Here is a 248760-nt window from a genome sequence, read left to right as displayed (position 1 = left end):
ACCAGCATCACACTCAATTACTCCACGTGACTATTAATCCTCATCAGGTTTCAACAGAAACGCTGATTATCGGCCATTGATTCGACAACGTATACATTACACCTACATGCGTCGTCCGGTAGGTAGGGATTAATAATAATCAAGCGCTTTGCTATGGGAAAGGTTTCAAGGAAAACGACAGCAGCAGCAGCAGCAGCAGATCATTTTTCCCGATACATTATAAACAACAACTCGACGTGGGTGCTAGTGCCGTGTGAATCGGCAAAAGGTGCGTGCGCGTAATCATTCCGCGCTCTCGTCTACTCTTACCGCGCCCATCATCCATCCTCGCATGACCTCGATATACATGCGTGTGTAAACACACGTGATGCAAAGGATGCTCGTGACTACTTTTATTGCTCGCTTTCGTCTAGTGCAGCGAGTCTTATCTCGAAAGGGTTAGCAGTGGCTTTTTGTTTTTTCAGTTTCTTCTGTCTACCTATACTGCAGATACGAGTCGCGCATATTCTCACGCGGAGCGGGAGGAGCTCTGCATAAAACATGGCAAGATAGAGGAAGCGTCCGCAGTTTGTTTATTTATGCGAGGTGCGCGGATCGCGATTCGAATTCTATGTATTACGCTCGCCATTATCATTTCAGATTCCAGATTTGCTTCGACGAAACTGGGAAGCTCTAATACGCTTCACTTTCTCGGGGGGAGATCTCGCTTTTTACTCATTATACGCGGGGGATTATTTCAATTGAAGCCCGTGTGTTTTCAGGTTATAAAAGTGAAGCCGATTCTTACGGATTTTCAGAGATTATCCGGAATTATTTATACCTTCTCTTACGCCGAACAAATTATTTAAATTCTGATGATACGCGCGAAGTGAACGAGCGCTTCCCATACGTCGTTAGGAGAAACAAACCTTCCGGTAGGCGTGTGTAACTTGTAATTTAATGCGCTGGAAGTTCATGTATCAGTTATATGATTGATTAGAGTATATTTTTGTTATGCGCCTCTAAAATGGGAACGTTCACTTGAAAACATCATCAAACTCTTAATTAAATCTTACGCATTTGACTAACCGTTTATACATCCAGAGAAATTGTGTAGAGAGCTCTCGTCGCCGCTTCCCAAAGACACACTCGCGCCGTGTCCCAATTACAGCGAATTATGCCATTAGCTGGATCAACTTTTTGCACGAGCCCCTCCTTCAACTTCATAACATATAATACAAACACGGATATGAACTCAGCCGTACTACATGCATATAACTGCCTGAAGTCGCTCGAATTACCCGACCGAATTCGACATTGTCAAACAAACGGAACGACATATAATCGGAACGTGTGCATTGTGCTGTGAAACTTCGAGAGCCTGCAGTTCCGGGCAAGAAAAAGAGTATACTTCGAGAGAAGCGAAAACGTGCTCGAGTGTAGCGCCACGGCTCTTTGTTTTATTCGCGCACGAAGCTTTGCCTCTTTTTTTCTTTGGAAATACATTCGCCGTCGACTTCGCGCAAAATCCGCTCGACGAGATATATCGGCTTTCGTCGTGCTGGTGATGCCGTAAGCTGCGAGAGCGCGAGTATAGGAAATCGCGTTAATTTTCTCCCGGTGTTACGCTCCTGCGTATAATACACCCGCCATAGCCGGTTCGTTATGTTCTCATGGGCTCCTTACGGACGGTAATTCACAAATCGAGTTTTCGCACGCGGATCTTGCGCTTTTTTTCGTTTAGCGCGTGACGAAATTTGATGACGGTTGCTTTATAATTTGTTAAATTTGCTGTTGGTGAAGAAGAGCGCATTCATTTTACGAACTGCGCTATGCGTTATGAATACACTGTACTTTTAAAATTTCTTTTTATAAAAATATATTGTTATCATAAAGAAGCAAGTTTAACAAAAGCATTATGCAAAATTATTTATAAATTCCTAACTGCAGGCGGGCGCATTAACGCGACGCTCGTAAACCCGCAGATTCATAATTTCCAAGCTACACAATCTAACATAAGCGCGAAGTCACTTGCATAATGCTGCACCAACTATATATAACACACGGCGCGCGAAAGTTCAGACCCAAAGTGTCAAAAGATGCAAAACAGGCCATCGTCAAACGATTTTTCGCACGGAACCCGTTCACATACATAACTATAACGGCAAAATTAAGAAAATCATCCAGTGCGCGAAAAAAAAAAGAAAAAAAATTCCGATACCGGGAATCGAACCCGAGCCTCCTGGGTGAGAGCCAGGTATCCTAGCCACTAGACCATATCGGAGCGATGACGACGTAGGGGTAAAGTTTTCGAGTCACTGGTCTGAAGCACGCCCACGCGGTCCAAGAGACGCTATAAATATATGCGGGCGACGAGCGCGATGCCTTACGCAATAAATAACATTGAACTTGCAGAGAGTAGTCACGTACGTCTTGGCGTTCGCGAAGTAAACGAAAATTCCTTTTAAGCGACGAGGAAGTGGTCTTTGCATGATAAACATTTTATTGTTATTGTTATTATGCTCAGAGCTGAGGTTGCTTATAATACGTGTGAGGTTTGCTTAATGCGTTTGAGCAATGCGCTCGGAATTACAATATCGTAATATCAGCTGTATTTATGGCCGGCTACCGTCTGTCGCCAATCCGTACATGTACATTCTAATTTATAATGATCACTTCTTGTGTGTATCGTGTTTTGTGGGAGAAATGGCTAATCAATCTCTATTTGCATGCAGCTGAATGGAGATTATAGCGTAGCTTTGATAAGGTCGGCGCGATATTTCTTTCGAATGAACTTCACTTTAAAATTATTATTGATCAACAATTGCGTACATTATATTTATAATTTAAATTTTATTTGAACTGATCCGATTTAAAGAATACCTCCAATATAAACTCCGAAAAATTTCCAACATATTATTTTAAAAATCATGTTGATTATTGATTGATTGTTTTGACAGAATGCGTAATTTTGCATAAAGATATCTTCAAAAAAACTATAATATTAATGCGGCACGTAAACAATGAGATTAAGGCATATAATTTCAGATGCCGGTAAAACAGGAATCTACTTTGGTGTCATACAATGCTTAATTTTCGCGGTAAAACGGTAAGAATTATTTTAGACCCGATCTGTATTATTACGTTTGACGCAACTAATTATACCATAGCCGATTAAGGTAAGTCTTCACGTTTATACATGTCAAACAAAAGCCAAAAGAAATATTCTTTTATACATAAAAATGTTTTTTTATCATGAACCAGGGCTTATTTTGTTCCTTAAAATTCTACTGTCCGTGAATATACAATCTGATGGGTAATATAGCAGTCATAGGATAAAAGCAGACTTTAATAAAATTTAGAAAATTATTAAATATAGTTGAGATGATTCAGTCCAGTTCTTGGAACCGTGGGTATTTTGAAAGCAAGATATTAGTATTTTTGCTCACGATATGCTTAATTACATGCTCAATCATACACAGTGTCTTATGGAAAGTCGCACTAATTTATAGAATTTTCAGCACATATAATGCAATTTATAATGCAATTTTCAAACAACAAGATCATAGAGAAACAATTATTGCTTTTAAAAAGTATCATTATGTAACTCTAAGTAATAAAAAAATTAGTCGAAAATGAAAATGGTGCATCTAACCACAAAAAGTGAGTTAAACCAGCTTCTTCATGAAACTTGATATTAATAATTATAACATAACATGTTTTATTTGGATATAATATGATTATTAGGCGTAATTTTTAGTTTTTTAAACAAACTCTACTTCCTAGGTAGAATCGTCTTTCACTAGTCAATGGCCAGTTGGAAATGCCTTAACTGAGCCCTGGTGAAAATATTGACGTGATTTTGTGATGTATTAAAATTATATATTTCTTCATGTAATTTGATATATCATTTGTGACGTCGGATTGTTATGTATTGATTTCGAACGTTTTATCACGTAATTTTATGACTTTTTAGAAAAATTGAAATATTTCAGCTTCACGAAACTTTTTTACGTGATTTTAGTAGGTTATTTAATTACATAAACATTATATATATGATGGCTATATGAGTATTAGGTACTAGGCTACTATTAGGCCATATAGGTACTACCATACGGATGGTAGTGCGGAAAATGGAGGCTAATGATTGATAAATATTATTTTTTATATTTTCTTTAATTTAGAATTGAAAATGATTAATTTCTGAGCCATAAGCTCCCTCGTTAAGAATTTTCTAAGGCTCAAAATACAAAACTCGCAATCCATCCAATGCACAATCGCAAATTAGCCAAGCTTTAGAATGCATAATTGCCTATCAGCTGATGCTTGTAAATAACAGATCTTTTACATCGAAATGGTCAAAATAAGCGCAGCAGACATTATAATATATAGTATAGACGTGCACTTAACATACTTTCATGCAACACAGTCGCAGCCACACAGCGCGCACTTGAAAGCTAAATGCGTACGCAGCGTGTAATCATACATATCTGCATCAAACAATTAAACTCCAAGTCCGATATCTCAATTACAATTCCAGCCAGTCTCGTATGCATATCTCACAAAAGAATCCATCGACGGCAAAGTCCATACCAACGGGCTTCCACACCCCGTATCTCTTCCACGTATACACACATGCAACCGCGACAATTTAGAATGTAAATCCAGTGTCGCGTACACCCCACGGCTACACGTGCGAGCGACGTGCCAGCAATAGCAGCAGCATCAGGGCAGGGAAAATAGCGAAGGGACAATCGCGCAATAAAAGTGCAGCAGATAAACACAAAAGATTGGAAACGTGAGGCAACTTGCAAATGCAGCGCAGAGAGCATCGGGTGCATGGAGGTAAGAGAACGAAGTGAGAGAGAGAGGCGCTCGCAGGCGGGGGAGGGATAATTTCCGACAACGTATGGTTTCCCAAGCGCTCAGCCGACGAAGCACATTGTGCAGCATGTAGCGCGCGCGGGGATCAAAGCCCGCCAGTAGCGTACGTACTCTCTCTTCTCGTGCGGCCGAGTTTGCTATCACGAGGTTATTTCCGTGCGCCGCGCGAGACGCCACCGCCGACGCTTCCAAGGAAAGGCTTTGCGTATTATGTATGGACTTGTAATGCGAACGAGACGAGACCGCGCGTGGATGCGAGCAGAACGCATACCTTCTTGGCTCTCTGCAGACGCATAAGAGAATTTTTCCGGAGGCGACGAACGTTAAATCGCATTAACGACTTGCGACCTAGAAGCCTATTAGATTATCTATTTACTCGATCCGTTTCGTATATACAGCCCGAAGCGGTGTTGGCAAATATTTCCGGTTCGGTTACTCAAATAATTGCTCTCCCGTACCAACGTCGTCGTTATGCCCCTGTGTGTGTGTGTGTATATGTGTGTGTGTGTGTGTGTGTGTGTGTGTAGTATATAAAAGTCGCAAAGAGATAAAGTCAAATGGAAAAAAAGAAGCCCCTATGTCCTCCATCTTCCGCAGAGGCATCGATACCTATATATAAATTAGGGCTACACAAAAAAGCGCTGGCCCGTATATTTTCCGCAGTGGCTCTGCTTTGTGCCGAGTGCCAATTTTCTTCGGAATTTCGCGCTTGCTTTATGTATGGCGCAAGTCTGGCGTATTCGCGAGCTGTCACGAGCAGGAGATTCCATTATACCGCAGACGCAGCAGCGCAGATGATCCAGTGCACGACTGCATTGCGGAATCGACGACCGAAGACTCCCCCGTGCATGTGTGTCCGTGTGCCGAGAATCGAAGTGACCGGGCAAATATTAGAGGAGCGAGCTAGTATTGGGCAATCGGCGCAGTGTGTGTATCGACTTCGCCGAATTGTGGACCGAGTGACAGAGGCGCCGCGTACGTGTCATTGTTTAGCGATGACGCCTTATGGAAGGCGTTTATTCGCTCGAATTCCCGGATCGATCACGAGTTATAGGGGCTGTTTGTTTTGATTGCTATCTGTCGAACGTCAGTTATTTCTGGATGTATAATGTGTACTTTTTTTCATGACATCCGGTCCGCGAGGCGATAAAAATTTGGCGCGTCGATTCGAAGCATCAAATGCGAGGTATTTTCACGCTCTGGTTTACTCACGAGTTCGAAGGCGCACTTTACATCGCAACGGAAACCCTTTGAAAAAGACCCACCTGCAACACACAGAGAAAAATCAATGTTAATTGAGGGCACTATTTTGCAACTTAATTTACAACCACACGATAAAATAAATAATACAAGACACACGTTTCAATTAGTTACCCTAATTAATTTTCCATTGCATCGAACCAATCGCTGCAACAACTGCGCTCAATTACGCAAGAGAGCATATACGCTTCGACTTCCCGTCCCTCATCCAGTCAATTCTTTCTCCGGCGGAAAAACTGCATCAGCTGCAGCGCAGCGGGCACGGGGAGATAAGAGGAAAACTGTGTAGGAAAATGCGCGATAAATAATTCCCCCGCTCCAAGCTAAGCTAAACTCCCAGGAGCACTAAGCCGCAACTCCTCTCGTCACCCATCCTCCTGTTGTCCAAAGCATCCGCGCGTAACTTTTAACCGCTAAACCGTGCTGGATGTGCCCTGCCGCCGCCGCACATCGCGGCGGGACAACTTTCCCGATCGCAAATCATATACAAACACGCGCACACGTGTTGTATGCGCCGTAACTAAAATATTGACACCCCCACGTTTACTCGGGCGCGGCGTAAGTGGCAGCGGCCGTAAGAAGGTTTATGCGCCCGACGTCGTCTCTTCCTCCGCGCATAAGCTACTGCGGGAAGGCAAAAGGAAGGAGTTTCGCGCGCTAGAGCCGCTAGAGAAGAAGAATATAATTTGCCGCTGGAATATTCATGAGGAGGTGCCGAGCTCGAGTAAAGGCGCTCTTCTCTTTCTGCCGCGTTGTTTTTTCCTAACTCCCTTCGCGCCTATCCTTGAACCCGCCGCTGCGGCTCGCGATCCACTCTCGGCGATTTTCAAAACCTCGAGACGCGCTTAAAGCCCGATTTGCATGCTCTGCTCCTTATTCGCGCGCTGGGAGAGTGCTCGGATAATTGCTCTTTTCGATCGAATGCGAAACGTGCGAATTTGTTTTAATAATGAGGAAAGGGAGATGAGGATAGATATTGCTCGAGAGATCTTGTGGAAGAAGTTATCCTGGTTCGTTGGATGCTTCGGTTTGGAATAGTTTGAAATTTATTCGGTTACATCGCGGTCTCTGATGATCTTGAATGGAAATGTATAACGAGTTTCTTTATGACCCAGTTATCGTGGTCTCCTACTGAAAGATTTAAATGTCAAATACGAAACTAACTTTCGTAAGATCCAATACCAACGGTCGCTTGAGATATTTGAATTTATTAAAAATTTCATCAAATGTATATAAATCGCGGACATCGTGTAGGTCTTAGATAACGAACCTTCAAAATTTATGATACTAAAAATTCATTGATTTTGCGAGCGTAGTAGATTAGAATTATAATGATCTGTCCCATGATTGGTAATTTGAATAAGTCAGTATCGGATATGGCATGTTTTTTTTAAGAGGCCCACGATTAACAGAGCGGCTAAAATGTGTGTTTTGAATAAATTATACATAATTCTGAAGACGTCTTAACGGAGTATTCTGGTTCTCGAAACGGTAAACCTTTGACCGGCTGAGAATATAGTGCTGCAGGAAACTTGTTTTTCTTTCTCCAAATGACCTTACAAAGACGTAAATTTTTCGTCAAAAGATAATTTTGCTCCGAAACGATTAACTGCTGACATTTCAACTTATATGCTCTTTATGGTTTAGAAATTTCGCTAATGGTCTAGGTCTATTCATACTACTTAAATAAAAGCGCAGATTTAATTTATTTCCAATAAGGCGCTTTTCGAAAACCCCGCCATTCTTAAGCCGCTTTTGGAAAAATACGCAAACGTAGCTGCGGTCAAAACCCTTGTGCATCAGATTTTCACGTTGTGGGGTAAATAAAATCGCTGAAGCGCCGCACAGTCAGGCGCAATATATCCGACGACTATGAATTTAGGAGATGTGACGGCCTGCCAGGCGGAACGAAGGCGTAACTCCAGTGGCGGCTTGTCGACATTCCGCTGTGCCCTAAAAACCTCGACGGGGTTATTTGTACATCAAAATAGCAGCGTTGACGCGCCTGTAAGTACAAACTTGTAACCGACGATGTTAAATCAATGAAAACCGTGTTGTTGAAAGTCCTGAGTGGCTTTCCGACTTTCCTGCTTCTTTCGCATTGTGACAGACTGTGCTAAAAATATACATACTCGATCCATTTTATTTTTGACCTTATACTCAACAATTAGTGTGATTAAAAAATTATTTTTGAAAAGCCAATTTTCGTTTCTTTCGACAATGGATAGTTAGTATCCGAAAATGAAACTATCCATCACTCCCGAGACAACGCATCATAATAAACGATCTTCGCATTGCAACCGAAATTCGGCACACCTAACGAGCACACCTTTTCCAGTCCCTCTCTATACCTCCATATAATTTCCAGCTCGCGCGTATAACAAGTGCCTTCCAAAAACCAGACTCCAGAGCTTTACGCGTAAGCCGCACTTTACGAACGAATCACGAGGGGCAAATTAGTCGGAGAGAAGAACTCGAGTGCATCATTAGACCGGTCGGTCGATCGTGTGCGCAATTAAACGCAGCGCGCCGCATCATCACTACTGTGCATCAGCGAAGCCCTTTTTGCGCCGGGTCTTTCCGAAAACCAGACTCGCGGTACACGCGCTTCTATTCCGCTGCTGTGCAGAGAGCTGCGCCGACGATTCTCCTTTTTTGCGCGAGCGAGCGCGAGCCTGTCATTACGCGAAATTAGCCAAAGTGCAGCTGCACGAGCACGAGTCCGATGCGGCGCGAGCCACGCGTGCAGCTTTTGGCTGCAGGGGGAGTTGGAGATGCCGCCAGAGAAGTTTTAAAGATGTGCTGAGTTGTGTAAGTCGCATGAAAGGGATGTCCTGGCAAGCTATGTGTGTGTGTGTGTGTGTGTGTACTTGGGTACTTCGTTCACTAGGTCGTCAAACTGCTTATTAGGGTTTTGATTGAATTTTTTAAATCTCTCTCTCTTTGTTTCGAATGTTAGAACAAATGAACTAACAAATCAACGAACTAATTTTTCACTTCTGATTTTGATGCTTAGGTCTTTTTAAATCAATATTTCGATAGTTCTAAACATAAGTACCAAAGATAGCATCACTGCATTTTTATCGTTATAGCAGCATGAACAGTTCAGTCAGCAATCAGGAAGTGAAAAACACCGAGTTTCACTTCACGACCGCCGCACTCGCACAAAGGCAGCACATCCCTATATCTACGTTTTACGCGCAGATTGTGATTGAAAAGCGCCTATGCGCCACCTATCGTTGAAGTCTTAGATAAAGAGCCGGAAAATTCTAACGGTGGGGGAAAGGCCAGTCCAAAGCTGACTTTGTTTTACATGGCTATTCCAGTAGCGTCGTGGCGGATCTTATTTTCTCCGTGCATACGAATACACACACTTTACGATGAAGCAAAAAAACCTGGACCACTTGGAAGGCTCACTGGAGCGAGAAAATATTTAATTACTCTGTTTGACTTTATCTTCCACCGCAGCAAAAAAAAGCTCTCACATAATAACGAAATAAAACCCTTTCGAGCCGCTGGCCCGAAGTTGGTGCAAATATTTGTACGCACATCACACAGAGGACCGCAGATACAGCCAACTAAACGCAGCCCATCCTATACATACAGACTTTTTGGGGATGATGCACCTGCGGTTACCCGCGCACATACACACCGAGTGCTTTCTCTCTCCCTCTCTCTCTCTCTCTCTTTCTCTCTCTCTCTCTCTCTCTCTCTCTCTCTCTCTTTCTCTCTCTCTCTCTCTCTCTCTCTCTTTCTCTCTCTCTCTCTCTCTCTCTCTCTCTTACTCGTTTGCTCATCAGGAAAAACTCGTTCGACCGGTCGTCCGTAGAGAACGTGCCTCGATCCTCGTCGCGCAGAAGCGGCGGAGATTCTCACCGAAGCAAGAAGAAGAGGACGGCGGAGAAGAAAAAGGGGAGCAGCAGCAGCACCGACAAAAAGAGAGATGCCAGATTGCGCGTATAGGTGTACGTGTGAGTGGCATATGGATATGGCGAGGAGAAATACTTTGTTGCGGCGTATTGCAGGCGCTTTTTCTTCCCCTCATAAAATCGCCTTCCTTTTTTCTCATCTCGAAAATATGAACGATCGTATGCGCATGGCCGAGGGCAATTAAAGCCCAGCTTTTTGGCCAGCACGAAGGCGAGGCAGAAAATCACACTTCGATACGCCGACCGGTTTTTTGCGCTTTGTGTGTGCGCACGATATTCGTGATGGTGGTGTTGATTTATTTATACAAAAGTAAGTATCTCGTGTCAATTTACTGGTCAACGAACGCCGCGGTTCAGAGCGATAAAAAGAAGGAGACTCGCCGAGCGAGGGGGAAGGGTATAAGAATCTCAATAAACAAAGGACGTCATTATGCGACCAAGCGCTTTTCTCTCAGCGCAAACAATGGGGCTCTTTAATTGTACCGAGAAAATTATTCGTGAAAGAGATGTTTCACGCTGTGCCGTAAATTACACGTGTTCTAATTAAATATGCAAATAACACACTTCGCGAGCTGATTCTTTGAGAAAAAAGGAGTCAACGAACTGATGGGGACTTTGAAAAACTAAATTGCAGGATTCTCAAGAACTTTATTGTCCGTGAGTTGTTATTATCCAGAGGACGAGGAATATAATAAACACGCATGTGAACTGTATACCGTAAAGCTGCGAATCGTAGTTTGTACGCAAGGCTGAAAATGTTTAATTACATTATTTTTAACTTTTAATGGCAACTTTTTTTAGCGTAAGCTCTTGTTTAAAATCTCGAATCTTTGGCCTAAATGAACTCGATTAATCTTCTTACGAAGTTCACTTCTATATATTGGATCAATATTTTCCAACCATAGAGCAGATTTGAAGTCGAAACTTTCCAGCGACATTCCCGCAACCGCAAGCAATTTTCTCGCAATTGCAATAACGAGCGCTATTGCGCACAGTTAAAATTTACCCTGGTCAGCAAAAAAGGGACCGAGTGATTCTATGTTTGATCCAACAACCAAGTACAAAAAACCCGAACGAACTAGAACAAAAATTCTTGCACTTTCGCTCCCTCGCGGCGTCGTCGGGCCTGCCTCAAAGAGATTTACACTATGTACTTTGCCATTAAACGTCGACGATTCAACACCTCTGCCCTACCTCTTTCTCTCTCGCAGCTGGTAGCAAGAAAAGACGAAATTACGCGCCGTACAGCAACATCGATGACGAATGAAAACACGCGCTACTCGTCGCCTCTCTCGCGCAGTAATAAAGCTCAAGTCATCAGTCGGGAAAAGAGTCCCTCGTCTCACTGCCGCCGCCACCGGGACGTCTACGGCGTAGAAGCCACGATGATGCGACAGTCTGCGAGTGAGGTTGGCTAGTTAACGTGTAAAACTTTATGGCTGGGTGATGGATGTCGCCGCTGGTATTTTATAATGTGTGTGTGTGTGTGTGTGTGTGTGTGTGTGTGTGTGTGTGTGTGCTTTTGGTTTAGCTGGCCTGTCATTTGCCTTTTAAGGTTACTTTGTTTTCTGTTGGTGCGAGGAGGTAGCTTGGGTATTCATTGCACATTATGGCGATGGAAATAGCGAATAAGTCGCTGCTGCGCATATGCATCTATCATAAACGTAAAATTAGAAGTTGAACGACTCGGAAGTCGTTAGACGCGCCGCGCAGTGTTCTAACTTTAGGCGAAATGCATGCTCATGCAGCTTTGGATGCATTTAGATTGAGCTGTTTGTACGCGCTCCGTACCAGTTCTGCGCGAATACGTCATTTAAAATTTCATCCATCACACTTTTCTTCGACATATTTTACGCGCAAAACGAAGAGAATCGCATCGCGCACACGTTCCACATCTTTCAGATTCAGGAGAAGAACCGCGAGATCAAAGTGCGTGAGATCGAAGCTCTCGATTTCCTTATTAGTCCCTCCGCCGCCGCGACAAAGTCCCATTCAATCACTTGTGTCCCGTTCGTCAAAGCGATCAGCGCGTCTATACGTCGCGGAGGAACTGGAACACGCACACAGTAGCCTCCGCGCTTTCTGCAGTCTCTCGTCTCCTCCGGCTACGAACCAGTTACGTTATATGTGTACGCTCCCGCAAAGGGCTAAGAAGACTCTCTGCTACCGCGTTTCTCTCGCTCTCTGCCTCTCTTATGGCCTTCGCTCTGCGATGATCGTCGAAAGGAGCAAAAAGGCGCCGTTATATGCGTCTCCTCGATTTTTATTTTTGTTTTTTTTCTCTCAAACTCGCTCGCTCTCTCGCATAACACACGTCGAAAGAAAGGTTAGTATAGAAGCCGAGAGCGATAGAAATATGAAAGTGATAAATTGAGACGGATAGGAAGATATAGAAGCCGAGAGCGATAGAAATATGAAAGTGATAAATTGAGACGGTACGCTCGAAATTTCTGGCGCAACCTTTTTTCTCTCTTCTGGATTACAAAAAATGATTTATGAATATCGTGTGAGGGTGGTTATGTGCGTGTGGGATTAGAATGGAGTCGGCTGCGGTGTTTCCTTTCTTGTAACGGGGAATCGCGCGCGAAAGACTGCAGCGAAGGCGTGTTGAGGATAGTTTCCGGTTTAACGAGCGCATGACTACCGCCGCGGCGTGTCTTTAACTGACGTTACGCGAATGAGCACAACAAATTACGTGTATCGACCTCTTTCTCACATGCAGTTGAAAACGAGTATGCAGCCGTGTGTAGGCTTACTTTGAAACAGTGTGTCACTCTCTGCTGGACTCGTAAGCGTTTTCCAACGATTTTTGGTACGTGACCCTACTTGTGGGAGAAAATACTAATATAGGGACCACCGAGTAACTCATCAGGCGGACGCTGATTTACTTTTAATGATAATTGCTTTGGCCGCTGCCAAACGAGCCATTAAAATTCAATCAAATCAATGCGCAATCAAAGGCTAAAAAATTAATTCGTCGCTTCACGCGTGATGAGAACGAGTGTAGAAGAAGAAAAAAACATCGCCGCCGCCGCGCGAAGGGGAGAATCTGTCAGACTCTCTCGAGGTCGGACTCGAAGAAAGAGCAGCGCGCGAAAAAAGTCTTGAAAATTAACGGGACGCGCGGAGTCGAGAGAGAGAGAAAGAGTAAAACTATATACTTGACTGCCGTCTCTCGCGAAAATCACGACGTCGTAGCAGCGGCAGTCCACCTGTGATTACGGAAAAGGAGCGAAGGACGAGAGCCGTATGGTTTCTTTCTCTCTTTCTTTGCCGACGCGTTACTGGAAATTACGATATCACCGATTTTTAAGCGCGAAACCTCCGCGGGAATCTTAATTGTCTCGCGAGTACTGCGCCGCCAACGTATTTGTCGCGTAATGATGCGCGAAGGAATTTTCGAGAGCGAGAAATTTTTGCGTGGAATGCTTTAGCCGTAAAAATGTATGATTTATTGTGGAGTATATAGCCGAAATGCGAAAGCGAGATGTAGGCTACTGTTTCTTGGATTACGCTGTATAATTTTCAGAGACAATCCATTACACGGAGGAAGGTCGCGATGGGCTGGGATAGAATTAATTGAGCTACAATAGCATTAGATTCAAAATCACTCCGCTACAACTTGATATCGATGTTTTTGTTATACGGACGTACTCGGGACTGGCACCGGTACTTCAAGATTTTCGACAACCGATTGAAGCATCGACCCCGTCACTCCACTTTCTAGCCATCATCGACAGGTACATCAAGCTTCAAAAATCAACAAACACAAACTACTCGATAATTAAACGTTCGCGCGCTATAAATTACTCGCTTTTCGCTCTCCATATTACAGGCCTACGCGACATTGATCGATCGCGCAGTCTCTGTCAGATTCTCACAGAGCATAAACATCGACGCGCTTGAACTCTCGACGTCGACGGCGCATATAATATCCGCACAAAAAACAAGCTATCACACCGTACGAGCAAAAAATCTCGCGAGCAGCTCGAGTTTTCAACGACTCACACGCGCGTCGCGCGCAATTAGTACACACGCGAGCACCTCACGCAAAAATCGTTCGAAAGTAAATCTCTATGGAATTGAAGGACACTCCGCACATTTCATCGCCTTGGCGTTTCTTCCGAGCGCGCGTGTATAGGGGGAGGCGCGTGATTTATTCCAGTTAACGTGCGCCGGCTAAATTTAGATTTAAAAAGCACGAGGAGGAATATACGCACGCGCGCGTGCGTATATCCTTTAAACTGGACGCTCGCTCGTGTATTATCTCTGCTGCGCTGCTTGGAATGCCAGACGCGCGTGCGTATGCGAGATTCGGGGCCCGTGACTAAACGACCGAAATCCTTAATGATTTACGATTTAGGGCCTCGAAGACGAGGCTGGAAACCAGTTTGAGGACGTAAAGTACCGGAGAAATGCTCCTTGTATCGTTTTACTTCGCGCTGCGCCGGCCGGACGCGCTTCATTTATCGGCTTTGTAAGTAAATACTGAGAAATGGCACACTCGGCCAGAAAATCTTATCTCTGCTTAAGAATACTTTTTTCTCGCGCTTTCGCTCGCTGCAGCTAATTTGCATATATCTTATTCAATCGATTGTAACCGCAAGTAAATTGTTTCCCTCTCGCCATGATTCACGTAATCGAAATGTCGCGCCTGCAGTACACGAGCCAACGTCCTTCTTGCAACGAGAGAAGCACAAACTAACGTAAAAATTCACGCACGCGAAGCTCTTCCAAGCTTCCAGTATCACTCGACCTTTGCAAATCAACGACCGAGGCAACTCCTCCTCTGCTCTCGTCGCGCATTCCTCTCGTCTATTTGCAGCGCGAAATTACAAGAGTCGAAAGGAAGCGCTCACTTTTTAAGTTCCTTCGATTTTCTTCCAGCCACGAAAAAGGGCGTCTGCTACTGCTGTGCGCGCGCGCTGCTCGCGAACTTGTCTACTTCGCCGCTTGAGAATTCAACGCACGAACGAGTTTGCCTTTGGCAGAGCCAAACTCGACATGCGATTACCGGGGCCGGAGCTGCGCATCAGAAAAGGAGGAGCAGACGTGCGTGAGGGAAGACTGTCGCGAGATTTTGATTTTACCGAATTACGCCGTGATTGCTTGGGGAGAAGGTCGATTGTCGGCGGACTGTATGGGGGAGGTCCCGAAGGAAGTTTTCGAGTTACGCTCGTGTTTCGACTGGCTACAATCATGCAGATTTAGATATTTTTTCCGGGACGACGAAGGGGTGAGGTCGTTATAAGAATGGAGTAGATATGGGAATGTCTTTACTTGTTTGTGATTTGGTATTTTGTGCGGGTATGCCTATGAAGTACGAAATTAAATAGCAAGTTAATGATCCAGTCGATACTATATGTGTCGGGTAAGTAGTAAAAGTTGGTTTGGGCAATACCCCGAAAAATAGTATTTTTGGAACATGTCCGTACGGACGTATGTGGGTGTTCGTTCGTGTACACCTGTATCTTAGCTTCTACTCAGTGGATTTTAACCCACCAAATCTCACTTTCTTTGTTTTTACTAGTACATAATGGAAAAAAATTCGTTTTTACATTTTCTGAACCCGTTTTTTAATAGTGATCATAAAGCGCTTGCGGTGACGAAACGGCCAGTCCAAAACTGCTTTGTTTTGGGTTTTGGGATATTGATATCACTCTAGCGGTGGTCCATACGTATATATATGTAATTGAAATTAAGTTTGATTTAGACTAGCAGCAGGATTTTCGAAAAAGTAAAACACAATCTATCAACAAATAAAATTTATGAAATGTCTGAAAACGAAGTTTATAGCATGAATGACTAAATTAGCAAGCCAAAGACAATATACTTTTAGCATTGCTTGCACGCCACTATATCTTGACTCAGCGCGCGCATTGTTGTCGAGGAAATGAAAAAGTGCCTATGCGCCACCTATCGGCACCTGCCAAAGGCACGAAGAGTACAGGCGGTGATGGAAGAGCCAGTCCAAATCTTTTATTTAGGTAATTGATATCACTCTAGCATGTATGTACGTTAAAAGTTCAATTTAGACACATGCAACAGACACTGCGCGATAAAATGAACAGCCAATCGGCGGACGAACAGAAGGATTGCCATGGCCTTTTTAGAGTAGAACTAGAATAGGAAAAATCGTATATTCGTCAATAAACATTGTCATTGTATAAAGATTAGCGTATATTCTAAACAAAAAATACAATCGCCTAGACACAACTCCGCCATCGCGCAGACTCACGCAAAGTCGCGGTTCGCGAAAAATAAACAGCAAACACGCGAACGAAACGCTGTCATCCGATATGAATACGAATAGTCGTCAAGTCAACGAAATTTTCGTTGAATCTATCAGAGGCCACTTTGTATCCTCGCGAGTACGGCAAACTCTGTGCATAATTGGGAAACTTATCGGTCTTGTCAATGCTCGAGCTAAAATGTCTCGAGTCGAACTTGAAATGAAATGTCTACGGAACGACAGGATATTGAAAGGGAGAACTGCTATCGCGCGGCTATGAATAAAGATAGACACTTGGATTGAAGTGACTTGGTCTGAAATTGTTGAAAATTTTCTCAACTTGTGATACGATGCGTCGATTAAACATCAAATTTTGAGAATCTCGTTAGCATTGTAATCCAAAAGACTGCCAATGCCTGATGCTCACGTCAACGAACATTAGTCCTCCGTCAGCGAAACAAAAGCGCACGGATTGGAAAGTTAGAATTCAATCCTTTCAAAAATCCATCTCCATAATGCCGCAGTCACCGTACGAAAAAACAATTGACTCGATTCTCGCACAAAGAGAGAAAGAAAAAGGAACGAGGCGACGCTTTCAGATTATACGACCAGCCGAACACACGGACCATTGTCGAACGTTCGAAAGGGGCGTTTCTTGCGCTTAGAGTCGCTCTGCTACTGCGCGACTCGGCGACTCTACATAGAAGTCGCATGAAATATCTGTATTTGAAAGTTAAAATATCCGAGAACAAGGCGAAAAGTTGGCTCTCTCTCTCTCTCTCTCTCTCTCTCTCTCTCTCTCGAATTTTTTATTTATAGCGACTATAGAAAAAGAAAACTTACTAAACGGAGTTTCGCAAAGGAGAGCTGCCGATTCATCCGGATTAATTGCGTCTACGATAGCGCAATATACGATCATATTGCAGAGCGCAGCGGGATAACCCTTCAACTATAAGTATAGCCGGTATGTATGCACTTCGAGACGACTTAGCCGCGGCAGACTACGCATCAAAGTTGCGCGTATCTCTCATAATACACGGCTCAATCCCCGGAACTTTATCAATGATCCACTGCTGCAGCACTCGCTCGCGTAATCTATTTCAAAACGACCGGGGATAGAATATTATATAGTCGGCGTGTACTTCGGGCGGAAGCGTGGGTGGGCACGTATTCGCGCGCGAGCGAGCTTCCCGCAGGGAACAGGTATACGGCAATATATCCCGTGGAGACTTCAAGAGGATGAAGCTTCTTTAAATGCGTCTGGATTATGGATTGCGAGCGGGTGTCTGCTGAGATTATCTTGGGCTTTTTGCATAGTCCGGGATATGTTTTGGAAAACTGCGCTTGCGTGCTACGGATAGATGGTCTGGCGAAGGGCATACATTTTGAATAGATAGCTGTAGTGTCACTTTGTTACAGAACTTTTAGTTGCAACTATAATTTTAACGTTACAATTTACATGTTTGCAGCTCTTAGCTTCATTATGCTTTACACGAATTTCGAGGATTCAGCATCTTACTTTACGAGAATACGTGGACATCAAAACACTGTTTGTCAGGTTTATTTCAGTTCTTTCAGTTAAATTTATGACTGGCTTAGATAAGTATTCATTCTCGCTGTAGAAGTTAAGAAGTACTACATGTTTTGTAACAGCTTCGTATACAAGGTCTAATTTAATTCTAATATTAAGTTCATGCGACAATTCATGATGTCCTGGCACGAAAGAATGATGTTGTCTCTTTTGTGGTCAGTCGCCTCATGCACAGAGAGAAATAGTGTCTCTGAGGCCAAAGAGATCGAAAGAATACAGGATTCTTGTTGATATTTTTGGCGCAACTGGCTCGAGAGTTGTCGCGAAAATAAAAATAGAACCGTAGCGCATAATCTCCTGTTGGGCCGCGGTGCCCCGGCGCGAAATAACTAAATAACTGTGTTCGTCTCGAGCGCGAAGAACGAAGATCTTAATTTCAAAGAATGTTCGGATCAAGCTCTGTATTGACGATTTGGCGCGTGGGTTGCTGGGGAGCGAAATGCGTTGCTAAGACGGAACGAGAGTTTCTTTGTTTTTCGACGTTGGGTATACGAAGCCCTGGACGCGCTTGATCGGGAGTAGCGCGAGAACTTGCACACTGAGCGGATGTATTTTGATCGGATCAATAAAGTCTTTATCAAAATATAAATCACGACGAGTCTTCCTTTACACTCGCCGATGAGCCATGTTGCCGGTTACGTCTAAGAGCGAGTCAACCGTCATCTTCCTGATCATCCCATAGCGGGTGATTCGCGGCAAAATGCAAACCCTATATTTGAAAATTTTTTATTTTTGTTTAGGATAAGTTTCATGTCTATTATGCATACATTTTCTAATTAGCAACCGAGACTATTTTTTGCGTGCCTTGTTTTTGTATAGATGTAAGAATGTTAATCTACAGTCGATAAAAGAACTAGTTAAAAATATCAAATTCCAAAACGCACTCAGTTCGCAGCAGCGATAAAGCGGACGTGCAAGAGCTAATTTTGTCCGCGGCTGTTTGGCTTTGATTTTCTCCCTTTACCACTGCGCTAGAGAGAGCGAATGCGACGCCTCGTCTTATCGCCGGTTTCGAGTAAACGCCAAACGTTAAATTACGCTCACAGGCCAACGTCGTTTTCCGCTCGCTGCAGTTTATACAACGGATGCAGTCACCGCTGCCGCTGCTCAGAGAAAAAAGAACGGGCGGAGTTTGTAAGCAGTATATACTTTATATTATTGGCTCAGTTGATAAAATGAAAAACCGCGCACTTCGTTGCTTACCGTCGCAACCGGTTTTTTTCGTCGCGCAACAAAAGTTGTTAGCTGCTACTTATGCGTTACAAAGTATATTTACAATATCGTTCCTATTCCACTTAATTGCGGTGCTGAAATTCGTTCTATACCCGATAGCCTAGAAGCATCACATCGCTCCAATATTTCTCACGGCGTGTACAGAGCTGGATACGTAGGAGAGAGGCAAAAAACGAAAGTTGGAAATTTTTTCGCGTACCAGCGCGCGCGACGAAACCCAATTGTCGCGAGGAATGCGTGACTTTTGTTTCGCGCACGCAAAAAATGCGCGGCGCACGCACAGAGACTACTGCACAGCGAGCGGAGGCGGCGACGGAGGGAAAAGCGAGTTTTCGCCCGACAGCGCGGCCGTGAGAGTCTCTCACGTGTCACCGCAATTTAGAGCCGACGACGTCGCGCTCTCTGCTCTATCTGCTTCTCCGCGAAATGAATTAGAACGTACAAAACCTCTGTCACTTCTTCTTCTCCACTTCTTGGGCTTATTCCGGTGATGAGGCTCGGCTGTATTGCTCTGAGCGCTGGTCGATTCGCTTGTTATACATACAGGCATGTATTCTTTTAGCTGTTGTTGCGTATTGTGTATATGAAATCTTGTGTATAGTATATTTGCCGGCGGCGGCTTAATTCTCGAACTGTAACTGAGCGTTCCTGTTTACTGTTATTTGGAACAGGTAGCACAGTGTACGCTACGCGCGCACGTGAATCACCTCGATTGTGCGTTATCGTTTTTGCGCCGAGTCTAACCGCTTAAGCGTACTTATCGTAGATACGCGCGGCGATCGTATATAAGTAGACTGTGTGAGCTCATTTATTTGTTTGATTCGATGCCGCAAATGAAGTAGAAAGTGCTCGCGTTATACGCTATTCATTGATGAAACAATCGAATTCTTCAACAGAACAACCGGGAACAATCAGCAGTCATAGCAATTATAGGTCAACGACACGCGCATCGCTCGCCAGCTGTCAAGAGCGATCACCGTCTTTATCAACAACAACGATAATTCATAATGCCACATTGCATGAATTAAATTTCATAACGCGTTTCGTGCGCATGTGCGAAAACAATCCCGAAAATATTCCCACATGCGTACACGCAATGCGCGAGCCGGTCATTCACCGCGCAGCATATTCCACAAAAAGCTCATCGCTCATCCGCGCAAAGTCGAAACTAGGACTACGAGAGAAAGTGTCACGTTCATACACGCTATGCCCTCAACAAAGAGCAACGATGACGTGTGGATTCGCGGAACAAATCCTGTCCAGTGGCAGTAGCAGCGGTGCACGACGCTGCGGAAATTGAAAAAGCAAAGAGCCGCGCGCGACACGGACGATCGCTCCTGTCTCTGTTTTTTCATTCTTTTCGCCAAACCTCCGATCTGCACGACGATCACGTCTACTCTCCTCTTTCTGTCGATAACGTCAATGGCTTATAAACACACATCCGCGATCGAATTAATTATCGACTGCTCGCACAAAACGTGGGCGACTTCTGGGGACGACGTTTTTGCGCTCGCGCGAGCCTTGTCTCCAGCCTGAGGCTATTGTTACATTATACACGGATAATATCGGAGGTTCGGCATTGCTGGAGCATGTCGTTGTTGCGCAAGATTAGGCTTTGTGCTTTCAGAATAGTTTCCGCGAGATGCTGCGCGTCGAGGTTTTGCGCAACGCCTGTATGCGCATACGTGCGCGATTTTACGACGGGATGATTTTATTATCGGCATTTGTTTATTGTGTGCTGCTGCTGCTGCGGGTATGTGCATTGTTACGCATATATCATGTGACGAGCCTGCCGAGACAAATTTTCGAAGTCACGTAACGCTAATTGAAGTCTACTGCGTCGTGGATTGTTTGTGCGTTGGGAGGTATTTTTAGACCTCAAATCCGCTAGTGCGATTTTGATATTGCTTTAAAGTGCGATTAGAAGATTCTTTTTCAAATATGCAGAGCTCATTTTTTTGAAAAAAGAGGATATGTCGTAGGCATGTTTACTCGCTATAATAGCCGCAGGCGCCTTCCTCTATGGAAATTGCATTTACACAACTATGTGCCAAAGTCACACCTTAAACACCTATACACCTTCGTAATACCCTTTCCTTTGCTGCAAGTAATGTCAACGTGCTGCGCATTATTTGCCATGCAAATCTCTCAAATTACACACTGTCTTTCGCTTCGAGAGAGTGGCGAGAAAAATGTCGCTTTTGTTAAAACCAATATCTCGGAAAAGAAGAACGTCACATTTAAATCAGCGACCGGAAACTCGAATAATTCATTGCAAAGTTCGATACCATTACAAGCTAATACGCAGCCTCATAAATCCGCATCCAAATCGATATAGTTACGCGTACGATCCGAGAGCGAATGCGACATCGGTAGTAGTTTTCGAGCAAGAGCGTCAGCAGAGACGATTTATACGTTGGAGACCGCATCTGTATATAGCGCAGTGAGAGCAGCATCGTCCCTGAATTATGGTCGTCACTTCCGGACGCATAAGCAAGAAATTCCGATTAGCCCGGTGCACATATCAAGAGCCCTTTCGGAGCGATAACAAATCTATTTGAGGATCCGATGGGAATTGCGGCCAAGTCCAGCGTGAAGATGACGACTGTGCGAGAGAGAGAGAGAGAGAGAGAGAGAGAGAGAGAGAGAGAGAGAAGGGACAGAGCAGAGAAAGCACTGATTTAGCGAGAGCGACGTCCCTTTGAATTACGACTGCTGCAGGACCGTCATCACTGCATTTACTCGGGCATTCTAATTAGATTTTATTCGCTCAATTCGCTTCCTCGCTTCACGCTGTTTCGATGGGAAATTCTTTGGGTCATCGCCGCGCGACGCGCAGTGTGTAGAGTAGCGGTGATTTGCTCAACCCGACGATTGCGGGTCGAATTGAATTAGAGAGGGTGTTCGGCGCGCCGGGGTTTGGATCGCGCGAACGCAGGTGACTCTACTTTTTGCAAGCTGCAGCTGTCAATGATTTCGCTATAATTAAAAAAGCACCTGACCCGCTGCAAGTGCGCGAGAGTTATTTTTATTCACAAATGAAAAACGCCGGCAAGGCCAGTTGATATAACGCACCCGCCACAAAATTATGCATTTTATGAGAATACGCGTAAACGCCTGCAATTTTTTTACCGCGTAATAAATCTCGCGCCCGGCGCACATGAGGAATTTAATTACTCCGGGCGTCCTAAACGCAACTAACCCAGCTCGGCACTCGGCGAATTAATGCACGATACACATCTCGCGCTGCTCCTGCTCTTCGATGAAAAATCGTCCGATAAATTCAAATTAGAGAGCTGCGAAATTAATTACGTCGCGAGAGCAGTAGCTACCGTATACCATCGTAAACTTCATATACGCGCGCGCGCGCGCGCGAGAGAGAGAGAGAGAGAGAGAGAGAGGGAGAGAGTAGCGGGAGGAAAAGTTTTTATGGTTAGAGTTCTCTTTCGCTCATCGTGTGTCCACATAGAGAGAAAAGGAGACGACTTTTCTGGCTGTTGCTCCATTGTGCCGCACAAAGACTATGAAGGCTCGCTCTGTTCTATATATTGTGAGATGAGGGATATATACTTTTTTAACGACGCTTTTGCTTTTGTTATACTGCGGACGAGTTTTCACGCGAGAGTCGTTAGAGACGGTCTAATCACTGCGTGGCTCCTCTATTACTATATAGGCAAGAGGACGAAAGCGTGTACAATCTGTGTGTATAGTTTCGGTTGTACGAGTTTTCACGCGTTGATTATACCTGAAATCGATGATGCCGAGGTGATTAATGGTCGTGAGACATTAATTGGTTGATCTTGTATTTTTAGGAATTTACAGGTGGTTAACAATGATTAATTTTATCCGGAACGAGCAACAATCCTCATTGTTTGCGCCTTGCTTGAGCTTAATCTTAATTAAAACACGCGCGCATATCGAAAGCAAACTGCATATAAACATTGAACGCTGCGAAAATTTTAGTGGGTTCAATTCCTCAGTACTCTACACGAGACGATTAAAAATGTTTTTTTTTTCAAATCACCATTCCTTATAATTATGCAAGATAAGAAGAACATTGATTGGAAGCTTTTTTAAAAACTCTAAAATATTTACATTAACCAAAACAAAGACGAAATTCGTTGAACCCACCGCCGCGCGCGAGTAACTCCCGGAAAAAAGGCCACCCAAAATATTCGCAAACTCTCCAAATCCCAAAACACACACGGCCAGTCCGTCATCCCGCCGTAGAGCGCAAAAAAACATCCTCGTGCAAACGACACACACAAAAAAGGCCTCGTGTTTACCTCCGGCATCGCAGCGCGCGACGATCGTGTCCGGTGTGTAAGAGACTCCCCCCTCGCCCCTGCTCCTCCCACCAGACCTTCTCAACTCTCCCATCATCCGGCCGAGCGGAAGTCCAGTCGGCCAAGCCGAAAAAACTACGAGGCCAGGAAGTCGTCGACTCCCTCGAGGAGAGAAGTGTACGCGTAGGTAAGTGTTTATCTAGAGGCACAGAGTTAGATAAAGGTAAATATGTGCAAATCGCCGTAGCGTCAGGCTGACACGCGCCAATTTTTGAATGCGCGCCCCGCAGCCACGGACTTTTCTCTCGCTCGCGTGTCTCTGAGTTTGTTTCCGTGTAATTTCGTTGGCGTGCGGCGGTACGGCCTTTTTCATTAGAGACGATCGGCCGAAATTTCCCTGATGGAGGCTTCGCAACGAACGAGCGCAGGATACAGGGTTATGCAAAACCTATTTTGCCAAAACGCCATAACCTAAGCCCCACAGTTGGTTCGCTTCATACACAAACAGTGGTCCCAGGAGGAACAGACGGCTCGCTCCCGTTTCCGAGTAAAAATGATAAACAAACCTTTTTAGACGTATACACGAGCCGAGTTTCGCTGCTGCCGCTGCTGCGGGGCAAGAGCAGCTTTGTTCAAACTTCGCCGAGGAAGAAGCCAGCTGACTGAGCCGACTCTCTGATGTTTACACACTGCACCGCGCACCTACACATATTACCTATTATCTCCGCGACGAGCTTTCGACTGCTTCGACACTTTTCTTCGGCAACACCGTGAATATCCAGTGACAATCCCGCGGGCGTAGAGTACACGAGAAATGAAGAGAAACTCGTGTGCGAGCGCCGAGGATGCTACCGGCGGCGCGGGGTGCGTGAGAGTATAGCGGCAGCGCAAAGCGGCCGGAACGTGAACGCGGCTCGAGCCTCGAGCGTCCCGAGCGGTACTGAACTGAAAGGCGGCTGGCGGCATAGCGATGCAGCAGCAGTGGCAGCGGGCTTCGCGACGCCGCGCGCGCCATCGCGACTCGCGGTGTGTAGGTACCTATAGGTGTGTGTCGGTGTGCAGTGTCTCGTCACTCGTGGATCGTGGAGAATGTACCTTGAGTGTGGGTGATGCTAACTGAACGTCTGTGAATAATATACACTCGTATTATACTGCGCTGGGCATATGGGTCATTATCAGTGAGGTAAGGATGCGGTTTGGTTTTGGGAGGGTCGAGGATGATGCGACCGTCGTATACATGAGTATACCGAACTTTCTTTTCGTTGAGTGTGCTTTTGGAGAGGAAGCTGAGCAGCTGGTTGTGGAAAATTCGAAGTAGTAGCGGACGGCGTTGGTTAGACGCGTATGCATGTCCTCGAGTGGATTGTTGCACACAACTGATCTTATAGCCAAAATATTATTTTGTTAAACATTCGAACATAGCTTGAGAAGATTTGCAAATTATAGAATAGAATTAAGGACCTGCAGTCCTGTACCGTCGATATACTTGACGAAATTCTCTGGTTCAATGTCTTTAACTAAAAAAGACATGGTATAAATAATCATTCTATTCGTTAGCGTTTGAATTCCTAAACTCAAAAAGTGAAAATTGAGAAAATACACTTATAAGAGCTGGTGTATATAGCTTCGTTATATTGTCGCGAGAATCTCAATCTTTTTAAATAAAAATTTATTCTACATACATAACGAACGTGCGGATCGCTAGAGCGATATCAATTGCCAAAACAAAGCAGTTTTGGACTGACCCTTTCGTCATCGTCTGCGCGGTCTCTGTGCCTGATGTGGCAGGTGGAAACTGATGGCGCGCAGATACTTTTCCATTTTCCTCACAATAAATGTGCGCCAAGTCTAGATATAGTGTTGTGCCATCAATGCTGAAGCTGCCTTGCTGGCGTGTCTAAAGCCGTTGTTTTGCATAATCTGGTACATTTTCATAGAACCTTAAACAGAAAACATCAAACATATTGTAAATTCGCTATGCATTCGGAAATAAAATATAAATATGTGCACTTGTTCGATCAAAGACAAAATTTTTTAAATTCCTAGAACCATCTGATCAAACAATTGTCATATTAATAATCTTTGCCCAGTCATAAAGTCATAATACGATTAACATCAATTTGAACATCGTCGGCAAAGTGTTTGTAAACATTACGTAAACGCAAAGAAAAGTTTCTCTTTTCTCAATAGGCCAGTATAATAGCCTCGTCGCTCGCGGCGAAAGGTGAGACTTGAAAAAGTGCGACAAACTCAAAATAGACGAAGATGAAAGAGCACATGACCATTCTCGGAGATTTGTATTCTCCATATACACGTGCGTGGAGGCAGCCGCAGCCACGCGCGCATTATGGGCCTAATTCTTACCTGACTCGGACCATTAGACGCCTGTGATGTTGTTTCGTGCGGCCGTCGCCTTGGACCGGAGATTAAAGATGTTTTCACAGCTAACTCAACGTCTACGCTCAAAATCACATATAGGTATACATTCTTCGAACGAGGCTTTAAATTTTTTCGATGTTCTGGCTACGATACAATATATTATCTATAGTTTCCTTGCGTTACGTGTAGTTTAGGGCCTTAATTGAAAAAAATCGGATATTACCTGCTATGATTTAGAATTGATTGCACAATGAGTTCTGATGCGTAGATCGAATGAAATATCAGAACGTCGTAATTTTAAGGCGCTCAAGAACACATCACCTGCATATAGAGAGACAATTAAGCTCTGTATGCTTCTCGCAATTGAGAAGCATACATGAAAAGATATCGATGAACGGTATCGTGTCCGTCGTAGAGCCGTACATAATTTCTTTTATAATATCTCCATCCCGGAGAAATACTTGGTAATTATATAAATAAAATCAAAGGCACTTAATAGCTGTCCAGCGATCCGGCAGCTCTCGAGAGAGCAGATCGTCCACTAGAAGTGGCGTTCGTCGATCAAGTGCAGCAGGAGAGGCGATTTCCGCGCCGGGGCTCTTGGAATGCGCGCGCAGGTATATAACTGGGAACCTCCGGTGAGCCGTCAGGGGAGAGAGAGAGAGAGAGAGAGAGAGAGAGAGAGAGAGAGAGAGAGAGAGAGAGAGAGAGAGAGAGAGAGATGAAACTCCTTCCTGGCTGAAACTCTTCTCCTCGAGTCGCGTGCCTATGTAAAAGAGATGCTGCAGCCTTGTGGAGGCCGGACGGATCTCCGCTTTTCCACTATACCTGTGTATACCGACTGCAACTACGGATCTCGCGCTCTATTTACTTTTCCTTTCTTTTTGCCGCAGCTCTATCTCTTTCTCCGCTTTGTACTTGTATACGCTCCGCAATTTTCTCGAGGCGAAATTCAAAGTCACGCGGAGACTGGGAGTAATTATCGGTATTTTTTCTCCTCTGCCAAGCTGTGCACTTAGGTACTTTATGTATTTACGTATTTTACGCGCCGGAAGATAGACGAGTCTTTATTTTGGACAAATTGAATTATGAAGATGAATCGGGATCGGATTACAAGCTTGGCTGAACCGGTTTTAATTTTATGCAAAAGAAGAAACATGATGATTATATTCGATACGGTTATATGAGAGTTTTTTGAAACGTCGACGACCTCAAGTACATTTCTCTTTGATCGCGAGCTGTGACATCATGCAAATTTTCATATGCGATGTGAACAACAAAAAAATGTAGCAGCAAAACATCACGAGATTTATATTTTATACAAGCTTCGCGAGATCTATTTCGTGTCTTGGTAGTGTATATAATTTTAGCTCTGATGAGCTCGAGTTTTTATTTCAGAGATAAAGTCTATACTCTGCGCACACAACGCAAAGATGAAAACGATTATGCATGCGTATATACTTTCCACAAGCTCTTATCGAGCTCCTGATAATATTCTGCACATTAATTACTTGCGCGTAAAAAATTAATTAATACAATAATTTATTTGTATGCATGCAAAAAATTATACTATATAAAGATCTATTTTATCGGTAACCAAAAAAAATAAAATGGAAAATTTAATAACTTCGCAGCATTGCACAAAAAGTCTCGAAAAAAAAGAAATATTCGGACGAGCTGAAAATCGTCTGATCTAAAGTTACTCCGAGCCGCCAGTGTGTAGTTCCGTATGCGGAAGCAACGAAGTGCGGAGGCAGCACCTTTATAAATACCAAGCGAACACGTGGGCACAACATTAAAGCCGCGCATGCACCGAACGAAGCTATGTTAAAATATGATAACGCGGGCATGTATACCAGCTGTGGAGACCGAGAATTTAGATTACAAAACGCTTTAGTCTCGTCGCCGCTTTCTTCGGGAACGTCGCCGGCATTATCGAGGCGAACGTTTTATCGCGGCAGTCGCGAGTCTCGACCTGTTTGTCATATTTTTTAACTAACATTCGCGACATGAAGATCGCCGTTGGCTGGAGGTGTCTCGAGGGTTGAAGATCGGCATGGTGTTTTTACAGTTATAGTGAAGAGAAAGCCATGACCACGTGCATGCGTTGTGAGGTGCAGTTGTGACGATACGATACGCTATCGATGTGGAAAAAGGCGGGAAATGAGAAGCGACGGTCTGATCGGTCATAGGATAACAAGTACCGATTTCTCGCATGAGACTTGGAATGATTTCGGGCATTTGTTATTGAAGAGTTGTCGGTTGTGATTTTGTATGAATAATTTTGGTTTCTGAATTATAAAATACATTCGACGATGTCAAACGCGGGAAGTTCGAATCAGTCGGAAAATAGCGAGGGCAGTGAAGACCGTGATCAGAACGATGAGAATATTATTCAAGTGTTAGTTGCCGCAGACATCAACCTGGGCTACGAGCAAACAGTGAAGAGAGGTAATTCATTCAACCAGTAAAATTATAAAACTATATAGTATATGGCGGTATAGTAACAAAATCGTTATGCACTGTTTGCAGATCAAGAAGACGACAGTTTCAGAACGTTCGAGGAGATTCTCATTTACGCCAGAGACTACGAGGTTGACGCCATTCTTTTCGCGGGAAACCTCTTTTACGAAGCGAACCCTCCACTCAATGTGATAACCAGATGTATTAGTTTGCTGAGAAAGTATTGTTTAAGTGATAAGTAAGCGATGTTCCGGTAGAGTTTATACTCAAAATGCGATATGTTGTGTTTTACACCTCCGCGTCTTGTTGCAGACCAGCGAAGATAGACTGTTTGACGGATCCAGAATGGATCTTCAATCACTGTCCCGATAAGATAGCCAATTTCAAGGATCCGAAATTGAATATTGGAATGCCCATTTTTGCCATTCATGGACATCGCGATGCCCCGCGTAAGATATTAACAATTTTCTGAGAGACCCGGTCATAAAATAGTGAATAGCTGATTCTGAAACGCACGTTACAATTTTCGAATTACAGTTTTCGGTCCCGTCGGAGCCTTAGATTTATTAGCCGCAACCGGACTTATAAATTACTTTGGAAAATGGCCGGATAAAGATAAAATTAGCATTCCGCCTGTACTGCTCCGCAAAGGTATAACAACCTTGGCGCTTTACGGCTTGAATCACATGAACGACCACAAATTAACCAAATGCATCAAACGCGACAAGGTATGCAAATCGATAATTTTCAGTTCTTTCAGCATTGTAATGAACTTTTTATTCCTCATTTCGATAGCTCGAACTCCTGCAAGAGGAAACGATTCCCGATTTATGCAACGTTCTGGTACTGCACCAGAATCGCCAGAGACGCGGCAGAGCGGAGAACATGTACGTCTCTGAAAGTTTGATACCCGATTTCTTGAATCTCGTTGTGTGGGGACACGAGCCTGTTTGCAAAATAAAGCACGAGTCCTTTCCTAACAAAACTTTTCGCATAACGCAGCCAGGTAAATAAGTGCACGTATACTTGGTATAAAAATGCTTGGTCTTGCCACTGTCTGCCTGTATATCTATACTTGTCCTATATATGCCAAAAATATACATTTACTCTCCCGATTTTCAGGCAGTACAATAGTGACGACGTTAACGCGAGGTGAGACTGTGCCAAAACATGTAGCCATATTAAAAGTTTACAAAGACTCGTTCAAGATGAAATACTTGAAAGTAAAAACCATCAGGCCGTTCGTATACAGTCGATTGAATCTAGACCAACATAACGTTGGATTGTCAAACTTTCAATATCGGCCAGGGCCGTTTGGAAAAATAATTTCGAAAAAACGAACGGAGGCCGTTCAAGACTTTGTTGATAGTTATATCGAGAACGTCCTCTTACCACAAACTCGTGAACAAGAAACAGGTTCGACTCCGCAGATGGATTGTAACACAGAATAATAATATTGGAATAAATATTAATCATCACATTACCTTTGTTTATCAGGACATCCCAAGCAACCGACAAAGCCTTTGATCCGATTAAAAGTTCTGTGCAGTCAAGAGCAAGATCGTTTTAGCGCCGTCAGGTATAATGAGAAGAATACAATGATAATTATGATAACAACTGGTCTGCAAATATATTTTGAAATGTTAATTTTTTAAGGTTGGTAAATAAATACCAAGAAGAAGTAGCAAATGCAAAAGATATGATCTTACTGTGTGATACTTCTACAGCATTCAATTATCTTGAGTTTGATGACGATGACGACGAAAACGACGATTACGAGGAATTGTCCACGATTTATTTTGCTGACGTAATTATAATTACTATTTGTGTTTTTTAACGAAAAAACGTTCAACAATAGCTAATGAGCGTTCAAATTTTAGGAATCGCGCGAGTGGTCACGGACTGTAGAAGGTGGCATGTCCGAATACTTCAACCGTGACGAAAACAAAGGGAAACTAAAAGTATTGTCGTTGAACAATCTGAACGAAGCATTGGTCAAGTTCAAAAATGATGATACTAAAGTATTCGAGCGCGTAGTAAGGTACATATGGATGATAAATTGAAAATAAAGGGGCGAAAGTTGGCTTTTTCAAGCGAGGATGATGATCGAGAGCACGAGTGGAAGTCGAGGGCAAGCACGTTATATGCGAGTAACAATAAGCGCTTATCAATTTTTTTTTTATGATTTTTTAGGGATGACATGCAGGATGTAGTCAACAAATTGTGGAGTAAAAATGTTCCTGCTGTCAATGCTATCGAGTCGCTTGAAAATTATCGAAACGAAGATCGCTTTGAGGAAATAAAGGAGGAAAAAATGATTTTGACTGATGAAGACGATGCAGATGATGATTGCATTATGTTGACGTGAATGCTGAAACGTAATCGTATTTTGAATAAGATTATTATAATAAGATCCGTTATAAAATGTGTACATAAATCATTACATTGATGTCGAAATGGGAATTTGCAATATTGTTATATACCAACTAGGAGTTTTATAAAAAAGAAAAAAATATGTGCATGATTTAGCATTATGTTGGTTGAAAAAGTTGATAGCAAAGCGAAATTGAAATTTATGATGCTCTACTTTTATATATTTTAAAAAGCTATATATATTTATGAATAAAATCATTATTATAACAATGCATTTACTTGGAAATTTATTACTTGTGAAAAAATGTTGCAAATGATAAATATTTTAAAATTTGTATACCCTGAGTGCGCATGCGCTGAAACTTAGTTTCTGCTGGTGTAGTATCGCGATTACTCATGCCGCACGGCTATATAGATATACCTATATATATATATATATTAGCCGTACCAGTATCTTCACTACACCGGCACAGCCGAGACCAAAAATAATTCGCCAAATTGCCACTGACGTTTCAAACCGAACATGGCCGCGATCTACTTGTTCTGCTCGCAAAACAGATGAGAACTCAATTCAAACGATAAATTAGAAGCATATTTTTTATACAAAATGGCTTATTTATTTCAACCCGATTACGTGCGGTATGTCTGTAGCTGCGGGTCGTTGAAGTCCATTGCCAAGATTTATTTCTGCAGGCACTGTTTGAGTGTACGGTGTGGTTATTGTGTCTGTCATGAGGTGAGCATTTTCACGCACATATTTATTAAGCTGTTTATTTCATTAGTATTTTATTCAGAGAAATGGAATGTTGAGATAATGTAAGCATCTACTGAATAAACCTGGTACTTGCAGGTGGATTCCTATTATTGTCCAAATTGTTTGGAAAATCTACCTCCGTCAGAAGTTCGGTTGAAGAAAAACAAGTAAGTTTCTATTTTTCAAAGTAAATTGCATACTTATGATCGCAATAAGCATTTGCTTTTTATAAAAATGAAACATATTTTTAAGGTGCTCCAATTGTTTCGATTGTCCCTGCTGTTCTCAAACATTATCGATACGATCTGGACAAGTATTGGTAAAACCAGCACAACCTCCTGGTGAAGGGGTGGAAACCAAACCAGCAACAAAGAAAGTTTATTATTTAGGTTGTTCACTGTGTAGGTGGAGTTCTAGAGATGCTGGTATTCCTGATCAAACCATGGGTTAATAGAACATGTGTTTTTCATCGAGTTTCAGCTGATGAATCTCTTATAAATTAATGTTTTGGACTTTGTGCTTTTCAGCAACGGGAAGTTGGAAAGAACAAGAAAATCCCCATGCAAACAGGATAACAGCTTTAATCAATTATCACAAGATTTTAGCTTCCATTGAAAAACAACAGAAGGAGAGGAAAAAGTTCCAAACAAAGAGGACCTTTTTACAGTTTGTACGTAGTTGTCTAAACTTTTTGAAATTGTGTAAATATTCGCCTTTACAAGAATATTTTTCGTATATTGCAGGAAAAATTTGGAATTACCTCAGTGATGGCTCGTAAACTTTCTGGTCGACCTAATGTACCTCAACCCCAAGCACAAACAAGTGATCAACCACCGCCTTCAGTAGCTAGTGAAGAAGTAGAAGAACTCCCATCTGATATTTTTACAAAGACTGTGGATATAACGAAAAGTAAGGATTGCTCGAACATAGATAAAACTTGCTGTAATCATGTGAATTATTGACTTTGAATATTACTTACTCATTTTTAATTATTTTATTAGTCACAACTTTAGATCAAAGGTTGCAGCATCCGGAATTACAAGCTGAATTTATTAATGAATTGAGACCTCAGAGAAAACAATTCATTGTAAAAAGATCTCAGCGTTGCAGATCTTGTGAACACAATGTCAGTAAACCGGACTTTTGTCCAACATCAACCAAGTTCAAGATACAACTAGCAGCTTTGTAAGATAATTATAACGTATAATTACCTACAAATCAGTAATATTATAATAAAACAAAAATAACAAAGTGATTATTTCTATAAACAGCTACCATGTTCCAGAAATACGCATTGTTACATGTGAACCTCTACGCCTTGGAAAATCAAGTGAACTGCTACTAAAATTTTGTAATCCCACTCAGCATCAAACGCAAATTATGCTTTTACCTCTAGATACCCCTTTGGCACCGACAACAACAACAATACAAGGTGTAAAAGAAGAAATCAAACGTGAAAATGTTCAGATGGTACTTATATTTCAATGCAACTATTAGGCATTATTCAATTTTTATTTTTGCATTAGAAACAATGCTAAATTAATTTTTCTTAACAGGGTTGTGATTCTCCTAATTTATTACCTTCTGCTGTTCGTCAAACGGCTGTGATTGAAGAGCCAAGGCCAATAACGATCATCCCTAGTGGTGATGCAGTATTACCCACAAGTTCTTTTATATTACCCCCTAAAGATGATACTGCTGAATACGATGATCCGACTGATACTCATAATTTCCAAGATGATCCAAAGTACTTACATAATTATTAATGTCTGTACGTTCGTCATTGTACAGTTAAGATTAACTATTACATTATTTATAGGTTGATGGTATGGAGAAAAGGTAATAAGGCTGTCATTCGATTACATGTGTTGCCTTATGTGGATAAAGAAAGGAGAGCAGAAGATGAACCCATTGTCATTGGATTTGTTATGCAATATGGTTATGTGAATACAATAGCGACGTGCGAACACAAGGCTCCACAAAAACTGGACCTAAAAGTAAAATTATTCTTAACGCTTGGAAATTTAGTAGGCACATCATAACACTTTCTTATGCAATTGTCTAATAAAATCAATGATATACTCCACTACAATCATGTATTGACTAAAAATCTGCATTTTTATAATTTAAATTTTTCAAATATGTTAATTTTTTTTTGTTAATAACCATTTAATCTACACTTTTGTTATGTTAATAATCATGATTTCTAAAAAAATATATTTATTTACGACATTTCAGCGTGTTTAATGAATTTTCCATGAAAGTTATGACCTTAACATACAGGAGAGGGAAATAAATGTAAAAAATATTGAATAAAAGAAATTTTTTTAAACGTTTATTATAGTTATATAATAAACACCACATCGTACCATAAGCATAATTTAAAGCCTGCGACCACGACGACCTCCCTTCCTGCGCGTCGAGTCAGAGGGAATCGGCGTAACGTCCTCAATACGTCCAATCTTCATGTTTGAACGGGCAAGAGCACGGAGTGCCGACTGTGCACCAGGTCCTGGCGTCTTTGTCTTGTTTCCACCAGTAGCCCTAAGCTTGATGTGGAGAGCTGTGATTCCAAGGGATTTGCATTTTTCAGCGACATCCTACAGATATTGAAACATTACTAAGAAATTTATCGTATTGAAAAAAGCAATAATGATTTCATTGAAGAAATAATGTATCCTATTTGAGAATGAAAAAATGCATAGAGCACTTTTTTCTATAGACATAGCAGGAATTTACTTTTCCACACACATGAACGCACTCAAGAATATTTGTTAAACATCAGAGTGCTGCCTGAGTGTGGCATTCAAACTTGGATTTTACTTTCAACAATAAACAGTTGACCTTTTCATAATGTACATAAAACAATGTCTTCTTACCTGGGCAGCCAACATAGCGGCATACGGGGAAGCTTCATCACGATCAGCCTTGACTTTCATTCCTCCAGTGACACGGGCGATAGTTTCTCTGAAATTGTATTAATAATAGAATCGAGTTTGATAAAGATTTGTAGATTTTGATTCAAGATATCTTTAATATGCAAAATACACGGAATTAGTTAAGATTTCCACTTGTATCCAATTTCATTAGAAAAAAGTAGATAAAATACTTTTTTTAGTAACAAAATAGGATATTTACTTTTCCACACACATGAACGCGCTCAATACTATTTGTTATTCGTAGGAGTGCTGCCTGAGTGTGGACATTTCTTACTATATTTACTAATAGTTTGCCCAAATTACCTTAAAATAGTCATTTACAAACAATTTGTTATAATCGCCAAAGCTACGAACTGCTATATTAATTTGGAAATCAGAAATAACAAGTAGCACTTCGTAACTAACACGTTATAAATAATTTCTTTAATCAGTTTAATTATTTGTATAATTGTTAAACTTGGTTTAATTAAATAAATCGTGCATGATAGTGATACAGTTGGCTCAATAACAAAATCAGAAGAGAGCATGGAGTAAACCGTTAGAAACAAACTCTCTTGATTCTAACCATAAAAACACTTCTTACTAACTTTTTCTAAGGTACGTTTTGTTGCAAAAACTCACCTGCCCGAAAGATCGGTAACGTGGACGAATGTGTCGTTGAAGCTGGCGAAAATGTGAGCGACTCCGAAAACATTTTCTCCTTCACGGACCTGAGGTCCGAGGGAAACCTGCACCTCCTCTTTTTGAACCTTACCCCTCTTCGGTGCCATTGTGCTGCAAATAAAAAAGTAACAACTTGTAACGACGACTCAGAGTTAAACAAACAATCGCGAACCGTTAAACAAAGCGAGCGTTGTTGAATAAAACTCAGCTCAGCGTATTTTCACTAGAGAAACGGACTGCTGCCGAGGTTATGTCGTGACAGCAAACCCGACAACATAAGGGCCGACTCATGTCGTCAGATTTTCATCCATTAACATCTTGATGAAAAAATAACAAATTCGGCAAATTCGATATTCTACGCGTAGCCATATCTTCACTTTTCACGTCAAGCCCTTTATTTTTTTTAATTTCAGGCAATTTTATCCAAAAATCGTGGAAAATTATACTTACTGAAAGTCCTGGAACGGCTTGTTCTAAACAGGAAACTTGTAAAAGATGGAGCTTCCGCCGCGCGCTTTTTAGTTAGTACGAATCGCCACTAGCGAATATCCAAAACTTGAAATTTCACTCTGGGATGTCTGTTCTTCGTATTAAAAATTTAGTTACTACTAAAAATTATGGCTCATACCAACAATCGAAGTTATATTGTAATAATAGAATAAAAAAAAAGAGAAATTGATTTTGCGACAGTCTGACCGTAAGGTAACAAGTAGCAAATACTACCTTACCGATGGCCGCTGGCGGCTCGTGTTTGTAGTTTTCTAGGAGTGGCGTTGATGGTTGTATTTACAGCGGCTTTTCGTTCGTTTAGTGTTGAACCTAACCTTCCTGATTTAAAAGATATATTATATATATTATATGCGGTAAATTTCACGTTTGAACTTGTTTGAATGTATACATAAGTATACACACGGAGACGGTTCCGGTATTTTATATTAGTCGCAGACTCGCAGTCGCGAAAGGTAGAGAGTGTTGAAATCTTGTTTAATTTTGTTTATTAGTATAATTCACAATGTCAGATAGTGATGAAGCCAAAATGTCAGGAGATGAGGAAAAAGATATCAAAGAAGAACCACTTAATGATAGTGAGATAGATGATATTACAAATGAAGAGAATATCATGAAAGTATTGATTGCAACTGACATACATTTAGGATATGAGCAGACAACAAAAAGAGGTATTTTTTCGCATTTTTTGTTAATCTTGTAAGATAATTATATGCATGAGTTTTAATAAGAATTTATTAAACTTAACTGCGTATGTAAGTATTTTCTACTTTTTAAATTACGATTACAATTATTTGTATAGCTCAAGAGGATGACAGCTTTAGAACTTTTGAAGAAATTCTCCAGTATGCAAGAGATCATGAGGTGGATATGGTACTTCTCGGAGGAGACTTGTTTCACGAAGCAAAACCACCTCACAATGTAGTCATGAAATGTCTAGAATTATTAAGAACATATTGCTTGAATGATAAGTAAGTTTTGCCAAACGTATTTAAATCAAATTTAATGCAATCAAAAATCAAATTATTCAATCTGTTTTAGACCAGTTAAAATTCAATTTTTGACTGATCCAGAAGCTGTATTCAGTCACTGTGCCCAGAAAGTTGTGAACTTTGAAGATCCAAATTTAAACGTTGGGATACCTGTTTTTTCAATTCATGGAAATCATGATGACCCAAGTATGTTGATAAATTGTTAATAAAATAGAAAATCATTTTATGATGGTAAATATAAAATTGCAACATTAAATACTATATTTTTGCAGGCTATGGTGCGGTTGGGTCCATGGATGTTCTTTCTGCAACAGGATTGATAAACTATTTTGGAAAGTGGACAGATGTAACGCAAGTGTCTATTGCTCCACTCTTGATTCGCAAAGGAGTAACTACGATAGCTCTATACGGATTGAGTTATATGAATGACCAAAGGTTGTCTCGTTTGATGAGAAATAACAAAGTAATGAAAACGTTTTCCAATTTCATTATAATTTGAGATCTATTCTTATTTTAATTGTCATTTAACTAAATGTATTATTATTTAGTTTCATATGTTACGAACTGATAAGGCTGATGATCCTTTTAACATTTTTGTTTTGCATCAAAACAGAGCAATGCATAGTCAGAATTCATACGTTCCCGAAAATTTGTTGCCAGATTTCATAAATCTAGTTGTATGGGGGCATGAGCATGAATGCTTAATAGAACCTCAACATTCCAAGCTTAATCCTAAAGTACATATTATGCAACCAGGTATGTTGTCACACTACAGAGAGTTTGTATTATTCAATTCTAGAATATTTTTACAAGAAATATACTTATTATTATATGTGATTTTTAGGAAGCTCTGTTGCCACATCCTTAGCACAGGGAGAATCTGTAGAAAAAAAGGTTGCGATTTTGAATATCTTTAAAAGCAAATTTAAAATGAATTACTTGAAACTAAAAACAGTTAGGCCCTTTGTGTTTGAAGACTTGGTATTAAATGATTATAATGACGAAATATCATCGTACAAAAGTAGACAAGATGCAGTGGAAGAATTTGTTGATAATTACATTGAAAATACTTTAATTACCAAAGCAACTGAACAACTAACTGGTTTGAAATTTTTTTTCCATTGCGATAATAACAATAGACAAGAAATAAATAATTCATCTTAAAATGTATGTTTCAGCTCATCCAAAGCAGCCACAAGCACCATTGATAAGATTAAGAGTTTTTTATTCTGAAGATCGAGATGTATTTGATACATTACAGTACGATTATAATTTGTACTTATTATAAAAAAAATATACCTAAAATTTAATTATATCTATTTTTGTATTTTAGGCTGTCTCAGAAATATTATCATGTAACAGCCAATCCAAACGACATGATTTTATTCCGTAAATGTTCATCAAAATTGAAAAAGAAAGATATAAAAGTTCAAGAACAGGATCTTGGAGAAGTTAGCGAGATATTTCGATTTGATGAAGTAATTTTTTTAATTAAAAATTTAACAAGATCAAATGTTTCCTATGATAAAATTTACTTATTATTATTATTATTATTTCAAATTGTAGAACGAAAAAGACTGGAAGCGTACGGTACAAGGGGGGATGACAGAATATTTTAATAAACCTGATAAAGTCAACAAACTTACAGTATTATCGCTAACTGGTCTTAATGAATCATTGGCAAGATTTGTAAATGCTAACGATAGCAACGCGTTTAAAGATTTAGTGAAGTAAATACTCTTTTTATTTATTTTTATCATATTAATTTTTCAGACTATCATTAATAATCATATTTTAGGTACCAAATGGAGAAGAGCGTCAGTCGCTTGGTAAAACAGGAATTGAAGACTAAAGATGATATATTATCAGCTATTAAAGATTATCGAGATTCAAGGCTCCATCAACAACAAGAAGCAAAATCAGAAGTAATAATTTGATATCTTGTTATAATAATAAATATACAATACATTGCATGATTCTTATAGTATGATAATAATTATAGGAAGAGAGTTTCTTTGACGCAAGAAAAAATTTACCCGCTAAAGCCGATAATGCGTCACGTGATGAAGATGATCTTAAAATGGAAGATAATGATGAAGACGTTGAGGAAGAACCTGCGCCTACGAGAGGAAGAGGTCGTGGAAGAGGTAGAGGTCGAGGGAGGGGAACAACAAGCAAAGCTAAAGAAACTACAACTACTCCTGCCAAACGAGGTAGAGGTAGAGCCTCGAAAAATGTCACGGCGCTTGACGTAACAACTACAAGGGTGAGATATAGTACTATTACAAATGCTTGGGAATGATTTGGAACGCTTGCAATAATGTAGTTTAAATCTTCAATTTCCAGGGAAATCAGAGCATCAATAGTTGGATGTCAAAATCATCTAAAAAGGCAAAATCTGTCATCCTTGATTCAGATTCAGATTCGGAGTAAATAAGGTAAAAATAAGATTCAGTTTAAAAGTCGCAAATTTTTTGTTCGTTTTTATCAAAATTTTGCTCTCTGACGCAACTGCACCGTAATGTATTACTGTTTCACTGTATTTAGTGTTTTAAAGTGTCTTTCATAATTTAAACTTATATTTAATAATGTTTTACAAATATGGCAGGGCCATATAGTACTCAGTGAATTAAATTATAGTTTCTGTTAATACTACATGTAGTTTTCTGTGCTATCAAGATATCTCGTTTTAACGTACAATAATTTAAATAAATAGTTAACCGCGATTTTAAGTCTCGCCAAGTATTTCAGTATTTATCGCACTATACAGAAAGTGCAAGGGCTATTAGTCGTTGCATTTCATTGAAATAGCTAGGTTATTTCGCTTCTTTACGAGATCGTTAAATGCGTATACTTTGGCGTATTGCAGGAATGCAACGTACTCAAAACTAATTACGCTTTAAGCATTTTGTACTTTTATACGCACTAAATGTTGCAGTAAAAAATAATTCGTTATTAAATTTTGTTAAATTTGGTCATAATTGTCCATTACATTATACCGGTCAAATTATACAGTCTTAAATGAATTATATGATAACGAGTGATAACAACAAAGTGAAGTAAACTGCCAAATACTATTTTTGTAAAATGCATTTTCCTTGTTATAAATATGCTTGTTTGTAATAAAATATGGGATAATAGCATGTACAGCTACAATATACGAATATTGTTAAGATTAAAAATTGAAATTACAAACATAATGCATATAATTTATCATTTAATTGATATGCTACGAATCATATTTTGAAGCAACAATAAATAAATAAATAAGTGCCCTTCGCTCTCGCTATCTTTTTCGATGCATTGAATCTCCTTAAGCCCACAAAGTTCCACTTAAAGAGTCTGAAAATTAATGTGAAGGTGGATAATGATTTGTCCTCTAACGTGTACATACGTCGATTGGTATATTATTATAAATCATCAATATTAAATCTTGTCGATGACGAGCACAACATAAATTTATCAAAGTGTCTTGGTAAATTTGAAGCATCACACGGACATAACTGCAATGCCACGTGTGTTTACATCAATCAAGATCATTAATAATGAAGCTGCCACCATTCCAATTGTTTTCCAATAATTTTAAAGGCTTTTTCACGATGAAATTGGTGTTGAAAGAGGAAATCCAGTTATAAAAAACATTATTATAATATAGAAAAGCGGTCTCAAGTGAAAATTTTCTACATTCGACCAACGTCCGTGTACTCAGTATATATTGAAACATAACGTCGCAATAGTGGGTATCGAATAACCCTATAAAATCGCTCAACAACAGCTATGAAGATTCGTACATCTTTGTACACAACAGCGGGACAATCGATCGACCGATCGATCGTCGCGCCTTGGAAAAAGGCACCAACAGCTCCGGCGCTTAAAAACATTCGACCGTACGAGAAAGCAGAACTACATCCGCAAGCTTGACAGCGCACAAAGTATTCAACGGCCAACACGCACACATGCACACAGTCTCAACCAGTCGAGAGAACGTCGGAGAGCGCGTCGCAAGCAAATCGGAAGAAAAAGCTCCCCGCAAGTGCAAATGCCGAGGAAAAAGAGGGCCGTCGCGACGAGAAAAGCTACCCCCTTTTTCTCTCGCCGCAGCCTCTCTCCCTCTTATTCGCTCGCCAGTATATAAAGCACGAATCGATAAGACGGAATAGACGCGCTTTTCCATCGCCGTCGCCGCTGCGACGCTGTAATTCAATTGGAAAGACCTCGAGAATGCGTGCGCACACCGAAATTCTGGCTGCGGAAATAAAGGGCTGAGGCTGGTGCTCGCGCGCGCGCGTAGGAGTAGTGGAAGCGAGAGAGGAGCGAGCATAGAAATTTATAGAAATGCAATTATTCTCGCCAGCGAGTTAAATCCGGGACTCGCTTAATTGACGAATGGATTTTCGAGGTTTTCCTCCGCGAAAATCTGACGATGCATAACGAAGGTGTTTTAAATTTGGAAAATCGAGAATCACTCGACGTGAGAGAGAGAGAGAGAGAGAGAGAGAGAGAGAGAGAGAGAGAGCGAGAGAGAGTGAGAGAGAGAGAGACATCGAGTCGCGTAATGTGCTGGCAGAGAGCTAAGAGAGTTGTTTTTAGCTAATCTCTGCATCAATCACCGATTCCGAGAGCCGCGCGATGCGGTTATATCGGAGGAGAGCGAGTTTACTCGTCGCTTTTCTTTTATTTCTGAGAGAGAAGCGCGCGGAAATGGCGAGCGAAAAGCCGAAATGAGAGAACAAAGGACGTACATGCGGCTGGGCAAAAAACACCGCGGGAAATTGCGAAAATGTATATGTGCATACCTATAGACACGGAGAGAGAGAGAGAGAGAGAGAGAGAGAGAGAGCCGGAGAAAAATAGACGCCGATTAAAAGATAAAGGGCGGAATAAATAAAGACTCGCGGGGGAAAACAAGCGAGACCTATACAACTCTCGGCTATATAGGGTACATATAAGGGTATACAGCAGTAGGACGGCGCGGAAAAAGAATGAAAAACGGCGAGCGATGAGCGAGAAAAATAACGCAAAGTAACGCGCGCGCATTGAAACCGACGGCGGTGGGAGAAATTGCTAAAGTTTATATATGCGCGTGCAGTGCGTACATGTATCGCACACGCGCGCAACTGTCCGGCGTGGAAAACAGATTTCAGAAAAAAGGATCGACACCGAGCGGAATAAAAGCTGTGTGTGCTTGCGAGAGAGCAAAGGGGAGAACTCGCGAAAGGGGCACGAGATAACGGCTACGCGTAGTATATAGAGAGTAGCGCGAGCGAGAGACTGAAAAACGGCTGGAAGCCCGAGGGTCGAGATATCGACTGCTCTCTGTGTTCTTCATCTGCGAGCGCGCCTGTTCATGCGTGAGACGTACACAAAAAGCTCAGCTTTGACGCCGTAGTATACAGGTAGTATACCTTCCTCCGCGTCTCGTCGCTGTTTATCTCTCTTTCTCTCTCGAGCTCGCGTCTGTCGTCTACTTGCCAAATGTTTACCACAAGTTTATATTGTTTATACGGAAAATTTACGACGATGTCGGCCGGAAGACTTCGCTCCTGATGGCCTACATTCGTGATTGTGCGCCACATGAATACAGCGACGCGCTTAATAGAGTACACGTATAGCGGGCGAAGTAGTAGCAGGCGGTGTTGGTCAGACGAGGCACCTTTTGGCCCTGCGATGATGGTAAATCTGAAATTTTCATTTCCTCCTGAACAGTGATTCTCCGTTCCATTAGCATCGATGGAGCCAGCCAGCTCTACACACGCGCGGCACTTTTTATAATATTTATTCACACAGGTTCTCGCGCTCGGACTGGTGTGTTTTTATAGCTCGTATTATTTCCCGGCTACACTGCGCATACAGCAGCCTCTCGACGAGGACGGATCCTTATAATCCTCGAAATTTCATTTGGACAGGAGGATAGCTTGATCCCCTCGCGCTCTCTCTCGCTCTCTCTCTCTCTCTCTCTCTCTCTCTCTCTCTCTCTCTCTCTCTCTCTCTCTCTCTCTCTCTCTCTCTCTCTCTCTCTCTCTCTCTGGTCTATATAAGCTTAGGTATCGCGAAGCTCGCCTTTAATTTACCATGCGCGCGCGCGCGAGCTGCCATCGCAGACTTTTGACCTATCCCCCGCCGGCTCCCCCTCTGCTTTTGCTGCGCTTCTTCTTCCCTCCTCGTTTTCTGCGTGCCGCTTCGACGAGTCTGCAATAAAGATGAATTAATTTATATCGTCGGCTCGTAGGGCCAAAAGAGACCCGAGGGACACCAGAGGCTTGTGTCGACTTATGTACCTTGGCATTTTGCGTTGAGAACTGCTTTCGACTTGTGATTTTGCGAGGAGATGATGGTCTTGCTTTCAGACAAAAGCATACTATTCCGCAATGATGTACCCTTTTCGATTCACTTTTTTCGCTAGTATACGCTGGGAGAGGCGTGGACGCAGCGCAGAGTCGAAACAAAACTAGAATTAGAATGTTAATTATACTATGCCCCGAGCTTACGGGCACTACAGGTAAAGAGCGAGAAAAGACACGAGCCTAGCAGCTAGTAACGCGCTCACGCGGCAACATAAAAAAACAAAAGCCTATCAGCCATAGTCATCTACTGGTTTCTTTTTTCCATACAAGGTGCAGTCCGTGTTATTAATCAAGAGCGAATTAGCGTGCGGCGTATTATGTCATATTCCCTGTCTCGCGAGTTACGTTTTCCCAGGGTTTTAAGAGCGCGTGTGCACACGAGAGATGCATGCAATCGGCTGCGAGGCATATTACGGGAAAGGCTGCAAAGAGAAAGAGAAGTATCTGTAGAATTTTGAATAATTTCGCGCCGTAGATGTGACTGCTTGACACGCGCGGCTGCTGACGATTGACGAATGCTTATACTGGTACACACTGGAGCGTATCGAGGAGCACTTGTGCGGCGGATAATGCGGGTATAATAGATTTCGAGGATGATGACAGTGAATGTGTCGCCGATTATGCGGGGGCGGGGAAGCAGCGATCGTTTTCAAAAGGATCATAAGATTTGCATTGTTGCATTACGATCGAAATTACAAGAACATTCCGCAACGGGGAAGAGTGTCTCGTCTCTATAAAGAGAGAGCCCTGCAACCTCGTATAAATACTGCGACGAGCGCTAAAGATCGCACACAATCGTAGGGCTATAAAGTCTTATATTATTTTCGCGGGCTGTATAACTGCCCTACCGAAGCAAGGCTTTCAAGACTTTAGTCCCGTGTTGCATATTGGACTTTATTGACGTCGACTTAGCTGTCTAGCCACTTTATGGCTTGAAAAGTGAGACCCACTTGTTTAATGCTATTGCATACAATAAATTTGTATTTTTAATAATTAGAAAAATCCAATATTTATTCACAAAAACGTCAATTTTGCCTTCAAAAAAGCTTACTTTTCGCCTTTGCTACACAATATATTATTCTAGGACTGGGTGGCATAAATACGAATTGGTCACCTATATCCGTGGCATAAGTAGTCTATTATTGCACCGTGCTTAAAGAATCATAACCGCATGGTGCAAAAATGGACTGCTAATGCCACGGATAGGCGTGGCAGCAGATTTATACCAGTCAGTGCTATAAAATAATATACGAAACGCGTATCGTTGGTCGTTCTTCATATAGTACGGCGTTAAGTAATATAATATTTCCGCCTACGGACGGTAAAATAGCGATTGATACGTGTGTTCAACCAAGTAATAGGTGCTATAGAGGTATACATTAGAGGTATATTATTATACCTCTAATAAAAATCAATACTTTATAAAGAAAATATTTTTAAGACAAAAACCAATAAAATTTAAACGTTGTCACAATTTAAAAAATTCTTTGAGAAAGTTCAATCTTTTAACTTTAACGTCATGATAAGAATGTACTAGAGGATGATTTGTAATAGTAAAATTTTCGGCTTCATCAAAAACGGGTTAGAAATCCGTTCAGAGGTTGTTGGAGTTCTAATCATGTGATTTTAGAAAATATCCGTATGTATGTGCGTGTATGCGCGCGCGCGGTAATTTTTGGAATTTTTAGAAACTATTTTTTGCGTTCTTGTATATCATCTCATTGTTAAAAACAGCGCCGCTATAACGCATTTAAAAGAGAATAATTGTAGCTACTCTTTTTCGTTTGGCCCTCAAGGTCTACCGCATTGTTCGGCAGCAAAGGAAAAAAGGTGATTTTTTCGAAGTAAGCCATATCTACTAAATGAAATATGAGATCCTCGTAAAAAATAATATGACGATAAATAATGAGTTAAATATGTACCACGAAAATTTCAAGTGATTCGACTACTTAGTTTTTCAGTAACAAATGGAAAATCAATATAAAAAATTGCGTACAAAAATGAAAAACGGACATGTTCTAAAAACACCATTTTTTGTCTAAAAATCTCTTAAAACACATTTCCAACTGTTGTTTTTATGAAAACTTTTAGAATTACTATTACAAAAAGTCTAGGAAAAAAGCAAAAATGTTAATCTTGATGTCTGCATGAACGTTCACCCTCATTAAAAAGTTCAGGACATCCGGGCTTCTCGTAGACGATGTTTAACTGTTTGAAGATACATTTTACATCGATTTACATGCCTCTTAGACATGAAAAATTACCATTTCGTGCCTGCTTTGGAAAAATGACGTTTACACCTAGTATATACAATGTAATAGTTGTATATACTACATTTTCGTTCTTTATAAGCGTTCTGTCTCTTTTTCTCCTATAATACTTGTCCCAATTACTTCTATCCGACAACTCGTGTAATATATCCTCTTTATTTAGGCATCTTTTGGTACTATTTGTATTGAAAACAAATTGTTTTCGATATCATATAAAATATTTGGTTTGTGCTTTTGTCTGTTTTTAGATTTCACAGAAGTTGAAAATGAAAGGTAATTAACAGTTTCGCTTAAAAGTATTTAACATGTGGAACAACAAAGATGGATGCTTGCGTTTAGCAGTTTCAAACGTGCTAAATGAAAAGGAATCGCCGAACGAAGATGGAAAAACGAAGATAGAAAATGACTCCTCCAAGAACAAGTCATGTACATACAGTGATGCATTGAAAGGAAAACTTGGGAAGCACACGGACAATGGTGCTGTGCTTATCAAGGAGAAAAATGTGGCAGTTTCAAAATTGATGAAAAAAGAAGCTGGAAAAAAGAAAAGTGACTCCCCCAAGAAGAATTCACTTACATCCAGTAGTAATGCATTAAAAGGAAAAGTTGAGAAACGTGTGCCACATGCTACTTTTATTACCGAAGAGACAGTGGCATTTGGTAATGATTAATACACGATTCACAATGTACGTGGAGATGGAAATTGCTTGTTCCGAAGCTTTTCTGTCTGTTTATATGGACATGAAGATGCCCACTCTGATATAAGATCAAAAATAGTCGAATTCGATGTTCAAAATTGATCAGTAGAACAAGAATTGATAGTGGCATGTCACAATAAGATTTACAATGAGATGGCTGAGTATCAAAGCGTAATGGAACAGGATCATGAATATGGTACTAATTACAAACTTTCAATTTTTATCAAACTTTATAAAGTTACGGTTACAGTTTTTAAGTATGAAGATAAAAAATTAAAGTTTAATGGTACACAGTGAAAATAACATCAAGAACGCTACATTAATGTTTAGTGGTAAAAGAGAATCAGGGCACTGGCTTGTTTTAATCCCAGTTAAGAATAAAAATAATGAATTGCTCGCCAAAGAAGCAGGGGACAATATGCACTGTGCTGAACTCATCAATCCACCCGATACTGTTAAACATTATGAGCAGGAAGAAGTTACATCGGACGACACAAGTAACATTCTGATCAAAGAAGTAGACGCTATCGAGGAATCTGACTGCAATGAAGTTTTAAAGTCAGCTACTTCAATGTGCAGTTTACAGGCTCATTCTTCTATGAGCAGTACATCAAAGGAAATGTTTAATATTTTAACATGTGCCTCAATCCCTGACTCATCAGGTAAGACAGTACATGAAAGAAATTTCGATTTTGGAAAATGCTATAACTACAGAGATTACGAAGAAGAAACGAACAAAAGTTCAGATGTTGAGAATAGTGGCACTTCTTTTGAGCAAAATTATGTTAATGTAAAAATTTTGTCTTATGAAAATATCCAAGAAGAAAATGAAGATTACAATTATAACAAAATGGATTAAGCGATACAAATGTTTCAAATCATGTTGATATTGAACATAATTCATACGAAAATGTTGCAATAAGTCCTCAAAATGATCAAACTACGTCACTTGTATAAGAACATCAACAAATAACAAAAAAAGAAGCAGCATACAACCATTATGAGTTCGAAGCGGATGATGACACGAAGATTATAGTAAATAAAAAACATGAATCTGTCGACGCACCGAAACTGGACAAAGCAAACAAAGTGCCATCAACAAGGGATTTCAAAACAACGAAGCAATACACAATTAAATTTCATGAATCCAGCGTTGAAGATGATTCTAGCAAGGAAGTTGAAAAAAAGATAATTTTAAAATCAGATAAGGATATCTGTGATACAAAAAACGAAAGTAGCTCAAATGAGTCCGATACAGAAAGCGAGCCTAATTCGAAAACCAAAAAACTGGATAAATACAAAGTAGATATTGGTGAATATGAGTTTGATCCTGCAGAATTAAAAGATTCTTTTGGTTGCATTAAGAATTCAATAATAAGGGATTTCATTAAGAATTTTATGTCTCAAGAAATTCTTTGTACATGTTCAATGAGGTTTGTTGGCTCAATTCGCCGTAACAGGGAGGACATCACAGTTTATACTCGATGTAGAAGAGTGAATCATAAACAAAGTTTTCGTTATTACCTTTCACAGTTGGGTGACCAAGATGCTCTCGCAAAACTAACAATATCTAGCAATGATGAGCTGAAATTTGTGCATGATGACTCTGACGGACCAATAGTATTTGAAACTTTAAGAGGAGAAGAACGTGAACAAGTTCAGAAGGTATTAAAACATCAACGAGTATGTACTTTTGTTGAAGAACAAAAAAATGAATACCAATGTAGAATTATTTAAGGATGGATACACGGGAAAGCTAAGAAAATATAATACTTACAGTAAGATTAAATCCGAAGCAAATTGTGCAGATCGACTTAAGTTAGAGTCACTGGATCTTGCAGATTTGAATCAACTGTGGATAGATCAGCAAAAAAGCCGATCCGTTTCTTCGAAAAATAAGTAACCTTTTAAGTGCAATTATGTATAGAGAAGCAGAATTAAATATCGCGATTGAGGATGAACCAGTTGTTTTGCATATAGATGCTACCGGAAGCTATGTACGGAAACCGTACAATGTACCGTGTAAGAGAATATATTATTATGTTATATTATTCAAAGGAAAGACCGATATTGTTAAATTGGCTCGTTTGACAACATGCACTCACACAGTAGTATCGATTAGTGAATTTTTAAAAGAATATAAGTATTTTATTAAAGAGAAAGTGAAGAAATGACCGATTGCAAAAGTCGCTACCATTGACTGGTCATGGGTGTTTATTCATGCATTATCCATTGAGTGGAATGGAATGGATATTGGAAAATATTTAAAAATGATGTATAGATATTGTGAAGCAAAAAACTCACCTAGTAAAAATGTAATGTTGATAAAAGTATGTTATGCGCATTTCATGCACATGGTATCAACAATGATTAAAAATAAATTTCCAGAGTATAAAGAATTCAAGGCTTTATTATTAGAATGTATGGCTCTTTTGTGTCTTTCAAGATAATTGAGTGAGACGGATATGCTGTTTAAAAATATTATTAAACTATTAGCCACTCAAGTCAACAGTTGCAAGCGAAATATTAGATGCAAAAATAAAACCGAAAGCAGTACGAGAAAAATCAAAGTATCCTACAGTAAGATATTACGATGACGACGATGATGATAATGCACAACAATTAGTAATAAATTAAAGTAATAAAAAAAAAGAAAGATAAAAGCACCAGAAAAGAAAAAACAGATGAACAACCTGCCTAAAAAAACAGAAAACGATTATCAAAAAATCTAAGATTGAAAATGATGCGAAAACAGCGCCGAAAAGAGTAAAAAAAATTGATAAGTTTCCGGAAACGGAACCTATCCCAGTTTCAGAATAAAAGTGGTAACCCAAAAGGAAAGGCAAGGACATTCAAACCAAAACACCCTTGTGATAAAGAGGAATTTCTTGCGAAACGGAAAAAATTGAACAAATCACAAGCTAATGAGATGAAAATTTCGAAACAACAGTACTCAAAAATGGATACCTTACTTCCTGAAAAAAGTATTAATAAACCTGAGAGCTGATAGCTCGAAGGAAGAAGAAAAAGAAAAAGAAGATGAAAACCCAACAATTGATTTGGAAGAAAAGCTTACAGAAACAAACAATTATGAAGAATTACAATCTAATGAGAAAACAATTTTTAAACAACAATGCTTCAAAGAAGATACGTTAGCTGTTAAAAAAAAGGAGTAATAAATGGGATCAAGATTTATTGGTTAACATGAATGAAAAACGTGATAGCTCGAAAGAAGAAGAAAAAACAAAAGAAAAGCACCAAAAATGTGTCAACGAGAATGAAATGATTAAAATGCAATCAAGTATGAAACTAAAAAAATTTTGCAATAATTTAATAAACTATGAAAATTATTATTTCTTATCTAAGTCATCAACAGCTACAGTTGCTCGATACACTATGCGTGATTCGGTCACTATCAAGCCGTTCCATTTATTTGCAAAGGAATTCTCAACGTTACGACAAGGCATATGGATCAATGGAATCGTGATAAATTCGTTTGTTGCTACACATATCGATGAATGGATAGATTTTACTTATGTACCAACAGATGATAGCATCACTATAGCTGGAGATCACAGTTATGAGAGAGTAAATAGAAACAAATACATATCTAGAACCACGAAACGCATGAAAAATGATCTATTACTTCCGTATTTGTATTGTGGTCACTGGCGACTATTACATGTACAAAGAAAAATAATGATGTTGGATCCATATGGTACTGATTCTGATCAAGATAGAGCTGTCAAAGCGTTTAAAAATTTTACAGAATTTTGCGCACCAGATTCATCATTCTCTAAATTAAAAAATATACAATGGGAAACAGAAGAAGTGATAAATCGTCCGTACCAACCACATGACGATGGACATAGTTGTGGATCATATGTAATGCATTACTTGCTTTGTATTGGATCCGGAAAATCATTTGATATGAATTTTAATCCATCAACATTCAGAAACGAAATTGCATACACATTGTTATTGAAATCAGACAATATGGAGAGTATTTGCTTAAATTGTTCTGCAACGACATTAAATGAAACATATTTGAAATGTATATTATGAAAACGAAAATGTCACGAATTAATTATTAATTGATTAATTAATTGATATACCGCGCAAAAAGTTGCAATCGTTTGTTTGCAAACTTTGCAAAAGATACAGTCAACATAAGCAAATAACATGAGATAAGTATTAAAAGGTAATTATTTTGAAAATATTAATTATTTATTACGATTAAAGGTTAGTGAAAAGAGACGACGTCAACTATGATGTTGGCAGTAAATTAATAGATAGCCTAGGTGTTAATACGATTCACCTTGCGTCTAATTAGTGTACTGTCAGTATCATATGCCATCATATAAACTTTCGATTAAATGTTTTTGAAATATTTAACACTGTATTCAACGGACTTGAATTCGCCAATTTCAAAGCGTTCCGCAACCCCAAATTCAACAAGAAAATAGGTGTAGGTGTGTTTTGAATAATTTAACGATAATCCGAAGAAAAAAATTTGTTGAATTAAAAACCAGCCATGTTATGTGGAAATAACGTCAAATAACAAGCGCGACGGACTTAATTCCGCCATTATTAAAGCGTTCCACACTACCAAACTCAACAAAATAATAAGTGTGAGAAGGTTATACATAAGTTAACAATGATCTGCTAAAACACCTGTTAAATTGAAAATTACTTTGATCGAAGGGCATATAAGCCTAGTTTCTTGCAAAACGGACTTGAATCTTGAAAACGATCCACACCTTAAAACTTAAAGAAATAAAAGGTGTAGGTGTTTTGCACATATAAACAATAATCCGCAGAGAAAAATTTGTTTATTTGAAAATTGATCGAGTTACGTGAAAAAGTCTTCGAAATGACACGCGCAACGGACTCCATTCCACCATTTTGAAAGCGTTCCGCACCTTGAAACTCAATGATATAATAGGTTTATGTGTGTTAATTACATCTGAACAATAATCCGCAAAGAAAAAGTTGTTTATTTAAAAATTGGCCGAGTTATGTGAAAAGTTATTCAAAATTCGCAACCCCCATGTAGGGGTAGTTTGGAGGTTCCAAAATGGTTTATTTAGGTTGCAAACATGTTTTTTTATGCATTATGGGCCTTAGCAATCGAATTTCGAACGACTTACGAATTTACGAAATTCGTTGCGTTGCAATGGTGCAAACTTCAACTTCATGTAATCCCAATACTCTAGGGTGAGCAAGAGATCTCGGAATTTATTTTCCGGCGCGTTTTAATACGTACGAGAGATAGGAGAGAGGGCTAGAATTGTAGTCGGACTAACGAGAGACTGTACAACAAAATATAATGCGAAATGGTCGCGAATTTTAATCAAATATACTATAATTTCAGCTGGCACAAAGAATGTGCACTCGCGGATACTGCAGTCATACAATAACAAAGAAACGAATTATCTTGGCAAGTGCTCGCGAGTCGCGCGCCGGGGACAAATGAATTAGGATTTTGTGAGTTTGCAAATTTTTCTTATTGGTGAACTCTCTTCATGTAAAACAGTGAAAATTTTCACTATTTATGAAGTGAACGCATTTTTCACTGTTGAAATAGTGAAAAAATCACTATTTTGTAACCAAAATTCGGTTTAACTTTTAGAACAGTGAAAATATGACTATTCTAATCAGTGAAACGCTAACATAAATACTATTTTGTCAAGTGAAAATTTCACTTTTGAGTAAGTGAATCTGATTCACTTATTCAACAGTGAACAAATGAGAGGAGCGATCCTAAAACTAAAACTCTTAAACCCACATACCCCATTCACTCCCAGCAGCAAAATTTTAATAGGAAAAAAATGTTTGTTAATACGTTTGAACATTGGCGGAAAGCGAGGGCAAGAATATAATATCTATTAAGGGAGTTATCTCGAAACTGATCCCTGGCCAGGAGAAAGTAAGATTACGAATCGCAAATAGATGATATCGTTTTTCGTCGATATCTCGTAAGCTTTTCGAGAGAAAAGGACGAAATTTTCACCCCATTGTTTTTGAAACGATGCGCCCTTTCTACAACTCCATAAAGCTAGAGAATGACGTCTACAAGTGAGCCTTTTACAAAAATCTACGGAGCGCACTTCCTAGAGTCCGTCATCGCCGACCCCGAACACCTAAACACGAAAAAAGCTGCATACTTAAGGCATTTATTTATTCGTGAAGCAATCGTTCAAAAATATAATCTCTAATTGAAGAGCTCTCGGTGCTAATGGGGTAGATGGATTTGAGGTATTGTTTTTAGATGAAAAATTATCACCTCCGCTTGCTTTCCTTCTATGTGCTGCGCATAAAAACCAAAGCTCGAGATATACTATGCTATTATTTATGGATTGCAGTTATTTATTATTAATTTTAGTTTGTACATGTTGAAGTACTTAATATATCAGATATGAAACTTTGAACGTAAGAGTTCAGTTTAGGTAAACGGATAGCACGCACGACTACCACGCTGATGACCCAGGATCGATTCCCGCCGCCGACAAAAAATTTAACTTCATTTCTTTGTTTCTAAATAATATAATTTGCATACTAAATTAATGAAAATTTATAATAATAAGTCTAAAATAAATAAATAAACAAAGAAAGAAATTAATTTTGTTGTTCCTCAGTGTTCATTTCTAATCGATTTAAAATCCGACATTTTCACTGATTTAAGCAGTGACCATTTCACTAATTTATTCAGTGAATAGTCACTATTTGGCAGTTGCATACTTTTCACTTTATAAATTAGCGCATATGCACTATCAATCAGTGAAATTTCACTATTTTACATGGAGAGAGAAAGTTTCAAAAGAATAATTACGAACGCAGATCAAAATGAACATTGCAATACGCTTCGATTTTTTTTCGAGATACTGTATAAGAACGTATTTTATAACTCTGTCCATGCGCCGTGTACGGAATATATCTCACCGCCTCTACATAGCTGTGTGTGTAAAAATATGTCGCGCAATATCGTGCTGCTGTATCCGAGCTTCAAATTTTCAAATATTTGCTACCGATAAATTTTTCTTTGTGAAATTTCTAATAAAAAAGGCTCACAAGTATTTCGTTTCCCTATTTTACTTTAAATTCACGAAAAAGGATGGCACTGCCGCAGTATATTTCACTACCCGCTAGTATTCGAGTAATTGACAGATGCTATGATTTATGGCGCTATTTATACCAGTGATGTGTCTATATAAATGTATGTGCAGATTTAGAGTTTTGAATTGCTATTATTCCGATACACGTGAGAAAATCGACGAAAAGTGATCCTAGGCAACTCGCGCTTCGAATCCCTATAGCACGTATTGCTTTGTCCCGAACTTTCTACGACGTAGAATCTGGCAAAGTTATTTCTCAATCGTTGCAACTTACTCGCGAGTTTGAATCAAGTGGTCGTTATCCAAAATAAAACACCTGATCAAAACCAAAATTCTCTTTGCTATCCAGTTTCGAGAATCCAGCAACTATCGATGCTTTTATATTTAACATGCCGGCGATCGAAGCACTAATAAATTATGCAGAAAATTAAGCCCGGTTTGTTTATCGTTCGAGCGCTCGCGAGGAAGGTGGCAAAAATACAAGGACGGGCGTAGCACGCCCTTCTCTGTACTTCATTGAATGCGAGAAAGATTGGAAATCCCCAGACGCTATACATAGAGCAGGGCGTCGACGACAAAGTATACATACACAAGCGTCGAGGCGACTAGGTATTTCCCAAGCTAATACACGCCGTAAATTAAATTCATTGTGCAACCGTGTATCCGAAAGTTTTTCGTTTCTTTTCTCCGCGGCTGCACTGCAATCAAAGCAAGGCGAGGATAAAAAGCAAGCAGTGTAGAATTAGTGCATTTCCTTAGTTATCCAAGCGGAAATCTGTGTGTGGCTCGCCCGACCGACCAATAAACGGACACGTCGTCTCGGCAACATTAATTCCGCGCAGCAGCGGCGGCGGCGGCGGCGGCGGCGGCGGCGCGGCGCGGCGTGTCGGCGAGTGGCGAACGAACGAACGAACGAACGCATCGCTGGAGATCAACAAAGTTTTCAAACCAGAAACACGATACTGTACCGATGTTCTCCGTGGCACGTGCAGTGCCTATATGTATTGCGTCTGCAAATCTACAGCTGAAAGCAAACTTCTAGGTGTACGGGGTCTCGCGCAGGTTGAATTTATTTTTTCTCGAATAAAAATAGCCAGTTATGGAGCTGCGTTCACAAACAGGCAAATTTTGAAAATGGGAGGACATAGATACTCTGTTCATTGGGATGTATACAAAATTCAGTATCGGAGGGAGGAAAAGTGCATAATGCACTAATATGATACAGTATGCGACAAGCGTTACTCGGCGTAATTGCGCGGCCCCGACATTTTTCCCCGTCGACATCACTCTCGATATTAGTCCCTTATTTCCGCGAACGTTTACCGTATCAGCGTATAACGCTTGTCGCGAGTGCAGCGCTTCTTTTACGACGATGCATCGTCTTTTACGCGCCGCTCTTATATCATATTACCTTCCGCTCCCTTCCCTCCCGCGGCCTTTTATTTTTCTAAACCGTGATTTACGGCGAATTAAAACGGTAAAATTTATATTACAACAACGCATCAACATCTGAAAAGCTCTTGCGCACACGCAATTTTCGAAAAATGCCTCAGCTGTAACGCTCGAAGCTATTTTTCTCGTAAAAACGCCCCTCGCCGGCCGATTAACTTTTCAGAGGCTCTTTTTCTCCCGCTCGCGCCAAGGCAGCTACGTCTATACCTACGACCCACATATTACAGCTGCTGCAGCCCCAAAACACGGCCAAAGAAGACGCTGCTCGCGTCGCGTATACATTATAATAACCCGGGCAGGCAAAAACGGCGCTCGCGCACACTTACTGCACACACACACACACACACACACACTGTGCGCTCCGTACCACTGTAGTCTGTAATCCCATCAATGGCGGCGCGCGCATTCTCGGACTATATACGCGCCGCCGTCGGAGCAACTTTGTGCGGAGAGAGCTCGAGCGAGGGAGAGAGGAAGCCCTGTGGATGTTCTGCAGTAGGGAAGTTGCGGCTTTCCTCGCTGCCCCGGAACCGTCCCTCTCCGGGGTGTCTTATTTGTAGGCTGCTGCGCGGGGGTGGATGGGAATCGATGCGAGCATGCATTTTTTGCCGTACAAGTTCGAAAAACGATCCGAAGCCAAAAGCGGTACGTACTATGAAAATAGACGCGCGAATTGTTAATCAACCCGCAGAGTGCAGCGCCTAAAGTGTGCACAAGTATACGCGAATCTCGGCGAGTCGCGGATATTTAAAATAGAACCGACCTCGTGCCGGATCACGCCGAGAGTATATAGTAGATATATGTGTACAACGCGTTGTACACGTATATCTACACAATAGTTAGATGGGCGCGAGCGCAGCGGCCTTTGTCCGGGTACGCACATCTACCTGCGCGCAGCTCTCCTCGCATTGTCCTCGTGATGAAGCGCAATTTGACGGGCGACTACTGTCTCGGCGGCTCGTCGTCGTAACCCTCATTTGGAGAGTTACACACACCTCTCTGGCCCCCGCGCCGCCCTTTCAACCGCGCTGTCTCTTATTTTGAATTCGGGTCGACGTGTTTTGTTCTCGGTAATTATATTACATCGTCTATAATGATCATGACGATGATGCTTGCTGGCAATTAGGTGATTAGACGCGCTGGGCTTGTACGTGATATCGTTCTTCCGCGGTCTGGTTTTCTCCAATGTTTTTTTCTCTCGGCTGCAGTCTGGCCTGTATAGCGAGTAACTTAATCAAGCTGGAAGCTTTCGGAGTCGTCGATGACTCGTATGCTTCTCTATTTAGCATCTGTGTAATCGACAATGAAGTTATGTCTGACGAGCCGTCTTCTTATTATATCTATGAGCGTTTTTCCGATTCTTCATTAAGACCGACGAAATGCGCAGACACAGAATATTACAATATTCCACGGTAAACCAATTACACAAATCTGACTCGTTTATACGTGTACTCGAGCCACGGGGAGGTTTGAAAAAAAGGCGGTAGCGCCGGTACACTCCTCATTCCGCTAGGCAGTAACCTGATTAAATGTACGAAGTTCTAAGGCTTTAATTAAGTTTAGAAAGCATTTACAGCCGCAAGTATATGTATAAAGCTCCTTTGGACGGAATTACGCCGGCGGGGCTGAAAAAAGGCGTGTACAGCAGCCGCATCCCATTCTTTTATTAGCTAGACTAAGCGCATGAAATGTAGACCATTTTTCATGACTGAATTTTGGAGAGGGAAAATTATCCATTGCGAATGTTTTTGTGAAATTCGTTGAAAAATATTTCCGAAGAACTGCCACGGAGATCTTATTTTTATTTTTAAGACATTTTTTCTCGGATTTTCACCACATTGATAATATTTAGACGCCAACGAGTAAATGGTTTCAAAATGACGTCGTAATTATTGAGGCTTATACACACTTAAAGTGCCAGTTTCATGCTTTTTCGAAAGAATTTAAATTGACGAAGAAAACCATGAAAAATGGGCTTTGGTGGTGCCATCCGGGAACGCACAGATTTCATTTATATTTTTTCCTGCTCCTCGGGCATAGAGAAGGCCTATTACGAGCTCTTCGTTGCAAAATACACGGTTCGTGTAATTCGTGTTGAACACCTCACCCTCGCCGGAAACAGCTTATTTTCTCCCCTCGTAAGTCGTAGTCCAATCTGTCCAATGCGCTATTTGTCCAAAAATGAGAGCAATTCGCTCCGATTTCCGCAACGGAGTACGCACCGTATATTCATTCATCGTCCAGCTCGTATCAGTGCGACGGCTAGTATCGCAAGTCCGATTCATCTCGATAGCACAACCGGTTGAAAACAGCAACTTTCATTGGAATCGGCAATCCTCCCTCCCGCGCGTAAACAAATCCACAAATCCTCTACTACTAGTCTACGTGATCGCCAGCCCGGTCAACCCCGCCGTATCCGTATCTATACCAGAGCTAAGTAGTACTAGCAAGTAGTAGCAGTAGTAGCAGTATAGTACGTCGCTGCATCGGATACACTGACGCAGCGTATATGTACCTATATACTGTGGCCTGTGCACATGTAGGGGATTCCAGAGCGAAGTGCGCGCGCGCAGAGCGGCGAGAACCTGCTCTGCTCTCTCGCGGCGCGCGGAGTCGACGACTGCACGCGCACAGGCGGACAGGCCACAGACACACACTCCCACACGGACAGGAGAGAGAGAGAGAGAGAGAGAAAGTAGCAGCGGCGGCGGTGGCGACGCTGCGCGAGAGGAGTCTCAGTCACGAATTGTCTCTCGATAGCGTCGCGCGCAGCAGGAGCCGCAACAACACTCGACACCCGTACATTCCTGTTACAGCGTACACACATCCCGCTGCACGGAGAGAAAGAGAGAGGAGCAGCAGTTTACCGATCAATCCAGTGCGCCGTGGCAGCTCCTTCCACACCCACGCGGCTCTGCGTGCAGCCGCCGCGAGGTTAAACCTTGAGGGCAACAGCGCAGCGTCGTAGTCGCAGCATCAGCACTCGCAGAGCGGATCCTCGTCGACGCATTCCTCGCGCTCAGCAACTTCGCCTGCCTGCCTTGTATACCTGAGTATCAGTGCGCGAGCAGTGCCGCGGCACTCGCCGAGTGTGCCGCTGCAGTCATCCTCTCGCCGACGTCATGCGCTCGCTGAGCCTCGTCTCCTGGCTGGGGCTTCTCAGCCTGCTGCTGCTGCAGCACTCGCTGGCCCCGGTCGCCGCCAAGAGCAGCGCCGCCAAGCGCAAGTTCGACGGCGACTTCGAGTTCGCCGAAGAGGTGAGTCTTGTCTCTCTCTTTCTGATACCTTACGTACCCGCACTATACACACGCCGACGTGTATATACGTGCCTTTCACGGAAGCGGGCGGCAGCAGCAGCTCGTTTCCTTGACTTATCGCCGCCGCTCTCCCCCACCGCCTATAAGGACTCCCCAGTGGCGCGCCATTTTTTTCTCTCTCCCTCTCTCTCTCTCTCTCTGCGCCGCGGCGGCGCGCAAATTCCGCGTATATACATAACGCTTTTTCTCGCAGGAAAATTCGCGCCGGGGACGTATTACGCATTATATTTATGCACTCCAGAGGCTTTTGTCTGCGCGGCTATATTTTCAGACGCCTTAATGCACGATCGATGTGGGATGCTTTTCAAGGATTTTCGGATTGATCGTTTTTTTCGCGCGCGCGAACTGCTATTGACTGCGGAGAGCGTAAATAATTCCGCGAGCTATATTTGCGATACGGCGCTCCGATCGATACTAGTTGAAATACGTAATACTTAACTTCCGGAATGCCTATGCTAATGCTATACAAAGGACGACTTCTCGCGCGGAAAAGTCAAGCGCGCCCGCAACATAGAGCGCCAATGGAATAAAGCTTTCGTTATTTTTCGAGCGAAAGCTCTCTTTTACGCCTTTTAGGCTCGATTTCGGCGCTGTGTTTGATATTATTTTATGATACGCGTCGATGCGTGAGAGAAAAGGTCGTTTAAGTTTCCTCTCTAGGTGTATATGAAGCGATGAATTCTGAATTATGCGAGGTGTAAATTATTTTAGCTTCAGTGAACGCACAATTATAGAGTATCAGAAATCAATGATTGTCTGCACACCCACGGCAATATAGACGCAGAGGGATAATCGACAGTCGAGTGACATGCTTTATATTTAGCTTGATGCATCTATTAGCTTCAGTAGCGGTACGAGCGCTTTTTTTACGAAAGCTTTCAACAACGGAATTTTTCTGAATACAGTCTACCCTTCGTTCATATAATGCGAAGCTTAATTTATTTTCACAACATTGTCCTGCATCCGTATTTCAACATAAACTGGTTTTAATTTTTAATTCGTCCCTAAGCGCATACTACTGCTTTCTGCTGTCGCGAAACGCGAATTTAATTTAAAATTATAAACTTATTTCGGCCAGAGCCGCGCGTGTAATTTTAAAAAAGCTCACCCTCGCGCGCGATTTAATCCTGGCAAACAAAGAATAAATAACTTACAGCGCATATTGCCGGAGTAGCGAAAAACGAAATCAGCTATTTTAGCATTTATATCGCATTAGTATAAGCGGCCGCGCGTCAGGAAAATCACGTGATACGAAATTTTACGGATTCCGCGTATAATGAATCGCAAAAAACGCAACAATGCCGCGCGCATATTTCGGATGCAGGGTACATTGCGTACACGAATCCCAGGCCAAAGGCAAAATTTAGCAAACAATTTTTCGCCTATACACATGGAGCTTGCGCGCGCGTATACGTATACGTAGAGCCGGGATCCCGAAGCATCCGCGGCGTTGCATGGAAACTTGTCGAGGAAAATTCGTTCGAAATCCCGAGCTCGCGCACGCGGCCGGCTTCACGTATCAGTGATTTCAATTTTCATTTTTCACAATCTGCACCGCAGCCCCGCGTCAGTTTTACGAAATGCTGCGAGAGCGCCCGAGCAAATGAAAAAGATTCCCGAAAGTATATTACGGAGATGAAACTTGCGCGTGCGCTGCGTATACATCAATCCCGCGTATAGGTTTTTCCTCTCCGTGCAGTTTCCGTGTATATGAGATGTGTCTGTGTGTGTGTGCGTGTGCGCGCGTGTGTGTGTGTGTGTGTGGTAGAGCGGACGATGTCACCCCGGTGGCGCCGCGACATCGGTGTAGCATAAAATACGCGGCTATATTCGATTCTTGTAATACTTTGAGGGATGGTCCAGCGCTGCTGCTGCTGCTGCTGCTGCTGCTTCTTCATATTCTTTTATCTTATCGGCGCAGCTCGCGGCGCGCACACTTTCGCGAATTATTATGACTGAATTTTGAACAATTTATTGCGGATCGTATTACGAGATCGCCGTGGCAGCAGCGAGGTTTCGCGATCGTTTTTTTATGCATCCATTTTTTTATATGACATTCGTGCGCGCGCATTCTTTTTTATCTGCGTTCGTATACCGCGAGTTTATCTGCAATACGAATCCGGCGAAAATTCGGTTTTGTCAATATTTTGGCTGCATACTCGGCTCGCATATGTGAATGCGTGTATGTAAACGACGTGTAAAATTGATTGCAAAACGTATTGGTCAAATAATTACGATGAGTAAAACGCCAGTAGGTGCTTTCAATCATGGCAGACAAAAATCTTTTGAAAAATTATCTGCCAGCTGTATTAAAAGCGGTTCAAACATTTTTGTTGCTAAAATTAGACGTTGGTGTCTGGGAAAAAAATCCTTTGCTGCAATTTTTTATAAACCACTGGTACGGATAAATATGTGCGCACAAGCTACATGGAAACTTCCTGAATTCATAATACAATTATAAATTATCCATTTATGCAGATCACTGATAAATTTTGTTATTTTCAGATATTTTGCTTTCCCGCGAAAAATTCATGTAATATCTTATTGAATCACTAAACATTCGTTTTCGTATATAAAGAGCTGTTGGAGTTGACTGCTTTAGTCAAGGGTTGTTCGCGAAGAAATCGGACATTTCAAAAGATAAAACAGAATTATCGTATATAGAGAGAAAGCGAATGACATCGATGAACATACAAACACGTGCTCAGCCCTCACGAGCAAACTGGAACTCGTTTAACGTTGGAAGCCCGTGACAGGCGTCATTTTACCCCTAATCGCTGTTCAAACACGTGTCATTTTCACAGTACAAATAGGACGTTGATCCACGATTTGGGAAATCCGAAGTCCTAGCTGTGATCTGGCAATGTTTAGAGAAAAATAAGGAATTATAATTGACAGGAACGCGGTCGCATAATGCCGCCGACGGTTTCGAATTGCACTGTCATACGTATGTATCGACAGTTTTCCGTGTAAAAGATAATGGCGCTTCAAAATCCACAGAAATACTGCGTGCAAAATAAGCAAAAGCACAAAATTGAATCTATAAAATAGGCTATAACCGACGTTATTCTGGATTTATGTTTTTAAGAAGCTTATAAAAGACAATAAACTTTGCATAGCTGGGTCATATTTATTTTTATGCTCTCGTTAATAATATTGGCGCTTTCACGTTAATCCCAAGCGCTAGGCGGTGTATAAGAGCAGTTTCGTTGATAACGCTAATAGAAAGCTTCATATATTGATTCTCTCGAAATACCGTAACGCTTCGCACACTAATTATGCTTAACGTCGTGCCTTACCACGAGGCATTAACTTAAACCTTCCAATATTGCGGATAATAATTGCTTCGATTTTGTGTATATGTATAATGTTCGCAACTCTATATCACGGGAGATCTGCATATGTATATAGGTTTTTAATACTTGTATACTCTGTCCAGTTCAATAAACAATTGAAAGTATAAAAGTATTATCAATGAAATATGGAAAAATTAAGCGTGATATTTGTGTGACGTATTCGGTACATCGACATGAATTATTGAAAACTGAAGCTTTCAATGTTCGAGGATGCATTCATAACATGACGAGCAAATGCTGAAAAAATACAATCTGGAATTATATACGCTTCATTATAACATCGTAACAATGTTGAATATTTGCCATCCGAGACGGTTTATACGATAAATTGTGATCAAAATAAAGTCCGTGGACCTATTCACTTGAAACTGTTTATTGCAAAATCCAACGCTTCTAATTATAGTCATTGGCGCAATTTTGGTACTACTGATTTACTAGTGTTGGTTAAAACTTTATAATTTCTAAGAAATCATTGACATGTTGGTCACCCCATGCTTGCAAATATTTAATCCTCTTTTAAAAATTTAAAAAGCTAGCTAGTTTATCGTAACACGCATGATACTTTCTAAGGTCTGTACATGCACTTTGTTTGAATTGCTGCGGTATCAGGCCGGTGAGAATTTTCCACTGCTAAAGATAAACGGTAACAATGGATATGCAAATACTTTATATAGAATGTAAAACTTTTAGAGAATGGCGCATCAGCGCCGTCGGCTCAAAAGCGAAGCACGACATCTCAGAGAGATGACCGTGTATACCTAACTGAATACCGTCTTTCATGGCTTTCGACCGTTCGGTTTATTGTTGAGCTAGAACGCGAAGCTAGGCTATATACATATAGGTGCGTGCCGACCCTGATAACGGCCCCTTCCTTTTATGCATTTTCGAAAACTCGTTATTTTTACAGAAAACAGCCGGGTATAACGTGTCCGGTGACGACGGCCTATCCTCTCGATGACCCATAATGCCGCCGCTCGATCCCCTATATAGATATTTGTTTGCTCTTCGATCACTGGCGCGATGTCGTCTCTTTGACGCAACTCGAGACCCTGATACTTTGTTAGTTTATCCAACGTCGACGACGTTTTCATTGATCATTCACGAGCATTTGTTTGTGCGACACGTACGTATATGCATACGGTGTTAGGTCTATTTGGTAGAAAGTGAAGACTTACGGGTTTTACATTCATCGTATACATATATATATATATATATATATTTGCGCAATAATGATTAATTTTCTATTCCAATATTCGTTTCAGTAGATACGTTTGTATTAAGGAGTATTGTTATTCGAATTGTGTACGAGCAATAAATTTTGAATGCAGCCTATATTTCATAGTAATTACTAATTCCTGTTCAGAATGATTTCGCGTATTTGGATGCAAATTTTCGGTTATATTGAAATATACGTGCGATGTGTATAGATAACAACGTACTACATTGCAGGAGACTATATTTCATAATCAATATAGGTCCGTGGGGAATCTGAACAATAAAATCACAGTGTAACCCGCTTACATTGCACAGTGTTTTTTTTTATTGACAGCTTTTAAAATGTATTCATTTTATTGACAGAGGTCGGTAACGACACTTTTCAATCCACGAGTTTACCATATACATCTAAACTCTGCAATCTGTCCAATTTGATATAGATGCAATGATAAATTAAAAAAAAAATTGACAGCTATTAACGGTCTTCGAGGTGGCACCCAAAAAATTATTTTGTTTTTGTTTTGTTTAATTTATTTTGTTTTTGTTTTAATAATGCAGAGATCTGCAGAGCTTTACTTATTTGCATTATTATTCTTTTTCATAACTAATAAAAACTGAATAAATGTCGAAGGGAATTTCAAGCTTTATAAGGATCTTATAAACTCCCCCTTTCAGTCGTAAATCCACCCTTCTAAAAGGGGAAATCGAGGAAATTGAAATATTACAGTGAAATCCCATAAGAAATCCTTGATCAAATTTAATACCTCTTCTATTTACAAAAATCATTTCGTTTGCAGTAAACATTCCTAGTCAAACTGCGCGAACTCCCTCGACTCAATTTCACGACAAAATAGAAAAAAACAAACAAAATGATGATTTATTCAAAATATTTCACGCTTTGTGAATCCGGTAAATACCTAGCCGATCGTAGCAGTATATTCGCTGCAATGTTCAGATATTTCACGGATGAAGGCAACTAGGCGTGAATATTGCTCGGGCGATAAGTGCAGACGCAAACGGAATTCGTCAGTAATTAATGCGTGAGAGAGAGAGAGAGAGAGAGAGAGAGAGAGAGAGAGAAAGAGAGAGAGAGAGAGAGAGAGAGAGAGAGAGAGAGAGAGAGAGAGAGATAGCAAGTAAACTCGTAGAATAAGAGAACAGCGCGCGCGGCGTGTTTGCAAAATAAGGGATGGAAGTTTATACGCTGTATTAACATCCGTCGCAGCTAGCAGCGGCGACCAGGAAGCGCGGCTGGCAGCAGGGGTTGCCCTCGTGCCTGTATATACACACTCACAGCCACATACATATATACGTGCACGAATACACCCCCGCGCTTCTACGTATGTAAGTGTGCTTTTGGCCTCGGACTGAGTTGTTTGCTATCGATCGTTTTCGCCACGCGGTTTTGCGTCTCGTCTCTTGGCGCTTTTTTTGCTCTCTTTCACTCGGCCCCTCTCACTCCCAACTTCTTTTTCCCGTTGACGGCGCTTTCAACACACACTCGCACACGCACACAACTATCAGCAGTATTATTACACCTTTACGCGAGTTCGCCTCTGAAACTCGCGACGACTTTTATTTTTCCTCGGGGGCGGGACTAACGTTATTTCAAGGCCGGCTTTCCGTCATCGAGGTCTCGTTACACGTACACCTTTTTACACTTGCATACACTAATTAATTTCCATACTGATGCAGGAACGCGCGAGTGCTTCTTAAGGAGAGTACCGTTGTCCGTTTTTTAACTGTGTGAGGTAAATCAAAGCTATATATGAAATCTAAAAGCTTAATTATTGCTTGAGTTTCAAACATTTTGGAAGCTTTCCAGTAGCATCAATGTTATCGCGTGTTTTGTTGAATTCGCTTGTATATTTACCATCAATATTATACTCTTTTCTATAACAAGTAATGCAGAAAACACAATTTTTAGCTGTCAGCAATAATACTCAGAGTTAAACCAGTATTTGACTCGATCGACTCTGTTTGTCGACGTCTGTATTTGTATTTCTGCGAGCTCGATGTGGAAAAATAAAGCGGTATTATTGTGTTGATTTTCGTCTCGGTCCTTTTTTGTCTTTTTTTAAAATTGTTTAAGTTTGTACGCGTGCCTTTTATGCAGAAAATAATAATTAATACGCCCACACATATATCTACAACGCGTTTTATTATTGTTGCAAATTCTCTGGTAGAAAATAACCCAACCGAAATGACTTGGTTACTAATTATTGGGCAACCCCGGAAGCCAACGATTGTCCTCGATATAAGCCAACCGTTAACAAACGGTGGGAAACTTTTTTAAATTATGTTTTAACAAATTTTTTAGAAAACTTAAAAAAAAAATTGTAATTTTAGAAACTTTTGAAAATTCCTTAGTCATAAAGCATGAGTAATTACATTAATTAAACATTCTTACTAATTTTTTCGAATTAGTCATTTATAAGCCAATGAACCTGATAAATCCATGTCGAAATAAGGTACAGTTTTACCCAACCGTTTGTGAAATCGTTGGCCAACGCACTCCAATTGGCTTACTAATGGCAAAGGGTTGGCTTACGTTTCTACCAGGGTTCGATCGAGGGATATCGATTTAAATATTATATATAGTTATATCTAACATACGTAAAATATTCAATGGGCCTATTTAGAAAATGATTACAATAATGTTTATATTCATAATTTACTATATGCTTCCTAATTGGTAGACGAAATTTATAGGGTGCGTAAATAATGCCGCGAGAGAATGAAGCCGCCGGAGGTATGGCTTGAAGCTAAAATTAGATATATGCCTGTGTACTATGCTAGTAAAATATGGATTTGCTCTAGCATACACCGGTGTTTATATAGAAAATAGAACGCCGTGCAATAATCATTTTACAAAATTTTCATTACCAAAATATCAACTAATGTTTAAACATATTAAATGAATCACCTGATTTTTCAGAAAAAATTTAATTTCTACAACAAAATTTTATTGGATTTTAAAGGAAACCAAACAGCTGATAATTACACTATATCGTCATCATTATATATTCTACGAAAATAATCGGATAGAGCTTTATTGATCGAGCTCTATTTAATCATCGGAAGTTTTTGCAGATAAATTAGTTAGCGCAGGTTGATATGCATGTTATCCGCACCCCCAAAATAAATAAAACGATATTAAATATTTCTATTGCCCATATCGCCAATTTCCGAGACCGCATACTGTGCATACCAGCAATGTGTATGTATACATGCGTACAAGAGCCGTATGCGCTTAGAAACTCTGTGCGTACGCCAGTAAATTCACATGGAACCGCGAACGCTTACACCGGTCAAGCATCATCGATGATACATGCGCGCGTTCGAATTAATCGATAACGAGCAAAATCGTTAAACTGCAGCAGTATAGCAAAGCTAAATTAATCAGATCACAGGGCGCAGCCATCGTGTACAAAAGCGCGAGAACCTTTACGTTTAACAAGCTTGCCCATATATCGTTAAGTCATCCGTATAAATACCCCGATGGTTATGCGAAATCGATCATGAACAGATAGGGAGCTTGCATGAAAAATCACTCTATGAAAGGAATCTCGCTTTCGGCGTGGCGTTATCTCTCCTCTCGCGGGGGGCATCGCAACGGCAGTATAGACAAACATTCGTGTGCATTTCTGCGCGCATGCGTGTGTGCACTACAGGCCGTCGGTGTCGAGCTACATACACGCATTAAAAATAAAGTTCGCAGAGCCTACACACGTGCTGGAGCTTTATTTACAGGCCGAACGTAGCAGCATATGAAACGCGCTCGCTTAATCCGGCCGAAATAAATTTCACTAACGATTGCGATATTTAATGCGACACGTTGAGATTTAACGCCGGACGATAACGACGCCGATAAATCTGACGTTTAGCGCCACTTCGCAAGCTCTTGCTCCTCGCGCGCGCGATATTTTAAAGTGCAGCACGCGCGAGAGGGAGGGAGGCTTTTTAAAACGGCCCTAATACAATGGAATAGCGGTCACGAGCCGCGCGTTAATGATTTTTGTGCGTTGATTGCGCAGCCGAGTGTCGTGCGCGAGCGCGTGGGAAATAAAAGTCAAAATTTCGCTGCTCTATTTCTCTTCGTTTGCGAGAGAGCTTTTATAAGAGCGCCTTCGTTGCTAGCAGCTAGAGAGCTGCTGCTGCTGCTGCGGGTTGCCGCGGTGCGCGTATTTCTTTGTGCCTCGCATTTAGCTCATGATATTCTTCTCGTGTATTATGTTCTGTGTTGCGTGAAAATATTTGAATCTATCGTATAAATACATTGTCTACAGAACACAATTAACATACAAAGTAAGATAATCTAAATGTCTTGTAGGTTAGAGCGCGCGACGACGTGTGCTTTTTTCAAACTCTAGTACTAGTATAATGACGGTTTGTCGTGAGTGAAATATTACTTTAGTTAACCTATAACCTACAAGATATTTATAGGCACTTTCTTGATAACCTTGACTTAGACGCATGCGTATCATATGAGCCAATACAAATTTTGAATTGGCATATAAATAGTACAAAACGTATGAAATTTTATTGCGAATTCCAAAAATAACTTGGGTTTTGCAAAATTCGCAGGACACCGAACAAACTGTACACATAAATACAAAAGCGTATAAACTATTGTTGTGTAGAGTTTTGCAGTGTAGTAAAATAATAAAAAATAAGTGTAGGGAATATTCGTATAGAAAATATCAGTGTAGAGTTTTATCGTGTAGGAAAATCTGCTTATGTAGGGTATTTATGTGTACAGTTTGTTCGGTGTCAGTCCGCAGCAGACTAGCACGCACAGCTATGCATTCAATTATGTTATAGCTACAGCGGCCATGACAATGCTAGCTGCGCGTACTGGTGCCATCTGGTTCGAGGTTGCAAGGCAAACATCTTCATCCTACTCTAAAAAAGAGAGGAATCATCATTCTATTCGTTCTCTGATTGGTCGTCGATTGGCCAATAAGATTACAAGATAGATGGCGGGACAGTTTGTTTCTAACCTATAAAAATGTTTAATATAAAGCGGAGCGCGCATTGATCTTGCTAGTATGATCAAAAAATGTGGGAAAAAGAGTTTATTACAATCCGATTCTACACTGAGAGAAAAATAACATTGCAGCAAACATATATGTTAACTGTTAACATAGGCATGTTAAATTTGAACCAATAATACGTATGCTAATAGTTAACGTAGCTATGTTATATGTCAAATAGCTGTATGTTAATAGTTAACATATGGCTGCTCTTTACGATTTTTCATAGACTTTATGAAGTAACCAGTTAAAAATTATTAGAAAACACACTTGTATGAATTTTATTATTGCTGAGTAACTTTACAGCGATATAATGTCAAATCTGAAAAATGAATGATTACGATATGATGCTTAACACACTACTGAATTTTTCCAATAACTTTTGAACTATAGTGATAAACTAGTTGACATATACCTTTTTAGAAATGCCAGAGGCTACTGAAGCAGTTGGAATCACACTTATTATTTTATCTCTAGAACTATCAGATCTGGTATTTAGACCTAAAAAGCCGATGAAAGACAAAATTTTAAATTTTGACATTATATCATTCCAAAGGCTCTTTGCATGCTTCCTTAGGTATATTCAGTTGCTTTCGTTCTATTATTAATGATTTGTTGATTATTTATAATAAATAAACCCTCAAGAATATTTTTTGCATGAAAGAGGATGACGGATTTTGAGGTTAGGCGGTACGAGAGAAACGCCATCTGCACGCAACACTACGCACGATAGCCATAAAATTCATACGTTAACTGTTAACATACAGATATTTCCCGCAATATTTTGTATATTTTGTATGTGTACTAGAGAAATCTATAGTATACATACAAACTGTTTTTGTTTCGTATAGAATATTTGTAAGATGTACACAAATATATTAGCAATCATTGCTCCTAACGTGTGTACATGTTTACGGCAATGATATCTTTCTCTCAGTGTAGGCTACTTATTTGTCATAGCCGCATATCATTTTTTACAGGCCATTTCAAATATTCGAATTTCTGCCAGGGAGTTCATGATTTTTTAAATTTATTCTAAGCAATTTAAGTTTGTATGTCAAAATAACTCCTTTATGAGACAAAATTGAATCACTCTTCGCAAAGACTCAATATCGCCTTTGTAAAGGACCGATTATGCACTCTAGAGTCTATCCAGTGAGTGGAAATTTTTAGGAGTAAAGAATGCATTAAAATGACTGCATTCGATTCCCACTTTTAAGCTTATCCATTACAATAAAAAAAGTGGTCAAAAACACTTTGTATATTTCGGACAGTTCCTCGTAGTGGCGTATCATAATATCGCGCTTCAGTCCGAGTTTGTGTATACAGTATAACGTAACCACACAACGACGGCGGTAGAAACCGCATACTCTCTCGGTGTCTTGCGAGTCGAATAATTGAATTTTGCACATTCAGGCATCGTTTAATTGTTTGCAGTGCAATATCTACGGCTTGATTATGGAAAGCCTTGTGTTTATACGTACCTGTATGCATGATTCAAAATATTCTATTATAAGTATTGTAATTTCGATAGCTGCATTCACTTAACGATAGAAATCAATTCGTTGCGATAACTTTGACGATCGCTGAAAATATGTAGCATGTATAGTTGAATATCGAATTTCCCAAATAACTATATGAACTCTCGTCGCTGTCTGCGCGGCGCGACAAATCACCCGGTCAAAGACAAAAGAAAGCTCCGCAGACCCTCGATACGGATCTCGAATTTAAGCCGGCGAACCTCCTTCAGTCGATAATAAGAGAGCTATATAGAAAAGAAGAAGGGAAAAAAATCAGCGCTCCTCCGGAAACGTCAAATAAGTGGATTCCCCGCGTCGACGAATCGCCTCCGGCAAAGATTACGCGCGGGAACGACGACTACACGGTTCGCCAATAAAACGAGGGTAAAAAGAAAGCGGCGACAGAACAGCCTCTCGCCGCTGCCGCAGTGGCTCGCATTAATATTCGAGAGAGAGAGAGAGAGAGAGAGAGAGAGAGAGAGAGAGAGAGAGAGAGAGAGAGAGAGAGAGAGGATGGAAAATAGTCCAGCGCTACGAGGGAGTAAAGGCGGTAAATGAAATGACCAGCCCCCGTCTTGGGGATTGACCTTAGAGCAGCGCGGCGTCTGCGGCTTAAATTATCGGAATCTCCCCACCGCTAGCCCGAGGCGCACACGTTTCTTCGTCGTCCTGTGTATGGCCGATGGCCCAGTGAAAGAAGGGCTGTGCTGCCGGTCGTGTTCGCAAGAGAGAGAGAAGAAGACATGCGAAGGAGAAACTTCATTTAGTCCCGAGGCTATTTGGCCATCCCGGCCTCGGAGTAGTTTCCCATCTGCAAGCTGCTTTTACAAGACTTTATCAAAGAGTCGATGCTGCGGCTGTGCGACGCTCGGCCAATCTCGTAAGAAAATATATAAGACGCGCGCGCGCGCAAGCTCATAACGTCTTAAGATAACCGGGCGGACAATTCCATTCTTTTATGTTTTCAATTTGGTAAGTGGCGCGCTGGGTGTATGGCGCCGTGCACGTGCTTCAACCGCGGCTGCTCGAATTTTTTTTGGAGGTACACTGTCTTGTCCTTGTCGTCGTTCTCCAATTTGCCCCGTTTTAGTTTCTATATACGAGAGCTGTTGCCCGAATACGGCTCTCCAAGATGCTCTTGTCGGTCTTTGAAATCAGGGCATTATACGAATGACGGCCTTCTTCTTCCCTTCGAGCTATTGTATCCCGGGGAAATATTAATTCGTTTAATATCATGCCGAGCTCGAGGACAGATATTAAGCGCGGTGAAATTGTAGGGCTTTGTAGTGGATTTCGACGGTGCTTTTTTTTTAGAGGCAGTTTAGGAGAAATGAAGAGATAGATCGTTTCTGTTGAGATGCGGAAAAGAAAACTCAGACTCCTCTTTGTTCTCGAGATTCTTCTATATCCGTGCAATAGGATTGCCATCGAGTCTTAAATGCGCACGCCCTCGGTTAGGGTTTCTTCACTTTATTCTGCTCTGATGGAACGCGTATTAACTTGCAAAGTGCATGACGTATAGTATAGAACGACACGATGTACTCGAGAACGCAATTTCTTTGATGCAAGCACGACAGAAGGCTTATAACTTATGGCTTGAGCCATTCCAGGACGCGTATACGTTTGTGCGGGGAGTATTTCAAAATGAAAAGTCAATTTTAAGGGGAGTAGTATAACAGCTCGTAGATTGCAGTATGTTTATTAATGCCGATGCATTGTCGTATCGAAATTCTAAAATTTGATTATCATTACCACCGTTGAACAATGGCTATTATAGTTTTCGATGAATTCAGTTTTTCAGCGTTGGAACGTAGTTTTGCATTGATTTAAAATGTACCATTAGAAAATAAGTGGTCTGGGCGTGTGACCGCACTAGTATATTACGATACAAGTGGCATAAATAGTTCATTACGGCACGGCGTGTATTAGCACCCGTCGTGTATTAGCTAAACGCTGTGCCGTACCGGACTATTTATGCTACGAGTATCGTACGCTATTTTATAGCACTGACTATCATAAATCTGCTGTCATGCCTATCCGTGGCCTAAACAGTCCATTATCGCACCGTGGAGTTAGCGCCCGAGCGTAGCGAGGGCGATCAGCACGGTGCAATAATGGACTATTTATGCCACGGATAGGCGTGACAAAGATGCGGATTTATGCCACCCAGTGCTATAAAAAAATTGTATAGCACAGTGTGGCTAAAATCCGCTGTTAAGTCACACGTATCGTAATGTACTATTATAGCACTGCGTGACCTAAGTCCGCTATGTCACAACTATCCGTGACCTAAACAGTCCTTTATTGCACCGTGCTTTATCGTCCTCGCTACGCTCTGACGCTAACCGCACGGTACAGTGCAGGACTGTTTATGTCACGGATAGTTGTGACATAGCGGACTTGCAGCGGGCAGGCAGATGCTATAAAATATTATACGATACTTGTGACTCAAATCGTTTAAGTCACATGTATCGTAATATACTATTTTCGCTGTTTTTGAAGTCAAGAAAGTGTATTTTTCCCGTAGAATTCCCCATACATAGAAGTGTGCCACCTATGTCAGAACTGCCTTACTGAGCCTACTGTTTAGGCCGCTCATGCTATAATGACCTCGTTCGTTTCGTTACTACACCTTCAAGAGAAAATATATCATTCTGAATATGTTGACCTCACCTCCGTTGTACTGTTCGTAGTTAAAGTAGGGGGAAGCTTACTTTGCTCCATACCAGCTGCTGAGCTTGTTTCTTGTGCAGTGAGTCACTATGATCTACGAGCTGCTTATCTTCTTCTTGTTCCATTGGTATGAGCTAAGCTTGGTTAGTCCACCTGCAACAACCCACCACGGCAACGTGCGGTTTTAACTTCAAAATGTACGAGTGCACTTCTGCTTGGCTCTAGTTAAACTCCGTAAAAACCTATGGGCACCACTTCAAAAGTTTTGCTCGCGTGAATTTTGAAAAATATTTCGGTATTTTGTTATTTGCAGGAATATCCGTACGCGTGGAACTCTATTAGTAGGGGAGGTCAATTTTATTGAAATATTGTCGGTTTATTGTTTGCAGCTATCGCGAGGGTCGTTCCATTGATAATTGGAATATATTGTTCCGTTTATTAATATATACATGATTTTCATTTTCTGAATCGTTCGCCGTAATCAATAATTCATATAGAGTAAACAAATTTTTTAAATTTAAATCATAATTAAGCCTGTTCCATTATCTCCCTCGTGTATAATTGTAAAGCCCAGCAGCCAAAAGTCGACTCTTCAATCTCTCGAGGCAGAAATACGCGTTGCTCGTGCTTTATATTATTTCTCGTACAAGTTGCTAATATTTTATTCCATACACCGTATGAATAAAAAAATAAATAAATAAAAATATCCACCCACTACCGCGGCACATACACATGAACTGTGTAATTTTTCCTCTGTGTGTTTTTTCGCTCCACTTCGAGCACATAAGGAGAAAAATAAAATCCGGAGATTCGCCAGCGCAGTACAGTGGCTTTCCATCGATTGCGGTCCGAGAGCTGCTGCTCTAAAGTTTTTACTTTTGTTCTCCTCTCTCTCTCTCTCTCTCTCTCTCTCTCTCTCTCTCTCTCTCTCTCTCTCTCTCTCTCTCTCTCTCTTCCTCTTCCGCATGAATGCAACAGAGATAGTCGATAATGTAGCTACAAGGGGATAGTAAAATATTGGCTAGACCGACTGACGCCGCCGCGGACGACGACGACGACGACGACTTTTTCATCGCCCCAGGCACTCGCGCGCGCATGCTCTTCTTCCTGTTTCTTTCATTTTTTATGTCCACTGGCGACGCTGCCGCTATCCTCGGGAGCTTTTTCTTCGAGCGGCGTCCTCGGCTCTGCTGCCTTTTCTTGTCCTTGAGAGATTTTTATCCGCGACTCGCTGCTGGCCTGGCATCAAAATAAAATTATGGGACTCGGGGAGAGAATACATCAGAACTTTTTTCGCGCGGCATTTTTTTCCTACTTTCATTTATATATAATATACCCCGACGCCGAATAGAGTCCGCGCTGATTCAAAAAATATTTCTGCCTTCGCGTTTTAAAAGTTTTGAGTTATTTAATGCCAACAGCAGCAGCACAGCCTGGGCTTTTCCGCGTTGAAATAAGGAAGAAAAGATCAGGAGAGAGCGCATAACGCACGAACTTTCAACAATTAATTTGGCTAACGTGTATCAAATAGGCGAGCTGTAATTTTAATTTAAAATTTGTGACCCCCGGCTTTGTGCGCTATAAAAACTGACCCACTAATCTCCTGGCAACTTTCAGCTCGGCTTTCAGCGTTATTCATTCGCGCCGGAATGTAATGCGACTTTTTGTTTTATCCGTCTCCGCAGCCCCGGGACGGTATGTAGGGGGGAGAAAAAAAATTATAGGCTGCGTGTGTTTCGCTCGTGTACGCCTATTACGCGATACACGCGCGCGACAGGTCGGAAAATTCACGCGACGTCGGTAGTGGAAAAAAAAGAGAACATCGTCGGCCGCGATCCCAATCACTTAAACCGCCGAAAACAGGCACGAGAGAGCTATCGTGTCTCTTTTTTCCCCGTCGCGTTCGAAGGCCCTCGACGAGAGCGCAATGAATGCAAATACGCGACGAGCTGACGGGCGCGCGAACAAGCGCAAAAAAAGACGCGGCGATGTCCCGAATTCGTATCGAACATGTCAACGCCAGAGCGAACGGGATCAAGCGGCGGCGGCGGCGGCGCGGAAACTGCGGCCGCGCCCTTTTCTCAGATTCTTTGTTTCGGCGCGCTGGCGCTTAATTAAAACGAAATCCCCGCTGTCTGCGGCGCCGCGTCGAAAGTTCCGCGCGCTCTCGGCTAATCGTGCAAATATTCATTCGATCGATCGGCCCCTGCGCCGACGAGCGTCATCTTCTCTCTCACACACGCACACACAGTCCGCAGCGTGTTCGCGCGCAGTTCTCGGCGTCTGGCGTTCCCTATACATATACCATTGTTATAAGCGATGATTGGACCTGTCTCGATAATTGCACGCTCAACAAGCGCTTTTCGAGCGGGGCTATTTCGGAGCCCCGTCCGTCGCGCGCCGCAAATTTCGATGGGACACCTCTGCCGCGTGTATGGATGCCATTGTGCACGGCTAGGTGTGTATGGCCAGTCTTATACGTCTGAAGAGGGGGAGAACTGCTAATGACTGACCCAATTATAGCGCGCGCAGTTGTAGTCTCGAGCGCGTCTGGAGCTGATCCCTCTCACGTACATGAATATGCAGACGCGCGTATCTCTGCGGGTGTGTGTGTGTGTGTGTGTGTGTGTAAATATGGGTAATCGCGGTTTTCCATAGCTCGGGATGTTGCGGGCTCGTTTGTTTCGCGGAAGAAGCTTTCCGGGGAGAGAGAGAGAGAGAGAGGCGCCAAAGTGCAAAGTTTCGAGACTGCCCCGGACGTTATATGCGCGCGGGGAGATGGAGAGAGTTCTTTTCGCGACGAGTTTTTCTTCGGAATTAATTTCGTGGTGCAGCTACAGAAGAAAGTTCGAGGGGCGGTTCTGCTAATTTTGGGCTCCTTTTCTCCTTGGCGTACGAGTTAATTCTGGTAGCCTTCTGTAAATTGCAAAATCGATTCTCATATCTGGCATTGCGTAAAATAACTCTAAGTCGCATATTATACGTTTGCATATAACATTTCCATTTTCGAATCTCGTTACATATGTGGATTTGAAATCCGATGAGAATTGAAAAATCTGCGCGCTTTCGACGTATGCGTCGGTGCATTGTTAATAATTTTCGTCTGTCGAAATTGTTTTTTTGTTAACGGACAAAATGATTGTCAATGTGATCGACAGGCCAGTTTTTGATAGTCGTTTGTTTCCCGCCTATGTTCATATGAGTTTTTTACAGTCGAACGAAATCGTTATTGTAACGCAGCCGGTGCTTTTCACTCGCTTTGAAAATTCAGAGCTACTGCATCCATTTGAATGTTTAAATATTTTTCGAGGACAAAGTCGGATGAAGGGGGTTCGCGGAAAGTTTCGTCCCTGCGAATCGCTTAAAAGTTTAAAAGTTGTTTTTTATTATGCGCATAATTACATTGCTAATGCGTTGATATCTTCTGCCGGCGGCTAATTAGCTTAATAATCTTCGAGGATATGCATTAATCATTATTGAGGTGTATTGGAATAATTATTACTGTGGCATGCCGGAAATCGAATGGCCTCCATTCCGCGCGCTTAATTAAACTGCCAAATCGCCGCGCGTTGACGAAAAACTAATATATAATTACTTAACACTTGGAAGCTCTCTGCGCAAGCTCGGGGATATTGTTAGCCTTCGCTATATCGCATCGTGCAGGATGTGTATACACTTATTGATAAAACCAATATAACGACCTGCGCAAGTTTTGAGTTAATGATATAGTTTAGCTGCTTCAACTTTGAAGTTCATGGAAAGCTTTAGTTAGTGTGTGTTCCGTTGTTAAGTTATCGATCCGATATGCGGCGATCGATATGAAAACTTTGCAACAATCCGCTCCACTCTCGTGTTGTAGTAGTATACAGTGTGTAACTAAAAGCTTCGGGAATAGCTCTATCATCTGCCGTCGTTGTATTCGACGAAGTATTGAATTTGTTTAGCAAAGGATTTATTTTTCATTACTCTGGAATGCATTATTATCGTCATGGCAGTATTCAAATTATTTTTAATCAAATCGATCGCAAAGCTTTTAAAATTCCGTCTCTGAGGCTGGAAGATTTATTAAACGTGACTCGCAGCTTCAGCCCCCTTCGAATATAATCTGACGTGTGATTTACCTATATTACAGTAGAGAAAACATTTTTACTTATAAAATCATATCACCAAAATAATGTCCACTAACGAGCAGACTTGTCGGCTCAATCGATCACGGAGAATTTTTCCGTCAGCTATTTAAAAAAAAAGAAATGAAAATAGCCTAATAATCCATTGAAATATAAGCCGCCCCTAAAAATCTCCTTAGTCATGACGCCGAGTCATGAAAAATCCACGCCTCGCTCCCAAGCGCATTACATAATAATCATCAAACGATCTCTCTCTCTCTCTCTCTCTCTCTCTCTCTCTCTCTCTCGCGAAACATCAAGCTGCTGCTGCTGCATGTGAGCTTTCTCGCGCGCAGCAGGAGTCTCTCTCCGGCGGCGGTATACACGCGGGGGTCATAACGTCTATCTATTATTCCTCCGAGTAATACATACGCGAGTAACTCAATATTCTCGCGCGCGCGCGCGCGCCAGTTTCGGCGACATATACGCGAAGCTCTGCATAATGAAGAAAACTGCGCAAAGCTCCGCACATATATGGTGTGCGTGTCTCTTAAATATATAGAGCTTTTAAAATAATGCTCTACTCTGCTGACGCGCATGCACGCATACTGTTTCCCCATTGTTGCATGCGAGAGTGAGAGCGAGAGAGAGAGAGAGAGAGAGAGAGAGAGAGAGAGAGAGAGAGAGAGAGAGCGAGAGAGAGAGAGAGAGCGAGAGAGAGAACAGATAGAGAAGAGCCTGGACACGCCCTACTTGCATATATCGCCGACTCCTTTTTTTCACGCAACCGGAGGGTGCAGTAGGTGCTGCTGCTCCATCGTCTTGTCTCGCATTTGCATGCGCGACTGTTAGCAGGTTTACGGAAAGCAAAGAATAAGCTATTGTGCACGGGCGGGCTTCCGATCCTTCCTCGCATTTTACTCTCTCTCTCTCTCTCTCTCTCTCTCTCTCTCTCTCTCTCTCTCTCTCTCTCTCTCTCTCTCTCCCTTGACAGTCTGCGAGCTTCTCTTTTTTTTGCGCCGCATACACTCTGCATTCGTTGTGCTCTCTCCCCCTCTCTCTCTCTCTCTCTCTCTCATGTGGCTATTATCTCTTTTTTCGTTGTGCTGCTGCAGCACCTTCTTTTTTTTTTGTTCCGCGCATCATGTGTGTAGTGAAACGTGCTGCGCGCTTGAAAATGTTCGGTAAACATCCGCGTTTTTTAGTAGGACTACTGGGGGATAGATTCTGTTAAATTTACATAAACTAGGGGCTCTGCTGTGCGAGTCGTATGTAAATTCGTGTAATTTCTGCGATCTCGACACGCACATTAGGCTGGTTTTATATCCGCTGGGCTTTTTGACAAGGCTAATGAACTTTTTTACAAGGAAGTCCTCTTTCCGAGAAGGAATTTTTTTCTCGCTTCTCTTAGACGCTCGGCAAAAGGTATCGCTGCTCTCTCTCTCTCTCTCTCTCTCTCTCTCTCTTCCTCTCTGGAGACTGGCTTATTTTTGAGGAGGTATATTTTAAAAATTTAAATGAACTCGGAGAAGGGCGTAAGGAGAATTTTGAGCTTACATGCTCTCGCGCGGTCTCCTTTTGAGCTCGACTAGGCAACGGTGGTGTGTATAATAATATATCCTCATGAATGCTGAAAAGAGGACACTACGCTAAAGGACGTTGTGGTTAGAAATATACAGGTATATTTTCATCAATCTGAACTACAGTATTAATTACGAAGAAGATTCTATATCTATATATCTCTCTATTTTTATTTTTTCTAATAAAAATTGTATATGCTGCTTCTACTCAACCATGCTTTTAAAGTCACGGGTATTCCTTCTAAATAAGTTTAAATCTAAATTATGTGTAGTCTAACTATTGACATGCACCAGTTTTGTTTAATCTATATATTTTGTGAATTTCTTTGATTAATTATGTGATCTTTATCAATTCTGTCTCACGCTTACTATAATCTGTTGATGTGTGGATGGATTGTAACTTGGCTGTTAATGAGTTAGGTTTTAGTATACGTTTGCTGCAGAATGGAACAAAAAATTAAAGGTTATGTATGTAGATCGGCGTACCCGAACCTCTTAATTCACCTTTGATTTAATTTCTCCTTGCCTATCTATATCCTGCAATTTTTAAGCAATCAAGGTGCACCGATTCAGTCCCACTCTTTTTTTCAAGATTAGGGAGTCATTAGACTCGCTGCTTTTTCGTTTTCACCGCTAGCGTATACTAAAACCTTAATCATCATAGCAGCCGAATCAGAGCAGTACATTATGTAGAACGTGCTGAGCCGTTTTAATTAAAAGAGCTCCATTCTCCTTCTATTATTGCCGAAAATGTTTCATCGACCATGCGCTGAACAACCGCATTTATTAATAACCTAGGTTATATATTCGATGCAAAATACAAGCTCGCGCGTGGTCGTTGCAGTACAACGTTACTATAACTAATTTATAATGAAGTTTGAAGTTGACACATATTAACGGCACCTGTATAAAAATTGCTGAAATAATTAATAATAAAAAAATTTCATAACTTTTGCCATTAAAAACCAACAGCACATGTAATATCCGAACTTATTCATATGTGTACAATGCGATCGCAGAAATTGTTCACCCCGCTTCATGTTTCACATTAAAGTAATTCATCCGCGATTATTGGCGCACAATCATAGCTGCGCGCGAATCTATTGGCGGGTGGAAAATTAGGCCGCGCTCGCAAGTTCGACGCGTAAACCGTCTGACTAAAGTCTGAGGCTTTCCACTAGTTTTGTAAGTAGTTGAAACTTGGCTATTGCGACCGCGCTCGCGAGCGCGCGAGATTGTGCGACATCTGCTATTCAAACTTGGGATAAGGGTTTCCCGGTACTAGTTTTAGCATCGCTCTCCCCCCCCCCCCCCCCCCCCCCCGATGCCCTGCATATGGTTGTACGCTGCTCGAAAGCAGTCGTCGGCACGCTGAAGTGGATGAAAAAATGATCTCCTCGAGTGAGCCGCGAGCTTGAGGATGAAATTGGAGACCAGGCTCGCGAGTAGGGAGACAAACTTTTCACTCTTGTCGAGCCGCATTCTTTCAAACTGTTTCTTATATCGTACAAGCTGACTTCCCTGCATCAACAATGCTCTCCGCCTACTCGTATGCGTCAATTACTTCTTTAGTTATATCCTTTAATTCCGAAATAGACACGGTATAAATCATTCCACTCGTTCTCTGATTGAATTCCTAATAGCTCAAGAAGTGAAAGTTAGGAAATAACATATTGGTTACAAAATTTCATAAGAGATCTAGTAGTATAACGAAAATCGTACAATTAACAATTCTTTTGTAAAATATAATAAGCGAGTAACTACATGAATATAGTTTTAGTTTTTTACCATTCCTATGTACAGGAACAACTTGTTTGCTTCTTTAGAAAGCCTTTTAAGGGCTTTCGTATATGGTTATTATAAATAACAAATAAATAAATATTTCATTTTTATGTTAAATGGCGTCTAATCTTAAAGCAATTAAAAAAATTAAAATAAAAATTTTTCAGTCGAGTTCTGACGCACTTACCACTGATGAAATATGGGCGTCCGATAGACATCTCCCCGTTATAATACCGGTCACGTATATAAAAAAGGCCAAGTTTGCCTTGGCATGCGCACATTTTTAAAGGGTAATTAAATTTCTGATTCGCGGATGACCTGATAAAGTTGACTCGTAAAAAAAAGAAATACTAAGCTAATTCCATTACTAGTCTTGATGGAATGACGTATTCATCGGCGCGTACGTCTAGAATTTCAACGTAACCTCAGAGCGCGCGCGTGAGCTAGGTAATTTTCAAATTTAATTATAACCCACTTCGCGCGCAACATAGTTCCACGTAATTAAAACGATTATAATAAAAGGATCTTATAACTACGGGGCGTCTGCAGAGTACATATACCTATACCTATGTACTCGGTAAAGCTGTCTAAATGCCACTAATACTATACCTCGTATCTGTTTAACAAAGAAAGGTAGACAATACAGCTTATGCGCATATCCGCGGGAACTTGGATAACCGCAACCATTATATAATACGTCTGCGCCGATACACATCGCAAGTTCACCGCGAGTTTTGACGACGAAGCGCGTTTGTTGTATTGATCACTGCTGGCATTTACTTATGCGGTGTGTGTATACAGAGGCCGCTTTCTCGCTGGGCGAGTTAAGAAACTTGATCAGTCTGCTGGTTATCATATTACTTATACCAACTTATACACAATGCATTATACAGAAGTGTATGCCAGATTCATCAAAACCCACCATCAGCTACCTATACCTTTCTCTATGCGATTAACGAGCCTTTGCGGCGACTAGCAGGTGGCGCCACTTATAGTTTGTAAAGACGCAAAACTCGCACATCTCTCAATATACCTTTGCAAAACGGGTCTCGTTGCATCGAGGCGAAAAAAATGTTCTCGCGAGAGATCGAACACGAAAAGTTGACTGGAAGCCTGCAACGACGTCGTCGTCGGCGGCGGCAAACTTCTACGGCGCGATTTTCGGTCCGCGCGCATCTACAAGATTTTGCACTCAGCCAGATTGGATATTGTTTTTTCACACGGCTGCACGCGCCTGCACTTTTACTCTCCGGTATGTACATAAAACGAAGGTGAGTGTATACCGCTGCAGTAGTGGAGGTGCATTGCGTCGGAAGAGCTGTTTGCGATGCTCTGCCCTGTACAGAAATTTCGTCAGCGACGTCGGGGTTGAAAGTGCTCGCTCGTCCCATAGATACCCCCTTTTGCCTATCTTTTTCTACAGGGTAGGGTTATTGGTTGGGGAAGGGGGCTTTTTCGAGGAAAAAATTCGCAATTCAGCTGAAGTTCTCTCTCAGAAGATATAATGTTTAAATTTTTATTATTGACTAACCGCTAATACCGCACTCTCTTTGTCTGTTGCAGGTGAGTGTTCGCTGCGGTGAGGCGTTTATGAGTGATCCGTTGTTTCGAAGGGAACAGTGAGTATGCTGGCGAATGAGCGGGTTCGCCGCGAGAGGCGCACACTTTTAGAATTACGAACTCCGGGAAGCGTGATAAATTTCAAGCATCAACATTAATGGAAAAAACATTCAACAGATGCACCCGAGACAAGAGAGAGGAAAGAAAACTTTCAAGAATCTCTCTAGCTGTATAACTTCTGCGGTTATTAGCTCTTGCGAAAATTTTTAAATTTGATTACAAGCAAAGTTTTGCTTGCCGGCGAGTTTTTCCCCCGCGCGCGGGTGTAGCAAAGGTGCAGCCGCGCCACTGAAAAACAAGAAGCGCCGGCCCGGAAGTTTCCTTTATCAAAAAGCTATTTTAAGTAATCAAAGGCTTGTTGTCCCGCGAAATATATGTCCTTGTTTTTTTCCGCGGATTACACGGGCTTCGAAATACTCCAACTTTTCGACAACTTGCTCGTTGAAAGAGGGCCGTGCTTATCTCTAGTATAGTTTTGCGATAAAGTTTTCATTATTTCAAAGAAGATCGACGCTGATTTTTTTCGTCGCGCACAGTAGAAGAAGTCTAGCTCGGGTCGGCCGCCGCGCCACATCGTTCACCATCGTATAAAGCGGCGTGAATATTAAAGCCGTTCGAAAAGAAAAAAGCCCGTTTAATCAGCGCATATTTTCGCGCTCAAGCGCATGGAAAGCCCAAAAGTCGACTACGTCGCGTTATTACGTGCTGTATCCCACGTGAGCGTGTATGTACACACGATGCTCGGAGCAATTTTTGAAATAACCCTCAAATATCCTCGCGCACACAATGCCGAGCTCACAATGGGCCTTTGTCCGTCAACAGAAACCGCAGCGCGCTCGCGCACCGGACTAAAACCATACAATGCAGTTTTCTCTCTCGAAAAAAAAGAAGCAGAGAAGAGAGGAACCTTTTCGCGCCTTTTTATCTCGCGCCTCGGCTACACGACGTATGTACTGGCGAGGAATATCTGCGGTGCACGTATTATATGCATCCCACAGCGAATGAATGGCGGATATACCTACAGGGCGGGAGCGAAAACGGGAATGTATGTACATTCGGGCATACGCGCGCCAGCGCGCGATAAAAAGAGCGACGAGGGAAGAAGAAGCGCCGGCAGAAGGAAATTGGGAAAAGGAATACGGCGGCGGCGCTGCTGCTAGTTGGTGCCCCGGTGTGCGTTGTATGTATATGTGTGTTATATCTGTAGAGAGACGAGAAAAGCTATTAAGGGATGAGCTGGCGATTTTGTGTTTCGATTTCGACTGCGCGGGTAATTGAATTTAGAGGGCGAGTCGTTAATAAATCGCTGCTCGCAGCTGTGTGCGTGCAGTGTATGTATGTGATCATTCGGATTTTCGCCGGATGCTTTTTGTTCGATTATAGTTCATCCCCTCGCGTCGTCTTTTTCGACGCCGACGAGAGAAATTGACTCGGAATGAGCGAGAGCTTTGAATTCCTTTTTCGCTTTTACTCGATCATCGCTGGGCTTTGATGAAAAAGTCGAACCGGCGCGTATATAGGCTAATGAGGAATTTGAATTGCCAAACTTTACAACTTTCTCATTGGCCAGGGCGAACGCGATGCGCGGCGTTTCATTATGTAACTCTCGCAGCGGTTGTTTTACACGCGATCTTTTTTATCCTCGGTCGCGTACATTATGCGCTTCTTTATTAAAAAAAAGAAGAAATTTCAAAGGCGCTCTCTCTCTCTCTCTCTCTCTCTCTCTCTCTCTCTCTCTGTTTCGTAAAGTTATACAAACATTTTTCTTCTTCTCGACTAGGTGGAGTTGCATGATTCAAAGGCGAACAATGTTCCTTTTTCATCTCCTTTCCATACCGTCGAAGCTACTCGTGCTCTTCTAATTTCTTAAGTACATCATACTTTCGGAGAGGACATTTTTTTAAAACACACCCTCCTACTCCTGCACCATTGTTAACATTTTTTTATGTATTTACGCTAAACCGGACATGCTCGCACCGACAAATTAAGCAATCGTGCGATGAATAAAGCGAGTATGAAAAATTCAAGCGGCGGCGGTACAAAGCTTCGCGATTCTCGCACGCGCACAGCTGGGCTGAAAATCATAATGCAAATGACTTTTTGAAAAGGAAGCCTGTTCTCTCTGTGTATAAGATCCTGAATATAACCTCTCCGCCTAATAACTTCCGAGTAAATGGACTTCTTGCTGGGGATTACGACAGCCAGTAGTGTGCGCGCAGCGGAGGTACGCGATAAATTATATCCCAACGCGCGCGCGAGGAGGAGGAGAAAATACTATTTTCCTCATAAAAAATCGCATGGCTAATAACAACAACAACAATGCCGCAAACGTGCATCTCCTCTCACTCTGTCTCTCTGGCTCTTTTGTGCGCCGTGGCATGAGCTTCTGCATTAAAAAGGCACATTTCAAAAAGAAACCTGGAAAGTCTCTTAAAATCTGAAATATTACGAGACACAAGCTGAGAATGCAGAAACGCTATGCAAAGACCAAAGCGCCGCGCGATATATCTTCCCTATTTGTTCTCCTCCTGCGCACGAGAGCTGAGGGTGAGCTGCTTTTCATACGTCTTGACGTCGTTGCGCGATTCAATTGTGAAACAAAATTTCCGCGAAGTATTATAAAATAAGACAAAACGCATTATTTTCCCCCTCGCTGGTTAGCTCCTCAAGGGGAGGCACAGCGCGGGATGAAAGAAAATCGAGCGATATTCGCATCTTAATTATATTTACACTCCTCCGCCGCGGCAGTCCGGCCCCCATCAAAGAGGTGCTTGAGTACACGATTGGGGAGGAGACTGTGCGCGGACTGTGTACCGGGCGAATTGCCACGAGTAAAAATATAAATACCCGCAAATAGAGGGTAGCGGCTGTTGCTGCCGCTGCTTTGATCCGGTTGTCCCGCGTTTAATGGAGCAACTCCGCAATTTTCCCCCGCGGCACCACTGCGAGGCGCGATTACGCAGCGCAGCGCGCACGGTCATTAAGGAAACGTACCGCGAAAGTACCGCGCGTTTTAACGTCGTATTATAGGAGAGCTCTCGAACATCGCTCTTAATATACTGCGCAGCTCTTTTTCCTGGAAGAGCTTACGCGATTTCGCGGCTTGCGCTCGCGGTTTATGGGAAAATCGGGCTTTAAACGCCCGCTATATGTATATAGTGTAGCTATTTGATTACGTATACTTATGGGCTAAAATTTTAGCCGAGGCTTTGATTGATGTGTTTCTTGCGAAATTTCCTGCCAGCCGTACGTAACGCGCGGTTGAACACGCTCAGAGCTAATGCTCCGAAAAAGAGAGCAAGAACGGCACCTCCAACTTGCAGGGTCACGGTAATACCCGTTGTTGCATGCAGGAATAACTATTGCTCACAAGTTAATCCGCAGACTCTCGATGTAACGAATTGATTTCGATGGTTGGATTAGAATTTTTTTCAAATCTATTTTTGTTGCTTCGAACCGTTCCATTCCAGGTAGTCGATCCGATAATAGTCTCCAAGGTAGTTGGGTTGCTTTGCATATGTACGCCTACTTTATTCCGTTTGGAAAAAAATCACTTCTCTCGATACAGCGTCAAACGTTATTAATAAACGTTTTCACACGTAACTTTTTTCGATGATAATTTCGTGCTCGGTTCTTTGTGAAAATTTTAAAATTTACACTGCGTCTCGTGATTTTATTATAAAAACCACTTATTTCGCAAGATTGCAACTAGAGCGCGGCGAAATCACATTTGATGGTTCCAAGGCGAAAGTAGAATAACTTTGAGAAACGTATTAAAACTTCATGCCTCAAAGCAATTTTTCTTTCGTCTTTTAGGAGTTGACCTAATTTTTAATATGTAACGCATGAGCATAAAGCTTTTCGGATAAACTTTGATCCCACCTATATTCCGAGGGCTTTGGAGAGCTTTTCCCGATGCGCGTGCGACATTTTCATAACTGCTTTGTCGTCAAACAATATTACTATGTCTCGCTTGTGTGCGTCGTTTGAATAATATTTTTCACAAAAGGAGAGTATAAATACACGTGCAGCGTTCACGATGAAAGACTTATATCAGCAATCACTTCCATAAATAGGCCATTGAAGCAGGATAATTATTCAAAAGTTTTATGCTCGTCCGATACACGTACATGCATACGCGAGATGCAATCATAGAGAAATGTCTGTTTAATATACGTGAATATTTATGTTTCTTCTATTCCTCTCATTTTTTTTTTTCATTTTTCTCCTACATCAAATCCCGGCCTTGGCACTGTCAAGAATGAAAACTCCGCAACGTGAGAATAAATCAGCGCGCGAAGCTTTAGAGCTGCTGCGCAAACGTAAATCGACGTCGTTCGAATGCACATTAACATTCGGTTTTCAAAATAACCTGTCACTTCGAATTCGCTCGTTATTTGCTAGGAGTGCAAAGCTATTCTCTTTTCTATCAAATGCACAGAAGAGTTCACGCGCAAAACAGTTCGATGATTCGAATTCAAATCTCTGCAGAGATCGTACATAATAATTACAATTCCAAGTTAGTTACGCAGCGCACGCGGTAAACCCGGAGAATTTACATGAGATCCATCCGCGCGAAATTTACAAAGCTGCATATTACACGCGGATGTATTCCTATACAACAACAAAGTTTTCGTGCATCTGGAATCACAAAACTATACGCCCAGTGTACACGAATAATTCGCCAACTGTCATACAATATAATACTGCAGCGAATGAACCCTCGCAAATCGCGTAACGAACGCAGCGGAAATTGTTTATTAACGAAACGGCGCGGCGGCGTCTTTATACGCGCGCGCAGGCCAAAAGCTGCAAACTATCCCGCAAACGCACGATAATGCCAGGCCGGTTATATTATAGTTGTATATTAATTTCCAAGACAGCCTCTCGCTCTCGGCGCTGAACAATCGCGCTCGAGAGCGAAATGCGCAAGACTAATTATCCCAGCCACGCAGCCGCTGTTAGGCGCGCGCGTACATTCTCGCGCGGGCATAATAGTGTCGTCTCCTTCGACGAAGTGTATAAACGCGACAGCGGATTATAAGCTGCGAGCTGCGCCGGGAATATGAAATATACAAGTTTTCGCGTGCACAGCGTGAGCGCGTTGAATTTTCCTTGTCAGCTGTTCGCGCGTCAAAACGCCTCTTTGTACAGTGCTCGCATAAACTACGTGCGTGCGTGTGCATACACGAGGTCGAACTGCTCTCGGGATTATCATTTTACCTCGGAAGTTCGGGTCGCCCTACTGTCCCTTGACGCACCAGGACAGAGAGAGAAATTCGGAAAATTTACCTGTACCTCTCCGCGCACACATCGCCGCGACAACAGCAGCAGCAACAGCGTGTGTGTACCTACGACGCGGAGGTAGAGCGAAGCCTTAATGGTCATTAGTTTTTATTAGGTTAAGGCCCTAATGCACGGCGGCCTGATTAAGTGCACGCAGGGTACACGTATGTACACGCGGAGCTCCTCTCTCGTCCGAAATCAAGGAAACGCGAGCACTCGGGGGGACCTTTGCTTTTTGGAGGCCTCGTCTCTCTTGGGCGAGCTACGCGGCGCGCAATGCAGGTTATTAAGCGTAATCCGCCCAGGGCTTGCGCTTCCGTTTTCGAATTGCGCGAGAGCGCGCAGGTAACTTTGGAAATATTTCAATTAAAATGTTTTTCCCCTCTCTGGTAGTTGGATTCGCGTGTGCCCACGTGCTCCGCGTGTTTGGGGCCAAAGTTGTGCTTTGAACGAATGTATACCGGCGGCGGAGGAAGTTGGATATGTTGGCACAAAACTGCGTCGTGAGTCGTATCCTCGAGGAGAAAGCGTTGATTCAATTTTCGCAAATGTATAATTCGCAAAGTCGATGTCGGCAGCGTTAATCAAGCCGTTTATAAAGAGTCGTTAGATTGAAGCGAGACTGTACTCCGGCTCAATTAAGGTAAATTAATGAATTACGCCATATTTCCCGGCGACAAAGAAGCCAGGAGCGCGTATAGTCGCTTATTCGTTCTGATTACCGATAATTGGCAAGCCGATCGCTAATAACGAAAGTCAATTAAATCTCACGTCCATCACGCTGCGCTGTGCTTTCCGAGAACTATGCGTAATGATAAAACGTCGCTCGTTATCCCTTCCCTACTACTCGAGAAAGACGAGCCACGGGGTAGCCAGCGATGTGTATATAAGTGTACAAACTTTTCGATAATACAGCCTTTTCTCGACGAGATAGGAAAAACGAAAGGGAGAGTCAGACAGACAGACAGACAGACAGATGAACGGATGAAAGAGAGGCGAAAATATCGCCCCTCGCTTGAAAGCTAATTAGAACGAAAGGGAGAGGCATTCTCGAAATTGAAAGGAATATCCGAGTGAAAAGCAGTGTGGTTTGTTTGCAAGGTTGCCTTTTCAGGAGAGGCTCGTCGCTTCTTTTTTCTTCTCTCCTATCCCTCGCTCCCTCTCGCCGGCGCCAATTCTTCCGGGCCCTCATCCTTAACAATGATATCTCAAGTTGTTCTCTCTCTCTCTCTCTCTCTCTCTCCCTCTCTCTCCCTCTCTCTCTCTCTCTCTCTCTCTCTCTCTCTCTCTCTCTCTCTCTCTCTCTCTCTCTCTCTCTCTCTCTTTGCACGCTCAGTAATTTAACTCTGACCTACCTCGGGCCGAAAGCGTGCGCAAGAGAGTGAGAGAAATGGAGAGCGACCTAGAACGCGTAGGTATACCTGGGCTTGCCAACTTTTACGCCTATACGACACAGAGCGAGGCTTGTCCGTCCCTATCCCTCATATGTAGTGTTTGCTCTCTGCGCTGCAAGCTCCGGTGCGCCTGCACTCGGGCGCGAGTCAATTTTGTTTCCTTCTTTTACATTATACGCGCGCAAGCTCGGATTCACTTATTCACGCGGAAAGACAGTGTATAACGGTCGCACGTATACGGGAAGCCCTGCATGCAAGCACACGCGCGTCATTGAGACGTATATTACGCGATAATCCGCGCGAAGCGGGAGGAAAACTCGGACGCGCGATTTCTTGCAGGCGTGCATTATGTAACTACCTATGCGATGCGAGGAGTCAAGCACCTCGACACGCCGCGGCGCACAACGTACCTATATGTATTAACGCAGAAGCGCGCCGCCGCCGGCTCATGAATGAAAATCCAAAGTTTTACGTCTTGCAGCACCGGCGGGGCTTAGCCGTGCGCGCAAGCGCCGAGATATATAGCCGCCTTAATGAAGATATAATTTTGGATCAAAACTATAGATTTTCGGATTCCAGCCAGATTACTTGACTTCATCTCGGATTCACATGCGTCATACGGGAAGCAGCGCCGCTGAGACAACTCTCTCTCTCTCTCTCTCTCTCTCTCTCTCTCTCTCTCTCTCTCTCTCTCTCTCTCTCCGGGAAATTATATCGGACGCGCGGAGGAACGCTTTATCGAGGCTTTAATTATTTCGACGCTTGTCGCGCGAGAGGGTATTTTCTAGACTGGCGAACAATCGAATTCTCTTCCGCGCACACGTGTGTACATAGTCTTAATCGTAAAAGCGCGCGGGCTAAATTCAGCGGAAACGCATAATGCGCGCGCTTTTCATATCGTCACGTGCCTTTATGCGGGCGCGCGTGTCTGCTCGGTTGGGCAATGATATATCGCGTCGGCCGTTCGAATTAAATTAAATTGTTTGCGCGACGCCAGCTCTGTGTTTTGAAGCTTCAAAGGGGGTTAAAAATCGCGCAAACGTTTATGCACGACAATAATAACAACTGCGAAAGTATATCCGGCTTGATTCCGGTTATTTCAGAAATGACGCAGAGAGAGAGAGAGAGAGAGAGAGAGAGAGAGAGAACCTCTTCCATTCTAATTCAATTCCGCGCGAATAGCTCGAATAGCAACCTCTTGTCATTTTTTTCTGGAAATCCTTATCGCCGGTCGTCTCTCGTTCCCCTGTTTGTTCAGGGAGCTGCTCGTATCCGTCTGGTCGGCGTCTCTCTGTCTTCTTCTTGTTCGTCGCTGTAGCTATACGTACACAGCGCGGAGACTACTCTCCTCGCATTACTCCAGTTTCCCTCGTGTGCGCAGCAGCAGTAACTATCGATCGGCGGCGGCGACCTTTGTCTCTCTCTCTCCCTCCCTCTCTCTCTCTCTCTCTCTCTCTCTCTCTCTCACTCGCTCTCTGGCAATTTCGCGCGATTAACTAGCAAGTTCCCACAACGCGGCAGACGGCACGTTCGAAAAACTGAAACTACCGAGAGGAGAGAGCCGCTGCCTCTTCTTGCCCATCTCGTTAGGGCTGATTACACATTCCATGCGCTGCTGCAAAAATGTGCCTCACACTTTCATTCGATCTTTTCATCACTTTCTCTTTCTCTGTGCGATTCTTCCACGCTCTTTGTTCGTCCCTCTCCCACTGTGTGCCGCGGCGCTTGTTCTCTTATTTCGCGGCGCGCGGGCGGCTCTATCGGTTTTCCCGCACTTAAAAAATTTATGCATTTACATACGGCGCCAGAAAAAAGTCTACCTATACATATATTCCGCCTTTATCAAACTTTCAAATTCGCATCACGTATAAGAGCACGAGCGCGCGACACCGCACGATGTTCCTCGGCCTTTCGACAAAACAAACCGATATTAGATTTATACGTTCCTCACCCGGATTGTTCTACTTCGGCTTTTTTGAGCAGCGCGAAATTATTAAACGAAACTTTCGCCCGCGCACGCCTGCACTCCGGCTGATTATTAATTGATCACATTCGCGCAGTTGACGTTTCAAACTCGGCTAGGCGAAATTCCGGCGGGAAATTTCCTTCGAAAAGCTGAATAATACATTTGTCAGAGCGGAGGATCGCATGCGCGCGTGTGTGTCGAGGGCCTCTTGAATTTTGCATGAGCCGTGTGTCATAAAGATCACGCGCGCTTGCACTCTTTGCCGCCCTTTGATGAAGCGGCGCGGAAGTAGGAGGAAGCGCGCGAGAAGAGTCCATCGAACCTGGAAATTTTTTTCAATATAAAACGCAGCCAAATAAAAAAGCTAGTAATCACCGACTCTTTTTCTCTGACGCGACGGATAAAAAGTGCAAAGCCCTTTCTCTCGCACGTTACTTCCGAACGCCTGCTTGTATTTATGCTCTTTCTCAATTTTCCAGCTTTTTGTTTTATACGCGCGCGCTCGCTCACCGGGGAGGAGGGAGACTCGAGTCTTCTCGTCGTTAAATGCGCGCATTCTTCTGCGAAAAACGCGATTGCACACGTGGGCGCGTCGTCGTCGTCGTCGGCGACGGCAGCGGCGAGCACTCGAGGCTATGAAACTTTTTTTCGGGGCTTACGCGCGACGGCGGCGGGAAGAGCGCACGTTATGTACTTTGCAGAGGAGGAGGGGCAACTTTCGCCGGAGTTTCGAAAGCCGCTTATGGCTTGTTCGCTTTTTCGCGCTTTGATTGCCGAAATTTTTCATCTCCCGCTGCAGCCTTTATGGGATGAGCTGAACGGAGACTTATTGGCAATGTTTCCCGGCTCCTGCGCCAATCGAGCGCGAGAGAGCTAGCGAGAGGAGTTTTTGCATGAGCTACGAGCTGGATTTGTCCTACTTTCCCGCGACGGCTCTTTGTTTATTCAAGTTGGATTCGATACGCTACTGTGCTCTCGCCGAAAGATCGCGCTTTCGGCGGTGTAACTGAAAGTTTGGTAAATAATGGAGCTTTGTATTTATGGATAAACTCATCGATCAGTTGCATAATTAATGATACAACATGTGCGCGCGCGCTGCGGGCTAATAATTCACGCTTTCGACATAACCGCCTCGTACATGAATAATTTTCAATCGATTTCCCAAGCATCCCCTGCATTGATGACGTTTAACTATTGATACACGCGCATATAACTGCAGGGAATCTCGTGCCTGCAGGCGTGACATTTTTCGAAATGTCACTTCACCGAAAACCGGCGGCGCCCAAAAGGGACTCGCGCTCTCGACGGCAGATCGAATATCCTTTAGAGCAGTGAGCTCAAAAGAGAGAGAGAGAGAGAGAGAGAGAGAGAGAGAGAGAGAGAGAGAGAGAGAGAGAGAGCGGCTCCTATTCTTTTATCGAATCTCTCGAGATGCAGCTAAAACGCGCAGCAGTTTAAAATTCTTAAAGCCTTCTTGAGACCGCACTTAAAAGCGAGGCATTTCCAAGAAGCCCGTCGTCGTCGTTGTCGTCTTAGCATCAAAGACACTTACCGAACCGCTTTTCGACGAGGAAAAAGATTTTTCATTAAAACTCCTCGAGCTTTGTCAAGGTAACGGGACGATAGTCATGCGCGACGATAAATATCCGGCTATTTTTAATATTAATCCGAATATCCTTGTTTCATTAGAGGAAGAGTTTCGCCCCACTTTTCTATTCAGCCGAGCTAATAACGCATTAGCTTGATCAATGCACACCGCGTTCGCAACTATGAGGGATATTTCGAGAAATTCACTTTTACTAAATTATTTGTAATTACGGATAATCATCGCTCGCGCTGTATATAGTATAGATGTATCCGTAGCCTTAAACGTGCTCCCTACTAGAAGATAAACGGAAGAGAGTTTAATTTGGCGGGCAGTTAGGAGGTTTCATAATTGATTTAGTTTTTCTTTGAAGAGCGAAATTTTGCGGATGAATCCTTATTGCGTTGATCTCGCGGTCCTTAACAAATCCCAGCTTTGATACAGGCGTTCGCTATATATTTTAGGGAACTTTATGAATTTAAACTTGGACACAGCGCACGAGCAAGCAGTGGGGAAAAGTTACGAAATCAGGCTGAAATTAGATAAAAAGCGCTGGCATATATTAACTGTTCGCTAATGTAAGCCCACCCGCGGGGAGCATTTTTAATTACCCTCTAGAGAAAATGGAAAGATAACTGACGTATTAATGACTCTCTAGCAAACTTACTTTTCTCTAAGATAAGAAACTTCACGATTCCAACTATTTTACTGCGCGTGATACGTATTTTGACCTGGTCATTACACGCTCGTATTATATCTGCGGAATAGAGTCGCACACGGCGGGGACTGTCTCGCTAGATTTCCTTATTTCTCTCCACCCCCCCCCCCCCCTCGAATTCCATACAATCTTGCGAAGCGTACTGCGCATTTATTCAAACTCTAATTAAGAGCTCGTAAAAAGCTGCTTTATTTCAGACGCGCCGAATACAAACATTTCTCCGGCGAGTTTCATACAGACGTGAATCGTCCTTAATTACGCGAAGTGATTATAATACAAATTACTCGTCGCTGAGCGATATTCTCAAGGAAAGTGTATACAGTGCGTATCTGGTTAACACCATTACCTGCACATCGCGATCGTCATTGCCGTGCATCATTTCAATCATTCAAGTCGCGTGCGGAGCTCTCGGAATTCAATGTCCAGTTCGCTCGTAACGTTCGCGCGATCACGTAGCGCCACGGCAAAAGGGTGAAAAGTATCGTCATTTGCATCTCTTTCAGATCGAGCTCTTAGGACGCAGCGCCGCGCGCGCGCGCGGCCGTTGCATAAAAATTGCCCGATTAAAGCTCTACGCGGGCGCACGCGAGTGTGTAACTGCAGTATAATATACGCGGGCCATGATGCCGACTCGCGCTTTTAAATGCAGCGGAAAGTCGTTCGTTCGTTTAACGTTTTATTTTACTTTCTTTTACGGCCCGCTACGTACTCCAGCTCGTTTGCCGTCGACCTGCACCTATGCGCGTATCGGGCTTTATTTTACGCCGGGAAATAAAGTAAAACGAGAGGAAAACTTTCGATAAATATTTTTGTATTTATAGGGGAGGAGAGAAGCGTTTAGCTCAGTATAGTGTGTGTATGAAGAAAAAAGCGTCAGTTTTTCGACACCGAAGCGTACAAGCTCGTTCAGCAGAAAAATCTAAAAAAGACGTCTGCGCAATTTCTCGCTCGTCTTTACCCTTCCTGCACCCACACACTGCTCGTTGCTGCCGCTGCTGCCGCTGCACTAGACGCCAGACGTACTCGTCGGGGCGGCGCAATCCCCCTGACTGCTCATGGAAATTTCATGCGAAAATGCCAGACTATAATGCCGCCGCCGCCGCCGCGGGATGAGTATGCACGTATGTACGCGCGAAAATGCAGCCGCGGATTTTCAGCAGCAGACGCTATTTTCGTAGCTCCAGCCGAGCCGGAACTGTATTATCTCTCTTCTTCCCACGCCGCCGCCGGAGTGAGAGAGATGTATTCCGATATCGACAATTCTTGCTTCTAGATCTACTCGTTTTTGCCGCCCCCAGCTTGTGTCAGTGATGCATTCAAAGCGGGAGTTGCTTGCGTTTTTGCCGCATTTCGCGGTTGGAGAACGCGCGTGTCAGTCAGAATTATACACGTGTCCGACTATCGCGGAGTTGCTCTACTGAATACTCGCTGAAGCTGAAGGCTGTGGCGCTGGAAAACTCGTTTGAAGTATAAGTTATAAGGGACAATGGGAGTGTTTTCTTCCATTAGGCAGAATTAAAGTCGCCGATGACATCGGAGACATGCTTCGGACGGCGTGTCCGGATTAAATTCTTCTGATTTTCAGGGCGATCCAGAATGAGCAATACCCTCCATCGCGTTCTCCCTGCGGCAATCCTATAGCGAGTCGCTAAAAGGAATTTAATTAATTCGTTCGAATCCGCGCTCGCTTTTTTTGCTAGATTGCAAATACCGACCCGCCCGACTCCCTACAAATGAACAGTCGCTGCAAAGCGCATAATTGCCGAAGCGTTAAGCAAGAATCTGCACTTGACACTCGGTATTGAATGTCTCTCCTGCCGCGAAGAGAGACGGACTTACTGTACACAGGCTATGTGCAGCGGCGTTTGTATCTGTTTGCGCGACGCGTAAAGTAAGTTTTCTAAGAGAGAGTTGTGCGCGCGTGTATGAGAGAGAGAGAGAGAGAGAGAGAGAGACAGAGAGAGCCTCGTCTGACGTATATGTGTGTATACATTCGCTCCTCGCACTAATTCAATTTCGTTATTTTTCTTTGCTTCCAGGACGACTCGAGAGCTGCGAAAACCGGCGATAAGAAGAGATGGATACACGATCCAAACAGTAAGTTACGCTTCGCCCAGCTTCGTCTCTCTGTGTGTATAATTTAATGCGCGCGCGATCGAAGAGGGAAACTCGCTACTCTCCAAGATGGAGAGCTAGCGGGATGAAAATGTTGAAGTCAATAGAGAGCCGAAGTGCAGTTTCCGCTCTTCCGCCTGTGTGTATACGTGCGCGCAACTTTTTACTTCGCTGTCTGTTAGTAATGAATGGCCAGCCATCGCATGATAAGTTCGGACATTTATTCCAATATTTCTCTGCGTAGCCGCTTGAATTTCAGTTAGACCGCACGAATGTGTATATAGAGCTTTTGGGAGAAAAATTTTCTTGCCAACGGCGCTGATGTTGTTAAATAATGAGCTCTCCCGATACAACTATACTACTTGCTCACGCGGCTGGGATGATAATCGAATTCAAAACAATGGAGTATCGGTTGGAAGTGAAATGGAAAACTTTTCGGTCTTTGCGCTATTGTAAATGCTGGGAATGCAGATTGTGTTCATTAATTTTTTCACTCGATACTGCAGCTTTTCAATATTCCGTTCCCTCGATCGGTGCTTTATCAATTTTTTTATTACGAAACGCGAAAAATAGGTGCACACTGCAGAAAAATAAACAAATGCCAGCCACGAGACTCGCGGAAACGCTATCCAGTCACTTGAAAATAGAGGAAAGGAACGAGAACAAACCGGTTTTCGAGAGCTAAACACTTGAAAAATGTATACATCACATCCCTCGCAAAGAGTGAGTAAACAGCCATTAGCGGGCGTGCGGAAAAGCTCTCGAACCGGAAAAAGACCGAGCTTTTTGTTGCCGAAAATTGAATAATAATAAGCCGTGCCGAGCAGCGAATATGGAATAAGCGCGAAAAACGAACGTTATAACAAGAAAACAAATTAGAGAGAGAGAGAGAGAGAGAGAGAGAGAGAGAGAGAGAGAGAGAGAGAGAGAGAGAGAGATCGGGATAGAGGGGCGAGTGCAATGGAAAAAAAATCTCGGAAATTTTTTCGCGTATCCCAGGATGCGCATTAAACTTTCTCTTCTCTTTTCATCCCCGGTAAAAGGGCAGCGCCGGGTAATCCTTACCTAGTTTTTTGTAAGCGCCGCCGCCGTCGCCGCAGGCGCTTGGTCTACCACGCACATTTTAATTACTCCCCGCGGGGGAGAGGAGAGCGCGAGAGAGACTATCGCGCGACGGCTTAAAAAATAAATTTCGCTGCTTTAGCATGCGCGTGATAGCTTCCGCGCTTATTCGGGAAGAGCTTTCTTTTTTTCGGCATTACAACACGCCTCGCTTCAGTCTAGTCGGGGCAGCCTTGTAATGCAGTTGCGCGGAGTCGAGAGTTTTTAATTATGTGGCCGTTTTCAATTTGCCGAACTTTTAACGCCGGATGCTCATTGCCGGCGTCGCTGATGGTCACCGCTGCCTGTGGCTTTCATTTGGGAAAAATACAGCTTAGAGTTTATTTTTAAGTAACTCGGTCGATCGGCTGGTTTAGCTTAATCCAATGTATTAGTTCTAACTTTTCGCGTCACTTGGCTTATACATCTCAGCTCGCCGCCGCGCCTGAGCCATAAGCCTTGTCGGGATTCTCGTCACGTTTCCCTCGCCGTGGAGATTTCGCGCAAGATCAGTGATACTTTTTGCGTAATTTATTATTAAATTACGCTCGGAACTTTTCCCAACCCTTCGTCCATCACGTAATTGATCTATAAGTATATTTAGATGCATCAGTGTTGATTTATATTAGAGACGACCGTCGAAGTACGCCAATAGCATTGATGATAAATCGACGTGAATGGATTATAACGCGCGATAAAGAAAGAAGAAAATGTTTAATTAAAATTCCCAAAGGGCCACACGCATCTGTGTCCAAGCGGCTGATCGATAGAGGAGCAAATTAATTCCCGATCTCCCGAAACTCCTGGCAGCTTAAAGGGAGGGAGAAAAAGCTATGATCGCGAGGAGATCAAACGTTCGAGTTTCAATACGCAGATTGACTCGACTGAACAAAGTCAAGCGTACAGGAGTAGCCCCCCGTTCATTCAGCGGCTTAGAGCTTTGCACTGCGTTTTGCGTAGAGAGTACAGTCCTGTCAGTTGTATATCGTCGCCGCGACGATCGAGAATCGTTTCAGCCAAGTTCGGCCAACCAACGGGTGGACGCTTCGCTGAAACTCGAGCCGGCACACACACACGTACTAAGCAACACTGTTGCGCCATTATAGCCCATGTTTGAGACTATATAGTGCGGAAAGGTGTCCCCCTTGAGTACATTCGCACGTCTAGGCCGTATCCGTTCAATAAACTCGTCATCGACACTATTAGAATCCTGTCGGGCGCGCGCGGGGGCATAGTACATAACTGTCTGCCGAAAGTTTATTTATTTCGATCGCTCCCCTGAATAGCGGCACCGAAACCATTCAACTTGTCTGCATTGATTGAGGAAGCTTCTCTCCCTCTTCCTATACGTGTATAGCTATATGCACCGGCGTCATCTGCAATATAATTACGGGTATTTTGCTCAAGTTCAAAGTTTGCGCAGACGTCCACTATGGTGCAAATAGCGTCCAATCAGTGGGCTAATTGGTATATAGCGGAAGAAATGCATCGACTTTTCCGATTCTAGTTTTTGGTGCAGTGTAATGACGTTCTTGCATTTTGTGGAAATTGCTATTCTCAAAAAAGGACCGCTCAATTTTAGAAATTATGATTGAAAATTCTCGAGAAAATTAGTTTATGCCAATTTGTGCCAATAATTGTGATTTCACATTTTTGTATAACTTCTATCGACTTTATCAGCGGATGGGTAAAGTAGAGTAGATAAGAAATAGCTAGTAAATACTCAAAGAGACTCATTTAGCGGAGTTTGCACAGTTATAGCATGAGCGGACAAATCTGCAGGCCAAAAAATGTCAGTTTTAGCATTGCTGACACAGCACTATATCTATAAACGGGGCGCATACTGTTTATGAGGGAAATGTAAAAGTGACGATGCGCCACCTATTTTCACCTACCGGAGACTTATAGAGTTTAGGCGGTGACGGAAGAGCCAGTCCAAAACTGCTTCGTTTCCGTAATATTGTTATCGATTCTATAGCGGTCACACGTAAACGTTATATGTGTAGGTTGAATAGAATAGTGTATTGTGTAGTGAGAATAGAATAGAACGTAAAATTACGTTGTATCGATTTCAAAATGCTCTGCAGAGATCAGGAACTCTATGTTCATCCAAAGGAATAAGAGAATCTCAAAATAGTCGGACAAAAACTGTATATCGTCCGTTCGATCCTGATTACGCGCCACCAGATGTTCCAATTTTCTGGATTATTCTAATTTTATCATTGAAATGTTTCAGATGAACTCTGTCGTCCGTTGAACTGTAAGAAATCAGAAATCTGTCTTCTCGAGGATGCCTTCACAGCGGTCTGCGTTTCCAAGAAAGAGCTGCACAAATCCAGGTATATAATTAATTATTTCGCATTTTAACTGCATATATATATATATATATATATATATATATAACACGAACGAACACTGCGCGACTATATACGTCGATACAATATCGCAACGCAGAGCTAGAGAGCATAATGCATAGCCAGGACTTCCCGCGGAGCTACACACTATACACGTATAATCACACGCGGACGCATAAAGTATTCATTCGGCGACTGTCACTTCGAGTTCCAATTTCCTCTGGATTTCGATTGCAGGGCCGTCGTGGTCTCGAAGTCACGAGCGGCGGCGCAGCGCAAGATGCAGCAGCAGCAGCGAACGGATAGCTCGGCAGACGCAGAGGATGACGATGCATTCTTCGACTCCGAGGACGACGATGAAGACCAAGACGAATCGAAGTAAGTTTTCCCTTCGCTTCGCTTTCTCGAAACAATTCGACATTGTTCTCTCTCTCTCTCTCTCTCTCTCTCTCTCTCTCTCTCTCTCTCTCTCTCTCTCTCTCTGTCTCTCTCTCTCTCTCTCTCTCCTGTCATATTTCAGCATCGATTCAAAGTTTTATATATCGTATGTATCTGAGGATAGGGATTCTTTCTTATACATATATATCTCGCTCCGCTGCGTGTATATAGAAAAATAAACTTTCGAACTTGTTGAGAAACTGCCGATGCTGTACCGAAACGTGCGCCTCTAGCCTGGAGAAAAAAGAGTATGTCTACAGGGAACAAATTTCGTTTTTCACGTCCTCGCAGGTGCCAGGAGTGTCCCGTCTTAAAGCCGATATTCCTCTGCGGCAGCGACAACCGCACCTACAGCTCGCCGTGTCGCCTGGAATATCACAACTGCATTCATCACACCTCCGTTCGTGTAAACTGCACGGGTTTCTGTCCCTGCAAGCGTAAGTAGCGAGATGCCGTACACCTACACATGCATATACATATATTAGGCACACACATGTGTCTCTCTTGACTCGCGGTGCCTTCCACCCACTTCTCCGGCCTCTGAATAATTAAAATCAAATTATGCGCCGCGACGAAGTTTTAAAATAAAATTTCGCGTTCGCGCAGGCTATTTCGAGTTCCATTTTTTCGGATTACTCGTGTGTATGTGCACGCTTATATTTACATCGTAAATTCATGTCGCGCTTCGTTATACCTCGCTTCCTATTGTGTCGCTGTCTGGCGCGAGAGTAAATTTAAACGATTGAATATGATACACGTATAGCGGCGTAGATTTTTGCATTGACACACTTATTTTACGCGCGATTTTCAATGTTTATTCATAGGTATACGCGGCTACACATTGACAGGAAATTCTCTGTTAAAAAATAAATTATCGAACTCGCATTCGGTCGTATTAATTATTCGAAAATAAATATAATACTCGCGAGTCGCCCAGATGCAAATATTGCTTTTACCCGATTGCCGGAATAAATGGAACATACCCATATACAGCCATATCATCAACTTTTATGTATAGGCTTTCTCCAACGTTATGCGCGATGTGAAGCAAAATTCGACGAGGAAAAAATGCTCCGCTGCATAACGCGTGCACGCATTTTGCCATACTTGATCCTCCTCGATGCGAAATTTAATTAACAAGTGTTATATAACGCACGCGAGTGCGAAGCGTGTATCATGAATATTCGTATTGAGTAATCGCATGCATTTGGAACATCGTTTCAGATTCGGACAACCATCACCAGAAGAAACTGCAGCTGCAACGGCAAAAGTCCCTGCTCGGCAAGAGCAAGAACAATCGTGACATAACTCTCACTCCGCGGGATTTCAATTATGACAATCATCATTACCAGTATCTCAAGTACTCCAAGCGGGCCAAGGCAAGTCTCTTTCGCGCTTCTCTTTTCGTCGATACTAAATTTTCGCTCCTTATACGCGTATCTCGGAGCTTACTAACCAAATTCGTCCTTGCTACTCCAACAACGAATTTCATCGAATATCTGACAATAGGGAACAGACATGGTTTTGCTATATACATATAAATACTTATATATAGTAGAAAATAGCATAAGAATACGTTATGTATCAATTTTTTGCTGATTTAGTACCTCCAGACCCTAATATTATTTATTAAAAATTCATATGTTTGAGTAGTTTTTAAAACGGCAGCTCTCCAATATGGCGGCTCAAATGATAAAGACCTAACCTAACGTACGGGCATTTGAATACATGAATTACAGTCATCATGAATCTATTTTGATTTTGAAGCATTATCTCTCAACTCTATTATGTTTTTTGAGAAAACAATAAGGTTATTTTATGTATTAACATTTACATGCGTTTATACATCTATATATATTTTTTCATCTTTCGCGCCGCCATATTGATCACGTGAGCTCTCAATCGTTTAAACGTGTATCATTAGCAAACCAAATTTTCAAAACCATATTACTTAAAAAATATTGCAGTAAAAATCGTAACTTTTGTACTTTTGTGTAAGATTTATTCTTAACTTTATTTTAAAAAAGGTTTTAAAAATCATGTTTGTTCTCTATTTTTACCTAGACCGCTTGACCCACATTCCCATATCCGATATGCGTTGTTAAAACGAGACCGTAAAATAACACCGTCTGCGCAGGGTCAGAACGGGCTCAAGTACGAGGAGAAGCAGCACCTTATGAGTAACGAGGTGATGGAGAAGACAATCCCACCGCTGAAGTCGACGTACGCGTCGTCGCAGTCGCGAGGCAGCCTCGACTGTCCGAATTCGTCGAAACCAGCAATGGCCAATCGACTCCTCGACTGGTTTTCCGTTGTCATGGCCGACTCGAAGCATCGACGCCAACACCCCAAACCCAGAGGTACAAATATTTTTCCGCGATGTCTTCATTTGCTCCCCGTCGTCGACGTCGTCGTCGTCTGTATACTGGAATCGTCGGACAAATAAATCGCCCGCTGCAAATGGGATGCCATTGTGTGCGAGCGTGTATGTAGGAGGCGGGCGAAATGAGAAATCGCGCTTTATCGGCTCTCGTTTTATGGCTTTATTTTCGCTGATCACGGAAACGTTTCTCCGCTGTATTGTGTGGGCTTTGGCTCATTCTTGGAAATAGATGATGTGCGAGAGAAATGTGTCGCCAACTTTCGGATTGTTTGACGATATAGGATCTTTTTTTATTTATTCTTTATATTTTTCTTGTTTTATTAGTTTACCGATAGAAACTGCAATTAAATGCGGACTTATTTGTATATTATAATTTTCACCGATACAACGGGTATGACGCTTTGGTAATATTAATTAATGCGCAGATAATCACGGCGAATCGAGAAGATCAAAGCGGAGATACTCACAGAGACGCCCGCCTTAAGGAGAAAGATATCGCGTTATTATTAAAATTGCATTCTTGTACAACCTGGTACGCGTATTTAAATTGATGAATAATGCGTATTTGAATATATCTCAACGCACACGTGCCCTCGAGGTGGCTTTGTGATGCAACACTGCCCGAAAATAAAAGCAGTTAAAACAAACACGTTTCATTAGCAGGTCACTTCCCGATTGGCTGTCAGAGCGAGGTGAGATGGATGTTCGGGCATCTGGATACTGATAGCGACGGAAGGATCTCCTTGTCGGAGCTCTACGGACTGGAACACGACCAGAACGAGCCATGCCTGAAGCCGTTCCTCGATGCCTGTGACGTTGACGGGTTCGTTTGTTATTTCCAGAGATACGCATGATTACTCTTTCATACGAGTACGTAGCTCGATAATCTGCTGCTGTCGTGGCGAGTGCAGCCGCGACATTTTCCGCTCGCGCGGATTTGCTTATGAATTGAGCTGATTAATTAAACTCATCAGGCTTGATAATTTACGAGTTCAGCGGCGATCGAATCAGTAAAATATTGTTCTGACGCCTGCTGTACTGTAATTGCGCACACGAGCGCCGTGAATATAGATTTGTTACAATGCTGCAGACTTCCAGATGAGTTTCCTTGTCGATCTTATGTTGCGCGAATTTAATCCAGTGATAAAGAGCGTGTCCCACTCCAATAAGACGTTTTGAAAAGAAAGCTCGATAAACTTACGGGCGAGTCATTTATTCGTGAATTTCAGTAATGAAATTAAATTCTTTTTTTGGAAACGTTATTTATCGGTCTTTCTAAATAAAAGATGCTTATCAATTTTCGAAGTAGCAAAGCGATTTAAACTAGGCTAAAAGCCAATTATTTAGCGAGACATCTTCATATTTTGGAAGACAGATTCATATAATATTTAGACATAGCGATTCATCAAATGTTAACTGGATGAATTAAAGTCGCTTGTAATCGTCAATTCTTTTAAAGAATTCAAATACGCGTCAGACGATTTCCGACTCGGCAAGATAAATTCTTGTCTTGAAAATCCACTGAAAACCTTGGCAATAAAATTATAAACGCCGTGAGTCACGCGAATTTTACACCTTTTTTCAACCCAAAATACACCTGTCAATTTGGAGAGAAATAAAAGGATTTAATTTCACAGGGACATCTTTGTGAGTGGACCTGAGTGGTGCGGTTGCTTCTCGAAGGCAGAACGACCGTGCGCGGCAGTGCGCAAAAGGTCCTCGCCCGAAGTCGCGCCCAACTGCGACTCCCGAGGCTACTACCAGAGCACGCAGTGCCACCGAGGTCTGGGTCTCTGCTGGTGCGTCGACCAGCATGGCATCGAGTTTGCCGGCACACGTGTCCGGGGCACCAAGCCCGACTGCGGTGAGTACCTTTCTTCTGCGAATAACACGCGCTAATGGCATTTTCCCTCCGACGAGCCAATAATGCCCTTTAAGGGGGTATATAGAGTGTGCGGCTTAATGCGATTGCGGACAGAGCCGGCAAGATTGGATGGCTGGACATTCCCGGATGTTTCTACTGCGGTCGGGCCGAATACCTATTTCACTTCGTGATGATGGCGTGCAGTTGACGAGTCGTTCGGGATTGAAATCGACAATACTTTAGCTTTTCTGTTATTGGATTGTCGATTATAGGGCTTTGAAATGTATATTTCAAATGAAATATATAAACTGATCGTTCTGCAGCGTATACGTATGAATGATTCGTGAACATTGATTAAAGCAATTATCATATAACAACTTCAACTGTTCCGATGTCATTTATTTATTCGCTATAATACTGGGGATGTAGATAACATGACTGGACAGTTTTTAAATGCACTGCTATATTTAATGCCAATTTCTGTATGTTTGCCAAAACTAACTTACCAAGACCTGCACACTTAAATTGAATCTATAAATTTAACAAGTACCTATTTTCAGCCTTTATTAATAGTGCAAAACTGTCCAAATGTTTGTGTATCATGAAACTCCAGATACAAGTAAAATCTGTAATAGTGCTACTTTTGAACATTTTACAAACGAAACACTGTATTTTACAATCAGGGTTTAGTCGATCAAATTCAATCGGTTTATCCATATATTTTATGCAAATGACATAACGTGGACGAAATTTTTTTTAAAGTAACAATACTTCGCATCAAATAAAAGTCTAACTTAAATTCCATCCACGTAGGTGCGTTAATAAAATTAAGAATTTTCAATAATATTTTTAACGCTCGCATTATGCATGAACAATCAGTACTCCGGCTGGTTTATTCGCAAATTTGTTGTCGAGTCGAGGCAGCCCACTATATGGTTTTGAAGGGCCTATAAACGAGTTTCCAACTTGCTTGTTCCATAGTTCCCGAACTTTATGCTGTATCACCGCGACGTAGACCACAATATATATCTCTTAAACTATGGAAAAGTTTAATGCTATACTCGTAAAACGCCAAAAGACACCGGCTAATTTTAATCCAATGCGCTTTAATTCTGTTGCACTTAAGTTCGCAAACAATAAAAAAAGCCAAGCGACTAAAACGAAAAACCAATTTTGTCTCACAGATTCGATCGTGAACAAGATAAGCAACGGCGGCATAAAAACGAACAGCGTCGACCTCGAGGACGACGAGGACTCAGCGCAGGACTTTGAGGGCTCAGCAGACCTCCCTCTGGACTTCTAAGCAACGTCAGCACCCCAGCAGCAGCAGAACAGTGGCAGCAGACTATATAGAAGCAACTACACACGAAATAGGCGGCGGCGAGGACACAAGATCCTCGCGGGGCGGCGGTGATGCACTGGTACTATAGCGCAACGCGTGCACAGACACAACCAACTCTCTCATCCATACCTAAAATACCTATAGAGACAGGCGCGCACCACCTTATGACTGGAGGTACCCTAGAAAGCTGCAGTAGGCAAATGTCTTTTTCTCTCTCGATCGATCGACGACGCGGTTCGCCACGCGCACAGCTCACTCGAGAATCGACACGTGCATGGGGAAGAGAGAGGGGGGGGAGGTGAGAGCTGCCGAGTCGACTTTCTTTTCCAATGTTCTTTCCAATGTCGTTTACGGGTATTTCGCTCGGACTGCGCCATAGGAGTGGGTACGGGCAGCCCAAGACTTACTTCGGGGAATTCCTTCTCGGAGTGGATTCGGGACACCCATCGTGAATTCGATTGAAATTTGTTCTTTTTGTTCTTCCTCTCCCCTCTCTCTCTCTCTTTCTTTCGACTATTGTTTCCGTCGTCTTTGATTGGGAAAAGATTTTCAAGCGACCGAGCAGTCGATTCCAATTTAAACGCTAGCCAGTGCGTTTAGCCGTTTTTCAATGTCTGGATTTCTAGGGTTTCGCGCGTTGCGTCACGTCGGTTATTTCAAATAAAAAGGCCTCGAGATTGTTCGTTCTTGGGCAAAAAATTGGCTGTTTCTTTGACAAAATAATTGAGCGATTCTGTTGTTGTTTTTTTGGTCGAAGTAAAAGTTGCCAAATTGCCATTTGTAACGATAAAATTATAAATTTTAGGAAAAGTGGCAAAGTGCGATAAAATACGGTGCGATGTTTCTAGAACAACTTTATTCCGTCGGTTACAATATATTCCATCAGCCATTTTCTAGAAACAAATAAATTACGGTCTAATTTATGAAGACAAAGTAGTGTGTAAACTGCATTGCCAAGGGTCGAACCTAAATTAAAGTGATAGCCAAGGAAATAATTGTGCGTGCATTTGTGTACACGCACGCAATATCGTTGTCCGTTACTATATAGCCTAACGCCTTCCATTATTCACGAGTTCCCTTAAAGTGTATTTGCGATCGTGAACATATGCAGCTATATTTTAAATCATACTATAGTTAAAATGTCAAGCCATATAACTGATTATTTTATTACATAAAAAAGATTATATATAATTGACTTCAGTAATGTTTTAAGTAATATCTAGATACTAGCGATATTTTTTTTATAATGTACACATTTAATCTTTATATTCCTTAAAACTACTTACCGTTCATAGAGCGTAAGCGAATCTACTAGTACAGAGCCACTTTTCATTATTTCGAATGGTTTTTTTTCGAATCGGTATGAAGTATGAAATATAGATTAATTAAGCGCTACGGTAGCGATAATAAATTAACTTCCCAACTGCATTTCAATCAAACGATCCAACAGTATTATTTTTCCATTAATTTTAGTTAGACTTGGTAACCACAAGCTTCTGTCGACCACTTTAGCTAGCTGAATTTTTTTTTAAACAATCTCTCAACGCAAATATTTCGCTAACTATTGTTATAAGAGTGGTCGGCAGTAGGTTAGATATCGTTTTTAAAGTGGTTTAAGTTACGATTTGCCACTATAACTTGTCAAAATTATTATTTTTTACGTTATTTATAGTAATATTTGTTCTGTTAGTGAATTATATTAAGTTATTACGAAATTTGATTTCTTGTACATTATACTGAAAATTGATACAAAGATTGTCAATTAAACTTATAAAATATCGTATGCAGTCAAATTTTATAAACCAATTAGGCTTCATACAAATTTGAGATATTTTGGTGCAATAATGATTATTATGAGTATTATTTGATATGGTTAGTACTTAATTTAATTGTATTAATTGTTGTAACGTTAATTTTTTAAAGTAATTTAAAAGCAATTTTTCTTGTTACATCCATTGGTTATTATACGTAAAAAGTTAAGAACGAAAAGTTACTGATAAGTAGTGGCTCTCAAGAGAAGGGAATATAAAACTTGTTTTAAGTTTACACGAATAATGAATTAATGCCTAATAGCAATATTCGTATGTAAAGCTTCCGAGGTACAACAAGGTGCATGAAAAACAAAAAACGAGAGTACACTCAACAGTACCTCCATGCACAATTCCGTCTATAAATAAGATAGTTGCAAACTATTGAATGCATATACAAAACATGAAATCGTAGAGAACCGTAGGGTTGAGCGGAAGAGAGGGAATGATATAAGGAAGTGAGAAGGAGACAAAACTCATCGGCCAATACTTGTGACACATACGAGGAAGTGAAAATTCACGTGAAATAACGATAAAAATATGATAAACTTGCGTACAAGAACTACATAAAATGCTCTGTATTATTTCTAATCATTTAGAGGATAGTGCCGAGGAGAAGAAGAAAAAAAACAAAATAATAAGCGCGTATTATAACTATATTATATATATTGTACGACTCATTGATCACGATGCCGACCGAAAACTAAAGTCAAAGCTGGCCAAGAGAGAGGAAAGATTCGTCTTTTTTACACATTGATATACTTGCTCTAACAAGCGATGACGCAAGTGCTTCGTCGTGATCGCTGCTTTAGACCAGAGAGATTGTTTTTTGCTCATATCGCATTTTTCATTGCTCTATTCTCCCTCGACGTTTTTGATTGTCACAAAACACTAGCTTTCCTTCTCGCAGCCAGTCTTAACTTTGACATTTAGTGTAAGATATAAATATTATGGCATAACAAAGAAACGACCTATTTCATACTCGCTAATCGCTGGCTGTAGTCGCGATCACGACGATTGAAAATCCGCTTTCGTACACATGGCACATTGCACACGTCGGTGAGTCCACGGCGCCGGTCGAAAATCACGTGCGCAGGCTTTTCTCACAAAAGCGAAGCCCGGATCGCTGCGTCCCGCTCTATATTCTCTCGGATATCCTCCCTGCACACATTAACCGCAAACACAAGCAGACAAAAAAAAACAGAGAAAATATAAGCGACGACAAATGATGAGACGCATGAAGAAGCATCCGCCGTCAATTTTTTTAGTGAGATCAATTTTGCACAAGCGCTAGTGTACTTAAATTGTATCAATCGAGCTTAACGATTATAAAATAAATGCGAATGCTATGCAAACGCGAGGGAAAATAATAACGAATGAAAATACAAAAAGGAGTGACAAGAAAAAAGGGGGAGATTGGTACTATACATTGCGACGTCGTGGTTCGTCTGCACTCGTTGTAACGATAAGCATTTTTACTTACAACTTTTACGTAAAATGAAGTACATGATAAAATAAAAGAAAAAAATCTTAACGAAAAAAAACGTAGCGATTATATAGAGTATATATGCACTATGTAATCCTTAGAGAAACATCAGTGTGATTATGTGAATAGTTACCCTCCAAGCTTAAAGACAATTTAAATAAAAAAAAAATGCAACAAACAATAGAAGAAAACTCGTGTAACCAGCCAAACACCAATTAGCCCGATAGTTGATCCGGCATTTGGATTGCAGTGCGCGCAGTTTTGCGTGCCTTTGCTTGAAATGGAACGCAGAGATTTCATACTTCAAACGGCAATTGTAACAGTCAGTTATTTTACGGTGCTGTAACATACACAGCTAGTTTTATAAACGGTTGCTAATGTGCATTATGCACCCCTTTTCTGGATTGCGTTTCGAATTATTTCCAATTATGAATTATGCGGTTTAAGGTATAATAATCTTTGATCGTAAAGAAATATAGACTTTTTGCGTTGCCTTTGCGTCAATGCGAAATTTCGTTTTTTTCTCTGCAATTTCGTTACGATTACAAACTGATTTCTGGTGCAATACATATTTATACACCTTATTACAGAGGCACATTTCGCTAAATTGTCCTATTTCCTATCTGAAATCCCATTTTATACGGAGTTTGGAAATATTTAAGCCAAAAGACTGCTCCGTCAAATGTACGAATTTTGACATACACGATCGACAGCTTGCTTTTCAGTTTCAAATTTACTAAGCAATTTTTAAAAGGTCAAGTAGTAAGCCATAAAATTAAAGTAAGATAAGTTAATTTTCAATACTAAAAACATTCTGTTCTACTAGTTACGATAAATAAAAAAATATAACGATTTTATTATGCGTTAGATGTAACATGCGTTTGTTATGTCAAATAAAAAACAAGTCCAACTTACTGTAATGTTTTACGTATTGTATATAAGCATATACAATATAATCATTATCAATTGTAATCTCAATAATACAATAATTTACTTATTGTAATATAAACATCAAATTAAAGCGCCATGAATTTATATTTAATTTTTGAAGCTTCAGTATGTAATTTCATTGAACTGGTATTGTATGTACATGTGGCTGTAAAAGTTCTTTATGAATAAACAAATAAAGATTGTTGTAGAAAAGAAAATAGCTTTAGCTTTAATCAATTAAATTAATAAAATAAGTGAGATGTACCAACTTTCCTATATCACAGTATGTTAGAGTTATACAAAATATATATGTTAAGATTCGCCATTGTGATAATTATATTAGCGGCCTCGTTGATCAAGTTTTCCTAGTATTGATTAATAGAATTTTGCGCGCGCTCAACAGCTCGACGCACGTCTTCGGTGTAGGCGGAAAATTCGTCATTGAGATCGTGGAGTCTGAATTAGTGGATTCCGCATGAGCGCGGGCAATATGACATCGTCTTCTGACGAAAATTTAGAAAAAAGTGCAGTTCTCGGCGAACCTTACCGATTTCATTCTATCTTGTATATCGGCGGTGCATTTGGATAATAATTCTACGACTTCTCGTTCCACTCGATGACCATTTCGTCCTCGAGTTCGAGCTACGGCTGGAGAGCTTTTTTCAAGGCCTGCGCCTCGATTAACAGCTAGGTTACTGACTATTCCATTTTTCTGTGAAACGATGAGATTAGAGCTAGAGGCCTCAGGGAGCTGCCAGATGATTTATTATTATTTTTTTTATTTATTTATTCCAGAAATAGTACAGAGTATAACTAATAATAGAAAATACTTATAAAACTTACTTAAAAAACTTTCCTTGTTTCGCTTGTATATCAAAAACAAAAAACATCAATCGTATACTTAAAAGTAAATAATTGTTAATATCTTCAATTCGTTGTTTATAGCAGTAACAACAAATATTGAAATATCATACACCGCAAACATTCTCGACCGTTCAACCTCGCAAAGTTGTACAGATAAATAAGCAGCAAACCGGAAAATGAAATTCACTTTGAGTCTAATCAAATCTCGCAACGTAGCGGAGATGCGCCTATATTTTGATAGTTTCAAAAAGAATTGACGCCAGGCAAACTTGTCATTTAAAAAAGTTATTTGCATAAGTATGAAGACGTAATACAATTTTGAACTTGACCATTTATACTTATTTTCTTATTAACTTTTGCTATGATTATTTTTAAAATTTAATAGACCACAAATATACACGTAATAACCGACCTAATAAAGTAGCTCTTCCTGTTATATACTGGAAACTGGAAACATAAAATTACATAGTAATTACAGACTCTAATGCTCGTTGTTTTTTTTTAAACTGTAGGAATAGAGTAATCTCTACGAGCAGTTTTATGTTAAGAGTATATGTAGAGTATATCTTTTCTCTTCAGAGCATCTAAAAATTACAGAAATGTACACTAATCAGTATAGTCTCAAGTCTTAGAATAAAGGAATTTAAACTAATAAAAACCAACATGTCGTACCGATAAAACACATGAAAAAATCTTCGTTGTCACATAACGATTACAAGCACACTAAAATTTTAGTTCTACTCTGGACAACTGTGCTTGTAATCGTTATGTCACAACGAAGATTTTTTCATGTGTTTTATCGGTACGACATGTTTATTTTTATTAGTTCAAATTTGTTTATTCTAAGACTTGAGACTACTGATTAGTGTATGTACATTTCTGTAATTTTTAGATGCCCTACTGAAGAGGAAAGATATACTCTTTCGAAACGTCGGCGCAATAAAGAAATTTAAGAAAACTGCTCGTAGAGATTACTCTATTCCTATAGTATAAAATTATATATTTAAATAGCAAAATAATCGTTAATTTTTTCTTTTTTCTCGTTTTTTACCGCTTAAGTACGGTCTCAGGCCCAGAAGGCGGGGATCTTCCAGTGCTTCTCTGAGGAAGTAGTGCCCATAATCCTATTTACCTTACTTTTTATCCTCTCTTTCTATCCACTCTTTTTCCGTTCTTATTTTTACCGAGAAGCATCTCTGGTGAGGACTCCTGCATCGGATCGGCTGCCTTTTATTCTTCTTATCACCAACAATTCCTCTAACCACTGTTTCGCAGCTACAAGCTTAGCCCATGAGATCCGTAGCTAGCGCTCTCGACAGTGCCATACTTTTGAAAAGTGCCAGAACTTGCAAAACGAGGCTTCCATCAGCGACTACAAGAGTAATATTTACGCGGAAGAAATAAAAAACCGTCGTGTGGTGTACGAATACGCGGTTTAAGAGACGACGCTTCGAGGGTGGATAGCAAATTTTAAGTATTTTCCGGTAACGGCGAAGGCCAAAGGGAGAAACATAAAACTGGAAATCGACGGTATATATGACAGAAAAATGAAAGCGAATCGATGTCAAGATCGGCAGTAGAAATTTCTCCAAGGGGAAGAAAGTTATGAATTGCAGTCTTCATCACCAGTCACTAAACTCAGCCAACGTGGCCAAAAACGCAATACTTTTTGAAAATTAATTGTTGATACACATTTTTGCTTTTGCAATAAATACAAATTTCATGACCGCACGTAATTGCTATTTTTTTTTCTCGTTGATTCATGGAATAATGTCGAATTATATTAAATACTACTATTTTTTGTTCAATTACATTTAGCTAATCTACTTTGAAAATATATCATTGCATTAAAGTAACAAATATCCCTGATATAAACTTTTTAAAAACGTTGGAAATGTTTGTTTAAACAAATTTTTAACAGCAAATAATTCTCATTTGGATGCTATAATAATATTTAAACATTTTATATAGATTGTTTAAAAAATTGTATTAAAATTTTTAAAAACGTTTTAGAAACATTTAATGCACGTTTTCAAAACCAATATAAAATGTCATATAAACGTCATACAAACGTTTTACAAAAAAGTTTTAAAAACGTTATCTAACTATTATCAAAACACTATATAAACAGATTTTTAAAAGGGTTAATTACTATATTAAAAATCGAAAAGCGGACATTTCCAACGTTTTTAACGGCATATTAACGGCATGCATGATAATACGCAATACATCAAATTAAAAGTTTTTTTTTCAGAGATTTCATCTTTGTTTGAGCGATACTAAATTAAAAAGAACGCAAATTTAAAAAAGAAACATTATCTTAAAACTTAAGACGTAATATTATCTTTATACACACTATAAATATAATTTTCAAAGCTGTACATACTGCAAAAGAAATCGTCTTGACAATTGACAATGACATTTAACAATAACAGATTGATAATGTCTCGTTGACTTGGGAGTCAGGCTGATACCCGAACATTATCAACGAAGTATGTGCTTCACTATGTGATTTTATTTAACTGGTATTGCATGTGTACGTAGCTGTAAAAGTTCGTAATGAACAAACAAAGATTGTTGTATAAAAGAGAAAATATTTTTAACTTGAATTGATTGAATCAAAATTAAAAATAATAAGAGCAACAATCTTTCTTACATCACTGGTGTATTAGATTAGCAAAACAAAGTTCAAAAGGTTATCAAATGGAATGTCAGAATTTGTGATTGTGATAATTATATAACGCAAAAAGCACTATGTCATTAATTTAAAATTCAATCGGCCAAAATTCAGACCTCAATATAAGCATATTCAGTAAAAGCAATAATAGTATATAATATATCAAAAAATATTTATTATAAATGTAATCGATAATATTAATAATATTTAATACAGCATTCATATGCAAAAATATTTAATAAAAAATCTCCAAATTTACCCGGGTTTGGGATGTTGTGCATTCATTAGTAATGTAAAACTGCTCTCAAGCTGAAAGACCAAAAATATTATCATATTACCTTTGTCATAAATATTATAATGTTTAAAATCTCTATAATTATCTAATTGAAGAAATTTACCACTTTCCAGAATGCAAAAGTTCAAAACCTTCATTGATTTTGTCAAAAGGCAAGTTGTGAGTAATGAATTCATCTAAAATCAGTTTTTTTGTCATGTATTCATGTACAAGTTGAGGGACACTGTCCTTTGACTTCCATCCTCCAAAGGCAGTTCCCTTCCATGTTCGGCCAGTAACCAGCTGGAATGGACGTGTACTAATTTCCTGACCCGCGGCAGCTACTCCAACAATGACAGACACACCCCAACCCTTGTGGCATGACTCAAGAGCAGCTCTCTGAAATTTTCGTATATATAAAAAGTTAGAATTTATTGACATGAAAAAAATCACTGCTACGTTTATGCTTACCATTGTATGGACGTTACCAACACATTCAAAGGTAAAATCTAGTCCTCCATCAGTCATTTCAATGAGCACATCTTGAATCGGTCTGGTATGATCCTTTGGATTGACAAACTCGGTGCATCCAAAAGCTTTGGCTGGATATAATTTTCAAGATTAACTCATTTATGAATTTTATATTAGTTTTATACAACATTATCTGTACCTTTCTCAAATTTAGCTGGATTAATATCAACACCAATAATTCTAGAAGCTCCAGCAGTTTTACAACCTAAAGCTACTGCCAAACCAACAGCTCCTAATCCCCAAATAGCACAGGTGCTTCCTGGCTCTACTTTTGCAGTATTTAAGGCAGCTCCATAGCCAGTCGATACACCACAACCCAATAGGCACACTTTGTCCAAGGGAGCAGATGGGTCAATCTATTTAAAAATGCAATATTTATATAAAGTTAGTCTTAACTTATTTACAAAGAAATATTATATGTACCCATTTAAGTCAATACCTTGGCTAGCGCAATTTCAGCAACTACAGTATACTCAGAGAATGTGGAGCACCCCATAAAGTGGTACAAAGTTTGCCCATTGCATGTAAAACGTGAAGTACCATCAGGCATTATTCCCTTGCCCTGGGTCATCCTAATTTTACTGCACACATTGGTTTTTGGTGATCTACAAAACTTGCAGTCACGGCACTGGGGAACATACAGTGGAATGACATGGTCACCTGAATAAATTATGATTCATTTATCAATTTGATTTAAATTTTGAAAATAAGAAAAATCAACTCCAAACCTGGCTTAAATTCTGTAACATCGTCTCCAACACTTTCGACTATTCCAGCTCCTTCATGTCCTAAAACACATGGAAAAAGTCCTTCGGGATCTAAGCCATCAAGAGTGTAGGCATCAGTGTGACACAGTGCAACAGCATTAATTTTAACTCTAACTTCATGAGCTTTTGGTGGAGCTACCTCAATGACTTCCAGTGTCAGCGGTTTCTTTGCCTCCCATGCAACTGCAGCACGGCACTTGATAACCTGATATTGAGATTTTCTATTGTGAATTTACAGGAAATTCCAAGTTTGATAACAGGTATCAAAGGAGTTAAATAGTTTCATTCTGCTTCTTATAGAATCAATAATTTCAAACCAACAAGTGGAAATTTAATGAAACAAATGGTTTCTATTTCGAATTTCGCAGAATTCGCACAAGCATAATACAACTTAATTTACTTAACGATTTAAATATTTAACCTATTTATAAATAAATAAATTAAGAGTGAATTCACCTTGCCGGTCGTGTCTGCCATTGAAGAAAGTTGAAAGTTTTACAGAACAAATTGAAAGCAGCCTCAAAATAGACAATCGAGAATATAAATGCTGCGGGAATGAAGTTTGCTAATAAACGAGTCGTCTCACGCTCGCATCTAGACTGATGAAGGTCAAATGCTTAAGTATTAATCTTTCGCTTTATCGGCATACAAATTATCGTCGCCAACACTGCTGCACGCGGAGCGCGAGATAGCCGGTGGGGTGTTATCCCCACTATTTTATATAATTATTGTATATATCCATATAGGTGCGCGTATATGTATGCAATCCCTATTAATTCCCTATCCCTATCTCCCTATATAAAAAAGTCATGACCGGATGAAGTGAAGCCAAGAATGCGTCGTCAATATGATTGGCTCATGTAGTGCGCATGCGTCAAAAGTATCGTTAGAATTTTTTGATTTGCTTTTGATTTCTGAAATTGATTCTAATATTAAAAATGTAATATAATACTATAATACATATCAAATTATAATTTGTGTATTTATAATATTCTATTGTAAATATTATTATTGTTACAAAAAGAAACATGATGTGAACGTTGACACGAACTGAGTTGAGACATAACCTTAAAATTTTAAAAGGAAGTTGACGATGAAACCGTGGCAATTTTGAAATTTATATGAGCGCGAAATGAATCATATATTGTACAGTTTGATATATTTACGTGATAGAAAACAAATATTAAAAATATCAACCAAGCATTTATATTTCATTTAATAAGCTAATGAATTAATAGTCTACTACAATATAAAGAAAAAGTACGCCAAGTCTAGTACCATATAAAGAAAAAGCAAGTCATCTTGTCATTTGGAGAATAATCTACATTACCATTATTATTTATCTATTTATTTATTTACTTATACAAACTGTAATGGTATAGAAAAAGAATATTAATCGTTGATTATAATAGCATAAAAATGACAAAGTCCATAATTTCAATGTGCATAATCGTGCAGTTATTTTGTAATTAAATTTGATAATTTCAATAAATTAAAATATGAATTGTGGCTGTGCAGGAAAAATTTGTAAATAAAAATATATATGTTAAATAATTTGTAAATCAACAGTTTATTTACAATTGATATATATTTTTTTATTATTATTTCCATATTAGAAGTCCTCAACAAGATTTAAGAGTCTCACTTTTTTTACTTTTTTTCTTTAATTTGGTTGTTGAAATCTTTACAAAAGTTATAAAATGAGCAGCAAAATAGCCAAGCAAAGCACCCACTATGCAAGGTATAGGCCAAGCTTGCCATGGTCGATCCCAGTCTAATGGTAGGACAAAGGCACTGAGCCATGTGCCTAATAGAACAGCCTTTATATTTAACTTAACAGCATCTACAAACGCTCCGCTAATCAGGAGTTGCGAGCCAGTGAATAAAGCTAACGCATTATCGATCCCTAGGTGTAAACTTGCTGGAGCTAGTGTAAGAGCTGTCAAAGTAAGAGAAAGCATCGATGTCTCTTCATGGTGAGTCAGCAAGGGTGCTCCGAATAATACTATAGCAATGTAATAAATAATGGTTATTCCAACTATGGCTAATACAAACTTTAGGCTATCTTTTACACTTTTGCTTAAAGTTTTCTTAGTTTTGGTCGAATGACTTGCTTCTAGCTTTCCTACAGGTAAGTGGTCGGTTTGCAAACTTGTAAATGACAATTTTATAAGTTCAGCAAAGACTAGCGTTGATAATATTGAAATGAACTTATACTTTCCAAGTTCATACAAATTATCACTAAAGTGCATATAGATTAATATTCCTGCAAAATAAATGCATGTGATTGAACAGTGGAAAAGTAATACTTTGTGGTCCTGAAGATTGTCCACGCCCATTTTTATCATCTATATTGACCTGTAAGCATAAAAATGCATAATTATTTTATGGAAATTTACAGATAACGAATAAATTTACTACAAAATACATGAACGTTTTTCAATGTGAGATAAAAAACATCTTTATCTGTATACAGCTGTTACATTGTAAAGTTTGCAATCTTTCAGCGATAAATAAATAAATAGTAGTAAACCAAATCGGAAAATGGGGAAAAAAACTTACTTTGTCAATTGTCAGAAGTCCCATAATTAGAAATCATCAGTGTGGATCACAAAATACAACGCCGTCGATGGAAGCTGTACATTACGAACTTGCATAGCAAAACAATCCAGTCAAACCATGAAAAAACCATGTATCTCTGCAAATGTTTTAGAAACTCTCCTATTAGACACTTTTAGAAACATCCAAGAAGCTGCTCTTACTGGCGCAGTCTCTTCAATGAAATCCAACCTCTTCTCCCCCATAGCGACGACTGCGATATTGTTTACTTCATCAAAATTCAACATTACCAACAAGTGGTAAGTATAGACTTAGTACTTATAAGCCAACGCACATTACCGACTGAAGCCCGAAAAAATATCGCACAAGCCAGTGGCCACTGGCCACTAACAGCGATACCAAAATATATAAGTAAAAAAATCGTCAGCTGACAGTCATTAGTATTGTATAAATTACTCGATGATGCACGTGGGTCGTGGTGCATAGATTTTCTTGACAAAGGCGAAAGGCCGAACCGTACCCGCGACCGTCAACGGCTTTCTCCGAAGTCTGATCTCCGCTCTGGAGATAATACGGAGAACCCTGCGGACTGCTGAGAGATTATTTCGCGCAATTGTCTGTATACGTGTTATATAGGTTATATACATATACAGTCTTGCCTCTCGGTGACCTCAGTGCTTTCGGCTCAGCTGTTCTCGAACATCTTAAGTCGTTGTCATCTAAATAACACACGCAGTGCGGAAAATACACACGAGAGAGAGAGAGAGAGAGAGAGAGAGAGAGAGACTCGCGAGACGAAAGTGTGCATTAGTTATTATTCATCACGGTGCGCGCGTTCGCGGATTTCTAAGCCGACGAGAAAGAGAGAGACAGAGAACAGAGTTATTTATTTTTAGTTATGCGCCGCGCTTACTCCTCAATGGCGAGCACGATCATGATCGTCGTCAATTCGACGAGTCGTCGCTGCGTAGCGAAATGCCGCTGCTCCTCCGACTACTAGTGCGATTCCACACAATAAGGCCGAGAGAGCAGGGCACGACGTGATTATATATCTATCCCTCTGTACCGTCTGTGAGGCTCTGTCGTCCCTTTACAAGATTCACACTGCCTGCCTTGTCTTCTTTTTACCTTTTCTCCCCGCGAGAGATTTTCCTGGTTGAATCGTCGACTATTTTTATTGTATGTACCCAGCTTCCATCAGACCGTGCGAAAAGATGCGGAGGAACAAGCCCAACGTCTTTCACGATATCTACAACCAGCCCTACAGCAACGACACGAGGATCAAGCTTTATAACAGCAGCAAATGTGAGTATCTCTCTGCGCTTGACACATTTTCCCCACTTCATCTCTTGTGCTTTGACTTGCTATTTGCTAGAAATAATTTTCTCATCTTCATCTTTGCAGCAAGCCTCCAGCTGATACAGCGTATGTCACTCTTAAAAAGACTCAATGTGCACTACGGCTGTGTCAACTCTATTTGCTGGAACAATACTGGAGATTTGATTCTGTCTGGCAGCGATGATCAACACTTGGTACTCACCAATGCCTACAATTATCAGGTATATCTGGATCTGTAATGCTTTGTCGATCCTACATTAAGCTTTTCTTTGCCTTGGTCAAATCTTAAAATGGATCTCAATGACCTGAGTGTTTGACCTTGCACTTTATCTGTTTGAAATCACCTCATGCTTCAAGTTTAGATGTCGTCTGAGACCAAGCTATTTTTATCTTTTCAATGTTCATGGCTCTTTGTGGACTCACTGTCCAATGAAATTGCATTATACGATGATGCACTACTTACTGTGATTAAAAGAGCATGGGTAGATTCAATTTTGGAACTGTAAAGATTATTTCATAAAGGCTTCTTTGAAAGAAAAATTCAATCTTCACATTTGTTTACCTGTTTCTTTTATTATACAATCAATTAGTGATACCTTTATCTATAAGTTAAAGCTATTTTTAATCATGCTTTACATTTATTCTTAAATTAACATACACAAATCTTACATATGTTTAGGTACTCTCGGATTATAAAACTAGTCATCGGGCAAATATTTTTAGTGCCAAATTCTTGCCCAATAATGGAGACCATCGTATTGTCTCTTGTAGTGGTGATGGCATAATTTTATACACAGGTGATTAAATATTCTCTTTATCCACTGATTTTTTAAAATATTTAATAAAATTAATAAATATAATAATTTAAAATGGTTCTGTTGCAGATTTAATGAGAAAGACAGAAACATTTCATAATCAATTTACATGCCATAGTGGAACAACTTATGAGATCGCTACAGTTCCTTGTGAATCACACAGTTTTTTAAGTTGTGGAGAAGATGGAACTGTCAGGTGGTTTGACTTGCGTGTCAAAGACAAATGCAATGCTCCTAGATGCAAAGAGGTAAAATTGACTTTTATATTTTGATACATTTGTGAATTTTACTTAATTTTTTTTCATAAATTACTTATTTATTTTTTAGGATGTCTTGATCTCTTGTCAGAGAGCTGTAACAGCAATATCTGTTAATCCTGTTTTACCTAACCAAGTAGCAATAGGATGTTCTGATAGCACTGTGAGAACTTTTGACAGAAGAATGCTTGGAACACCAGCTACAGGTATTTTAATTTTTTTCTTGCGCAAATATTAATAAAATATATATCTATTGTATAAGATAAAGAAATTTAAAAATCATGCTTTGTTCAGGATGGATAGAAAATGGAGCTAGTGCAAAACCATTGTACAGTTTCACTGTACCAGAATTCGAAGGAAATTCGTACAGAATCACGTCATTGAGTTATAGCCCTGATGGCCAAGATGTTCTTGTTAGTTATAGCAGTGATCATCTTTATTTATTCAGTATGAAGGTATGTACATACCTGTACTTATTGATCCATGCTTACTGTTTGTCTCTTCTGTCACTAATTTGAAATGTTTAATCCAAGGAACAAGGCAGTACTCAATTAAAGAAAGAAACTGCAAGTGGAAAGGGCAAGGGAAAGAGATATCCCCTCCGATCTCCACAACCCGTTCGCCGTTTGAGATTACGTGGGGATTGGTCAGATACTGGGCCAGATGCCCGGCCCGAAAGAGAAGGAGGTCGAAGAAATGGAACAGGTAGCAAATATTTTTTTAAGTGCAATTTTACAACTATGAATCATAACTTATAATTTGCCTTTTCCTCTTCCTCTAGAAATCGCGCAAGCTAGACCAGTTTTACACACTTCTTTGATGCAAAGGATGACAGAAGTATTAAGCAGAATGCTCAATGATCCAGCCACAAGGGCTGCTCTAAGTGGCGGTGGTGAAGATAGTTTCGAAGGTGTTATAGATCAGTCAGGAGAAACCAATCAACAGAATAACGACAGTACTACTGACACGAATGAAGAAAGAAGTCGTAACATTGATGAAAGAGAACTCAATTCTACAATCAATGATTCAGCAAGTGCTAACGAAATAGATATTTCTGCTGCAGCGAATGTAGAAAGTGATCAATTGATGCTTAATGAGTCTTTAGCCCAAGCAGCTTCTGCATCAGAAGTTCCACCTGTCGATGAAAGACTTGAGTCTGAATCGCACGTTCCTATGGAAATTGAATCTAGTCATTCAGAAGAGAGAATAAGTCCTGAACAATCATTTACAACTCATAACGTATCTCCAATGGAAGCTATTGATGAACAAAGTTCAAGTGGAGAAGCTTCTAATGTTGAAAGTAGCCACAATAGTAATAGTATGATGGAAAATTTGCAAGATAGACTGACTACTATGAGAGATGGTTTCCTTGAAAGGTCAATATAATAATAATAATAATAGTATTTAATATTTAAGATCACTAATTCAGCTGTAAAAATTTGTTTAGACATGGAAGTGAACCAGCTGTCAAACTTACCTATTCTGATAAGGGTTCCACAAGTGCCACAATTTCTCTTGGAGTTGCTGATGAAGTTACAAGAGATGGTTATCATCCTGGTAATAGTTTATTCTTGTTAAGCAAATGCTTACTCATGACAATAAATTATGTTACAAACAATACTTATTCTTTTTCAGCAGCAGAAGCATCTGGAGGACATTCAAGCAGCAGTTTTTCTGATCCTGGTCCAAGCAATTCTCGTTCTAAACCAACTACATACAGTACTACTCAGGAAGGTAAAAATGATGGTTCAATAGTTTTATTTTAAAAATAATTTTTTTTATTATAATTCATGTCTTTATTTTTTAGCCACTGACGAGGATGTTTATAACGATAGTGATGATGAAGATATAGATTCAGATAGACGGTACGTATTATCATTTTATGAGTATTGTTTCTTTAGTGTTTTATTAATTGCATTATTATTTTAATGTAGAATGGTGAATCCCATTGAGACGGAAATGGACGAAGCAATAGAAAATGCTCGCGCAGCTCAAGGCCTAGAAAGTTTCGATGAGAGCTGTCTATCAGATTTGCGTGTAAAGCAAAAATATATGGGTCATCGCAATGCCAGGTGGGATTCTACTATGTTGTTTTTTTCCTATAGCTAATTTATAGTGAGTATATTGAGTTAATTTTATGAAACTTGCTTTAGTTTTTATGCAATCTCAAACAAGAGTTGGATATTTTGAGTTTCATAAAATTAACTTCTGTAGATATTGTACCCGAATTAACGTTTTCCCCTAGATACAAAGCTGTAACTTTGTTATGTGACTTCCCTGACCCGAATAACTCATTATAATCAAGGTCCAAGAAGCAAACAATCAAATCAATGTTTTTTTTATCTCCTGGTTAGAAAATTTATTTGGGTTTAGAAAACTCAATGTGCAATGAAATAATCAGTCTTTTATGCCAACATTGACTTTGAATTTTCAAAAAGAAAAGAATATTCTATCCAGGTTCCTCGTTTATCAGTCTTAACATTGACTAAATCTTGTCGAGCACCAGTCCATCCAGGACGAGATGGTAACACACGCACAAAACTGCATTCAATTATCAAAGGTGATGTCCTGTTCTGTGTGAGAAAGATTCTTGTACTCTAAAACAATTCTTACCTCGATTGTCAAAAACAACATCCCCTCGTGTCTAATGAAAAATAAGCGAAGCCTCTGAAGTGGACAGCTGGGCTGTTAATATCGGCCCGTACAATATTCTCATATCTTGCCCTTGCTTCGTGTGTGACTCTAGTTTCTTTAGGACAATGATCAAGGAGGCAAATTTCTGGGGCAACGACTTTGTCATGTCAGGCAGTGACTGTGGCCACGTCTTCGTCTGGGAACGCGAAACAGCGAAACTCTGCATGTTACTCGAGGCAGACCAACACGTCGTCAACTGCCTCCAGCCACATCCGTTTTTGCCGATGCTCGCTACTTCGGGTATTGACTACGACGTCAAGCTCTGGGCGCCGATCAACGAGGACTCCAGTTTTGATGAGAAGTTTGCTGACGATGTAAGTTGCATGGTTTCATTTTCTATCGATTATGCAACGAAATTTTGCATTATATTGTGCGAAAGTGAAGATTACAAATTAACAAATTAGAATGCACTCGAAATTCTCACGAAACAATTATATTTACATGAAAACATAAAAATGTTGTATACAACTATGCACTTTGCATTTGAGGATGTGTCGTGTCAATTAAATTAATATTATACTAATTTAATACACGTTTTGTATGGTATAAATACTGCAGCAAGATCGCCAAAATAATGCCGCCGGCTAAGTGATGATTATGACAACAAGCGTTTTTATCGTGCAGTTTAAAATTGATTGTAAATTTAGACACCAGGCGACGATAAATGGAGACGAAAATATTTTACTTTAAAATTAAACTACGAAAACATAATTATGAATTAAAGTATAAATATATTTTTAAGCGATGCTAATAACTAATATATTTCATATCACGTGCTGAATTATATTTTATTGTGATTAAATATTATATTTTACACTTTGGCTAGCTCTATTTCCGAATTTATTACCGCATTTCCTACTCGTTAACGATAACGAGATTTTCTTGGCGTTTACTTTGTTGGAGACGAAAATAAATGACGGCTCGTATTATATTGTAGAACCAGACAATTATGTAATAAGTATAAAAATTAAAACGTTAAGTATATATCGTTTTCATACACTTTTGTTTTTTTCACTCTTACGGAGATTTTGTATTAGATTTTTTATCTAATATCATTTTGGTCAAATCTGTTTAATTGTAAAAATTGTAAAAAAATGTAATTTATTTGAACTGTTAAAGATTGCAGAAATTAATTTAATTTTCAGCTGAAGAAAAGAAATGCAGTAATGTTAGAAGAAACCAAAGACACCATCACTGTGCCAGCAGTATTCATGATCAGGATGTTGGCATGTCTTAATCAAATAAGAAGAGGTAATATAGTTTTGAATACTATTTTAAATTGAATTAAATTTTGACACATTGTCTTAAACAAAAGAATACGCGAAAGAATATAATACTTTGACTTTGACTCAATTTTTGCTCTTAGACGTGAGTACGAGTAGTTATCAACATTAATTTTAAAAAAGCTACATTTATTTGATCAATATTATCTATTTTAATTTTATTTCTATGTTATTAAAATTTTTATCAAAGAAATGTTATTGTTATTTTTACATTTAACTTATTTATTTCAGGTCGAGGTCGGAATAGGAGACGAAGTGGTGATGATGAGTGAATATAAACATTTTCAAATAGTCATGTTTTATCATTCATCAACTGATTATTATTGGCCACGGGGATGAACTAATCGTTAATATACTTTTTTTTTGTTGACGTTTGAAGAAGGAAATTAAAATTTGCAATTTGTATGCGAAAAATTTAAAGGTATGAATTGAATGGATGCAGAATACGTAATGTGATAATTTCATGAAGAAATGCGGCTAATAGAATCAATCTGTTAATGAAAAAATATTTAAAAATCAAAACATTTTATATCTAATATAAGTGTGATGATTTATATGCATTTGTTTTTTTTGTCGTTAATGCATTCATGAATTATATTTATGAACCATATCCAATTGTAAACACATTATCACATCACCGTGTGTGCGATGTTATATTATATACAAAAAATTGTGATTCAAGTTTTTCCTAATTTATTATTTAGAAATATTTGTCAGTGTTGCAACAAAATTTGCCAGTCTATTTTTATGAATTAAAAGGAGTACGAGTTTTTAAAAATATATGTCACTGATCCGCATTGTCTTTAAAGGGAAATATCAACAGTTAGCTTATTTGTTTTTTATATAAAATGTAAGTACTTTTCAAATAAAACACTAAATTATTACATCGAATTAGTAAATTTTAAAGATTCAATTGTTATTATATAGAAAAATGGCATAAACGTCAATTAAATTAAAATATTAAAATTTATTTTTTGATAAAATGTGATAAGGGTGTAAGAACAGACTTTCGACTCTCGGCTCTAGCTATATATTTTTACGAAATAAATCATGTATAGATATTGTGTTTGAAAGTAATCGAGCGTGATACAGATTTGTAATATCTAGAATATGTTGATTTTTGAAATGTTGTATAAGTATTTTTGAATTACAAAACTTTTGATTTTTGTATTATATAGGCTGTAAAATAAAATTCTCTGAGGTACATTCACGCGTTAAACTTGCAATATACAGAAAACACTGAGTGAAGGTTCACGTTAGTGTAACAATCAGCCTTTTCAACAATGCCGATTTGAATCAACGTAGCATTAGAAGTGTATTGGTTAAAAATAAATTCAAATTTCACAAATATTTAAGACCATGCAATGTAAATAGTGAATTGATTAATTAAGAAATAAAAAGTAATTTTTACTACATTGTAAATTGTTGGATTAACTTTATTTTCATAGCTTTTGGCCGGATCGTTCAAGGTATCAAGATTTTCCCTCTGATACACATTTGAGTTTATCATTCGTATTTCTTTTTTAAACTGCAGGGGATATTTTTTCTTGTAATTTATCATTCGGAAAAATGTAACTTTTTATAATAACTTTATAAATAAATTTTTAGTCTGAAATAGGATTGTATTTGTGGATTTAGCTTTATACAATTGGCTAATGACCAACAGAATTGTTTTTCTCCAAAGACATAAACGAGCAGTATACATAACTATATCGTCACGTGGGAATTCCGCTTGAAATTGTAACATTTAGAACAAAACGTATTTTCATTTCTAGGATTTTCCGCTCCAGACAATATAAGTAGCTTTTTCATAAATTACAGTAATGATTAATCGTTTCATCCCGGTTTTTATGTTCGAAGATATTAGAAAACGATGGATTACTAATAAATGCTGCGATACCGAATAACTTGCACGAGACGATGGTACCTCGTCAATCAATTTCACACAAGTATATCTCGATTTTTTACCGCAGCTGTATCGTATTCAAACAATATTGTAATTTCGTTGAATAAGTCAGACTGAGTCATAGACACAGAGTTTAAGGGCCTTTATCATGAACAAATATCTTTCGTAATTTGGAGTAACGTAGCATGATTTAAATACGCAAAGCGAATAACCGTATTGAAGCGCTGTAACATACACCTCGATTGATCATGGCAAATACAGTGCGCAGATAATATATTAATTGAAAATGAACGAGATGCGTACACATATACATATACCCGCATCGCTTTGACCTCTTGGTACCGAGTATACTCCGCCGCAGTATCGCGGGGAAAACACGCTCTCACAAGAAATCCCGAATACGCGCGTGGAGACATACGCCGGACTTTCGCAGTGGCTCCGCTACTGTATAGCCAGCGATAGCGAGAGAAAAAGGCTTATATAAATATTGCCGATCATCGGTCTCGATATTAGTTGTTTCTCGCTCGTCGTTCGGCGCGCTTGTGGATGCTGCGCGTCTTCTGAGCAAAATGCAGTTTCGCGCGCTTAAACTTTTTGTTTTTGTGCTTGTGCTATGTAAGTGATTACTTTTTTGTATCGTTTGCCTATTGTATTTGTCTGGCAAACAATGCTGTGGCAGCTTTTTTTTATAAATCTGCATGTTTTATCGATTTGAATAATGCGATTTCGTGGATTTGGAACTGTGGTTTATATTTCCGATTCGTAAGTGATAAATCAGCAGTGGTATAGACTGTTATATATTTGTTTGAAGAATTCGAAAGAAAATGAGTCACATCTTCGTGGATTTTATTTATACTTAGTGATGCAGTAAATCGTTACTGGGAACTGTTCAGAATGTGTTGTTATCTTCTATGCAGATTTTTAGCAGTTTATCTTGTAGAGCTTTAGCGTATTTTTCAAGCATATTATTCCTGTTTTGAAGATTCAACGATTTTGTATATCATATAGTTTCTTTTGGAGACAGAATTTACAGTTCGTATGTGAAAATAACAAAAGATGTTCAGGAATTGGACTCATAAAAAGCCAAGGTCGGATATGTTAAAATGCGATTCCTTTCACTTTCGTTCTTATGTGTGCGTAAACTAGTAACAATTTACACGTTTTTCATTGCGAGAAGATATTGATTGCGTTTTGAAAAAAAAAATAATTTGTTTGTATTTAAACAATAAACCTACAGGTGGTGCAAGTGCAGGGAAATTTTCATCCGGTAGAAGAACATCTGGCGGATATAAAAGTGGTGGCGGCTTCTCAAGGGGAGGAAGCGGTAGCTCGTGGAAGGGAGGTGGTAGCACATTTAAGACCGGAACCGTCAGTAAACCTAGTGGTAAGTAAACATTTTCAGTTTTCATTTATTTGTTTTGGCTGTATTGTTTTTAGAACTACCTTTAGAATTATTACGATCCCCATATCAAGAGCTCGGGAATTTCGTAAATTATCATTGGGTTTTCTTAATCTATTAGATGATATATAACGACTATATATAAAAATAACTCGAGATCTTCGTAATTATAATTCCAAGATTTGCGTAAGGTCAAAAGTAAGACGTAGGAGCTGATACTCGGAATATCTCTGCAGCGGCGCGTCGTACTAGAAGTTCTAAATGGTGGAAATAATAGTCTGACGTTTTATCTGCGTCTAATTTATTAATGCTTCTATGCAACTATCGGCTAGGAAGACGATTCCAGTAATCAATGAGATAAAAATTGCTCAATTCTCGTCATTGCTACGCGATATCATTAAACACTTTTTTTACTCTACATCAGAGCACGTGTAAGTTTATCTTGTATTTTAAAAAGAACTCAAACAGCTCGCCATCCATTTCATGTCAAGGTTTGTGTTTATTTTTTAAAGAAACAAAGCTGTGACACAAAATGTCCATCGAGTAGTGGCCAAGAAAATACAAGTTATATGTTTTCGTGCCCTTATAAGTATGAAGGCTTGACGCGCATCGATCTCTTGAAAACTCGCGAATCGCGATGCATGTACAAAAGAAGCGAATCAGGTCGGGACCTTGGTCCATTTAAGGAAAAAAAATATATATATATATATTTCATTAATTCAAAGTTTCGAAGAACATTCAAAGATATATATATATATATATATATATATATATATATATACACACACACATATATTCATCATCATCAGGTACTTCGTATGGCACTTCTTACGGCAATAAGCATTCGACACAGGACTTTTTGCACCATGAATCCAGGCCTGCCTCAACTACAGGTACTTATATTACACTTTTTTTTTTTCAAATAACACCTACACATATTTTACATTTTCAAAGGCGGCACGATAACGTTTTTACCATATGCATGCACTTATCAGTTATCAAATCATTGTAATAATAAACGCGCAATGCACGCGAGTATCTTTACAAAATTGAATATGTGAAGCAGCAACTTTCTCGAATATACTCTATAATTATTATAATGCCGTTGTTGATCCACGCTGTTATGCATTCAAATTACATAATATGAACCAAAATATGTTGATTATTCCAGTTAATAAAGCGTCTGCTCCACCATTATCGACGACCAACACTCATCACATGTCTCAGCACACGCCGATAAACAACAAGCCATTGATCCACGAGAACCATCAACAGTCGAGCGGCGGGCAATTGCACTCCGACCGTAAGTTATTGACAATTATAGTTTAACCGCAGATGCTGAGATGCTGTAGCTATTATTGCGATTTTTCAAAGCTAATTATACTATCTCGGCTTATTACAGCTTACTCTCGTCAACCAGCCACGAATCCCCACATCCACAATTCCCCGGGATACTCCCCTACCGGTGGCAACAATTTTGGTGGAAGCAATGTTCACTCGCAAGCTCCATACCCCACGGGCCATTCTGGCAATGTCTACGGCGGCATTCCACCGCCACCCGGCGGGATCTCCGTTCCCAAAACTTCAGCTCCGTACCCTATAGGCGTTCCTAACCATCCGCACCCCAACCCCAATATAGGCAGCTCCTCCTACCCCTCGTCGAACTTGCCCATCCATCCTTCGACTCACACCCAACTGAACAACGCTGGACCGCCCCCGCCCTACCATCAGCAATACCCCGGCCCGCAGTATCAGCCCCATCCCCCACCCTACCAGCAGCATGCCTCGTCGTACCCGCACTATAGCCCGCCGCAGTACCAGCCCCACCCCCCGCCCTACCAGCCCGCCACGGTCGCCTTCGTACCCGGTCGCACCGTTTACGTCGACAGCGGCAAGAGTAGCAGACCTGGAATAGGTTCCATCATCGCCGGGGGAGTCGCCGGTGGTGTCGCCGCTGGTGCTACCAACGCTATCGTCGATCACGCCATCAGCAGTATCTTCAGGCCCAGCTCGAGCCACATCCACACTTACCCCAGTGCCCCCGTGGTTGGAACGCCAACCGTCACCCATACGACTAACAATTACTACTACGGCTCTGGGCCCGACAACAACGCCGGGGCTTCACCGTCGTATAACAACAACAACAATCAGCCGCAAGTGGTCGGACAACCTCCACAGACAACGTACGGAGGCCAGTCGTCAGGGCCACAGAGCGGCAACGGCAATTTCAATAACGCTCAGCCCAGCCTTGGCAATCCGAGCGGTAACGTGCATCATTCCTATTTAACTGTGATACTACGCATTATGTCGAACGAAATTTTTGTTAATATTCGGTTTCATTGTTATTCTATACAGGCGTTACAACTGGCGGAAATAACGACGGTAGAGCCGCCGACCCTTCGGTGAACAGTAACGGCGTCGTTAGTAGGACACCCGAAGGTCAACCGGCTCCTGCTCCAGTTGATCCTAATTTCATCTCGGACGAGGATTTGATGAAGTTCACCGAGGAGCTGTTCGACAAGCAAGAGACAAACTTGGGCCAGTACATCGAAGAACTGAACCTTCAGAAACGTGTCACCAACAGTGGCCAAGAGACCGTTCCCGATGAAGCTCCCGAACCGTGAGTATACAGCTACAATATCTTTTGCCGATTATTAATTGAAATTGGCGATAAAAACGTTTATAATTCTTATAACCTTTTCAGACTATTCAAAATCAAACCCGAGCTCTGGGAGAAGCCAACCGTGAAAACTCTTAGGGCTCTGTACGACAACTACCAACGCGATGGAACGAAACCGGAGGTCCTGACTGACGAGAGAAGAAATGAAGAAGCGGCTTTCCTCGATGAGGTCGTGAAGACTCCCGTGATGAGCAAGGCGCTGGAATGGCTGGTTAACCACAAGTTCGTCGAATCCGACAACTTCGAACAAAAAGCAGTTCTCAGACGTACGTGGTTCGCTAACTTCGACAACACTTCATCTGGATTCGAGCGAATTTTCCTGTCGGAGAAGTTTGGCGACTCCGGTGTCGTTGGAATGCAGAACTGGATCTACTTCGCTCACCTTGAGGCTCAAAACGGTGTCAACTATCTGGGATACGTCGATCAGTTGAACCTGAGTGGAGTGAGTACATTGCACATTTGACCTTTTGGCTTTTCATGATAATTTTCATACATACGCGAGACAAAAGCAACATTCGCTTATAACTCGAATTCTAATTCCAATTTGCAGAAAGGCCTGCTATTAAAGTTGAACTACAAGACCGACGGCTTCACCATCCAAAACGCAACCATCTTTGTGGGAACTTCGCCCGAGCTGGAATTGGCGCTTTACACCATCTGCTACCACGCGAGGTCCAACAACTGGTGTCCCATATCGCTTGGCGGGGCTAAATTCTTCATTCTAACGCATTCCTTCCAATACCACAAAACTGAATTGATTGATCTAGGATTCCCCGCTTTCTAGAGTGTACGTCGATGTCTTTGTTACATCGTCTGTTCTATATTCTGCGAGATGAATACACTGTAATACGTTTATAATTTTTTACGATACTCGTTTGCAATATGAGTTTTGATCCTCCTCATCGGGATAAAGTCAATATTATCTGAACGAAAACGTTATTTACAACATACGACACATACATTACTCTAGTAAAAAAATCTTTACTGTTTGATCTGTATAAAATATGACAATCGTTTATATGTTTTTTCACAATAAAAGAAATACAAGTTTGTGAAGTGTAATGCAATGCGCTGAATTTTTTTTCCATAAATCAAACATGCTCCCTCAGTATAGCATATTAATTATGGAGAAGGCGCTATTGTATGCATAAAATATCAAAATATTTTTAATAATTTTTTATTCTTTAAATTACAAAAGTATAAAAAACAGCGGTATCAGGAAAATAATTATTTTTCGTGAATGCATATCGTTACGGTTTATGCGCCAGAATACACTTTATGTACATACATAATCTTTTTCGCATGTTATCACTTTGCATTCAAACTATATACCGTATATTAATACTTGCAATTAAATTACAATGCGCTTTTAAAATTAAAATACGAAAAAAAAATCTATAAATTAATCATTGATATCGAAAAATTGAAATTGTTCTTATCAATAAAGGCGACATCGACGCTGCCTAAAACTTTTTTCACTTCGTGTCCTGGTGCTAATACATCTGAATTTAATATAACCATTACTGACCTGAAACGTAAGTTTGCATTTTACTAATTATATCTATTCGTAATATATTATAAACTAATAAATGAGGCGCAATAATCGCAGTAGTATTAATAATGTTTATGTCTGATAATAATACTAACTTCGTTTGACCATTGACTTTTATGTGCGTGATCACATAATTTTTAATCTTCAGAATGCTGTATTCAGTTAGAAAATTTGAATGCACTAAGAAATTTAAGGGTGTGCCTAACATTACAAACGAGTTGTAAGTTCGTCCATCAGAGAGTTTTAATCTGAATCTATCTTTGTCTTCTGCTAAATATGCGAAGTTCGTGATCTTTTTTAACGCCTGTTGTATTGAAACAGAAGTAAACGTAATACTTTTATAATTGATTCTATTTATACACATTATTGTGTCACCTATAGCGAGTAAGTTTAAAACATCGAATGCTGAAATAAAGACGAATATGTAAAAAAACATGAAATACTTACGAGCACTTGTAAAATAGGCTCGAATTCAATTTCTTCGCCATTCATCACTTTCTGAAAAAAATCGTATCCCTCACATTTAGTTTCGAATTGTGAAATTCAAGATGTTTAAAAAATTAAACAAAATTGACTGCTCCTTACCTCTAGAAAACCCTCTGACAATGGATAATACGATATTGTCGTTATAATAGTCAAAACGATCCACGCACTGTATACAAAATACCTATTCGTTACAATAGGTAATACAGATAAACAATCGTGCAAAAATCACAAAACTCAGATAAGAAATTCTCTACATCAACAAATTGAATCCTTCTGCAATTGCAAACAACGTAAAATGTAGTTTACGCCATACAAAACTGTGATATTCCTAAGTAAACTGATCACGAATAAGCCACTGTGTTGGATGACAATAACACACGCGGTTTAACAGAACATATAACACATATTCATATAGTCGAGTCGTCCAAACGGTGCGCGTATTAACACGATACAAGCTTCCCGCAAAGACGCCAATTCCTTGAATTGCTATATATAATGCGTGTATGCAGTGCCGTTGTGTAATAGGTAGTATCCGACACTGCTGACAGGCGTAAACTCGCCCTTTTAACTTTACGCATACACTTGATAGCTTGGATTTTCTGTAAATTATATTTTTTATTAAACAAGAAGTTTTAGAATGTTTTTAGGATGTTCAACCTAAATGACAAACAGTGCTCTTTTTTATATCAACATGTAACAAACATAATTTATTTTGTGATAATAATTTTTTATCTCTTCCCAGATGAATTCTTTCGGACTTTATAATTATTTAAAAGCGTAAATTTATTTGTAACCGATTCAGAGACCATTCAAATTTAGCGCTAAAATTGCAGAATAATCCAGCTGACCAATTGGCTTGCGCTCCGTAATGATTGGACATGGTGGACGACGGCCAATGAGCACACGCCAGCTGGGTGATCTCTGGGCATTTGACAGAGGAATCAACGTGTATAAAATTGCGGTAGGCGACCAAGCCGTGAAAAGACATTTTCCGTGAGGCATAATAACGAACAAGTTCTCAAGTGCTGTTCGCTTTTATTTTTTTCTAATAATTGTTAAGGGATAGGTGCGTTTTCTTTATTAACATATTTTCTGTCAACCATCACCAAAACTGCCGTGCATTTTCTTTTCTAACCTATAGTCGAGAACTATAACCTAACAGTGTGTAACCGATTACAGCGAAATTTTGTTCAAACTTTTTTCTTTTTTATTATTTGTTGTTGAATTTTGATAAAAAATACTTGCTCGGGTCGATAGTTGTCTTGCCCGTTGTTTATACTTGTTGTCATTGATTATTTCTCGATAAGGTAGCGAAAATGCCACGTCTTGAGTGATGGAGGTAACTGTAATTTTTTGTTAAATTTCGCTACAATCTTTTCCTTTTTTCAGTTTAAAACACAAGCCAAAATGAAGTCAGTATTGTTATTAGGATTGTCAGTGCTGGTGGCTGTCAGCACAGTATCGGCATTAAAAGAAGGAGAATGTGAAGGTAAAGTATACATCCATAATTTTTAACACTTTCAACTTGTATATTTTAAATAAAACACTGGATAATATAAAAATCACAATGAAAATTTGAATTTACTGGTATATTTGAGTAAAATTTGTATTTTGATGATTTGAGTTTTAATATCAATAGAATATGTATATGATTGACATTAAAATATGATACGATAAAATCCTTTTTATTGTATTAATATTGTTCTGAATTTTCTACAAATATAATGTATCATATCCATTATTTAATCATTTAATATATTGATTTAATCGAATAATTTAATAGACCTTTTAAATTATTTATTCAAAGATAATATAATTAATAAATAAAATTATTAAATGTTAGTTCAAAGATTGTTATTTTATTAAAATATACTTTCTATTTACAGTTTGTGTGGCTACTGTTAATAAGTTTGCCAACACATTAAGCAATGACGTAAAGAAGGACCATAAGAAGATAGAAACAGAATTCAGAAAGTTCTGTAAAGGTACAAAGTCCAAGGAGAATAGATTTGTAAGTGACAATTAGTATTTTCAAGAAGTAATGGTTCAAAATCAAAAGCAAGAATTCTAATGGAAATTTTTTTTAGTGCTATTACTTGGGAGGCCTTGAAGAATCTGCAACAGGTATACTAGGTGAACTGAGCAAGCCTTTGTCTTGGTCTTTGCCAGCAGATAAAATCTGTGAGAAGCTAAAGAAGAAAGATGCTCAGATCTGTGATTTGCGATTTGGTACGTAGCAGAATTTATTAATAATGTTCTCTTAAATAAAGAAGCAGTGAATTTACGTTATTTTTCGTATATTTCAGAAAAACAAATTGACTTAAACACAGTGGATTTGAAGAAACTAAAAGTAAGAGACTTAAAGAAAATTCTTAACGATTGGGATGAAACGTGTGATGGTTGTATCGAAAAATCTGACTTTATAAACAGAATAGAAGAGCTCAAGTCCAAATACTCTAAGAGCACGAAGTCAGAATTATGAACTTCACCTTGACATTTAGATCAATTACATCATCACAACTAAACCTTTTTCATAAATCATCTCATCATGTGAAGAATTCTCGAGTAGCTCAGATGTTCTTCGCGTAATTTATTAAGCTGCATTAATTTTGAGCTCTCCGACTGTTATAATGATTAAAGATCTGTTCGTCATTGGGAAAATCAGATTTTTCATTCAGAATCATGAACATAGCTTTGATTAACCCTTGTTGAGCAAGTCTGATAGAAATCTTCCATTATTTTATAGAAAAATACTTAATTAGTTTTGGGCATCATGTGGTTTTTATTTGTATACATTTTTCATCTGGCTGGCTAATTGGGAATGTTACCCATGCAAACAGAAACTACTTCCTTATTGACTAGCACTGAGGCTTGTATTTGAGATTCCAACAACCGTTTGTATATTTCTTATCGTCTTTACAGACCCGTATGTCTGTGATATTACTATTCGTCCGATAATTTCTACATTTCAAATTGTTCAATAATAGTTTTGTATTATTAATGGAATCACAAAATGAGTTTTAAATTATAATGTACTTGAAGAACATGAGAGTTTTGATGTTCGCGCAAATATTTACGGTTTTTCATCGACTTGATAAAGTGAGTGACCAAAAAGTCTCAAATACAATTTATGGAAAAATTAAATAGATAATCGGCGACAATTGTACATTTACACGTCAGTCTTGACAAAAAACTGGCATGAAGATATGGGTTGAATACTAAAAAAAATGAATGTTGATGCAATAAGCGAAGATATATACATGTGTTTATAATAAATTGATCTTTATTTATAACATACACAATTTTTACAAATGCTTTTATTTATTTAACCTACATTTAGAATAATAAACTTATATGTATTAGGAAATCGTTAAAAAACTATAGCTTCTTAAACTGTTTAAATGCAGTTTAAGTGCAGTTAGCGCGTTTAAAAATCTGTTTATTTTATATACATTTGGGTAAATTGCTCCATTTCCCACCTCGATTACACACAATAAAATCTCGGAATTTCCCATTAGGGCAAATGTAAATTAAACGGTCTTGATATAGATAAGAATTGCCTTGTATAGAAGCGCCTACTGCAAGTTGTGGCTTCCCACAAGATATTCCTGAGATAAATCATTAAATATAACAACATGCATTGAAACATAAAAAAAATTATTGTATTTATAAAACTCACTGGCACATCTTCCATTTACTTTAGACCATCTACCGTTGACTAAGCATCGTGAAGTAAGTTGTCCAAAAATTCTGTAGCCGGACACGCATTGATAAAAAATTGTACTGCCAAGCGTTAGCGATTCAGAATTGGCAGTTTTCAATTCTGCATATGGCACTTTTGTAGGTTTTTCGCAAGTGACAGCTGTGTAAAGATGTAGAGTCCATTATTAGACAATTATTTTTTATTAAATAATAAATGGGATGCTATACAGTATGTGTAAATTTCTATATTCATAATTCGACGATTTATGTTAACTGTTTTTTTTTTCATTTAACATTAGAATTAAAGGAATAACTAACGTTTGCAACTCGGAATGGTAGACCATGTTCCATTTGCTAAGCAAATCGATTTTTCGGGACCTGTTAAAATGTATCCTGGATTGCATTTAAAAGATATAGTTTCATCGATTTCTTTCACCTCGACGTCACGTTTTTTTGTGTCATTTCCAGTTTCTAAATCTCCATTCAAAAGTAACTGAAATGCAATTTTTATTTTTATTTATACACGATATGAATAACATAAATAACAATATATGAGAGAAATATTTCTATTTTACTTTCGGTAATTGGCATTTATGAGCTGCGCAAATACTCCTTTGATCGTTCAAAATCATTTTTACCGTCTCATTTTCGTCCAAAGCAGAATTCAAAAATGTCCAGGTCCCTTTTTTGCCACATTGCCATACAAACTCTAAATTATTGCGATTAGAACTATCGATTGGAAAAGTTCTTTTAAAATTATTTCTACACTGTAAGATAACTTTTTCTCCGTAGGAATCTCCCTCAAAAAAGAAATCGAAACTTTTTACAAGATTTTTCGATATATCGGTAACATTCTCTTTATCGTAATTTTCAACTTCTTCATCAGGCTGATATTCTTGAGTTTCTATTGAGGATTTCGCTGTATTATTCATAAATATACCGATGACTGGATGATTTTCCACGGAACATCGCAGCGGTTCACATATCACATCTTCGCCACTCCATATTTCGTTTTCGGTACAATTCTGAATAACCGATTCGGTCATGGCTTCATACCCATCGTTACAAACAATTTTGATTTTTGCGCCAGGAACAAAGTGGCCATTTAAAATATTCGTAGTAATGTTTACTTTAGATTGAGTGGCGTTTTCGTCTTCCTTGTCTACAAAACTGTAATTATGAGGCACCTCATCTAAAAGTGTTTCAACCGTGGTACCATTTTCTTCGTCCTGTCGTGCAACATAGTCAATTAAAATAATACTGAATCAGTATGTATAGACGAAAAATAATTGAAATGTAACGGAATCATTACCACTTCCATAAGATAAATCCTTGCGTTTTCGGGTGTATCAGGGGGCGAGCACCTTAATGGGACACAATCGGGTACGAGTCCAGTCCAGGCTCCACTGGTCGTACACTGGAGCTTGAATTCCGCGAGGAGGTTGTGATTACCCTCGAATTTGTAACCAGGTTTGCAGGAGTAAGCCACGACGTCTCCGTAAAAGTAAAGCGGCTCAGCGTCGGCTCCGAGTCTCATCTTCGCGATTCCCAACGGAGTCCCAACGCTGTAGTCTGATGCCTCCGAGGAATCCGAGGAGATATTCACGACGATGCGACCGTGACTAACTCTGTAGTTGAAATTTCATACTTGAACTCAAATTTCAGAAAAAAATGTTGTTTAGGATTTCGATTCTTACTCTTTCGGAGGTGGACAACCCGTTGATATGCAGGATGGCCTTTTGTGGTCCCATGTGCCATTTTCGAGACACGTTAACAGCTTATGTCCGTGCAAGAAGTATCCTGAGTCGCATTTGAATTCGAGCTGTTGACCTACCTGAATTAAGAATGAACTAAATATGCAAAGAGTTGTGAATTTTTTATGAATAACACTTATCGATTGAAAATACCTGAAGTATAGATAGATCGTCTCTGTCGTGCTCGACGATAATGTATTCTATATCACCATGATCGGGAGCCAACAAATTTTTACAAGTTACTCCTGAATATAAAAAAAAAACAAGATTATTCATTACACTCCGTATGTGTGAACATTGTGCGAAAACAATTTACTTTTTGTATTCATTCATCTTTTGTTATGTACCTATGCAAAACGGAGTAACTCCGCTCCACTTTCCATCAGCTTTGCAAATTCTCTGTGGATTACCCCTAAGATTGTAGCCTTCATTGCAGTGATACGTAATTTTATCACCGTACATGTAAGATCTGCCTTCTACGTGGCCTCTCAAAAAGTATCCCGGAAATGGACAATTCACTCCTAAATCCATACGAACGTCTTTAAATAAAAATCACACGAAACATGCATATCAATTTTTTATCAATCATAAACTTACGCACGCAGTTAGGCACTTGAAAGCCTTCCCAGTGACCATGCTTCAAGCATTTTCGTTTCAAACTCTTCATGTGTTCGTAATTTTTACGTATTTCATAGCCAGTCTCGCAAGAATAAAGAACTTCTAATCCATCTTGTGTTATATTGAGGTAACCTTTGAAAGGTGCCACCGGCAAAGGACAGCCTTGACAAAATGTACTATCCATGATCTTTTATAAAACGAATTTTGAGTTAATTGTGTGTTTATAAAACAGTACTGTATTAATAAAGTATTTAATTGTCATTAATAAAGCACGTTTAATCAAATTATGCCCTCCGGTTGGATTTACAATCAATTCAAAATATGAACTGGAATTCGGACACATTGTATATATATATATGCGTGTGTGTGCGTGCGTGCACGTGTAATTATAGACTTATGAAGTGTATTATTATTACAAGTTAAGCGAAGTTTCAAGGATAAAAGTTATTTTATTATTTAAAGTTTATATTCGTTATACGTACAGATAATTTTGTAGCAAAACTAAATATAATTACTACTCACATCTACTTTTCCCCTAATATGCTCCTGCAATTGCGCCCACGCAATTAATGACCCATAGTATTCCTGGCAAGTTTTACTCAATTGACTTATGTAATCAGCTTCAAGTTTAAAATCCCAAATATCCAATAAAAATAGTTTGCCAAGGAATGATTCAGATTCTGAAAAACCTCCGGCAACTTCATCCTGTTCTTGGCCAAAAACAAAAGTTCCCCCGGCTACAATAAAACAAATTAAGAAGTGTACAGAATTTAAACAGGTATTTGTATACAATATAGTACGGCAATGCAATCGGTCATGATATACCTTGAATTTCCGTATCTTTTGCCAAAAACGTTCCATTATCTGCAAGAATACCGTCGACGTAAAATTGCCAGGAACCCAATTTGTTTTCCCAATTGACGCAAATGAAATGCCAATAGCCGTCGTTCATTCGAGCGTCAGTAATAACCTTCTCTCCGTTCACGTACAAAACAAATCTGCGCATAAAAAAATCTGTATATCCGCGCTAGCCTGCTACTGAAGTTTAATCAATGTAATTTAAAAAAAAATGCGAAATAACGTGTATATTGCGTGTTTTTTTTTTTAATATTGAAGGAATATGTTTGAGATCCATTTGTATGTTTATAGCACAAGCACCCACTACTCGTTTTATTAAAAACAATAAAAGCAATAAATTTTACTTCATTGTACACAATTCGGCTGACTACAGCAGAGTTATTGACATATTGAATATTACAAACCCATTGTAGTCCGTCAAGGTGAGTGCATTGTCCTGCGAGAGTGTTGCGTAGGAAACTACTGTTCCGTAATTGAAAGGATCGATTGATTGTAACCAGAAGCACACTGTAAACTAATATTTTCCTGGTTTAATTTTCCTGCCATTTATACGGCAAATATTCGCTTGCTATGGCGGCAGTGAAAAAATAATGTTTTACCTCCGATACATTTTTTTTTGGACCAGGCATTATTACGAAATCATTTATACCGGATCTTGAAAACTGCAATATATAATCAGATGATAATTCTGAAAAATATAAGCTCGTTTTATCGAAATTACCATCTCCTCTCGATGTTTAAAAAAGAATATATTTCTACCTGTTTCGCATTTAGATCCTGTGAATGGGACTCGACAATTGCACGTATAGCCTGATGAATTATTGATACACGTCCCGTTATTTTGACATGGATGATTCGCGCAATGATCGATTCTAGTATAACAGCCTCTACCCGTAAAACCAGCAGGACATTCACACCTGAAACGCAAAGCAAACGCCATTAGTTAATAAAAAATGTACTCTACGGGATAATTTAATTGTAGATCGAAATATTTTATCAGAAAATTAAAAAAATTCGCGCGTTAAAAGAGAATGAAAATATCTGAACCACAGCTGAGAGTACGAGACGAACCTGTAGTCACTCTTATCTGCATTCTCTTTCAACACGTTAACGCATATTTCATTGAGATGACAGGGGAGCCAGTCGCAGGGCAGCAAATTACAACGCATCCCCAAATAGCCCGGCCGACAGAAGCACTTCCAGGTGCCGTTGACGCTGCGACAAGTCGAATTCATTTCGCAAGGCGAAGGCGAGCAGTGATTCACTGCGACCTCGCAAAAATTGCCTGCAAAATAAAGGCATTGCTTCGTCACGGATAAAGCGCAAAAAATATTGATCCACAGCTGTTATTGCATCTATTGTTTCGTTGCCTAAACTCGTGTATTGGAAACTGCTATAGATTTGAACAAGCCTTGTGCATCTCGTTAGAGGCTTTTACATTTTTTTATAGTAGCTTCCAGTGTATATAAATCGATAGAATGTACATAATTATTAACGTTTATTTTGACACCTTCGAAACCGTCTTGACAGGTGCATGTAATATCCATGTCAGTACTCAAACATGTACCACCGTTTCGACATGGACTATACGAACACTCATTTACCAAAGTCTGTAAATAAAAAAAAATTAGGTTAAAAAATTGTAAAAATAATTATGGTTCAGTTTAATGAAATTCAGTGCCGCGAATTTTACAAACCTCGCAATACGTTCCTGTATAATCTGGTCTGCAGGAACAAAAGTAAGTCCACTGGTTTTGGCTAGTATTCTTCAAAATACACTGGCCAGCACTTGAGCAAGGCGATGAAATGCACGGATTTACAAATATTTCACATCGAGAACCTATAGTAATCAAAGAGAATCACGTGTTAGTAAATATATTTATTCGAAATAAAAAAAATCTGGTTCGCAAAAAGATTGAATTTAATCCAAAGAATGTTTGTATCATTTTTCGAAAACGGAGAACCAAATCGATGGTTTTCAGCGAATTCGCATATACATAGTTTTATTCGCCATGATTTCGTATCATTACAGAAATAAATGGATTTACCGACGTAATAATCGCGGCACTCGCAGCTAAAGCTGTCCTTTTCTTTCATACAAGTGGCCCCATTAAGGCAGGGATTCGTCCTGCACAAATCGATCTGAGCTCTATTTACGGGCAAACAGTCGGTCATTGCCGTCGTCGCTCTTCCCTCGGTAATCGTATTCCGGGGACACGGCAAACATCGGCTCTGTCCGTATTGCGGCTGGTAAAATCCAATTTCGCAGGATACGCAGGGAATGAGGGAGACCGTAAGATCTGGATGATGCCGTCGTCGAGAGTAATATCCCGGTCGGCATGCCGCTGTGAAGTGTCGTTTTTTCTCAATTACATTATTTTTTTGTCAGAAACTATTGATTTACTGTTAAATTTTCTTATTTTAGATATATGTAAATATATGCTTACGTATGCATTCGGCATAAGATCTTGCGTGCGTTCTCCTCGTGAAAAAATTTATAGGACACTTCTCGCATGCTGTGGCTCCCAATTGGCTTTGGTATTCTCCGATGGGACAAGACTGGCAGTGTCCTCTCGTTGAATTGTGAAATGTTCCAGCAGGACATTTAACTAATCAAATCGCGAATTTTTTAAATTTGCGCGTATGAAACAAGACAATTTTGTGTTATTCTTACTCACCGCAATCATTTTTCTTCATTATACTGCCAGGCTCGCATATTTCCAGCGGATCATTAAATAATACATGAAGGTTTAATGCCAATTTTCCGATTTCTTTGTTCGTATCACTATCCAGCAAGTCCAGCTGCCCGGATTTGGTCAGCGATTGAATTTTTTCTCTTAATTTCATGATCCCAAGTCGAGTATTATTCTGATTTTGTTCAACTATCTTTGCTACGTTTCATTAAGGGTTTGATCTCATAAATAAACAAGTTCAATTCTTAATTAGTATGCTTCAACTACCTTTACTATATACATTATATAAGTTAGGTTCTATGCAAATACTTGGAATTGAGGGCATCGTGCAAAAGTCAGCAAAAGATAAAAAAACTCACCGATGAATGTAAATCTCATTTCAATTTGTTCTCTCCTCGGCAAATTTCGCAGAATATCGGTCTTACTTTTTCCGTGCCTTTTCAGTCCCCGCTTTTCAATATTGACATCATCCGCTACATTATCAATATTTCTCGTGACACGCGCCACGAATTGTTTGCAGTTTATCTCATGTTTTACATTACATTCTAATTCATTTCCGCAGATACTTATAACGTTGAAATTGTAGCTGTCATTAATGCGTTTTGTAAGCTGATTAAAAAAAATGAAATAAAACAACACTTGTTATAAATTGACTTTTTCTTTAGAATATTGAACTATAAACTTACGTTATCCAGCAACGCCGTATTATCGCAATCAATGGAATCGCCATCTAAAATGATGCTGGTCTCTTGAGAAATTGTGTCAGGAACTTTAATAGCTTTAAAGTGCAAAACAAAGTTTAATAGAATTCTACTTTTTCAATAAGCATGTCTACTTATATGAATTATTATACCAGAACAGTCAGGAATAATAGCTGTATTCCATGTGTGCTTTATCGGGTGGCACGTTACGATTTGAACAGTGTGATTTTTCAATATCTTGTGATGAGGAGTATTAAATGCGAACGCATATCCCTCGTTGCAATATAAGTAGCATTGCTTTCCCTTTTTATTAGTGTTGATACACTCGGCGTGTCCGTTCAGAGGTTTCGGGATGTTATCGCACGCATCTATGAAAGGCAATTTTGCGTTACTCGTATGAGAATATATATATAAATTAATTTTCAGTATAGAAAATGTAAGTCGTTTCTACCTTGTATTGTTAAATTTACAAGGCATTGAGCTATGTTATCGAACTTGTCACCGGCGGTATAAAAAACAGAATGTCGCCTCTCGCTCGTCGTATGAATAGTTCTATTCACTTTCACAGCTAGCCCTGAATTGTCGTAAAAAACAGGCTCGTCCCAATTCGAGCCTTGGACACCTGCAGATTCTGATCCATTAAAAAACAGCTCATTGTTCTCGCAATTTTCCACCTTCGGAGGTTCCTTGTCTTCAAATGGGCCGCGCATATGAAAATTAATAAGTTTTGATATTAGACAAAGTATATAGCTGCAGTAGTCGGTTTTATAACAGTTTCATTAATGACTCACCAACCACGTACACGCTAAATGAACATCTCGCTCTGTTGCCACTGATGTCCTGGGCAATGTATTTAACCGTGTGCTTTCCAATGTGAACTTTCCACGGAAACGTCACGTGCGGCTTGCTCCAAACGTTGCACTTAGATCCTGAATTGTCCGTTGCGTTCGGTATTAACCAACTGACGTAAGCGTAATTTTTGCCAGGCATCGTACTTACAGTGATGTTCGGCGGACAATGCAAAACTGGACGTGTTTTATCTAGAAAAGCGTAAAAGTTCATCACTAGTAGTTATAATAATAAAATGTCAAATTTCGTAAATATTTAAGAAATTTTTACCTATACAACGGCTTACACTGTGTCTTTTTGACCAGGTGCCGTGTCGACCAACGCACATACGCGTTCGCGCTCCTTCGAGTTTGTAGCCTTTTTTGCAAGTGATCGTACAGTTTGATCGAAAAGGCAATTTTTTAGGTCCCATACAACTCTTCGGGTAGATTTCTGCGTTGATTACCGGCTTAAGCGGCTCGCAAAGTGTCGCTAATTTAAACAGAGATGTATCACATTTGTTATATTAATTAATTAAGTCTTCTACTAGAACAAGCTACAAAATGTTTGGCATTACGTGACAGTAACACAGATTTAAATCGTCCTTACGTTTGCATGTTGTCTTTAATCCGTCCCATCTGGACAAGGGTAAACAATTTCGAACTTTACTGCCTCGAAGTTGAAATCCGCTTTCGCATTTGAACAGGCAGCGAGTGTCGATTGGCTGGGCCGCTTTATCGCTGACTATGCTACGGTTATTCTCGTTTTCATGTTCGCACCTGATACGTCCGTTCGTTGGAGCTCGAAGCGCGACGCAAGTTTTCACTGAAAAAAAAGTGCACGTGAAGAACGAGATTTTTTTAACTTATCGCTCGCGAAAATGCTCGCAAAGTGCGTGACTTTTTTGTCGGAATTTAATGTTGTTATCTCGTAAGAAAACTGCGCAAAATTTAATTATCATATTAAAAAAATTACCATATCACCTATTATATAATATTATTGATGCTATAATAATATCTATAATGAATATTTATAATGACGATTCACTCGTATAAATATTGTACAATTTTTTAAAAACGTACAAAATTTTTAAAAACGTTTCACAAACATATTTTATGCACGTTTTTAAAACCATTATAAAAGGTCATATAAACGTTAATAAGGGTTGGTTACTATATTAAAAATTGAAAAGCCAGACATTTCCAACGTCTTTCAAACTAGATTCACAAACCTTAAAATGGCTTAGAGTAAAACCTTTTTTTAGCGTTTTAAAGCGGTTCTGTGCTATCAGGGGTAAGATTGACCGAGTGTGCATGAAATGTTGGGATATAATAATATCAAATTAATTTGATATTATTTCTCTGTTACGTTATTTACGTATATCTGCGAACGATAATCATTTCTCTGTAATTGGCTAAATTTTGATTAAATTTGCATCGTGGCTCGTCATATGTATATAATAGGTGTGTGTGTGTGTGTGTGTGTGTGTGTGTGTGTGTGTGTGTGTGTGTATACCAGGTCACGGCACACAGGCAATTTAATTGTATGGAACTTATATAGGTATATATACTAATCTAAATCAAGTATACCCCTGTAATATGCATGCACATTATTTAATATCACTTTTAAAAAGAAAAATAAATAATAAACTAATATGGTCGTGAAAATGACAAAAAATATCTCTGTAAAACTCCTAATATGTTATTGTATTGTATACTCACTCGCACACTTTGTCTCTTCACCCGACCATCTGCCGTCAGCATTGCACAGCCTAATGCTATCACCTTGAAGCTGAAAGCCTATGCTACAGCGAATGCCACAGGCTGCATTCAACACGTTGGTACAGACATCTTCCTTCACGAAATATCCGTTCTCAGGAGCTCTCAGACGTGGGCAAGTTATCGCTTCCAAACAATGATAAAAATAATAAACAAGACATTCGAAGCGCCACCTGTTACTAACGCCGGTATTACCCCCACCACGAGAGTTCAACTGTTTCTTTTCGACGCGGTCGGCGGTCGCGAACGTGTTTTGACAGCGCGCGTTGGCCCACACTCCACGTGCTAAAATTCAGATTACCCGTACCCCAGCAGGTACTCTGCATACCTATATCAAGGTCTTACCACCGTCTCACGCCTCAGATTTTTTAATTGTCGGATCGTACTTTTATTTTCCACCTTCGAAAAACAAGTCAAGATGCGGATGCTGAATCCTACGCCATCCGAGTTCATGGGCATGATTCTTCGCATCCTCCGTTACGTCTTAGAATGTGTCCCTGATATGACACAATCCAAGAAGAAACAGATGATCCGCATAACGAAGAAGCTATTGACCATCAAAAGGGCGATTCTGAAGAGAAACAAACGAAAGCACACCCGAAGGCAAAGCCGTTACATGAAGGTTGTAACCTGAAAAATCGAGAAAAATTAAATGTGCTGTTTACGTTCGTTTTTGCAGGTTAACTGCAACGCGTGTGCTTGACGGATTTAAATTCTAGCTCGAGTATCAATTTCACATGGATTTTCGAGGCACGAAAGTCTTCGACTTTGTGTCGGCGACGCGAAATCTTACCGAGAACGCGAGAAAGGACAAATTCGCACGGATCGAGTGGCATCGCGATTATCGATGGTTGTGCGACAAATACGTGTAATTGAAACAAGACATTGGTCGAGTTATTATTAGAGGCTATCATACTCATAAGTTCTTTGAAAGTTACCGTGATGTTTATTGTACAGAGAGTTGGGGAGAAAATTGAACGATTTGTGCGATGAAAAAAGATCTTACGAAACGCACAGCACGGCGGGACGCGAAGACAAAAGAACTTGCCTCCCGTTTCCTGAAACTACTAACCAACAAGTGATTAACGTTATACCTACGCTCTCGTTATAGAAAATAATATGCGATCGCAACTAAGTACTTATATCAATATTTTTGTTTCCAGTACGGTTGGCTCTCTCGCAGACCAGACTTTCAGCTGGAAAACTACGGAAGCTACATCGTCAAGTATCCCAACCCTATGGACGAGATCGTGCTCCTCGAGGGCGACGTTCCCACCTTGGCTGTCGGAAAGGGATTTCTGCTTTGATCGACTCACCTTCGCAAATACCGGTTCGTTCGTTGCTGAAACCAGGAGCGCAAATGCAGTCCCTCGACGAGGTCGCCGGAACCTTCCTGGTCACCTGATTGGCGTCTGGACAGGCCACGCACACCACCGACAAGTCTCTGGAACTTTTGCGCATGCCGTATGTACCGTTGGGGCATGCTGGAATCAAAGTATGTGGTTCAATATTTTTTCCCCATCTTATCAATAAATTTCAATTTAAAAACAAAATCTTCAGGTGCTTAGTCTTATACTCTAACAAAATGCGTTGAAAAAATGTGCTACACAAGCGATGGACGAATCACGCGGATAAATCAAGAAGCGTAAGACGCTCTCGAGCGTCCTAAATCGCTGCGTATCTAGAAAGCGTCGTCGGCGAAATCATAGGATTGACTATCGCGCGCCGCGAAAGTGTGCGCAGCGCAGCACACATACCTATATACAGATACCATACAGTCAATGGAACTTACGCAGACAGGAGCCGGCGAGGCCGCTGCCGAAGTATCCCGCGGGACACATGCAGGCATAATGTCCACTGGCTGTGCCGCAGGTGCAGCTGGCAATCGGATCGCAGCATCCCGAGGACTCGTTAACTTTATCGTGGTTGCTGCTGCTGGCACTGCACAGCAGCTCGCAATCATGCGGATTGCCGACCGGTGCATACACACCGGCTCTCAGATCTGAAACGCAAACGCGATCGGCCTGTTAACGATGCGCCTCAAACCAGCAGTTTGGCTAGGAGATACTCTGTTCTCGGTTGTTGCCGGAGGTATTCTCTGCTCGGTGTATAGTTGGGGCTCGACTTGCTCTTGTGTTTAGCCTTTAGAGGAAATTGAGTAATAGTTGTTGCGCTGTTTTCTTTTTTTAAGAATCGAAAGTTGAACGCGTGTTTTCTTGAAGAGTTTTCAATTCAAAGTAATAGTGCACCTTTTTCGTTTTTTATTTTATTTCCACCGAGAACTAAGCGCCTAATTACCACGACTGCAATCTAGGTTTATAGATTATTGCAGTGATTTAGGAAGTGGGCCATTTCGTATAGAATGTTGTTACATTTATATATCACTATCTTGAGCAGTACTTTTGATAGTTGTGCTGCTACGAGTAATAAAAGTTAAAGCAATCCCGTCGTTTTTGTTAGCTTCAATAATGATCAAGAGTGAAAAGAACGTTTTACTCGAATCATCTTTGATTTTATTTTATCATCTCAGAGCGATCTAAAAGTGTTTAAAAAGTCATATATCCACCAAGCTGAGTCGCACAACGAAGCCTTTCAATCCTGACGTTCTGACATTCATATGATGTATGATTTAATAATTGCGGATCGTCTGAAATCGAACACGGAGTGCCGTAGTGCGTGATGCATGGCGTCAATGAAGAGAATGATTTTTGCACATTTTCGTAACAAAAACTCGTTATATAAAAAATTATGAAAATAATGAAAATTGTGATAACGTTGCTTTACGAGTTGTGTAACATATGAGAAATCGGTATTATAGAAAAAAGTCTCTTCTTATAATACTTTAACAGTTAAAAAAATTACACTTGATTATTTTCAAGCGCCCTATTGAAAAAAATGCGTTTTTTAAACTTAACTTACCTCTGTGCAATGCTTTCCGCGCAAGAGTCTCAAACTCCAAGAAGCTATTCAGGAAGTAGCTGTAGGCGTAGCTGGGCTCGCTGGCTATGTCGCGCAATTCGTCAACGTTTCCCGTCTGAATGCCGAAGGTAAATATTGTAACCCCGAGTCCCTTCAGCAAGTTCGCGGCGTATCGCGGATCGCCTCCGTTGCTGAAACCGTCTGTGACCAAAAATACCACCTTCTCGACGTTCTCCCGGCTGTTCTCCAGAATGGCCTAGATCATATTCAACAGAGTGTTGTGCATGAAAATAAGATTGTACAGCAAACCGTTCGAAAGCTCGAAGGCACACGAGTGTAGTGTTTGTAAAGGAAAGACGATAGAGATGTACTAACAAAGGCCTCCATGAGAGCTCCGTGGGTGTAGGTACCGCCGCCCGTGTAGCTGACGTTGTCCAACTGTTTGTTGAGCAGCTGACACTTCTCGCTGTAGCCGGTGAGCCGCGACACGTAGTCGACGTGCCTGACGATCTGGCCCCTTCCGGCGAACGTGACGATCGACACCCGCGTCCCAGTCGGCTCCATCGTGAAGTCCGACAGCAGCTTCCTCACGAAATTCAATTCGCCTCGGAAGTTTGCCTCGCCCACCGACGCCGAGGCGTCAATTAGAAATACCAACTCCAACTGCGAACGAGTTTTTCGCAGAACAATTCAGTTTAGTCAATTTATACTAGTTTTTTTGACACGCCGTGAACTATCTATTTTTTATTAAAAAAAAAAAAAAATAACAGCAATAATAAAGGCATTACGTGTTTCAGAAAAAAAACTGCGAATTCGCACGCTCCAGGCACATAACGGACGTGGTAAAATAAAAAAAATGTTCAAATATTCGCGTGAACGCGAGAGGCACTTGGAGCGGCAAACAAAACGTCGCCGGAATCTCCGTCATCTATGCTCCCATCAGTCGACAAAAGGAAAAGCCCAGCTCGCGTCTTCCCAAGCTCGGGCAATAGGAGTCCAGCTTATCAGTTGGTCTAATCGCCCGTAAAGCAGCACAATGCAGCGCAGATCCCTCTGTTCGAAGGCGCGGAAAGAAGAAAGGGAACTGCAGCGCGCGAAATTTACGATCTGCCCGCTGCAGGGGTCGTACCTGTTCGGATCGTCTCCTGGCCTCGTCGACGCGCTCCTTGAGCGTAGCCGCGAGGAGTCCGAGGGTGCGTGCTCTCGGCTCGCCGGCGGCGCCCGTCGCCGCCGCCACCGCGCTGCTGGGATTCTGAGCGCCGCCGTCGAGCTGCAGCGCCAGCAACAACAGCACCAGTAGCATCGCGCGGCTTCTCGTGTCCGCAGTCATCGCGAGGACGGCGCGCGACCCTCCTGCATAGTATATACACAGACGTAGACGGTGCGCTGCTCCTGCTGCGGCTCCTATTGTTGTGTGCGGTTCGCTGGAATTATTTTTTGGTCGAGGGAAAATGTGAAAGCTTCGGGAAATCAATGATACCAAGAGTGTAAGGTGATCTGCTTCCGAGGAGTTTCTTCTTTAGATGATTTGTTTTTGTTTGTTTTTCAATCGTTTGCAACTATGCAGATCAGGCGTTGTGTTTTAATTTGCAAGTGCGCGGTAGAGTTGATGTTTGTTGTAAAGTGACATTCAAACGGTATACACACTTGAGGCTTTTACTTAGAACAGTAAAACTCGTCTCGCATCGCGGTACAATTTTTCACGATTTCTCGCTCAAGCCGCACGGAAAATAATCTCTTCGCGAGGATTTCACTCTATAGGAGGTACTCAATTTACCGAGTTCAGTGGCTATAATTTTAGTTAATAGAAAGTGAGAGAGTTATGGTAGTTACCCGCTCGCGGGACCTTACGATGTCAGTGGCAGGGTCCCCCGTGACTTGGATTTATTGAGAATCTAATCGATCCTTTTTATAAATACTGAACTTGCTGATTTCACTCGAGACTATTATGTAGATCCACGTGGATGGCTTTCCGTTGTCCGATCCGATTCTGAAGCGCTGGCGAGGAGCTGAAGCTGTAAGTGCGTCTTTATGTAATCGTTCGTTAATAGCGTTCAAAATCCTTCGGTTAACATGTCAAAATTGCTTCGTTTGAGTATGTTTATGCGATAAATTTTAATGAAAATTGGACGGCGTCGTAAAATATTCAGCGAGCGCTCCGATAATTCATCGGCATCCGCATGTAACGAAAGATAATAAATTAGAACTTAACGAGATCAGTTCTGCGTGCATTAACGCGGCCATAATATCGATTTGCGTAATTACGTACCTTCGAGGATTAAAGAGCGCCGATGTAACGACGTTGAAAAAGCCAACGTCAATAGCGCCCAAAGCTCTCGACGACAGTCTCTCGCGGCCTAAATATACACCTATACGATCAAAGGGCCGGTCGAACTTGGCTTTTTGGCGACACCTCTCGTCGTGCCCACGTGCTTTTACTTATCCCTCGTCGATTTCGTAATCGAAGCGCTGCAGCGTAGCACACATCGCACACGTCTCCGCTGCCCCGCGCACAATAACCGCGTATAGGGCGCTGCGCGTACTTAACAGTATGTATACGACGCCGGTTTTCGAACAACAAAGGCTCGGCAGAACCGAAAATAAGCCTTACCGGTTTAAATATAAAACGCCAGCGAGAGAGAGAGAGAGAGAGAGAGAGAGAGAGAGAGAGACACGCGGTGTCCGTATATTATACAAGAACAATCAATAAAGCTCGGCTATTTCTTCACAGCCCCCGTGAAAGCGCGACTGTGTGTGTGTGTGTTAGAGTCAGCGATAGAGGCTGCGAGAGGAAAAATCGGCGGAAAAATGCCCTCGTCGCGCGCGTAAGCTACTAAACGCGTCGCGCCGCGAAATGCTACTGCGGCCGATCGCAGGCGCCGGCGGCCAAGACCAGATGAACAAGGAACCCTCTGTTCCATTTATAAATGAGAGAGAGAGAGAGAGAGAGAGAGAGAGAGAGAGAGAGAGAGAGAGAGAGAGAGAGAGAGAGATTATATACTCCTGCCGCGCGCACGTGGCTGCTATATATGTATCTATACACGCGTGCATCTGCTCGGTCAAGTAGATCTCCGCGCCGGCGCCTCCTTTTGCCTCTCCTTGTATTATACCTATATACTCGGTGCGCGAGCAACCCATTAGTCTGGGTAGGCGTGTGTAATATATATATATATATATATATATATATATATATATATATATATGCTATATGTACTGACCTCTTGTGTCGTATTATATGCGCCGGGCGCGTCTGGATAACATTTTCGATCCCAGCCGCATGTGTGCTCGTACAAAGACTTTTTTGTGTTGTGGAAGAGCTTCGAGACGCGGGGCCGATTCGACTTCGGGTGATTTTTAAAAGAGAGCGCGTGAATAGAAGTTTGAAGTTATCTAACGCGGCGCACTTATGTTGGAGCAAATGTCGGGTTATTATCGGATGTTAGTTCACGTGTATTATACAGTGGAGTGAATACAATTATGCGATATTTTGAACAAACTTTCCTTTTTCTAAGTGGTCTTCCGTCTCCGTGCGTTGTTATTCAACAGGATACATATACATTTCTATAGTTATAGTTTTGCGGTTTTAATAAAATTAATCCATAGTTTTGATAGCCAAACAGAATACAACTTATATCACTAAAAATTTCAATGAAAAAGTTCGATGACAAATTCAACGTTAAGAAATATTTCTTCTAATCGATAAAACATAGTAAAGGCATCAGGTGCATGTATTTTTCTGCAAAATGCATTTTCACTGAATAAGTATTCAGGGAAATTGACGAGGCGCGCGCGGCGAATAAAAGAGCTCATAGAAAAAACCGCGCACAAAAGTCTTCGTAGAAATCGAGTACATCGTAATCCGAGCGATGAACTCGCAATAATGCGCAACCAATACATACAGTGTCCTGAAATTTCTCTAACCACGAATGTTTATACGTTGTATACGTTTCACCGCGCTCTATTCACTGAAAAAAATTCTCACCAGCAACCGTGGAAACTCGAAAAATAAGGAACCGTCGATATACACATAGAGACTAGACACAAGAGGGGACGGATGCACCACAGCCTCTTGAAGGGGTTAAAAAAGAGTTTCTGCATCATAACGATGATCGCGCACAGCTGCAACCCAACACCATAAGCCGAGAGGCTGCCACAGCGATTATACCGCGGCTTTAAAGATACATAGTCCGTCTTTCTCGTTTGCCCTCTCTCTCTCTCTCTCTCTCTCTCTCTCTCTCTCTCTCTCTCTCACTCGCGCTTGTATACCTATATATGTATATGTATATGTGCTGGGACTAGCGGAGGAGGGATGATGCAGAGGACGACTCTCTCGCTCGCTCGCTCTTCTCTAGCGGATTATAATACAAAAAAGACTCGGAAACGATACAGTTTACGAGGGAGCGTCATACGAAGCGCAAGCGCTCGGTCTTCTGCGCGTCTATAATCCTGATTCTCTGTGTGTCGAGCTTTTTCACCTCTCTTAATTTTTTTGCAGTATGAGATGTAGTTTTGTGAGACCCGGTGACTGATGGCTTGAAGATTCGGCACAATGCAAGTACACAGTTTTTCTATACAAGCGCAATTCGCAGCATCTATTGGCTTTATTGCTATGCAATCAATCGATCATCGAAAATTATTTTTCAATTGAGATCGTTAGGCAAATTGCTTTGTTGAATTATAGCTTTCGAGTCGCGGTTTAGATTGTGTGCTTTTCAAGTTCAATAAATGATCCGTCGATATGCACCTCGAGTTCGCTCGTGCGTGTATTCAGTGGAAATAAATAATAAAGTCTCTCGGAGAAAAGTTTTATATTCTCGCTTTTATCGCTGCGCGATCAGTCTGGCTTTTTGTACGTTTGTTTTATAAAAAGCGAGAGCATCGCTATATCGATCGATTATATTTGCAAAAACATGTTTGCTCCACACGCTCGAACGACGTTTGATAAAATTTTAATATGATGTTACTGAGGCCCAATAAAATATTCGCGGTGAATTTTGAAAATTAATCCTTGCATTCGTTCGGTATATACCCGGTTATCCCCCCTATTAATTATATCTTTTTCCCTATTCCTTATCTGCACTTCTCGGTATAAGTGTCTTATAATCGTTTCATGTCAGAAATTCCCAAGCCAGATGGATCCTTAGATAGATATACGCATTTATTTTGTGTCTCGCTTTCAACGTATACCAGTCGACTAAAAATTGCGTATAGTCTCATTTGCTGTACGTATTTTTTACTGTAATCCAACGCTCCAGTAAACACCCAAGGGTACACACAATCGTGATCGAAGTTACCGAAAAGTCATTAAAAGTTGAGACATTTGAAAATAAATTTTAGCAAACAATCGTCCGCTCTGAAAACTGGCCCATTAAACAATCGGCCGCTGAATATATACAATACCGAGAAAGCCGACGACCCAAGGGACAAAAATCAATCTGACGAGAAGACGCGCGTGTATAATGTAGTTGCAGGGCAAGTACAGCGAACCTTTTGCGATAAAAAGCGCGCGAAGCTCGGTGTCCTTGGACTAGGCGCGCATTCGCGCGACCGGACGCCAGCGTGCACATATTCGAGACATTTTCTTATACGTTTATAGGCGCATCTCGGCGCACGACCGTACACGAGTCTCGATTCCGATCTGACAATGTTCGCGGTGTAGACGAGATGGTTTATGCATCGCGATGCATTTTTACGACCGAGTGAAATTTTAATCGGTTCAAGTACGTGCACGAATCATAACTATTTCCAAACGTCAACGTTTAAGAATGCAGGGAGCGCTTAATTAACGTCGACGTAACACGAGCCATCGAGTGGAAGGCTCGTCAGTTCTGCGTTTCCTCTTATTGCATCTCTCTTGATAAAATCCTGTCCCTATGATGTAAATCATGTGTGTCTGTTCTGAAGTATACTCACGTGTACATCTGCGCGTCAAGATAAGACATCCGTAGCGTCGAAACTTTCTTTAAATTTTAATTTGGCTGTACTGTGTAAGTGCGCATTGTGTAAATATGCGGTTTATAAACAAACGTAAAAGGTGTGTGTAATTAATTAGTAATAAGATGTGTAAAATTTTGACTTTACAGTGAAAATGAGATTGATCATTTTCTTATTGACGGCCTTGTGGTACGACTCGTCTAGTTTTGGCCATGTGCAAGCTGAGCCCAAAAGTAGCAACACTCGTCTCATACCAAAAAGATTCAACAGCAGGCTGTGGAAGCGCCAGGACGACCTTGGCTACCTCGAGCAATGCAGTATCTTACAGTTCTGGGATAAGCAAATCGGCCGCGTCAACGTCCTCGCCTTTTTCGATTCATCCTGGCAGTTCAGCCACCGACAGGCTGCCATGTGAGTATGGCTGATGAAATATTAAAAAAATTAATAACTAAATAAATAAAATAAATACGAAACAAATAATAAGTACTGTTGGTTTACAATTTACGCAGGCTGAAAGTATTGAGGGAACGTTTCGATAAGACGGGCTTTGACAACATTCAATTCTTCGCGATAAACGCTTCGCCCGACGAGTCCCAGTATATCGACAGGGCTGAAGTCGAGGTGGAGGAGGAAACGTGGAAACAGATCTCGCCGAGTGAAGCCGAGGGTCGACCGCCTGTCGTCGTATCGCCCGAAGCGTTGATCGAAGCTCTTGGCCCTGACGTCTACTTCATCCAGGACAACGACGAGCTCCAGATCTGGTCCAAGCTCAGAGCTTTTCGAGACCAGATTCTCGTTATTGATCGGTAAGTTGTCGGAAGCCTGATTGGAATTACCTGTGACTTGGCGATGTTGTTAAAATTGCGACTTCTTGCAAATATAATATCAGTTGTGGACGATTGACCTATCAAGTGATCGTTCCTTGGAGCATTTTGCATTTTCCTTATGTGAAAGCGGCTATCCTGTCAACTTACAAGGACGAACCCTGCGGATACTGCCAGGTATGAATTTGACGCGTTATAATCTAATTAATATTAGGGTAAAAAATTATAAAAAATTTTGAAAGTGTTTTGTAAATTGCATTAACACGTGAGGCTCGTTCCACGTAAATGCACGTACTATTGTATATATTTGACACTGAATGTACAAAGTTTAAGGAAACAGTTTTTGATACAACTTCGACTGATAATAAAGATGCGCAGTCATCGTCCAAATTGGTTGAGCAAACCGAAGACAACGATAATCCATCTACTTTGTCGCAAGAAACAACGACGGTAATTTATGAAGCTGAGAGCTACGATACCACTTTGACTGTAGACGAATCGTCTTCTCCGATCGTTCAGACCGAGCATGAAGTCACATCTTTATCGACCAGTGATAGAAATGACGGAAATGAGACCTCTTCGGTATCACAAGAATCAGAGGACCTACAAATGGAGACTGACGATGGTCAAGCGCCATCGACGATTTACCAAGAATCATCGACATTAAGCGATCTGGTAGAAAATAGCGAATCATCATCGAAAGCGCGAGAATCGACCACAGACATTTCGCAAATTAACGACGGCGAAGAACAATCGACGTATTTTCACGATTCTTCAACCCCAAGTTACCCGGACGAAAGTAACAATACCGAGTCAATTTCTGAGGATCAATCAACCCCAAACATTCAGACTGAAGCGGATTCAACATTTGATACTAGTACCTATTTGTACAGTCCAACATTGCCGGACTCCAATGAAAATGAATCTGCGAACTCTACGGATAACAAAGATGCAGAGGATTATTATAATTCTACTCCTGATAAAGAGTTTGAATACACGACAGAAAATGTTGAAACGCCTGCTACCGACGAGGCATTGATTACTGATACAACAGATGGATTAGAATTTAACAATGCGACTGATCAACTGATTTCGGTCAGTAACTTTCCAAAGTTACTGATGTAATATGCGCCAAATTATTTTTATAACGAAGTTTATGTCTTCTTTTTGCCACAGGAGGTAGAAGTCCAAACTACGACTGATATTTCAAACTCGAGTTCCGAAACAGGAGAATCAAGACTGAAGGACAGCGACGAAATCGAGAGTCGTGATGCTCGCGATGTCCTCAAATCCAGATCGACCAATGCTCGCTCTGTGTCACCAAACGATGGCTCAGAAAACCATCTAGAAATAGTTAACATTAATGAGTACGTAATTAACTTTTTTATTTTCGTGCAATGTTCAATTCAAGAAGTTATTCAGAAACTCGTTTAACATAACTAAATCTCTTTGTCCTAGAAATAATCAAGAGACCCTCGAATCGGATTTCTTGATACCGATCCGGATAATAATGAGGGCGCCTCACGTAGACGAGTACAGCGACCAAACTATGAAGGCGCACGAGTACCTTGTGCTAAAAACTGGCCAGGCTGACTACCATGAGCATCTAGATGAGCCGAAACCCGACGATAACGAAGAGGAACATAGGCCTGTGCGAAAAAAGGCCGAAGCCGTTAGACGGACCTTTGGTAAGGACGAGAGTCCTGGATTCTACGGCGAAGTGGCCGATTACTGGCGCAATTTCGGCAACGAACAGCTTACGCAGTCAAGCGCCGAAGAGGAGGAACAGGTTTGCTAACATTAACTGCACAAATCCAAATGTTTATGAGAAAACTCAATTCTTCTTTTGAGTGTAAACTAGGCTTATGATAAATTCTGTGCGTTTGTGTTAACAGGATTTGGAAGATTATACCGATGATGGAGTAACATTATCTCCGACTACACTATCTCTAAATGATGAAAGAATTAACGTAGAAAATCAATACGACAATCCCGAGGTGGTACCAATAGGCCAAGTAGGAGTTGATGACGGAACTGCTTATGATCATAATTCTGACTTGAAAGAAGAAGTCGATGTAGTTGACGAAGAAGCTAAAAGCAAATTGATAGCACACTACAGCAAGTTATTACCATGGCTGTATTATGTTTTAGCTAAGTAAAATAACTTAATTTATTGAGTAATGTAATAAAAATGTAGTATATTTACTCCTTAAATAAATATTCTTTTTTTATAAACGTATATTTAAATTATTTTCGTGTAACAAAAAATCTTCTACAATAAACTTGTATAATTAATGAATGCTATAAAATGGAAGCGTAGACATACCGAATCTAGTAAATAAACCAATATATTATTCCAATGCAAAAATAATTCTGCATTTTCGTTATATCACCACTATTACTATCATAATGATTATTCATTTGTAAATGCAAATAAATGAATAAGGTTTGTACCATAATCTCAATGTGTTACGTATAAAAAAATTAATTGGGCTCATCGTCAGAGTCGAGCGTACTGTTGTTACTACTATTGTTCATATGGATTATTTTACTATTGGTACTACTGGAAGAACTGCTATTCGAGGAGCTGCTGCTACTTGTACTGCTACTGCTTGTGGAAGAACTGCTTGAAGAACTATCTGAATCCGAATCTTCAGTATCTTCACTTAGTTGAGGATTAACATTTTCAGGCCTGTAAAAAAGAAAAGCAATAACGTTAAGCATGAAAGAAAATATTGCAATAGATAGCTAAGTATTTAATTCACTATACTTTTTATACTTGTTGTTTTCATTGTTTATAATCAATTTTTCCATGTCCTCTGGCAATGTATACAATTCATTTTCAATGACTAAATCTTCTTTTTGTACAGAATAAGCAGCTTCTTCTAATTCAATAAGATCTAAACCTAATTCTTCTTTCTTAGGGTTTATCTAGAAAAGTATATTTACGAAATTATATTGTTGTTGTACCCTGTAATCTAAGAAACGTACGATTGTTTTAACTTACACTGTCTAACGCTGAATTAAGTTCTTCAATTTTGGAATTTGGCACTTGTTGTAACCATATTAAATAGTCTTTAATATACAACTGGTTTAAAATATATCTTGGTTCATACGAGTTATTAAAAAGGGAGTGTATTTCGCAGAACCGTTTCATTATATATTTTTTTCCTGTGAAATATAAGAATTATTATAAAATTCAAATTAATAGTATGGTTATTGAAATATTTACCTAATTTAACAACTTTTTTAACATCCTCAAAAACTTTCATCGATAAATCCCAATTTCGGACCAGTGGATAACATAAAGATCTTTTTATGTTGCTCAAAATTGCATCATTTAAGTTGGTAAAACTCTAAGAATCGAAATATTATTAAAAACAAGAGAAAAAGCTTTGCTAAAGTTGTAAAAACAGCCGCGTTAGTTTACCTGAAACCAAGATAAAGTTGAACTCAATTTGTTTATTGTCCAACCACTCTCCACAGTGTTATCTCCAAGTGTTGTCCGACAATTGTAACAACTAGCAAATAATATATCAATCATACTATACAGTGCTGTCTTAATTTCATTCTCGTCAAGTAAATATTCTTTGTTTGGTAATTCTTTAAGTAAATCTTTTTCTTCACCAGTTAATTGCACATCTTCCGCTGCCAGTTTGTCCCATTCACATTCATAAGTCAAATACGGTTTAACAGAATCAGATTCAACTAAGTCTGCCATATAGTGCTCTTCATTAAAACTCTCCAATTCATGCTGTTCACGCAACTTTTTTCTATCTTCTAGTAGAGTCTTGTCTGGCAAAGGTAAATCTACGATTTCTTTAATCCAACCATCCTGCAAACAAAATGGGTAATCAGATACAGATGTTTCACAACTAAATTTGTTGTAAGACTTATATTTACATACTTCAAAAGCTCCTAAGGCTCCAGAAATCTTATTTGCAAAACCATACTTTGGAGAATGCAGGGATATATCAATGCTTTCAGTTAAGGGATTTTGTTTAGTGTACCATTCGTTACCAGCATCACCCATCATAAGGCTTTCATTCTCATCTTCACCATTTGTTTTATTATCATTGATTTTCTCATCGGCAGTTGCGCATGGATTGCCTTTAACAGAATATTACATGGATCATCAATTTAGTAATCCTATAGATAAATAAAACCATAATTTATGCATACTTATAACTTCAATCGTAGGAACTAAATTATTTTTCTTCTTTGGTGGAGCAAGTAAAGTCGTAATCATATCCAAATTTTCAAAATGTTCCCCTTTGTGAACTTTGGAGAATTTCAAAGTGAAATCTCCTTTCTCGCAATCATAATCACCTGTTGATGCATCATTTTCCTCAATTTTTCCAGGAAGATTCAGTCTACGATGCACAGAATTAAATAATGTTAGAAAAGCATGGTGATATAGTTAATAAAATGTGACAAACTCACTTTTACCTTAGATAGTATGGAGTAGAATAAAATCGAAAATCAGTTCCATCAACATGGACCACAGTATCCTTTATATTTGCATATGGTGCATGAATGACAACAGTAACCTCATTATCCGTTTGTGACAATTCGAATCGGGGTGTCAACATCTTGCAGAATATTTATATTCGAGTAGGTATTATATGAAACACTTGCTAAAAAATTTGTTTACAATAAATTCTAACCTTCAAATATCAACGCTTTTAAACTTTGTATATGTATTTATATCGTTGTAAATTGACATTTACAATAACATGTATCAAAAGTTAATAGATTCTTATACATGCTAAAAATCAATACGAGTTTGTAATGAATTGAGTTTACAAAACTATCGATTTATGCTATTTTAAAAAATTCTACACAGTGTATATGTGTATATGATCCCATCGTCGATCCGCGTGTGTATATTTTCGTTCTGTTTCTGCTTATCTATATTCGCCTTGTTAAGTATCCTTCAGCGCCACGAAGTACATGTAAAAGTAAACGGAGTGGTGAAGTTAGGAACCCTGAGTAGGGTGTAAGATACAGCAGCGCCATGAAGTCCATGTGCAATTAAATGGTGTGGAGAAGTTAGGAACCCTGAGTAGGTTGTCGTTAACAAGGCGAATATATATAGTATATATAACGCTTTCAGCGGAAAAAGCGGCATAATTTAAAAACTTTTTTATCTCACTTTTTGACACCACGTAAAACATAACAAACACAACTATTTATTCAATGTAAAAAACAATTTGGAATGATAATAATCAAACATTAAACCATCGTAATAAGTAAATATCAATGTAATTTAAAATCGCATTTTATTATATTCAACAAAATAATCGCAAAACTGTTGTCATCACATTCTCACAATGAATCGTTCGCAATATTTACAATACCAAAGATTTACGAAATTTACAAAAAAATTAGCTTGGCGTACGATAGCTAATTTTTTTGAAATTTCGTTATTTCTTTCTTAGACTATATAATGTTCATGTGAGTCGATATAAGACGAAAATATAAAGGTTACTATTTTTTATAATTCGCTTAAAATTTGATTAATTTTTAAAAATGATGTCGCTGCACTTATTCCTACGCTAAAAATCGCTACACAATTGTACAAAAATTACATCAAGCTGCACTTATATTACTTTAAATTTAGTATAAGCCGCATAATCTGCTGTCGCCCAAAATAGTTGAACAGCACGTGGGGATGTGATGTGCCCGACACCATTCGCGCATCTCTGGAAACATTAACAATATTTATCGTTAATACGTTGTAAGTGCATTGAAAAATCAATTATTCTATTCGGATCGAATTTCAATTTCAAACAGCTTACTGTTGGAAATATTGGTAGTCGATGCATCCATTATCGTCCGTGAAGCAGTCGTACAGATCCAGTAGTTGATAATTATTCTTGGCTGCGAATCTGCGGATCCAGTTATTGTATGAATGCATGTTCAGATATTTGTCGCGCTCCCCAAACATGCTTATGTTCCCCATGGGTGGGAGCGTGCACAGCGTTATCTGCTGCGACGAGTACCCGTACTTGGTGTTTAGTTTCTTCAAAAGACCCATCATATCATTCGCCATCTCCTCATCCGTGTTGCGCTGAAAGCGTCATTAGGAATGAGTTGAATATACCATCGCGTAAAAATAGAGCAGCTTGTACTAGCTATATTTTTATATACTCACGTTGTAAATGTCAACTGTCCCCAAGTTGATGACCAGTTTACTGGACATCGATTCGATTTTGTCGAGGCGTTTGCAGGCTTTACGAATAGTCAGACCGGATTGAACGGTCCCGCAGGATATCGGCGATTTTACTGTACAAGTACAAAAATGAAACTTTTTCATTGAACATTCTTTATGTTTCATTGCAGTGAATGAAATATATATATATCACTTACGCGTCTTTCGTAGCAGATCATATTGCATATACTTGATGCACAACTGTAGAAAGTAATCGTCGCCTATGAGTTGCGTTTTGCCTATAATTGGCTCGGTGCAGATCGCCTGTAAAAACAAAGCAGAACGAATCGATTGACAAATGCACATTGACAATGCTCATCTGATGGTTCCTTATAGACACGTCCTCATCCGCCCTACGTCTCTTTTTACTTAACTAGACTCAGCTTTAATTTTTAATAAAAATGTTCTTCTTACCAAATCATCTTCGAAATAGTAGTATGTATAAATGGTCGGCCGCTCCAAATTCTCATCGACAGGTGGTTCTACCAGCCGCCAGTTGTTTGTCTCTTCTTTTTCCTCCTCCACTGGTTTCCTTCTCCTATCGTCCAGAATTTTCTGTCGCTCGCTTCGCCTATAGCTATCGTTCCTCCGTGGACGTTTTCTAAACGATGGCTGCTATGGGAATTTTTCATTTTAAAAAATAGACCAAGAGATCGCCTATAAAAACCTGTAAATGCGAAAAATACATACCCTACTGTTAGTCTTCGGGTCCTTTTGCTTCTTAATGAGCTCCATTAGGTGCTTGTTCTGTTGGTTTTCTTTTACCACCAGAACATGGGCTCCTTCTTCATTTCGGTCGGACCTTACGTCCTGGAAGTCACGTAAAAAATGAAACAGGCTATTGTAGCCTAGCCTGTAAAACGGTATTTCTTCATCGGTTAAGTTTTTATATTCGTCTGCAACGAGAGATGACATTTAGGTGTATGATTCGATTATATTTGAAATTCAGATAAAAAACAAATAAATACGAATAAAACAAAAATTTACCGCGGAGGTCGGAGATAGGCATGCCGCCCTTTCTTGTCAGTATGCAGGATTTCACCAAAAGTCGCACTTCGTTGACTTCTTGCTCGGTGGCGACGGGACGTTTCTATAAATTATCGCATAATAGTGAGTTATTTTTAATCGAAAGACATTTTTTTTAATAAATCCATATAAGCTGCCTGTGGTTATAATTATGGCATTTAAAAAGTTATTAAATTGAAAATAGCAAGAGATCTTGGGTAAACGTAAAGAACGAAAAACGTGCACTATAGTAGCACCGATCGCAAAAGGGTTGCAGATTTTAAAGATTTATAATTTCGATCAATGAAAATGGACAGGAGAGATTATACTTACAGGAGAGTAGTCAAACTTCATCTTGATTTGCGCTGTGAGATTTTTCAAAGCAAAATGCGTATTTATGGATATTATTACATCAGAACTATACACCAACCGGCATTCCGGACGTTCAGACAGATACTGACGATCGTCAAGTAGTTCGACACCTGAAAAGTCGTTCTGCCTCATGCGCGATTCACCCTTCCCCATATCCAACTTTATATATAGGTATACCAACTAATTCATACACGGCACCGATTTTCGTAATGTTGTATGATTGTTAATGAAATACTGTAATATATAATGCGCGTAACGAACGAAGAACGTCAGAATTATTATTTTTTCAAGAATAAGTATTCTACATTTACCGTTTATTTATAAACAACCAATTTTTACAACCTTTTTAAGGTGAATACATTTCTGTAGCATAATATATAATATATGCGACTGCGCGCTATGCCAGCGCGCGTTTCCATGCGTACAAAGCTCACAACAAAGCACACTGTACTGTTTTGTGGTTATTGCTCACCAAAGCTCCAAGCCAGACATTGCCGTTATTGACATCGACTTATCACTGCGAATAAAACATTATATATTTATACTTGTACATCGAAAATAGACTGATTGATATTGCAAGTTTTTCAAGCAAAATTAAACGATAATGACTGCTGTAGATAGAAACGACATTTACTCTGGTTACCATGATTTTTCAAACACGTACTCGACGGCCGACTTGGATCAAGAAGAATTTTTCCGGGAAGTTCTCAAAACTGGTTATGGAGCTCGGCCAATCGTAAGTTTGATTTATAAACGCAAACATTCGTCAATGACAGTCGCGTATCTCTTTTTTATAAAAATATCAATTTCCCCATCAGGCAACACCTAAATACCCTGGAACAGGAATGCGCCTGGGGACATCGTCCGGGGTAAAAATTTAACATGAATCAGCTGAGACGCAGTAATTACAATTTAATCTTTTTCTCCTGCTTAAAAAAAATATGTTCTTTGCACAGTTCCACAGGGGAAGCACAGCTTCGGGAAGACCCGGCACAGGTGCCCTTAGGCCCATGACGGCGGTCAGAGGCGCCGGATACACCAGTGCGTCTCGCCAAGCATTCGATCCTCTGAACATGAGCAGCGCTTTGCGAAATTTTCCTCTGGAAGCCGAAAAAGAGGATACGTGAGTGAAACCATTCATCTATCTCGAAATTCAATACTTGACACTATATATTTACATTCATAATGTATCGATCGAGGCTGACACGTGGCTCTATTGGTCTCGCGAAATTTTGAAACATTATTCCATCAGAGTGTGCCTTTAGTTTTGAACAGTGAGTGGTATTATATAAACTCAGTGGTATACGCTGTATACAATTTCATACAATTATTTCCAAGTAATCTCAGCGAATAATATATATATATATATATATATATATATATATATATATATATATAAGCTGGATCATGATTGACTAATGAGTCGTGCGCGATGTTATCGTCCTCGTTTACGATCAAGTCATTCACGCAAATCTCTCGCTACAAAAGCGTTGATATAATAACGATCGTCATAAAAATTCTACGGCATATAATAAAAAGAGTGTTCTAACGCGGATGAGCGATTTACTCGCCGATTTCTTGCAGAAGTGGAAAATTGTTATTTTGAATCAATCGACGATGAACATTTTTCCGACGAAAACGTATAGCTCGCGACCACTTTAAATTTTATCAACGATACATTTTTTTTTTTTCATAAAATGTGGCATATATACTTCTGTATAGCAATATGTGAATCACTTAAATTTTGACGATCGATCTTTGCGCAAGAGCCCAACGAGATTGATTTTTATCATCACGCAGGCCGGAAGAAAAAATTAAGCAAGCCGAGAGGCGCATAATGACGCTCATAGAAGAATCGGCAAAGGCCGCTTGCGAGAAGAACATGAAAGTAGCCCTGGAAAGGGCGAGAGAAGCGTCGTCGAGAGAACGAGCTCTTATCAGACTCCAGGAACAAGCCGGCTTGAGCGACAGCCACAACATCGACTTAACGTTTGCCGTAAATTGATTCACTATATCGCATCGCGACATTAAAATCGATCAACAGTATTGCTAAACCACGCGTATTTCAGGTGATTTTCAATTTAGCCTGTCAATATTCGAACAACGAGCTGTACACAGAGGCGATAGCGACGTATCAAGCCATTACCAGGAATCGAAACTTCACCAACAGTGCCCGACTGAAAATGAACATAGGCAATATTTACGTGAAAATGGGACAGCTGTCGCAGGCCATAAAGATGTACCAAATGGCCCTGGATCAGACCACCACTGCCCAAAAGTATCTGAGGTGCGCTCGCCATCTACAATAATATATGTATATACATGTCTGGACGAAAATGAACTAAAATCGAACATTTTCCAGGATAAAAATCATGCACAACATCGGCATGCTGTTCGTGCAAATGGGCCGGCTGGAGGAGGCAGCGAACAGCTTCGAATGGGTGATGAGAGAAAAACCGGACCTCAAAGCCGGGATGCACGCGATTCTGTGCCATTTTGCCCTCTCGCACGAGGATAAAATGAAAAAGGCTTTCCTCGAGCTGCTCGACGTTCCGCTTTACATCGACCACGACGATAAATACAGCATCAATACCGTCAGTGCGGCAAACTTTTCTCTTAATGCATTCGCGACAGTGATGTTATAAAGGCATTTTTTATTCTCAGGACGACATAGCTGCCAACATACTGAACGAGACGGTGAAAAACGACGACCTGTCGAAACTGGAGCGCGAGTTGAAATCGAACGCCGAGAAGACGATACTCAACGCGGCGAATCTCATAGCACCCGTTATCGAAGAGACGCTCGCCGGAGGATTCGCTTGGTACTTTATTTCACGCATATTATTATGTTACACCTTCTAAAAATAGCAACAAGCGATACGTGCTTATTATACGCAATTGAAAGGTCGGCAGCACGAAAATCCCCTTTTTCTCAGCTTATTTATCGCGCTTTTTATCCGCAATATAGGATCGCGCTTATCTATATGCGGACGGGGTAAAAAAAAATTGTTATCGCTATAGGTGCGTCGACGCAATAAAGTCATCGGCCTACAGTCCACTGGCGGCAAATTTGGAAATCAACAAAGCCATGGTTTTTCTCCACAATCGCGAGGTGCGAATGGCGATCGATTCCCTCAAGGTTTTCGAGAACCAGGACACCAAGATCAACAGCTCGGCCTCCACCGTGCTCTCCTTCATTCATTTTCTCGTGAGTCGAACGCGATTTGATGTAAATTATTAAAAAAATACAAATAACAAGCGTTCACGCGTAACGAATACGAGGGAAAAACGCGACTCGTGCGCTTTCAGAGAGGAGAGTACGACCAAGCAGAAAAGTACAGCGAAGCGGCAAAAAACGCGGACAGCCGCAACGCCGCGGCTTACGTGAATCTGTCGGCTTGCGCTATTATGAAGAACGAGCTGGATAACGCCAAGGAGTACTTGGCGTCTGCGTTGGAGAACGACGCTGCTCATGTCCAAGCTCTCTATAATCTAGGTGCATAATCGTCTCGTTGACTTTAATCGACCTTTTCTTTTCGGATGATTTATTTCCGTGCATTATTTGCTTGTTGATCGCAGGATTGCTGTACAAGAAGAAAAACATGCTCGACGAAGCTTTGGAGTATTTTTTGAAACTCACCAATATCGTTCGATACGATCCTTTGACTTTGTATCAAATAGGTCATATTTATCAACTTAGCAACGATGTTGAACAAGCAGCTGACTGGTAGAATGATGATGATTATATTGTATAATGCGTTTGATTTGAAAATCCAAGCAATGTTCGAAACATTTTTCAGGTACAATCAGCTTCTTGGTATAATACCATCGGATCCAGGAGTCTTGCAAAAACTGGGTGAAATGTTTGACAGCATGGGAGACAAACAGCAGGCGTATCAATATTACAGTGATGTATGACATCTTTGATAATGAAATCTCATTTATTTTTTTTTACCACCATAAATACCTTAACTACATTTATTGTTATGCCAGTCATACAGGTTTTACCCAGCCAATTTCGATGTGATAGACTGGCTTGGTTCTTATTTTGCTCAGCAATCAGGGGTAAGATACAAAAACTTGCCAAAAATGTTTTATGCAAGATAAACATATATGTTATGCAAAAATGTTTCAGTTGCCAGAAAAAGCCTTGACCTACTTCCAAGAGGCAGTAGTGTTAGCTCCTGAAGAGCCCAAGTGGAGATTATGTGTGGCATCATGCTTGAGGAAAACCGGTCAATTCCACAAGGCACTTGCCGAATATCAAGATATAAATCGTAGATTCCCAGACAATATTGAATGCTTGAAATTTTTGGTAAGACTTTCCAACGATTTGGGACTCAAAGAGGCTCAAACATATGCCATCGAACTGCGCAGAGCTGAAAAAGCCAAGGAAACCAAGGAAAGGCATGGATCTGGAAGACCAGGTACAACTACTGAATTTATAAGTGAAAAATTAGAAATAAGTTGGAATTGCTCCATGTATGCTATCTATTAATAGGTTCAAGACGAAGCAACAGTGGTACATCATCCAGGGGAGGTTCGGGTATGAGCACTCTTTCAGAACAGAGAGCAAGTCCTACTTTACACAATGGTGACATTGTTCGGTCAAATCATCGTATTCGGAGAGCGGATTCATCAGAGTTTAATTTGGACTCTAGTTCACATGGTATATATATATAGCCATTTTTTCCCCATAAATTATTTGATACACCAAAGTGCTACCAAACGAAAATGTATAAAAAAATAACCGTCTGATTTTTGTGTTTTCAAAGATTTAAACTATGCAGATCCAGTTGGTCCCTTACCAACTCGACCAATGACAGCTGCTGGAAAGAGAGATGATGACTTTGGCGATGAAGAATTAGGAGAAGATCTTTTACCAGAATAAACATATTTATTAACAATAATCAGTCAAGAAAAATTTGTACAACGATTTCTTAGTCAATGTAGATATTTTATAATACATTTTCTTAATTTTAATATGAAACGTGTTATATACAAGTAATTTATTGCACATTTTTATTATAAAGTGTGAACTTAACTGTGATATGTACACTGAATGTCAATGAATACAATATAATGGAAAAAAAACATGAAAACGATCTTTGTGTCGGGCAATTCTTGAATATCCTAAAACCAGAATGCAACCTGAAGATATTGTTAGGGGTAAACATTCATTCATCTGCATCAAATCAAATTAATAATTATGATTTATATTTTTCCCTATATTTGAAAAAAATCATGCAATATAATGTATGTGCAGTCTCAAACTTTGAAAAATTCTTTTAAATTGTGAAAAAATATTCTACGTATATTTTGAATTTGCAGTGAGAAATATAAGCATTGCAGTAATGGGTACATTTTGTTTTTTGTAAATTTTGTGATTTATTTACAAGTAAAATCAACAAATAGGCAGAAGCTGGATTATTGACTATGCCAATATTCTATAAAACATCAGTCTACGGTATTATTATTATACTTATTCCATATCAATCACGCAAATATATTTAAGCATAATGGATAAACAACTGTTTCTTTGCAGATAAGTGATTCAGTTGATAATATGCTAGATTTCTTTTATTTACATCTATTTAAAAGTGTTGTGTAAATTATCAACTGTTTTTCTGTTTGCTAACTCTTAATGTAATTAATTGATCTAGTACGTAGTTTAAATTATCATTTTGACAACCAACACACGAGTTCAGGAAATTTTCTACATGAGCTCCACTGCTCATTGGACTGTGTAGTAAAATAGTTAAAGCATACCTCCACACAAGTGTCTCTTTGTCACTAGAAAGTTCTAACAATAAAGGAAATAGTCGCTGCAAATTGACCCAATCGTGTTTCATTAGACATAAGCGCATTTCCCGAAGTGCAAAACTTGGTGAAAAAGCTAAAGCTGTTAAGTTTTTCTTGCTGCTACCAATTATTGGATTGCAGAATTGTGAGTGTTTGTTAGAATCATCTTCATTTTCTGGAGACTTTTTTCGCTTTGTAGTTTTCTTTACATTATTAAACAGTTCCATTGCTTTTTTCTGTATAGAAACAAAATAATTAACAAGAGTTCTTGAAACTGAAAATACCTATTCATTGACAAATACAAGATTAAGACTACATATAGAAAGAATATTTACCACACTGTCTTTGGAAACTTTGTAAGGCCTTGTTTGTTCATTTGACATCATGCAAATTTTTATTTTACTATTCACTACACTAAATTGAATATTTTAATTTGTGCAGAAACATTACTTAGCTATAGTTCAAATATAAATCCAATAAATTAATCTACTAGGTTATGTCCTTCAAACAGGTTAGGAATAAAATGACTCTTTTAAAAATCACGATTTTTTGGATTTGAACAGAGAAACATGAATTTAATAAAGAAATATCAAAGACTCTATATCTAGTTAGTATTATTGTGTACAAAACAACAAAATTTTATGTATTTAACAAGTCTTGACAGCCTACTTAGGGAGATTCCACATGATTGTACTTCCCTACCCCTTACCCTGTAGCCGTACCGCGTCCAACTTTGTCATCGAGTTTTCATCTACATGATTCTGTGGTCATTGGAGAATTCGATCTGTGAACGTGAGAAGCGCATCTATGTAATGTTTGTATTCATATGCCTTGCTCCAGTTCGTTTTGTCGACATCGTTCGTCGTCGTTTCCGTTTTTCTGTTTTGCTGTTGAGCAACTATATGTTTTTAGAAATTTGCTTTTTAACTACGCCAAAGTCATTTCGGAGCTGAACAGAAAAACACAGAAAAACAGAAACGATGACGAACGATGTCAACAAAACGAATCGGAGCTAGCAACACGAATACAGACATTACATAGATGCGCTTCTCACGTTCACAGATCGAATTCTCCAATGACCACAGAATCATGTAGATGAAAACTCGATGATAAAGTCGGACGCGGCACGGCTACAGGGTAAGGGGTAGGGAAGTACAATCATGTGGAATCTCCCTTATCAGACGTCGTCATGGTCATGGCAGTCAGCTGTGCAGCTGATGGGCTCAGTCAGCACTCATCAGTGCGACCTACCATACCCCAGCCTGCCAAATAATGATATTTGCAATAAAAAATACTAATGGATAGTTTTTTAATAGCTCAATTCAACTACGTTGTCCTTTGAAATTGCTCACCTGAATTTTAGGTTTTACGTATAATGTTGATGTATCTATACACAATAATAATAGAGACACGCTAGAAGAGCATCTCAGTTCGATAACACATCCGACCAATAGCTTAAAAAACAAAATCATACGTATTTTCATTTTCATGTGAAAATGGGAAGCACCGAAGAGCCACTATTTTTTGTCGACTGCTCAGTGCGCACGCGCCCGTTATAAATTTGATATGATACTGATCACGCATTGTAGTTAATAACCAGTCTATATATATATATATATATATATATATATATATATATATATACACACACATATATACACACACACACATATTCATGGCGTAGTGTAAATAACATACTTATAATCAGATCAGAGAGAGCGCGTCTTCACTTCGTCAATAATGTCGTCACTTTTCAAGATTCTATATAGCTATATAGTATATCTGTATATAGATATACTTGTACAGAGTAATTTATTTCGCACACATGCGCGAAGCGGCGATACGAAAATCAGCGACCACCACCAAATGTGAACGCGTCTGACTTGATTATACTGCCCCTGCCGCCTGCGCGTGCAGCCGGCAATAGCGTGTTCGTGTGAATTAGCGAACAGAGGCCACAGCCCACAGGCAACAGTTCAATTATACATACACATGTAGTATGGATGTACGTACATACTTATAACGAGTTATAACATCAGCCTTCTAGTGTGCAATCAGCAGTCGCCGGAGACGAACGAGGGGAGCAAGCTGATCTGGTTTCATCAAGCGAACGAAACAAGAACGAAATAACCGTCCAGCCAGCTAGCATATCAAGGTCGTTCGTCGACTTGTGTACGCGCAGCTTATATATATATATATATATATTGAAAGTAGCATATGTTTATCGGAAGGGCTGGGGTGGCTTATTAGTTTAATTTAGCTTTGTTTAAGCTTAAGCTTAACTTGTTTGTGTCGGTTTAACCATAATCCCTCTAAAAAATTTAAGTTTTCAATCATGAGTTTTCAAAAGTTTTAGATTCTAATTGTTTAAACATTCTTTTTAGTCCAATAATATGCCCGAATAGTTATTTGGCGTTGGTTGAAACTACCGCGAGATATGGATGCGCAAATTCGACAATCGCCGTTTGTCACTTTTCCTCCGCCGCGTCAGGCGCGGTGGACCTAAGAATATATAGGAGCTGTCCACAATAGAGGAACCGTTGCTCGCAACTGTGTTCCGTGGACTGGAAAATGGCGATTTTCGCATTGTTGCCAAATCAAATCAATTTTGTAGTGGATTGTTAAGTTGTCATATGACCGTCACAAACGCCCCACGGCCGCGAGTCTTCTGCTCTTTCTGGTGAATGCTAATGGTAGCAGTAGAGGTAAACATAACCGCAATTGTTTAACCTCGATTTCAACTTCTCAAAGTTAATGTTAAAATAGTTAAAGTAGTTTTAATAAAAATCACAACAATGGCCAGAGAAAATCATTTACAACTCATTATAGTTTGGATAAACATTTTGAACGTTATTCAATCTATAATAGATAATCTGGATCAAAGTATAAGTTTTACTACCGAGAAGATTTTTATTTTCAAATATCTTTATTATTACAAAAATTAAAAATTGCATAGTATACATATTGTGCTTTTTAAACTAGATCTTTATCAATTTAGCACACTAGCAGACGGTTTAGCTGTGCGGGGAGAGTTTGTGACGGTCATATAATAACTTTCTACAAAATTGATTTAAGTTGGCAACAATACGAAAATCGCCGTTTTCCAGTCCACGGAACACATTGCGAGCAACGGTTCCTCTATTGTGGACAGCTCCATAGCGCCTCTCCCTTCTCCTCCACTGGGGCCGTATTCCATAGTATAGGGAGTTAGCGAGAGTGAGAGTGAGATGACATCGATGACAATGAGAACCGCTTCTCAGCGCAGCGCGCGGCTCGTGAGAAGTGAGAACGTGGTTTGCGAACACACCTATTTCAGATCGCGGTTAGATTCGAATCCCAGCCCTATGTGGGAGTTCGAGTATTACTATAATACTCTAAATACACATCTTGTTAGTAAATAAATAAATATTGTTGTTATTTTTTATAATTTATTTGTATTACAAATAAAAAAACGTACAAAATTATGAATTTCTTAATTTTTTTTTTACAATGTTGATTACTACATTTTTTTATATAAATTTATGTTATAAAAGTATTCGAAGAGTAAGAGATCTTTGAAAGTCTCAAAATTCAAATCTTAAATATGGTGGAACTAGGTAAATACTAAAAAAATTTCTATTATAGTTCTATTATATTAAGTTGTACTCTCAAGGCACTTGTCTACGTAGATTGTTTTTTGGTAAGCGATCTTTGAATCGACTAATACATACTTAAGGACTAATACTTAATTATAATATAATAACTATAATTATAGTATAAAAACATGTTCATTAGTGGTACACTCGTATTATCCTATCTCTTTAGATGATTCCTAAGTTGTACTCTATGTTCCACAATGTTTACCAAATAACAATCCACATAGACATGTGCCTCGAGAGTACAACTTAGGAATCATGGAAAGAGATAGGATAATACGAGTGTACTACTAATAAACATGTTTATATACATTTTTTTAAGGTTGCGTGTATGTGTGCCATACTATAATAGAAATTTTTTTAGCATTTACCTAGTTCCACGATATTTAAGATTTGGATTTTGAGACTTTCAAAGATCTCTTACTCTTCGAGTACTTTCATAACATAAATTTATATAAAAAAATGTAGTAATCAACATTGTAAAAGAAATTAAGAAATTCATAATTTTGTACGTTTTTTTATTTGTAATACAAATAAATTATAAAAAATAACAACAATATTTATTTATTTACTAACAAGATGTGTTTTCAGAGTATTATAGTAATACTCGAACTCCCACATAGGGCTGGGATTCGAATCTAACCGCGATCTGAAATAGGTGTGTTCGCAAACCACGTTCTCACTTCTCACGAGCTGGGCGCTGCGCTGAGAAGCGGTTCTCATTGCGTCATCGATGTCATCTCACTCTCACTCTCGCTAAATATACTTCCCCAGTCCCCTACGCTCTTTTTCTAGATGCGTATAGTTCGATCACAGGCCGCAAGTGGCGTCATGATCGAATTCGCCACGCATTTTTGACACGGCATCGGCAATCTCTCCTCTAATCACTACATACCTCTTGCCATAGGAGAAACAAATCGACACCATGCTTCGTTTGCTTTCGAAGAACTTAAATTCTGTGCGTGGATTCGCATCTGCGGCCGTCCCGGCGCCGGAAACCAATCCATCTGTCCTCTACGCTGGGGTGAGTTTGTTTCTTGCACAATTTTGCATGTGTTTTATTGTTATTGAGTTACGGCCTTGCGGGACGTGAAAGATTTTCCGATGAATCACATTAATATGGTACTTAGTGTACTTATATGGTTCGCGGCAATCAACGCGTGTTGCGCGCGGTTTCACAGTATATAATTACCGGCATACCTGTTATGTATACTTAATACTTTTTCTGTATGGATAAGAATAGTAGGATATACAAAGATGATGGTTCTAAAAATTTTCCACGCATGTAACATTAGGAATAAGCGTTTTGAGGCACGATAGCCGAACGAAAGTGTTTTAGATATATTTTTAATTATCAGCATTTTTTATGCCAACAGTTGATTTTGATAAATTTTGAGTAAATTTACATTTTCAAGGATTTCTTTTAGTTTTGTTAGAAATGTCAATACTACATATTTTTAAGTTATCAGGCAATTGTCAGTGGTGAAAAATATTTTAAAAGCAATTATTGTGATGATAATAAAGAACCATTAAGTCTATAAAACCATAGTATTATTTTATTGAAGGCAAATTTCAATTAGACTTAGTTTTTCAACAAATTTGGAAATATAAAATACAAAAGGGAGGTGAGGCTTCTACTTCTCCTTAATGTAATGTGCTTTGGCATATTTCTTATCTGTTGCAAGTATAATGCTCTTCAAAGGAAACGTATATATTGAAGATAAATTGAATTATATAACTAATCACATGAACTCAAAGTAACAAGTTTTATCAACTGTAGATAACATGAAAAAAATTGACAAACACTGTTTCATATCGTATACTTTCAAGTGATTGACTTACTATTACTAAGTCTTCTAAGTTTATTGAGTAAAATTTTTTTGTTAACATATACATTGAATAAGACAAATTTCTGTTATTATAGATTTTTATTGATAATGAATGGCATCAATCAAAATCTGGCAAAAAATTTGAGACTCGCAATCCAGCAACAGAAGAAGTTATCGCTAATGTCCAACAAGGTGATGCTTCCGATATTGATCAAGCAGTACAAGCAGCAAGAAGGGCCTTTAAATTGGGTTCACCATGGAGGACGATGGATGCATCCCAGAGAGGAGTTTTGTTACACAGGTTGGCAGATTTGATGGAACGTGACCGCAAGTATCTTGCTGTAAGTAACAATAATATGATATATTATTGAATGAGAAGTTATAGAAAATTTTATAAAAATTAATATTTAGTCCCTGGAGACCTTGGACAATGGAAAACCATACTCGACAGCCTATGGTTTTGATCTACCAGCAAGTATAGGTACACTCAGGTACTATGCAGGATGGGCTGATAAAAATCATGGAAAAGTCATTCCTATGGATGGTAAATTCTTCGCTTATACTAGACATGAACCAGTGGGTGTTTGTGGACAAATTATTCCCTGGAATTTCCCAATTTTGATGGCTGCATGGAAGCTGGGACCTGCACTAGCTACAGGTACATTTTATTTATATCTTTATGGCTATCAAATTTCATCAACTGGATTTTCATTAACATGATTTAATTTAATTTTTTCAGGAAACTGTATTGTTCTTAAACCAGCTGAACAAACTCCACTCACTGCCTTGTACATTGCACAGCTTACAAAAGAAGCAGGATTCCCAGCTGGAGTAGTTAATGTTGTTCCTGGATTTGGTGATGCTGGTGCCGCTATAGTCAACCATCCTGATGTTGATAAAGTAGCTTTCACTGGTTCTACTGAAATTGGACAACTGGTGAAGGAAGGTGCTGCCAAAAGTAATTTAAAGAGGACCACATTAGAATTAGGAGGAAAATCACCCAACATCATCTTTAAGGATGCAGATATGGACCAAGCTGTTGAAACTGCCCACTTTGGTCTATTCTTTAACATGGTAATTACCTTCAACTGCATTTATATTTTAAACGTGTGTAACATGAAGATTTTTTTTTATTTAAATTTCTGTATTTTTTGTTTTGTTAAAACAATAGGGTCAGTGTTGCTGTGCTGGATCTAGGACCTTTGTCGAAAGTTCTATTTACGATGAATTCGTTGAAAGGAGTGCCGCTCGAGCTAAAGCTAGGACTGTTGGTGATCCTTTTGATATGAATGTAGAGCATGGTCCTCAGGTATTAATTAACTACTATTCGATTTTTTGTCTTTCATATTGTTATACAAAAAATATTCTACTGACAATGTGTGTTTCAGATTGATGAAGACCAGATGAACAAAATTTTGTCCATGATTGATTCTGGAAAATCTGAAGGTGCCAAACTAGTTCAAGGAGGTGGAAGAGTAGGTGAAAAAGGTTACTTCGTAGCTCCGACTGTCTTTGCTGACGTTAAAGATAACATGAAAATCGCAAGGGAAGAGGTGAGTAACAACAGTCGCAAATTTAATTTTTGTAGAATGCAGTAATTAAAATATACCCTTTTCCATAGATCTTTGGACCAGTTCAACAAATTTTGAAATTCGACAAAATCAGCGATGTGATTCAAAGAGCAAACAAAACTGATTATGGATTAGCAGCTGCTGTTTTCACAAAAGATATTGATAAAGCCAACTATGTTGTCCAAGGATTACGAGCGGGTACCGTTTGGTAAGTCAACGCACTAATAGATACATTTTCTACTTTATTCATAGTCAGTTTTGCAATGTACTAATCTTTTGACCATTTTTTCAAAAGGGTCAACTCATACAATGCATTATCTACTCAAGTTCCTTTCGGTGGTTACAAAATGTCTGGTCATGGTAGGGAACTGGGAGAGTATGGATTAGAAGCTTACACAGAAGTTAAGAGTGTAATTGTCAAAGTAACTGAAAAGAATAGTTAATGTGGATAATTGTGTGGATTTCTGAAATCGCACAATATATATATATAACTCGTCAAGTTGCCATGTACTCATGACCACCATAAATTACATTGTAAAGTTTATACTCTTCCATGGTATTTTTTAGAAAAATATATCATTTTGTATGTTATAGTACGCTTTTGAATAAGAGACTTTTTTAAGCAGAGACTTAAAGGAATTACATAAATGAGGGATGATTTTGTATGAAATTTGTGATAAATGTTACAATAATAGATCTGTTAAACAAGCAATAACAATATCAAATATTGATATACTAAGAGTGGGAGTTAAGCTGTGTTATTCATTCTTAAAGACATCTTGCATAAATAAATCAAATATATATTTATAAAAAAAGTTTAAGTATGATTAATGTTCATTTGGGAATCGAATGTTGACAAAATTTATTCATAATTATTTATGAAGTTATAAGACTGATAGTACATCAACAAGCTTTCAATTTCCAAACGCATACGTTATACTTTAATTTATTTTAAGAATTTGATTAAAAACAAGTAATAAAATTTTAACTGTAAATATAAATTGTCAGCAAAATGGTAATAAATTATATATATGAACTATATCAAATTGTAAACACATTATTAAGTAAATTTTTAAGATTTACTGATGTATAGAACAATCACACAATTATCAATAAAATTGATGTACATTACGATACCTGTGACCTGCTAAGTGGTACTTACTTTATCACACGGCGCGTAGGATACCGCGGTGCTGTGTAATAAAATGCCAACTTAGGTTACAAGTATGCTAAATTATTTAATAGCATTTGCCTGTCCTAAGTCGGCTATGTCAGAAAGCAATGGAAACATTTTAGTTACAAGGTGAGCTGCCGGGCTTCGGGAAAACAATTCGTCTAAGACATTAAGATATGTTTACTGGTACACTATAATAAGAAAAATCACTTGTATATACCATTTGCTGGATCAGAAATTTGATAAAATGTTCACTTATAGCTGTATCTTTTGAACAATTTGGCATTTTAACTTTCAAAATCACCTCAACCAATAGAATATTTTCCATAATTGAATAGTTTATTGTATATAGGTGTAGTGTTGCGAGTGCAGACGGATCTAAAGCTTGATTGCAACGCTGCCACGGGACATTTCGTATTTCAAATGCCAAAAAAGCCCTCCTGCTCGTTCAATTAATTAAAACCCATTTATAATAACGTTATTTGGCAAAACAAGTCCAATCAACCTCTCTCTGTGTTCTTCATTTTTTATTGTAAGTTTCATTAAGAATAAGCAATATAATATACTCAATAGAAAAATTGCGTTTTTATTAGCTCTGGCTGTTTCTCAAGGACGTTTTATAACAAAATAGTTTTTAAAAAAATTTTCTGAAACATTCAGGATATGCAGATTTAAACGTCTAAGCGGCACTAAATTTTAATATATTCAGTTTTAACTTTTCGCCCTTTAGTCGGGATTTATCGTGTAACAACTCATTACGCGGGCTTATGCGATTTGTGTAGCGGCTGATTTAGTTTCCTATGAGATAGAAGTGCATCTGCTTTTGACGCAGCTAATACAAGGTTTTCGACGTTTTTGTGTTGTCTTGAAAACAATTAATCCAAGATATTTATATCATAAGAATCTTTTTGTAGGGGCTTGTTTTGTTTATTCCCCGACCCCTTACTTGATGTGTCGCCAGCAGTCTTCATTCTGTGTAACGTCGATGTTACGTTCAGTCTATTTAGTCAATAAAATAAGGCCATGAACTATCGATTTTTTTCTGCAGCCAGATTGATCTTCAAGGAAGCCTTTTAATAATAATTTTTGGAGTTTGTATAAAAACATGCAGGAAGTAAGCTTGTTTTTAAATTTTGTAGACGCGTTTTTTATAGAAAATGTTCAGTTTTTTCGAATAAAGTTATTGAAAAAGTGGATGAAAGTAAATGACTTAACATTAAACTATCATATTCTCTTTATACACACACATATATATATACTAGGGGGGGTATCCCACTGCTTGCTCCGCTCGCCAACCCCATATTGTGGTTTTTATTATATTGTATTGATAAATAATAAATTGAGTATAAAAAATGTAAATATTTATTTATATAAAAGTATTGTAAATAATTAAAAAAGGACAGTTCATCTGTAGATAGTCAATTTAGATAGTAGATTTTTTTTGGAATTTAATCTTGAAATCATATTTTAACTCTCGTTTTTATTGTCTGATATATTCTGAAATTAATGTAAATAAATCAATTTGGTATTCAAATAGAAATTCATTTTTTTTACTTAATAACCAAAATATTTTATAATAGATGATTTAAAAATGTTACCTTTATGATAAAAAGTAATAGCTTATGTGTTTACAATAGAATTTCAAAAGAGAGGATTACCACACGCTCATATTGTAGTTACGCTACATCCAAAAAACAAGCTCATGACACCTCAATCTATTGACAAATACATTTCTGCTGAAATTCCTGATAATTCAGATAAAGGTTTACAAAAATTAGTAATTAAACATATGTTACATGGACCACAGACAGATAAATCTCCTTGCATCATCAAAAATAAGACTATTTGTAAAAAAAAATTTCCAAAACCATTCCGCGATATCACCATTTTTATAGAAAATGGTTATCCTGAATATCGAAGAAGAAATAACATTTCACAAAACTATACTTATCGAATTAAAAAATTTAGAAAAATTATTCCAGTTGACAACACAATGGTTGTTCCTTATAATAACTTTTTATTGTGCATCAATTCAAAGTATTAAATACATATTCGATTATATTCACAAAGGTGGAGATAGAGCATTATGTAAGATGAAAAAAATTGAAAATCCAAATAATTCTAGCGAAGAAACTCCCATAGTACATGATGAACTCACTCAGTATGTAGATGGTAGATATTTAAGCCCAATGGAAGCTGCTTGGCGTCTACAAGGATATCCTCTTTGTGGTAAAATACCCGCTGTAGAATGTTTAGGAATCCATACAAAAGATCAACAACATATAGTTTACGAAGAAAATAAAGAATTGCAAGTCTTAAACAATAAAGAAACTACTTTAACAGCATGGTTTAAATTAAATAAAATTTATGATTTTGTAAAAACACTTAAATATGTTGAACTACCTGAATATTATAGATTTAATAAAAAATCAAAATCTTGGATAAAACGTTCACGTTCTTCTCAATACAATACTATTGCTCGACTTAATATCGTATTACCAAAAGATACTGAGAGATTTTTTTTTTTAAATTAATACTAAATCGAGCAAGAGGTCCAACTTTTGAAGATTTGAAAAATCATAAAGATATAGAGTATCAAACATATAAAGACGCAGCACTTGCAATGGGCTTAATAGAAGATGATTCACATATTTTTATTATTTTTGAAGAAGCTTGTTACATCATGTTACCATTTCAATTACGTACATGTTTTGCATGTTTTATTTTAGCAGAAAACATATAGGGTAATACAATTTGGAACAAATTTAAAAATTATTTCACCGAAGATTTTAAGACAAATAAAGAGAATAATGCTCTATCTCATATTCAAATTATATTAGAGAATGAAGAAAAATCTTGCAAAGATTCCAGTTTACCAGAACCAAATAGTATTATTAATGATGATGCAACATCTATAGATAATGTCTTACAAAGTGCCGATATTTTTAAATGTATGTTTGATCAATTGACCGATGATCAAAAGGCAATTTTTGAAGAGTTAGTTGACAATGAACACAAAATTTATTTCATTGATGGACCTGGAGGTTCGGGAAAAACGTTTTTATATAAAACATTAATTTATTATTACATGTCATTAAACAAAAAAGTTTTATGGCATGGACTGGTATCGCGTCTATTTTGTTACCTAGGGGATTGACAAGTCATCGAACCTTCAGATTGCCTTTAGATTTAAATAATATTGAAAGTGCTTTTTTGAAATTAGAGTCTGACAAAAAAAGATTAAGAGAGGCAGATTTAATAATTTGGGATGAAGCTTCAATGATACCTAAAAAAGCTTTAGAAATTATTAATCGTACTTTACAAGATGTATGTCGTAACGATATTCCTTTTGAAGGAAAATTAATAGTATTAGGAGGAGATTTCAGACAAATTCTTACAGTAATTAAACATGGATACCGAAACTCTATCATAGAAGAAACAATTAAATATTCAACTTTGTGGTCTCTTTTTAAAATCTTGAAGCTCAATAAAAATATACGTTCGAATAATGTAGAATTTTCCTCTTTTTTGTTAGAAATAGGAGAAGGTAAAGTCGATACATTTGAAATTCCTCAAAAATGGAAAACTACCGATGTTTGCAATGAAATTTATAAAAATATTAATTTAGGTGCTTCCGTTAGTAGCGTGATCTTAGCTCCTCATAATGAAGACATCAAAATTTTAAATAACAAAGTTCTAAAATTATTACATGGCGAATCAAAGACATATTATAGTGTAGATTATGCAACACATAAAGGAGTAGATCAAACAGAGGAAAATATTCATTTAAATTATCCAGTTGAAATGTTGAATAATATCAGAGAAGGTCTTCGACCACATAAACTTAATTTGAAAGTAAATGCAATAGTGATGTTAATTAGAAATTTAAGTATTACAGATGGTGTATGTAATGGCACTCGTTTAAAGATTACTAAATTATATGAGTATAACATTGAAGCAGAAATAATTACAGGCGAAAACATTGGACAGAAAGTTTTTATACCGAGAATAACACTAAACACCGAAAATTCATCTTCGTTTCCATTTACTCTTTTTAGAAAACAATTCCCAATCATATTAGCGTTTGCCATAACGATAAATAAATCACAAGGCCAAAGTTTTGATTCAATAGGAATTTTTTTGAAACGACCATTGTTTTCGCATGGTCAATTATATGTTGCATTATCTCGATGTCGAAATCCTGATAATATACGTATTCAGAATGAGTCAGGTGAATCAATACAAAATATTGTTTGGAATGAAATTTTAAATATTTGATTCAAAATTGTTTAGTCAATTCTTAGGATTTTCGATCATAGAATAAATTATTATTCAATTTTTTCTTAGATTTTTTGCAAATAAAAGACATGTATTTATATTAACTTCTTGCTGCTTTTCAATTTCGAATTTTAAAATCATTTTGTAGACATTCAAATTAGTATGCATACATAATTCTTTTTAAAATTATTTTACAAGAATCATCAATATACACAATGCAGAACAAAACAGAAACATAAATTATCGTTTAATAACAATAATGAATTAATTTCATATTAATATAGGACATGATATAATAATGTCTAATTAATTTATAAATATTAAATGATTATTTAATATATTTACTTAAAAAAAGTTTCCATTGAGATTTCGTCCTGTTAAAAAATATAGAAAAAAATCAAGATTTATTATCAAATTAACTACGTATTTAAATTTCTTTTTTCAATATGAATACGTAAAATTAATTAACTGATAAAAATTAATAAAAGTTAATTTTTCTTAATTATATCATATTTTACGTAATTCAAAGGCGAACAATTTAATTTAAATACAAAACTGATTTGATAACAAACTGATTAATATCCATTATTTTTAACAAGATATTATTTAGATTAAATGCATAAATTAAAAATATTAAAATGATTATAAAGATTGTAAACTTTTTTTAAGTAAATATGTTTCTGCAGGATGGAGGATGGTATTAGGTGGAGTCTTAGGGGAGGAGGACTGGTATCTAAGACTCCCGTGGTTATATGGCTCTAGGCGATTATTCCACGGTTTTTTATTAAATTATTATATAAAAAATTCAAACTGTTAACAATAGATAATTTCTAACTTGATATATATCCAAATCAATAGTATAATTTTATTTACTAAATGAAACTATTGTTCATAGTAGCCTTTATTTTATATAATTATATCATGTCATATAATTACGTAAAATAATTGGCGAATTTTTTAAATAATAATTATGACGGTAGCTCGGCCGTCATTATTATTTTAAGTTGTTTGTTGTTTATGCTACTATTCACCGTTTCCATCGGCTGTGCAGAAGGCACTAGATTCTACCGACTATAATCTATCCGCGCAAGACGTATGAACACGCGGCGGTGATAGTAGTACTCAGGACGTGGATTCAAAAGGAGGAAAAGTCAATGAACACTCGCGGATTATTGTAAAACTTAGACTAACTGTTTATTGGTGCTTGGCTTACACAAGCGCGCCAGACAGGCGCATGCCAGCTACCAGCATGTAGTCGAGGTGAGAGAGAGAGGAGGCTTAAAGTCGCCCGAGTAAGCGAGAGTTGATAAGAACTAGTACTTACAGATGTACGTGGCCGGCATGGCCGTTCTAACCCACGCGAAGATGGTCTCGGACGGATTGTCCTCGGTTCGGTTGACCTCGCAACCCTCGCACACAATAATCGCAATCGCAGAGTGTCTATTCGCGAAACGGAGCGGAGCGAAGACAGACTCGGAATGGCTCGCTAGCGCGAGCACAGATTTACCTATGCCCTCTGACACACTGTTGTTAACTCTTGACAGCAGTGTGCGAGCAGGTGGCAACATTGTACGTTACTGAATTTAAATCTCTCTCGATGCTTATTCTCTCTCTGTCTCTCTTACTCTCTCACATGCTGCGCCTTTAGTAGCTGTAACAACAGAAGTATTATACAGAATGTTGATTCTGTCCCGGAGAGACGTCGTAACGTGCTCAACGTGCGTTAATTGCACTGGCAACCGTTACATAATTTAAGCAAAACAAAATAAAATCAAAGCGCCTGAAATACATTGTATATCCATATTATAATGTGCTTCTGACAGTACCTCTTGGGTGGTGTGGAAATCTGTCGTTATTATCTTCTCAATTTAAACGAGGGGCCAACGGAGGGGATGCGGAGGGGCTTGCGGAGGGGGTGTGGATGGGCTAGTGGTGGGGCCAGCGGAGGGGGACGGAGGGGGGCGGAGGGGCAAAGAGCTCCAAAAATAACGTAAATTTTGAAACGATTTCACGTGAAAATGCGGAGGGGCTACTGAGGGGCTGCGGAGGGGTGCGGAGGGGAGCGGAGGGGCGCGGAGGGGTTATTAACATAAATTTACACATGCATCTATATAATATAGGAAGATATATATATATATATATATATATATATATATATATAAAGAGAATATGATAGTTTATTTTTCGACTGCAGAAAATTTACATTATCGTTCGATTGTCGTTCTTCTGTAACACACCATAAAGTGCAAATGTGGCAAAAACATTATTAACACAAAAATAAAACTTTGAATAACTTCAAATTTAAAAAGGTTGGCAGTTCTAGCGAATTAGACATGGAAATTGTTCTTAATACTCGTGCCAAAAATTTCACAAGAACAATGTCAAAACATTTGAAAAATCTCAAAGTATTACATCTTACTCTTATTGTTGATGTCCTCATCACTATTACATATGTATTGTACATCGATTAATTATATTTGCTGCTTATTATGAATTCATCTTCGTTTTGAATTTATATTAGATTTTTTTAAAATATAGGTATCTATATTTGAAAATGATTTTCTTGGTGAAGAATCCACCGAAAGTTACCTCGAACATTTCATTTAGATTGAGAGTTTGACATATATGCTCGTAGAGATATGGTAATTTTATTATTATTATTATTATTATTATTATTATTATTATTATTATTATTATTATTATTGTTGTTGGTTTACACAAAGTATTTGAAAAAATTTTTCCTAATACGAAAGGATATTTTAAATATACTATAAATAAAAAATCCTAAATAAGCAACAAATAACAGTTTGCAAACTGGTATATACTATATGTTAGGAAAAAACCATAAATTACTTTGACAACTTGCCAGCTAAATTTAACAACTATCGTCGCCAACGTCTTTGTAATAAACTGGAACCGCCAAAAATAAGATTTCGCGTATGCATTTCGCGTATATTTTGCGGGCGACGCGCTTTGAGACAAAGTAAACAGTTCGAGAGTTCAGCTTCTCACTCATTTTGCTAATTTCTTTGTTTTTTTTAATGCCTTTTTATACGATTTAAAGCCATGTCACAATAAATGTTTCACCAGTAACGCGAAGCTTTCATATTTGCATGCTTTAGTACGTATAACGAAAGCTTTGCCCTGCTATTCTCTTAAAATTCTCATGAAACACAATGTGCGATGCAACGTTTCTTCTACTATTTTTCGAATTTACTGCGTTATACAATATGTTGACCATGATACACAGTGCAGGGAGAAGAAATGATCAAGCTCAAAGTATACAGTAAATAATATCGTGTATATTATTCAACAATTATAAAAGATAAAATAAATATTCCATTGTATAATATATACATATGTTTAAGAAGTATAAATAAAATAGGGGGCGGGGGAGGGGAGATAGGGATGCAAGGACGGGGGATTAGGGGAATAGGGTCAGGGGCGGAAAGTAAATTTACTTTCCGAGGAGGATTTTGCGGGAAGCGCCCATGTTCTGGCCCGCCTGTGTTGCTCCCTTGTTGGATCCAGCCTGGAGGCCGATCACAGTCTTGCCGGCGTTCAGCTGTTCTTCGGTGAAGTCGCGCTTGCATTCATCGGCGGGCTTGGGTCCCAGGTATGGTCCTTGCCAGTTCGAGTGTCTGTACGTCTGTGACATTGAAAACAATTTTTTAGATTGATGGTTATATATCGATGGTTACATTTTTTCGTAGATAATGTATTATGAAGTGTTGGTGCACCTCACGGCCAAGAGCGAAGAGGGTGGTGATGACCTGTCCAATGTCCTTTTTCTCCCAGAGCTCGACCGTTTGGAAGACGTCTATGTCCGGCACACCGTATTCCTGGATGGCTTTTTGGAACTTGTTGATGTTCTCCATCATCTTGAAATCACCGCCGGACGTGTTGATTTTGGTGACTGAGCCGGGCTGGATCTTGTTGATCAGTTCGCAAAGAACCTGTCCGTCGCGCAGGTAGTCCTCGAAGGTAGTGTTGAACTTCCTGCCGATGATCGCCTCGATCCATTCCTGGGCTTCCTTCTCCTGCTGGGGATCGCGTTTCGCTGCGATCTGCAATTATCACGATAACCATTCGCTTTGAATTTTTCATTTCGCACTTCAAACAACTCTGGTTTAGAAAGTACTAGCTTAGAAAATACTTCAGCAAAGTCACCATCGAAAAAAGGAAGGTCGTTTTCTATCAAACAATGTATACGTAATACATAGCACAGACACACGTACAGATTGAAAAAAAATCGCGCACTGTCTTAAACTTAATGATATTATATCCACTGGACTTTATGTAATTATACCTTAGCGCGGACTTGACGTTCGAGAGCCATAGTGTCGAGTTGGGATGTGCGTTTGGAGAGAGCAAGAACGTGAGATACCGAGGAGAGAACTGAAAGTGTGCAGACGCCCAGCTCTTTGGCGAGCTTTTATAAAGACGCGCGGATCACTCAGCAGGTCTACCCGTCGTCCCACACACGCTGCGCTTAGCGCTAATATTAGGTTCGCGCGACTATTAACGCCTTTTCGCTTTTTCTACTTGTCTTTGAAAAATTTCGCGACACGTAGCGCGTTTTGTCAGTATAGCCTTGTGCAAGATACTTTGCCCTTGTCGTGCGCTCTAGTTATAGCAGAAGATGAAGGGTGTATATCATAATAGATATACCTCAAACCTCACACTATGATAGCCTGTGGTTTTTTTGGCTTTTTTGAAAAGTCGTGGGCTGAATGTGCCAACGCTTTCGTAATATTGCGTGAAGCGTTGTGTTCTAGCTCTTTCTTATTTGACAACAATTTTCTTTTGCGCATGCATAGCCGTATTTCATATAATTGGCTATGACGTACTGACATAACGAATAAGATACCATATCCAACGAATTTCACTTGGCACAAAACTAGTTCGTACTGTTATCTATATCTAAATCTAATATACTCCATCTTTCACTCAACGTTAATTCATTAATCGTTCAACCTCGCAAGTGATTATTTTGTCTATATTGGCACATCAAGGCTCGTGCGAGAACCTGTGCGGTCTATATGTGTGAGCGCGACAAACCGGGAGGTCATCACTCTCCCATTAGTCAAAACATGCTTAGTCAACGCCTACCAAATTTCACCATCATGGAAGCATATATTATAGACTACTGTTTGGAAGCCCCATAATCACCTCGAGATTAATTCATCATTGCGTTTAAGAAAATAATCATTGATTCACTTTATTCAAAAGCTGGCTTGTTTTGAATGAAATTTAGTTAACTTTATTATTTTTCACATATATAGATAGATGGCTGAATGCCCGGTATGCTTACATTTTATTCGGATACAAGATTCTTCTTAAAGCATTCGTAACTAATCTCGACTCGTTTAAAAATAGCAAATAAAATGTGTTTGTGTAAACATAAGCTTGTAATTATCGAAAATATAATGCGAGTAACATTCGTTTTCGAAATTTATACATAATATTGACGCATAAGTAGTAAAATATACAACAAAGACAAACAAAAATTGACGACTCAGAAAAGTTTAAAAAGTTCATTACACGGAGTATATTATAATTATAGGCAGAAAAAGCCTTGTTATGGTCCGTCTGACTCGCATATAATATATAGAGACGCAGAGCTTGTGCAAGCTCCCGTTAGCTTGATGATATTATGAAGGGGCATCATTTATCGTAGAAACGACTCCGCGTTTCTCTGAGTCACGTTTAAATATATACCCCAACGTCGCGCCCCGAAACGTCTTTTTCAATTTCATATTCTCTATTTCGAGTGTTGTTCGCTATTCCCCGACGACGTGGAAATTCTTACCGGGTGATGAGTTTCCTAAACAAGAGGCTTTTACTTGCGCGCTTGCGAGCTTTTTTGCGAAATTTAATAGATGGCCTCTCGTACGAGATTACTCATTGAATGAGAATAATGTGCACGACGAGGTCTATTTAGAATTTATTAAGGATTTCTACTTCTAAACATTTCTTTGTTGGCGTATATAACAAGTATTATAGTTTCATGCACTTGGTACGTCTGTCGCCTTTATTTTTAAGTTTTTGCTATTTATTACGAAAGTGAAATTAAGACGTGCGATTGATTGTTTATACGAGTGTTTACACCTTGAACTTATTTCGCAGTGCAAAATGAAAAAGCACTTGCTTAATAAATAGTTCAGCGAGTGTTCAAACTGGAGCGAGGAATTTCGGCTGTATTGGTTCGTTAGTCGCCGCGAGCAGTCATAAATGAATATAGACGACCTTGGCTTTGTAAAGTTTCCGCAGAGAGTTTAAATCTGCAACATGCCTCTTTTATAGACTGTTTTTCTTTTTGTTTTGCGTTCTTATTTCTTCTGATATAGGCGAACAAAATAGTTTCTATTTTCGCAATTGTGTTTACATTTTTTTCTTCACAACAGCTGATCGTTATTGGGATACAGAAGAATAAAGTGCCAGAAAGTAAATACAACACGCATATCAATCATCATCGCTCCCTACGGAGAGTAGTACTGTTCAAATTTCCTGTCATAAGTAGCACAACTCATTTGCGAATATGTCCCTATGAACATTTTTAAATATTCATAATTTACAACTTTTTACCGAATTCAAAATTGTTTTCACAAATACTATAATTTTTCATAAACAAACATTTTTTTAAATTATTCACTTTTTTAAGAAACCTTCTAAGATTTCTGAAACCTTTTTAAACTTTTTTTTTTTTTTTTTTTCTGTCTTTGTCCAAGGTCTTCATGAACTTAACCAAAACAAAATAACCCAATAAAAACGTAAAATAATCACATTTTAATAATATGAAGTCGCGAGTTGTGCTACTCTTGACCGCATTTCTGAACTATGCTAGCTTCGTAGGGAGCGACGATATAACCACATTAACTTGTTTATTATGTTTATTATGAAAATACACATATAAAAATGTCTATACATACCTATGCAACTGCGTGGTCCTTCGCCAAATGGAAAGTACGTAAACGGAATTATATTTTTCTTGTTTTCCTCTGAAAATCGTTCAGGAATGATATTGTCTGGATCTGGAAAATATTGCGGATCTAGGTGTAGGGTTTTCATTGGCAAAATTACTGGAACGCCCTTCTCGACAGTTACATTCGTTCCAGGGAATGTGTAATCCGCTTCTGATATTCGGTCGAGCCAAGGAAGAATACGATACATTCTCAATGTCTCTTGGGTGACCATGTTGAGATATGGAAGCGTAGTCAGCTAATAAAATAAGGATATATTAAAATTTGAAACAATAAACAATAAAAGTTTGTCGTTCTACTAACAATTTCGTAAGTTACTTTTCCTCCACTCGTTTCCAGAGCGTCCAGAATCTCATTCCTCAATTTTGTTTGTGTCTCGGGATTCCTTGCCAATTCATACAGGGCAAAAGACGTCGTATTGGAGGATGTCTCGAAACCGCCAGTGAAAAAAACTGCTGCTTGGGCGAGCAACGCATCACCTTCCAACTCTATATAACAAAATAATACCGTATAGATAATTGATCAAAAGAAACTGTTCGAATTCTTAAAAGTAGTGCTTATAATTTAGGTAATTAAAAAATTATATTACAATGTAAAGCCTTTTGAGAGCTTTATCTCATGGACGAGTTAAAAAAAATAATTTGCGTATACTCACTGTATTGATTGTTAGCCTCTCTTTCCTGATTATTTTTGATTTCGATCAGTAGGTCGAGCAAGTCAGCTCGCTTGGTACCTGACTCGATACGTCGGTCGATCACGCGCCAAAATGTTTTGCGCAAAAATTCAGAGCCATTTGCAGGTAGCGCTTGAAACTGCTTCTGTATATTTCTCGGCCGTATTTGCGAAACTCAGCCTCTGGATTTTTCAGCGAATTGAACTGCATACCGAACGCCGTTGTGCCGATCAGATGAGTTGTGAATTTCGCGCAGATTTCTTTGATTTCGACGGGCTTCCCAACTTTTTCTGTACAGCCAAAACGTCTACATTGGATGTTTACATAATTTTGACACGGAAATCTCGAAAAATACGATAGAGGGTTTCAAGAATTACAGATTACAGGTAATTAAAGAGCTTCAGTTAAAAATGTTCAGGAAACTGTTGAATATTATGAAAAAAGGAACAATTTCCTGATTTAAAAAGATACTAATATTTTCACAATTGGCCCTATAAGTGATGTAGCCCTGAATCTTTCTATTCTCAAAACTTCAAACGCTCTACAACTGCGATGTTTTTGAGAATTTTCTCATATAGTTAGGTCAGGTAAAATAATTAAAAATTTTTCGCAAGAGAGGATACTGTACCGTCGATGTCCAACTTGTCTAGATGAACTTGCAGATCATCGCAGATGGCAATCATGAGTTCGTACATCTTCTTTAACTTTCCCGAGGTGAATATCGGAGCCAGCTTCAGACTGATGTACTTCCAGGGCGGATTATTTGCCAGGAAGAGATTATAGTACTGCTCATGACGTCGGTGTGTTTGCCGCCCATAATCTTGTTGGAAAAGTTACTGAAGTCCTTGATAAAGACGTTCCTGATCAGCTCCGGGTCGCGAATTAGGAGGTAAGGCTTGTCGAAGACGTAGAAACCGATGAGCTTTTCTCCCGCGCCTTTGTCGCAGACTTCGCGGATCAATTCGTCCAGCGTTTTTTTCGCGAAGATACAGGGCGCGACGTTGCCGAAGATAAAGTTCGGTTTGACATCCCTCACCCCTCGATTTTTCCAGTAGTTGGAATTTTTCGCGATGCACAGGTATAGAGGCTCAGCATCAGAGCGAATATGCTAATCGCAAGGTCTAGGCCCCAATTCGAAGTTATCACGGCCATTATGTGAATTATATAGAAAATAGCTTTTCCTTAATCTGAACACACATAAGTAGTCGGTCTAACAGCTGTAATGCATCTGCGACGGTCGGGAGCTTACTGACAGCTTGTACGTATTCATTATTCGCGGTGGTACATATCGACTTGTTCAATAACCCTGAAGTGTAGCCAGAAAATCGGCACTTCTTATTATCACGTGATTGATTACATATCGATGGATATGAGTTCTTCAAAGAACTCTGCCTGCGTAACGAAATTGTAGAAAATTACTCGCATCTGGGACACAAATACCGCATAGAAATGTTTTAAAAATAAATTTACTCCGAGTTAGGGCGTTCTTCTACTCAGCCGTTGGTATGGCAAACTGATTCTGCCTGCTTTTATACTTAGCTACTAAACTAGAATACTTGACATTTTTACTTCTGTTTTCTTTCGCATCTGTTCATTATTTTCATTAGCATTTATAGATATATTTATAAATAAATAGCTGAGAACAACTTTTTAAAGCCAAGTGTTAAGAACTAAAGAATTAGCAGATTGCACTATATGGAATCAGTATAATTATCGATGATAGCGACGACCGATGTATATGTGCATGATGAGTCTGTCATCTGAGCGAATTGAGGATGACAAATAATTTTAAAATGCGAGGAAAATCATCATCGATTCGGAATGCGCAAATCGCAACTTTGAAAATTTGCAAAATGATGCCAAGTTGCACTTTATACGCACACTGTATATTATCGAAATAAGTTTTGGTCCTGCCTGCACCGAAAGCTTTTTTTTCCTTCTTAAAGAGTTATCGGCTTCAATAAGCCAAGTACTCCAAAACTTCGTACCGTGTTGTCTAATCTTTGTCTATAAACAGATTAATTGATATACTGAATAACCGTATAGATTGATACAATAACAAGATAGATATAATATCATTGGATTTTATCAGGCGCAGCAGAAAAATGCGCTCACCTTTCTAACCTTTCCTCGAGGCTGCATTTAATCCAATCAGAAAAATGTTTCTTTTATTAATTGTAAGCGTTTCCAAGTCTTAAATTCAAACATCGAATATTTTAATTAGCATGTCGATTCTATAATGTTAAAACGTGTTCCATAGTTCATACCACAAAAAAATGTCTGGATCCGTATTGAGCCAAAATAGTATATTACATAATACAAGTGGCATAAATAGTCCATTACGGCACGGCGTGTATTAGCACCCGAGCGTAGAGAGGGAACTAAACGCCGTGCCGTATCGGACTATTTATGCCACGAGTATACCGTACGCTATTTTATAGCACTCACTAGCATAAATCCGCTGTCACGCCTATCCGTGGCCTAAACAGTCCACTTATGCACCGTGCAGTTAGCGCCCGAGCGTAGCGACCTATAAATAGGTTTTCTATAAAAGTTAGGGGTTTTCTATGAAAGAGCGGGTTTAGGTCACTGTGTACAGCGCACTTATAGGTCACGCTTATCCGTGATCTAAGGAGCCCTCCCCCCCCCCCCCCCCAATAACCTGCAGAGTTGCTATAGCAAAATCTCGTCAATGCTTGCTGTGCAATTTGATTCAAATTTGTTATCAAAAAATGACTTTACAATAGACAGTACCTAGACCGATCCGTCACACGTATCGTATAGTATACTATTATTGCGCCCCAAGTAATTTATTATACCTGGCCAATAAGCAAACCTTTTTTTCGGGCTTTAATGAATAGCAGAGCACAAGATCCTGTAAATTAAAAAAAAATCGTTGAAAATGGCCGTCCTTATCAACAGTTGCGAGCAATTTAAAATAGGACAAAATTCGTCAAAAATGCCTGAAAAGCAAGAATTTTCACTTTTTTTTTGTTTTTACGATTTCCGACTAAGTCCGTAAAAAATATGGCTCGTATAGGTGAAATTGTGCATTATTATTTATTTTTTATTACACGTCTTAGAAGTACAAAATTATCAAAAAATTTACTGAAATTATATATCATACCTCCGTTTTTAGGCACGACCGCGACACGGAAGGGCCTTATTTTTTTATACCCACAATCGGACTTTCAGACCCATTATAAAATAATCATTTTATATTATGAACTACTTCTATTTCCAGAATTTTTTGCACATTTGTTATATAAAGTATAAATGTATGACATTTTTATATACGCTGATTCAATCAAATTCGTGCACACATATATTCATCAACCGCAATATAATCTTCCAGCTGTTGCAGCAATTTTATATACTATTGGTTCTTCCAGTGGCGCCAATTCGTCTGACGGTTAAATGCGCGCTAAAATATATAATAGGTATAATTCGCGGTGCGCAGCGTGCAGGCTGCCGTGTTTACATCCTTTGTCGTGTATGCACTATGCGCAGGTATACCGCATCCTTTGTGTGTTGAATTCTCAGCATGCTCTTTTTACGTACTATTTTGCAATAATTCGCTCACAGTAAAACAACGTTTCGAATATGAGTCAATTATCGGACGACGACAGTTCGGACAGCAGCAATGAGTTCCTCGTGCCGGCAGACAAAATAGACTTGAGTTCCTCGTTCTTCAATCAGTCGGCGACTAAGAAGCCTAACCCCAAAAAGACTCGGGCCATCCAAAGCAGCCCTGAAGATTCGGACAGTGAGTTCGATTACTCGAATGACAACAACGTCAGTTCTACCGAGCTTCTTGCTCAGGTACTGAAGAATCTCGAAAATGCGAAAAACCAGAGTTTGACAGCTGACACCAGTCAGTCGGAGCAATCCGCATCCAAGCAGGCATCAGACTCCAAAGGCGATGACTTGTCCAAGCAGATCAATGATCTTCTCATGCAAGGAGAAAGCGCATCAACCTTGGCTAAGGCAGATGTCCAGGATGAGAATGAAGCAGAAGATTCAAAGGCCGAGGTTAAATCGGAGTACACCATTCCACTAAAGGGAGTGCAAATACACCTTCCAGGAGAAAATGTCATGTTTGATAGAAAGAAAAAAAAGGAGCGGGATCTGCAAAAAGTGCTACAGAGTAAGATCAATTCGAGGATAAGAAGTAGTCAATTGTTTATTCACAAGGTTGGATTACTCTGCTGGTTGTCGCATGGATTTTTCTTGAATAAACTGGCAAATGAACCAGAGTTATTGGCGATTGCTTTGTCATTGGTATCATCTAGTAACTATCCAAAAGGCCGACCTGATCTCAAGTATATGGAAAAGTTTACAAAATGGTTTACAGGACAGTTCAAAATTGTTGACCAACACAAAGAAGTAGTTTTCAGCAAGGAGTTGTTATTGCAGAGATTTTCAGACAAAAGAATTGATAACTACGTAGAATTGATCTTGTTGTACATAGCTACTGTACGAAGCATGGGAATCAATTGTCGCTTGGTTATTTCCCTCAGACCAGCTCGTTTAAAACCAGCTCCTGAACAATTGTTTAAAATTCCAGCAAATGAAGAGAGTGATACAAAGTCAAAAAAAGTCAAGGCTGGAAATGGAAAATCAACAAAACAGAAGAAGAATACTCAAAAAGCTGCTGCCAAAAGTAAAACTGGTAAGAGAAAAGCCACGTCTAAAGAGCAATCAGTTTCGCCAACAAAAGCTATTCCTGAAAATAGTCGAGAGGCAGCTAAAACAGCAAGCGAAGAAGCAAAGAAAAAAGCAGCCGCTATACTGAAAGGAAAGTTGAATACATCAAATAAGAAAACTGAGAATTCAAAGAAAGGCAAGAAAGATGATAGTGACAGTGAAGAGGAGAAAAGTATTATAGATGAGAGTGACATGACAGTAGCAAGAAAGTTGAGATTAAGAACAAATAAAATTAAAGAATCTGAAAATGGAAAATCAAGTATATCAAAGAACAAATCGAATGCTAATGCTAAATCCAAAGCTGACAAGTCTTCTAAAAAAAGAAAACACGACTCTTCTTCGGATGAAGAATTTTCTGCTGATGAAGAAATTTCTGATGATGAAGAAATTTCTGATGATGAAAGTGAGTTTTCATCAGATGAGGAGTACATTGAAAAAAAACCTAAAAAAAGAGCAAAACAATCAAATAAAAATGAATCCATTTCATCTAAGCTTGCTAAAAAGTCAAATAAGCAAAGGAAGTTATTATCCTCTGATGAAGATGATCAGATCACAGTGAAAAATGTATTTAATGTATGGGTGGAAGTTTATGTTGAATCTGAAGAAAGTTGGATAAGCATTGATGTTCTGAATCAAAAAATTCATTGTGTTTCTGATATATATGTAAGTTAAACATAAGCATTTAATTCATTTGAAAACATCTTTTAATAAATGTATTTGTTTTTTTTTTTTTAATTTTTAGAAAAAGGCAGGGAATCCTGTTTTGTATGTAGTAGCTTGGAATTCAGCTGGTACAATAAAAGATGTTACTCGAAGATATTGCCCACATTGGTTAACAGATACCAGAAAGAAGAGGGTTGACGAAAAATGGTGGAGCGAAACTCTATTAGGATGGAAAGAGAAAAAAACGGCAATATCAAAAGCAGAAGATGAACAATTATTGCAAAGGTTGTTAAAGTTAAATTATCCTTTTATCTAATTTATTATTTATTAATTCTAATGTTCTAATAATTTTTATAGGGAACTGGAGCAACCACTTCCAAAAACAATGGGTGAATGTAAAGGTCACCCCTTATATGTGTTAACTAGGCACTTGCTCAAATTTGAAGCTCTCTATCCTCCTGATGCTGTACCTTTGGGGCACCTCAAAACTGGCGAAGCTATTTACTCACGTCATTGTGTACACACTCTAATGTCTCGAGAAACTTGGGTCAAGAAAGCTAGAGTTGTTAAACCAGCACAAGAGGCTTACAAAATTGTCAAGTCAATGCCAAAATATGACAAGGTACACTGCATTATATTCTGTATGACAGTCGTAATTTGATTATTAACAAAAGCCTTACATAATAAATATTCTGTTTTGACAGCTATCAGGAATGAAAATAAAAGATCAACCTCTTGAATTATTTGGAAAATGGCAAACTAATCCCTATGAACCACCAGTAGCAAAAGATGGTAAAGTTCCTCGAAATGAATATGGCAATGTGGATCTATTCAAAATGTGCATGCTTCCAAAAGGATGTGTATACATAAATCGTAAGTAGTATTCATAAAGTTTCCAATTTTAAACAAATTCTCAACTGTAGTTCAATTTCAAATAACTTATTGTATTTATCGTAGTTCCAGCATTAAATCGAGTCGCACGTAAGTTAAACATAGATTGCGCTCCAGCTTGTGTTGGTTTTAATTTTGGCTGCAGAGGCGCATTGCCTGCTTTCGAAGGTTACGTGGTTTGCGCTGAGTATGAGGACACTGTACGTGAAGCCTGGGAAGAAGAGCAAGTGGAAGCTCAAAAGCGAGCCAAAGAACGAAGAGAAAAACGAATTTACGGTAATTGGAAAAAACTCATTAAAGGATTATTAATTAGAGAGAAGCTTGCTGCTAAATACAATTTTGGCGATGATGATGACGTTAAAAATGGTGAAAACAAAATAGTTAAACCTACAATAAAGAAAGCAGCAACTACCAAAAAGGCGCCTGCTAAAAAGGCTGTTAAACAAACCTACAGAAACATATTAAGGGAAGAAAGTTCTGATGATGAGGAGGAAGACTCAGAAATTGAGGAAAAGCAGTCCGAAACTGTAAGAAAGTCTACACGACCTACTAGGAAAGTTGTCACAAGAACAGTAAATTATGATGAAAGTGAAACCGACGAGGAAGTGCGACCCGTGATCACCGAAAAGAAATCAATATTTAAAAAAATTAATGCTGCTGCAATAACTGCGAAAAAAGCTGCAGAGAAAGATGAAAATCGAAAACAGCCAGACGACGAAGAAATGGTAGTAGATAAAACGGTTCCCGACAAGAAAACTACCATTGCCAAAAAGTTGAAAGCTTCAACAGCAAAATCTGTAACTAAAGTATCTGAAAAAGAAGAGGAAGACGAAAATGTTGATGATGAGGAGATGGAAGAAGTTTCGAAAAATGTAAGACCAAAAAGGGCATTAACGGCAAAAAAGGTAGCTTCAAAGGCGAAAAAAATTAGCGAAACTGAGAAAAGTTCAGCTGAGGAAGAAACAGGACCTCTTGTCACCGAAAAGAAATCAATATTTAAAAAAATTAATGCGGCTGCAATGACAGCGAAAAAAGCTGCAAAGAAGGGCAAAGAACAAGTACAGGCATATCACGAGGATATGGGAGATACAGTATCGAAAACTAAAACTACTATTGCTAAAAAATCATTATCGTCAAAATCTGCAACTAAACTATCTAGAAAAGAAGAGGAAGACCAAAACGTCGATGATGAGGAAATGGAAGAAGCTTCTACTGAAGAAAAGAAAAATACAAGACCAAAAAGAACAGTAGCTGCGAAAGTAAAACAACCAAGCAAACCTGAGGAAAATGCAGGCAAGGATGAAGAGCTAAAAGAATTCGTAACTAAAAATAAGAAACCTGTACCTCCAAAAAAAGTTACAGTAACTACAACTAAAGTTGCAACCAGAGCTTCAAAGAGAAACATGCAGGAACCTGGAAATCTAACAAAGAAAGCAAAGAGGTAAATTAAAAAAAAAAAAAGATTATGTTTGTTGTCACTAATACATTTTTTGTGTGAAGTTTTAACTACTTAAGAAAAATATATAGTTTTTTACTCAAATTTTGTACCGGACATAGCTTGTAAATATATACAGAAAAAGATTATTTTGATAAACATTCCTATATTTATAAAAATTCAGTTTGTAAATGTTTTCTAGTGTCATGTAAATCTCTTGATAAATGTCCCGAACTAATTTACATTTTTAACATTTAATTTTTAACCGTTCATAATAATCTAAAATCGAGTGTAAAAATAAAATAATCATGTTTATTTATTTTCCTGTTAAATCATTTTCCATAAATATCTCATGCAAAACTTGAAAAGTACAATAACACAGATAGAATTACACTGTCATGTCAATATTTTCTAATGTAACATTTGTAATGATAATTATTAACATTTTAACCTCTGATGAAAAACTATACTAAATAGTGTTTTAGTACAGTTTGGCTAGAGTTTATCACACGGTACCAACTCCAGTTTTTTGCCGTTTTTGTACTTCAGTCTCCATTGTACAGTTTAATATTAAACCTCACACCTCTGTGCAGAAAAATCTCCGTACTAAATAAGTGACCATTACCTATAGAAGTTACATACAGTTTTTTAAAATTCTACAACAATAACACCCGGACACATAATATTTGTAACGTCGGAAGTCGGAACAATGTCAGCTTGGATGTGATATACGTTATGCGAATGTGATATTTTTCATATCAGTACCATGTAGCCGTTACCAGTATTGAACTACATAATTGATATGTTTTTGCGCTTCAGTTGTTCAGAAGTACAAGGTTTTTAAACTTAAGAAAAAGAACGTTTGTATAGGTATAATATTAATTATCCAATATTGTTTGTTCGAAAAATAAGATATTTCGATAGGAACGTATCTTTGGATTGTCTACAAAATTAGTTTAATCCTCTTGGAATTATATTAAAATGAGTTCTATTAGAAAATCGTTTATGTATGTATTACCGAGAGAAATGCTTTCGCAAGAATTTTTCATCTTTTCAAATGTAATAAATTGCACTATTATGACTGTACAATATAGTCTAAAATATTTTCTAAAAACAGACCTACGTTATTCTTGGATCCTTGATATCTTTGCTTTAGGAATATGCCTTCGACAACAAGTTTAGAAATGGCTCAGATGTTTGACGTAGAATTCATCGTTCAACCGATGAAAATTTATCACTAAATCTATCCGAAAACTATTTAAAATCTATAAATTTTACAAACAGTAAACTGCATGTCAGCAGTGTGCCAGCTACATATTTGACTTTTATAACAAGGATAAAAGTTGCTGATTTTATGCTTAATAATCTTTCAAGGACACTGAACAGCTATATGTTCTTTAATTTTCAATATTTTTCATTTACAAAAATACGTTTTTTGAAAAAAGAGATGATAAACAAAACTGAAAAACAAACAATTCAATTTTTGTATTTTCGGGATTGAAAAATCTATTCAAATGAATCAGTTTGAACGTTATGATAAATGTGCTGCACACTTAACACGAACCTCTGCGCGATATTCGCATTTTGTCCAACGCTGTTCAGAATCCTGTATAAATATATCCTACACGAAAAAGATTTTTTGCCCAAAGACTGGCAGTGCGTCAAGATATTCAATTAGCAATGGTATTTCTCTTTGCTTTCCTCGACTCAAACACGGAATCATGATCGGCTTTGACACAGGAATTGAACTCTTATCGCTTGGCGGCGGTCTCTTTATTGTCCTTCGACTCGACTGCACTCAGAGCTATTCCAAGTTGAGCGGCGTAGTACGTCAGCATGATGGTGATCTGAAGAAGAGAAGGATGAAATGAGTTTTTATCAAAGAGTCAGCATACGGCCGTCATATTCAAAGTTTATCAAAAGCTCATGGGCTGCAGTCGGTGTCTTACTTACTTGCGGGTAAGGGACAGGCTTGTAGAAGTGATGAAAGCCAATCAGTGTGTCCGATATCACGAAGCATATGCTTCCGATGCAGCAGCACAACCTTGTCCACGTCCATTTTCCCTGTTAACAAAAATAATACATTTTTCATTATTACATTTTTTCCTCAGTTTTGAAAAAGCTCGCACTATTGTCTGAATTTTGTCTTGGGTCAAGCGTAAAACTCACCCCGTAGAACTGAACCCTGGCAATAGCCCTCCACGACATGGTCCCGAGCAGAAGCGTGTAGACCGGCACACCGATCTTCAAGACACCGCTGAGGCCGGGCATCAGTGTGTAAATTACTGTAAAACAGAGACGAGCGCGTTTTTATTGGATGTAACTCGCGAGGCAATTCCTCTATAATATAAACGAGGCACTTACTTATCGCGCAAAGGGCATAGATAAACGCCCCGAGCTTGGCGTTGAAGGGGCTGAAGCCGAAGGCGGTCGTGTACATCACCTGGGCAATGGCGAACATCGCCATGCCGAAGACGAAGCAACTGGGCCACACGAGAAGGGCATCCCCGAGACAGCTGAATACTAGGCCTGTTAATATTCGCCGATTGAACGCGTACCTACAGGCCGCGAGATAGACAGTTTTAGCGGGTTGCTTGGAAAATATGTATAGTGTATGTATGGACTTTTTTCCAAAAGCGCTTTGAATATTTTATTTGTCGTTGTTTGTTAATCAATTACATACAGCGAGTATAGTAGTAGTAGGTATACTTTTGCGGAAAGTGTATATTTCAAAAGCTGTGTATTTTTGGAGTATTGATACAAATGTTTGTCTTTACTATCATATATTTTCATTAAAGACTGAACCTCTGATGCAACGTTTTGTTTTATTTATTATTTTACATTTACACTACGCGATGATGTTGTATCTCAATACAGTGATACTCATTGTCAGAGAAAAATAATAAAATGCAGAGGAGTTTTGATATTGCCAGTGTAAGATTTATATTCCAAGCTTAATAGGCTTGCCTCATTATTCATTATTATTATTTCCTCATATTTGTCCAATTTGAATAGTACGCGACGAGTATACACAAAAAAGCCAAGCATAACATAGCATCGCATCGCATGCTAAATGACGAGAAACATTCTGCTTTCATATTATGTTTAGGTATATACAGCAATTAAAATATTTCGTCGCCATATCGTGTTCGCACGGAAAAAGTGCTGCGTAAGCGAAAAAAAAAAAAACAATTACTATTATACTTGTTATGAGTACTTACTCTTTCGATAAGTTGATACCGTGTAAAAGAATGAAGACAATTAGGCTAATTATAGGCAGGCATTTGAAACACGCCGTTAATAGGCATGGCTGTTCGGCCAGGAGTACGAAGTAAACGCACACGCTTTTGAAGAATGGCACGAGTTTTGGCCCGACGCTGCGCAGCTGAAACACGTTTCAATATCATTTAGTTTCGAATATTATTCCTTATCGACCCCAGCTGCAGATTATATTACATATAGAATCACAACATTATTCTTACGTTTTATTATAATTTTATCATCCAATTTTATTCTCAATTGATCTCGCAATGAAATCGCAAATGGGCTGAAACTTATCCGAAGGCAAACCAATAAAACGATATCTGCCTATATCTGCCTTGAGGAATCTCGTATATACTACTATTTTCACGTTGCTCTCTTATTCACTCTGGATATAAAGCAAGCAATGAAACATTCCTTAATACGTACGTCGAATGAGAGAAATAAAACTTCATGAGCGTTAAAAATACTAATCCTTACTAATATAACACCGTTGCGCACTACTATTTATAATTTCTTCAAGCAATTAAGTACTACCAAACGACGTTACAATTCCGCACCGTCAAATCGTATATACCAACTCAAAAAAATACCAACAACAATGACACAGAGTTATCATATGTGTGGCACTCGAACTCGAACATGAATAACGTTCGTTAAGACAGGATTAGCAATAGCTCAATCTTAACTCAACGAAGAACGGCGTTATGTAGGCATGACTTATTTTTGGATAGAACAATATGCGTTATTTTGCAAACTTCGAGTTAAAAGTGATCTGTACAAGCGGCGTACTTGTCATTTTTAAATATATGCTCGCAAATCCTTGATAACAAATAATTGATGTGATATATCATAAAACCACATTCAGTATAGAGCCTGTATAATTATGCCCACTCAGCATTAGCCGCGCCCAGATGCATATAAATTAATTCAACGCCTCGGCGACAAGCATCAGCGGCTATAGCTATATTTCTAGACTTTTCTCTGCGGCAAACTGCACTTGAAGCGTCATTTGCATCTTTACGTATGCGGTCCGACAAAAACAATTCATCCCGTCGACGGAAAGCTAGTGTATACTGAGACAAGAGAGAGTTCAGAGGATGTTGCGCAGTATAAGGTCAAACGAGCTAATCATTGCCAAGGCTGATGTGCTCTCGTGTGCTCGCGTCCACAACAATATGAGCTCGCGTGCTCGCCGATCTACCTATATATACATCAGACGCGCAACGCCGGAAAAGTCCAAAAAGCAGGAAGCGCGCGAAGCTTACATACGCATATCCTGCACATGAAAGGCTCGGTGTGCTTGCACCGACGCGGCCGAGATTACATGATATTTAATGGAAGATTGCACCGGATGAATACCGCTGCGCGCGTACCTATGATGATAATATAGTGATATGGTGTGTCTGATGCAGGCTGACTATATAATCCGCATACGCGGTGTAGACGACATGTGTGCAGTGCACTGCGCACACGTCGCGTCGCGTACGTATGTCTCCGCGCGCGTTCGTACACAGCTATATATTGATTGGAAAAAGCGCGTCGTGTCCTAGATCATCCTCGCGATAGCGCTAAACTCTCTCTCTCTCTCTCTCTCTCTCTCTCTCTACTCCCTCCGTGCCAGCTCTCATGTGTTATTGCTTGAATATTTCATCGGCGAGTGACGCGAGAGCTTTCATTAGGCCGGATGACATGCGCGAGTGCTTCGCAAAGAGTGCTTTTTTAATCAAAAAGTGATCCCGAAGCCAAATAGACGGCAATTCAACACTCCGACCGATATAGGGAATATAACTTCTACAGTTGCATTAGCGCAAATTTGAGCGGACGACGATAATAATGTGATCGTCGCAGCGTCCACTTTCCGCCAGCGCTGCACGTACACGCGGCGATTCATATAGCTTGGTTATAAAGCGCGTCACATCGGCTTTTACGATTCCTCAATTACTTTATACTTTTACGATATATTTCTGCTTGCTTTATACGCCGGTGCGCCCGGCCTTTCTCAAATCGTTCGCCGACCTCTCGTATGCACTCGGGCAGTATTGACCCACGCGATATGCAGAATTTCAAGAAATTAGCGTTGTTCTTCATATATATGGCGTACATGACTGTTTCTTTGAAAACTAGTATTTAGTACAAGTGAGCGGTGGGCTAATCCATTTGCTAATTGTTCAAGGGATTTAATTGAGGAGTCACAAAGCTTTTCTTATGAAAACGTTCGAGCGAATCAATGTTAACTTGCGGCGAAAAAACACTGCATTATTCAGCTGCACTCGCCGTAGAGCCATATCCACTCCAATCAAACCGATACTACGTTATGCCGTCTGAGCACAGTAAACTGGCATTTCTTTCTCCTGCAATTCCATAATGACGTATGTAGTACATGATTGCGTGCGTCTGAAACGACGAATTAATCATCATATGCCTTTGTTTATCGTCGCCTCAAATTGAATCCATTGTGCGTATTTCCGTGCAGGGCAATGAAAGTAAAATCATTCCTTATTTAATTTTTACTGCGATGATTTCGCGAGAGAAAATAGCATTTGCTTGTACTGGCGGAGCAAGACCCACACAGCATGAAATATTTCCGAAATATTTCAGAAATATTGGAACGAAATATTTGAAATCTTCCAGGAATCTTTCGACGAAATATTTCTGAAATAATGTTATGTCCCTCGAATTCCTATATTGAAATATTTTTTTAAAGAATTCAGAAATATTTCTGAAATTTTTCACGAAATATTTCAGTAATATTACTGCAATAATATCATTTCATAAAATGCCCCGCCTTGCAAATCTCTCATGAAATATTTCCTTGAAATATTTCTGAAATGTTTCTAAATTATTTTGTGGCATGCAGTCTCCTGGGATTTGTATTTGAAATAATTGTGGAATATTTGAGCAAGCTTCCGTAACATATTTCTTTAAAATATTTCTGATTTATTTCTGAATTATTTCAGTGTTTAATATTCACCTGAAAATTTTCAGTATAATAATTCCGGAATATTCCAGAAAACTTCCATAAAAATTTCTTTAAAATATTTCTGAATTATTTCGTAATTCTTTCAGTGTTTAATCTTCACCGGAAAATTTTCAGTATAACAATTCTGGAATATTCCAGAAAACTTTCATAAAATATTTCTTTCCTAGATTTAAGCAACATTTCAAAATTATTTCTTAGCCCGTAGTCTCCTGGAATTTGTATTTGAAATAATTCTGGAATATTTAAGCAAGCTTCCCAAATATATTTCTTTAAAATAATTCTGATTTTTTTCAGAATTATTTCTATGTTTAATATTTACTGGAAAATTTGCAGTAAAATAATTCCGGAACATTCAGCTTTCATAAAATATTTCTTTCTTAGATTTGAGAAACACTTCTGAAATGTTTCTAATTTTAATAATCACTATAAGTTACTAGTGAAATGATGATTCAGAAATATTTCTGAAAAATTTAATAAAATTTATCACCTGAAATAATTCAGAATTATTCCACATATCTTCCGTGAAATATTCTTCAAATGTTCCCGAATAGCTTGAAGGTACAGTCGCCGGACACAATAACTTTGCTTTACGCGCCACAACATGGCGGCGGGTCTCTTGTTAATTGGACTCCTTAGATCGGTCATTACTGTCAGGAAAGCGATATCTGACGTCATGACCGTCCTAACCTTCTTCTTCTTCTTCTTTTTATGGCCGTGGTTCGCTGTCTATGCGACTGCGAAGCCGATGCGCCACCTTGCTCTGAAAGCCCAATCAACAAGAGACCCGCCGCCATGTTGTGGCGCGTAAAGCAAAGTTATTGTGTCCGGCGACTGTACTACGACACCGTGAATATATCTTATTTTATATATATATATATATATATATATATATATATATATATATATATATATATATATATATATATATATATATATATATATATAATTATAGTAAATACACAAACAGTTTGTATCTTTGCTTTTACGCCATCGACTTTCGTAAACTAGTTAATGTTAGTAATATTAAACTTTTGGATTAAATTATACGAAAAATAATTGAAATCGTGTAAGCAGATAAACTGTTAATTCGTTAATTCGAACCCCTTTTGTTTTTGAATATAAAGAATAACTCCATAGTTTGACAGCAGGTATAAACACACAATTGATTCAGTGTGAATTCATGCGCAGGCAGCTAGAGTTAAAATTTATTTTAAGAGTTCCAATAAAATATTAAAGAATTATTTCATAAGTATTTCAAGAAATGTTCCATTGGAATATTTCCGAACTAATTACATGATAGTTTTCGAGACATATGTATGGAATAATCCTGAAATATTTTAAGAAATATCCAAAATTTATTTGAAAAGTTCCAATAAAATATTAAAGAATTATTTCATAAATATTTTAAGAAATATTCCATTGTAATAATGAAGAAATAATTATGTAAAAGTTTACAAGATATATCTATGGAATATTTCATAAATTTTTTGATAAATGTTTAAAAATTCGTTACAAAAGTTCCAAAGAAATGTTTATAAATGATTCCAAAAATCTTCCGCAAAATATTGCAGTGTATTATTAAGTAAATAATTCTGAGCAATATTTTATGAAATATTTATGTAAAATTTCCTAAAGAACATATTGAAATATTTAAAAAGGAATTTCATAGATTCCAACAAAATATTTATGGAATATTTCTGAAATATTTCACGAATTGAGTCGGTTGATAGCTCTTCTATGGAATATTACTGGAAGGTTTCAGAAATATTCCGTGGATATATTTCACTGAAATATTTCGAAATATTTCATTGAAATCTTTCATGCTGTGTGGGGAGGAACTTGAATAGGAAAACTTTTAATCTCGCAAGTTTGAAAACTAGTCCGCAACAAAAGCCGCTGCGTCGAAATTAAAAGCAGGGAAACATGCAGCTGTGTGATTCTTTTGCCAATGTATACATAAGCCTCCAAAAATAGCGTCCCCATTAATTTCAATAGCGACTCTCCAGCATCGATAAAAAGCTGGCTATTCGTATAAACAGACAGCCCTCGATAAAAAGAGTCGCGTGGCTAAGGTCACCGTGGCGCTTGCAGCGCCGAGAGATTTGGACGAAGCCCCGAAATCCGAAGGTAAAGGTCGCGCGCGATCGATCCAGACTCGATGATGTGTACGTGAGATTTTACGCGAGTCGCTGCAAGGGTTGACGAAAGATTCTGATGTGCTCGTACTTTGATGAGTTGTATGGATATACGACCTCATTAGGTATATGTTTGCTCTGATTGCGGGATAGGGATGAGGAGATTGAGTTCTTTTAGTAGGTTTTTGATAAAACTGTTGCGTTTATCGACTGATAAAATTTATAATTGTTTTTATAACGCACGGGACTGCCTTTATGTGTAACATTCTCATGCACAAATTTAAATATTCTCAAACGTTTTCTTGCTTATAGGTTGATCTTAATTTTAAGTTTAAAAATACACAGTGTTGATATACAAGCTATTATGAATGTTAAAGCATTTTCAGTATAACAGTATATTGATCAGGTCAGTTGATCCCATTGGGCAATAAATATTCATCTTGAATTTCATTTGCGTCTCGTGATTTATTAGATAAAACTGTATGTAAATGAAGCTTTATCTATTTTTGCAAACGAAAGCCTTTCATTATGCCATAAAACATTTTTGAAGTTCAATTACCATATTTTCTTATTTTGATAAAGTATATCAGAACGTTTGCATATAATTTGAATCATAAGATAGGAATATTTTATTTAATCAAATCTACAATATACCTCGCGCGATAAAAAAAACTCCAAGATTCGCATGTAAACAGATTAAACTCATCGGCTGACGAGATTATACATTCAATCCAAATCGAAGAAACTTGTTTACTTGCGAATAGCAGTATATACTTATTATTGCTTATTGATTGCTTCGTTCGTCAAGATTTGTGCAATTAAAACAGTCAAGATAAATATTATCGGGGGGATATCTTGGTTTTGTTCTCAACGAGGCTTAAGATTGATAATCCGACTACCCATTATTATAATTAATTGATGATAATGTATTTCTAATTAAAGAACCTACCATAATATGCACGGAGATTCTAGTTATTGAATAATATAGATAAACGTTCCTAGTATTAATCTATTCCAAAGTTTAAGGAAGCAACAAAGTACGGTTACGTTTAATATAATTAAAGAAAGTCACAGCTCGAGCTTTTTCAAGATTTTATCAGCGGTTACACCACCATGTACTGAGCTCGTTAAAGTAACTTTATAATCTAATAAACATTACCCGTACAATTGATAGTGTTTGCCGTCTAAAAATGGCGATAACGCTCTTTTACGAAAATAGAACTTGTATATCAGCAACTACCTATATTTCAATTCGAAAGTTAAACAACGAACAGCATTGCCAGTACAAAGAAACATTGCGCTCATTGTTCCCAACTTGACTATAATATCCGCTCAAATTGTTGCGATCTGTTAAAAACTGTGTCAAACGGAATCGTCTCTATATATCGTCTCGTATGCAAATAGCGGCGATCGAAAACCCATCGTGATGAATGAGATATATTCCCATAAAATTATACACCCGACGTGCGGTCTAAACAAATGAAAAATTCACCGCGTTCTTTCTGTCAACCGCACGCGATTCGAGAAAATCGCAACGATACCCTATAAGAGAGAGCGAGCACGAGAATAGCCGCGCTCTAATCGGATTTTCGCCGCGATTAAACAAAGAATCAGAGCACGCATGATACACATTGTATGACCAAGCAACTATATCGCAACAAAAACAATCGCACGAAGAAAGAGCTTCAAAACTCATCCGTCGCGTGCGGTGTCCTATTATACAGGCGCAGCGCGACGTGCAGCACACAGAACGACAGAACATATAAAAGTTCAACGAACGTCTAAAAAAAGAAAGGAGCAGATAACTCGCGGCGAAGGATGATCGCCACACGAGAGTCGAAGAAGAAACCTTACCGAAATCGATCGATCGCTCACTTGCGGCACGCCGCTGAAAATTTCATGTCGGCCGTATAAGACGTCTGGTAGCTGTACATATAATACACATTATCGCGAGAGGAAAAGCTTCGCTATTCGAACGACCGTTCGAATTGTTCTTTCGCTTGACAAGTTAATGAAAAAGCGTCGCTACAGCTCTTGTGTATAATCACAATACATATGTAGGTACTGACCACTTGTCCCGTCGACGTTGACATTCTGTGCGTGGCCGGGATCCGCGGGCAATCGATGCGGCCAGGTATAAGAGTCGTGCCTGCGGTGTATCAACTTCGACCAGCTGGCTTCTTACGACAGCACGATGCGCGTTAAAATCTCGCGCGTGTCGTCGGCATAGTACAGGTGTTCACGCAGGATCTTGTGAGAGTACACAAGGTATGTGTATGTGTAATCGCGCGAGGTTAGAGCGAGCGCATACTGTTGTTGCTCCGACACCCCCGTCGGCTACATTTGTTTTGACTGCGAGAGCGACGGCGGCGCAAACGACTCCCACTCCCGCACCGTCGGCGCCCAGAGACTGCTGCAGCCGCGTAAAACCGGTTGGCCGTGCTTCGTCTTTGCGATCTCTCCTCTCCTCGTTGCCCCTCTTCTATTCATTCCTTTCCACGTCGTGTAGGTTTCCTCTGGGTAGGCACATAAGTACGCGCGCAAGCTCCGCCGAAGGGGAGGAAGAGGGGAGCATGCAAGCTGCGAGTGCGCGCGCAGTAGCTGCTTCGTCGTCTTCTGGTGGTCGTTCATTGTAACTAGCTCGATGACTGTCGCCGTTATGGTTTGGAAAATTACAGCTGGGTCTTGGTCGCTTTTGTCTTCTGGATGCTGACGAATTTCTGGAGAAAGTAGAAGGCGATTGCATTCGAAACCGTTCTAGAAAATTGTTTCGTTACGATGTAATTTATTACGTTAAAGGCTTTGTGTTTAACCGATTTATAAGTTCGTAGCTTCGAAACAAATATTGAATACTAGTTCTGATACCTTAGCTGCTGAAGTGATACCGTAATACTTCAACATTAAGTGTTGCTACTGTTGAATAATGTAGTCGTTAAATTAGTAAAAATTCTTTTATTTCCTAAGTCAAAGATTATTTCTTAATTTCTAATAACCATTGTCCAGAAACTCGTGCATATGCAGTTCATTTTAAACAAATATTTGATGCACAAATCTATATAAGTCTATATAATCTCCGTATCTATGGTTTCTTTTCAAATGCGACATGTTAAAAAACCACAAGTTATATTACAAATAATTATAAACATCTGCAGCGATTTCACAAATTATATGGGTATTGGTAAATTTTTGGCCACCAATATCAAAATTTGATCGATACTTAGACACCAATTGGCTATGTTTTTAGATACTTTACACCAGTTTTCACCGTGGTGCGGTTCTGCTGACACGCAGCGTTTCTTGACATCTTCTTGCTGCTCTTCAGTGCCATTTAAAAGTTCAAATTTATAGAAGTATGCCCAGGCATCACCTAAATCTGGGTCTATTTTAACCGTTTTGTTAAACCATTCTCTGCATTTGTGAATCTTGTTAGGGTCACACCAAAGCATCCTGAAAAAATGTACAAGATGCACAGTTATTAAAAGATCCAACAGAACTGAATTTTTGAAATGGTTTCCGCTTACTTAGATATTGCAAGAAGAACATGAGGGTCGTGTTCACATTTTTTCAGCGCGTCGATGCTTTTAGTTCTTCGCTGCGGGCGGGCTTCCATGAAAATCGCTTCAGCCCAAAGTAAACCGGAATTGGGACATTCTTGAAGAGCCTTTGCCATCAAAGTATTTGCCATATCTCGATTGCCTCCAGATTTCATTTCATTCCTGATGGCTTCTAACCAAAGTTCCGGATTTTTCGGATTACGCAGACGAGCTTTCTCTAAAACTGAGCGAGCCTTTGTGAACTGATTCCTTTTCATTTCTAAATGTGCTAACAAGCGCCAAAGCGGTATCGAAGTGGGACATTTCTTTATCTAAAAAATTTGTTTTTGGTTAAAATCTATCAAAGATTTTTTTATGTTTTTAAAAATTAAAGTAAATATTGAGAAAGGTGTCTAGTTGAACTTACGCCTTGGTTGTAGGTTTCAAGAGCTTTTTCTTGCTGGCCCTTCTGTTCCTCTATTTGACCTTTCATCAACCATAATTTCGGGAAATTTTCAAAAGTATCTATAGCCTCTTTTAACAGCTGTAAAGCTGCATCAAGATTGTTTAAGGCCCACTCTAATTTTGCGCTTTTCATCATTACTCTTGGTGTAGGAGCAGAAGCTCTAGCTTTGGCCAATAACCGCCTTGCTCTCTCATATTCTGAATTTTCTGACTCCAGCTTAACGGCGGCCAACCAAATATCTTCGGAATTGGGATTAGCTTGGAAAGCCAAGGACAAAATTCCTCGTGCGGCTGGTACATCGCCCTGTAAGAGTAAGATATTCAAAATATAATTCTTATTGAAGTCACACTTGGTTGAGCAAATTTTAACTAAATTAAACGTACGGCCTGCCATTTCGATTTAGCACCCATGAGCCAAAGAACTTCACTCTTTGGACAGTGAGCAACTGCCCTTTGCAAAAGTGTTTCCAATGATTCCCTGGTTCCATAAGTTTTTTCAAAGTACGCGGCTCTCAGCCATATCGATTTCTTACTTGGGAATGCACTCAGTGCATATGCATAAACCGCTCTTGCACATTCAAGAGCTCCTTGTTGAGCACACTGGAATCAAATGAACAATTATGAATAAAATTCGTCCTCGATTTCAAATTCAGTTAATGAAATTAATGAAACAATTTTAAGTTACCGTTTCAGCATCTTCCATCCATGTGTGCTTTCTGTCTTCCTCTTCAACTCCAGATCCGATGATAGATTTAATAATTACTTGGCAACAATGAACAGCTCCCGCTTTCTCAGCTTCCATTGCTTCTTTGAACCAGTGCTCCCTGTTTATTTCTACTCCATTTGCACTTAATGATGATATAGCTCGGTCAATTATCTTTTCTACCATGTGTTTGTTACCATTAGCTTCTTCTAATTTTGCGGCAGTTGTCCAGATTTGTCGGTCTGTAGGAATATTTTCGCGCGCTTTGTTTAGCACTTTTCGCGCATTATCGTATGTTTCCAATCTAGCAAGAGCCAGCCACAAATCCACGCTTGTTGGGCAACATTCCACAGCTCGGCTTAGAAGAATACGTGCATCTTCAGGTTCTTCAAGTTCTACTGCAGCCCTCCATAATCTTACAGAATTAGGGATGTGCTCTAAAGCCTTCCGATAAACTTTTCGTTTGGCTGTTGATTCTGTTTCTAAATCAGCTGCTTTGATCCAGATTCTTACAGATGTTGAAATGTGACGCACAGCTTGTGCAATAACAGCTTTTGCTGTGTCTGGTGGCTGCAGTCTTGCAGCTTCTAACCATAAATCTTCTGACGAAGGATTTACTTCACACCCTTTCATGATTAAATTTCTAGCCATTTGTACTTTTCCAACCACTTCTTCTAAACGAGCAGAAGCTATCCAAGCTGGTGGATGATTTGGATTAGTTTCTCGGACAGATTTGAGAAGTAATCTAGCTTTTTTTATGTCACTGAAAATTAAATAATCATGTCATTAAAATTCGATGTGTCATTTGAACAATATGGGAAATTGTCATACAAAATCAAATTGTCGACAGAGTAGTAAAGAGAGTCATTTTAGACTAGTGGTAAATAATATATTTTGGCTTTGAAATTTAAAAGATAGCATTCTGGAAATCAAAAATGTTTAGTTAAGTTATTATTAACCATATTTGGAATCAGGTAACTACAAAATTTATTTACTTTGTGTGTGAAAAAACTCTTAACAATGTCACATGAGGTAAAAATCACCTTGCGCATCAGTATCGAAGAGTATTTCATATCACGAGAGTTAAATAATCATATTGAAGTTAAGATTTTGTAGTTAGAGTGGTATACAAAATATTACGATTATGATTACACTGTAAAGCCAAGAATATTCTTGTTTACCATTTACTTAAAGTGATTCCTTTACATTTCGTCGAAAAGGAGTCCTTCTACAGCTTGGCTAAGACGACTCCTTCTAACCTGTAGTCAATGAAATATAATATACTCACTTGATATCTCCACCATAAGATGGAATCATACTTTTTAGGTCTGTGAGATAACCTTTAGGATCCACCACTGTTTGACCTTCAACGGAATCAGAAACTTGACTCAACTTAACATTCATCAAATTATTTCTAGCTTGACCAATTTTTCTCAAATCCAAGTCTCCTGTCGGTGTTAACATTCCAGGTGTTGCAACACCAGGTAACATAGATGCTAAGCCACTGGAAGGATCTATACTTGTTGCAGTTTCCCCCCCTAGGTTTCTTGACAGTACCGAATCTGGCAAAGGTGTAAACTTCTCTGCTCTAGGGTTTCTTTGTTTTCTATTTCTGGCATCTCCTACTTCAGGAACATTCTTCCATTCACTCTCACTCACACTTGCTAAATCTCTCTTAAGATCTGAAAATTGTTGCTGAATTTTAGGTCTTTCTTGGCGATAACGTTCCAATTCTTCTCTCAGTCGTCTTTCTCTGTAATCTTTACGCTTTTCATCCATTCTTTTGTCAATGGCTTCGTATATTGCATCAGCTTCTTCATCATCTTTGTCATAAGGATCCTACATATACACAATTGATTAATGTAAATGACATTACATTTTTTTGTAAATCACATTGTATTTTTATCAAACCATACCTTGCTAAATAATGATCCTCCATATCCTGAAAACTCATCATAATTAGAGTCGTTGAGATCTTCCTCTTCTTCTTCTTCTTCTTCCTTCTTCTTTGCCCGCTTAGTTGGTGGAGCATGTCTATCATCACTGTAAAGGCAATATGACATTGTTAAAATAAAAAGGTGCAGATTGTACAAAATTAAATAGGATATATTTTGTACTTACGAAACATCATTAGCATCTCGAGCAGGACCGATATCAGACCGAGTTGTAAATCCAGTCGCACTAAAAAAAGTAAAAATTTTGAGGTTAGAAAACATAAATAATGCATTTAGAATTATGATGCCCATGGTAGTTTAATTCTTTTATTATTGTTTAAATGGAAATTTGTACATTACCCTCTACCGACACCAGCAACATATCCTAGTGGGGCTGGAACGCCCAAAAAATGCTTTTTGTTTCTCGATGACAACGAAGTTGACGGGACCGCCATGTTTACAAATTCTCACTGCCTGCCACTTAGGTACACAGTACACTTATACACATATATCAGTAGCAACTAGCACGCAAAGCGGAATGATAAGGATGTCATATAAAGATACAGTAGGTACCTATATCACATGCTACCGCTTGGACGATAACATACCGGCGATTCGGTGATGCCCTTTCTTTTTTATTGTTGACGGAGGCTTTCCTTTGAAGCAGTATTTAATTAATGACCCCTTTTAGACGTACAAGAAACATGGGGATATCTGAAAAAATATTAAATATTAGCCTATCTCGTGCTAGAATAGTTATTGAACGCTCTTTTGGGATTCTCTGTAAAAGATGGAAAATATTTGAACTTCCTCTTGATTTTAAACTATCAACAACGAAAATAATCATCATGTGCACGTTATGCTTGCATAATTATATTTTTATAGTTTTTAAAGGTTCTCTCGGCGACATATTATATTATAATAACTTAAAACTTTGCACAATGATGGATAATTATATTGCGGAGGGCAATTAACTGCAGTTGGTTTTTTGTAATTTTGCTTTATTTAAATGTTATAAGTAAATTAATTTTTTTTTCGTCTGCTATTCTGTAGCGCGAAATTTGAATGTTTAATTGACTATGAGACCCCCCTAACGTATTTTATTTTAAAATTAATACTTCATACGCATATTTGTAATTCATATTTATTGAACCAAACGAATACAAGATGTTTTACAAGATATTAAAAGCCATATTCTGATCAATTTTGTCGATACCCTCAAGAATGTTATCGAAGCATTCTTCTAAATCTGCTTCTAGTCCAGGCGATAGAGCAATCGAAATGGATGTTGTTTGATGACGCAAAAATTTTTATGCAGAAAGTTGTCGAATATTGTGTACAACAATAGTCTATGTTTGCCTACTCCAAAAAGTGCTTGCTAAATGCTTAAAAACAACAAATGTATCGAAATATCGAAAAATGACCCATTTTTCGATACATTTGTGTCTAAAACTTTGAAACAAAGCCTTAAATAAAAAAAATTTACTCTTTCTTTTTTGTTTATTTGACGATTTCCTATAAGGTTATGAGAATCGCGAATCGAAAAACTTTAATTTTCCATGGATAATATGCAAAAATTAGTAAAAAATCATACGTCAACTTTGAGAAATTTTTTCGGTAAGTAAAAATTGATCAATATTTATCAAATTTTCAGAAAAGATAGTTAAACATATGACAATTACGCACAAAAATTTTTGTAACGATCGACCGCGTAGTTTTTCACTGCCATAATTATTAATTAACAAATTATAAAAAAGTTGATCGCGCGTACCTTGTTTAAACAACAGTGAAAAAGGAGCACGCAATTTTTAACAGTTACTTAGTGTCATACCAAACAATGAGCAATTATAAAAAATATCCATTTTACGTTTTAATAACTTTTTACAATTTTTTAAAATTTTGTCAAATTTTTTCCATTATAAATAATTTGTCGTTTACAGCATCGGTTCGATGTAATTTAAAAATTGTTTCCCATCTGAATACTGCTTTGCAAGCACTTTCATTTTAGCCCAAAACGACGAAATTTGACCGTGTAGATCCGGAGATAGAGGCCCACAAAGTTAATAATAATTTATGGCTTACTTAAACGTTAAATCGAAATTTAAAAAATACTCTCTTATAGCTGGTTGCAAATACTTTCTATATTTGTCTTGTGCATTTTCGACAGATGAAAGCCTAATAAAAGAAAAATCGATGAAAATACCGTAATCAGAGGAGTTCGTCGGCCGAGCGGCGTGGGAGCAGGAGTGGGGATGGCGGAGAGCAGCTGTGCTGTCGCGCGGCCCGGGTGTTTCAAAATGCGAATGCGCGGTAAAACATGAGTTATCTCGGCAACGGTAGCACTTATCGAGACGATTTTTTTTTTTAATTCGATGTAGCGAAATGAGAGGAATCAGAATATGCCATCAAAAAACAATATTACAAAGAAATTTTGCACGAATTTCAAAATCAAAATAGTATGCTATTTTCATTTGCATTAAAAAAACAGTTGTATGATTGAAAAATTATTTTGTTGCTTAATGTTCATCAAATCATGCAACTATTTAAACGTTTCATTAATAAAAATTTCAAAAAAAAATTTTTTACGCTTCTTAATACTCTAATAACCTATTTATATAGAATAACTAATTAAATTTACTAATAAGGGAATATGTGTTATAACATTAAATAAACAAAGTAAACATATCGAATAATTAATATAAATTTATTTTATTACAATAGATAAAAATTATACACATAATAATACATCTTTTGTGGTTACAAATCTAGTCTCGCTTTTTTTGGATTTGAAGGATTTGTGCAACTGTCATCCGTACCATAGTCATCTTCATCATCATCAACATTAATTTCATTATCGCTTACACAATCCATTTGCAGTTCATAACTTTTAACATTGTCTAAAACTTCATCAATAGTGTCGAGTTCATTGATTTCACCAATGTTGTCATCAACTGATACTTTGAATGTTTGATAATTTTTACACGTTTGTCCACGACAGTTTTTACAAAAATCGGAACATCGTAGACCATGCTTTACGCATCCACATGACTTTTTACACTCTCCAGTACATTTACAACTAATATTTTTTAAAATATCATCTGGCACTAGAGGGCTTTCAACATATACAGGCACGAGTGTATTGTCGTGAATTTTCCAGCCCCAGTCTAATGGATTTAATGCATTTCCAAGCCACATTTGTACTTGATAATAAACCCTGTACGAATGAAGATTGGTTGCTGATTCTGTTGGTGGTAATGTTGCTAAATTAAAGGTTTTTTGTTTCGAGCATTTTTTAAAAGTGCTGTACCTTAGATCACTTAAAGTTGTTTCAGTTAGTTGCTTGCCACTATAAATCGCTTGCATAATTTTTTGTCCGATATTAGCAATATTCTCTTTCGTAGCAACTCTTGAATTGAAAACTTCAACCATTTCTCTCAAATCAGAATATTTTTCAAGAATCTTGACTATTTTTCCTTTGCCTTGCTTATACATAGCTGATGTTGTATCCGATCCGGAAAAGGCGTGCAGAAATGCTATTACATTAGTTAAATTTTTATTTACAAAAGAGTTGCGAGAGAATACTTTTTCGACAATTTTGTCCTTTGCAGGTTTTAAAAAATATACATTGTTATTGATAGATGCTGATTGGATAAAAATTACTAAAACATCAATGTCCTCAGCAACAATGATAGCCGGTTTTTCATGTTCGCTGACTTCCCGTGCAGTTTGGACAATTAAGTAATCAGCATCTTCCGGAGCTTGTTTCGTTAAAAATCCAGAATTTTCCAATTTTAATCTCAAGAATGTTATAAATCTTGCTTTATTCTTATAATTTGATAAGAATTTTTCTTGAGAAACTGTCGCTGTCATTGATGCATCAAAAATAATTTCTCGACATTGTTGTCGTGTTTGCCGCCGTTGGCGCTCTGCATTTTTCGTACTGAAGGTTTTATCATCCGGATATCCATCAAATACGACAATACTGTGTGGAGCATAGTATTTTTTTACATAGTTTACGTAGCGATCTAAAATATCATTGAAGTTGTCTTTCTGGTGCCAAACAACTCTAAGCATCAATAATCCACCATCGATGACATGCAGACAATTTTCCATGTTTATTTTTTCAACGTACGGTTCAAAAAAGTCGTAAAACTTTGATTTCTGGGTTTTGCGCATGCTTGAGTGCAGTTTTCAAATAGACAGCATCCCTAATTGGATAGTCGGGTCCAATGTAACCAATGAGCGTGTTCGATATTAGAGTCCCAAGCACCTATATGTAGGCGTGGCCTAAGTTATGAATACCAAGGAGGGGACTGCGATCTACCTGGATCAAAGTAACCCAATGCTTTTACTTGTTCCTACGCAGTATGTATACCTGGGATGAAGTATTATTATTGCAAAATGTTTATTGTACTGTAATAATGTCATTTTATGGAAAAAAGCGCTACCATATTTATACAATTTATTATAAAAAAGGACGGTTAGTTATGATAAACAAAGACCATTTAAGAAAGAAAATATACTTTTTATCAATATTTATTATTGAAACGTTTAATTAGTTGCATGATTTGATGAACATTAAGCAACAAAATAATTTTTCAATCATACAACTATTTTTTTGATGCAAATGAAAATAGCATACTTTTTTGATCTTGAAATTCGTGCAAAATTTCTTTGTAATATTGTTTTTTGATGGCATATTCTGATTCCTCTCATTTCGCTACATCGAATTAAAAAAAAAATCGTCTCGATAAGTGCTACCGTTGCCGAGATAACTCATGTTTTACCGCGCATTCGCATTTTGAAACACCCGGGCCGCGCGACAGCACAGCTGCTCTCCGCCATCCCCACTCCTGCTCCCACGCCGCTCGGCCGACGAACTCCTCTGATTACGGTATTTTCATCGATTTTTCTTTTATTAGGCTTTCATCTGTCGAAAATGCACAAGACAAATATAGAAAGTATTTGCAACCAGCTATAAGAGAGTATTTTTTAAATTTCGATTTAACGTTTAAGTAAGCCATAAATTATTATTAACTTTGTGGGCCTCTATCTCCGGATCTACACGGTCAAATTTCGTCGTTTTGGGCTAAAATGAAAGTGCTTGCAAAGCAGTATTCAGATGGGAAACAATTTTTAAATTACATCGAACCGATGCTGTAAACGACAAATTATTTATAATGGAAAAAATTTGACAAAATTTTAAAAAATTGTAAAAAGTTATTAAAACGTAAAATGGATATTTTTTATAATTGCTCATTGTTTGGTATGACACTAAGTAACTGTTAAAAATTGCGTGCTCCTTTTTCACTGTTGTTTAAACAAGGTACGCGCGATCAACTTTTTTATAATTTGTTAATTAATAATTATGGCAGTGAAAAACTACGCGGTCGATCGTTACAAAAATTTTTGTGCGTAATTGTCATATGTTTAACTATCTTTTCTGAAAATTTGATAAATATTGATCAATTTTTACTTACCGAAAAAATTTCTCAAAATTGACGTATGATTTTTTACTAATTTTTGCATATTATCCATGGAAAATTAAAGTTTTTCGATTCGCGATTCTCATAACCTTATAGGAAATCGTCAAATAAACAAAAAAGAAAGAGTAAATTTTTTTTATTTAAGGATTTGTTTCAAAGTTTTAGACACAAATGTATCGAAAAATGGGTCATTTTTCGATATTTCGGTACATTTGTTGTTCTTAAGCATTTAGCAAGCACTTTTTGGAGTAGGCAAACTAGATTATTGTTGTACACAATATTCGGCAACGTTCTGCATAAAAATTTTTGCGTTATCAAACAACATCCATTACACCCTACTTTTACTGCTCTACCGCCTGGACTATTCGTCAACTTGACAAAACTGATTGAACAGTAATGTGTAATAGTCATCTTTTGGTTGTTCTCTTGATTGATCCATGAATTCTTCTGTCTTTTTATTGAAATTAGTTATGGGATCCATCATATAACTTGCTCTTTTTTATGCCTCCCTTTAGCAAAGTCATCTAATTTAGGGGTTGAGCTAGCTTTTACTCCTTTTGGGTTTTGCACCAGTAAATGACTTCTTACCCTCAGAAGTCCAAATATTCTTTTTTATTGGCTGCGTACAGTAGCTTTTAGAAGAAATTTCAATGTCTTCCTGTGAGACAAATGTTGGCGCATGAACTCCATTTTTTGAAGGTAACCACAGCGTTCTTTTGTTGTTCCAGCATTATTTTTACTTTCTGCTTTTTGGAATTTATCTTTGGCATTTCGCACACAAGACATTCAAATTTTGTACACAACTGTACCTACAATTGATAAGTATAATTATTTGTAATGTTGTACCATTCTGTATCTTAGTATCGTATTATAATTATGATTTCTCCTCTAAAAAGTTATGCAATCTTTAAAGAAATCGTCTAATGTTTATAGCTTGCAAAAGTTTTTCTGTATTTTGATCAATATACGCTAATGAATTTAGTGAAGTCAGTTTAAAAAATGTCAAGTGTTAAAAATCAGCATACACTGACAAAAATCATTACTTACTCCAAGAAGAATCAATCTCACTATAACTTCAAGGTGAAAATCTGCTTTGTGTTTCATGATTCTCTCACATCTAATCTGAATGTTCTAAAACTAACCCAAATCATCTTCTGCAAAAAAATGAGCAAAATCATAAATATAAAAAAATCAAGGGAATTCCTTCTAAGTATATTTATTTATTTATTTATTTATGACCATATACATAAGCCTTTTAAAGGCTTCCAATAGAGGCAAACAAGTTGCCTGTACATAGGTGTGGCACAATAATTATACAGATAACTTAAAAACTAAAAACTAAAATTAATCTTTTCATACTGTTCTTTCTTGTACTTATAACAGAAGTTAAACTAGTGTCTCTAATTCATTTCATACTATTAGATTTCTTATGAAATCCTTTAATTTATTTTTTATAGTTACTTTTCGAACTGTTAACTCTTTGAGATCATTAAAGAGTAGATTGAAAAATTTCAAAGCCATGCAGTAGCTGCTTTTCTTACTTATAGATTCATTAATTTTTGGCAATGATATACTCTTTTTCCTAGTAGTTTTCGTATTTTTACTATAAATATCTCTTAGTTTCCCATAGTGTTATGTTATTGCTTCAATTTGGAACAATTGCCGAATAATGCACGAAAATTGAGTAGAAAATTCTAGTAAAACTGATTATGACAAACTGTGCCAAAAGTGTGTCAAATGTCCAAAATGTTCACGTTTTGGCACTGTTTAGCACAGTTTTGGCACAGCTTTGGCACAGTTTTGGCACAGATTGGCACAGATTGGCACAGATTGGCATATTTTTCATTTCCACTGGGGTCTATAGGTACACATCGTAGACTATAAGACAAAGGGACGGCAAGTAAGCATTAAGAGAATAATTTTGAAAAGAACAACCATCTTATTTTTTATATAAGATGTAAATCCGCTTTGTGTTTAAATGATTCTTCTATACCGTAACAGCGCGAGGAAAGCGAACATAGCTTCCCTCCCTCAATTCCTTTTCGACCCCCACTATTTGATGTTTACCGCCGGGCTATGATCGAGGCTTTGAAGGTAAAGTAATCCTAGAAAAAAGGCCCGATCCCTGATGGTTGTAAATCACATGTGTATCTCGCCTCAGCCCGGACCTTTCACACTTGAAAATATAACTTATCCAAAATTTTGTAAATCTAATTGTTCATAGTAAATGCAAATAATAGTGTTACTTTTGTAGGATTAAAAAATTAAAAGACAACAAAATTTTTGAACGGAAAAAATCGGATTAAAATAGTTTTATATCATGTAATAAATATAAGGTTAGATTGATATTCAATATTATAGGAGAAAAATAAGTGCAAAATACATGCCTTAATTTTTATTTTAAGTAAATTAAAATAATGTTCTTGAAAATAAAAAATAACTGTTACAAAATTTTAATCATGCTTTTGACGCTTCAACTAATTTTTACTTGTTCATAAATCTAGGAAAATAAGTCTATATTTTTTGATAATGATAAAGTGTTACATAATGAATATTAAAAATAATTTAATGAAACTATGATGTAGAGCAATTTTGATCCGTTTTTTTCCATTCAAAATTTGTTGACATTCATTTTTTAGCAATATATAACTTCCGTTATTAATTTTATTGAATTTATCAAATTTTGGAAAGGTGCATTTTTTTCTATAGTCTGAAAAGCCCGGTCCGAGACGCTACACTCGTCATAATTTTCAGCCATAAGTCGACACCTTTCTTTCCTTGGTGTTTGAGGGTGGCGCTGCAATCGCATAAACACGCGTAAACACCTGCTCGTATTTCACAACTTTTACAAAAACCAAAAGTCCGATTGGTACTTATTTTTTTTTCGGTAGAATGATTCACTACACTCAATACTATGGCGCTCTGGTCTTGGTTTTTCATTGCAAGCTTTATTCAAAAAGTTATATGGAACAAAAAAATAGTGTTTTCAGCTCCCACATCTCCTTAAAAATAAGTTTATAAACTTTAGAAAAAGTTTGAATTTATACTTTTAAACTTTCTAAAAGCTTAAAATTTCACGGGACTATCTCTGGTAGGAACGTTGCCGGGTTTTCTAGCAGAATTTGTCTAGAAATGAACATTATCCGTAGATTCTGTCTGGTTGATCTACCTGAAAACCCTATACTGGTCACATGAATTTTGCACGTCGTTCTCGGTAGAATATCGAGAACAAATAAAAGTAATAAATATAAGGCTTTTTATTCCTTTTAAATGGATTTAAATATGTTATAATAATAATTAACATTTTAAAGGATTGTTTAGAACTGTAGGAATAATAATTTTCTTCATATTCACGTAAAAAATAAATCCCGTGAAACCATAACCTATATTTTCTGTCGAGGAAATTAAGCACTGAAAGCGGCTTAATTGTCGATTTTTTGAACAGTAATTTGGATCTTAATGCGGTTTTTTGCATTCGATTCGTGAGAGCGTCCACAAACTTTGTGACCTATAGTGATAAATTACTTTTTGAAAAATACATTTGTGCATTAAAAATATGCATTTTAGAAGTGCATTGCAAAAAGACAATGAATAATTAACAACTTGGTAAATATTAAAGGAAATTAATCCAGTTCTGCTACTCGGGGTATTTCGGGGTAATATTGCGACGGCGACGGTCTCCGAGGTACAATCTCTCACCAGCGTCTAAGCTTTTTGAAGCGGTCGCCCTCAACCAGATCAACGACTTTATAGCCGCCAGAAACTTGATGAACCCTCTGCAGTCCGGGTTTCGAAAGGGATTCAGCATGCATATGGCACTTATTGCTATTAACGACGACATTCGTCACGCAATTAACGAGCGAAAGGTTACCCTCTTGGTCTCGATCGACCAATCGAAGGCTTTTAACCTTGTCAATATCCCGCTTTTAGCCGAAAAGCTGCGCTCTTCCGGATTCTCCGACTCGGCTTGTTCTTGGGTGCGCTCATTTCTTACGGGCCGCACGCAAATCGTCGCTTCTCATTCGGGTGAAACGTCCTCTCCGCTCACCAGGACTTCAGGGGTTCCCCAGGGATCGCCTCCCTGGCCGCTTTTATTTTCGCTATACATCGACGATATGCCAAACGTTTTTGAGGGCTGCAACTACCACTTGTACGCAGACGATTTCTGTATATACGCGCATGGCTTTGCTCGCGATGCGCCTATCATAATCGAAAAAGTCAACGCTGCTCTCGCTAACGTAGTTTCCTGGGCCAGGGCCAACGGACTTCGCATCAATAGCCCCAAGACCAAAGCCATTTGGTTTAGCTCGCGCGGTTTTGAAACCAAATTGCAGAGCATGCATTTGCCGCCTATAACAGTCGATGGACAGATCATCTAGCCTTGCGAGTCGGTTAAGCTTTTAGGATTTGACAACTGCCTAACCATGAAGGAGCAATGCACCATAACTGCCGGTAAATGTTACGCCGCCCTGTCTCGCCTGAGGAAAAATGCATACGGTCTTCCACGCGCAACAAAGCTTTTGCTTGTAAAGACCCTCGTCTTCCCCTATCTCGAACACTGTCCGGCATTGTTTCTAGACCTAACCGAAGAGCTCGCGACAAAACTAGACCGTTGCAAAAATGCTGCTTCGCGATTTGTGGAAGGTGTTAAGCGATATGAGCATATCTCGCCCACTTACTGGAAGTACGGTATCGCCTCTTATAAGTGCAGGCTCAGATTCCTGACGCTCAGCTTGCTTGCTGCCATCTGATGATCTGGCACCCCCTCCTACCTGCGCAAACACCTCGACTTCCAAAAGAGCGAGCCCCCTCGACCTGTCCATCCACAAATTCAGCATGGAGTTTTTCGCTAATTCGTTCCGCGTGGGAGCAGCCCAGCTTTGGAATGAGCTTCCAACCGATATTCGCAAACTGCATAAGAGCATTTATCCCGCGTCCGCTTTCAAATCGCGCTTGGCGAAATTTTCCGCACTCTCGGACCCTCGTCTACTGTGACTTGTCATTTGCTCTCTGCGCTTTCATGTATTTATTGTTTTTTCTTTTTTGTAAGTTGCGTTTTATGTTTTCTGGGGCGTTGATATACTTGTTTTCGGCGATAAATCTAGTCTTCGTTTAGTTTTTAACTGCGATATTGTATATTGTATATTAATTTTATGCGTACAGCGTTCGCAACAGCCACTCATTTTTTTGTTACGTTTTCGCAAATGTATTTTATTTTATTTATTTATTTGTTTTTTTGCTTTAATTTTAACGTTAATTTTAAGTTTTTATATGTATTTTACCGTCTGCCAACATTGTTAGGACTACTGCGACAGTCCACTCCTGCGCTCATTTTGTTGTTAACATACTTTGTAGCAATTATGATTATTAAATTGGATTGTTTCAAGAACTGAAGGGTAAGAAATAAAAAACAGCTTATATTGACAGCCAATTGCGCATTTTCATAATATGATGTTTGCCATTATACAAAACTAAAATAAACTGATTGTTAATTTTCATAGAAATCTGCATCCTTCAATTGACGCAAGAGCAATAAGATATGCTTTTAGCCGATTTCTTTTTCGGTTGTAATATACTATTTGTGATTGTGGAGTCAACTTATTTTAAAAATGTTATCCAAGCTCTTAACTCTATAAATTACAAGACTCCTACAAAAAAAAAAAAAAACATTGGCTACATCTATTTTAGAAAAAAAGACAAGGATATTTTTCTTAATTCTGTAAAGAAAGAAGAACTAACTGATGGATGGTTGGAAAAATTCCTCAACTAATACTAAAAAACCGGCGGAAATCGAATAATTTTGACTGGAGATACCCGTTGGTATAGCTACAGAGATGTGTTTCGTCGAGCTTCTCGAAATGCTCCTTTTATGCGGTTAGTAGTAAATAATGGTGCTATAGAAACTTATTATTCGACAGCAATTTCGAGCTAACGTTAAACCAAAATTTAGTTATGCTAGATCCTGTTTGCGAACTAATACGCAATTGCGAGAAAAATACTGCGACTATAACAGACTCTATGTAATACTGGTCGCAAATAAATTTGCCAGCAATCTATCATGATTTTGAAGTTTTAATAGAGAATCGATTGGTCAATATAAATAAATATGGATTGGCTGCAAATTATTTACATTCAGTATACCAGGGAAGAAAATGTTCTAATTCAGAGCAAAATCTAAATAAAATGAATATATTTTTTGCACAAAATTTAACAATTTTTAACAAAAACTTGGTGATGCATCACCATTTAAGTCCGACGAATACTGTCTCTGACCCTAGACCATTAAATAACTTAACGAATAATACATATGCATATATATATATATATATATATATATATATATATATATATATATATATATATATATATATATATATATATATAATTTATTATATTATATATTTATAGCTGCAGAAAGAAATACCACAAATAACGACAATGCTGTTCTATTAAAAAAGGCAAAAAATGTAAATAAGAGAATATACAGATCATGCACCTATAAGAATTTTCAGATCTGTAGCTCAAGAAATGTATAAATATATACCTGGTCTGCAGTTTTTTGAGAGAGTCTTTCATTAGGAGACCGTCTAGGCGTTGGTTACACACATTTGGTGAAAAAATTAACAGAGCACAATAGAACTTGAATCGACCACTTATGGTAAACATTCTACATAAAAAGCTGAAACTGCCTCTCAAAATCAACAAACACTTGACAGGAATTCAAGCCGAATGTACGCAATGGCAACCGAATTTCGATAGGAAGGAACAGGACGAAAATGAGGAAACTGAAAAAGAAATTTTGTTAAATTTTGCAAACAAAGATTCCGTTGAATTCTTAGATAAAATCTCAAGCCATTTCAATAAGTATTCTTTCCCTGCACAAAGAATATTTATAAATTAGCAAAGCACCCATCCGCCACCCCGGGGACGCGCCACATACGGGGTGTCAGGCTTCCCCGCAAGGATACCTGTCTTACAAGTCATTTAAACCTTAATATTAGTAAAAGCAAGAGTTCGATCCGGACTCTGAACACCAAAAAATTCATGGAGATACCTTTTTATAGTGCAAAAGTCTCAGTATAGGTCCCAGAATGTCAGATGCCCTGTATTTTTAGCTACAAATAAAGATAACCATTAATTCATGCTAAAAAAAGCTTATAAATTGCTTGGATCATTCCTAAAAAAATTACAGAAGTAGCAAACATTAAAATAAAGAAAGTCACCGGAGAAGAAAATTGGTATTCAATATCTATCATTGACTAAAAATTCAAGCCTTATAGTGATAAATTATTTAAATACATGTTTGCATATAGAAATATTAGGACTCCTCTCCATAATGTAAAATTAGTTTAAATAGAAACAAACGTAGGAGGATAACCCTTGGTTATTTCAGAAAATAAACACACAAACTATTAATGTATAAACATTGGCAACCTTTCGTCCAGGGTGAGGACCTCTTCAAGCCTTTATTTGAGACTATCATAAACTTTGTTGTTATACAATAATTAAATAATTCATGGTCATACCATAAAAAATAAACTGTATAATATCACAAACCGAGAGATTTTTACCAAAAAGTAGCACTAACTAAAGAATTTTGTTTTAATAATCCGTCCTTATTTTTTACTCGAGTCGATAAAGGTAGTATAACGGTGTGTCTGGATTACGAAGATTACAAAGAAAAAATGTTAAAGACAGCTTAGATTTAAAATATGATAAATTTAAACTAACACAAACAAATACTGTTCTACCCAGAGCATATGGGCTGCCAAAGATTCACAAAGATGTTCCTCTCAGACCTATTATTTCAACAGTTAATAGTCCTACACACTTCTTAGCTAACATCATTGATAAAACTCATAGAGATTTTTAAAAAAATCCGGCTTCACACATTGACAACAGCTTTGATCTAATAAAAAAATTAACTAATATAATTATTCCTCAAGGATATATCCTAGTTTCCCTCGATGTGATTTCTTTATTTACAAATATACTTTTAGAGTTAGTTTTATGCAGTTTAGATAAACGCTTTCAAAAAATCCAAAGTCATTCAAAAATTCCGTTTGAGTGCATAATTGATATAGTGAAATTCCTGTTTGATAATACATATTTTTTGTTTCACAATATAATTTATAAACAGATCTTTGGCCCACCCATGGGCTCCCCTATCTCACCGTTGATTGCAGATTTAGTTACGGAGGATTTAGAAACTACTGTACTCATGGAACTAAAAAATAATCATGACTGCATACCTTTGTTTTATTTTAGATATGTTGACGATACAATTTTATGCGTGAGCGAGAATGAGTTAGATCTAATCTTAAACAAATTTAATAGTTATAATAGATACTTACAATTTATACATGAGTTACAAAATAATAACATGATTCCTTTTTTAGATATCACATTAGCAATAAAAAACAATAGTATTATTACAAATTGGTATCAAAAATCTACAAACACTACCCTGGTAGAAAGGAGTCTAAGAACAGGCTAGTAACTGGCGAGTTCTTAGGGTCATTTCTACCAGGGTAATTTTTTTTTTTTTTACATGGCATTTGGAACTCGAAAGTTCATCGCCTCATCTACGCAAGCCTTCCACGCTGCCCTATCTTGTGTCAACCCCACCCAAGATGCACCTCTCCGATCGACACCCACCCGTCCTATTTCTACTAGATCCGCTTTTACGTTGTCCTCCCATCTACGTCTAGGTCTACCTAGAGGTCGCGTTACCATCGGCCTGCCCTTCATGACACGCGCTGCCGTACGGTCGTCTCCCATTCTCGCTACGTGCCCTGCCCATCCCAATCTGCGCGATTTTATTATTCTGTTAATATTTGGTGACGCGTACAGATTGTGTAACTCATCATTGTGTAGTCTCCTCCATTCCCCGGTTTCCTCATCTTTCTTCGGCCCGTATATTTTTCGCAAGACTTTATTTTCAAATACCCTAAAACGGTTGTCCGCCTGCTTAGTGAGAGCCCACTTTTCGCACCCGTACAGAACCACCGGCAGTATTATTGTCCTGTATATTCTTATTTTAACGTTTTTAGACAACAGCCTCGACTTAAGTAAATTACTCACGGCGTAGAAGCAAGCATTACCCGAATGGAGTCTCTTATTTATTTCGACATTAATCTCGTTTCTATCATTTATGGTCGTACCCAGATACCTGAATTCGCTAACCTTTTCAAAAGTAAAATTCCCAACTCTGAGATCTTCCTCCCCTCTGCAGATGCCTAGCTTATCCACAATCATGTACTTTGTTTTTGATTCACTCACTTCTAACCCTGTATACTCCACCGCTTTTATGAGGATTTCCGCGTTTCTTGCTACCGTTTCCCTACAATCCCCCAGTATATCCAAATCATCTGCGTAGCCTAGTATCTGCGTTGTTCCATTAAGCGTTGCGCCCAGCTGGCTAACCTGCATTTTTCTAACGGCATACTCTAACGTTAAGTTAAACAGCACCGTAGAGAGCCCATCCCCTTGTTTTAAACCATCGCGTATCATGAAGGGTTCTGATACATTACCGCCTACTCGGACCTTTCCCGTGCTTCCGTTCAGACATATTTGAATTAATCTCACGAGTTTTTTCGATAATGATGTACGAGAGCCTATCATTGACGGATTTGAAACTTTTAACCGAATGTATGATGCTTTTGCTTACGAGAAATCTGGTGCCTAGAGATCCCTCACTCCCGGCCCCCTACAGGTACGGGAAGTTACCCGATGCTATAGTACTCCGCCATCTGGCCACCGCGATTCCTGTATTGCTACCAAATCTAGATTGTACCTATCAGCTTCCTTTACGAGTTCTTTAAACGCGCCTGCTCTGTATAGACTATGAACATTCCAGGTTCCGACCCTTACGTCCCTTTTGGTTTGATTTTGATTTTTTTGAGCCATGATAGTATGTTAAACCCGCGCGCTTTGGATCCTGTTCCGATCGCAGGTGAGTCCACCGTTCTAGAGGTGATAACCCCCATACCTCTCTAGAACTAAGTATGAGAGCTTTCCGACTTTGACGAGGACAGTGTCAACTCGTCGTCAGACACACTACGGTTTCATTCTCGCATCCTAACGCCCCCCTGCAAGGCAGCGCGCCTTCGCTGGCATCGTTACCGCGTAAGACCAGGTGACGAATCATTCTACACATCCCCTTTCGGTGCAGTTGTCATCGCTCCCGCATCCTCCTCGGCAGCAGGATTGTTGTCCATTTTTGTAATGTGTGATGAAAGAGATAGATTGAGAGATAAGAGATAATGTGAAGTGTTTTTGTTGTTGTGGTGCTTGCGTAGTGTTTCTAGATGAATGCGTTCGACAGTGTGGGCTCATCACACCCACGCCTGTTCCTATCGGCTGTCCGCGGCTGCTTATTCAATTTATTCGCAGCTAACCTCTTTCTCAGGGGCTGTTCCTCTATCCGCAACCTAAGAACGCGCTGTGTAGTGGTGATAGGCACCCACCCGTCTACCAGGGTAATAGAGTTTTAAATTTAAAATAATTAAGATTTAAAAAAAATTTTAAATCATACAATCCAATTAAAACGGAACATTATTTACAATCTAGTAGATAGAGCTCTTCTTCTCTCTCATCTACAATTCCATGAAGAAAATTTAGTTATGGTTAAAAAAATCCTCAGTGAAAATAGTTATCCGGATAAATTTATTGATAGTTGTATTAGTTATCGTGTGAGATATCACACTTTTGGCAATTCAAGTATTAAAAATAACGTACCTACTGTTAGAAATGTCATGTCGATTCCGTTTCATGAAAAACTATTTTTTACATTTAAGTCTTCCTTTAAAAAATATGGCTTTACAATTGTACCTCGTATGTCGAACAAATTAAGTGATGTTATTAAGTTAGGAAAGGATAAGCTTGATAAATGGTGTGAGACCAATGTTGTGTATGAGATTTCGTGCAATGATTTAATGCAACTTATGTAGGCCAGACTAAGAAAAATTTAAAAAAGAGAATAGATGAGCATAAAAAATGTCTTTAGATAAAATATTGCCCATTCCCACATATATAAATAATTTTTTACATAGTTTTGATTTTGAAAAGGTCAAAATTTTAGATAAAGAACCAAATAATTTTAAAAGACTGATATCGGAAAGTATTTTTATTAATATTAATAACAATAATATCAACAAACAAGAAGATTTTAACATGATTAGTAAACAATATAACAAATTGAGTAAATATTTTAAAAATTAGATTCGCTTACTGTGTAATCTCTCTCTTTTTGAAATGTCTATGTATTGCGTATGGCCGTCCATGTGTACGTGAATAAGTGAGCTCGGGTATCTTCGGGTATCTCCGTACTGCGTGGTCTCTTATGTATACTTGTTCTATATTTGACTTCTACTGACTGAGAAAAAGTATATGACTATCGAGACCCTTGTGTCTCGGTTTGTGATATTATATAGTTTATTATTATGGTATGACCATAATAATAAACTATATATGATATTTCTATACTTATTGTAAAAAATATTTTTATACATTTATATCTTAATTTTTTCTGTTTGTCTCAAATAAAGGCTTGAAGAGGTCCTCAACCTGGATGAAACGTTGCCAATGTTTATACATTAATAGTTTGTGTGTTTATTTTCTGAAATAACCAAGGGTTATCCTCCTACGTTTGTTCCTATTTAAACTAATTTTGCATATAGAAATAAATTGCTTCACTCAGATCATTGCCAAAAACATCATAGAACTTGATTTTATTGTTACAAATATTCCTACCGAAGTTGAGGAATCGTAAATATGTTATATCTCATGCAAAAAATTAGAATATAAATCATACACTCGATCATAATTTTTCAGTCAGTGGATGATTAAGTTAATTTTTGCAACCTTTTTATATCAATTCGTAAAAAAGCAACGTTCTCAGTCTCGCATGTGCGTTTTTTTTCGTGGAAATTTTTCGATTATTAGCGATTATAGACGCATTCCAAAAACCATCCTAACAATTACAACTTGAATAAGTGTTGAACCTTTTTAGAAAACCACTGCCAATTCTTCGGCACGTAGCTTTCTTAAAAAAAAAAATGTTAAAGGAAGCTACGTGCAAAAGAAATGGCAGCGGTTTTTTATTTCACATACTTGCATGATCAATTTGATTCTTGAGCATATAACTTTGTAACATTGAATGTACTCTTTAAATAAATATAGAAATTCAGCTTTTTCTGTTGTTTCACATATTTTTCTAATGATCAGCTGAATTTTTGGAACACAATTCAACATAAAGTATTGTCCTTATCATTTGACTCCACAGGTAGCTTGGTTAAAACGTATACCTTCTATCCAATCATAAGATGAAAAACAATGTTTTATCATGTAATGGTATTTGGTAAGAAGGCAAAAGCATACTACTAGTACAAGCTGTCCTATCTATACATCATGTGTCAGTGATCCAAGCGATTCTAGATAGATGGTTGCAAGCTGAAGTAACCGTGCCCAAAGAAATATCAACTTTCGGCTTTTTGGCATTACAAAATGTTGTTTGTTTCTTATTTAACAAAATGACGTTCAAGAAGTATAATAATATATGTTTTGAAGTTTTTATTAATAAAAAACCGCTGCCAATTCTTTGGCACGTAGCTTCCTCCAACAAAATTTATAGTTCAAATAGATAAAATATTGTTGAAATATAAAGTATATTAATGATTTTTAAAATACTATCAATCTTTATTATTTTACATAAGGAGCACCCGTCACAATATCAAATATACAGGGTGTTTCATTTTAATCCGACCACGACAAAAAACCATGGAAAAACTAATTTTAACGAAAAATGACCTTAACAAAAGTTGAAGGGGGTAAAGGGGGCCATCGAATGACACAAATACCTTTGACCTTGAACTCGATTTTCAAGGTCATTTGAGGGTAATTGTGATTTTTTTAAATAGGAACCTCTATTTTAGACCTTGGAATCGGATAGAGCGGAAAAAATTACGTCGCAAAGGATATTTTGCAAAAATGCAATATCAAATGTTATGTGAAGTCCATATTTATATCCTAACTTTAGCGTTACCCAGGAATAACGACGTGGACGTAATAGGATTGTGTTCCCTTTGGGATGCTTGATTAGAGTGAGTCCCCTTGCCTCTCACTTTTCGGGGTGCTTGATTAGAGTGAGTCCCCTTGCCTCTCACGTTTCGGGGTGCTTAACTAGAGTGAGTCCCCTTGCCTCTCACTTTTGCTCAAAATTCAACGCAGGTGCTCAAAGACACCACCATTTTGTTGGATACACAATTCAATTCGCTGCTGAAAATGTTCTACTGTTCTGAGTAATACAGCTCTTGGGATGTTTTCACAAGCGGTTTGAATTCTGTGGATCATATCTTCCCTTGTTGTAGTTTCATGTTCATAAACAACATCTTTCAAATACCCCCACAAATAGAAATCGGGTGATGTCATATCTGGAGATCTCGGTGGCCATCGAACACCCAAATCTCCACGTCCAGTGCGTCCAATCCACCTGTCACGGTAATTTTGATTAAGATATTGTCTAACTATTCGAGCATAGTGCGCAGGAGCTCCATCTAATTGAATCCACATTCTTGCTCTTGTGTATAAATCTACTTCTTCAAGAAGTACTGGAAGACGTTCTCTCAGGAACTGTAAAAAATTATGGCCATTTACATTTTCATCGAAAAAGTATGGGCCTACAAGGTATCCGTTAACAATTCCACACCAAACATCAAGACTCCAACGATTTTGGTTATCTATCTGCCTGTACCAATGCGGATTAAAATTCGACCAATAATGACAGTTGTGTCGGTTAAGCTCTCCATTGCTTTTGAATTTTGCTTCATCAGAAAACATTACGTCTTGAAAAAAGTGACGATCATTAGCAATCATTTGTCGTGCCCATTGACAAAACTGTAGCCTTAACCTCATATCAGCAGGTGTGAGATCCTGAGTCAAAGTAATATGATATGGATGATAACGTTGACTTCTCAGTATTCTCCAAGCAGTAGCCATAGGTATACCACTTTTCCTTTGAATTTCACGGGTACTAACGTGGGGATTCAAATGAACCATTGCTAAAACGACCATTACACGAAGATCATCTTCGTTGTAATTACGACGTTCTCTAACCCGTGCTAGTTGCCCTTGTTGAGCTGAGTAACGCTAAAGATAGGATAAAAATGCGCTTACGAAAACATCCCAAGAACTGAATAGAATCCAAAAAAATGGTGGTGTCTTAAGTTGGAAGACTCCACATAACATTTGATATTGCATTTTTGCACTTTTGACCTTACAAAATGGCTTTGAAGTCAGCAAAGCATAATCACATTTTAAGTCAATTATTCTCTTAATGTTTATTACAATAACAAAATGATAATTCTACGAAAAAATTGAAAGGAAAACAATCTTAGGCTGATACTTCTTATTTGACCTTGAATTGACCTCCTCAAGGTCACTAAGGCAAACTTGAAATGTCATTTTTTTTCCGCTGCTCCGTATTCCAAGGTCTAAAATAGAGGTTCCTATTTAAAAAAATCACAATTACCCTCAAATGACCTTGAAAATCGAGTTCAAGGTCAAAGGTATTTGTGTCATTCGATGGCCCCCTTTACCCCCTTCAACATTTGTTAAGGTCATTTTTCGTTAAAATTAGTTTTTCCATGGTTTTTTGTCGTGGTCGGATTAAAATGAAACACCCTGTATAATTTTCATAAAAAAATTTAAACCTCAATATTCTAAATACCATAGGTTTCCTATAATCTCATATAATCATGAATTGTCTTAAAACTTTCTTAACTTTAGTTAGCGAGTTATAAGGTTTAACAGAAATAGTAATTTTCACTTATACAGGGTATACAGGGTGAGAGACAAAGAAGTAAAATCATGATATCTTTTAAACCAAACGGTTTTATAAGCTGCAAAAAGAACCTAGCCGAGGTGATCAAAAGATCGATATTTTCCCAAAATTTCAACTTAATAAAAGCATTGTAACGAGTTGAGCACCGCGGCTAACTCGTAGCGGTATGAGTACCGCTGCGCCGCGTCGAAACAGGGTAGACTCGCGCGCGCGAAGAAAAACACGTGCGAATTCGGGAATAAGAGCGAGAGATTAGATTAGATTAATTAGTTTTATTTTGCGTACAATGTATTGTACGATCAATTATGTACAGCAGGAGTAGTAAGAGTACAGAAATAATAATAGTATAAGATGTTTGTTGTAGTAGATGTTTAGTGTGATGATAAGGTGAAAATGAGTTAAGCGAGAGTGTGTGAGTGTGTGCGTGTGCGTGCGTGTGAACATGATGTTTATGTGTTTTCGAGTTCGAAGAAGTGCTCTTTAGCTAGTTTCTTGAAACCTGAGATAGAAGCATTGTTACGAATGTGTGATGGTAGGTTGTTCCATAGGTATGAGGCGCTGATATGAAACGAGTTCCTCAGCGTTTCCGTCGCGAAGGTAGGAATATCCAGAGGTGTCACCTCCCCCCTAACAGGCCGGAGTGTCACGCGGAAGTCGAAGTATGCCAGTACATATGATGGTACGGCTGTGTTAAACATCTTTCGTAAGAAACAAGCAGTGAAATACTTCCTGAGTCCTGCAGTGGTTAGCCAATCCCAGATTACGCACGGAAGATTCAAAGCTAACCTGGGCACCCCCAATGTTAATATAGGTGTTAGCTGTTGAGAGTAATGCGTTTATGTAGTAGGGAGAGTCCAGGACAATTGCTTTGGTTTTAGCAACATTAAGTTTTAGCCTGTTCTGTGCAGCCCAACCCATTATCCTCTCGGCATTAGCACTCATCTTGTTTGATAAAGAATCGAGCTCCTCAAGGTGGCATTGTAAATTTGCAAGTCATCCGCATAGATGAGATGGGAAACATCGGTATCATGGCAGAAACCGATGTCGTTGATGTACAATGCGAACAGCAAGGGACCTAGAACGGATCCCTGCGGGACGCCGATGTTAAGACACCGAGGAGAAGAACGCTCACTATTATCACCGACGACGGCCTGCTCTCTCCCAGAGAGGTAGGAGGCAAACCAGCGAATGACTTGCTTTGAGAAGCCGAAAGTGGATAGCTTTCTCAGGAGCCTGACGTGACACACAGTGTCAAACGCCTTGCTCTCAGAGTGTTTTGGTACCCGATGGAGGGATCCCCTCTCTCTCTCTCCAAGATACTAGAACACCCTCTCTCCTCTCAGGGAAAGATTGCAGCCCTCCCAAAAGAGAGGGAAGCGCCTACATTGCTTGGAAAAACTCCTCCTTCTCTGATTTTCGAGAAACGTGTGAAAGTGTGTAAATGCATCCTTATAAGATAGCAGTCAAAGCTAATAAATTTATCGGAGAAAAATAAATCCCGCTTTCTCACAGTTTAAACTGAAAGATAATAACAAGAATAATAAGCACATCTGCTCGCTCTCGTGAAGTGATGAACCCTCAAAGCTGTTTCCACGTTAGATTGTCACGAGCAGAGATAATTTTCACACACACTTGAAATTACTGTCGATTCTTAAAGAGATAATCTTACGTTCAATAGATCTCACAGGGGTATCTGTGTGGCAAACGCGCAGGTATACACATTTCCTCGACCGCGTGCTTACATACGGAGATAATCTTTTTCATAGCACAATAGATCTCATACGAGTATCTGTCGGACTTCTTGCCCGACACGCGCGCAGGTATACATATTTCCACATGCTTACCTGGACGTGCGTATACACATCTGACCCATCCCCTTCTCGCTCAGGTATACATATTTTCCCGACCGCTTGCTAGCCTACGCGCAAGTATACACATCTGGCTGATTGCTTGCAGATTAGCAGATAGATTATCTGCCAAGTTAATATGTGCGTGTGTGCGTTTCAAGAACTAGGATTTTGAATTTTCACACAGATAAGTCGGATACATGCTGAAGACTCTCGCATGAAAATTTAAGATATGGACAGTCAACAATGACCGCTCTCTCTCTCTCTCTCTCTCTCTCTCTCTCTCTCTCTCTCTCTCTCTCTCTCTCTCTCTCTCTCTCCAAGAACGCGTAGGCGTGTACTCGAGTGATTGAGGGATGGTCAAATTTTGCTGAGAGGGAGGAGATTTTGAAAATTCCGGTGGGAAGTGTCTAAGGGAGGTTCTATGAGAAGAAAGTGGACATTTTTCGCCAATCGAAGGACTTTCGGCAATTGAAGTGGAAAGGGAAGCTTCGCTGTTCACCGTATTTAAGGACCTGGTGCATGCTTCGTCAGTCAGTTCACTCTTCGTTTTCATGTTCATTCTTCAATTCAAAGTGTGAGAAGATGGAAGGTATCAACGACAGCATGAAGGCAGCTTTTGAGAAGGTCAACGGCTATAGAACAATTGTCCATCTCTTTAATGTGGCGTGGCAGTTGATGTCCTGGACATCGAATGGAATTAATGATGATTCCATTTTGAGAAAGTGTAAGTGTTATTTTTTTACATTAGTTTAGATTTTATTTGTAACATTTTTTTTTAATTTAATTATTTTTGTTATATTCTTCAGCTCTACCAGCCGAGTTAACTGCTGCGATGAAGCAGCTGAATGAGGGTGTGCTCACCTCACCAGAGTCGCAACAACAGCAGCAACTTCCGTCAATTGGTGTGATGCAGCAGATGTTTAAAAGCATATCATCCTTATCAGAGATGCACCATCAGCAGCAGCTTCCACAGGAGCAAAACTCACAGCAACAAGCAACAGTCGCAGCAGAAGTCGCATCCGCAGCAAAAGCCATAACCGCAGCCAAAGCCAAAGCCAGAACCTCAGCAGAAGCGAAAGCAGCAGTCGCAGCCAAAGCCGCAGCAGAAGCCAAAGCAGCAGTCGCAGCCAAAGCCGCAGCAGAAGCCAAAGCAGCAGTCGCAGCCAAAGCCACAGCAGAAGCCAAAGCATCAGAAGCCGCAACCACAGCAGAAGCCAAAGCAGCAGAAGCCGCATCCGCAGCCAAAGTCGCAGCCACAGCACCAGCTAGGAAGCCACTCAGGGACCCTCGCTCTCCGCCGGCAGCCAAAAGTGATCGCCCTTCTACGTCTGCGAAAACCGAACGTTCGTCCTTATCAAGCGATCGCAATCGCTCGTCTTCGAAAAGCGATCGCAATCACTCGTCATCAAAAAGCGATCGCCATCACTCGTCATCAAAAAAAAGCGATCGCCATCGGTCATCTTCGAGAAACGAGCGCCATCGCTCATCTTCGAGAAACGACCGCACTTCTGTACCAAGCGATCACCACACAAGTACGGCAAGCACGAGGGCTGATTCCCAAGCGTTGAATACATATGTTTGCGCTGTTGAGCATTTACAGCCTCCTCTACGATCCGTAATAGCATCCAAGGGGATTAGGCTATCACAATCTTCAAGGGCGAGATCAAGCTCGAGTACAGGCTCAAGCTCGAGTTCAGGCTCAAGCTCGAGTTCTGTCTCGAGCACCAGCTCGGGATCCAAGTCGGGATGTGGCTCTAACAAAAGTTCAAGAAAGAGGAAATATGATGGTTAGTTATAAAAAAAATTTTTAATTTTTTTCAAAAAATAATTTTTAATTTTTTTCAAAAAAAAATTTTTAATTTTTTTCAAAAAAAAATTTTTAATTTTTTTCAAAAAAAAATTTTTAATTTTTTTCAAAAAAAAATTTTTAATTTTTTTCAAAAAAAAATTTTTAATTTTTTTCAAAAAATAATAATACATATTTTTTCTTTAATTTCAGATGAAGCAATCAATGGTATAGGTGGTAAAAGGATGACAATCACATCATCTCAAGAGAGCGAAAAATCAGGTAAGATAATTTTTTTTTCATTCATTTCATTCCATTTTTTTTTTATGATAATATATACATTAATTTTTTTTTTGTTTTGTTATTGCAGCAGAAAAGAAGGAACGGAGAAAACTTTCGTTGTCTTTAAAAAAGACTGATCTACCACCACCATCTCCGCGACAGCAGACATCACCACAGCCTCTCTATCATGCAGATCAGCCGATGAGACTTCAGCATCAAGCAGATCAGCCGATGCCACTTGAGCATCAAGCAGATCAACCGATGCCACTTCAGCATCAACAAGAACTGCAAATGTCACTACAGCAACGAGCACGACCGCGTATATTGCATGACGAAATGCTCAACGATCCGCTTATCGTGTTCGATAAGAAAGCAAATATGCGAAACAAATCTGAATGATATTTTTCAATAAATTTTTGTAATAAATTTTTGTAATAAATTTTTGATAAGATAATTGTAAAAAAAAATAAAATAATAATTATAAAAAAAATAAATAAACATAATTTTCCACTAATATATTGTGATTCCTGCTTGTTTAAACATTATTCCTTTTAGAAATGTATATTATAACACATGCTTATTGTCGTTGATCGCGCGTTACAACCTGGACCAGAAGGGTCCTGTTTATTATAATTAGAAACGTCGGACATGCAGAAGGCATGGCTCGGCCGACTCACGCGGGCACGGATTTACCTATGCCATCTGACACATTGTCACGTCTTATCAGCAGCGTGTGAGTAGGTGGCAACAACATACGTTGCCGAATATATATATATATATATATATATATATATATATATATATATATATATATATATATATATGTGTATATATAAGGTTGATAAGGGAATAAAACATAAAACATTCATTTATTAAAATCATTTTTTATTTAGTTAAGCTGATTTCCAGTATAAGCAAATACATTTTGAATTTTGATATTCCACCGTATCTAAACTAAATCGATCATCTAAATAATCGAGTAGCCAGGTTCGTATTGCAATAACGTTTCGAACAGCACACATAGGCACTCTTCTAATGCAGAGATTGTGATTAAAGCAGACGAACTGCTTATCATATATTATTTTTTCAAACGATGGACAGCCAAAATTTTCGACGTTTGTGATTGATCTGAAAAAATAAATAGAAGAATGTGTGAGGGATTTTTTTTTTAATGTGAAAGTTTAAATAAATTTATTATATTTACAACTTACAAATCAGGCAATAAATTTTTTATCCATTCTGCTTTCTGCTTTCCTTTGACGAATAATTTTGTGACTCCTTGTGTACATATTTCTAAAATTTTATGAAGACGGTAATATGGAATATCTCCAGAATCCCATTCTATGCCGTGATGGTTCTTTTCAATCCAGTGAGTCACACATTTTTCTTCTTCTGTTAGTTCATCCCATGGTAATGGAGGTTTAAAGAGATACGCAGTCGGTAAAGCAGTTTTACTCAAATTGAGAAAACTGATTTCCTTGAAAATAAAAGTATCGACGGCAATTCTTTGAAAACCTTGAATGTCACAGAGATAACCTTTTTCTTCTTCTTGACATTGCAATATTGTATTTCTAATCAATACATTATATTCACTCGAACTTCTATCAATCACGCTAGTCATCTTGCTATTCAGTAAGAAATGATCTGAGCTAGACTCTTACTCTCTGTTTTTATAATACATAACTCCGCCTCTGGCTTATCTAGGATTTTAAAAGTCGATTTTGGATTGGATGAAAAGAAAGAAAATGCATCCCCTCTCAAGAAAATTTTCGTTCTTATCTTATCTATGAGCTCTTCATCCACACCATTGGTCTATCCCGAGAAAATCTTTCTCTTAATCTTATCTACTAGCTCTTCGACTCTACCATTGATCCTTTGCGAGAATACCTTCTCTCGCTATTTAAGAGCGGGAGCATCTTCCTTGAACGATCACAGTTCGTCAGTTATGTTTCCTTGATGTAAAGTGATAGTTTTGTGCAAGTTCACGAATAATATTCTAGCCATATTTCAGTAAAAGTAAAGATGAATTCGATGGATTTTTTTGAACGTCTTGTTGGCTTACTTCGTGACACCTTACAAAGTAAAAATGATATGAGCGATGACGATATTTATCATTGGCTGGACGTGTGTAATTCTACGATAAAGGAATTGAATGATAAAATTGATAAAGCGAATTTAACGCGAGGAGAAAAACAAAAGTGTCAAACTTGTTTAACACATTTGTCCTGCATACAAGTTGAATTCGAACAACACCTTCGGTGTGGAGGTAGTTTACAAGCGGAGGAAGAAACTGAAGCTAGAGTAGAGTGGCGAGATGTGCAGTCAGCTTTTCAGAATAGAATTAGAAGTGGTGTGGTAGTGAATATAAAACATGTTGATATTCTAAGTTTTTTAAACGATGCACAAAAGCTCTTTAATGATAAGGTAAAGAGCTGCTTAGATGAGTATAATGCAGTGAAAGTTAATTCTGACTTCATCGCCGAATTTTCTATGCAGAAAAGTGGAGAGGAAACAACTGACATTAAATATTTTAATAGTGATAGTGCGACGATATATTTGTCAACGAATTTAGAGGAATGGTTTAAAGACAATATCAAAGAGCCTATTCTTGCACAGTTAGAAGAATTTCAAGAAAAGGACTCAGGCTGGACTCTTAAAAGTATCATAAGTTTGTGTATAAACATGAAAAAATATTCTCCAATTAAAGGGTCTTCTTACATTCCTCTTCCAAAGTATATAGAACGCAAAAAAGCGTGCGTCAATGTTCGAAATTATGACAATCAATGTTTCAAGTATGCGATACTTTCAGCAATATATCCTAGTGTCGTAGTCAGTAACGCCCATCGAGTTGCTCAATATCGTGTGCATGAAGACAAGTTAAACTTTAGTGATATAGAATTTCCAGTAAAGCTAAAAAATATTGTAAAATTTGAAAAACTTAATGATATTTCAGTAAATGTATACATACTGAAGCAATATGGTACAAAATTCGAAGTATCACCTTGTCATGTTACATCTGAGAAGAAGGATCAACATGTAAATTTGCTCTTGATTCAAGATTTTTACATAAACGAATATGAAGAAAATAATCGTGATTATGATGGAAGCTTACCTAAATACCACTATGTTTGGATTAAAAATATGTCCCGACTTTTGTGTTCTTAATTATCTAAATCTCATATAAAATCTCACCATTGTGAAAGGTGTTTACAAGTATTTTACAATGAAGAAAGATTGGAATCTCACGAAAATAACTGTAAAAATTTGAATAGTTGCCGGATAAATCTGCCTGACTCTAAGAATAACATTCTTAAATTTGAAGATTATAGTAAGAGTGAAAAAGTGACTTTTGTTATTTATGCAGATTTTGAATGTATGTTAAAGCGTACTGGAAATGAAAATGCTTTTCAACTGCATGAAGCGTACAGCATAGGCTACTATATAAAATGTAGCTATGATGATGGATTATCTAACTATAAATCATACAGACAAGGAAATAGAGATGAAAAGACACCTGCAGAATGGTTTGTTCAAGAGCTGAAATCAATCGGGGAGCAGATTGATCTACTCTACAAAAATCCTAAACCATTAAGACTTACAGACTTGGAAGAATTATCTTTTCGAAGGGCAACGATATGTCATATATGTCGAAAACCAATCCATGGTGATGAACTTGCAGTACGAGATCATTGTCATCTTACTGGACGGTATGTTGTCACTTTAATTACTTTGAAAAATTGAATTTACTAAATTTTTTTAGCCTAAATTTTTTTCTTCAGTTTCAGAGGTGCAGCTCATAATTCATGTAATTTGAATTATAAGAATTCGAGATTTGTGCCAGTTATTTTTCATAACCTTAATTATGACACACACTTCATTTTGAATGAAATCGCTACTTCTACATTGATGAAAGGACGAGTTTCTCTGATACCTCATAATAAGGAAAAATATATTTCATTTACAAAGTACATTGATGAATTGGACATAAGTTTTAGATTTATAGATTCATGGCGTTTTTTACCATCATCATTGGAGAAACTTGCATCATATCTAGAGAACGTGCCGATAGCAGTCAATGAGTTTCGATCTGATGGCTTCACGGATGAAAAAATCAATCTTCTTAGACGCAAAGGCATATTTCCATATGATTTTGTTGATGAATTAGATAAACTAATGACTACAAAACTGCCAGAAAAAAATGAATTTTACAACAAATTAACAGATTCGCATATTACTGAGAAAGATTACAATCATGCTGTTCAAGTCTGGAATATGTTTAATATAAAAACTTTAGGTGAATATTCTGATCTATACTTGAAAACGGATGTTTTATTATTGGCTGATGTTTTTGAAAGTTTTCGGGAGACATCTCTTAGAGTATATGATTTATGCCCTGCACATTTTTACACGACTCCTGGACTAACATTTTCAGCGGCTCTTAAAATGACAAAGGTGGAATTGGAGCTTCTTACAGATATTGATATGCTGATGTTTATTGAAGCAGGGATTCGCGGTGGAATAAGTCAATGTTGTAATCGGTATGCCAAGGCAAACAATCCATATATGGGGCCTTCATATGATAAGGAGCAGAAAACAAAGACTCTCTTATATTTTGATATAAATAATCTTTATGGATGGGCAATGGTACAACCTTTGCCAGTTGGAAAATTTAAATGGATAGAATATGAGACAAATACATGTTTTTTCAATACACCACCAGATTCTGACATAGGCTATTTTGCTGAAGTTGACTTAGAGTATCCTGAAGAAGTACACGATGATCATCGAGATCTCCCTTTTTGCGCAGAGCATCGTACACCACCTGGCTCTAAACAGAAGAAACTTCTAACTACTTTGAGTGATAAGACAAGGTATGTAATTCATTATCGAGCACTGAAACAGGCGTTAGATAATGGACTTCGACTGAAAAAGGTGCATAGAATTTTGAGTTTTGAGCAGAAGGCCTGGCTCAAACCATATGTCGAACTAAATACAGAGAAAAGAAAGCAGTCCAAGAATGAATTTGAAAAACTGTTTTATAAATTATTAATTAATGCTGTCTATGGAAAGTGTATCGAGAGAGAGAGAGAGAGAGAGAGCGATCTCGCGTTGATGTGCGTTTAGTGAATAAATTTACAGGTCGATATGGAGCAGAAGCACGTATAGCTCAACCAAATTTTCATAGTTGTGCAATCTTTGATGAAAATTTAGTTGCTATTCAGCTAAAGAAGACAAGTATAACAATCAAGAAACCAATTTATGTTGGTCTCTGTATTCTCGATTTGTCAAAAACATTAGTATATGATTTTCATTATTCATATATGAAACAACGAGTAGGAGAAAAATGTAAACTTCTTTATACAGATACAGATAGTTTAATATACGAAGTTGCGGACATTGATATGTATCAAATAATGAAAGAAGATATACACAAGTTTGATACTTCTGATTATGATGAGTATAATCAGTTTGAAATTCCGCGTGTTAATAAAAAAGTTCCTGGATTGATGAAAGACGAATGCTGTGGCAAGATTATGACAGAGTTCGTAGGTTTAAGAAGCAAAATGTATAGTATTTTGATTGATGGAGCTGAGACAGTGAAAAAAGCCAAAGGGATAAAATCAAATGTAGTAAAGAAATCAATCACATTCGAAGATTATCGAAAATGTCTTCAAGATCTTGTTATTATAAAACGTGAGCAGTGCAATATTCGTTCAAAATTACACATAGTCCATACTGAAAAACAAGAAAAAATTGCTCTAAGTCCTCACGATGATAAAAGATACTTATTACCTCATAGTACAGATACTTTGCCCTGGGATCATTACAGAATTATGGAAGCACAGATGGCGCAAGCTGCAATGCATGTAGAGGGGGAAGCGGAGGAGAGGGAATACAATGCAGCTAATGGCAATGAAGCAGAAGAAAAAAGAGAGGGAGAAAATGAGAGGGAGGATAAGGTAACCATTGGCAATGATGCAGAAGAAAAAAGAGAGGGAGAAAGTGGGAGGGGGGATGAATGTGAACAAATCAGGATTGAATACGATGTGCCTGAGGAGTTCATGCACGAATGGGATCCATCATTAGATAAGATAAGATTAGAATCAGAAGAGAGAAGGGATATCTTACTAGAGGCAATGGAAAGGGCAGGAATTGTGGAGGGAAATGGGCTATATGAACGCATGGACAACAACGAGGAGCACATTCGAGAAATCGAAGCGAACAACGAACCTTCTACAAAGAGACCAAGGCTCACCTAACTTCATAATAAGTAAGTTATATTTCATAGTTCTCCCTCATTACTTGTCTTTAATACTATTTTCTCTAACATACATTTTTATTTTTGCCTTTTTCAGAATGGATCTATCTGCACTCAACAAGATTGCTGAGCGAGAGTTCTTGCCAAAGAAAAGAGCAACAGACATGGAAAAAGATCATCAGTATATGGTGACAGCACTGAAAGAGGTCAAGACAAGGTTCGGTACGAAGATTGTTGCTGAACTTGATGACAGCTTTCAAGTTTTCTTGCCAGAGAAGATTTCATCGGCTATTCTGAAAGATGAAGCGTTTTTCAATTCACTCTGCAACAATGCAAATAAACTTTGTTTATTTTTAAAATATCTGGGTGGATCTTCTTTTAAGTTTGATTCTAGTACTCAATAAGAAAGAATAAATCACAAATTGATTTTACAAAGATATATTTTTTATTAACTTGTACATAATAATAATACATGAATAAATTTAATATAATAAACATAATACATCTGCTTTTTTTATTTACTACAATCTGATCCTTTTATCCATAAAAAAAAAGAACATAAATTGATAATATAGTTACATTAAAGAATCTCATTTTTATTTATCCAACTATTATGCTCGCCACTAAATCCTAGCCATTTAACATATACACGTTTACCACTTTTTCTTAATACTTTTTCTACTAGATAAATTTCAGGATACATAGTTTTATGAATTTCTGTTTCATAAAAGCCACCTGAGACGGTTTTATTGTTATAATCTTTGAGGTGGTATGTTGTCGGATTAGTTTTGACAACTTGCGTTATTGTAAAAATTTCAGTAGACCAGTTTGGTGTGTAACCTTTTTCAAAAACATTTTTTATCCTACTTATTCGTACTTTATCTCCTACTTTAAATTTCGGCTTTTTCACTGGCGACTTTTCATTTGGAAAACGTCTCTTGACTTCTCGCTCATTTGCCTGTGTAACATTTTCAGGCTCGATTCCTGTTGTCCGATGTTTTCTCAAATTATACACTTTGAGCAAGTTAGGTAGAATATCCATCCATTTATAGCTTCCTTGTTTGCTGAATTCTGTCCACATTGCATTTTTTAACGTTCTATTGAATTGTTCGCATATACTTGCATGAAGATTACTATGTGAAGAGTATAAGTGTATATTATGCTTCTTCATAAGTTTTTGAAAAATTGAATTGTAAAATTCTTTTCCTTGGTCAGTTTGTAGATTCTTCGGTACTCGTCCTTCTTTCAGTATTGACTTCATAGCTGTAGTAATATCATTACCACTCTTTGACTTGACTGGCACGGCCCATGCATACTTTGAAAATATATATATGACAGTGAGTAAGTAATGAAAACCTTTGTTTTCTTTAGAATATGGTATCATTTCTACAAGATCAGCTTGCCAAGTCTCGTCTATTCCACGTATGTCATATTTTCTTCTCTTGTATCGCCGACGTGCTGGCTTATGCAGCTCTTCAGCTACTCTATGACGTTCCATCTTCGTTTACAGTAGATGAAAATCCATCTGGAAATTCGTCTATATGAACTTTTAATTGTTTATTCACTTCTTCAATTATATAATCAACACCAGAGTAATTGCGAAGAGTTGTATTATAAAGATAACGCAATTTTGCATCCACTTCCAATTGATGTTTTTCAACTTGCTGCTTGTATTCTTCTATAACTTCACCAATTCCAGAAATTTTAGCAGCTATATAATTTATTTCAGTTTGTAGAATAACTTTCAGTGAATGCAAGGTGATTGCATCGTTTGGCTGATTGGGTGGTCCTAGGTTGCAAAGTCGCTTGTTTTCTAAATCAAAATCACCGTCCGGTGTAAAATTGAAACCAATGCCTGGAGGACCACGACTCACTTGCGAGCCCTCAAGTTTTCTTCCAAACACATCGAGACTCATGGTAGTACTGATGCAAAGAAGAAAGTTGCGTGTCAATATATATGCCCAGCTTCACGTAATTCCTCAATAATCGACTGGATTTCATTGTCGTGATTATTATTTCCAGCTGATCGTTCGGCAATCAATAGTCGAAGTCTCTCAGTAAGCTCGTTTGGATCATCCCAGTAGACGAGATCAATGGAAGAACTTTTCTTAGCTATTTTATATTTAGGTATGAGTCCTCCTCCGCTGCTGCTGTTCTTTTTACGTGGAGTGCTGCGGAACATTGGTGCTAAAATATTCTTATATTTATTACTTCTCGACATTCGTATAGACTCATCTTTGCTGAATTTTTTCCGATGAGCATTTGTTGCTTCCAGAATCTTGCGATAATTTGCACGATCTGATGAGCTCAGAAGAAGATCATCCGGATATTTTTTAAATAGCAATTCCATTAGTCCACTCGTTTTAGGATAACTTTCATTTCTGACTTTGACATATTTATCATCAAATTCAATTTCTGAATCACCAATCATATACACTTCATCAACCTTTCGCACTCCGTATATATTATCAATCGTTCTACGGCTTTTATCTAGCAATGATAAAAAGTCTTCAGCTGATTCATTTTTTCCACTCGCAGATCTAAATGTAGAATTGGTTATTGTGTCAAAAGCATCATCATCATCATCATCATCATCATTATCATCATCATCATCATAATCATAAACAGTATAATCCAATAAACTTGATTTATTGTTCTTATTTTGATCGTTGAGCAAACTCGATCGATCGATTCTCATTCGTTTTTTCATTTTTTTACTGTTGTTTTGATCCAAAATGTGATTGGACGGTTGCTGTAGTGGGCTTTCACTTTTCATCTCAACAAGTTTCTCAAGTGGTGTGATGACTGGTTTTAGAGTGTCACCGATGACTTTTTCAAAATCATCTTTCTCCTGTTTTAATAAAGTGTATTTTTTCTTAATAGCCTCACGAGCTCGCAAGAGCTCACTAAGAACATTCTTCTTTTTCGTGAAGTCTGACATGCTGACGTGTCGATGTCTACAACTGAACTGTAAGTATGAGACTCATAATTCCTTTTTTATTGCAAAACAATCAAATCCTTTTCTGTATCTACCCTCATTCATCGGTCTATCTTTGTCAATAACAATGAATCCATATTTATCATTCTTCCAACATTCAGAACAAAGATTCCGAAATTCGTTGAAAGTTAAATCGGTATTCACACGATCTTCATAGATATGTTTAAGATTTACATCATCTTGTCGATAAATTACTAACAAATTGACATTATCTCTAATGAGATGTTTTCCTATATGAGCATAAGATTGACATAGATAGAAGCTATCTACACTCTTATGTCTCCCCATACAGAAGAATGCTCTGACGTTATCCTGCTTCTCACATGCCACATCATCAAAAATCATTATTGAATTTGGAAGGGCTTCATCTGGAGATACTACAGATTCATGCTCACTGAACGGAAGATATGATACTCCTTCAATCGGATCCAAGACATTTTTGAGAAATTGATACTTTGGCTGATTCAAGTATTTAGAATTCTCAAACCTAAGACCATTGGGGTGTGTAATTAAAGCCAATAAACTATTTGTTTTTCCACAGTTTGATGGACCACAGAATACTGCTCGTATACTATCTGGCAGTAATTCCCCATGACGCTTCTTTCTCTTCTCTTTTCCAAAATCAAAATTCGTGACAGGGAGTTTGACGTTCTGCTCGGTAAAATCCATGTTCACACATCAGAGTCAGATTCAACATTGAGCTCTCGAAATATAAATGCTCGTTTTATACCATGAACGTCAGTTGTGAATCAACACTCGAAGAGAGATGGTCATACACAAATCTCAGAAACAGCCGAAAGGCTATGGATTGCTTGATAAAGTTATCAATAACTTACCTGTTGAAATGCATCTTCCTGGATATCAATACTGCGGTCCCGGAACTAAATTGAAAAAGCGAATGAAAAGAGGAGATCCTGGTATTAATCCGCTTGATCAGGCTTGTAAAAAACACGACATAGCTTACTCCGATAAAAACGGAGATCGTAAAGCTGCTGACAAGATGCTTGCTGAGGAAGCTATGCAACGTGTCAGAGCTAAGGATGCTAGTCTTGGCGAAAAAGCTTTTGCTTTTGCTGTTAGCAATGCTATGAAATTAAAAGGAAAAACCGGAATGGGATTGAAATTTAATAAGTTAGTGACTGCGGCTAAAAAATCAATGTCATCAAGTAAAAGTTCTCGCAAGGTTATTCAATCAGCCTTGAAGGGTGCACGTCAAGCTGTTAAAAGTGTAGGTGGAAAGAAAAAAGTTATCATTCCACGTGTTCTGACGCTTCCATCAAAAATTGGTGGAGTTCTTCCTTTTCTCATTCCATTGTTCGCAGGACTAAGTGCAACCGGTGCTCTAGCAGGAGGCGCTGCTGGAATAGCTAAAGCAGTTAATGATGCTAAAGCTGCGCAGAAAAATCATGAAGAAAGTAAGAGGCATAATAAGACCATGGAAGCTATTGCTTTAGGCAAAGGTCTTCATCTTAAGCCCTATAAAACTGGAATGGGATTATTTATGAAACCTCATATCGGTCGTGGTCATCAAGTCATTAGAAAAAAAAAAACTTCGATTTAACTTTGCCAAATCGTGCACTGACTGACTATGATCTAAAAAAATATGCTCATATGATGAAAATCTCAGATTTCAGAGGTGTTTTCATGAGAAATAATCTACCACCCGATGGTCCATGGCATAATGAAACAGCAGTGGTAAACTTGGACGACTTTCAAAATAGAGGTACTCACTGGGTTTGCTATCGCAAACGTGGTCCTGAAGTGATTTATTTTGATAGTTTTGGTGATCTTAAACCTCCTAAAGATCTCATGTTGTATTTTAACGAGAAAGAAGTTAAATAGAACTATAAAAGATATCAAAATTTTGACTCATTTATATGTGGCCATCTTTGTCTCTTTTTCTTAGCTGGGAGACTATAAAAGAGGTGCTCACTGACGAATAGAATCATTATCTTCCGATCAGTCATGGAAGATAGCTTCACTTTGAGTCTCTCAGGAAACTCATCTGTCTTAGAAGCGCAATATTTTCTGATGCAGGAGTAGGTGCGAGTGGATTAGGTTATAATAATTGAGACACACTTGTATACTGGTAAAGAGAATATATTTATGTCCGATGCGTGTGCTAGGAGAACAAGTTCCATTCCAAGGTTTCTTAGCCAGATTGCCTCCTGCCCCGCGACTGTGAGAGACATATACTCCGCTTCGGTGGATGATATGGCCACCGTCTGTTGTCGCTTGCTCAGCCAACTCACAGCTCCTCCCTGCATTGTAAAAACGTATCCGGATATGGATCTGGCGTCATGTGGGTCTGGTGCGTAACTCGCATCGCAGTAACCAGTGATATGGTTATCATAATCTCTTGTATATCGAAGACACATTGTTTTGGTTTTTTGAAGATATCTTAAGATTCTTTTTACTGCTTCCCAGTGTTTAAAATTAAAACAGTTATTGAAGCGACTAACTGTGCTTACAGCATATGCTAAATCGGGTCGAGTAGCTTGTGTTAGGTAAATAAGCGCTCCAACTGCGCTTTGATACGGTATTCGCTTCAATTTCTCAATATCTGTTTCACTGTTTGGTGGAGCCGGATTCAGATCTGCTGCTATTTCCATGGGAGTAGAAATATCCTTGCAATCTTCCATGTTGAAGCGTTTCAAAATGTCTTCGATGTAGTTCGGTTGACTTAATGATATAGTTCCTCTTTCTCGATCGCGAGCAATGTCTATACCCAGGCATCTTTTGACCGGTCCGAGATCCTTGATGGAGAAGGCCTTTTCCAGTGACTCCTTAAGCGACTGCATATAATCAATGCTGTTTGAAAAAATTAGTATGTCGTCAACAAAGACCGCCACAATTATCATTTTCATTTTATTATAATAAAAATATATGCAGGAGTCGAATTCTGATTGTTTTAAGTTCAAGGACCTGAGAATTCCATTAAGCTTTTGGTTCCAAGCGCGGCTTCCCTGTTTTAAGCCATATAGCGCCTTTTTCAATCTACATACCTTACTTTCCTGGTCTTGTGGGATAAAACCCTCTGGTTGTTGTAGGTAAATTACCTCCTTAAGCTCTCCATGCAAAAAAGCGGTGTCGACATCGAGATGAGTGATGAGTAAATCCACTCGTGCAGCGAAGGAAAAAAGTAGACGCAGCGATGTAAATCTCACGACGGGCGAATACGTATCTTCGAAATCGTATCCTTTTAACTGGGAATATCCTTTCGCTACCAACCTTGCCTTATAGCGCGTTGACCCGTTGGGGTTGATCTTTTTCTTGTAGACCCATTTAGATCCTACAAGATTTGCGTTGGCTGGTAAATCGCAAAGGTCCCATGTACCGGCTTGGATTATGGAGTTGTATTCAGCCTCCATGGCTGTCCACCATTGATGTTTTTCTCCTCCATTTACGGCCTGATTGAAGTTTTGTGGTTCATTGGGATCGCTGGTGGCAGAAAAAAGCACGTAATCGTCTAGTCGCTTCGGTTTCTTCCTTGGTCGTTGAGATCTACGCTGCTTGTGACCGGTTTCTGTGTCGGTATCTGAGCTGGATTCGTTTCCATCAGACTGTGGTTCATTCGATGGTTCACTACAGGATGACTTTTGAGTTTGACCTTCAGAGGCGGTTATCTCGATTGAAAGGTCCTGATTATCCGGATCTGTAGGGAGGGGAGTATCTTCCTTTGTATTGTCTTCTTCAGACGCACCAACAGGTAAGTATACAATATCTGACTTTTTACTATTTACAGGTTCTTCTTGAAAAATTACGTCTCGAGCAGATATAACTTTCTGAGATTTAGGGTCCCAAAGTCTGTACCCTTTCTGCTTGGAGCAATAACCAATCATTATGCATTGCGTGGCTCTTGGTTCGAGCTTGTCTCGTTGTGGCTGAGGTATATACATAAAAGCCTTTGATCCAAAGACTCTTAGATTGGAGAGGTCCGGTCTGCTGCCTGTCCAGAGATGCTCCGGCGTTAATCCGTTTAACGATCGTTTGGGTGAGCGATTACAGATATATGCGGCTGTGGCAACCGCTTCAGCCCAAAACTTTCTTGGCAGCTCCGACTCCAGGAGCATACATCGGGCCTTGTCCAGTAGGATGCGATTAACGCGCTCTGCGCGCCCATTTTGCTGTGGGTTGTGCGGAATTGTCGTTTGATGGCAAATTCCTTTGGAGTCTAGTATAGCTTTTAGTCGATCGTTGACGTACTCTGTTCCATTGTCGGTTCGGAGTACTTTTATTTTCTCCTCGCATTGGTTTTCGACGTAGGCAATCGAAGGTTCAGGGACATAACATAAATCGCTATGTACAAGCTGTAATTCTTTATCAGCCTTTTTTTTGTTGATCTTGAAGGGCTTCTTCGAGAGTTTACCCATGATGCATGTATCGCAAGACGATAGTTTGATATCACCCGTAAAGCTGATTCCTGTGGCAGCATGGTCTCGCAATTCTCGAAGATATGGCGCGTTCATGTGTCCTAATCTCCTGTGCCAAATGTCGATACTCGTTGTTGATGTTTTCGTTGTGCTCGAAGCTGTTTCTGTGTGCGTGGTTGTGTATAGTGCGACGCTGCTTCTGCCTTCGGTTAGCTTTACAATATAAATATTATTCTTATCTAATTCGGCTTTAAGTACGGTTTGGCCTTTATTGTCTGTTACTAAGCAGAACGTATTCTTAAACGTGACTATATATCCATTTCGCGTTATATTACTTACTGACATTAAATTTGCACTTATCTCCGGTACGTATAGCACTCGCTGTAGCTTTATTTTGCTATTATAGTCTTTCTCGGCGCTATCGAGCATTACGTCTCCCTCTCCTTTCACAACTGCTCTAGTATTGTTAGCAGCAGTTATGTTTGCTGTGGAGCTTTTGTGAAGATTCTCAATTATGTTCACATCGTTGCATATGTGTTTGGACGCACCGGAATCTAAAATCCATTTATTTTTGTAGTCCCTTTTATCGATAGACGCGAAGCTTAAAAATGCGCACACCACTTCGTCGTTGTCGTCGCAATTTTCGTTTTCTGGATAGTCATCAGTCTCTTCTGTGTTGACTATATTTGCGCTCGGCGCTCGTCGTCGCGGGGCGGTACAGTCGCGAGAAAAATGACCAAACTTGTTGCAATTATAGCAACGCGGTTTTTGTCGCGAGTCCCCGTTTGAGCGTGGTGGGTTTATTGGTGTTGGATTGCGGTAGCGGTTCGAGTGTGCGAGAAAACTTGAGGTTGCGGCGTCGTCTATCGTTTCGCTCTGTCCATGTTCTTGAATCAATTTTGTTTTCACTAAATCAGAGCTTAGCTTTATTCCGGAGCTCCCTAGTGCCATTATCATTGGTTTAAACGAGTCTGATAGTCCTGCTAATAGAAGCATAGCGACCCATTCGTCCGGTAGCTTCATTCCTATTGCACTTAGCTGATGCGCGGCGGTTATTATTTTATTTACATAACTTTCCATTGACGAACAATTTGCCAACTGCGTTGTTGCGACTTCTCGGAGCAATCCAACTTTTCTTTCAAGTCCGTTATCGTCGAATGCTGCTTGTAAATTTTTCCAAGCTGTTTGTGCGGTGGTTGCTTGAGTCACGTGGACGTAGATGATGGGGTCAATGGCCAGAATAATTTTTGCGCGGGCTTTTGCATTCTTTGTAGCGTCCGAATTTATCTCTTTATCCGGTAGGGCTTCTATTGTATCCCACAATTCTTCTAACTGCAAGTACGCCTGCATTGCGATCGACCACGAATGGTAATTTGCTCGGCCAGTGAGACGCTCTACTGGAATATACGAATTTGGATGTGTGCGGCTTGCCATCTTTCTTGCGGTTCTCTGTGCGGCAGTTTTTCTTTCTCGGAGTGTGATCAATTCTTTTTCTCAGCCGGTAATTTTCGGTCGTACCTCGTTTCCTGGGCCCATAACCTGATGCAGGAGTAGGTGCGAGTGGATTAGGTTATAATAATTGAGACACACTTGTATACTGGTACAGAGAATATATTTATGTCCGATGCGTGTGCTAGGAGAATCGGAGCTAGACTAGTTTGATTGTAAGCAAAAGGAGAGAAGCCAAGCCAGCTATATATCGCAGCACAATACGTGTATACATAAACATAGGCGGGAATTTTAATTGCTATACAAATATATTACAACATTTTCCTTCGATTGAACTACCGAAGCATACAAATTTTGTCTTGGGTTTAGTTGAACTTTTATCATTTAACTCTATTCCCAATGTTGACTATTCAAATAATAAACTGCATTTAAACGGAGATATTATTATTAATATTCCTACTGGTAGTTATGAGATTGATGCTATTAATCAATTTTTACAAGCAAATTTGAAATCCAAAGGAATCGAATTCTCGTTGAAAGCTAACAACAATACTCTTAGAAGTGAAATTCTCTGCAGTCATCCGATAGATCTCACACCTCACGATTCCATAGGCCGTCTCCTTGGCTTTGCTCCTCGCACTCTCGAAGAGAACATTCAACACAGCTCTGATTTACCAGTGAAAATATTGAGAATCAATGCACTCAGAGTTGAGTGCAATATTACTGGAGGTGCTTATATCAATAATAAGAAAGTTCATACAATCCATGAGTTCTTTCCCAGAGTGCCTCCGGGATATAAAATCATAGAAGTTCCGTCACACGTCATATATCTACCGGTCAGTGTCAAGTGCATAGATCATCTACAAATTCAAATTGTCGATCAGGATGGAAATTTAGTGAATTTTCGAGGAGAGGAAATCACTATTAGACTTCACATCAAATCTGTATAATGGGCATCGTTTACAATTCTGGATCATATATAAATCAATCATCATGGCAACCAGTCATCAGTCGACCGAAGAAACTCAAACCATTAACACGCAAGAGCATTCAGTTTCTGAAAAGTCTAGGACTAAAAGTTCGTGGAAAAAATTCACGTGTATAATTCTTTGCTGTTTCCAGAAAAATGGACGAAATTCTAAGCATTCGATCAGGTGTCGTATTCGATGAGTCTATTGCT

At 38.8% G+C, this 248760-nt stretch overlaps 26 protein-coding genes, 2 long non-coding RNA genes, 1 other non-coding gene and 1 pseudogene across 57 annotated transcripts; 15 read left to right on the top strand and 15 right to left on the bottom strand.

The window, feature by feature from the left end:
- Positions 1–2191: 2191 nt before the first annotated feature.
- TRNAE-CUC lies at positions 2192–2263 on the bottom strand. The gene has a single exon. It is a non-coding gene; the product is annotated as a tRNA-Glu (tRNA).
- A 22741-nt stretch (positions 2264–25004) lies between these two features.
- On the bottom strand, positions 25005–26313 carry LOC116416669. Its single transcript, XR_004227002.2, has 3 exons — positions 25997–26313; positions 25759–25917; positions 25005–25334 (listed from the first exon to the last, which is right to left on the bottom strand). It is a non-coding gene; the product is annotated as an uncharacterized LOC116416669 (long non-coding RNA).
- An 11-nt stretch (positions 26314–26324) lies between these two features.
- Positions 26325–30693, top strand: LOC100120181 (double-strand break repair protein MRE11). Its single transcript, XM_001603794.6, has 10 exons — positions 26325–28224; positions 28306–28474; positions 28549–28685; positions 28774–28964; positions 29032–29242; positions 29359–29652; positions 29734–29815; positions 29893–30043; positions 30117–30277; positions 30430–30693. The coding sequence occupies exons 1-10, from the start codon at positions 28089–28091 to the stop codon at positions 30602–30604; spliced, it is 1707 nt and encodes a 568-aa protein (XP_001603844.2). The 5' UTR covers positions 26325–28088; the 3' UTR covers positions 30605–30693.
- Positions 30694–31084: 391 nt separating this feature from the next.
- Dctn4 (dynactin subunit 4) lies at positions 31085–33699 on the top strand. Its single transcript, NM_001190745.1, has 9 exons — positions 31085–31345; positions 31460–31530; positions 31616–31809; positions 31891–32033; positions 32107–32272; positions 32365–32548; positions 32635–32833; positions 32920–33110; positions 33183–33699. The coding sequence occupies exons 1-9, from the start codon at positions 31217–31219 to the stop codon at positions 33403–33405; spliced, it is 1500 nt and encodes a 499-aa protein (NP_001177674.1). The 5' UTR covers positions 31085–31216; the 3' UTR covers positions 33406–33699.
- LOC100118332 (40S ribosomal protein S14a) lies at positions 33672–35680 on the bottom strand. Of its 2 annotated transcripts, none has more exons than XM_001602415.6 (4): positions 35416–35680; positions 34924–35076; positions 34243–34330; positions 33672–33963 (listed from the first exon to the last, which is right to left on the bottom strand). In XM_001602415.6, the coding sequence occupies exons 2-4, from the start codon at positions 35070–35072 to the stop codon at positions 33745–33747; spliced, it is 456 nt and encodes a 151-aa protein (XP_001602465.1). In that variant the 5' UTR covers positions 35073–35076; positions 35416–35680; the 3' UTR covers positions 33672–33744. The 2 variants fall into 2 exon arrangements, with proteins under 2 accessions (XP_001602465.1, XP_032457645.1); XM_032601754.1 differs by lacking the exon at positions 35416–35680 and adding an exon at positions 35138–35257 and having other exon boundaries at positions 33677–33963.
- Positions 35681–35734: 54 nt separating this feature from the next.
- Positions 35735–39743, top strand: LOC100120241 (double-strand break repair protein MRE11). Its single transcript, XM_001603852.6, has 12 exons — positions 35735–36143; positions 36275–36443; positions 36514–36650; positions 36737–36927; positions 37013–37220; positions 37309–37566; positions 37643–37724; positions 37798–37942; positions 38031–38194; positions 38263–38389; positions 38467–38730; positions 38811–39743. Exons 1-12 carry the CDS (start codon positions 35978–35980, stop codon positions 38895–38897), a joined length of 1998 nt encoding a protein of 665 aa, XP_001603902.2. The 5' UTR covers positions 35735–35977; the 3' UTR covers positions 38898–39743.
- Positions 39744–56957: 17214 nt separating this feature from the next.
- On the top strand, positions 56958–107536 carry LOC100120292 (proteoglycan Cow). Of its 2 annotated transcripts, none has more exons than XM_031925699.2 (10): positions 56958–57600; positions 93537–93594; positions 96950–97052; positions 97305–97445; positions 97797–97942; positions 98730–98884; positions 99643–99865; positions 100552–100711; positions 101526–101752; positions 102937–107536. In XM_031925699.2, exons 1-10 carry the CDS (start codon positions 57466–57468, stop codon positions 103053–103055), a joined length of 1467 nt encoding a protein of 488 aa, XP_031781559.1. In that variant the 5' UTR covers positions 56958–57465; the 3' UTR covers positions 103056–107536. The 2 variants fall into 2 exon arrangements, with proteins under 2 accessions (XP_031781559.1, XP_031781558.1); XM_031925698.2 differs by having other exon boundaries at positions 100549–100711.
- A 3477-nt stretch (positions 107537–111013) lies between these two features.
- LOC100118368 (alcohol dehydrogenase class-3) lies at positions 111014–115276 on the bottom strand. The gene is made up of 8 exons (XM_008210770.4): positions 114994–115276; positions 112888–114789; positions 112393–112636; positions 112104–112324; positions 111804–112020; positions 111605–111735; positions 111258–111532; positions 111014–111168 (listed from the first exon to the last, which is right to left on the bottom strand). Exons 2-8 carry the CDS (start codon positions 112906–112908, stop codon positions 111144–111146), a joined length of 1134 nt encoding a protein of 377 aa, XP_008208992.1. The 5' UTR covers positions 112909–114789; positions 114994–115276; the 3' UTR covers positions 111014–111143.
- Positions 115277–115398: 122 nt separating this feature from the next.
- Positions 115399–122799, top strand: LOC100120324 (DDB1- and CUL4-associated factor 6). Of its 5 annotated transcripts, XM_008210776.3 has the most exons (16): positions 115400–115605; positions 116182–116295; positions 116395–116549; positions 117008–117125; positions 117213–117391; positions 117471–117606; positions 117695–117855; positions 117934–118105; positions 118182–118776; positions 118848–118957; positions 119036–119134; positions 119208–119265; positions 119335–119472; positions 120147–120408; positions 121240–121345; positions 121609–122799. In XM_008210776.3, the coding sequence occupies exons 2-16, from the start codon at positions 116205–116207 to the stop codon at positions 121647–121649; spliced, it is 2421 nt and encodes an 806-aa protein (XP_008208998.1). In that variant the 5' UTR covers positions 115400–115605; positions 116182–116204; the 3' UTR covers positions 121650–122799. The 5 variants fall into 5 exon arrangements, with proteins under 5 accessions (XP_008208995.1, XP_008208998.1, XP_001603976.2 ...); XM_008210773.3 differs by having other exon boundaries at positions 115399–116295; positions 119039–119134; positions 121609–122790; XM_001603926.5 differs by having other exon boundaries at positions 115400–116295.
- An 836-nt stretch (positions 122800–123635) lies between these two features.
- Positions 123636–128425, top strand: LOC100677901 (poly(U)-specific endoribonuclease homolog). 3 transcript variants are annotated; one of them, XM_003424270.5, is made up of 8 exons: positions 123636–123898; positions 124521–124667; positions 125492–125575; positions 125854–125985; positions 126085–126945; positions 127038–127302; positions 127387–127804; positions 127913–128425. In XM_003424270.5, exons 1-8 carry the CDS (start codon positions 123853–123855, stop codon positions 128144–128146), a joined length of 2187 nt encoding a protein of 728 aa, XP_003424318.1. In that variant the 5' UTR covers positions 123636–123852; the 3' UTR covers positions 128147–128425. The 3 variants fall into 3 exon arrangements, with proteins under 3 accessions (XP_003424318.1, XP_031781549.1, XP_032457640.1); XM_032601749.1 differs by having other exon boundaries at positions 123800–124416; XM_031925689.2 differs by lacking the exon at positions 125492–125575 and having other exon boundaries at positions 123697–123898.
- A 98-nt stretch (positions 128426–128523) lies between these two features.
- Positions 128524–129838, bottom strand: LOC100677937 (replication protein A 70 kDa DNA-binding subunit-like). Of its 2 annotated transcripts, XM_003424271.4 has the most exons (4): positions 129500–129838; positions 129362–129412; positions 129010–129218; positions 128524–128890 (listed from the first exon to the last, which is right to left on the bottom strand). In XM_003424271.4, the coding sequence occupies exons 2-4, from the start codon at positions 129404–129406 to the stop codon at positions 128758–128760; spliced, it is 387 nt and encodes a 128-aa protein (XP_003424319.1). In that variant the 5' UTR covers positions 129407–129412; positions 129500–129838; the 3' UTR covers positions 128524–128757. The 2 variants fall into 2 exon arrangements, with proteins under 2 accessions (XP_003424319.1, XP_031781556.1); XM_031925696.2 differs by lacking the exons at positions 129362–129412; positions 129500–129838 and having other exon boundaries at positions 128689–128890; positions 129010–129341.
- A 471-nt stretch (positions 129839–130309) lies between these two features.
- Positions 130310–132702, top strand: LOC100120379 (mesencephalic astrocyte-derived neurotrophic factor homolog). Its single transcript, XM_001603976.5, has 5 exons — positions 130310–130466; positions 130790–130889; positions 131287–131411; positions 131488–131629; positions 131707–132702. Exons 2-5 carry the CDS (start codon positions 130808–130810, stop codon positions 131880–131882), a joined length of 525 nt encoding a protein of 174 aa, XP_001604026.2. The 5' UTR covers positions 130310–130466; positions 130790–130807; the 3' UTR covers positions 131883–132702.
- On the bottom strand, positions 132467–146601 carry LOC100678790 (sushi, von Willebrand factor type A, EGF and pentraxin domain-containing protein 1). The gene is made up of 33 exons (XM_003424281.3): positions 146381–146601; positions 145627–145914; positions 145252–145507; positions 144125–144334; positions 143649–143816; positions 142276–142458; positions 141164–141379; positions 140846–141046; positions 140518–140766; positions 140178–140417; positions 139879–140094; positions 139712–139803; positions 139385–139634; positions 139011–139223; positions 138780–138941; positions 138381–138677; positions 138030–138172; positions 137843–137942; positions 137404–137617; positions 137092–137249; positions 136932–137020; positions 136737–136846; positions 136300–136472; positions 135997–136211; positions 135454–135661; positions 135204–135377; positions 135010–135101; positions 134800–134936; positions 134415–134730; positions 133678–134331; positions 133421–133595; positions 133080–133262; positions 132467–133008 (listed from the first exon to the last, which is right to left on the bottom strand). The coding sequence occupies exons 1-33, from the start codon at positions 146579–146581 to the stop codon at positions 132845–132847; spliced, it is 6747 nt and encodes a 2248-aa protein (XP_003424329.1). The 5' UTR covers positions 146582–146601; the 3' UTR covers positions 132467–132844.
- LOC103316570 lies at positions 142545–144118 on the top strand. 4 transcript variants are annotated; one of them, XR_004345231.1, is made up of 5 exons: positions 142545–142647; positions 142746–143200; positions 143290–143410; positions 143496–143827; positions 143893–144118. XR_004345231.1 is itself a non-coding variant. In XM_008210790.2 (4 exons), exons 2-4 carry the CDS (start codon positions 143070–143072, stop codon positions 143637–143639), a joined length of 396 nt encoding a protein of 131 aa, XP_008209012.1. In that variant the 5' UTR covers positions 142545–142647; positions 142746–143069; the 3' UTR covers positions 143640–143885. The 4 variants fall into 4 exon arrangements, 2 of the variants coding, with proteins under 2 accessions (XP_008209012.1, XP_031781557.1); XR_004345232.1 differs by having other exon boundaries at positions 142586–142954; positions 143012–143200; XM_008210790.2 differs by lacking the exon at positions 143893–144118 and having other exon boundaries at positions 143496–143885.
- On the top strand, positions 146581–154248 carry LOC100678822. Of its 7 annotated transcripts, none has more exons than XM_008210788.4 (8): positions 146581–146743; positions 151335–151596; positions 151695–151991; positions 152075–152186; positions 152337–153104; positions 153186–153376; positions 153468–153798; positions 153905–154248. In XM_008210788.4, the coding sequence occupies exons 2-8, from the start codon at positions 151340–151342 to the stop codon at positions 154166–154168; spliced, it is 2220 nt and encodes a 739-aa protein (XP_008209010.1). In that variant the 5' UTR covers positions 146581–146743; positions 151335–151339; the 3' UTR covers positions 154169–154248. The 7 variants fall into 7 exon arrangements, with proteins under 7 accessions (XP_008209010.1, XP_008209011.1, XP_008209009.1 ...); XM_008210789.3 differs by having other exon boundaries at positions 146612–146738; XM_008210787.3 differs by lacking the exon at positions 146581–146743 and adding an exon at positions 146908–147015.
- Positions 154190–157104, bottom strand: LOC100120457 (protein SHQ1 homolog). Of its 3 annotated transcripts, XM_008210784.4 has the most exons (9): positions 156677–157104; positions 156459–156601; positions 156192–156382; positions 155917–156119; positions 155440–155844; positions 155242–155365; positions 155017–155180; positions 154780–154940; positions 154240–154701 (listed from the first exon to the last, which is right to left on the bottom strand). In XM_008210784.4, exons 2-9 carry the CDS (start codon positions 156599–156601, stop codon positions 154494–154496), a joined length of 1599 nt encoding a protein of 532 aa, XP_008209006.1. In that variant the 5' UTR covers positions 156677–157104; the 3' UTR covers positions 154240–154493. The 3 variants fall into 3 exon arrangements, with proteins under 3 accessions (XP_001604098.2, XP_008209006.1, XP_031781550.1); XM_001604048.5 differs by having other exon boundaries at positions 154190–154701; positions 156459–157103; XM_031925690.2 differs by having other exon boundaries at positions 156453–156893.
- Positions 157105–157263: 159 nt separating this feature from the next.
- oskar (maternal effect protein oskar) lies at positions 157264–159722 on the bottom strand. 2 transcript variants are annotated; one of them, NM_001247955.1, is given in 8 exon segments: positions 157264–157714; positions 157811–158082; positions 158167–158297; positions 158382–158487; positions 158638–158838; positions 158914–159119; positions 159211–159313; positions 159562–159686. In NM_001247955.1, coding segments are annotated over 8 exon segments (1137 nt in total). In that variant the 5' UTR covers positions 159583–159686; the 3' UTR covers positions 157264–157617.
- A 325-nt stretch (positions 159723–160047) lies between these two features.
- Positions 160048–164888, top strand: LOC100120509 (intraflagellar transport protein 88 homolog). The gene is made up of 15 exons (XM_031925687.2): positions 160048–160336; positions 160419–160469; positions 160557–160723; positions 161401–161596; positions 161670–161887; positions 161963–162194; positions 162265–162422; positions 162622–162808; positions 162910–163096; positions 163180–163327; positions 163401–163512; positions 163594–163665; positions 163736–164027; positions 164102–164269; positions 164376–164888. The coding sequence occupies exons 1-15, from the start codon at positions 160205–160207 to the stop codon at positions 164489–164491; spliced, it is 2436 nt and encodes an 811-aa protein (XP_031781547.1). The 5' UTR covers positions 160048–160204; the 3' UTR covers positions 164492–164888.
- LOC116416644 lies at positions 164478–166971 on the bottom strand. 2 transcript variants are annotated; one of them, XM_031925693.1, is made up of 4 exons: positions 166755–166945; positions 166112–166664; positions 165738–165816; positions 164478–165638 (listed from the first exon to the last, which is right to left on the bottom strand). In XM_031925693.1, exons 3-4 carry the CDS (start codon positions 165786–165788, stop codon positions 165216–165218), a joined length of 474 nt encoding a protein of 157 aa, XP_031781553.1. In that variant the 5' UTR covers positions 165789–165816; positions 166112–166664; positions 166755–166945; the 3' UTR covers positions 164478–165215. The 2 variants fall into 2 exon arrangements, with proteins under 2 accessions (XP_031781553.1, XP_031781555.1); XM_031925695.2 differs by lacking the exon at positions 166112–166664 and having other exon boundaries at positions 166755–166971.
- LOC100120559 (aldehyde dehydrogenase, mitochondrial) lies at positions 165353–173589 on the top strand. 4 transcript variants are annotated; one of them, XM_031925691.2, is made up of 10 exons: positions 165456–165547; positions 167442–167574; positions 169945–170061; positions 170962–171207; positions 171278–171524; positions 171606–171940; positions 172038–172175; positions 172255–172419; positions 172488–172645; positions 172733–173589. In XM_031925691.2, exons 3-10 carry the CDS (start codon positions 169963–169965, stop codon positions 172878–172880), a joined length of 1536 nt encoding a protein of 511 aa, XP_031781551.1. In that variant the 5' UTR covers positions 165456–165547; positions 167442–167574; positions 169945–169962; the 3' UTR covers positions 172881–173589. The 4 variants fall into 4 exon arrangements, with proteins under 4 accessions (XP_032457643.1, XP_031781551.1, XP_031781552.1 ...); XM_032601752.1 differs by lacking the exon at positions 167442–167574 and having other exon boundaries at positions 165353–165547; XM_031925692.1 differs by lacking the exon at positions 165456–165547 and having other exon boundaries at positions 167442–167557.
- LOC116738654 lies at positions 173327–179261 on the bottom strand. The gene is made up of 2 exons (XR_004345233.1): positions 179214–179261; positions 173327–175852 (listed from the first exon to the last, which is right to left on the bottom strand). It is a non-coding gene; the product is annotated as an uncharacterized LOC116738654 (long non-coding RNA).
- Positions 179262–181169: 1908 nt separating this feature from the next.
- On the bottom strand, positions 181170–182645 carry LOC100114168 (muscle-specific protein 20). Its single transcript, XM_001599078.6, has 3 exons — positions 182199–182645; positions 181630–181956; positions 181170–181538 (listed from the first exon to the last, which is right to left on the bottom strand). The coding sequence occupies exons 1-3, from the start codon at positions 182226–182228 to the stop codon at positions 181347–181349; spliced, it is 549 nt and encodes a 182-aa protein (XP_001599128.1). The 5' UTR covers positions 182229–182645; the 3' UTR covers positions 181170–181346.
- Positions 182646–182754: 109 nt separating this feature from the next.
- Positions 182755–187479, bottom strand: LOC116416668 (annotated as a pseudogene).
- On the top strand, positions 187479–193479 carry LOC100114253 (DNA repair protein complementing XP-C cells homolog). 2 transcript variants are annotated; one of them, XM_016988690.3, is made up of 6 exons: positions 187479–190604; positions 190641–190915; positions 190995–191200; positions 191273–191537; positions 191620–191788; positions 191873–193479. In XM_016988690.3, exons 1-6 carry the CDS (start codon positions 189149–189151, stop codon positions 193249–193251), a joined length of 3750 nt encoding a protein of 1249 aa, XP_016844179.1. In that variant the 5' UTR covers positions 187479–189148; the 3' UTR covers positions 193252–193479. The 2 variants fall into 2 exon arrangements, with proteins under 2 accessions (XP_016844179.1, XP_008211772.1); XM_008213550.4 differs by having other exon boundaries at positions 187479–190915.
- A 54-nt stretch (positions 193480–193533) lies between these two features.
- LOC100114211 (lysoplasmalogenase-like protein TMEM86A) lies at positions 193534–204153 on the bottom strand. Its single transcript, XM_031925805.2, has 6 exons — positions 203690–204153; positions 196463–196626; positions 195606–195799; positions 195411–195526; positions 195195–195305; positions 193534–195088 (listed from the first exon to the last, which is right to left on the bottom strand). The coding sequence occupies exons 1-6, from the start codon at positions 203711–203713 to the stop codon at positions 194993–194995; spliced, it is 705 nt and encodes a 234-aa protein (XP_031781665.1). The 5' UTR covers positions 203714–204153; the 3' UTR covers positions 193534–194992.
- A 404-nt stretch (positions 204154–204557) lies between these two features.
- Positions 204558–208799, bottom strand: LOC100120585 (pre-mRNA-processing factor 6). The gene is made up of 9 exons (XM_001604162.6): positions 208616–208799; positions 208443–208502; positions 208238–208364; positions 207610–208160; positions 206304–207084; positions 206003–206218; positions 205581–205922; positions 205142–205485; positions 204558–205067 (listed from the first exon to the last, which is right to left on the bottom strand). Exons 1-9 carry the CDS (start codon positions 208708–208710, stop codon positions 204785–204787), a joined length of 2799 nt encoding a protein of 932 aa, XP_001604212.1. The 5' UTR covers positions 208711–208799; the 3' UTR covers positions 204558–204784.
- Positions 208800–230279: 21480 nt separating this feature from the next.
- Positions 230280–232225, top strand: LOC107981905 (serine-rich adhesin for platelets-like). The gene is made up of 2 exons (XM_016988706.2): positions 230280–231157; positions 231240–232225. The coding sequence occupies exons 1-2, from the start codon at positions 230953–230955 to the stop codon at positions 232223–232225; spliced, it is 1191 nt and encodes a 396-aa protein (XP_016844195.2). The 5' UTR covers positions 230280–230952.
- A 207-nt stretch (positions 232226–232432) lies between these two features.
- On the top strand, positions 232433–233008 carry LOC107981805 (probable serine/threonine-protein kinase samkC). 3 transcript variants are annotated; one of them, XM_031925702.1, is made up of 3 exons: positions 232433–232501; positions 232590–232724; positions 232755–232962. In XM_031925702.1, exons 1-3 carry the CDS (start codon positions 232465–232467, stop codon positions 232898–232900), a joined length of 318 nt encoding a protein of 105 aa, XP_031781562.1. In that variant the 5' UTR covers positions 232433–232464; the 3' UTR covers positions 232901–232962. The 3 variants fall into 3 exon arrangements, with proteins under 3 accessions (XP_031781562.1, XP_016843961.1, XP_031781561.1); XM_016988472.3 differs by having other exon boundaries at positions 232590–233008; XM_031925701.1 differs by having other exon boundaries at positions 232593–232962.
- A 361-nt stretch (positions 233009–233369) lies between these two features.
- Positions 233370–234122, bottom strand: LOC116416655. Its single transcript, XM_031925762.2, has 2 exons — positions 233713–234122; positions 233370–233629 (listed from the first exon to the last, which is right to left on the bottom strand). Exons 1-2 carry the CDS (start codon positions 234120–234122, stop codon positions 233395–233397), a joined length of 645 nt encoding a protein of 214 aa, XP_031781622.1. The 3' UTR covers positions 233370–233394.
- Positions 234123–237967: 3845 nt separating this feature from the next.
- Positions 237968–239308, top strand: LOC116416649. The gene is made up of 2 exons (XM_031925727.2): positions 237968–238772; positions 238858–239308. The coding sequence occupies exon 1, from the start codon at positions 238009–238011 to the stop codon at positions 238759–238761; it is 753 nt and encodes a 250-aa protein (XP_031781587.1). The 5' UTR covers positions 237968–238008; the 3' UTR covers positions 238762–238772; positions 238858–239308.
- The last annotated feature ends 9452 nt before the right edge of the window (positions 239309–248760 follow it).

This window comes from Nasonia vitripennis (genome assembly GCF_009193385.2).
Source record: "Nasonia vitripennis strain AsymCx chromosome 3 unlocalized genomic scaffold, Nvit_psr_1.1 chr3_random0004, whole genome shotgun sequence".
In the NCBI taxonomy this organism is placed as follows: Eukaryota; Metazoa; Arthropoda; class Insecta; order Hymenoptera; family Pteromalidae; genus Nasonia; species Nasonia vitripennis.
Note: the sequence above shows the minus strand (reverse complement) of the source record. Positions and strands in the feature narration are given on the sequence as shown.

Excerpts from the sequence above, each read along its gene's own strand:
- LOC100120181 (XM_001603794.6), top strand. The coding sequence starts at position 28,089 with ATGTCAAACGCGGGAAGTTCGAATCAGTCGGAAAATAGCGAGGGCAGT. Across the intron at positions 29,816-29,892 it reads GATCGTTTTAGCGCCGTCAG|GTTGGTAAATAAATACCAAG; the intron begins GTATAATGAGAA and ends TAATTTTTTAAG. Across the intron at positions 30,278-30,429 it reads GTATTCGAGCGCGTAGTAAG|GGATGACATGCAGGATGTAG; the intron begins GTACATATGGAT and ends ATGATTTTTTAG.
- Dctn4 (NM_001190745.1), top strand. The coding sequence starts at position 31,217 with ATGGCTTATTTATTTCAACCCGATTACGTGCGGTATGTCTGTAGCTGC. Across the intron at positions 32,034-32,106 it reads AGAGGACCTTTTTACAGTTT|GAAAAATTTGGAATTACCTC; the intron begins GTACGTAGTTGT and ends CGTATATTGCAG. Across the intron at positions 32,549-32,634 it reads AAGATACAACTAGCAGCTTT|CTACCATGTTCCAGAAATAC; the intron begins GTAAGATAATTA and ends TTCTATAAACAG.
- LOC100118332 (XM_001602415.6), bottom strand. The coding sequence starts at position 35,072 with ATGGCACCGAAGAGGGGTAAGGTTCAAAAAGAGGAGGTGCAGGTTTCC. Across the intron at positions 34,331-34,923 it reads GTTACCGATCTTTCGGGCAG|AGAAACTATCGCCCGTGTCA; the intron begins GTGAGTTTTTGC and ends ATACAATTTCAG. Across the intron at positions 33,964-34,242 it reads CCGCTATGTTGGCTGCCCAG|GATGTCGCTGAAAAATGCAA; the intron begins GTAAGAAGACAT and ends CAATATCTGTAG.
- LOC100120241 (XM_001603852.6), top strand. The coding sequence starts at position 35,978 with ATGTCAGATAGTGATGAAGCCAAAATGTCAGGAGATGAGGAAAAAGAT. Across the intron at positions 36,928-37,012 it reads GTTTGATGAGAAATAACAAA|TTTCATATGTTACGAACTGA; the intron begins GTAATGAAAACG and ends ATTATTATTTAG. Across the intron at positions 37,221-37,308 it reads AGTACATATTATGCAACCAG|GAAGCTCTGTTGCCACATCC; the intron begins GTATGTTGTCAC and ends TGTGATTTTTAG.
- LOC100120292 (XM_031925698.2), top strand. The coding sequence starts at position 57,466 with ATGCGCTCGCTGAGCCTCGTCTCCTGGCTGGGGCTTCTCAGCCTGCTG. Across the intron at positions 97,943-98,729 it reads GGGTTTCTGTCCCTGCAAGC|ATTCGGACAACCATCACCAG; the intron begins GTAAGTAGCGAG and ends ACATCGTTTCAG. Across the intron at positions 100,712-101,525 it reads GATGCCTGTGACGTTGACGG|GGACATCTTTGTGAGTGGAC; the intron begins GTTCGTTTGTTA and ends TTAATTTCACAG.
- LOC100118368 (XM_008210770.4), bottom strand. The coding sequence starts at position 112,908 with ATGGCAGACACGACCGGCAAG. Across the intron at positions 112,325-112,392 it reads TGTTACAGAATTTAAGCCAG|GTGACCATGTCATTCCACTG; the intron begins GTTTGGAGTTGA and ends TAATTTATTCAG. Across the intron at positions 112,021-112,103 it reads CTGAAATTGCGCTAGCCAAG|ATTGACCCATCTGCTCCCTT; the intron begins GTATTGACTTAA and ends ATTTTTAAATAG.
- LOC100120324 (XM_001603926.5), top strand. The coding sequence starts at position 116,172 with ATGTACCCAGCTTCCATCAGACCGTGCGAAAAGATGCGGAGGAACAAG. Across the intron at positions 118,106-118,181 it reads AGGTCGAAGAAATGGAACAG|AAATCGCGCAAGCTAGACCA; the intron begins GTAGCAAATATT and ends CTCTTCCTCTAG. Across the intron at positions 118,958-119,035 it reads AAGAGATGGTTATCATCCTG|CAGCAGAAGCATCTGGAGGA; the intron begins GTAATAGTTTAT and ends ATTCTTTTTCAG.
- LOC100677901 (XM_003424270.5), top strand. The coding sequence starts at position 123,853 with ATGCAGTTTCGCGCGCTTAAACTTTTTGTTTTTGTGCTTGTGCTAT. Across the intron at positions 127,303-127,386 it reads CCCGATGAAGCTCCCGAACC|ACTATTCAAAATCAAACCCG; the intron begins GTGAGTATACAG and ends TAACCTTTTCAG. Across the intron at positions 127,805-127,912 it reads ATCAGTTGAACCTGAGTGGA|AAAGGCCTGCTATTAAAGTT; the intron begins GTGAGTACATTG and ends TCCAATTTGCAG.
- LOC100677937 (XM_031925696.2), bottom strand. The coding sequence starts at position 129,278 with ATGTGTATAAATAGAATCAATTATAAAAGTATTACGTTTACTTCTGTT. Across the intron at positions 128,891-129,009 it reads AAAGTCAATGGTCAAACGAA|GTCAGTAATGGTTATATTAA; the intron begins GTTAGTATTATT and ends CTTACGTTTCAG.
- LOC100120379 (XM_001603976.5), top strand. The coding sequence starts at position 130,808 with ATGAAGTCAGTATTGTTATTAGGATTGTCAGTGCTGGTGGCTGTCAGC. Across the intron at positions 130,890-131,286 it reads AAAAGAAGGAGAATGTGAAG|TTTGTGTGGCTACTGTTAAT; the intron begins GTAAAGTATACA and ends TTCTATTTACAG. Across the intron at positions 131,630-131,706 it reads GATCTGTGATTTGCGATTTG|AAAAACAAATTGACTTAAAC; the intron begins GTACGTAGCAGA and ends CGTATATTTCAG.
- LOC103316570 (XM_008210790.2), top strand. The coding sequence starts at position 143,070 with ATGGATTTTCGAGGCACGAAAGTCTTCGACTTTGTGTCGGCGACGCGA. Across the intron at positions 143,201-143,289 it reads TGGTTGTGCGACAAATACGT|AGAGTTGGGGAGAAAATTGA; the intron begins GTAATTGAAACA and ends TTTATTGTACAG. Across the intron at positions 143,411-143,495 it reads CTGAAACTACTAACCAACAA|TACGGTTGGCTCTCTCGCAG; the intron begins GTGATTAACGTT and ends TTTTGTTTCCAG.
- LOC100678790 (XM_003424281.3), bottom strand. The coding sequence starts at position 146,581 with ATGACTGCGGACACGAGAAGCCGCGCGATGCTACTGGTGCTGTTGTTG. Across the intron at positions 139,224-139,384 it reads AATGAGATTTACATTCATCG|CAAAGATAGTTGAACAAAAT; the intron begins GTGAGTTTTTTT and ends AATGAAACGTAG. Across the intron at positions 135,378-135,453 it reads TCAAGTGCCTAACTGCGTGC|GAGTGAATTGTCCATTTCCG; the intron begins GTAAGTTTATGA and ends GTATGGATTTAG.
- LOC100678822 (XM_016988187.2), top strand. Across the intron at positions 153,105-153,185 it reads CGACTGATCAACTGATTTCG|GAGGTAGAAGTCCAAACTAC; the intron begins GTCAGTAACTTT and ends TTTTTGCCACAG. Across the intron at positions 153,377-153,467 it reads GAAATAGTTAACATTAATGA|AAATAATCAAGAGACCCTCG; the intron begins GTACGTAATTAA and ends TCTTTGTCCTAG.
- LOC100120457 (XM_008210784.4), bottom strand. The coding sequence starts at position 156,601 with ATGTTGACACCCCGATTCGAATTGTCACAAACGGATAATGAGGTTACT. Across the intron at positions 155,366-155,439 it reads CAACTTTATCTTGGTTTCAG|AGTTTTACCAACTTAAATGA; the intron begins GTAAACTAACGC and ends TTCGATTCTTAG. Across the intron at positions 154,941-155,016 it reads TTAATTCAGCGTTAGACAGT|ATAAACCCTAAGAAAGAAGA; the intron begins GTAAGTTAAAAC and ends ATACTTTTCTAG.
- oskar (XM_031925607.2), bottom strand. The coding sequence starts at position 159,582 with ATGAAGTTTGACTACTCTCCT. Across the intron at positions 158,836-158,913 it reads ACCCGAAGACTAACAGTAGG|CCATCGTTTAGAAAACGTCC; the intron begins GTATGTATTTTT and ends TTCCCATAGCAG. Across the intron at positions 158,083-158,166 it reads GGACAGTTGACATTTACAAC|CGCAACACGGATGAGGAGAT; the intron begins GTGAGTATATAA and ends TGACGCTTTCAG.
- LOC100120509 (XM_031925687.2), top strand. The coding sequence starts at position 160,205 with ATGACTGCTGTAGATAGAAACGACATTTACTCTGGTTACCATGATTTT. Across the intron at positions 162,809-162,909 it reads TCTCCTTCATTCATTTTCTC|AGAGGAGAGTACGACCAAGC; the intron begins GTGAGTCGAACG and ends GTGCGCTTTCAG. Across the intron at positions 164,028-164,101 it reads GCATGGATCTGGAAGACCAG|GTTCAAGACGAAGCAACAGT; the intron begins GTACAACTACTG and ends ATCTATTAATAG.
- LOC116416644 (XM_031925695.2), bottom strand. The coding sequence starts at position 165,788 with ATGATGTCAAATGAACAAACAAGGCCTTACAAAGTTTCCAAAGACAGT. Across the intron at positions 165,639-165,737 it reads AAGTTTCCAAAGACAGTGTG|AAAAAAGCAATGGAACTGTT; the intron begins GTAAATATTCTT and ends GTTTCTATACAG.
- LOC100120559 (XM_032601752.1), top strand. The coding sequence starts at position 169,963 with ATGCTTCGTTTGCTTTCGAAGAACTTAAATTCTGTGCGTGGATTCGCA. Across the intron at positions 171,208-171,277 it reads GTGACCGCAAGTATCTTGCT|TCCCTGGAGACCTTGGACAA; the intron begins GTAAGTAACAAT and ends ATTAATATTTAG. Across the intron at positions 172,646-172,732 it reads TTACGAGCGGGTACCGTTTG|GGTCAACTCATACAATGCAT; the intron begins GTAAGTCAACGC and ends TTTTTTCAAAAG.
- LOC100114168 (XM_001599078.6), bottom strand. The coding sequence starts at position 182,228 with ATGGCTCTCGAACGTCAAGTCCGCGCTAAG. Across the intron at positions 181,957-182,198 it reads AACGTCAAGTCCGCGCTAAG|ATCGCAGCGAAACGCGATCC; the intron begins GTATAATTACAT and ends TGATAATTGCAG. Across the intron at positions 181,539-181,629 it reads TCTTCGCTCTTGGCCGTGAG|ACGTACAGACACTCGAACTG; the intron begins GTGCACCAACAC and ends TCAATGTCACAG.
- LOC100114253 (XM_008213550.4), top strand. The coding sequence starts at position 189,149 with ATGAGTCAATTATCGGACGACGACAGTTCGGACAGCAGCAATGAGTTC. Across the intron at positions 191,538-191,619 it reads CAATGCCAAAATATGACAAG|CTATCAGGAATGAAAATAAA; the intron begins GTACACTGCATT and ends CTGTTTTGACAG. Across the intron at positions 191,789-191,872 it reads AGGATGTGTATACATAAATC|TTCCAGCATTAAATCGAGTC; the intron begins GTAAGTAGTATT and ends TATTTATCGTAG.
- LOC100114211 (XM_031925805.2), bottom strand. The coding sequence starts at position 203,713 with ATGTCAACGTCGACGGGACAAGTG. Across the intron at positions 196,627-203,689 it reads CAACGTCGACGGGACAAGTG|CTGCGCAGCGTCGGGCCAAA; the intron begins GTCAGTACCTAC and ends AACGTGTTTCAG. Across the intron at positions 195,527-195,605 it reads CTATGCCCTTTGCGCGATAA|TAATTTACACACTGATGCCC; the intron begins GTAAGTGCCTCG and ends TCTGTTTTACAG.
- LOC100120585 (XM_001604162.6), bottom strand. The coding sequence starts at position 208,710 with ATGGCGGTCCCGTCAACTTCGTTGTCATCGAGAAACAAAAAGCATTTT. Across the intron at positions 208,161-208,237 it reads GAGGATCATTATTTAGCAAG|GATCCTTATGACAAAGATGA; the intron begins GTATGGTTTGAT and ends GTGTATATGTAG. Across the intron at positions 205,486-205,580 it reads TTGAAACCTACAACCAAGGC|ATAAAGAAATGTCCCACTTC; the intron begins GTAAGTTCAACT and ends CAAATTTTTTAG.
- LOC107981905 (XM_016988706.2), top strand. The coding sequence starts at position 230,953 with ATGCTTCGTCAGTCAGTTCACTCTTCGTTTTCATGTTCATTCTTCAAT. Across the intron at positions 231,158-231,239 it reads TGATTCCATTTTGAGAAAGT|CTCTACCAGCCGAGTTAACT; the intron begins GTAAGTGTTATT and ends TATATTCTTCAG.
- LOC107981805 (XM_016988472.3), top strand. The coding sequence starts at position 232,465 with ATGACAATCACATCATCTCAAGAGAGCGAAAAATCAG. Across the intron at positions 232,502-232,589 it reads TCAAGAGAGCGAAAAATCAG|CAGAAAAGAAGGAACGGAGA; the intron begins GTAAGATAATTT and ends TTGTTATTGCAG.
- LOC116416655 (XM_031925762.2), bottom strand. The coding sequence starts at position 234,122 with ATGACTAGCGTGATTGATAGAAGTTCGAGTGAATATAATGTATTGATT. Across the intron at positions 233,630-233,712 it reads AAAAATTTATTGCCTGATTT|ATCAATCACAAACGTCGAAA; the intron begins GTAAGTTGTAAA and ends TTATTTTTTCAG.
- LOC116416649 (XM_031925727.2), top strand. The coding sequence starts at position 238,009 with ATGAAAGACGAATGCTGTGGCAAGATTATGACAGAGTTCGTAGGTTTA.